This window comes from Pseudophryne corroboree, chromosome 4 (genome assembly GCF_028390025.1).
Source record: "Pseudophryne corroboree isolate aPseCor3 chromosome 4, aPseCor3.hap2, whole genome shotgun sequence".
In the NCBI taxonomy this organism is placed as follows: domain Eukaryota; kingdom Metazoa; phylum Chordata; class Amphibia; order Anura; family Myobatrachidae; genus Pseudophryne; species Pseudophryne corroboree.
The window spans coordinates 275,522,836-275,811,193 of record NC_086447.1 but is presented as its reverse complement, the minus strand read 5'-3'; the positions used below and the strand labels follow the sequence as shown (position 1 = coordinate 275,811,193).

General features: G+C 44.0%; 1 protein-coding gene across 2 annotated transcripts; it reads right to left on the bottom strand.

Annotated features, from left to right (window-relative positions):
* Positions 1-92,802: 92,802 nt before the first annotated feature.
* MFSD1 (major facilitator superfamily domain containing 1) lies at positions 92,803-195,414 on the bottom strand. 2 transcript variants are annotated; one of them, XM_063916144.1, is made up of 17 exons: positions 195,092-195,412; positions 152,375-152,427; positions 148,182-148,294; positions 141,502-141,544; positions 140,437-140,504; positions 139,501-139,609; positions 137,885-137,987; positions 136,934-137,032; positions 136,570-136,681; positions 124,018-124,074; positions 123,727-123,883; positions 122,759-122,856; positions 122,432-122,544; positions 122,061-122,108; positions 120,985-121,045; positions 101,910-102,012; positions 92,803-95,275 (listed from the first exon to the last, which is right to left on the bottom strand). In XM_063916144.1, exons 1-17 carry the CDS (start codon positions 195,243-195,245, stop codon positions 95,216-95,218), a joined length of 1,551 nt encoding a protein of 516 aa, XP_063772214.1. In that variant the 5' UTR covers positions 195,246-195,412; the 3' UTR covers positions 92,803-95,215. The 2 variants fall into 2 exon arrangements, with proteins under 2 accessions (XP_063772214.1, XP_063772216.1); XM_063916146.1 differs by lacking the exons at positions 92,803-95,275; positions 101,910-102,012 and adding an exon at positions 108,405-111,235 and having other exon boundaries at positions 195,092-195,414.
* Between the last annotated feature and the right edge of the window lie 92,944 nt (positions 195,415-288,358).

Genomic DNA, 288,358 nt, shown 5'->3' with positions numbered 1-288,358 from the left:
GGTGCCCCCTCTCCTTGCACCGACTCTTGTAACCTTGTACCTCTCCCATTTTGCTCACCTCTGGTAAGAACCGAACTGCGTAGACCACCTCTGGCAGCCACGGCCCCCCGCGGGCCCACGGGGCGACCGCGGCGTACCTCAGGCACATGCACTCCTGAGGTAACTCCCCGAGATGTTACCATTCTCCTAAACACCCCGTTCGACGACTCCGCCTTAGCCCCCACACTTCGTGACATGTTATTCACGGAAACTGGTTCTTTAGAGTAATTTCTCAAATTATTAGTCACCACAGCAGGTCGTGTCACAGACGCGCTACTAACCCGGCCTCTGCGTGACGCAGCTTCGCCCGCCAAAAGCCTCTCAGGCGGTTGAGCCCGACCCCTGGTGGCGGCATTACCAACACTATTCCTAGCCTGACTTCTTGTCTGTACAGACCGCTGCTGCCCCCTCCCTGTCACTAAGACAGCAGCATCCCTTTCCCCGCTGTCAATAAAACGAACAGGGGGACGCACAGCACGACTGGGCCTCGGCATGTTAAAAGATAGAAAAGATAGATAAGAGAAAGTCCAAGAATAAAAGGAGAATGAAAAGATTAAAGATTAGTAAAGATGGAAAGGAAATGAGAAGAAAAACACCACAAAATCACAAATAATACACAGTTCAGTACAAAACAAATGCAGAGCACTTCACTGTTCAATTTTCACTGAGGAAAAAGAGGGGGAACCTAATCAGTCCTCTCCTTATAAGGACTAAGCCCCTCCCATCACCAGACTCCTCAGACAACTCATAGGCCCATCCTTACCATGGATACCTCCACATCTCCAGCTGTTTCATTCAGCCTGCTATTCAGAATTTTATGTCACTACAGCCATATAAAATGTCCTCCGTTCTCTGTCACATGCATCACAGAGAATCGCCCAAATTGGAATGCAAGCTCTCAAAAGCAGGGCCCTCTTCCTTCATGCGCTTTTCTGTCTCTTACTTAACCTTTCATCTTTTCAATACTCCCTTTGACGGTACCATATCCTTCGGTTTTCTGCCGCCCTGATAGTTATTTCAGTGTCGTCTGCTGATGCAGCTATGTTTTTGTACCCTGTACTTGTCCTGTATTGTCTTGAAATTGTTGTTTTACTTATTTGTTTATGTACTCTGTAATTGGGTGCTGCAGATTCCATGTGGCGCCATATAAATAAAGGCTAATAATAATATAATAATAAATTATAGCTACAGTAGAAACTAGTTGATTTTTATGGGCAACTTCTCCACTTTCAGAAATCAGTGCCGTTGGCGAGGAGAAACTCTGTTATCTCAGACAAGTATTATGCTCTTCACAGTGACAAGTAGCACTTTGCTAGCAGTACAATACTATAGCACATCCACAGACCTGTTTAATTCACTTTCCCCAACTAGTGTTGTTTAGAATTAATTTTCCATTGTTGTACTGCTTGTTTTTCTTTGTTTTGTTTTTGTTTTTAATTTTACAGAGAACAAATACATTTTAACAAGTTCGACTACCAACAAGACTTATGACACAATGTAAGTTTTGAAGGTCAATAGACCACCATATGTTTTAAGGTTAAAAGACTACAGTAGGTTTCCTTTTGAATAATGTTATTTTGAATTATTATGAAATTAGTATTTAAGTTTCCTCACAATTAATTACTCATGGATTATTGTAAGCGTCTACTTGAGGAATTGCAGATCTATTAGCATGAAATGGTTAGATTGTTTTACCCACTGTAATTATCAATGATCTATTTCTTTCAGCCAAATTATAAATTGTTGCTTATTGCTATGTTATTGCCAATGTTTATAATGGCTACATGGTTGGTGCCAATTATATTATAGATTCATTTATATTTTCGAATTGATCATTTGTACAATGTTACGAGGGGTGTGCAATAAGTTTCCGGGTGTGCAGTACATCGGTAGAGTAGATACAATCTGACTGGTTGTGAACTGTAATCTTTGACTAAAGTTCTTGCAAAATGTCAGGGCACAGAACCGTATATAAGTACCACTGAGAAGAAGTTAGCATGTTCACTTCCTTCACAAACTCGTTATGGAGCTCAACAGAGGCCACTGTAGAGCCATTATCTTTTACGATTACCGAGTAATCTGCTACAGCTGGAGAGTTTTGACCAACTGCAAATTGCTTTTGGGGAGGGAGCACTATCCTGAACCACTGTGTTTGAGTGGTTTGCAGAATTTTGGCACAGGAGAGGGTCCCTGGAAGACGAGGAGCGCTGCGGCCAACCTGTGTCCACCATCACTGAGGGCAACGTTGCTTCCATGCAAGCCATAGTTGAGGTGAACACCAGGGTGACCATGGCCCAGTCAGAGAAGGAACTAGGCATATCATGGGGATCCATCCACTTGATACTCCAGGGTCATTCCACATCAAATCACCCCCCAAAAAAATTAAAATGTCCACCACCCATCTCAGATTTTTACAAATTTTTTTTAGTTAAGAGAGGATGTCAAAATAACTGTTTCTGCCAAATATCTCGACTGCCTGACAATTTTTTTATTAAATATTGATTTTTAAATTTATTAAATTATTTACTAATCACGGCTTCTTTATCCAGTTCATTTTGAAGTATCACAGGTGTTAAGAAATCACCATGAAATTTGGGCCCCTAAGGTAACTCTTCCTCCCGAATACGAAAATCCAAACCAAATTACTTTATCTGCTTTATGTTTCGAGTTACAGTAAAAATACACATAACGCTAGGTCAATCAACATTAGATGTCCCAATTTTTTTATGCGCTTAACTAAGGTATAAATTACTACCAAACAAAAAATCATCATGGTACTCTGTTTCATAGTGGAGAAAAATAATAATGAAGTTGATGTTCAATTACTGTTGTACCACATGCACAATTAACACAAGAAATCATGAGATTTAAAAACTTAAACATGAGTCCCTTGACTTAATGTCACAGAATACATGGTAAAACAATCAAGAAAACTTAAAAGAAACCAATGGCATACTGGCAGAACCTGAAAAATATAAAGGGAAAGCCGTTCCTGTACAAATCGTTCATTAGGTACAGCAGTTTTACGAAGATGATGAACATTCTCGGATATGCCCTGGAAAGAAAGTCTGTTTCTGTAAAAGTACCGGGAAGAAAAAGAATTCACAAACAGAAAAGGCTACTCCTAGTAAACTTGAAAGAGTGCACTGTGCTGCGACTGATCACAGCCTGCGTTCGCTCCATAGGCTTCCATTGGCGTGCATACGTGTGCATTTGCGGGCACACTTGTCACGATTAGCGTGGCTACATCTGTTTGATAGGCAAGATGATTGTGTGACACTTTAAACGATACCCATGACCATGTAGCCACAACTGTGCATGCCTTCATTACGGTAGTTATGAAACACTTAGCGGAACTTCTACTAAAATTGGAGTATGTTCACTACTTTAGTGATGGTGCTAGCAAACATCTAGCCATCTGCACCAGTCTGCAAGCAGACTGATCACATCTTGACACCTTTGGACCTGTATGTATCATCACATCTTGACACCTTTGGACCTGTATAGCTGGACTGAAAAGATACATGGCATAAAGTTTTTCTACGTGTCACAAAATGAAATACAACACTGCAAAACCAAGCTGCATAGCCGACTAGAAACAGCAAAGACTGTGGCAGGAACACTTGCTCATCACCAATTTCGGCCTATTAGTTATGATGAACTATACATATTCCGATTGTCATCAGACAACATGAAGACAACAGGAACCACAGTTTTGGGGGTATCCAATTACAGGAGAAAATTCATTGGGCAATTTTTACAGATGTTTCACCCATATTTTTTTTACAGGCTATCCAATATGGTCGCCAGTAAAAAAAAAATACATTATCTAACAAAAACACAACAGACACCAGTGTGTTTTTGGTAGAAACAGACCCGTTTCCATGGATTGGTTTCGCCTGCCTGAGGCAGGTGAAACAAAACCCCTGATAAGCCGGTGCGAGACACATCTGTACGGGGTTAATTGGATAGCCCCTGGAGGGACAATTAGCTGCGTTAATTTACTATGGCTAATTGCATAACTACTTTAGTGTCACTATGACCACAGTCACAAAAAATTTAGACAAAAGTGATCTGCAACCTAGAACATAAATAGCAGCAGTGTACAATAACATCTGGTACATTGGGTATGTTATTCAATGTAATGAGGAGGAACAAGATGTGCTGGTACACTTCGTGAAACGAAACCAATCAACAAATGTGTTGTCCTGGCCTTAGTGTTTTGTTCCTTTTATTCATGTCCCCTGTGTAACGGAAGTGCCAGTTATCCAAGGAAGTACTGGAAGGCACTGTCTGCTGACACTTTAAGTAAAATTACAGACCGTTACAACAGGTTCCAAACACGGGAAAGATAATGTGATTATTGACTCAACTTACGGTAAGTTATGAACTCAAGATATGTTTAAGTTTTTAAATGTCATGGTTTCTTGCGTTAATTATGTATGTGGTACAACAGTAATTGAATGTCAACTTCATGATTTTTTTTCTCCACTATGAAACAGAGTACAATGCTGATTTTTTTTGTGTGGTAAGAATTTATATCTTTGTTAAGCACCCAAAAAAAATTGAGACATCTAATGTAGATTGAAACTAGCGTTTTTAAGTCTTTTTTAAAAACTAGCGCTTTTGCCGTAACTCGAAATGTAAGGCAGATAAAGTGATTTTGTTTGGATTTTTGGATTCAGGAGGAAGAGTTACCTTAGGAGTTCAAATTTTGTGGTGATTCCTTTATAATCACCCGTGATACTTCAAATAAACTGGATAAAGAAGCCGCGATTAGTGAATAATGTAATAAATTGAAAAATCAATATTTAATAAACTAACTGTCAGACAGTTGAGATATTTGGCAGAAATTGTTTTTTTTTACATCCTCTCAACTAAAAAAATGTTCATAAAAATCTGAGATGAGTGGTGGACACACCTGGTTGAAATGAGGTTTCTGCACGCTGGGTGCCCTATCGGCTGACTCAAGAGCAGAAGGAGGCTCGAGTGATGAGTACCACAACATGCAGGCCCAGTTTGATGGCAGTCACTTGAACTCTGGGAGATCATCAGTGGTGATTAATCCTGGACTTACAGTTTCAACCCTGAGACAAAACAACAGTCAGCTCAGTGGAGGTGCGCAGCCACAGAAGATCTGTTGTTAGTGCAGCATGGCCAAAAAGATGGTGGCTGTTTTTGTGGCCAAGAATGATCATGTAGCTACTGTACCATTCGTGCAGCAGCACACCGTCACTGGAGACTGACCACCAACCAATGCCTGCCACAAGTGCTGGAAACCATTTCCAGGTGCCATCCAAGAACTCGCTCTCTTGTTGCCCTTCTCCATTACAACAATGCACCTGCCCACAAGTCCAGGAAAGTGGAAAGTTTTTTTTCACTGAATAAAGATGTATCAAACCAAATTACATATTTTAACATGTTGGAAATAAATCACTGTATATAGTACAAAACACATCACAAATTGAAAAATCTCCCAGATGTCATTACAATTTCAGTAAATAATGTTTCTTTAACCAGAGCAATAAAAAAACAAAATTGCAAGTTTAAAGAAAACAACTTCGGCCCATACGCTACTGTACACAACATAAGATCTTATTAACCTTGAAAAAATAAACAAACATAATCCAGAAGCAAATCTCAGCTGCTTGATAGTCTAAACCACAGGTTCTCAAACTCTGTCCTCAGGACCCCACACGGTTCATGTTTTGCAGGTCACCTGTAGATTTTTAGGGGGAGAGTCAAATGCTTGAAAAGTCAGTTGGGAGTCTATTTTTGCCTAACTAATAGGAAAAAACAGACACCAAACTGACTTTTCAAACATTTGAATTCCACCCTTAAAATGTGACAGTTGGTGATACACAGTGCAGCTGCCAGGTGACATGGAAAACGTGAACCGTGTGGGGTCCTGAGGACTGGGTTTGAGAACCACTGGTCTAAACCCACTCTCTGCCACTGGTACCTAGAAAGACACTTACCCAGCCAACATAAATCACTAGGGGTTTATGGCAGGAGTTTTGCAGGGTAAGCAGAAACTCCTCTCCCATTGAAAAAGATCTAGGGCTAGGAAAACAGGTTAAGAGATTTGTCACAAATCTGTCTTAAGAAGACATTTCTTTTATGTTAGAGGGAATAAAGCATTACACCTAGGACCCAAAAATGACATCTACTTGGCCATTTCAATTGTTTATTATATTGATCATTTCTCTTCAACCTTAGATTGCTGTAGCAGTAAGACATACATGAGAAAGATTTTATAAGAGGAAATAAACCAAAAAATTATAAACTGCTTATTTCCTTGGTCAGAAAAATACAGCACATTCACTATTATATCATTTGAAAACCTTTACAAAATTTAGGAAAGATGAGCAAAATATTCAAAACATTGCTCTCATTCACCTCATTAGTCTTTTGGTAGCAAGCAGGGCCACCATCTGGAGGGAGTACAACCAGTACTCCTCTACTGGGCCTGGACAGGCAAGATGTCCTGGCTGCCGGCAGATATAATTGGTAATCTGTTAGAGGCATTCTCCGTACTGCCTCTGCTTAACTGCAGTCTATGGGGGTAATTCTGAGTTGTTCGCAGCAGGAACTATGTTAGCAGTTGGGCAAAACCATGTGCAGTGCAGAGGAGGCAGATATAACATGTGCAAGGGGCTCATTTGCGCTCGCCACGCTGTCGGTATGCTGGCGGTCGGGCTCCCGGCGCCGGCATGCTGGTCGCCGGGAGCCCGGCCGCCGGCATACCATACTACACCCACTGTGACCACACTGGTGGTCTGAAAACACTACCTATATGTGCTAGGGGCCTCCTGGTGATGTGTAAATACTGCGTGGACCCAGTTATATGATGTCCAGGGCTGAGCAGTGGAGTGTGAATGGACCCTAGAATTGGGTGAGTCTCTCCTGCGGTTCAGTGTAAAATATGCTGCATAAATTATAGATAGAGAAGAAGAATAGCTGAAGAAACACAATGGAATCAGTGGGGTAGAGTGTAGTGACATTCTGTAGAATGGGTGGGGCAAAAAGTACAAGCACAATGTTGAATGTGGGGGGGAATCTACAAAGTAAGTGGGAGCAAAGATAGTGAGACACTATGGGATGAGTGGGCGAGAGACTTTGGAAAGGGTGGGAAGAAGGCAATAGACACTGTGGGCCAGCAGTTACTTAAAAAATTCCATTGCCGTAAATTAGTTTTACAACAGGATTTTGTATAATTTTAACAATTATTTTGAAACCTCCATTTAATTAGGGGAAAAAATAAATCTTTTTCTTATAAAGTGACAGTACTAAATACATTCAATTTTGTTAATGACCTGGTCCACTGAGCTTGAGGCTCAGGGTTTAATTTTCTAGTGTCTGGACCTAGCAACACACCTATTTCTCTATTTAGCTGAAACATAAAACTAGGCCACTTGTTTGATGTGTGCCTGATGTCTGATCTGGCCTCATTGAAGCCCCAGTATGCAGGGATGTATCTAGGGGTCCGAGCGCCCCTGGCAAAGTCAGGGGCAGGTCCCCCCCCCACACACACACACATATATACACACATACACATATTTAAAATAAGGGAGGCGTGTCAAAAAAAGGAATGTGGCCTTGTGGGGAAGTGGCATGGCCACATAATAGTACTTCCAATTCAAATTATGCCACACAGTATCACATTACATCGCACAGCAGTGTCCATTACTCACATTACAACGCACAGTAGTGTCTCTTATTCACGTTACGCCACACAGTCATACCCCTATAGAAAACACAGTCTATAAAATATGGGGAATGCAAATAGAAAATGGAAATGTGGACCAGTGCTAATAAATATATTCCTAATTTTATATAGGGAATGCAGTCAAACCACATTTGCCATTAGTATATCTGATCCTGCCCATAGGTACACACATATACACTTACATACATAGTCACAAACAAAACACATACATATAATATACAGTCCAGTCACACATGCAGTATATACAAATACAGTCACATACATACTGTACATAGTTACACACAATCACATACTGTACATAGTCACACACTAAAACACACATAAATACAGTAGATACTTATACACACACAAACATACATTCATACATACATAGTCACACACATACATCAATTCAGTCACAGACACACATACAGACTATATAGTATCCACCCCACCCCCCACATTACAGACAGGGTACGCTGACTGCATGTACTTTAGTAGCTCATTGTCCTCTCTCCCTCTCCTCCATGCTGTTGGGCTGCCTGGCAGTGAGTGTCATGTAGTCCCACCCCCGTGCTTCCACTCCGTCCACGGCCCTTGCCAAATGCCGGCACCAGTGTCCAGCGGCACAGCTTAGCACTAGTGATCAGTCAGACTCAAAGTAAACTACAGCTCCTAGCAGTCCTTGGTGTCGGGAGCTCCCAGCAACAAGGGCTGCTGTGAGCTGTAGTTTATGTTGAGTCTGATTACAAGCGAGGTGCAGTGTGCTGCTGCCAGACACTGGCGCCGGCACTAATAGACAGTCACCAAGTCTAACTGTACCACTTGGTTCGAACCCCTGGCCATGGATGGCACAGCCGGATGGCGCCCCCTCCTTGCCTGGTGCCCCTAGCGAGTGCCATCCTGGCCAATAGGTAGATACACCCCTGCCAGTATGGATGTGAGGTTCACTTCAGTACTGTTTGCTTGGGCATCATATCATGTACTTTCGGTAGACACCACAGGTTTACTCTATGCCTCTGAGTCCAGCAGTTTGGCATGTTGAGTAGGGAAGGGGGATGGGGAAAGGGGGGGGCTTCCTGTTTCCACCTGTACTGGGCCCAACATTTTGTGATGGCACCCATGGTTGTAAGCATAGCTGCCAAAAGAAATCCTGGGCCCTGGTACAACAGCTTCCTGGGCCCCCCGGCCCCCCTGGAGGGGGTGTGACCACATCATGCTGGGGACATGGCCACACCTCTATGTGGGTGTGTCTAGCACATTAGAAGCACCCACTCACAAGAGCATGGCATGTCTCCCAGCCAGTGCAGTAGATAGCCTGTCTGGGCCCATGTACTTTTCAGAGGGCAAGGTGTAATCACAGGAGGCATGGACCTGGGCCCCTCCATCAGACCTGGGCCCAGGTAATTTGTACCCTCTCCCCCCCTCTCTCAGTGCCACTGTGGCCAACCACCACAGAGGGACTTGGCCAAGCATGAAGAGACGTACAAAGAACAAGACCATTTTATATGTGGGGACAAGGTTGCATCAGGATCACCCACTTAGATTGGCAGGAGGGCTACTCTTGGTGGTTCTTCTGTAAAAAAAAAAAAAGGACCCAAGTTCATTGTTGATCCTGCTCCATCAACTTAGTAACCCCCGTGAGGGGAGGTGGTGCGGGGGGTTATCAAGGATTTTTCCTGTACACCTGTGGGCCAGACCCACCCTGATAGCAAATAAACATCTTTGTGATCTGGGATGGCAAGTGAGCATATACAGCATATATTGCACTAAAAGAATAGATGTATTGTGCTATGCAAGTTAATATTTAGCATTTGGCATTTGGAATATACTCTGTGACATACAGTGCAGTATAAAAATAAATAAATACTAAGCATTCACAATCATTGTAAGAATAAAACTGTGATACTTTTGGGTTGCTATGTAATTGTCACTCTATCATCTCATGTGTGTGTCACCATCCCAGACATATTTACCAAGAAAACAATTTTTAATGAATGGCTGTTATTACAACATTATAAAGGAAAACACTTGGGTATATATATTGAGAATTAGGAAGTTGAAAATGTAAACATTTAATACTAACTATAAGCAGAAGAATAATTTAGCACCTCTTGCATTTGATTATGAAACTTTATCCAGTCCCAATGACTATCATATGTAGTTGTAAGTCCATTATAATAGCTCAAGAAAGGTCCAAGATATCACCATATTGTCACTCTACTCTGTAATTACAATATGCTACTATGTGGGCTCTAGTTATTTTCTTGACATCCATAAAGTTGAGTAGCAGTCGGGGGACAGTGGTATGTCGAACTAGACATGCTACTACAGCAATGTAAAATGCATTACCGTCTCGGCTTAATAACTTTAAACATGATGCTTTACCATCATGTTTATTGTTTTAAAGCCAAGATGTTTACAGTGCTTTATACTCTGCCTTTGTGCCAGAATCTACGTTTATAGACGTCCAAAAATTTGTGAGGAAGATCACATTGATAAAGTTATTTTCTGTGAAAGAAATGACTAATACGAACAATCCCTCTTGAAAATGGCATAACCTCACCACCTTCTGACCCAGGAAGCCCGAGTGTTCGGAAAAAAAAAGAAATTTTATCCAGTTCATGTAAAGTGAAACGTCATAGATACCTTTTCTAAGATAGTAGTGGATGAGATAAGAACATTAAGAAAACCAAAGATGAAATTCAACCTCAGCAGGAAGGAAAGAAAAATCATTCAAGATCTAAGCAAGGACAAAAGTATTGTTATTAAACCATGCGACAAAGGTGGTGGGATAGCAATGCTCGACAGAGACTAATATACTATATTGGAGAAATCAACAGACAATTATCAGACATCAACACATTCCTAAATTAAAGAACGATCCATCAAACAATATTAAAGACAACTTTCAGAAATTACTAGGTAAACATCTACAAGATGGGGGTATAAGCAAGGAAGAGTGTTTTTTTGTTGTTGTTTTACTTTCATAATTTTTATTAAAGTTTTGCTTAGAAAAAACAATACATACACTAAATAAAGAAAACATAAGAAAAATATAACAGAGAAAAACAGACAGACAGACAAAGCAAAACAAATCCAACCAGACGGTATGATGTCAATTTATTGCTAAATGGAGTCATGATGGTGTCTCAAGACACGGATATGGAAAATTCCCAATAAATAAGCTTAATTATATTGAGTAATTACATTACTATTATAGTCAATTTAATTGACCCATTCAATAAAATATTAAGAAACTGTGTTTCAGCGTGAAGAGGAGATCCTCCGAGAGTGAATATAAACCCCTATTCTTAGTGTATACTAAACCATAAATATAGGTCATATATGTTATATACAGTATGTAAAGTGTTTACATCCAATTATCATGTAAAGTGATTAGTACAAAATAAAACAGAGTTATTACAATATTTATACATATATATCATACAAAATAATTAAATATTTCTACTCCCTCTCCCTCCCACTACCCTCCCCCCTCTACCAAATTAATTTCCATAATTCCAGTCATGTTAGGACTATTTCCTTAAGTGCGAGATCAAGTAATTTATATCCAGTGAATGAATATACTATCCTAGCCATAAACACCAAACTAACTACGACCTGCAACACATCTAATTATAAAACTAACAACCGTACCGTCAAAACATATAAAAATATATGTGCAAGCGAGAGAACACCATACATTTTATATAGTACGATGTTTACGTAATACAATACAATGTACTACCAAGAGTTCCAGTATAGCTACATACAATATTGTATAACAGAACATGGAAAGATATATCTTAGTATATGGCTGGCCCCGGGTGACCATCACTAGTAACCCTATATGGAACACCCCGGATAATGACAAATCAAACAGCATACGGCGAATCCAACCATTTACCCCACAGCTTATAGTATTTGTTTCTCGCCTTCCTAGCCGTATATACAAATTTTTCATGTGCCATAATCTCACTAATTAATATAATCCAGGACTGCAATTCTGGAGCTACACTATCTAGTCATAATCTAGCAATACATACTTTCGCCAACGCACAGGTATTAATAATATAGCGTCTACTAAAAGCATCTAGTATATCCCCCTCTTCTGCTGACAAAACGCATACTACCAGAGTAAGGACAGATGCTGGAATTCAAGTTAACACCAATGTCCTAATCACCCCTTTCCAAAATATTGCTACCAAGGGACACAAACTAATTAGGTGCCAGAAATCGACATCAATATTTCCACATTTTGGACACTTCGTTGAGTGTGTAGTTCCAAACCGAGACAATCTTGTTCGTGTCATATATACTCTATGAATGATAAAAAATTGAATTTGCTGATATCTGATGGCAGTAGTGGAAAGACCAGGGCACCTTAGCGCACATTTCCATGACTCATCTGTAATTAGACCCAGATCTGCTTCCCATTTTTTCCTAAGGTTGGTCATTGGATCTGTGTAATAAGTATGTAATGTGGCAGAATAAATGCTAGAAACAAGATGCTGATTCCTCTGATTCTGTAATAACAATTTAAGAGATGAGTTAATGATAATTGGAGAAACTCCGGAAAACTGCGTATTTATCGCACGTCTCAGCTGTAAAGTAGCAATAGAAAAAAATTAGACGGCACACCATATTCTAGCTGGAGTTGGTGAAATGATTTAAATACATTTCCGGTACATAATTGCCCCAGAGATCTTAGATCTCACCCCCCCCATACCTCCTTAATTTGTAATAGGACTAATTCTGGAAAACAGTACTTATTGTCTAATAGGGTATCTGGGTCCAATCCCTGAGCCTCTAGAATATGATTCCCCAATTTCCAAGTAAGCATTGCTTGCTTTATTAAAGGCAGCTTAGATACCCTGGTGTCTCCATATAGCAACATTTAGAGGGGTGTAGCACCCAGATACTCCTGCAATATCATTTGTGAATATAAGGAAGTTGTATCCAAGTCATTCACCCAGGTCCAAATAAGAGCCATTTAAGCTGCGTAATAATAAAACCTGAAGACTGGGAGGGCCAAGCCGCCAGGCTGTTTGGGACGAGATAAAGTTTACATTTTTATTTGTGCTCTTTTATTTGCCAAATCAAAGACAACATTAAGCTATTTGTTTAAAGGTTTTTATGTTAATATATACAGGTGCTTGCTTTAAAACGTATAGGAGTTTGGGCAGATAGACCATTTTTATCAAATTAGTCCGTCCTGTTACTGTTAAGGGCAATTTCCTCCAGGTCTTACTTTTAGATCGAAGATAGACTATCTGTGGTAAAATATTGAGAGATATACTTCCCAGGGTCATAGGACACCCATATACCCAGATATTTAAATGAATCTACCCATCTAAGAGGGAGAGGTGTTAAAGGTGTCTCAGGGATTTTACCTTTAAGCGGAATAATACAAGACTTCTCCCAGTTGATCTTCAACCCTGAGTACTTCCCATAGGTATTTATCATCTTCAAAATTACAGGCATTGATGTTGCATATTCATTTACAAATAGTAATAAATCGTCTGCATATAACGCAATACGATCTTCCCTTATTCCCACTTTTATTCCCGACATATTGTGACTAGCCCGTATCAAACAGGCCAACGGCTCAATTGCGAGAGCAAATAAAATTGGGGACAGCCCTGTCTGGTACCTCTAGGTAGTAAAAAGGGTTGTGAAACAAAACCATTCACTGAAACTCTAGCTGTGGGCATATCATACATCAACTTAACGTATTTAATAAATCTTGGACCTATACCAAATCTGCCCATGATCTCCCATAGGAAAGCACACTCCACCGAATCAAAGGCTTTTGCCGTGTCGAGCGAAACAATAATAGAAGAGCAGGCATCCTCATGGGAAATCTGGAAATGATTGAATAAACGCCTCAAATTAATTGAGGTAGAATTACTAGGCATAAAGCCTGTTTGATCCGGGTGAATGATTTGAGTTATAACCTGCTTTAATCTACCAGCTAAGACTTTTGCTAGAATTTTAATATCTGTGGATGGGAGAGAAATGGGGCGATATGACTCAAGATATCTAGAATCCTTATCTGATTTTAAAATTACAATAATTAGAGCCTCCGCCATAGATGGAGGAAGCATATTCTGTTCAAAAATTAACCTATACAAATTAATTGAGGTGCCAAAAAATACAAATTATTTATATATACCTCTATCGGAATGCCATCTAAGCCTGAAGATTTCCCACTGGGAGACGTCTTAATTGCATCTTCTATCTCATCTAATGTCAAAGGGGCGTCTAAGAGATCAGAAGCTTCCTTTGACAAGCACGGCAATTGTATGTTTTGTATATAATCTGTCAATTCGAATGCAGTATAATCCGCATTCGAACCATACAGCTGTTGATAATATTTTACAAATTCGTCCACAATTTGAGGGGTCCGCACTAGACTAGTTCCATCAGATGCTATAATTTCCAATATTGTGCTAGATGAACGATCTCCCCGTGTTAAGTTAGCCAGGTAAGTACCTGGCCGATCGCCTGCAGCGTAGGTAGCATGCGAGGAGAACAAATATTGATGTTGTATTTTCTCCCTCAGTAGAGTTTCCCATTCTTTCTGAACAGCTAACCACACTAATCTAGAGCTGTCCAGCCTATCATCAATGTAGGCTAGTTCTGCAGTGGCAACTCTGGCTTCTAAATCTATTTCCTTCTTCTTAATCGAAGATTTAACCAGTGCTACCCTTTTAATCAAGGTCCCTCTTAGATAGGCCTTAAAGGCATCCCACTTTAGAGATACTGAGAGTGTCTCGGTGTTATATTTGAAGAATTCCCTCCAAAGAACCACCAGCTCAGAACTCTCCCCCATATGGGTCAGCCAGAGGGGATTACATTTCCAGACTGCCTGTCCACATTGTATATCCAAATCAATATATAGTGATATGGGGGAGTGATCCGAGATTCCTCTGGTCTCATATCTAATAGTTTGATCTCTAGTGATCAATTTTCTTGATAGAACGGCCATATTTAATCGGGAAAACGAAGAATGGGAATTAGAGAAGCACGAGTATTGTCTCCGGGAAGGATATTTCAGTCTCCACGGGTCAATCAAACCCAACTCTGCAATAGTATCTGAAAACCGTGAACACCTTGTGAGTGCTTTAAAGGATACCACAGACAGCCTGTCCTTCAACGGATCCAGAACATTATTGAAATCACCCACAGATATAATAGGCGCATTCAGTGATAAAGCCATAAATCCAGCTATTATTTTTAAATATCTCATGTGAGTAAGGAAGTGGTATATAAACGGCTAGCAAGAGCAGAGGTATAGAATTAATTTTGCAATTTAAAAAAACATATCTGCCCCATGGATCGGCTTGTACCTCCACCAAAGCAAAAGGTACAATCTTTTTAATAAGAACCGAAACGCCTCTTGAGGCTGAAGTATGCGTTGAGTGAAAAGCCCAACCCACCCAGGGCTTTTTCAAAGACATTAACCTGCTTCCCACTAAGTGAGTTTCCATAAGGCAGACAATGTCTGCCACATAATGCTTGATCTGCCTAAATACCAAAGAACATTTGATTTTGTCATTAAACTCCCACACATTCCATGAAAGGACATTAACCCCAACCATAACTACTTATCCTAGAGTAAATAGTCCAGCCCGGAGCCAGCCACACCAGACACATAACAAAAAATGATACAGTTACTCTTGCCTGCATTTTTCACAGAATAAAATAAAAAACACAACAATACACATATAAGAAACCCTACCCCTAGCTCACCCACCACCCTGTATACTACTCCCCCTTTGTAGCATACCTAACGACCCAAAAAAACACATCACAGAAGTATAACCGCTATGATGTGAGGATAACCTCACATACCACTAGCCCTGCTGTGACTGGGATCATTCAGGGTACCGGCGGTGGGGGTGGGGGTGGGGATCTAGAATTTAACACGTCCAGACAACTGGTCCTCCCAGCTAAGATCTCACCACTTGGGGTTTTATCAAATAGAATAGAAAACACCCACCAAATACCGTAATTGGACTTAAATTCAACATACAGAGACAAAAAATATAGATAGAAAAAAAGATAATAATAGTCAATGGTACGAGCTTTAGACTACCAAACTCTCCTAGCAGGTAGCATTTTTGTCTAAAGTACATAGCTAAAAAAAATACATCTATACATTAGCTGCTATATACATTTCTGAAATAATCAAAACAGCTGTTAAACTTCAGAATTATTCAACTCTCCACGCCGGGAAATTCCTATTCAACCAGGCTGATGCTTCACGAGTATTTCAGAAAAATTGAGTTTCCCCATCAAGAATTACATGTAATTTAGAGGGAAACAACATAGCATACACTAGATTCAACTCCTGCAACCTCTTTTTTACTGGAATAAATTGAGCTCTATACTTCTGCACACTTAAGGAAAAGTCCAAAAAAACCGAGATGAGAAACCCATTCCATTTAGGAGGGCCTTTGTTCCAAGCCAATTTCAGTATTGTGTCCCGGTCTTGAAAATGCAATTTTCTAGCAATAAGTGTGCAAGGTGGAGCTCCTGGAGGTGCAGGCCGCATTGGGACCCCATGGGCACGTTCCACCGCGAAGTGTGATGTAAATTTCTCTGCAACGTACATGTCAGTTAACCATTTCTCTACAAATTTCTCATGACATGTTCCTTCCTCTTTTTCTGGCAATCCGATAAAATGAACATTATTACAGACGGCAATATGAAGATCGGGACCTTTATGCACACCTAATGTCTCTAAAGTTGTGATATCCATGTTTTGTCCACATTATTTACAAAACCGTATCAGTAAGTTTTTCTCACTTTCTGGCATCCATTATTTGATCTCTTTAGTTATGAACATCACAGTGTTCACAGCGCTTTATATGAGCGCTTGCTATAAACAATGCACTTTATATTCGTCCTTCACGGCACAGCAGGTTTGTCTGCAGAGCAGACATACGCTCTATTGGTAGATCGCTTTATAACAGCTATAACAGATCTACCATAGACTTTACATCTCCACCACAGGTTTTCCTGAAGGAGAGAAAAACAACTCTAAAAACAATAAGTTGAGACACAGCGAGCATATTATTGTATGTATACAAATATCTACGAATATAGATATTTATTTTCTACGATTGATGTAAGAAAGTCATAAATCTGTTCTTTGTCATAAATAATGTTTTATTCTGTACAAACGAAAAATAACAATGTATGTATATATGTATCACACTGTTGAAATCTGAAGGCTGCTTATATTTGGCTACCTTATTTGTAACATCTGTGTATAATGGTTATATGGATGATTGGAGGAAGCATAGCATGTGACTTTTTAAATCTGAATATATCTGGCTCAACCAGACTGGCTAAATCACTTCTTGAGGAAGGGGAGGGAATCCCTGAAACGCGTTGAAGTTGCTGCCAATACTTTTAATTGACTGTTGTTTTTATCGGATGAATAAAATCGTGGACATTCACCAGAAAAACCAGTCTGTTTTGTTTCCTGCCGTCTGCATCGTGAGAGACACAAAAGATACCTTTATGTGCACGCGAGACAGGATAACAATGTAAGTGATATTCTAAAAGTCCAGCTTGTTTTAAGTGACCAGACACCTGACACCCACGAGTGAAAGATACCTTTATAGGAACTCGAGACAGAACTATAAAGTGAGTGTCTTTCTGATAAGCGGGGAAACAGTTGAATGGTGTTCCGGATGAGGAGATTCTTATTTCAAGTTCCTGTTTTAAAGTTTTAATACTTTATAATAGCGCTAGTCTGTAACCATCTTTTTGTTTTACAATTATTACAGCGTAAACGCCCCTCGAGATCTGATCACTTTTTATGAACCTCTGTCCTTTGAATTGCGAGAGTATTGGTGCGCGTCTCAAGTGTTAATACTATGTCAGCTAGTGTAGAAATACGTGTTTCTACTTCTCCAACTCTCTCTCTCACCCACTGAAGCTCTTGATGGATAGTTGATAAATCCAGCTGTACTTGACCAATCTTATCTGCTAGCCTTGCTTCGCTAGCATTCATTGCGTCTAATACTTTCTGGGTAGCCAAATCTGAGGCTTCAATAGATGAAGAGCTGGTATCAGGAGAAGGTGATGATGGAACAGGTTGTTGCTCCTCTACTACCTGCCACTGTGGCATGGCTGAGTTTCTAGAAAATCTTTCTAGCTTGACCAATCTAATCTGCTAGCCTTGCTTCACTAGCATTCATTGCGTCTAATACTTTCTGGGTAGCCAAATCTGAGGCTTCAATAGATGAAGAGCTGGTATCAGGAGAAGGTGATGATGGAACAGGTTGTTGCTTGTTGCTCCTCTACTACCTGCCGCTGTGGCGTGGCTGAGTTTCTAGAAAATCTTTCTAGCTTGGCTGTGGCAGCAGCCGCTGTGTTGTGACGCTGTCTAACCATTGTATTAACTACTGTAGCGTTCGATATTCAAAGAGAAAGCTCTGTATAGAAACTGTTCCTGCTGGTATATTTGATGGACCAAGATATTAGTTCCAGATTTAAATATTGAGAACAGAACCTGAAGTAACAGATTGCTTTTCTAGCTCCTAACTTGCACATTAATATTTAGATATTGTATATTAGAAAAGACAGCAGCGCCTCCATTATTTTAGGCAAGGAATTGTAAAGAGAATCACAGCTGTAAGAGACCAGGGATGAATTAATCTGTACAGAAGGGAGTCTATATGGAGACTTGCTATATTCAATAATATATTTGATGGAAAGAAAGAACAGTCCCTCCAAACAGAGTATTAGAATCACAACCTGAAAAAGCAGTTCACTTTTATATCTCCTAGATTCCTCTGTAGTAATAAATAACTTTATGGAGTCAAAAATGCAGCAATAGCTCCCTTATATGGAAGGGGAATCACCATGCCTGAGAAACATATATATTATTTACTTTCGTAGCCAGGATAGTTTCGGAGTGTCGCCAAAGTTCAGCCTGATATCTAGAACATTAGTGAGTCTGAGGGTCATAGGAGCCACATAGCTGATGCCAGTATAGCCACACTAAATACCTTCCAGGAAAGTCCACAGCACCTCCACCTCACAGTCACCAGCCCAAATAGTACACTGCACTCCCCCCACAATATATCCTGCAGCTGTAAGGTCTCACCCGCAAACAAGCTTCCATCGAGTATCCAGCAGGGGAAACAGGTGCATAGCTGAACACAAGAGCTCCCGGCTCCTTCACCAGAGAATCCCAGCAGAGCCCCTATCTCCACGGACAGCCTAGAGATGGATAGCTGAAAAGGCTCCCACGTCAGAGAACAGCAGGTGGGGAACAACCCTGGGGAGCAGCACCAGCGGCAGCATAAACCGCCTCTCCGCATCCCACACCCTGCGGCAGAGAGGGCAAGTTCAACTGTGCCCCGCAACCCAGAGTCAGGTGGCACCCAGTAAGGCAGCGGAGGGAGCTCACAAGGAGGGCTTGATAGTGCGGGCGTGGATATCAACGGGGCTAGAGGGAGAGGCGTCCCAGCAGTGCAGCTAGCTGTCGGATGCCGCCACAGACAGCGCGGGCAGTAGTGAGAGCAGGGAGACACCCCACGTTGTGTAGCCTGCACCCGGGATCCTTCCTCATATGGCAGTCAGCAAACCCAGGAGAATCACCTGCCCCATAATAGCTAGCCAGTCCAGCCCATAGCCCTCAGGGGGGTCACAGGAACAGTCTGCCGGATCGTAAAGCTGGAGAGCCACACAGCCCATGTGCTACTGCATGTCCACCCTTAGCCCCTCCCCAAGCAAGGAAGAGTTTGACTTTGTCAATGTAGAAGATCACGTCACGCCTACGGTTTATGTACTTGCAAAGGTACACAAGAACACTGAAAATCCCCCTCTAAGACCAATAATAGCGGGTACCGGCAGCCTCACATCAAATCTCTCATCAATAATTGATTAATTTCTCTAACCACTTGTAGCGGCTAATCACGTCAATCTTAAAGACACTAGTGATGTTATTGGAAAACTTCAAGATATGGCATGCGATGAACACACGGTCATGGGTTCAGCAGACGTGACATCCCTCTACACATGCATACGACACACACAAGGGCTAGAAGACATAGCTTGGTTCTTGGATAAAGCTGAATTTTTTACAAGAGAGAAGAAACTTAACATTAGAACCGATAGAATTTATTTTAAACAATAACTATTTTTTCTTTAATGGTGACTTCTTTATACAGAAGAGTGGCACAGCTATGGGGATTAAATTCGCCCCAAGCTATGCAAAACTATTTATGAGCTATTGAGAAGAAAAGAAGATCTTCAGGGGCAACAGCCTCCGATATTGGTATAGATACAATATTGGATACCTATGCAGGCAGACCTATAGGACAACTGCTGTTCGAGACTTATGTCTCCCCCCCAAGAGAAGAAAGAAAAGGAAACTTCCACTGCTTATGTTGCCGTCCATGCAAAATAACTGGCAATAAATCTACAAAGCCCATCCTTGAATTTGAATCTAATATAACTAAAAAGACATATAACATCAAAGAAAGAATCACATGTGACTCAGAAGGAGTAGTCTATCTCTTTCATTGTCCATGTGGATTTCAATACATTGGTCAAACCAAGAGAAAATTGCGAATAAGAATTTCGGAGCATATATATAATATAAAGAAAGGACTGGAAACTCATAGTGTCTCAAAACACTATAAAGACTGTCACAACAGCGATCCATCAAGTTTAAAGTTCATAGGAATACAAAAAGTATTCAAAAACTGGAGGGGGGGAGACATAAGTCTCGAACTAAGAAAGAGAGAAACAAAATGGATATATTACATGAGGACTTTACAACCAGAAGGACTTAACGTGGAAATAGATGTAAATGCTTTTTTAATTGACAATTAATTTCATTCATTAAAACATTAAAATAATTAATTTCACTGAACATCATACTCAATAATCATTAACATAATTGATCAATTTCACTGAACGCCATACCAATAATTTATGTAAAAAAAATAAATTTTACTTATAGAGTATATAGGGGCACATGGTTGCCGCTTTTTATTTATAACTTCCTGTGGAACATTTCCTGTTTTAATTGAATCTTAATAAAGTTTTTTTAGTATAAATAGGAAGTTAATTTGACAGAAAAAATATCCTAGTAAAAGGGTTTTAACCCGAAACGCGTTGGAGACACTTGGTGCAGAGACGGAGAACAGTGTATGCAAACACTGAGGAGACACTTGGTGCAGAGACGGAGAACAGTGTATGCAAACACTGACAGCCGAGACGCTGACACGCGTCCAAGCAATCAAGCCGCTCGAGAGACACGGAGCCGGACCAGCCGCAAGCAACGGGGAAGACGAAATACATAACACCCGTGACACATGCTGAAGCGCGCTGAGACCATCTAACAGCAAGCCGCAAGAGGTACTGATAGGGACAGCAGGGATAGTTTGGCAAAAAGACTGTCCGGCACAATTCACAGTTACAATAATAATTGTCTCCGTTCCACCACCATTTCACAAAAGAGCCTAAACATTTTACTAACTAAAAACAATTTCTTTACAGGTATGTGCGTTCCAACCAAATTAAGCGCTCCTTTTTAGTGTGTATTTTTGTCTTTTATTGGATGGAGCTGCTATCATAAACATAAGCGCGGTCATCATTTTATTTTACTAGGTATAGATACATCGACAATGTTCTACTATTCTGGAATTCATCTGAGGAAGAACTGAGCAGTTTCTTTGACCTCCTTAATGACAATATTCTAAACATATGATTCACTATAACTAGTAGCCATGAGAAAATTAATTTCCTTCATCTAACCATTTATTCAGAGAATAACAAACTGCATACCATGATCTAGCAGAAACCCACAGATGTGAACACGTATATTCCAGTTGACAGTTTACATCGTGCTTTATGGCTAAAAGACATTCCTAAAAGCCAGTTCCTGAGGGTCAGGAGGAACTGCAGCAACAATAAGGTCTGTAAACAACAACTTGATCAAATGAAAAACAATTTCTTATAAAAAGGCTACAAAGGAGGAATACCTAGATCAGCGAGCGACAAGTAGCTCGGCGCCGCTTTTTAAGTAGCTCGTGGCAGCGGGGAGCATATTGATATGGTGCCAGCCGCCAGCCAATCAGAGCTTGTGCGCTGGCTCCTGATTGGCTGGCGGTCCACACCATATTTCAAACTAGCTTGCGGCGTGGCAGGAGGTGTCAGCCAGCGCCAGACCCCATAGACGGAGCAGGAGACTGAGCACATGCTGTGCTAGTGATGAGGAGGAGCGGGGCACGCAGCGCCGCCACCCGGGAGAGGGATGAGCAGGTCCGCAGTGTACAGGAAGCTTTGCTGGGGACCCTGGGGAGCTACGAGCCGGTGTTGAGCTACCTGCACGCCGTGCTGGTGTGGGAGAGACCCCGGCACAGCTCTCTCCTCCACCTAGTACTCAATGCTGCCTTCTGGTGAGCTAGGTCCATGCTCGTTATATGTATACAGAACATTCTATATAATACCTATTATATGTATTTCCATAGTGCTGCTGCTGGGGGGTATTATTTGTGTATCTGGCACTGCTGAGGGGCATTATGTGTGTTTCTGGCACTGCGGGGGGCATTATTTGTGTATCTGGCACTGCTGGGGGGCATTATTTGTGTATCTAGTACTGCTGGTGGGCATTGTTTTTTGTATCTGGCACTGCTGGGGGGGGGCATTATTTGTGAATCTGGCACTGCTGGGAGGGCATTGTTTGTGTATCTGGTACTGCTGGGGGCATTGTTTGTGTATCTGGCACTGCCTGGGGGGGCATTGTTTGTGTATCTGGCACTGCCTGGAGGGGCATTGTTTGTGTATCTGGCACTGCTGGGGGGCATTGTTTGTGTATCTGGCACTGCTGGGGGGGGCATTGTTTGTGTATCTGGCACTGCCTGGGGGGGCATTGTTTGTGTATCTGACACTGCTGGGAGGCATTGTTTGTATCTGGCACTGCTGGGGGGCATTGTTTGTGTATCTGGCACTGCTGGGGAGTATTATTTGTGTATCTGGCAATGCTGGGGGTATTATTTGTGTATCTGGCAATGCTGGGGGGTATTATTTGTGTATCTGGTAATGCTAAGGGGGCATTATTGGTGTATCTGGCACTGATGGCGGTATTATTTGTGTATCTGGCACTACGCAGGAAGGCATTACTGTTGTGAGACCACACCCACTTTTCTGAGGCCATATCCACTTTTACAGGCATTGTGGGTAGCTCTTCCAGAGGTCTTATTTTCCGATAGTAGCTCACCCCCCGATTAAGGTTGGAGACCACTGATCTAGATGATTTAATTACTAATGTAGAAAAAATTTACTGTTTGTCCTTATTCCAACAAAAACAAAAAGGGACAACCCTGTGGAGGACAAACAAAAGTGGGCATTCATTACACAGTACGACGTCCAACACAAACAAATAGAGAAGATCATTAATAAAAACTGGCACTTGCTCACCAAAGACCCAGTTCTACATGATATCATGAAACAAACAAAGAAAAAGTTTACTCTGCGCCAAAAAACACTATGTTATATCAGTGTGCAGTCTGTCATGTATAATGATTGACTCAGTACAACTTCAATTATAAATATCCACTTTTATATTTGATCTTAAAAATTATCAGCATAAGACACATACATACATAAACTTTGTAGCGATATTGCTCTCTATATAGACAATATAAACAATAGAGAGACTACATTATCATATTTGCGGGACTTTTTATTATTATCCAGTTTTTTGACACTGGGACGCCAGTGCTTAATAATCCAATTTCTACCAAACAGAGCCAACAAGTTATTTTTAGAATATATAACGTATTGTTTATATTGTCTATATAGAGAGCAATATCGCTACAAAGTTTATGTATGTATGTGTCTTATGCTGCTAATTTTTAAGATCAAATATAAAAGTGGATATTTATAATTGAAGTTGTACTGAGTCAATCATTATACATGACAGACTGCACACTGATATAACATAATGTTTTTTGGCGCAGAGTAAACTTTTTCTTTGTTTGTTTCATATAATCTTAAGCGACCTAGCAAGTTGCTTCTACTCAGCTGCCTACTCACAAAATTTATTATTCACTTTTAAATAAAGTTTGATATATATGTATTTATTTTTATATATATAATTCTTTGATTTTTAGAACTAGCGCCGGTTCAGCAGATCTGTGACAATTGTCCAGTTCTGCAGCCCTTTAACCAGTTTCTACATGATATCATACCCACAAAACCAAGTTTCATCTACAGGAGAGCTAAAAAATTAAAAAATCATTTAGTTAAAAGTACCCTAGCCATGGCTACTAGGAACCTTATAAGAACAAAAGGTTTCCACCGCTGTGGACTTTGTATTGGATGTCGGAACATCAAAGACCAGAACAGCAAATATAATGAAGACAAAGTCACAGTAAATGGAACATCGTTCAAAATACGATATTTTATCACCTGCCACACTCCCACTGTGGTATATTTAATAGAGTGCTCATGTGGTCTTTGTTATATAGGGAGAACTACACGACCACTAAAAACCAGAATTAGTGAACATTTACGCAACATCAAAAGAGGGTATGGACACATACCATCTATACAACCATTTCTAACTAGAGCATAAATGCTCCCCTCAATACATCAAAAAGTTTTTTGGGATAAAACATATCAAATCAACATAGACAAAAATATTGAACATTTTTTAGCTATATCAGAAATGAAGACTATATTTACTCTCAAAACCTTGAACCCCACTTGACTGAACCAGGACTTTGAACTAAAATGGTTCCTTTAATCAAATAATGTCCTACACCCCTCTTGTCCTCATACCAATATCCTTCTTGATCTTAAAAATTCACCAAATCACTTCTGTTTTTAATGAAATTTCACCAAGCTCATTAGTGCTATAATACCCTGCACTTCTATTTATTTATTTATTTAGCTAGCAAGGTGACCCCCTATACTTCTAAAAAAAAATAAAAAAAATCCTATTTTCTAGGTTAATATTTGAACCATTGAAACTTTCACACAGATCATCAGGATTTGGTCATAAGTGTATATAGCCATTTCATAAGACAAGATATTTTTCTTTTGACTGGACTACACATCCCAGGCTCCATTGCGGTCAGCATTCATTTCTGGTTCTACACCAAACACATAAAACTGTTGTAAACCAAGATGCTGACATCATCTATTGACAGAACTCACTAAGAAAGAACAAGAAACTATTATTACTACTGCAGATGAAAAACACGGCTTTAATACTGTTAATCTGAGGACTACAATTTAGTCACCACTGAGGACTACATTACCCATAAATCCATAGCAGGACTATGACAATTTATGGTATTGGGATCCCGAACTACTACCTAACCTATGCAGACTACATTTACCAGAAACCTGGGCACGTTATGAAGACTTCAGACTTCCCCTTGATCCGGAATCTCCAGTTACAGAACTAGCGTTCTGAAGGGATCTACGGCACCTAGATGAATTGTGTCATTACCTGTACTTATTTTCTGTGTTATACACTTTTGTTTTCTATGTATGTTTATTATCTTTTTGGTTTCTACATTTCCGGACATAGCGGAACCGGAAGTGACATTATTATGACTCCTTCTCCTGTAGTATAAATACAGGTACACCGGCTGGACACCCCTGAGCATTGATAAAGAGTCCTTTGACTCGAAACGCGTTGGAGGAGGAGGTATCAGCAAGGTGGACAGTGCCAGACTCCAGAGGAAGATAGAACCACCAATATTCTGGTCTTTTTGGATCAGTTTCTTATATTATTGGTACTTGGTAGCAGTTCTTCCAGACCACTGTATTAAAGTTTTATTTGGTTTTTATATTTGTTATTTTGTGTAATACATTTAATTTATGTCATACACACTAATTCTGCGTCGTTTTGGGCGCCCAAAAGATACCTCTACGTGTGGAAACACACAATCCTAATTGTGAGTTTCGGTGCGAATCAAACTTCTTGCCATTCAAAAGATACCTTTATATGTGTCAACATGCCCCTGTCTATGCAAGTCAGGTGTGTTGCTTAAGAAAAACACTCTACACATTGTCACTATTGGAAATAGATGACATTTTTCCATATTGAGCCCTAAAGATACCTTTATATGCTTATCAAACCTACTTACTTTGTAAGTTAGGTACGCCTTTTTGGTATATACTATTATAGTATTACTGAAACACACAACGACACCTTGAGTTGCTACTTAAGATATTACTACACATTGTGGATTTCTTCATGTTTACATTTTTCATGTACCCACAAGTGTCATACCAGAAGTAGACCTTTTCTGGAAGAAAGGTGTACACATATCAGCTAAGTACTTAGGGTTGCATCTAAGACATGTGCGCACCTTAGAAGTGCACGTAGTCGCTTCAAACAAAGCGCAAATGTGCCTAGATGCATCCACAATGAGAGTGGCTATATCTGTACATGTCAATGGCATTAGTGCCGATATTTGTTTAGGAATAAGTATAACCCTGCCTTAAACATTGTATCAGGAAATATAAAAATTCTATCTCATTTTACTCTGCTCTCAGGTGGTTTCAGCACCAAATTTAGGGGTAGATGTATTAACCTGGAGAAGGCATAAGGAAGTGATAAACCAGTGATAAAGCAGTGTTAAATGCAAGATGATAATGCATCAGCCAATCAGCTCCTAACTGTTAATTTACATATGGGAGCTGATTGGCTGGTGTGTTTATCACCTTGCATTTATCACTGGTTTATCACTTCCTTATGCCTTCTCCAGGTTAATACATCTGCCCCATTGATTGTTACAAAGTACAGCTTGAGTAAACATGCTGAAGCGTATACTAGTTACCAATTACATATATCAGGTTGTATGCAGACAATATGCAATTCAGTTTCAGTACACGTTTTTAACTTCATCTGGTAATTATATCAGTGCTTTATTTTATATGTTTAGAAAGGTGGTTGGTGTTTGATGTGAATATAATATGGTGTTTTTAATAGGACAAGAAGGTGAATATATATATATATATATATATATATATTACATACACTGCTCAAAAAAATAAAGGGAACACTTAAACAACACATCCTAGATCTGAATGAATGAAATATTCGTATTGAATACTTTGTTCTTTACATAGTTAAATGTGCTGACAACAAAATCACACAAAAATGATCAATGGAAATCAAATTTATTAACCCATGGAGGTCTGGATTTGGAGTTACACTCAAAATTAAAGTGGAAAAACACACTACAGGCTGATCCAACTTTGATGTAATGTCCTTAAAACAAGTCAAAATGAGGCTCAGTAGTGTGTGTGGCCTCCACGTGCCTGTATGACCTCCCTACAACGCCTGGGCATGCTCCTGATGAGGGGGCGGATGGTCTCCTGAGGGATCTCCTCCCAGACCTGGACTAAAGCATCCGCCAACTCCTGGACAGTCTGTGGTGCAACGTGGCGTTGGTGGATGGAGCAAGACATGATGTCCCATATGTGCTCAATTGGATTCAGGTCTTGGGAACGGGCGGGCCAGTCCATAGCATCAATGCCTTCGTCTTGCAGGAACTGCTGACACACTCCAGCCACATGAGGTCTAGCATTGTCTTGCATTAGGAGGAACCCAGGGCCAACCGCACCAGCATATGGCCTCACAAGGGGTCTGAGGATCTCATCTCGGTACCTAATGGCAGTCAGGCTACCTCTGACGAGCACATGGAGGGCTGTGCGGCCCCCCAAAGAAATGCCACCCCACACCATTACTGACCCACTGCCAAACCGGTAATGCTGGAGGATGTTGAAGGCAGCAGAACGTTCTCCTTGGCATCTCCAGACTCTGTCACGTCTGTCACATGTGCTCAGTGAGAACCTGCTTTCATCTGTGAAGAGCACAGGGCGCCAGTGGCGAATTTGCCAATCTTGGTGTTCTCTGGCAAATGACAAACGTCCTGCACGGTGTTGGGCTGTAAGCACAACCCCCACCTGTGGACGTCGGGCCCTCATACCACCCTCATGGAGTCTGTTTCTGATCGTTTGAGTAGACACATGCACATTTGTGGCTTGCTCAAGGTCATTTTACAGGGCTTTGGCAGTGCTCCTCCTGTTCCTCCTTGCACAAAGGTGGAGGTAGCGGTCCTGCTGCTGGGTTGTTGCCCTCCTACGGCCTCCTCCACGTCTCCTGATGTACTGGCCTGTCTCCTGGTAGCGTCTCCATGCTCTGGACACTACGCTGACAGACACAGCAAACCTTCTTGCCACAGCTCGCATTGATCTGCCATCCTGGATGAGCTGCACTACCTGAGCCACTTGTGTGGGTTGTAGACTCCGTTTCATGCTACCACTAGAATGAAAGCACCATCAGCTTTCAAAAGTGACCACAACATCAGCCAGAAAGCACAGGAGCTGAGAAGTGGTCTGTGGTCACCACCTGCAGAACAACTCCTTTATTGGGGGTTTCTTGCTAATTGCCTATAATTTCCACCTGTTGTCTATTCAATTTGCACAACAGCATGTGGAATTGATTGTCAATCAGTGTTGCTTCCTAAGTGGACAGTTTGATTTCACAGAAGTGTGATTGACTTGGAGTTACATTGTGTTGTTTAAGTGTTCCCCTTATTTTTTTTAGCAATGTATTACAAGGGAAATATATATATATATATATATATATATATATATATATATATATATATTTTACAAGCTGATTTAAAGTGTTTCTGACAAAAGTATATTTCACAAGAAAGAACAATGGCCATTGTCTGGATATATGAGACCGAACAAGACAAGTGTTTGGAGTTGGACATATGTCAACATTAGAATCCTTGCTTCTTAATCCTGGGACAATTGTTCACCTTGTGTCTTAAATCTATATAATCCATGTTAAATATTGTATTTAGATGTTATTTCTAACACTCAAAACTGAGGCAACAGTGCCCGCTACTGTTAAAATATCCTTACCAGCCTGGATGAAAACACTGACTGCAGAAGTACCAGGATAATCTAAATATAACTCGGCCTCTAGACGCAGAGGGTGGGGCTCCTGAGTTTGCTGATGTAATTGTTGTATTGAACATCTGCTTAATTGATCAATAACCTTAGCTAAGTATACAATATATGAATATTTATATATTCAAGTTTTTTGTTGAAGTACTTTTCTCGGAATCCACCCATCTAGGTCTCCTCGAACTTAACCCACCTGAAACAAGCCTTATTTCATTTCCAGCACCCTTACTACAGAGTGTTCAAAAAGTTATGTAACCGTATGGGGAAACATATGTAATTGTTTTCTATTTGTTGTCTTGAGTGCCCTGTCACACAGTCACATCTTCCTATTTTTTCCAGAACACAGTGAACAGTGACCGATACATAATGATGGTGCAAGGATTTGTCAACACATTGCCAGCAGAGGGATTGAAGAACACGTGGTTATAACAGGACAATGCTACAGCCCATACAGCCAGAAATACTATGGCTTACTTGGAAGAGCATTTACCAGTACATCTGATCTCACAGGAATGTGAGGTCTGACCAGGACCTCAACCCTTTAGTATGTCGTCTTGGGCCCAGTGATATCACTCTGTGAAGTTTTCATCCAAATTCTTCAAGTGAAATGCCCAGAACAGGCTTACTGGGTCAAAACTCTGGCTGGTGAACACTACTAATAGGAGGTCCAGCCAGGATCCAATATTACCACTTTGTGAAGTTTTCATCCAAATCCAACGTACACCAATGGGAGGTCCGACCGGGACCCTATCCCCCTAAAACCTGACAAAGATCCAACTAGACCACCTCGCATTGGTTTAATCCCAATCGGTGCAGGGTATCTGAATGCATAACTGGACAGACAAATAAACAGACCAATGAATTATCTCTATAAGATAGTTGAAGAACCCTGCATTGCCCGGGTTTATATCTTCAGGTTATTAAGTTATCAATGAGTTGTATGTAACAGTCAACATTTGAAAAAAATAATTATCAGCTTAGCAGCTCTTCCAACATACCCATGAGGTGGCTGCCTAGTGTCGTTTTTGTTTTTTTGAGTGTCGCCAGTAGCCCTAATCCCCAACTTTCCTTTCTGTTCAGTTTTATAATGACTTTCATATCATGAGATGGGATTGACGTTTTCCTTCTTTTATCAATGTTGCTATTCTAAGGTTTTGGGTACACAATATTTTTTGTTTTCCCACCTCCATTTCTGTCAGTTCTTTTAGTTCTTTGATTTATCGTTATTTCAGTCAGTTATTTCAGGTAATTAAATTATGGTTATTTGTGTCTGTTATTACAGTTCATTAGTGTTTTCATCCATATCCATCCAGTGGAAGGCCCAGTACAGGCTCTCTGTGTCAAAGTTCTGTCTGGCATACACAAACAGGAGGTCTGAACCCTGTGAATGTGTTTTCCACTTTATTAACAAGTACTTGTCCCACTGCAATTTATCACAACATGGACATGTAATACCACACACCAATATACATAATTAATCAGATACTTGCTTCTGCATGAACTTGGCTTAACCTATTATCCATTCCCATTTCTAATGTACTATTAAATCTTTATCATGTTCATAATATTGATAATACAAATAAAGTTAGATCATAAAATGTATACTTTGTCGAGGTTTGGGTTCTAAAAATCGGTCTCAAAATAATAGCTTTACATTACAATTGCCCACATACCCCCTCCAACTCCTACATTTACAAGTTGGAATCCTGTTTCTAAATATTTTCTTCTCCTCCCCTTCAGATTGTGTTACAAAACACAATATTAATAATGATAAATGCAAAAAATTACAAAATTATTTTTTGCAATTGCATGTTTATCCCATGTTAAACATTCCCATGCATGTTTCTCACTCAATAAGCAAACACTGAAAACAATCATCATGAAATGTGGAAAAATCACTTCAAAAAGCAAATGACTGAGTTGCATGCTATAAAACCATTTCTGAAATAACTTGACCTAGTTTATATTGTTTGTTAGCCATTCTTCTGCGGCTCGGGCTACTGCAGTCAGCTCATGTGTCAGTAACTGAGATAAATAACTACTGTTGGTCTCAGACATCAATTACTCCTATAACACACTTTTGATAATATCCCTAGATATCCAATTCTTCCTAAATAATTTATGTAAATTCACAGATTTAAATAATAAAAAGTAAAGAATATTTAATATTAGGTTTTAGATCTCTATTGCAAACGTTCTCATTTATTCCCCAAGTTTCAGAATAAATCCATTGCCAGTATTAGTTTTGCTTCAAATGATATATGACATCATTGTGAAAGTTCCAGTATTGTAAGTTTGAATGAGAGCTACATAAACCTTAAGTGGACATTTGTTGCCAATTCTTGCAAAGACAAGAGACTACTGTACATCCATTTTTTTATTAACAACAACTGATTGTACTTACTGATGCAAAGAAAGCAAACATACTGTATAAATAACAAAGTGACTGTAAAGTGGTATATGCACAAATTACCACAGGACTCTAAAGAGCTGCAGAAGTGTGTCTTTACGATCTGCAAGTTATACTGAACAATGGCTGCAGCAGTACTTCCTGTGTAACAAAACTTGTAACAAACTCTTCCTGTAGATAAGTAAATTGCAATGATGTAAACATTCATTCATCATACTCCTACATCCCCCAGATTATACCACATAGCTGTTGAGCATGTTGGAAGAACCCTCCACACTCCCGACTCTATAAAGCCAGACAGGGGTTGGATGCGGACGGTCTGCCCAGGGGACAAAAGTCTTAAGTGATGAGATGATGGTGAGGATGCGCCTGGGTAGAAGGAGCCATAAATATGTCAGAAACATTTCTATAACATTTGTCTAACAGATGCTTTGCAGATAGCAAGGACTGCAAGTGACATGTGAGATGTCCCATTCAGTAGTAAAAGTCTGGAATGCACCACTCATGTACTGCATGACATTTTTATTAAGAAGTTTGCATGGTGCCATGTGCCGAAAAGTGTTTTTTCATTTTGTTAATAACTTCTCAGTTTGGGAAGATAATCTCTTGTCGAACCAACCAAAATATAAATCACTAAGACAAGGTGCTCTTTCCCCTCCATTCAAGAGATCTGCAGCAATGATGGACCAAGGGAAGCCAGGAACCTCATGGAGAGTGAGCACTTTCTTGTCATGATGGGCCTGTAAAAGATTGCAGGGGGCACAGACAACCCACTAAATGTCAGCAGTCAAAGAGGTCCAGGGTTGGTCTGGCCCATACGAATACAAGGGTCCCACTACCTGCCCGGCCCCCATCCACTAGGGATTAGGCACCAAACTGTACACTTGAATTATACATTATGCATATGTTGCCTTATACTGCACAAGACTATGGTGTATTTTATGTTATTAATCTGGTAATACTGCACTAGCAGTACTAACTGTATTTTATATACAGTATATATATATATATATATTGTCAAAGTCGAAAAATATTCCAGTACACACATCACGTACAAACCACACACACACATGCCTGCTGCGCATGCACTTGTTCCGCCATGCGTGCACATATTCGCAAATTGCATATGGCCGCACCCACGGTTCTGCGCATTAGAGCGTGGTACGAGTAATTACAGTGGAATCTGTACTCTCATGGAAAAGCCACAAAGATATCATAGATTTAATATATATATATATATTGTAAAAATACCACACTGTCTGCTTGGCCCTTCTAAATAGCCGGAAAATCAGTCACACATAAATTAAAACTCCCAGAGACTAAAATACAATGGCCTTATTTACACTAAGCTTTGAAATTCTATAAAGAAGGTATACACCTTTGTTTACTAAAATAGCCAAGTTTCTATTTAAAACAATGAGTACTGAATTGTCATTGTCTCACCTGAAAGTAAAAACAAACGAAGTGACAATACCCAGGAACCGATTCTGTTTAGAAAATCAGAAACAATAGCTAACCACAACAAGACCAGACAGATAGAAATTTAACATTCATAGTCTAAAACCCATGGAAATGTAGGTGTTCATATATATATATATATATATATATATATATGAATGAATAAATATACAATTCCTAACAAATTGTAATAGCAGGAGTATGTGTGTACGTGTGTGTATATATATATATATATATATATATATATATATATATATGATGACGGAGTGTGAATAAAGTTCTCCGAAACGTTGTAACTTCTGCCTTGAGACGTGACTGATATCTGAGTGCCGCCATACCGGGTTGTATATATATGTATATATATATATATATATATATATATATAAATATGTGGATATATGTATATCTTGAAGATTGAAATAGATAATCATATCATGTGTGGGATCATATTGTTCAGAGACACGTAAACATTAATCTGGTGGGAATAAGAACATTATTAAATATTACCTCATTAAGTTATTAATAATACCAGATTTATGATTAATGTGATGGGTTTAACTGATCATGGGGCGGGAACTCAGATGTAAACAACAGAAACCACATCTCAAGTCCTAGCCATCGCCCACTTCTTGAACTGACCAATGGTCCCCGGTGCACAGGATATGTCCCACCCCCGAACCAATGGAAGAAAAGCACACAGTGTCTATTGTATTATGTTTTGATCTACTGAATAAAGAGCGAGCTGCAGGCCAGGTCACTATCACAGACTCTTAACGCTTTCAACCTGATTAGCGGAGGACCGGGACCGGGAAGCGCTTGCGAACATTCCCACGTATGTACATTGACTGTAGCCATTATTCTGTTGTAAATTTATCTTGTTAGCCTGTAGTGCATAATTTGTACTGTTTTACCTTTTGAAATAATCCACTGTGGCCTTAGATCCCTGTGGTTCAACTACATATCGGTGTTGTGTCCTCATTTCCCTGCTAGGGTTTAAAGCATATTTTAACTGTATAAGGTTTATAAGTATTGATAAGGTGTACACACTGCGGGTACTTTATACCGTCAGCGCTACTTAAGGTTTAAGGTATAACATCATTGCAGTGCTTTGCTGCATAAAGGTTTAAAGTGTAACCATATTATTACATTGTATTACTAATAAGGTTTAAAGGTTATCAATTGTGTGTGCGCGCGCTGTGCGTACTCTGTACACTCAGCGCGGCATGTGTACGCCAAGTACGTACCACGTACGGGACTCTGTACGCAAATAGCGTACAAAGTGCGTAGCGCGTGTATTTAAGTAAAAGTGTATCTAGAGGTATAGCTTTATGGTTTAAAGGGACCCAGACCATGCACTGGTTAGCCAAGCCAATAGCATGGGCCCCAAGCACTGCATTTCCCCAGTGAGCCCTTCATGCCCCAGTTCGACACTGAAGAGGACCCATAAACAGAATCCTTATCCCAGCGTATGGTGGTTCAGGTGGTTCACACCCTGGTGGGCCTGCTATATAAAAACCTTGAAGGGCATATGGTATCATGAACCGTTGACCATGCAAGAGGATGCCTTCTAAGAGGGGTAATTCATCATGGAAGTGAAGAAAGACTTGAAGTCATGAGACAGTTCCCTGGAAGAAGGCCAGCCATGCAGGACAACACAAGACAACAATTGGCAAAGGTAATATCTGAATGTGGCATCATGAAGCGCCACCATGCGTCTGGAGAAGAGAACACAAAACTCCAGGTCATCCTGAGACCGGGAGGTGAGCATGTGATAGGGTATCAGCAACATGAAGTCTTTCCACATTTGTACACCACATTCAGATTCATCCACAACCAGATTGTACCTTTGACACTTGAACAATGAAACATTAAATTTGTGCTGAGGCAGTATGAAGAGATTGCAGAGAAAGGTAATCAGGGTTTAACCCAGCACTGGATGACCATAAATGAGCTCATGAAACTTTTAACAAGTAAAGACTAGAGCCAACCGTTCCTTTTTAATCTGAACGTAATGCAACTGAGTCTCCCTAAGGGCTCTGGAAGCAAAGCAGATGGGTTTTCTACACTACAGGCAGACAGCACAAAGACCAAGCTGGGAGGCATAAGCAGAGTTCACAACAGGAACATGCACATAAAAAAACTGGAGCAATGAACTTTAAGTGAGGTGAAAAATAGCAGCAGCCTGGCAGTCAAACCAACACCATTTACATGGCAAAAGCTGTCAGAGAGGGGCTGTGACCTCACTATAGCATGGCTGAAATTTTGAAAGGTAGTTGTTCATACCTAAAAAATGTTCCAGAATCATCTAACTCATCATCAACGTATATGTGGGGGTAGGCAAGTGTCAGATAGTCTGCGTCTTGGCAGGATCTTGTGATCTTGCTTAACACCCTCTCCGATGACCAACATATGGGACCTGAGTGACTCTGAAATGACACTTGTCAGGGTTTAACTGCATGTTGATTTCATGGATTCTTGTATGCTCTTGTAGAGGTGGTGCATGTTGTGTTCTTCCATGGTGCAAACCCAAACAAGGATCGCATCCACAATAACCTAAAAAGGTTATCCCTCAAAGATACGCTCCATGAAACATTGGAATAATTCCCTGCCATTGCATATGCCATAGGGCGAGTGGCGTATCTCTAATAGGTGCAATGTGTCCGGTTCACATAGGCCCCTGGATCGAGGGGGCCCATACCGCACACATTTATTAAGTACTTAACTTTCTGGAGTCCTGTGTCGGCAGTAGCACCGCTGCAATATCACTGGGATAATGTTGCGGCGCCCATTTTCCCAGTGTTTTGCTCATGCGCAGTAGGGAAAAAGTCTACTAGCACTGAGCCTCTCTCAGTGACGGGCCACGCTAGAATATGCTTCCGGCCAGGAGAGGAAGGGGCCTGGGGGGTGACTGCACAGGAGCCCCGTCCTTGCCTAAAATGCCCCTGCATAGGGCATTCAGAGGAAAGAGTACTTGCTAACAGAAGTCATGAGCGTGATGAACATGAATGACTCCTTTTAAATGTGATCCACAGAATCCACACTTGGCATTCAGAGTGGGAAATACCTTTGCATTTGCCATATCAGTTATTACCCATAGGGCTGCAAGCACTTTTGAGCAAATTTGAGCTGAAACTAGGCCTCAAGGGGTTCGAGTTCAGGTGCCATTGCCGGCATTGAAATGCCACAGCAACCTGTACCCTTTGCATTTAATTGGTTTTACCCTTAAGCAGGAACCTTGATCTCTCCAGAGTCCCTGGTGCTGCAACCCATGTGGCAATCACAAATGCCTAGAACTGGCCCAAGGCATCTAATATAGAACCAGCCCAGGGGGCATGTGCCCCCTGCGCAGCTCGCCCATGCCCTCAATCCTACAATTTCACCCCTGTAGGTGCATGGGGACATACCTACAGATCCACTGCTTATATCTTTAAACAATAATTGGAAACTGGTTTACTTGCAACTGCCAGTATGGAAATCAGAAATAATTTGAAGACAGATATTAAATTAATTAATTCATTGTTCTAGTACAGTCACATCTGTAATGTTTCCAATGCAATCAGCTGAAGAGTTTAATCCATAATCAGCCATCATCACGACAGTCTTGTGAAAAACATATATTAGTTACAACTAAATGTATTTGCTTTCACCGCACATAGGGGGTAATTCAGAGTTGATCGCAGCAGAAAATTTGTTAGCAGTTGGGCAAAACCATGTGCACTGCAGGTGGGGCAGATATAACGTGCAGAGAGAGTTAAGGGCCCCCGCCGCCGAGCTGCCCGACGGCGGATACGGCCGACGGACGACCCGGCGGCGGGGGGGCAGTGACGGGGGGAGTGACGTTTCTTCACTCCCCCCGTCACGCGGCTCCATTGAAGTGCAGGCAAATATGGACGAGATCGTCCATATTGGCCTGCATGTACAGCCGACGGGGGACCAGCGATGAACGAGCGCGGGGCCACGCATCGTTCATCGCTGGAGCCTCCACACTGAAAGATATGAACGAGTTCTCGTTCATTTATGAACGAGATCGTTCATATCTTTCAAACAAATCGGCATGTGTGTAGGGCCTATTAGATTTGAGTGGGTTATTTTGTTTCTGTGCAGGGTAAATACTGGCTGCTTTATTTTTACACTGCAATTTAGATTTCAGTTTGAACACATCCCACCCAAATTTAACTATCTCTGCACATGTTATATCTGCCCCCCCCCACCCCCCCACCCCCTCCTGCAGTGCACATGGTTTTGCCCAACTGCTAACAAATATGGTGCTGCGATCAACTCTGAATTAGGCCCATGGTTTATGCTCGCCTGCCTTCCACCATTCTGCACAAGAAGTTGTAAGTTATAGGGGTCTATTCATACAGAAAACGAAAACAGAATTGCTACTTATCACTATACATCGCATCGCTTCGATGCGATGTATAGCTGTAATAAGTAGCAATTCATGTATACTCACCCTTCCGACGATGCGCTGCGGTGTCTGGGGCTCCTGCGGTGAGGTCATCTCCAGCGGTCCTTCTCAGCAATGCGCGGGGTCCAGCGGCGGGTCCCTTTGCGCATGCGCAGGGTGTTGACCTCCCGGCAGGCTGCAGTGGTTGCTGGGAGGTCGGGGGGCGGAGCCGGCGCGAGGTGCAGAGCAGCGATCGGGGAAGCATTGAGCTTCCCTGATGTATCCGCACTACAGTTCAGGTTACGCCGTCCTGAGATGGCGAACCTGAACTCCATGAAGAAGCGGAAAGCAGAGCTTTCCGCACCTTCATGAATCGCACTCACCATACAAAAGGTATGGTGATGAGATTCAGGCAGAGAGCAGGGGTGCCGCTGGAGAAGTCAGACACTTCTCCACGGTAACCGGCTCTGTGAATTGCAGTAGGCAGAGAAAAGCCCTGTTTAACGCAAAACAGGGCTTTTCACTGCTGCATGAATAGACCCCATAGAGTCACCAAAATCTTAATGCAGATTTCTACATACAGTATGCATCTTTGGTGCAAATCTGCAGTGTGAGAATGTATATTACACACACATGCCAAAAAAATTTTTTTCAAAATTAGACAACTAAGAGATCTCCTGTACAACTTCTCTTTCTATTTTTTGTTGAAATACTGTATTAAAAAAACTTGGACAATTCATGTTTAGTTCCTATAATTTGACAGGACTGCACAAAATATTAGCACTAAACAATATTAGTAATTAGCTTCACACACTTTACAACATATCTTGTTTAGAAGGCTGGAAAAAATATAGCAAAGCAATATGGCTACTCTAGAGACATGCAGAAATTATGTTGCTTAATCAGGATATTCACTAATCTATATATTGAATGCCCTTCCATCACTTTCTCCAGGAATGCTTGCTCCTTTAGCAACATAATTGGAGTCTGCTTGTAAAGGTCGCTAGGAAGCCAGATTACATAAACTAGTAAGCAAAGAATAACACTCTGCAATTTACTAGGTTGACTGCACTCCTAGGACCCTTACATGTACAGTGGCTCTGTAAAAAAATGAGCAAATGTTTATGGTAGCTTTTTAAAATCTTCTTTTCTTTTTTTTTAGCTTAAGAGGTGCATTTTTATATTACAAAGGCAAAGGATTTAAGCGACCAAAGAAATAGATACAATCTCCATAATTCAAATTATTTAGCCCGTATACCATCTAGTACAGGTTGAGTATCCCATATCCAAATATTCCGAAATACGGAATATTTTCCGAAATACGGACTTTTTTGAGTGAGAGTGAAATAGTGAAACCTTTGTTTTTTGATGGCTCAATGTACACAAACTTTGTTTAATACACAAAGTTATTAAAAATATTGTATTAAATGATCTTCAGGCTGTGTGTATAAGGTGTATATGAAACATAAATGAATTGTGTGAATGTACACACACTTTGTTTAATGCACAAAGTTATAAAAAATATTGTCTAAAAGTACCTTCAGGCTGTGTGTATAAGGTATATATGAAACATAAATGCATTCTGTGCTTAGATTTAGGTCCCATCACCATGATATCTCATTATGGTATGCAATTATTCCAAAATACAGAAAAATCCGATATCCAAAATACCTCTGGTCCCAAGCATAAGGTGGGGGTACCTGTGTTACGGTGAGGACGCCATCTGGTGAGGAGAGAACCCCAGGATTGAAGCAAACGGGGCCCCGTTTGTCTTGAACGTCACCATCTTATTCCTGGCCTATCTCCAATCCGGGTATGCACCTCACATTTTTTAAGAAGTGTTTTTAATAAAGTGTTTTTGAGTGAAAAAGTTCTGGTTCACTTATATACTTTCTCCTGAGGATATATATCTGGGAGAAAATTGTGGATTGAAAAGAAAGGAGAGAAAGGAAAGAAAGAACCCACTTACTATGCACCATTACAAGTTTTAATCCTGTGAGTCTTTTGCTAACAGGGGTTATCCCCTGGCCTACATATTTTGTGTTGGATCAACATAACTGAGTATCGTATAGGCTTGAATACAAGTTTTCCATCTGTGAGTTCACATTGAAGGGGGCATCCCCTGACTCTATATGGTGGCGGTTCTTTACCAACTATTTATTGAGAAGTCTTTTACTTATTCATGATTGTGAGTGATTTGATATAGGGGTATGAGACCCCGCAACATATCATCATTGGAATATTAATACATCAGTTAAAAGTGCAATTTTACCCAACTGTATTACACAAGGATCTTGTTGTGTTTTTTATCTTTTTCATGCTCTACGTTACCATAAGAAACAAGTGGAACATCTCCAGAGTCATTTAAACCAGGGGAGTACATTTTTTTCATTTGTCACATTTCTATATTTTGGGCGCACATATTGGCCAGAGGTATTTTTGTGTTTGTAGATAAGGGATACTCAACCTGTAGCTTGTTATTTGCATGACACAAAGCTGAGCAAACCATGGACCGGATTCTGATGTGCTTGGAATTGCACAGCCACAAGGAAGCCGCTGTGCAATACCGTACACAAATTTTCTAATGCTATAGGAAACAGATGCCTCCTGGCAGCATCTGCAATACTAGTTCTGCTTCCGGAGATGCAGCAATGGATCACTACTGTGACCATTGGTCGTGATGGTCACAGCCCACGGAAAATGGATTACGATTAAATATAAAAGTGGCGTGCCCTATACCTATAAAATGTATGCACATGTCAAACATGCCGTAGCTTTACACTAGAAAGTAATGGGCACTTGGTTATTTGCTCTGTCTCTAACATAGATTCCCTAGAGCAGCTATCACAGCTGGGGTAATGGCATAAAGAACCAATACAATCGCACAAGACTTTGCAGCTGGCACCTCCATGGCATACCCAAAACGATCTCTATTTAACGTCCTCCTAGACTTACCAAAAAGGAAGCCTGCCCACATCGTAGAAACAGGGATTTACAAAACAAACTAAGCCCAAATTGCTTTTCAGTGTAATACTAACATTTTTAGTTGCAATATTAATTTGCATTAGCTGCCACTTTTCATTTTTAGATTCCTTGGTATAATTGTGCATCTTAACTTATCCTTTTATATACTTATCCTTTTATATACACTGGAGCATTTACAGTACTACTGGATGGACACTGTGACCCCCACTGGAGATTTTACAGTACTACTGGATGGACACTGTGACCCCCACTGGACATTTTACAGTACTACTGAAGGGACACTGTGACCCCCACTGGACAATTTACAGTACTACTGGAGGGACACTGTGACCCCCCACTGGACATTTTACAGTACTACTGAAGGGACACTGTGACCCCCACTGGACAATTTACAGTACTACTGGAGGGACACTGTGACCCCCACTGGACAATTTACAGTACTACTGGAGGGACACTGTGACCCCCCACTGGACATTTTACAGTACTACTGAAGGGACACTGTGACCCCCACTGGACAATTTACAGTACTACTGGAGGGACACTGTGACCCCCACTGGACATTTTACAGTACTACTGGAGGGACACTGTGACCCCCACTGGACATTTTACAGTACTACTGGAGGGACACTGTGACCCCCACTGGAGATTTTACAGTACTACTGAAGGGACACTGTGACCCCCACTAGACATTTTATAGTACTACTGGGTGGACACTGTAACCCCCACTGGACATTTTACAGTACTACTGAAGGGACACTGTGACCCCCACTGGACAATTTACAGTACTACTGAAGGGACACTGTGACCCTCACTAGACATTTTATAGTACTACTGAAGGGACACTGTGACCCCCACTGAAGAATTTACAGTACTACTGGAGGGACACTGAGGCCCCCACTGGAGATTTTACAGTACTACTGAAGGGACACTGTAACCCCCACTGGACATTTTACAGTACTACTGAAGGGACACTGTAACCCCCACTGGACATTTTACAGTACTACTGAAGGGACACTGTGACCCGCACTGAAGATCTTACAGTACTACTGGAGGGACACTAATACCCAATGGAGATTTTACAGTACTACTAAGGGACACTGTGATCCCAGCACAAATTTGTCTGTTTGACTGATCCACATTGGAGAGACAAGGTGGTATTTACAAATGAACTGCTGTAAGTATAGGTAGTCACACTAGTAGCAGTCATTTGTGTCAGCTGCAGAGTGGAGTGCTCTAGGCCTAATTCTGAGATGTATGCAACCCTATGGTTTACGTACATTCGATGGTGATCTGCCCATGCACATGATCTGTACTGTGCATGTGCAGATCTGGATCTGCAATGATGGCCGCAGTGCCCCATAGGCCTCAGCATGATTGAAATGCTGCAGCTGTTTGGGGTGGGTAAGGGGCAGCGGTGGCCAACATTTCAGAAAACGGGTGCATGTCAGCCCCGTTTTCTGGGCATGTTGAGGCCAGTGGCTGCATCCTTGGATGCAGCTTCACTGTCCCAGGCAGCACAAAAACACCAGCTATCCTGAGTAATCTGATGGTTACGGAGATGGTCAGTGTTCACTCAGATGATCTGATGCTATGTCTTCAGATGCAGCAGCGGATTAGGGAAGCCGGCAGGAGGCATCTATTTACACAATATACCTCTTGCCGCATGAGCATATTTATGTATAGCTGCTGCATACAAAGTTACAACAGCTGTGCAACAGTACCAGGCCCTATGTTTCAACTTACACATAGAATACTTAAGGCTACATGCCAGAGTGCTTCTAATATTGAACACTCCAACAAATGAGAAGTTCAACATCAATATTCAAATGGATCTTTCCCTGGTAAGCATACAATGACAAAGTTAATTTAAGACAATCACAGAGATATGTCATTTCAAGGAGATGATATTGTCTGTGACTTCCCATATAATCACTTCCAACAACAGAAAGACTCACATACCATTCTCTCTCTCTCTCTGCTTTAGGTCTAAATTAAAGTTACCTTTAAGCAGTGCTTAAAGTGGTCATAGAGTGATTCGGCACCTATGTAATAAAGGGAATGCGTGCGCCGCAAAAAGGGGCATGGTCTCACAAAGAAATGGGCGTGGTCACGCAATAGTATCCCTAATTCAAATTACACCGCATAGTAGCACAATCTTATTTGCATTACATCAAATAGTAGTGTCTCTTATTCATGTTATGACATGCATTAGTGTCCCTTAAACACAAATACCACAGTAGTAGCACCCCTAATACACGTAATGCCCACAACAGTAGTTACCCTTATGCAAAGCCCACTATAGTGGCAGTGCCCCTTATGTACAGTACAGTGTCAACAATTCATAAAATAAGTGAAAGAAAATATAAATATGCTTTTGCACACTAGGTGGCTCATGTAAAGGAGGACACAAGCACTCCGAACACACGTGAAAAACATGCTAAAAAAAAAACCTACAAGTTTAGATGGGATCAGTATGATTTACCGGCTGCTGGGATGACGGCCATCAGTATACCGACAACGGCATCCTGGCCGCCAGTATGCCGGCAGTGTGGCTGCGCTCGCCACAGAATCTATTCCCACTCTATGGGTGTTGTGGACGCCCACGAGTGGGAATAGCCACTGTGCGCCGGGATTCCGGCTATCAGCATTGTCGGCTGTCGGGATTCCGGCGTCGGTATCCTAACCACTGGGATCCCGACAACCGGCAAATCACCTGCATCCCGTATAGATGTCCGCAGCTCAGATTGTGTCCAGCTCAGAAGCAGTAGCCTTTGCACCATGGCAAGTGTGTATTTTTAAGCCTAAGGGTATCATGGAGATGTGACTACAACATTATTTATTATTATTTATTACCAGTTATTTATATAGCGCACACATATTCCGCAGCGCTTTACAGAGAATATTTCTCTGACATCCTAGTGGATGCTGGGTACTCCGTAAGGACCAGGGGGAATAGACGGGCTCCGCAGGAGACTGGGCACTCTAAAAGAAAGATTAGGTACTATCTGGTGTGCACTGGCTCCTCCCTCTATGCCCCTCCTCCAGACCTCAGTTAGAATCTGTGCCCGGCTCGAGCTGGTTGCACACTAGGGGCTCTCCTGAGCTTCTAGTAAAGAAAGTATTTATTAGGTTTTTTTATTTTCAGTGAGATCTGCTGGCAACAGACTCACTGCTACGAGGGACTTAGGGGAGAGAAGCGAACCTACCTGCTTGCAGCTAGCTTGGGCTTCTAGGCTACTGGACACCATTAGCTCCAGAGGGATCGAACACAGGCCCAGCCTCGGTCGTCCGGTCCCGGAGCCGCGCCGCAGTCCCCCTTGCAGAGCCTGAAGCAAGAAGAACGTCCTGGAAATCGGCAGCTGAAGACTCCGGTCTTCATTAAGGTAGCACACAGCACTGCAGCTGTGCGCCATTGCTCCCTATGCACACCACATACTCCGGTCACTGATGGGTGCAGGGCGCTGGGGGGGGCGCCCTGGGCTGCAATTAGAGTACCTTACATGGCGAACAGCACATAATATAGTCTAATAAACTATATATGTGCAAAAATCCCCCGCCATAATATAAATATAAAGAGCGGGATAAGCCCGCCGAGAAGGGGGCGGGGCTATCTCCATCAGCACACTGGCGCCATTTCCTCTTCACAGCTCCGCTGGAAGACAGCTCCCCAGGCTCTCCCCTGCAGTTTCCAGGCTCAAAGGGTAAAAAAGAGAGGGGGGGCACTAAATTTAGGCGCAAAAACTGTATTGTATAGCTGCTATAGGGAAAATCACTTTCTGTAATAGTGTAAATCCCTGTTTATATAGCGCTGTGGTGTGTGCTGGCATACTCTCTCTCTGTCTCCCCAAAGGACTTTGTGGGGTCCTGTCCTCAGTCAGAGCATTCCCTGTGTGTGTGCGGTGTGTCGGTACGGCTGTGTCGACATGCTTGATGAGGAGGCTTATGTGGAGGCGGAGCAGGTGCCGATAAATGTGATGTCACCCCCTGCGGGGTCGACACCAGAGTGGATGGATATGTGGAAGGTATTAACCGACAGTGTCAACTCCTTACATAAAAGGCTGGATGACGTAACAGCCGTGGGACAGCCGGCTTCTCAGCCCGTGCCTGCCCAGGCGTCTCAAAGACCATCAGGGGCTCACAAAACGCCCGCTACCTCAGATGGCAGACACACATGTCGACACGGAGTCTGACTCCAGTGTCGACGAGGATGAGATATATATACACAATCCACAAGGGGCATCCGTTGCATGATTACGGCAATGAAAAATGTGTTACACATTTCTGACATTAACCCAGGTACCACAAAAAAGGGTATTATGTTTGGGGAGAAAAAGCAGCCAGTGTTTTTTCCCCCATCAGATGAGTTGAATGAAGTGTGTGAAGAAGCGTGGGGTTCCCCCGATAAGAAACTGGTAATTTATAAAAAGTTACTGATGGCGTACCCTTTCCCGCCAGAGGATAGGTCACGTTGGGAGATATCTCCTAGGGTGGATAAGGCGCTCACACGCTTGTCAAAAAAGGTGGCACTGCCGTCTCAGGATACGGCCGCCTTGAAGAAGCCTGCTGATAGAAAGCAGGAGGCTATCCTGAAGTCTGTATATACACACTCAGGTACTATACTGAGACCTGCAATTGCTTCAGCATGGATGTGTAGTGCTGCTGCAGCGTGGTCTGATACCCTGTCAGATAATATTGATACCCTCGACAGGGATACTATTTTGCTAACCATAGAGCATATTAAAGACGTCGTCTTATATATGAGGGATGCACAGAGGAATATTTGCCGGCTGGCATCTAGAATTAATGCAATGTCCATTTCTGCCAGGAGGGTATTATGGACCCGGCAGTGGACAGGTGATGCTGATTCTAAAAGGCAGATGGAGGTTTTGCCTTATAAGGGTGAGGAATTGTTTGGGGATGGTCTCTCGGACCTCGTATCCACAGCAACAGCTGGGAAATCGACATTTTTACCTCAGGCTCCCTCACAACCTAAGAAAGCACCGTACTATCAGGTACAGTCCTTTCGGCCTCAGAAAGGCAAGCGGATCAAAGGTGCTTCCTTTCTGCCCAGAGGCAGGGGGAGAGGGAAAAAGCTGCACCAGACAGCTGGTTCCCAGGAACAAAATTCCTCCCCTGCTTCTACTGAGTCCACCGCATGACGCTGGGGCTCCACAGACGGAGCCAGGGGCGGTGGGGGCGCGTCTCCGGAACTTCAGCGACCAGTGGGTTCGCTCACAGGTGGATCTCTGGGTTCTACAAGTGGTATCTCAGGGATACAAGCTGGAATTCGAGGCGTCTCCCCCTCGCCGTTACCTCAAATCAGCCTTGCCAGCTACTCCCCAGGACAGGGAGGTAGTACTGGCGGCAATTCACAAGCTGTACCTCTAGCAGGTGATAATCAAAGTTCCCCTCCTTCAACAGGGACGGGGTTACTATTCCACAATGTTTGTGGTACCGAAACCAGACGGTTCGGTGAGACCCATTCTAAATTTGAAATCCATGAACACTTATATAAGGAAGTTAAAGTTCAAAATGGAATCGCTCAGGGCGGTTATTGCAAGCCTGGAAGAGGGGGATTACATGGTATCACTGGACATCATGGATGCTTACCTACATGTCCCCATTTACCCACCTCACCAGTAGTACCTCAAGGATGTGGTACAGAACTGCCATTACCAATTCCAGACGTTGCTGTTTGGTCTGTCCACGGCACCGAGGGTGTGTTCCAAGGTAATGGCCAAAATGATGATACTCCTTCGATAGAAGGGAGTTATAATTATCCCGTACTTGGACGATCTCCTTATAAAGGCGAGGTCCAAGGAGCAGTCGTTGATCGGAGTAGCACTATCTCAGGAAGTGCTACAACAGCACGGCTGGATTCTGAATATCCCAAAGTCGCAGCTGGTTCATACGACGCGTCTGCTGATCTTGGGCATGTTTCTGGACACAGAACAGTAGAAGGTGTTTCTCCCGGAGGAGAAGGCCAAGGAGTTGTCATCTCTGGTCAGAGACCTCCTGCAACCAAAACAGGTGTCGGTGCATCATTGCACGCGAATCCTGGAAAAGATGGTAGCTTCTTTCGAAGCAATTCCCTTCGGCAGGTTCCATGCAAGGAACTTTCAGTGGGACCTGTTAGACAAGTGAGGATCGCATCTTCAGATGCATCGGCTGATCACCCTGTCCCCGAGGGCCAGGGTGTCTCTGCTGTGGTGGCTGCAGAGTGCTCATCTTCTCGAGGGCCGCAGATTCGGCATTCAGGACTGGGTCCTGGTGACCACGGATGCAAGCCTCCGAGGTTGGGGAGCAGTCACTCAGGGAAGAATCTTCCAAGGACAATGGTCGAGTCAGGAGACTTCCCTACACATAAATGTTCTGGACCTAAGGGCCATTTACAATGCCGTAAGGCAAGCAGAACCCCTGCTTCAAAACCAGCCGGTGCTGATTCAGTCAGACAACATCACGGCTGTCGCCCATGTGAACCAACAAGGCGACACAAGAAGCTGGATGGCGTTGGCAGAAGCCACAAGGATTCTCCGATGGGCGGAGTATCACGTGCTAACACTGTCAGCAGTGTTCATTCCGGGTGTGGAAAACTAGGAAGCAGACTTCCTCAGCAGGCACGACCTCCTTCCGGGAGAGTGGGGACTTCATCCGGAAGTCTTCACGCAGATTGTGAACCGTTGGGAACGGCCACAGGTGGACATGATGGCGTCACGCCTCAACAAAAAGCTAAAAAAGTATTGCGCCAGGTCAAGAGACCCTCAGGCGATAGCTGTGGACGCACTAGTGACACCGTGGGTGTACCAGTCGGTTTATGTGTTCCCTCCTCTTCTTCTCATACCCAAGGTACTGAGGATAGTAAGTAATAGAGGAGTAAGAACTATACTAGTAGTTCCGGATTGGGCAAGAAGAACTTGGTACCCAGAACTACAAGAAATGATCTCGGAGGACCCATGGCCTCTGTCTCTCAGACAGGACCTGTTACTGCAGGGGCCCTGTCTGTTCCAAGACTTACCGCGGCTGCGTTTGAAGGCTTGGCGGTTGAACGCCGGATCCTAACGGAAAAGGGCGTTCCAGATGAAGTGATTCCTACGCTGTTAAAGGCTAGGAGAGACGCTGCCTGAAGTTCAGACGTTGTTAAGGGAGTGCTGTATATTCAGCCCCTTTTTTGTGCCTCCAGTGGCACCTTGGGATCTCAACGTAGTGTTGGATTTCCTAAAATCACATTGTTTTGAGCCACTTCAGAACGTGGAGTTGAAATATCTCCCGTGGAAAGTGGTCATATATATTTGGCCTTGGCTTCGGCTAGGCGTGTGTCAGAATTGGCGGCTTTGTCGTGTGAAAGCCCTTATCTGATCTTCCATAGGGACAGGGCAGAATTGAGGATTCGTCCCCAATTTCTCCCTAAGGTGGTATCAGCATTTCATTGAACCAACCTATTGTGGTGCCTGCGGCTACTCGGGACTTAGAGGCCTCCAAGTTGCTGGATGTAGTCCGGGCCCTGAAAATCTATGTTTCCAGGACGGCTAGAGTCAGAAATACTGACTCGATGTTTATCCTGCATGCACCCAACAAGCTGGGTGCTCCTGCTTCTAAGCAGACTATTGCTCGCTGGATCTGTAGCACGATTCACCTTGCACATTCTGCGGCTGGACTGCCGCATCCTAAATCAGTAAAAGCCCATTCCACGAGGAAGTGGGCTCTTCTTGGGCGGCTGCCCAAGGGGTCTCGGCATTACAACTTTGCCGAGCTGCTACCTGGTCGGGGTCAAACACGTTTGCAAAATTCTACAAGTTTGATACCCTGGCTGAGGAGGACCTGGAGTTCTCTCATTCGGTGCTGCAGAGTCATCCGCACTCTCCCGCCCGTTTGGGAGCTTTGGTATAATCCCCATGGTCCTTACGGAGTACCCAGCATCCACTAGGACGTCAGAGAAAATAAGAATTTACTCACCGGTAATTCTATTTCTCGTAGTCCGTAGTGGATGCTGGGAGCCCGTCCCAAGTGCGGATTGTCTGCAATACTTGTATATAGTTATTGCTTTACTAAAGGGTTATTGTTATGAGCCATCTGTTCAGTGAGGCTCAGTTGTTATTCATACTGTTAACTGGGTATAGTTATCACGAGTTGTACGGTGTGATTGGTGTGGCTGGTATGAGTCTTACCCTGGATTCCAAATCCTTTCCTTGTAGTGTCAGCTCTTCCGGGCACAGTTTCCCTAACTGAGGTCTGGAGGAGGGGCATAGAGGGAGGAGCCAGTGCACACCAGATAGTACCTAATCTTTCTTTTAGAATGCCCAGTCTCCTGCGGAGCCCGTCTATTCCCCATGGTCCTTACGGAGTACCCAGCATCCACTACGGACTACGAGAAATAGAATTACCGGTGAGTAAATTCTTATTTTTCCCATTCACATCAATCCCTGCCCAAGTGGAGCTTACAATCTATATTCCCTATCACATGTACACACACACACACACACACACACACACACACATTCACACTAGGGTTAATTTTGTTGGGAACATGCATAACATGCGATTATGCTTCCAATGCCATTAGATAAGAGAAGCTGCAAAAAAAGAATTTCCATCCTAGATACTGCAATACAATTTTTTAGCTTAGTACATTATTCAGAATCTTCTTAGTTTACAAAGTATTCTTTTATACATATTATTTCTGAATAAAATATACATAAAAAACTGCTTTAATAAAAACACACACACACACACACTCTCTCTCTCTCTCTATACACATATATATATATATATATATATATATATATATATATATATATATATATATATATATATATATACACACACATACTCACATCCTCCACCTGCACCGTTTTAGGGGCATACCGATTGTACTAGTTTTTGGAGTGTCCAGGTATGTATCGCATCGCTGCGGGAACACGGACTCCTGCAGCGCTGCGCAGTGTCAGGCAGCTCCTTCCACCCTTCCCTGGCAGTGCCGCCAGCAGCCCCCAGGAATAGCCACCAGTCCCATAGAGGAGTCACCGCTGACACATCTCACGCCCCCTTTCCCGTGGCCATGCCCACTTTACACGTGTCCCCATCCCCCTGTACCGATTTTTACCATCTAAATGTTGGAAGGTATGTGTGTATATATATATATATATATATATATATATATATATATATATACACACACATACATATATTATATACATACACACACACACACACACACACACACACACACACACACACACACCCTTTAAAGAACTATTTGGGTCCCACGATTTGACAGAGAGAGAACACCATTACAATCATCTGCTCTGTTTAAGAAAGCAGAAGCATTCAAGATACTGCTGCAGTACGGGACCCAATAGGTCTTCTGGCGACACGTCTCACCCATCCAGCACCAGATCGAGTCAGGCAGGATGAATCAGTTACATATGTAACCAATGAGGTGAAGATCTGCCTCAGGCTAGTATGTGCCAGAGTGCTTCCAGCTTTTCCTGCCTTCCAGTTAGAGGTAAGTACACCCATACAGCCACTTATACAAGTATGTAGTTATTATTAATTATACAGCCACATGGGCCTGCTGATAGAATATCAGGATTCATGCATTCACCCTGCTCCCTACTGAATATGGGGTAAATGTATGAACTAGCGATATGGGGGAAGCAGTATCAGCGCACGTTATGTGTGCTCTACCGCTACCCCCATGTATGATAGCTGCATTGCGGGCACATACCTGTCCATCTTGGCGCTAATTAAAAGATAGCAAGCCGATATGCGCAGGTAACATATCATTTCGACAGCTGCATGGTGTCGATGCCCATACACCACAGCAGGGACAAAGCTGTCCCTGCCTGTGGCGGGTGCTGGCTCCGGACTGCGCTAGGGTTCTCACGTGAGTAGAGAGATCCCGCACATGCACAGAGGAGCCGGCCGGGAAGAGATACACAGCGCTTCAGCACTGAGCTGATGTGCTGTGTGCTCGGGGGACATAGCCGGAGTGGGGAGCAAGCTTCAGCAGACAAGATGTTAATACATCTTGTCGATGTCCCTTCCTGCTTTGCCTCGGTAATGAGGTGAAGCAGTAAGTGTTATAGCCGCACGATGCGTGCCGCTACAATACATTTACCCTTATGAGTATTAAGTACACAGGAGTGCAACCAAATATTACATACACTTGCAGTAAACTTTAGTTCATAGTTTGCAGTGCACCATAATCAGGGGCGTCGGAATGGGGGGGGGGGGGCAACGGGGCAGCCCGCCGCCCGCAAAAATGAGGGAGGCGCCGATCCACTGGGAGGAGTGGCAGAGAGTCAGGAGAAATACCGCTGCCGTACTGCACTGCTGACAGGTTCCTCATCACACTGGCTCACTGTGTAGTCCTGGACTCCTCCGTGGTGCTCCCTCCCACAGTGACTTCACTTCCTCCTCCCAGTGGTTCTGCCTGGAAACCCCCCTGCAGCTATGGAGGATGTAGCGGGAGAGGGGGTAGACCAAGCCTGCTCTGCCCCTACCCTGCATACCCTGGCTCCCGGTGGCAGTGCCGCAATTTGCGGGTATATACGGGGTGGAACCTAATGTCGTGAAGTTCCTACCCCCATAAAATACCTGTGCTGTACCGTAGTATGGTAGTGTATCTCTGGCTTTTTTTTTTTTTCTTTCTTTCTTTCTTTCTTTCTTTCTTTCTTTCTTTCCTCCCTGTCTTTCTCTCCTCTCTCTCCATCTCCTCTCTCCCTCTATGTGTCGCTCTCCTCTCTCTTCCCTCTCTGTCTCTCTAACCTCTTTCCTCTTGTTCTCTCTTCCCTCCCTCTCCTCTCTCTGTCTCTCCTCCCTCTCGTACCTCTGTCTCTCTTTCTCCGCTCTCCTCCCTCTGTCTCTCTCCTCTCTCTGAGGGCGGGATGTACTAATAGACATCGCTGCCCAACGCCTTGATGCTAATCGCATATGTACTTACATATGCTATTAGCATTGCGGAGGACAGCTCTTCTGATAAGAGCTATCCTCCGTGATCCCCAGTGGCTGCCTGACTTCCGGGATTCGGCGCCGGGAGATAGTTTGCGCGTGCACAGGGTGACCAGGGCGGGCACGAGGCATGCAGGTAGTGACAACGGCAGGGGGTAGGGGGGACCTTTCAAGATTTTTCTACCACAAAGTTCTACTTACGCCCCTGCCTCACACCGTCCTGCATCAGCCACCTTGTCATTGCCCATCTTGAATTTGTATCCAACCCCATATAAACAGTAACACACATACATACAGTCATATGGATCGTACCGCTATAGCTCTTCCTGCTTCGCCTCTTTATTGATGTAACGCTTGAAGCAGTACCAACGAGGTGTATTAACATAAGGGGCTAAATGTAATACCTGAGATAAGCAATAATAATAATAATAATTTTATTTATATAGGGCTTTCTCCCATAGGATTCAAGGTGCTTTATAGAAGTTAAAGATATAGTACTTGGTACAAAGCATTTAGTATTGCAGCAAGCAGAAAATTGACACAAAATAGAAACCTAGAGAGTAGGCAAAATGCAGGATTGGTGCAGTCATTTTGTTGTAATAATTCCACGGGTTATCTGTTCCACCCACAAAAAGTACCAGGTGAGGCAGCCATTGAGGCGCACTATGTAGGATTACCCTGGGTGGAATAGGTTGTGCCTAGAAGAGATGACACAAAATGGGATAGCGTCCTAATGCTAGGTGTAGGGTCCCAACATAACTGTCTGCTCCATGTATTTTTTTATCCCAGCCACACGTGTATCAGGTGAGGTAGCCATGTTGGGCTCACTACATAGGTTACACTTTGTGAGATAACCCATACAAGGACCCATGGCATATATGGGAAACTGGCATGTGTGTATTATTTTATACCCTGTATGAATAGATCATTGGAGATGTACAAATAGTAGCGATATAGCATACTGTGGGGGTCACAGACAGAAAATAGAGTAAATCACAGTGGCATAGGAAGCAATACTGAACAAAGGTAAGTGCAGTATATAAAGAGTCTGGCAATATAAAAGCTAAATACAAAAGCTCCAGTTTAGTAGTAGTAGCTGAATTGTGGAGGGAAGGGATAAAACCTATTCAAATTAAAATAGAATAACTTACAGCAGACCCATGGAAGAAGCTGCCGATATATGTTCAGTACAGTTGGATCCCTAGGCACCCTGCCACAGGCAGTGCTGTCCTGATCCCTGTGCTGTGGGGGAGAATGCACCCATGATGTCTCGCCAGGTGAAGCAGCCAGGTATGGGAGTGAGCGGCAGGATGGTGAACCACATTCTTTCTTACAGCCAATGTAGACAGCCTCACAGCAGCAAGGCAAAATGGCAGCTGCCATGCTGTCCTGGCAATTTACCCTCCCATTCACCCCAATGGGCAAGCCTTTGGGACATCGGCAGGGTACTGAGTTGCGGCGATGGGTGAGAGGAGGTAATAGAAGGCTCAGTGCATGCTGGGAGGCAGAGGGGGCACGGCCCATGCTAGGAGATGGTGGGGGAGGCACTGCTGCTACTGGTTTATGGTCCTACAGCGGCGAGATCAGAGCCGCCCAACTTCGTCGTGAAGGTCAGCGCCGGGACTTCAGCCTGGAGATCCATCACTGACTCTGGGGCAACTCTGGCCTAGTTTGCAAGAAATGCTGTGACCCCGAGTGGAGAGTTTGTTGGAGTGCAACCAGTCTCTGCAAGGGGCAGTTGTGTTGCTGTGCTCTTCCATACATGGATTAGAGAGTAGTCAGAGCAGGATTTTGTGCAAGTATGGCCAGATTTTTAAAGCGGCAATCAGTTACATGGCAGTAAGGAGTACTTAAATTTGGAATAGTAACATCTGATTTTAGATAGATAGGTATGAATGAGCAGGACTTGCTGTATCAGCCCTGGTTAGAGTGCTCCAGATGCAGGGGATCAAATTGCTTCTCCATTCAGGTGCAGAGACATTGAGTCAGTGCTTCACACATTGGGGTTCCAAAGGTGCCATCTTAGAACCATTGGGTGCTTCTTCTGGCTGCCAAAGTCTTCCCTGAGCATCATACTTGCCAACCAGCTAGATTGTTGGCGTCCATTTCAGAGTAATCTCCTGCACTGGAGCATTGGCACCGCCATCTTGGCTGATATCAACTAACTTACTAACAACCAGGATCTACTGCCTGCATACCTGATCTGGTTAGCTTATGTGGGACAAGGGCCACACTATTTACACCAGCTCTGGCAGTGTACTCATTGTCCAGAACATTTTCTCTCCAGACACGTGCTTTCTGGCTCCTGACAGTTTACCTGTGCATCTCTTTGAGCTTTAATTCCTGGTTGTGAGTTTTTTTCCTTCTGAGGTAACATAAGCTCCAGGCTGTGCGCTGCACACAGTAAGCTTCAGTATCGGCTCCAAGCTGTGCACCACACAAAGCAAGCTCCAGCACTGGTTCAGGCTGTGCGTTACACACAGCAAGCTACTTATATATCCAATAAATTGTTATTCTTATGCTTACACTGGGTGCTGACCTCATGTGGTGTCAGGAATATGATGGGTGAAATTAGCTCCTTGCCATTGCCCCCGGAAAATGAGCCTTGTGTGTTAACAATCCAAACCGCTCTGACGTTCCGCAATCCGAGTATACCCAAAACGTGGCTCTGTGTTTTCTGCTTGACTTGGATTCCACATCGGATTCTCGTGGGTTATGGATTCTATACAACTGGACTCTGCGCCATTTAACTCTGCTTAGGCACACTGTGGTATGCTGTGCTGTACTCTGCTGTATTGGCAGAGCTGTGTATTATTAGATTATATTAAATGTGAGGGAATTAATGTTATCGAGTTAATACTCTCGGAACAAACAAAAAAAGGCCCAAATTATGTGATCTTAGCTTTTTTGTAAATTTTGAGAAAAAAATTCAAAACCAAAACTGAAGGACAAAACCACCAAAAATGGTCTGGCGCACATCTCTAATTTATGCCACTATAACAGTGCTTATTATGGTAATTTCCTCTATCGTAAAACATTTAACTTCTTATATATTTATATTCCAATGTAATAAAAATAGATCCTAGTGCTATATGTATCTACAGTATGCAAGTTAAGGATATTAGAGCCTATTTGAAAGACGATGCAGCTTTCATTCCCTAGAAACTATGCAAACGAGAGGCAATTACTATTTATTTGACTGATTTATATCACAGTAATGTTAATTACTATGTAAATTAGCACATATTGCCTTAGCAAAGATTCATATCTTATATGCTAAGCTCTGACAATATAAGCTGTCTATATTGAATTTATTAAATAATTTATCCGGCCAGAGGATGATCTTTTTCTATAATGATTTAAAATACACACACACTATATATAGCACCGTAACGGCTGCTGACCGGATACTGACTTTGTGCTGGAGGCTGGCAGATTTTCTATGTTGAATACCGTGACATGTATATATTGTCATAACATTTACCGTACTGTATAGATAATTGAACCAGATTTGACAATGCTTATTGGATAGTCCTTGTTTAAGGCCATAGTTCAGCTTCTTTTTCATCACTTTAATAGGTGGATGGAGGAAATAGACATGGCCCTATATGTGGTTCGTCCTGAAACAGGGTTACTGACAAATTACACAGCTACGATAGCCATTGGCCCTGATAGTATAGAAAACCAGCTCACTCTTCCTCAGCAAATTGGTAGTCAGCGGATCGAGCTTTTGTTACCTGAATCTGCAGCCTTGATGGGTACTCGCTATAGCCAACAAAATCAAGATTATTGCAGCCCCATTGAGAGTCTGAGCCCCTTAGGAGATTCACATCCCTCCCAGGTTCTTCAAATGGAATCATTTTGTGCTCCAGAGACGGTAGCAGATGGGCACACCCTCCACATTGTTAGGGTTAATCTGTGCCCTAATGGATCAGGTATTACAGCCAATTGGGATAATTGCAACATTCCCCAGCTTTGCTGTGATATTTGTTCTTGGCTTATAAACCCCATATTCATACAGTATAGGGTGATTCTCTAGAAAGTGAACATAAAGTCCCGTGCATCACACGCTTTAAAAAAATTATTCTTTTTAAAACTGGTCTGTTCAGAAATTGTTCTTCTATGAAAACTTAATTGCTTAGTAGCAATGCCTTACCCTATAGCAGCGATGGGGAACCTTCGGCCCTCCAGCTGTTGTTGAACTACACATCCCAGCATGCTCTGCAACAGTTTTAGTATGGCCATATAACAAAACTGTAGCAAGGCATGCTGGTATGTGTAGTTCAACAACAGCTGGAGGGCCAAAGGTTCCCCACCCCTGCCCTATAGTTTAAGACCCACTAAAATCTTGGTATTTTTGAGAATTGCTGTATGTCGTTTGAACTTGTGTAGCTGTCCCGTACTTTTATTTTGGAGCCCACTAGGTGCTGTAACTTGAACGGCTAGATATTTGTTTCAATTCTATTGTCCAGCTGATAATAGACCTACAATCATCCCTTTTTGACTGTGATACAGGTTGAGTATCCCATATCCAAATATTCCGAAATACGGAATATTCCGAAATACGGACTTTTTTGAGTGAGACTGAGATAGTGAAACCTTTGTTTTCTGATGGCTCAATGTAAACAAACTTTGTTTAATACACAAAGTTATTAAAAATATTGTATTAAATGACCTTTAGGCTGTGTGTATAAGGTGTATATGAAACATAAATGATTTGTGTGAATGTACACACACTTTGTTTAATGCACAAAGTTATAAAAAATATTGGCTAAAATGACCTTCAGGCTGTGTGTATAAGGTGTATATGAAACATGTGCATTCTGTGCTTAGACTTGGGTCCCATCGCCATGATATCTCATTATGGTATGCAATTATTCCAAAATACGGAAAAATCCCATATCCAAAATACCTCTGGTCCCAAGCATTTTGGATAAGGGATACTCAACCTGTAATTGATTATCCCTGTTGGTTTTGATATGTAATTTGTTTGTACCTCTGGGACTTTAAGGTTACAGTTCTTAATGCAACAGTATGTAAATTATAACCCTTGTATTATTCTGGTAACACTGCATACCTATATGGTTACGATACTGATCATTAGGAAATGGAACAGTTTTGTACACTTAGTTGATTGCTTTTTTTTTGTAATGTTTTTCATTTTCTATATTCTTATGGTATTACGGTATCTTCTCCATGATAATCTAACGGATTCTCTCCACTCCTGGTTGTTAGATGTTACTTTTTGTGGTTTCTTAATTCTTGTTTAAAATGGATCTGGCCCTTTCCAGTATCCACTCCAGGGATGGACATATTTTGGTTAGTTAAGGAAAATTAGAAAAGCAACTGAGGCATTGACATATTGGCACTTTATGACTGCAATTGTGTGTTTGTTTTTTTGACCTGTCCCTTGGTGTCATGCTTCAATAAAAAACATTTCTAAAAACAAAAAGTATATATTATTGTCTACTACCATATGCCTCTACCTGATACCACATATTGGTACCACTTTAATATATTGCTATTTATTTATTTTTTTTTTATATAGAACATTTTTTTTATGATTATAAAGGAGGTGCAGTTTCTTTGGGAGCTTTATATCTATATCTATATATGGGTTTCGGTTTTTAATATCGGCAGTCGTTATGCCAGCAATCACATGGCTGACGCCGGCATCCCGACACTGAAGAACCCAACCTTGGAAGGGTTAAGTAGTTTTACCCTCTCCTAACCCTAATCGCCCGGGGGTTTCGGCTACGTCTAACCCTCGGGGGGTGGCAGCTATAGCTAACCACCCACCTAGTGCCTAACCCTCCCCCCGGGCCCAAAACCCTAATCTATACCCCAATACTCACCTACAGGATGTCAGCTGTCGGTGTTCCGGTGCTGGGTTCCTGTGTGGTGTTCAGATTTGTCGCTCGATGATGACGTGACTCTGTGACGTACGGTCACAGCGCACGGGATTGTTCTTGTGGATCGATGCCAGACAGGTGAGACTGATTGTTTTTAATGGTTTGTATTGGGGTGGGTATAAATGTATGTTATATGGATTGTATGTTTGTACGCTTGTCCCTGACGACTGAGTACATCCCCGAAACGACGTAGGAATAAAGGACATATTTTAAACAGTTCCTGAGCCTGTGGCGTACCGCCTTATTCTTTGAATTACATGGGAACACATTAAATCCTAGGAAGGCACCCCAGCAAGTATATCACTAGCAGCCAAAGGAGTGTAGGACTACAGGATATATAATATATATAGAGCGAGAGATATATATATATATATATATATATATATATATATATGTATATATATATATATATATATATATATATATATATATACACTAGAGATGTGCACCGGAAATTTTTCGGGTTTTGTGTTTTGGTTTTGGGTTCGGTTCCGCGGCCGTGTTTTGGGTTCGAACGCGTTTTGGCAAAACCTCACCGAATTTTTTGTCGGATTCGGGTGTTTTTTTCAAAAAACCCTAAAAAACAGCTTAAATCATAGAATTTGGGGGTCATTTTGATCCCAAAGTATTATTAACCTCAATAACCATAATTTCCACTCATTTTCAGTCTATTCTGAACACCTCACACCTCACAATATTATTTTTAGTCCTAAAATTTGCACCGAGGTCGCTGGATGACTAAGCTCAGCGACCCAAGTGGCCGACACAAACACCTGGCCCATCTAGGAGTGGCACTGCAGTGTCAGGCAGGATGGCCCTTCCAAAAAATACTCCCCAAACAGCAGATGACGCAAAGAAGAAAAAAAAGAGGCGCAATGAGGTAGCTGTGTGACTAAGCTCAGCGACCCTAGTGGCCGACACAAACACCTGGCCCATCTAGGAGTGGCACTGCAGTGTCAGGCAGGATGGCCCTTCCAAAAAACACTCCCCAAACAGCACATGACGCAAAGAAAAAAAGAGGCGCAATGAGGTAGCTGTGTGAGTAAGCTCAGCGACCCTAGTGGCCGACACAAACACCTGGCCCATCTAGGAGTGGCACTGCAGTGTCAGGCAGGATGGCCCTTCCAAAAAACACTCCCCAAACAGCACATGACGCAAAGAAAAAAAGAGGCGCAATCAGGTAGCTGTGTGAGTAAGCTAAGCGACCCTAGTGGCCGACACAAACACCTGGCCCATCTAGGAGTGGCACTGCAGTGTCAGGCAGGATGGTCCTTCCAAAAAATACTCCCCAAACAGCACATGACGCAAAGAAGAAAAAAAAGAGGCGCAATGAGGTAGCTGTGTGACTAAGCTCAGCGACCCTAGTGGCCAACACAAACACCTGGCCCATCTAGGAGTGGCACTGCAGTGTCAGGCAGGATGACCCTTCCAAAAAATACTCCCCAAACAGCACATGACGCAAAGAAGAAAAAAAAAGAGGCGCAATGAGGTAGCTGTGTGACTAAGCTCAGCGACCCAAGTGGCCGACACAAACACCTGGCCCATCTAGGAGTGGCACTGCAGTGTCACGCAGGCTGGCCCTTCCAAAAAACACTCCCCAAACAGCACATGACGCAAAGAAAAATGAAAGAAAAAAGAGGTGCAAGATGGAATTGTCCTTGGGCCCTCCCACCCACCCTTATGTTGTATAAACAGGACATGCACACTTTAACCAACCCATCATTTCAGTGACAGGGTCTGCCACACGACTGTGACTGAAATGACGGGTTGGTTTGGACCCCCACCAAAAAAGAAGCAATTAATCTCTCCTTGCACAAACTGGCTCTACAGAGGCAAGATGTCCACCTCATCATCATCCTCCGATTCATCACCGTGTACATCCCCCTCCTCACAGATTATCAATTCGTCCCCACTGGAATCCACCATCACAGCTCCCTGTGTACTTTGTGGAGGCAATTGCTGCTGGTGAATGTCTCCATGGAGGAATTGATTATAATTCATTTTAATGAACATCATCTTCTCCACATTTTGTGGAAGTAACCTCGTACGCCGATTGCTGACAAGGTAAGCGGCGGCACTAAACACTCTTTCGGAGTACACACTTGTGGGAGGGCAACTTAGGTAGAATAAAGCCAGTTTGTGCAAGGGCCTCCAAATTGCCTCTTTTTCCTGCCAGAATACGTACGGACTGTCTGACGTGCCTACTTGGATGCGGCCACTCATATAATCCTCCACCATTCTTTCAATGGGGAGAGAATCATATGCAGTGACAGTAGACGACATGTCCGTAATCGTTGGCAGGTCCTTCAGTCCGGACCAGATGTCAGCATCAGCAGTCGCTCCAGACTGCCCTGTATCACCGCCAGCGGGTGGGTTCGGAATTCTGAGCCTTTTCCTCGCACCCCCAGTGGCGGGAGAATGTGAAGGAGGAGATGTTGACAGGTCGCGTTCCGCTTGACTTGACAATTTTCTCACCAGCAGTTCTTTGAACCCCTGCAGACTTGTGTCTGCCGGAAAGAGAGATCCAAGGTAGGTTTTAAATCTAGGATCGAGCACGGTGGCCAAAATGTAGTGCTCTGATTTCAACAGATTGACCACCCGTGAATCCTTGTTAAGCGAATTAAGGGCTCCATCCACAAGTCCCACATGCCTAGCGGAATCGCTCTGTGTTAGCTCCTCCTTCAATGTCTCCAGCTTCTTCTGCAAAAGCCTGATGAGGGGAATGACCTGACTCAGGCTGGCAGTGTCTGAACTGTGGCAAGTTCAAAAGGTTGCAGAACCTTGCACAACGTTGAAATCATTCTCCACTGCGCTTGAGACAGGTGCATTCCACCTCCTATATCGTGCTCAGTTGTATAGGCTTGAATGGCCTTTTGCTGCTCCTCCAACCTCTGAAGCATATAGAGGGTTGAATTCCACCTCGTTACCACTTCTTGCTTCAGATGATGGCAGGGCAGGTTCAGGTGTTTTTGGTGTTGCTCCAGTCTTCTGTACGTGGTGCCTGTACGCTGAAAGTGTCCCGCAATTCTTCTGGCCACCGACAGCATCTCTTGCACGCCCCTCTCGTTTTTTAAATAATTCTGCACCACCAAATTCAAGGTATGTGCAAAACATGGGACGTGCTGGAATTTGCCCATATTTAATGCACACACAATATTGCTGGCGTTGTCCGATGCCACAAATCCACAGGAGAGTCCAATTGGGGTAAGCCATTCTGCGATGATCTTCCTCAGTTGCCGTAAGAGGTTTTTAGCTGTGTGCGTATTCTGGAAAGCGGTGATACAAAGCGTAGCCTGCCTAGGAAAGAGTTGGCGTTTGCGAGATGCTGCTACTGGTGCCGCCGCTGCTGTTCTTGCGGCGGGAGTCCATACATCTACCCAGAGGGCTGTCACAGTCATATAGTCCTGAGTCTGCCCTGCTCCACTTGTCCAAATGTCCGTGGTTAAGTGGACATTGGGTACAACTGCATTTTTTAGGACACTGGTGAGTCTTTTTCTGAGGTCTGTGTACATTTTCGGTATCGCCTGCCTAGAGAAATGGAACCTAGATGGTATTTGGTACCGGGGACACAGTACCTCAAACAAGTCTATAGTTGGCTCTGCAGTAATGATGGATACCGGAACCACGTTTCTCACCGCCCAGGATGCCAAGGCCTCAGTTATCCGCTTTGCAGCAGGATGACTGCTGTGATATTTCATCTTCCTCGCAAAGGACTGTTGGACAGTCAATTGCTTGGTGGAAGTAGTAAAAGTGGTCTTACGACTTCCCCTCTGTGATGACCATCGACTCCCAGCAGCAACAACAGCAGCGCCAGCAGCAGTAGGCGTTACACGCAAGGATGCATCGGAGGAATCCCAGGCAGGAGAGGACTCGTCAGAATTGCCAGTGACATGGCCTGCAGGACTATTGGCATTCCTGGGGAAGGAGGAAAATGACACTAAGGGAGTTGGTGGGGTGGTTTGCGTGAGCTTGGTTACAAGAGGAAGGGATTTACTGGTCAGTGGACTGCTTCCGCTGTCGCCCAAAGTTTTTGAACTTGTCACTGACTTATGATGAATGCGCTGCAGGTGACGTATAAGGGAGGACGTTCCGAGGTGGTTAACGTCCTTACCCCTACTTACTACAGCTTGACAAAGGCAACACACGGCTTGACAAATGTTGTCCGCATTTCTGTTGAAATACTTCCACACCGAAGAGCTGATTTTTTTGGTATTTTCACCAGGCATGTCAATGGCCATATTCCTCCCACGGACGGCGTCTCCCCGGGTGCCTGACTTAAACAAACCACCTCACCATCAGAATCCTCCTGGTCAATTTCCTCCCCAGCGCCAGCAACACCCATATCCTCCTCATCCTGGTGTACTTCAACACTGACATCTTCAATCTGACTATCAGGAACTGGACTGCGGGTGCTCCTTCCAGCACTTGCAGGGGGCGTGCAAATGGTGGAAGGCGCATGCTCTTCACGTCCAGTGTTGGGAAGGTCAGGCATCGCAACCGACACAATTGGACTCTCCTTGTGGATTTGTGATTTCGAAGAACGCACAGTTCTTTGCTGTGCTTTTGCCAGCTTAAGTCTTTTCATTTTTCTAGCGAGAGGCTGAGTGCTTCCATCCTCATGTGAAGCTGAACCACTAGCCATGAACATAGGCCAGGGCCTCAGCCGTTCCTTGCCACTCCGTGTGGTAAATGGCATATTGGCAAGTTTACGCTTCTCCTCCGACGATTTTATTTTAGATTTTTGAGTCCTTTTTTTACTGATATTTGGTGTTTTGGATTTTACATGCTCTGTACTATGACATTGGGCATCGGCCTTGGCAGACGACGTTGATGGCATTTCATCGTCTCGGCCATGACTAGTGGCAGCAGCTTCAGCACGAGGTGGAAGTCGATCTTGATCTTTCCCTATTTTTGGAACCTCAACATTTTTGTTCTCCATATTTTAATAGGCACAACTAAAAGGCACCTCAGGTAAACAATGGAGATGGATGGATACTAGTATACTTATGGATGATGAGTGACTGCAGACACAGAGGTAGCTACAGCCGTGGACTACCGTACTGCGTCTGCTAGTATAGACTGGATGATAATGATATAAAAAATATATATATATATATATCACTACTGCAGGACAGGTATATATTATATAATGACAGACCTGCTGGACACTGTCAGCAGCAGACTCCTAAACTACTAGTATGAAGAAGATAGAAAAAAAAAAACCACCACAGGTAGGTATACAATTATGGAAGAGCACTGCCGACACAGAGGTAGCTACAGCCGTGGACTACCGTACTGCGTCTGCTAGTATAGACTGGATGATAATGATATAAAAAATATATATATATCACTACTGCAGGACAGGTATATATTATATTATGACGGACCTGCTGGACACTGTCAGCAGCAGACTCCTAAACTACTAGTATGAAGAAGATAGAAAAAAAAAAAACCCACCACAGGTAGGTATACAATTATGGACGAGCACTGCCGACACAGAGGTAGCTACAGCCGTGGACTACCGTACTGCGTCTGCTAGTATAGACTGGATGATAATGATATAAAAAATATATATATATATATATATATCACTACTGCAGGTATATATTATATAATGACCGACCTGCTGGACACTGTGTCAGCAGAATGCGTTTATAGAATTAAAAAAAAAAAACACCACACGAGTGTTTAACTTTTTCAGGCAGACAATATACTGGTGGTCACTGGTCAGTCACACTGGCAGCAAAAGTGTGCACTGTTATGTACTCCTGCTATAACTGCTCCCCAGTCTCCCCCACAATTAAGCTGTGTGAGCAGTGAGCACTCAGCACAGTCAGATATACATAGATGATATTATCATGCAGCACACTGAGGCTGAGCACAGATATGGTATGTGACTGTGTATCGTTTTTTTTCAGGCAGAGAACGGATTTTAAATAATAAATAAAACTGGTGGTCACTAGTAACTATCAGCAAAACTCTGCACTCTCTGAGTACTCCTAATGCTCCCCAAAATTACTAAAATTAAATTACTAAATCAAGTGTCTCACTCTCTATCTAAACGGAGAGGACGCCAGCCACGTCCTCTCCCTATCAATCTCAATGCACGTGTGAAAATGGCGGCGACGCGCGGCTCCTTATATAGAATCCGAGTCTCGCGATAGAATACGAGCCTCGCGAGAATCCGACAGCGGGATGATGACGTTCGGGCGCGCTCGGGTTAGCCGAGCAAGGCGGGAAGATCCGAGTCTGCCTCGGACCCGTGTAAAAAGGCTGAAGTTCGGGGGGGTTCGGATTCCGAGGAACCGAACCCGCTCATCTCTAATATACACACACACACACACACTATGGAATTGAATGCAAAATTCATGGGTGCTTTTGTCCATTGGTGTTCACTATTCCATCTGGTGTTAATAAGAAAATAAATTGCATGACAGGAAGAAAGGCAAACAGTAGATATATTATATATAGCTATTATGAATATTATGTTTATAAGCAAGTCAATTAAACTCATAAGTACTGTATGGGCTTCCAATCTTTCAGACAGGTTTTTGTATCCTGAGAAGTAGGAACACGTGTGTTTCCTACCGCTATTTGCAATGTTGGCACCTTCCTCCACCTTAATCAAATTTCCATAGTGTAAAAAGAGAAGGGAGACTCTTATACCCAATTGTTTACACCAAACATAATATCTACATTCAAACAAGTGTGCATACTAAATCTCAGTAGAATGCATAGACTGGATGGTGGTGAAGCCAGAGATACTTATCCTCCCTGCATTATAAAGCGGTGTAGACCATTCTGGCATAATTTAGAGCTTTTTTCATAAAATGATCTAGAAACACCAATTTCTGCATAATGTTATGAATTATTGCTATGTACTAACAGCCTAATGCAGGATCTTCTGCAGAAGGCTAATTATCAATGAGGACCACGGTCTGACCCCTATTTACCAAACTCAGAAAAAATAGCTTTTTCTGAGTTTGTCCCACTGGTTTACGCCGTCCTCAGATGACATAAGCAGCATTATGCCTATGGAGGCTAACTTGCAGCAGAGGAATCCTACGATCCCACATCGTGTAGCCTCAGGTCAGCTCTGGCCACAGAGTGCATGCGCAGTGTCAGATTCCCCAGAAAAATCTTTCATACATGCAAAAGACACCTCTATTGTGCCAGGATGTAAGTCTGGAGTAGCGATTATCCCTACTGCTGTCCCTGCGAGCTATCTTTAGTACATAGAAGTGAAAATTTTGTCACACATGAAAATAGGAAAGCTGTTTCTGCTCCAGGTATTGTTGCTTCCTGGAAATGCATCACTCTGTTACCAGGACATGTTCCAGATCATAAATAATTCAGACTCATTTGCAGTCGGTGCCACTGGGACATGGATGCTGCCATATTGCCTGGGATCAGCAGACTGCAGCTCAACCAATCCCAGTGCAGGAACATGCACACAACTCCAATATCCCATCAGTAGCCTGGGCACACTATATTAAGTGCTTCCTGTACACTACTGTCAAAGAAATATGGATTTGACAGAAGTGGAGCCGAATAAAAATGGATTGACGCTAACCAGTATTACTGAAACCAGTAATGAGAGAAAGAACTACATCTTGAGAGCGCATGGTGTCACTTACATAAGACCACAAGGAAGAGCTGGGACAAATGTTCGCTTGAGACGGACTTTCGTCGAGTTACCTTGGGGTCAGATGTATAGAGAATGACGACTGTCTCCCTTTTGACATGTGGTCTTGGAGCCTGCTATGCTTAGAATTATAGATAGTAATGTGCTCAACAGAAGTAATCATTCTTTTTAAGGTATAATGGGCCAGATTCAAAGTTGGATGCAAATGCAGACGGATTCGCAGTTCTCGATTATTTATCTACTGTGCATGCATCAAAGAAGCACAGAGTGTGCGCAACAGTATTTTAAGGATAACGAAAATGTGCTATACGAAGTTTCAGATGCAAGCAATTGTGAGGAAGTGTCCGTTTGTGGGTGGTAACTTGGCATTTACTGGGGGTGGCTGGAAAAATGGAGGAATGTCTGGTGAAAACGGAGGAGTGTCAGGAGCGTTTTATGGTCGTGCCAGAAGCCATAACAGAGGTCTACGGAGACGCAATCTACAGGAAGGGTCAGAGCTACACAGCATAGGGTGAGTCCATCAATGGTGCCGATACTTGCCGCATAGCGCATGAAATAGCTAAATATGCAACATTGAGTCTACATACGCAGTTCAGGAATGGGCATTTTAAACGGCAGCTCGGGGAGTGGTTATCTGAGCGCAACAGTGCGATTCCGTCAGCTATTGCACTCGACCTTGAATCGGCACCGATGTGTGATTAGTTGCGCTCTCAGCTGGGACCATCTGTGGGATAGACAATGCCTATTTAAACCAATGCTTAACTAAGTCAAAGTTGTCTTTTGGTCTCTTGACAAAGACATCCATATTTATGAATATGAATAAACGGACTACGTTGTTTCATCTGGTCCTGGCGTATCCTCTCATCTATTGCTATTACACTACTCATTCCCAATACAATTTCTGCAGTTCCCGGTCTACTTCCTGTCTGTAGTTAGAGAGTTTGGCTCTACAGTTCAGTATATCCATTGGCTGCTATGTTATGCAAGTGCTAGCTTTGCCTATTGCACCAAGTACATTGCTGTATCCAGTCCAGCTGTCCTGCCTCATTATTCAGGACTCTATAAAAGGGTGTAACCAGTGGCAGTTACTTATTGCAGCAGGATTGCAGCCCCCCACCTCCCAATCTGACTCAGTGGCAGTTGGTGTGACTTCCCTATTTGAATTTTGAACTGAGTAGCAGCCCCACTCCTGTGCATCATTTGTTTCTAGTTCAGCCACAGTATATGTGTGATCACCATTAAAAGACGTTATCAGGTATTCTTCAACCTAATTTTCCTGTGTTATCAAGTGTATTCTGTACTCCGCTAGTCTGTACTGTACTCCGCTAGTCACAAGTCTCCAGCTTCCAGAAGCATACTTATATTGTATCCAGTTTTCAAAATGTACCTGTGTGTATCCATCACTTGCCAGATCAGCTCATACTTCGTAGACTCATCCACCATCCTGAGCTCCCATCAGCCAGTCTGTTTTACCAGGCATCACACACCTCAGTGAGAGACAAATTTCTTTGCTCCACTTACAGTACCTTCTTCTACAACCTCCTCCATCTGCAGCATTCCTGGCATGCTACCAAGAGCTCCATAGGGCCACCCTCTGCTGATCAGCTGGTTAGAAACATTACACCTTGACTCTCAGCCCTGCTCTATATCACCACCTGTCGTCTTGTACCCAAGGCATTGCTCAGTACAAGTTTCACAAAGATGATATACTACTGGGCACTCAACCCTGTTGGTATTTCAGAGACTGATCCAGTGGCTTTTAGAGATGAGCGGGTTCGGTTTCTTTGAATCCGAACCCGCACGAACTTCACTTTTTTTTTCACGGGTCCGAGCGACTCGGATCTTCCCGCCTTGCTCGGTTAACCCGAGCGCGCCCGAACGTCATCATGACGCTGTCGGATTCTCGCGAGACTCGGATTCTATATAAGGAGCCGCGCGTCGCCGCCATTTTCACACGTGCATTGAGATTGATAGGGAGAGGACGTGGCTGGCGTCCTCTCCATTTAGATTAGATTTAGAAGAGAGAGAGAGAGAGAGATTGCTGTGATACTGTAGATTAGAAGAGAGTGCAGACAGAGTTTAGTGACTGACGACCACAGTGACCAGTGACCACCAGAGACAGTGCAGTTGTTTGTTTTATTTAATATATCCGTTCTCTGCCTGAAAAAAACGATACACAGTCACACAGTGACTCAGTCTGTGTGCACTGCTCAGCCCAGTGTGCTGCACATCAATGTATTGTATATAAAGCTTATAATTGTGGGGGAGACTGGGGAGCACTGCAGGTTGTTATAGCAGGAGCCAGGAGTACATGATAAATAATATTATATTAAAATTAAACAGTGCACACTTTTGCTGCAGGAGTGCCACTGCCAGTGTGACTAGTGGTGACCAGTGCCTGACCACCAGTATATTAGTAGTATTGTATACTATCTCTTTATCAACCAGTCTATATTAGCAGCAGACACAGTACAGTGCGGTAGTTCACGGCTGTGGCTACCTCTGTGTCGGCACTCGGTAGGCAGTCCGTCCATCCATAATTGTATTATAATATATACCACCTAACCGTGGTTTTTTTTTCATTCTTTATACCGTCGTCATACTAGTTGTTACGAGTATACTACTATCTCTTTATCAACCAGTGTACAGTGCGGTAGTTCACGGCTGTGGCTACCTCTGTGTCGGCACTCGGCAGGCAGTCCGTCCAACCATAATTGTATTATAATATATACCACCTAACCGTGGTTTTTTTTTCATTCTTTATACCGTCGTCATACTAGTTGTTACGAGTATACTACTATCTCTTTATCAACCAGTGTACAGTGCGGTAGTTCACGGCTGTGGCTACCTCTGTGTCGGCACTCGGCAGGCAGTCCGTCCAACCATAATTGTATTATATACCACCTAACCGTGGTTTTTTTTTCATTCTTTATACCGTCGTCATACTAGTTGTTACGAGTATACTACTATCTCTTTATCAACCAGTGTACAGTGCGGTAGTTCACGGCTGTGGCTACCTCTGTGTCGGCACTCGGCAGGCAGTCCGTCCAACCATAATTGTATTATAATATATACCACCTAACCGTGGTTTTTTTTTCATTCTTTATACCGTCGTCATACTAGTTGTTACGAGTATACTACTATCTCTTTATCAACCAGTGTACAGTGCGGTAGTTCACGGCTGTGGCTACCTCTGTGTCGGCACTCGGCAGGCAGTCCGTCCATCCATAATTGTATTATAATATATACCACCTAACCGTGGTTTTTTTTTCATTCTTTATACCGTCGTCATACTAGTTGTTACGAGTATACTACTATCTCTTTATCAACCAGTGTACAGTGCGGTAGTTCACGGCTGTGGCTACCTCTGTGTCGGCACTCGGCAGGCAGTCCGTCCAACCATAATTGTATTATAATATATACCACCTAACCGTGGTTTTTTTTTCATTCTTTATACCGTCGTCATACTAGTTGTTACGAGTATACTACTATCTCTTTATCAACCAGTGTACAGTGCGGTAGTTCACGGCTGTGGCTACCTCTGTGTCGGCACTCGGCAGGCAGTCCGTCCAACCATAATTGTATTATAATATATACCACCTAACTGTGGTTTTTTTTTCATTCTTTATACCGTCGTCATACTAGTTGTTACGAGTATACTACTATCTCTTTATCAACCAGTGTACAGTGCGGTAGTTCACGGCTGTGGCTACCTCTGTGTCGGCACTCGGCAGGCAGTCCGTCCATCCATAATTGTATTATATACCACCTAACCGTGGTTTTTTTATACCACCTAACCGTGGCAGTCCGTCCATAATTGTATACTAGTATCCAATCCATCCATCTCCATTGTTTACCTGAGGTGCCTTTTAGTTCTGCCTATAAAATATGGAGAACAAAAAAGTTGAGGTTCCAAAATTAGGGAAAGATCAAGATCCACTTCCACCTCGTGCTGAAGCTGCTGCCACTAGTCATGGCCGAGACGATGAAATGCCAGCAACGTCGTCTGCCAAGGCCGATGCCCAATGTCATAGTACAGAGCATGTCAAATCCAAAACACCAAATATCAGAAAAAAAAGGACTCCAAAACCTAAAATAAAATTGTCGGAGGAGAAGCGTAAACTTGCCAATATGCCATTTACCACACGGAGTGGCAAGGAACGGCTGAGGCCCTGGCCTATGTTCATGGCTAGTGGTTCAGCTTCACATGAGGATGGAAGCACTCAGCCTCTCGCTAGAAAACTGAAAAGACTCAAGCTGGCAAAAGCACCGCAAAGAACTGTGCGTTCTTTGAAATCCCAAATCCACAAGGAGAGTCCAATTGTGTCGGTTGCGATGCCTGACCTTCCCAACACTGGACGTGAAGAGCATGCGCCTTCCACCATTTGCACGCCCCCTGCAAGTGCTGGAAGGAGCACCCGCAGTCCAGTTCCTGATAGTCAGATTGAAGATGTCAGTGTTGAAGTACACCAGGATGAGGAGGATATGGGTGTTGCTGGCGCTGGGGAGGAAATTGACCAGGAGGATTCTGATGGTGAGGTGGTTTGTTTAAGTCAGGCACCCGGGGAGACACCTGTTGTCCGTGGGAGGAATATGGCCGTTGACATGCCAGGTGAAAATACCAAAAAAATCAGCTCTTCGGTGTGGAGGTATTTCACCAGAAATGCGGACAACAGGTGTCAAGCCGTGTGTTCCCTTTGTCAAGCTGTAATAAGTAGGGGTAAGGACGTTAACCACCTCGGAACATCCTCCCTTATACGTCACCTGCAGTGCATTCATAATAAGTCAGTGACAAGTTCAAAAACTTTGGGTGACAGCGGAAGCAGTCCACTGACCAGTAAATCCCTTCCTCTTGTAACCAAGCTCACGCAAACCACCCCACCAACTCCCTCAGTGTCAATTTCCTCCTTCCCCAGGAATGCCAATAGTCCTGCAGGCCATGTCACTGGCAAGTCTGACGAGTCCTCTCCTGCCTGGGATTCCTCCGATGCATCCTTGCGTGTAACGCCTACTGCTGCTGGCGCTGCTGTTGTTGCCGCTGGGAGTCGATGGTCATCCCAGAGGGGAAGTCGTAAGCCCACTTGTACTACTTCCAGTAAGCAATTGACTGTTCAACAGTCCTTTGCGAGGAAGATGAAATATCACAGCAGTCATCCTACTGCAAAGCGGATAACTGAGGCCTTGGCATCCTGGGTGGTGAGAAACGTGGTTCCGGTATCCATCATTACTGCAGAGCCAACTAGAGACTTGTTGGAGGTACTGTGTCCCCGGTACCAAATACCATCTAGGTTCCATTTCTCTAGGCAGGCGATACCGAAAATGTACACAGACCTCAGAAAAAGAGTCACCAGTGTCCTAAAAAATGCAGCTGTACCCAATGTCCACTTAACCACGGACATGTGGACAAGTGGAGCAGGGCAGGGTCAGGACTATATGACTGTGACAGCCCACTGGGTAGATGTATGGACTCCCGCCGCAAGAACAGCAGCGGCGGCACCAGTAGCAGCATCTCGCAAACGCCAACTCTTTCCTAGGCAGGCTACGCTTTGTATCACCGCTTTCCAGAATACGCACACAGCTGAAAACCTCTTACGGCAACTGAGGAAGATCATCGCGGAATGGCTTACCCCAATTGGACTCTCCTGTGGATTTGTGGCATCGGACAACGCCAGCAATATTGTGTGTGCATTAAATCTGGGCCAATTCCAGCACGTCCCATGTTTTGCACATACCTTGAATTTGGTGGTGCAGAATTTTTAAAAAAACGACAGGGGCGTGCAAGAGATGCTGTCGGTGGCCAGAAGAATTGCGGGACACTTTCGGCGTACAGGCACCACGTACAGAAAACTGGAGCACCACCAAAAACTACTGAACCTGCCCTGCCATCATCTGAAGCAAGAAGTGGTAACGAGGTGGAATTCAACCCTCTATATGCTTCAGAGGTTGGAGGAGCAGCAAAAGGCCATTCAAGCCTATACAATTGAGCACGATATAGTAGGTGGAATGCACCTGTCTCAAGTGCAGTGGAGAATGATTTCAACGTTGTGCAAGGTTCTGATGCCCTTTGAACTTGCCACACGTGAAGTCAGTTCAGACACTGCCAGCCTGAGTCAGGTCATTCCCCTCATCAGGCTTTTGCAGAAGAAGCTGGAGGCATTGAAGGAGGAGCTAACACGGAGCGATTCCGCTAGGCATGTGGGACTTGTGGATGCAGCCCTTAATTCGCTTAACAAGGATTCACGGGTGGTCAATCTGTTGAAATCAGAGCACTACATTTTGGCCACCGTGCTCGATCCTAGATTTAAAGCCTACCTTGGATCTCTCTTTCCGGCAGACACAGGTCTGCTGGGGTTGAAAGACCTGCTGGTGACAAAATTGTCAAGTCAAGCGGAACGCGACCTGTCAACATCTCCTCCTTCACATTCTCCCGCCACTGGGGGTGCGAGGAAAAGGCTCAGAATTCCGAGCCCACCCGCTGGCGGTGATGCAGGGCAGTCTGGAGCGACTGCTGATGCTGACATCTGGTCCGGACTGAAGGACCTGACAACGATTACGGACATGTCGTCTACTGTCACTGCATATGATTCTCTCAACATTGATAGAATGGTGGAGGATTATATGAGTGACCGCATCCAAGTAGGCACGTCACACAGTCCGTACTTATACTGGCAGGAAAAAGAGGCAATTTGGAGGCCCTTGCACAAACTGGCTTTATTCTACCTAAATTGCCCTCCCACAAGTGTGTACTCCGAAAGAGTGTTTAGTGCCGCCGCTCACCTTGTCAGCAATCGGCGTACGAGGTTACATCCAGAAAATGTGGAGAAGATGATGTTCATTAAAATGAATTATAATCAATTCCTCCGCGGAGACATTGACCAGCAGCAATTGCCTCCACAAAGTACACAGGGAGCTGAGATGGTGGATTCCAGTGGGGACGAATTGATAATCTGTGAGGAGGGGGATGTACACGGTGATATATCGGAGGGTGAAGATGAGGTGGACATCTTGCCTCTGTAGAGCCAGTTTGTGCAAGGAGAGATTAATTGCTTCTTTTTTGGGGGGGGTCCAAACCAACCCGTCATATCAGTCACAGTCGTGTGGCAGACCCTGTCACTGAAATGATGGGTTGGTTAAAGTGTGCATGTCCTGTTTTGTTTATACAACATAAGGGTGGGTGGGAGGGCCCAAGGATAATTCCATCTTGCACCTCTTTTTTCTTTTCTTTTTCTTTGCATCATGTGCTGATTGGGGAGGGTTTTTTGGAAGGGACATCCTGCGTGACACTGCAGTGCCACTCCTAGATGTGCCCGGTGTTTGTGTCGGCCACTAGGGTCGCTAATCTTACTCACACAGCTACCTCATTGCGCCTCTTTTTTTCTTTGCGTCATGTGCTGTTTGGGGAGGGTTTTTTGGAAGGGACATCCTGCGTGACACTGCAGTGCCACTCCTAGATGTGCCCGGTGTTTGTGTCGGCCACTAGGGTCGCTAATCTTACTCACACAGTCAGCTACCTCATTGCGCCTCTTTTTTTCTTTGCGTCATGTGCTGTTTGGGGAGGGTTTTTTGGAAGGGCCATCCTGCGTGACACTGCAGTGCCACTCCTAGATGGGCCCGGTGTTTGTGTCGGCCACTAGGGTCGCTTATCTTACTCACACAGCGACCTCGGTGCAAATTTTAGGACTAAAAATAATATTGTGAGGTGTGAGGTATTCAGAATAGACTGAAAATGAGTGTAAATTATGTTTTTTGAGGTTAATAATACTTTGGGATCAAAATGACCGCCAAATTCTATGATTTAAGCTGTTTTTTAGTGTTTTTGGAAAAAAACACCCGAATCCAAAACACACCCGAATCCGACAAAAATAATTCGGTGAGGTTTTGCCAAAACGCGTTCGAACCCAAAACACGGCCGCGGAACCGAACCCAAAACCAAAACACAAAACCCGAAAAATTTCAGGCGCTCATCTCTAGTGGCTTTATTATCTCCTTGTTCTTTATTCAATAAACATTACTTCATTATTAATACCTGTGCAGAGATTTCAAACATCCAAGTTTCTACTATATAATCTCCAGCAATACAGCCTCAGCTCCTGCCTTAGATCCAGCAAAATCATAGTGCCTGACATTTTACTTACTATGAAAGTCTGTTGTGATACACACTGTTAATAACTGCAGCGTTGCCGTGATTATTAACACATAGGTACCTTCACTTTAGACATTACAATAAAAACACATTAAAACGGAGGGGGCCTATGTACAAAAAAAAAAAAGCCTGTGTCGCACTTTTTTTTCCCAAGTACATGATTATCTCAGCTATGTACTAAATGCAACTCTCAGGGACAGCAGTAGCGATAACAACTGTCCCTGCAATTAAGACTCTTCCGCTGCACATGCACTGTCACATTCAGGAGCCAACCGGGCCACTGCGGGCAATGGATTGGAAGATCCTTCTACTGCCAATATGCTTCTTTAGGCATAAAACAGTTCATGCCATCTGAGGATGGTGCAAACGAACGTGGCCAAACTTTGGTACACAGGGGTCAGATCGTAGTCCAAATTAATAATAATGGGGTCTGCTGTCTGCACTGATAACATTACTTAAAATTTTATCTAGAAATTATAATAGAAGACTTTGGTGTGAAACATAATGCTAAGAATAAAAAAAGCTGGTTCCTGGGCCAAGACCATTGTATTTTTGAGTCTATTATTCTTAAAACATTACTTTGTTTCCATTTTTATTAAATAAATTTCACACAGCAACCAGACTGCAGACTACCATTGTTAGTTATTGTGACATCCACTTATACAGTACATGTGAGCAACAATGGCAAAATAAATAAGTTTCTGCAGCGGGGTACACTGGTATTCCACAGGGAATAAGATTAAGGTGTAGAGTTGGATCTTGATCCGAGGCACCAACAGGCTAAAAATGTTGACTGTTCCCAGGATGCACAGCGCCGCCTCCTCTATATCCCCGCCTCCAGGCACCGGAGCTCAGTTTGTAAGTTGGTGCCTTCAGTGCAGGCAACTAACAGGGAGGGCTGCGCTAGGCAGCTCTGAAAACAGACTTCAAGGGCCGAAGCACAGGCACTTAGAAGTGCTACATGTCATGCTGCTGCTCCCTCACCTCCCCCAGCGGCGCTGTATACTCCCGCGCCCTGGTTGCCAGGTACTCACAGCGGAGGACTCCGGTTACTTCAGGCACACACTCGCCGCTGCTCTCCCGGATCGCTTGGCCACATCTTCGGGAGGAGGTAAGAGGGTCCCGCAGACGGGACCCGCTGAAATCGCGATCCGGCGCGGTCCCCAGGAGATGGACTGCGCGAACACTGGTGTGGACACTGTGGACGTACAGGGACCCCACTAGACCACCAGGGCAACGGGCACAGGTTGGATTTCTTTAAATCCGTTTCAAATAGGCCCTGCAGTACCCGATGGTGAAGTCCAGCAAGGGGATAAGGCTCTGACCTATAGCCCCATCCCCAGGCTCCATTTACTGCAAATGTTCCCATCCTGGAGCTGCATCTCTCTCTCTCCCCATCACTCCCTGTCAGCGATTGGGCGCCATTACACACAAGCTGAGCTGATTCTGTAGCCGCCTGCATCGTCAGCGCTGTGCATTTACAGGACACTTAAGTATTCTACATGTCATTTAGACAGTGCTAGTTAAGAACAAGTGCATTACATCAGGGTTATTTAGTACAAGTACCCTGTGATATACATCCAGTCTTTACTGTGCATTGTTATATCTATATACCTATATAGCTGTACTTAGTGGTACAGTTACTTAGTATTGCTAGTCCAGTGCAGTTTTATTGTTGTTTGTAATAATTTCTGCATTGTACATGTGACTGAGTGTGGGCCAATAGCTGCTGTGTGGTCTCTACTCCGTGTATCTCACACATATTGCTATCCCTATATTCTGTACCTAGAAGGGGGCTAAGTGCATCAGGGTCCTCATATGATATAGTGTCTCACATGATATACTACTTTGGTATTTTTCTCTGTGTTTCAGTCACCATATACCGCTTATATTCTCTGTTGATCTCTGCTTTGCAGTCACACTATACAGGGGATATTTGTCAGGTATTTTGTCTGCTTTTATTATATTACGCCCTAAGGTTACGCTTACAAAGAATGAGGCAGATAAGTGCAAGGTGATAACGCACCAGCCAATCAGCTCCAATATGTAAATTGACAGTTAGGAACTGACTGGCTGGTGCATTATCACCTTGCACTTATCACTGCTTTATCACTTCTCCAAGCTTAATACATCTGCCTCAATGTCTGCTAAACAGGGTGGTAGATCCATGGCTGATCCTGCACCATGCAGTGCTGACACCATGGATTGCTCAGAGGAAAACATTGCAGCTGAGGGTTTAGGTGCCGGGGGTTCTATACCCCTCAGTCTACAGCACTGGGGGCACACCAAGACCCACCTTGGGCTACCTTTTCTAATTTACTGACTACGCTAGTAACTGGACTTCCGACCCCTGTGGGACCTCCTGTGCCATTACAGCCACATATTGTCCCTGCAGTTAATCCGCCATGGACTGATAATCTGTCCACTCAGTTACAGCAATTAAATCAGCCTTTGGCTAAACAAAAACCTAACCCTCGCCCGCATAGGACCAAGCGGTCCTCCAAGCGGGCCATTACTTCCTCACAATCCACACGTTTTGGATACTTCATCCGATGAAGATGGCGCATATACTGAGCCTACAGACACTGATGCAGATGCTTCTGATGGGGAATCTATTACTCAGGTGGATGTTCCTGACCTCTTGGAGGCTATCAGACTGATTCTTCAAATTGATGATGCAGCAGAACCTTCCGATGCCTCTAAGAAACCTGATAAGTTCAAGCATCGGAAGGTTACTAAATCAGTTTTACCCCATTCTGACCATTTGGTTGACATACATCAGGAATCCTGGGAGTAGCAAGGAAAGACATTCTCCCTGTCTAAAAAGATGCTAGCTCATTATCCCCTCGCTGCAGAGTTAAGTTAAGAATTGGGAAACACCGCCACCGGTGGCCTCACAGGTCGCGCATCTGGTGGTGTCATCTGCTCTGCCTGTCACTACCGTCACCTCTCTCAAGGAACAGATGGATAAGCTTGTGAAGGGTTGCTTGAAATCTATTTACACTCTTGCAGAAGCTGTGCATAGGCCCACTATTGCGGCCTCTTGGGTTGCAAAAGCTATTGAAGCCTGGGTTCAGGGAGTTGAAGCGGAACTACCATCTGATTTTCCTGATAATGCTAGACAGTGTCGATCTTATATTATTACAGCCTCTCATTATATTCAGGAGACAGCATCTGATGCTGGTGTCCTGGCGGCCAAAGCGTCTACTACGTCTATTCTTGCTCGCCGGATTCAGTGGTTGCGGTCCTGGTCCGTAGATCTGGACTCTAAAAAGACCTTGGAGGTGATCCCCTTTTAAAGGGAAACATACTTTTTGGGGAAGATATAAACAAGATTGTTACTGAATTAGCATCCGCTAAGACTGCCTGACTGCTACTACTAATCCTTCAGCTCCGAAGGCTAATGGTACTTCCTTTCACTCCTTTCGACCTTCAAGTAAAACAAAGGGAAAGGCGTACCCGAAACAGGCTCGCACTTCCAAATCCACTAAGCCCAAACCTAAATGTGCCTGGGCTGCCCGTCAGCCTGCTTCCAAAACAGACAAGCCTGCTGCATGACGGGGCGGGCCTCCTCCTGGAGGACCACAGGGTGTGAGGCCGCCTTCTGTGGTTTGCTCAGGTATGGTTACAGACCACTTCAGACGCCTGAGTAAAGGAAATCGTCACTCACTGATACGCCATCTCTTTCAAGAAAAGTCCCCCTCACCAGTTTTGCTCAACAACCCACCCTTCAGATCCGGTAAAAGCAAAAAATATACGTTATGGTAAGTACTTACCGTTGATAACGGTATGTCTCCTAAGTCCACAGGATAACAATGTGATATGATGGAGCGACAGCAGATTGGCACCAAACGATCACAAGCTTTCAGTCCTCCCAGGATGCAACGGACCCGTCCATATATCCCCGCCCACTGGCTCAGGCAAATCAAGTGTATTCATAAGCATTTAGGCGGGAGCATCATGTAGAGCCCTAATCAGGCGAGAGGAACACACATGCACACCCTTCCGTACAAGAAGGAAGAGGTTTAGTGAGTAGAAAGATCCTCAAATCAGGTGCGTCAGGGTGGGATCCCTGTGGAACCTGTGGACTTAGGAGAAATACCGTTATCAACGGTAAGTTCTTACCATAACTTATATTTCTCCGGCAGGGTCCACAGGTTATCCACAGGATAACAATGGGATTTCCCGATGCAATTTAGTGGTGGGGATGCTCCTGATTGGACAGGAGTACCTTTGGCCCGAATTCAGCGTCATGAGAGGCAAAAGTATCCAAGGAATAATGTCTAATGAATGTGTTAATGGAAGACCATGAGGCTACCTTAGATATCTGTTCTGCTGAAGCACCATTTTGTGCTGCCCATGAAGGACCTACCTTACGAGTAGAGTGAGCAGAGACATTTTCTGGAAGAGGGAGATCAGCTCGAGAATATGCTTCTGAAATAGTCATTCAAAGCCATCTTGCCAGCGTCTGTTTAGTAGCAGGCCATCCTCTTTTATGAAAACCGTAGAGAATGAAGAGAGAATATGTCTTTCTGATGGCACTGGTACGATCCACGTGGATCCTTAATGCCCGGACTACGTCCAGCAACGCATCTCCCGCAGAAAGTCCCAATATCTGAAAAGCCGGGAGTACAATTTCTTCATTAAGGTGCAGTTTAGAAACCACCTTCGGAAGATAACCAGACCTAGTTCTGAAAACTGCTTTATCTGGATAAAAATAAGTCAGAAAAGGAGACCGACAAGATAGCGCTCCCAAATCTGACACTCTTCTAGCTGATGCCATAGTCAGTAGAAAGAGAACTTTAGCTGTCAACCATTTAAGATCCACTTTATTAAGTGGTTCAAATGGAGCAACTTGAAGGGCTTTCAGGACTAAATTTAAGTCCCAAGGCACTGTAGGAGGAACAAAGGGAGGTTGAATGCGCAGCATTCCCTGGAAGAAAATACGCACATCCTGTAAATTGGCTATTTTCTCTTGGAACCATACAGTCAATGCTGATACTTGTACTCTCAAGGAAGCCACATTCAAACCTTTATCCATTCCCGCCTGAAGGAAATCTAAAGACCCTAGAAATTTGGAAAGATTTCGTGTCCATATGTCTTTCACTGCACCAATGAATATAGGCCTGCCATATTCGGTGATAAATGCGAGCTCAGCAGGGTTTCCTTGCTCTGAGCATTGTTTGGATTACCTGTTGTGAGAATCCTCTTGACTTCAGGATAGAGGTTTCAAGAGCCATGCCGTCAACGATAGTCGATCCAGATGCCTGTAGTAACAAGGACCCTGCATTAGTAGATCTGGACGTTGAGTGAGCAGAAGTGGAGCATCCATCGACATTCTCTGCAGATCTGTGTACCAATGCCTTCTGGGCCAAGCCGGAGCTATTAGAATCACAGCACCCTTTGCTTCTTTTATCTTCCTCACCACCCTGGGTAGCAGGATGATCGGAGGAAACAGATACGCCAGATGAAAATCCCATTTCACTGACAGGGCATCCACAAAGATCACTACGGGATCCTTTGCTCTTGACCCGTATAAGGGTACTTTGTTGTTCAGACGGGATGCCATGAGATCTATCTCTGGCAAACCCCACTTGTCTACTAGAGTCTGAAAGACTTTCGGATGTAGAGCCCATTCGCTTGCTTCAATGGCGTGTCGACTGAGAAAGTCTGCTTCCCAGTTTAGGACTCCCGGAACGAACACTGCGGACAATGCTGGAAGGTGGAGTTCTGCCCATTTTAGTATGCGACTTACCTCCTTCATTGCTGTTTGACTGCACGTTCGTCCCTGATTGTTGAGGTACGCTACCGTTACATTGTCCGAGCGGATCAGGCCTGGTCTTCCTTGAAGAGTGTCCTTTGCCTTAAATCAGTGCCATGTATATGGCCCGAAGTTCTAACAGATTTATTGGCAGGCAACTTTCTTCTGTGGTCCATTGTCCTTGGAACCATAATCTCCGGACACTGTTCTCCAGCCCTGAAGACTGGCATCTGTTGTCAGGATCTCCCAATCTGATATCCAAAAGGGTCTCCCTTTGTCAAGATGGGATGTTTGTAGCCACCAGGCTAATGACTTTCTTACCTTGTGTGAAAGTACCACAGTCTGTTTCTTTATTGTCTGATATATACCATCTGACCAGAATCAGACGCTGCAGAGGTCCTGAGTGGAATTGTGCATACTCCACCATGTCGAATGTTGACACCATCAAACCCATCAGTCGCATCGCTGCGTGGATTGATATTGTTTGACTGTGTAACAACTCCTGAGTCCTTGACTCTACCTTGGCTATCTGCAGACTTGAATCCAGTACAGTCCCCAAGTGAGTCATCCGTTGTGACGGAACAAGAGACGATTTTGCCCAATTTATGAGCCATCCGTGCCTCTGCAGACATGTTATTGTCTGTTGGAAATGGTCCAGTAGCATTTCCTGTGATTGTGCTAGAATTAACAGGTCGTCGAGGTATGGAAAAATTCTTATCCCCTGCTTGCGAAGATAAGCTGCCATAACCACCATGATTCTTGGTAAATACTCTGGGTGCCATAGCTAACCCAAAAGGTAATGCCTGGAACTGAAAATGCTGCTGGAGGATAGCGAACCTGAGATAGCACTGATGGGACAGTGCTACAGGAACATGTAGGTAAGCATCCTGAATATCCAGGGATACCATATAATGGCCAAAACTATGGAGCGTAACGTCTCCATGTGAAACCTTGGGACCCAAATATGTTTGTTTAACATTTTGAGATTGAGAATTGGCCAGAATGACCCATTTGGCTTCTGAACCAAAAACAGGTTGGAGTAAAACTCCTGTCCCCATTGTGCAGGGGGTACTGGAATGATTACTCCTGACTGAAGCAATTTCTGAACTGCTTCTTGCAAAGCCCTGGCCTTCGTCTCTACCCGAGATGGGCTGGTGCAGAAGAACCTTTGAGGAGGATGCTTCTTGAAGGGAAAAACATAACCCAGAGATACCACTTCTTGCACTCAGGCATCTGTTGTAGACTGCTGCCATACCGGTGCAAACTGAAGAAGTCGGCCCCCTACCATGGGGTCCCCCAGGAGGAGGCCCGCACCATCAGACTGATGGCTTATTCTCTGGTTTTGAGGCTGGCATTCTGGTAGCCCATTGCTTTTTCGCCTTACCCAATTTATTATATTGGGGCTGCTTACGATCACTTTTTCCTTTTGCTTTTCCTTGTGACCCAAAGGGCCGAGAAGCGGGACCCCTACGTTTAGGGTTTTATGTGGAAGGGAATTTTACCTTTTTGGAGTCTGCTTCTGACTCCAGAATATGTCAATTCTTTACCAAACAGAATGCTTCCAGTAAAAGGCAAAGATTCCAGAACCTTCTTAGATTCTGAATCCACTTTCCATGTACGTAACCAAAGTACTCTGCGAGCAGCTATTGTTGAAGCTGATGCCCTGGAGGCGATAGTGCCAATATCTATTGCTGCTTCTTCCAAGAATATTGCAGCCTGTTTTATATGAGCTATATAGGATTCTTGCTCCCTTGAAGGTGCTGAAAGACCTTCTTCCAGTACCTCTATCCAGGCAGCAACTGCTTTTACCATCCAAGCTGAAACCATGGCTGGCCTTATGACTGCCCCAGACCGAGAAAATATGGTTTTCAGAAAACCATCCACTCTCCTATCCGTGACATCATGACGTTGATGGCAAAGGCAATATAGATTTTCTCACTAATCGAATGACATGCTTATCTACGGTGGGAGCCATTTCCCATTTTAAACAGTCCCCAGCTGGAAAAGGATAATTGGAATCCCATTTTTTGAGAATTCTATATTTTTTACTGGGTGTAGCCCAAGCCTCTTCCATGATTTCCGTTAGCAGGTCTGACCCAGGGACGTGCAGTCAGGGGAGGCAGTGCCTCCCCTGTCATTAATGAGTAAAATAATACAAAGAAGATACTTATGACACATAAGTATCTTCTTTATAATTTTACTCATGATTAAACTGTGTAAAATCAGTTTGGGAGGCACCGATCGTGGAAATACGTACAGTTCAGCAGAGTTTGGCAGCGGAAGCGGTACCCATTTCAAAAATGGCGCCTCAGCGTCATTTTTGAAATTCAAGATGGCCACCGCGAGCCAATCGTGGCTCGCCGCGTCAGCGGCTGTCAGTCCGACGGCGGAGGAGGAGCTGAGAAGAGCTCCTGAAGACGCCAGAAGTCCTGGATGGGCGGCGGCTATGCAAAAGAGCTTAGCAGCCGCCGCCCACCAGGTGAAGATGCTGGAAGTCCTGGGAAGGCGGAGGCCATGCAAAAGAGCTTACAGGCCGCCGCCTCCCAGGTGAAGACGCCGGAGGAAGACGCTAGAAGCCCGGGGGAGGTGGCGCCCCCCCAGGTGAAGACGCCAGAAGCCCGGGGGAGGCGGCGGCCTCGCAAAAGAGCCTAAAGGCCGCCGCCGCCCCCAGGTGAAGACCCTGTTTAATAAAGGTTTTTTTTAAAGTATGTGTAGTGTTTTTTTTTATATATTTTCTTTACAGGTGGACTACAGGTGCCAGCGGGCCCTTTATGTTCGGGCATGCTGGCACTTGTGGTTCTCCAAGTGCGAGCATGCTGGGGCAGGCTTGCTGGGACCTGTAGGCCACCTGTAAAGAACAATATTACTATTCTTTACAGGTGGACTACAGGTGCCAGTGGGCCATTTATGTCCGGGCATGCTGGGGCAGGCTTGCTGGGACCTGTAGGCCACCTGTAAAGAACAGTATTAGCATACAATGAACCCCGCACCCACCGCCACCAGGGGTGCGGGGCATAGCACTGGGCTATCAGCCCAGTGCTGGTTATTGCTCGGGAGGGGGGACCCCATTTTCATTTTTGGGGGCCCCACTTTCCGTGGAATACCAGCCCTGGGCTGACTGGTTTGGGGGGTGTATAATGGCATGGCAGGGGGACCCCACACTGAGTGTCTCCCCTGCTATGGCATTACCCCCCCCTAGCTGGTTCTGCCTGGTGCTGGTTTTAGCGGTGTGGGGGGACTGCATTTTTTTTTCCGGGGGGGGTGTTTAGCTGCAGTGCCTCCCCAGTCCCTGACCTCACCGCACGTCACTGGTCTGACCCTTGAAACGCAGTCTTACCTGCTTTGGGCCATTTAAATACAGGTGCCTTGGTTTTTTAACACAGGCTCTGCTGAATCCTCTAAGGATAGAATGGCCTTTATTGCTCTAATTAACTCAGCCATATCCACTGAGCTGAGACCTTCTACATGTTCTTCGTATGCCGAAGTAGAGTATATAGAGCTTTCATGATGAATCATACTGTGTAGCCTGTGAAGTTGACGATTTACTTACACTTGGTTTATCAGCTTGTCTCTTTGGAGAAGCTGGTGAGGGAAATTATATACCGTAAGTAGGGAGCTGCATGTTTGGGTTAATAGTGTACCCCATTCCTGGTAGCGAAGCTGTAGGAATTACCCGTTCAGCTATACTGGACAAGGTCTGTACAAACATCGCCCAAGGTGGATCTATCTGTACCTGACATTGAACAGGAATCTGCCTTGTAATCTGCTGAAACGCAAAACAATTTGCACATAAACCATCCTGTACCAGATCCTGAGAGGATAATACAGTTTTGCAAGACAAACATGATATGAGTGTTGGTGTTACTGTGAGTGTACCCGTCACCTTTGCCGCTCTTAGACATGATAAATAATCAGCACTTTCACAGTTTACTAAACAATTTGTGACTAATCACTTTAACCTTCTAAAGTGATATCAATCTGACCCTACCCATGCACCAGCATTGAGGACCAGAAGAAACAACTGACATATTAAAGTCAGCAATCACACTAGCAGTCACATGTCATATTAGTCATATGAGCACATAATCAACTACAAACACATTTTAAAGTATGTAGGAGTACATATTAGTGAATTCTGTTTTATACAGATCTTAAGATTCAGACGCAATGCGAAGAAAACCACAGTAATGTACACAGACTCATATGCAAAAGGCACTTAAAATTTAACTATTCATACTGACAAACGTAGATAGAAATTTAGTGCTGTATAACCCATACTCAGAGTGGGATACAGAAGGACTTGCCTCACTTCCAAGATCGATCAATAAGTTAGAGAACGCTGAGTGGATCCAAACGCTTCTAGTGTACACTGCCGCTTCGGGAACTCTTAAGTAATCACAGACGCACTGTGCATACAGATGCACCGGTCATACAGACGCCTGTACTGTGACCGGGTCTCCTTGCGGTAGCGCTTAGTGAACACAGGTGCAGCGGCCTATGCTGCGACCGAGACCCCTCGTGGTGGCGTCTGAGACAGAAGTGAGGCAACAGTTCATGGCGGGAGATTCGCGGAAACTGGTAATGAACTGGGGGAGGGGCGACCAGGAGAGCGTCTAACTCCCCGCCGCTGACATCAACCCTAGGGATCGCAGCCTCATATTAATCCTGGTGCCTTATGATCCCTAAGGCCTAGCACTGGAGCACCTGTGGTGGCGACGCTTCAGCTGTTTTGTAGTCTCCTCCCAATACAGTGCGGCTGTGTCCGTATTCCCCGACTATGTGGAACCGATGCCTTACCTTCTCCCCGTGCTCCGGCCACAGCCTGGTAACGTCTGCTGGACCTGCTAGTATATCCGACACAGACGCCCGTTGAGACAACACTGTACACATGGGTAAGCATCGTTGCGACCCGGCGGAGAGTTGTTGGAGCGACTCCAATATGCGTATAAGACGCTGTTAAGAAAGATCGCTCAAAAACATAGAAAGACTATAAAAATAAAATAAGAAAGCTTAGGGCTGCTAAGAATAGCAGCCCTCTGACCATGGTCCGGCTCCTGCCGCACAAAACAAAAAAACTGATTTGCCTGAGCCAGTGGGTGGGGATATATGGACGGGCCCGTTGCATCCTGGGAGGACTGAAAGCTTGTGATCGTTTGGTGCCAATCCGCTGTTGCTCCGTCATATACCATTGTTATCCTGTGGATAACCTGTGGACCCTGTACCATTTGGTGGTACAATCACTCCTGGACACAGGGGTGATGGTGCCGATGCCTCTGGCTCAGAGAGGTAGGGGGTACTATTCAACGTTGTTCCTAGTTCTGAAACTGAATGGGTCTTCCTGGCCCATTCTCAACCTCAAGTCTTTGAACAAATTTGTGAAAGATTCCAAACTCCGTATGGAAACTTTGTTCTGGCGTTGGAGCCCATGGACTATATGGTATCCCTGGACATGCAGGATGCTTACCTGCATATACCTATTTCCATGTCGCATCAGCAATACCTGCGATTTGCTATTGGCAACCTCCATTTTCAATTCCAGGAATTACCTTTTGATCGCGCCACGGCTCAGAGAATCTTCACAAAGGTCATGGCGGTCATGACGGCTATTCTCCGCTGTCAGGGTATCAGGACCCTGCTGTATCTGGAAGACTTATTGATCCTGGCAAACTCTCCAGAGGTTCTCCTCCGTCATCTGGAACTGTCGGTCCAATTCCTGCAAGCCCACGGGTGGCTCATCAACTGGATGAAATCCTGCTCAGAGCATGGTGCACCTGGGAGCATTAGTGGACACCCACAACCAACGGTTGTTCTTGTCATCAGAGAAAGCCCTGAAACTTCAGGACAAGATAAGATGCTTCCTATCTCGCTCACGTGTGTCGATACACTCGGCGATGCAAGTGCAAGGCCTCATGGTGTCGGCTTTCAACATGGTGGACTACGCTCAATTTCAATCCCACCTTCTGCAGAGGTTAATCCTTTCCAAATGGGACGGCCTGCCACACCGGATCAGGACTCGCATGATCTCCTGGACTCCGGAGGTTCGCCTGTCACTGACCTGGTGGCTACAGGACCAGCAGTTGAGCAGGTGTCGTCCCTTCTGGATCTCCAACTGGGTCCTTCTAACGACGGATGCCAGTCTGCGGGGTTGGGGCACGGTGTTTGAGCAACACTCTCTTCAGGGTCGATGGACCAGGGAGGAATCTCTCCTCCCGATAAACATTCTGGAGTTGCAGGCAGTGTTCAATGCGTTGAAACTGGCCCTGCGTCTGGTACAGAACAGGCCTGTTCAAGTACAGTCGGACAACGCCACAACAGTGGCATACATAAATCATCAAGGCGGCACTTGAAGCCGCATGGCAATGATGGAAATGTCAAAGATTCTTCTATGGGCGGAACGCCATCTGCCAGCCATATTGGCAGTGTTCATTCCGGGGGTCCTTAACTGGGAAGCGGACTTCCTCAGTCGTCAGGACGTACTCGCCGGAGAGTGGAGCCTCCATCCAGAAGTATTTCAACTCCTAGTGGAAAAGTGGGGCCTACCAGATCTAGACCTGATGGCGTCTCGACATAATCACAAGGTTCCGGTCTTCGGAGCAAGGATAAGGTATCCTCAAGCAGCGTTCGTGGACGCACTGGCAATTCCATGGAACTTTCGGCTGCCATACGTGTTCACTCCAGTGTTACTCCTGCCCAGTGTAATAAGGAAGGTTCAAGCAAGAAAGAGAATTACTACTTCTAATCGCTCCAGCGTGGCCCAGACGGCATTGGTTCTCAGACCTGCAGGGTCTCTCGATAGAGCGTCCTCTTCTACTTCCGCAATGCCCAGACCTCCTCGTTCAGGACCCTTGAGTCTACCAGGATCTGGCCCGACTAGCTTTGATGGCGTGGCTCTTCAAGCTTCAGTTCTGAGGGCCAAGGGATTTTCTGAGGCAGCCATTCAAACTATGTTGAAAGCCCGTAAACCAGCTTAGGCTTGAATTTATTATAGGGTCTGGAATTCTTACTTCACCTGGTGTGCGGCTAAGAATTATGATGCGTACAAGTTCAGTACTGCCAAACTTTTGGCTTTTCTGCAACAGGGCCTGGACTTAGGCCTTCGTCTGGCCTACCTCAAGGTTCATATTTCGGCCTGGTCGGCATGGTTTACCCGAAAAATTGCGACTCTGCCTGACGTTTATACTTTCACTCAGGGTGTTTTACGGATTCAACCTCCCTATGTTCCTCTTGTGGCTCCTTGGAATTTGTCGGTTGTCCTGGATGCCCTACAAGAGTCTCCATTCGAACCTAGAGTCTGTGGACCTTAAGTGGCTTAATCTTAAGGTTCTGTTTTTGCTGGCTATTGCCTCTGCTAGACTGGTTTCAGACTTGGGTGCCTTGTCCTGTCGGTCACCCTTTCTGATTTTTCACAGTGACCGGGCGGTTCTTAGAACTCGCCCTGGTTATCTGCCTAAGGTGGTGTCATCTTTCCACCTTAAAGAGATTGTAGTTCCGGCCTTTACCTCTCCTAGTTTATCCTCCAAAGAGCGGTCTTTGGGTGTGGTACGGGCTCTACGTATTTATGTGAATAGAACATCTTCGCTTAGGAGATCTGATTCTCTCTTTGTTCTTTTTGGTTTTCACAAACGTGGCTGGCCTGCTAATAAGCAGACCTTGGACAGATGGATTAGAATGGTGATTGCACATGCTTATGTACAGGCTGGCCTTCCAGTTCCTGCTACCATCAAAGCCCATTCTACTCGATCTGTTGGACCTCCTTGGGCGGCCCGCCATGGTGCGACCAATGAACAATTGTGCAAGGCGGCTACGTGGTCCTCAGTTAACACGTTCATAAGGTTCTATGCTTTCGATACTTCCGCCTCCCAGGATGCTTCCTTGGGATGCCGGGTTCTTGTGCCCGCTACAGTGCATCCCCTCCCATGAGGAACTGCTTTAGGACATCCCTGATGTTATTACATGTGGAATACCAGTGTACCCCGCTGCAGAAAAGGAGATTTATGGTAAGAACTTACCTTTGTTAAATCTCTTTCTGCGAGGTACACTGGATTCCACAGGGCGCCCACCCTGACGCACTTAGCTTCTTTGGGTTTGTATGGCATTAGCCGCTGGTACCTTCTCCTGTCGTGAGAATGTAGTTGTATGTGGCTACTAACTGTTGTCATCTCTCTTACCTGCTACTGCATTGGACTGGTTAACAAAACTGAGCTCCAGTGCCTGGAGGCGGGGATATAGAGGAGGCGGCGCTATGCATCCTGGGAACAGTCAAAGCTTTTAGCCTGTTGGTGCCTCGGATCAAGATCCAACTCTACACCCCAAAGTTATTCCCTGTGGAATCCAGTGTACCTCACAGAAAGATTTAACAAAGGTAAGTTCTTACCATAAATCTCCTTTTCTACTCACCTGTCATTCTCATTATGCAACTTACCTTCCTTTACGTGTTTTATTTTTGTGAGCAGACATGAACATGCCTGCACTGCTTTATTTTTATGTCGCTTTATTCCAGCAACTTGTTCAGCTGAAGATTCTGTTTCAGAACTGCCATGGTGCACTAGTGACATCCACTGGCCAAATTTACAGTGTCTGATATACAACAGTGTAACATCATGAGGCCGTAATATCATGCACTGCTAGAAATAAGAAAAGCACAGATAGCTCAAAGCCAATTTTCCAACATGGCCAAGGTTTTCCATAAAGAAATCATATTTGCATTAATTTATAAATGCATTACAAAGCTATATGGAAATGCAATAAAAGTTATAATTTACATAAATGCCTTCTCCCCAGAATCCCAAAACGGCAATCATGACGTAGACCCATAATCTCATCAAGGAACACAACCAGAAATGAAAACAGAGGAAGAATGCACCCCTCCTTGCTTAAAAAGCTGCTGCTTCTCACAAAGAGTTCCTTTTTGAGTCAAAATCTACAGTTAATTAACTAAATAAAGGAACATTATACCTAAAGACCCTCAATACTTCCTCCTCTCTCGGCATCCAGAAGAAGCTTGTACACAAGTCAAAAGCTGGACTCCCATCTATGAGCAGCAACTATAGCACTGGCATGCAAAATACCTAAAACTATCAGACTCTAGCTCCAATGGGCCTTTAAAAAAATGTCTTGCCAAGATAGAGCACAATTAGCTGTGGGTCTGTTCTGCCCACCTTTTGCCAATTAAGCAGCACTTCTTCCTCTACTCTTGCCACTACCTCTCTAGATAGGAGGCTACATGGTGCAGACCCTCACATTGTAATGCCTGGTAAGGGTTTTGCTTACTCCTACCTTATTGTAACTAATTTATGGGCTTCATAACCCCAATCTGTTCTATGCAATCCCTGGGATTTTACATGTTGCTTGTACCTACCCCTCCATGTTAGAACTGTAAAAAATTACTCAAGTTACTTTACTAGTATTTTATACTCCTCATTCGTTGGATTGCTCGCTAGCACTGCAGGGGTCCCCTCACCCCCGCTCTTCATTCTACCCCTGTCTTATCCCTCCACCATTTTCTTCTTCTTTCTTTCTTTCTTTCTTAACAGTTTCTTATATAGCGCAACAAATTCCATTGCGCTTTACATCTGGACACAATTAGATTACAAAACTGGGTAAAAACAGTCAGAGGTAGGAGGGCCCTGCTCGCAAGCTTACAAGCTATGGTATTTTTATCTCTTTCCCCACCTCCATTTTCTCAAGCTACCTGGGGAGAGAAGAGCCTGTGAGGGGGAGGGTCTTCACTGCAGCATGGGGCACAGTGCTACACACTGGGCGAGCTCAAATGCATCACTGTCTCAGGACACCACAGGGAGGGAAGAAGGAAAGCGTTAGGCCACACTGAGGTTGGTTAGTTTCTAAAGTTGATATTACCCCACCAATTTACTGTCGAGCAGGCCTGGCCAACATGTGGCTCTCCAGCTGTTGTGAAACAAGTCCCAGAATGCCCTGACAGTTTTGCTACTAGGAAATGCTAAAACTGTGGCAGGGCATGCTGGGATGTGTAGTTTCACAACAGCTGGGGAGCCACAGGTTGGCCAGGCCTGCTGTAGAGCTTCCCTTGCCCTTGATGATTAACATGTTTTAGTCATGCACTTAAATCCATCACAGTTTGTGAATCTGGAAGGTTCACCAAGCATTTTAACTATCTGTGTGTTGTGTAGACTGGTGGGATTATAAACAAACTCCTTACATGCAGAAAGTGGAACATTTCACGGTCAATTAATCTCTCCAAACCCAGTCAAGGACCTGTTTGTTTTAATTTGTTAAAGCATCTTATTACAGAAAAACAAAACAAACAAAAAAACAAGTTATTTAAGGCAAAAACCTCTTATGGATACTGGCCTACTGGTTGGAGGTGCACCCTAATGCGTAAGACCCTTTCAGCGATTGACAGTCTGAAGCCATTTGGGAGTGGGGAGAGGGCAGCAACAGGCTGTTTGTGAAAACAGAGGCTTGTCACCACCATTTAGGGGGAGGGAAGAGGCCAGGGATAGTATTTATTTATTAACAGTTTCTTATATAGCGCAGCATATTCCGTTGCGCTTTACAATTAGAACAACAGTAATAGAACAAAACTGGGTAAAAACAGACAGAGGTAGGAAGGCCCTGATCATTGCACGGACATTTCCTGGTCTCTGCGATGGCTTGCATTGCTCCATTGGTGACACAAGCTACCCGATGGTGCTGGGGAAGATCCGATACTACGTCATAGGATGCAGTTCAGATCAGTAATGCAGCAGGAGGCGCGACACTTTCTGCTACATTACCATATTAAAGCTATCAGTGCTGTTTCTATATGGAGCACCTCCAACCACATCTCAATGAGGGCCACTGTCACATCAACGCCGAATTGGAAGCAACTTTGTAATGATGGCACACAAGAGTGTTGTTAATCCAATACACAATGCTGGTCGCACAATGAAATCTAATGCATTAGTGCACATACACAGGATTAATTCTATTTATAAGTGTAAATAATATATATATATATACATACATATATATATATATATATATATATATATATATATATATATATATATATACATACACACACACACATATATATATATATATATATATATATATATATATATTATACATACATACACACACATATACACACACTATATGCATGTATTTGTATATATTTAATTTGAGATTGTATTGGTTTATTGAAAACTAATTTGTTTAATAAAATATAATTAAAGTGTTATTAATCTGGTTGGAATGATGTAAAATAATTCTATTTCACCTCTTTATTTTGATTTAATTATTAGTTTCATTTTTATATGAATTTGGCTGTGAATTTTGCTAGCTTTAGGGTAGGATTTATCATGCAGCACATAATGCATACAATACATCCCACTACTTCGGGCATGCATAGCGCCATTTATTAACAATGTATGCATAATTGTGAATATTTACGCAAAGGACAGCTCTGTCCTTTGCGTTGTAAGAACTTACGGATTTTGAGAGAGATGTACTAAGCAGTGATAAAAGTGGAGTCGTAAGCCAGTGGAAAAGTTGCCCATAGCAACCAATCAGCATTGACGTAAAATTTAGAATTTGCATACTATAAAAGTATACAGAGCAGCTGATTGGTTACCATGGACAACTTCTGCACTGGCTCACTGCTTAGTACATTTCCCCCTTAGTACCTGGGAATTCCATTGCGCATGCACGCCTGTCGATACTACTATAGCACTGGAAATGTATTAGGCTGAACTTTTTCTTCCTGGACAGAGCTCCTTGTTAAAATTCCATTTACTTTGTTTTAAGAGACCCAGATTAATTTGCCAATTCTGTATTAGAACAAGCTTTCTGCCTGGATGTGTTTTGCACTTACATTCTTCCACATTCCCCACAGCAGTCTCTCAGAACTTGTTACTGAGCATTACTTGCTTAGAGACTGACCCGTTCTCGAATGGCTGTTTTGGCTCGCCATACAGTATTCTCGCTTTTAACGCATAATGTGGGATTCAGTGGGAGTTTCACATCAACAGTGTAGGATTTATGAGGTCTCCAGGATTTTTGTTTATTTTAGCAATTACTGTTTCCACAACTCTATAGCTGCTCTTGCATGGAGGCAGCTTTTCCATAATTGACTATCCCACTATTTATCATCAACTATTATAAGCTTTTGTCTAATGTAACAGAGGCAGACAAGAGTTGTGCATTTGAGGGTGTGCTGCATCGCTCTCCCATCGACATCTTTTATTTATAATTATATAAAGGCGCTCCCTTAACCTAGAAATCATAACAACTAGTACAGTATATTTAAATGGAAAGGGGATTTTCCTAAAGTAACCCTCCAGAATATCCTTAAAGCTTTTGGACGTTTTAACAACTTCTCAGCATCATATTCCAAAATGAATTATAAACTGCTACACCGCTCATACAATACTGTGCAAAAGTTTTAGGCAGGTGTGGGAATAAATGCTGCAAAGTAAGTATGCTTTCAAAAATAAAAGTGATAAAAGTGTTAAAAATTTATTAATTAACAAAGGGGGTAATTCCAAGTTGATCGCAGCAGGAAATTTTTTAGCAGTTGGGCAAAACCATGTGCACTGCAGGGGAGGCAGATATAACATTTGCAGAGAGAGTTAGATTTGGGTGGGTTATTTTGTTTCTGTGCAGGGTAAATACTGGCTGCTTTATTTTTACACTGCAATTTAGATTGCAGATTGAACTCACCACACCCAAATCTATCTCTGCACATGGGGGGCTGCAGTGCACATGGTTTTGCCCAACTGCTAAAAAATTTCCTGCTGCGATCAACTTGGAATTACCCCCAAAATGCAAAGAATGAAGAGATCTAAATCAAATCAATATTTGGTGTGACCACCCTGTGCCTTCAAAACAGCATCAATTCTTATAGATACACTTGCACACAGTTTTTGAAGGAACTCGGCAGGGAGGTTGTTCCTGGGTGGTTAATTTCCTAGGCGGCATTATCGGCTCCTATTATATCCCGGCCCTAGATTGAGGACTATGTGCCTGCCACATAGATTATATTGGGAGTGTTTTATTTCTAGAAAGTGTGTCGTACTGGGTCAGGGGAGTAGTAATCACTTTGTAAAGGCTGCCTTGGAACATATGGAAAATCTAGTTACATGTATACACTACATATACCTAACTTCACATGCCACTCACATAATGGAATATACACACAATACATTAAAGACCAGCGAAAGACTACTGCATCAGAGTTTGTGTCCTATGTTTACCAAAAATTGGTGCTAAATTTTACCTGATCTGTAAAACAATCATGTTAACGAGGAATAAAATGAGAACTTATTTTAAAATGCTTACAACTCCGCAAAATCAAAGTTTCAGAACTGTGCCAGTACAGTTATTGGACATTCAATCATCCAGGTAGAGTGCTTCAATCAAAGACAAATACATGATAAAATTTTAGCTGCTAGCTGTGCATCAAACCTGTAAATCAGGAATCAATCGGATATTACAGGTCAATCAAAATGTAGGTAAAAAATGCAGCCGTAAAATCACTGCAAAAACTAAAACTCAGCTTCTGTGGGAGATTCGATACATATTATAAGGGATCAGTCGCATCCCGGCTGTTCTCCGTTTCAAATGCTTCCGTCAGGCAGGCGCTTTAAAACCACTAGACACTAGAATAGTTTTTTCCGCAAGCTGTTCGCTTGCTGAGCATTTGGAAAACGGAGTTTAATTAGTTCTGCATCAGTTTCTTTCCATTAGAGGGTGCTGTTTTAAGTCTTTGGTGTACATTTTTATGATTATTTTATGTATTGTGAATGTCAATGTCCGATGTTACTGTATGTTTTTTGACGTGCAGTTGACCAGAGACAAATTCCGGGTACACGGAAGTGTACTTGGTCAATAAAATTCAGATTCTTCTGTGCACATCTGTGGTAGAATAAGCAAAACGTTACTTTTTGCTCACGCCAGAGGCGTGTGAGCAAAACAGATCATGGTTTTCCTACCGGAATATCCCAGAGGCTAACTGAATTTGGCCCTTTCCAAATTCTTTGGTGCTGCCTTTAATGGATTACAGAGGGCACTGTAAGATGCCTGTACAGTCAGGTTGGGTATGCGTTACCACCACTGGAGATCCCGGCGTTCAGTGTGTGTGTGTGTGGGGGGGGGGGTAGCGGAACAAGCCCCTTGCAGGCTTGGTGGCGATCGCCACAGGTTCTACTCCCACACTATGGGTGTTGTGTACACTCACGAGTGGGAATAGTCCCTGTAAGTCAGGATTTAGAGTAGAGCGGGATGTAGCCATCGGTAATGTGACCAGTGGCCTCCTGGCCGCCGGTCACATAATTACATCCCTTTCAGTTAAGGATGTTAACATTTTAACCTTAAAAACCTGTATAGAAGTTAAAAAAAAAAAAAGTTACAGGGTAAATCACCCCCACCCACAAAAAAATATAAATAAATGTCTGATGAAAAATCATTTAATTTTACAGTACAAAATACAAAATGAGTAGAATTTCAAAACAATCTTGAATATAGTGGTTATTTTTTACATATCAGATTGCACATAATCATAGAAAAACAGTCAAAAAAACTGTAGACATTACAAAGAACTCTATTGAAATGTGTGCAGACTCAATTCTGAGAAGTTAAACTCATCATAGCAGCATATATATGGTTGGATTGGACATTTGCACTATATGTAATTACATTTTGTTACATCAGTCATCAATTTCAAGATGAACGAACACACAATGAGGGAGATTCAAATGTTTGAAAAGTTAGTTGGGTGTCTGTTTTTTCCTGTCTATTAGATAGGAAAAAAACAGACTCCCAACTGACTTTTCAAACATTTGAATCTCCCCCATTATCCAAAAATAATATACTGGTTTCCTGTTTGAACAGTTCATATTTGCATACTATGGCTGGCCTGACAGTTCAACAGTCAGTGCTGAGGTTTAGGAAGTTTGAAACAACATCTTGCAGATAACAAAGATCCTATATATGAAGACCAAGGGGCAAACCTAACTCCATCTGATTTGCTGAATGTGACAGTGTTTCGGCGAGTTAGCAAAAAGATTTAAATCGGCAATTTATTTATAAACAAAATCAACCTGGTTATGCTATTAAACATATTGCTGCACATTGGCACTTTCGGCAACCAGAGCCTATTCCATCTGACCCAGAATGTCAAGAAAGGACGTCTACATTCATTATTGCTCATTTATGAGAAAATAAAACATTATTGTAGGATATTATAATCCTGTAACCAAGCAATAAGATTCTAAGAGAACAAAGTTATTGCTTTGAATACACTTACAAAAAATACAGATTTGTTAAACATATGCAATAATTACAAACTTTTAAAAGAAAGTCCATTTACAAGAAAAATATCCACAAAGAAAAAAAGTGTAACACGTCAAAACTGATTCATTTGGCCTGTCGGCACCCCAGTGTGCCACGTTATGGTTGTGCCCTTACTAAGTGTTACATGAAATCAAAAGTAAAATATAGTTTAAAAAACAAAAAAAACAAAAACTTTATATCTTTTAGCTAAACCTACCTACTTTTTTAGAGACCTCTTCTGAATAGTGTATAACTCCTGGAATTTAATAAGCAGCAAGGAACTAGTGAGGTAATAGCCAGTGGGCTGACTCACAAGTCATTCCAGCTCCCAGCCTGAGAGTAGCAGCATTTGGGATCGGTACCTAAAAACAATCATTCACATTCTAGGACTAAGGACATAAGAATGGGGGAACCTTGCACTGGAAACGAGTTGATTGGTGTTTTCTTCACCCATTTAAGTACCAATTGCAAAGGTTATTTTATGTATTATTGTATTAGCATATGTCCAAAGGGACAATACCCACAATCATTCCTATTAGGACAAATGGATGAGAAACAATAGTGCAATAAGAAATATTTGAATAAGCATATCATTTTATTCATATCTGTGATTTAATCGATCTTAAAGGTGTGCTTACTTTAGATACCGCTGCGGTAAGGTCATATGCAACTCTGAGCACATTAGTTAACTAAAGCTGAAATGTCTCTGAGTGAACAGAAATGATAATTGGCACACAGAACATAACACTCATGATTTGAAGATTTGTAACGCTGTAAACTAACTGTACAAAATACTGAGTTATGGACAAAACAATAAGTTTGGTAAAACACATATTAGTCTTGCTTCTTATTCACCATTTACTTAATTCTGCTCCCCTCCACGGGTAGTGTTGCCAATTTCCCAGTCACATGCAGAGTCAGTACACAGGGGAGAGGCAATACATGTAGCTCTACCTGGATGAATACTACTAGTAGGGAAGTATATATAAACCCTGTGAAGGAATGCTGGAAGCTATAACATTTAATACTATGGGCAGAAAGTTATTCTTAAAATTCTCCCTTCAAACATTTTTGGTTTAAAAAACAAAAACCTAGAGAACAGTGTGCATTATCTTCTTTGGTAGCACCAAAATAGAGAGCCAGTGTAGGTCTAATGAAACTCAAGTCTAATTCTAAATTTACTAAAAACCTGAGGATTCATGCACCCACATCCCTTTATGCAGAAGTATACTTAAACAGTGGTATATATTCCAGTGGTACATATTAGCAATAAAATAATATCACCCAAACATTGAGGCTGTGGGTGTCTAAATATATATATGGGCACACTTTCAGGAGACCTACAACCTGTATTAAACAAATCACCATTTATAAACCTGTTAAACACCTACATTGCTTAAACTGCATAGACTTGACATTTCAGACACAAAGAGACTTCATATATGTGGTTCAACAAACTCTGATCAAACCAAAAGCAGCTTCACAAACTCGGTAAACTTTAGCACACCGATGGTCAAGTCATTCTTGGGCAGTTACTTCAGAACACTTCTATGAGCCAGAGAGTACAAATGGCTACAATAATGTTCAGGCAGCTGTGAGGGGAAAAAACAAAAGTGTCACCTCAGAAATAAACTGTAATAAAAATAAATGCCCATATACATCCTACACACATACTGGAGGGTGCATAGACATCATATGAAACTATTCAGAGCCAATGTGCGTAACAGACACTCTTACTTTCCAGTGCTTGGAAGATCCATCAACTCAGCAGGAACCTTGGTATATCCAATACATGGAGAAGAAAAACCTCCCGGCTGCTTGACTACGCCTCCTTCAGGTTACTGAACCCCTGTTCCCGTGAACTTCCCTCTGGTGACTGAGAAGCTCACTGGGGAGATGGTTAACAATCCTTGCCATAACGGAAGGACAGCTCTACTGTTCTGCAAGACTCGGAGCAGAGCCTGCCTATGGAATGTCTTCACTGCACTGCCCAAAACAGTGGTGACTGTGGTTATCCTAACTATCACTGCACACTGTATCTATGTCCAATAGCAATTACATTAAGGATGATGGATACGAGAACACTGCTTATATGACAAGCCACCACGATTACAAATCAACCCATTTGCCATTTACAGTCACATGGTGTCATTTTATGCACAAAGCTAAAAGAAGAAATATGAAATAAAACAAAGGAAAATGGTAGATTTGGGCTGCAGATTTATACTAAAAAGCTCCAATGGGACAGAGACGAATGTGAATGCCACATCTGATATTAAAAAAATAAGATTTTAAACCTACCAGTAAATCTTTTTCTCCTAGTCCGTAGAGGATGCTGGGGACTCCGTAAGGACCACGGGGTATAGACTGGCTCCGCAGGTGATAGGGCACCTAAAAGAACTTTCTAGTATGGTGTGCACTGGCTCCTCCCTCTATGCCCCTCCCCCAGACCTCATTTAGAGAACTGTGCCCAGAGGAGATGGACAATACGAGGAAAGGATTTTGTTAATCTAAGGGCAAGATTCATACCAGCCCACACCAATCATACCATATAACCTGGAATTCACATAACCAGTTAACAGTATGAACAAAACAGTAGTATCGGTCCAAGACCGATTCTAACTGTAACATAACCCTTATGTAAGCAATAACTATATACAAGTCTTGCAGATTTTCAGCACTGGGACGGGCGCCCAGCATCCTCTACAGACTAGGAGAAAAATATTTACCGGTAGGTTTAAAATCTTATTTTCTCTTACGTCCTAGAGGATGCTGGGGACTCCGTAAGGACCATGGGGTTTATACCAAAGCTCCCAATCGGGCGGGAGAGTGCGGATGACTCTGCAGCACCGACTGAGCAAACGCTAGGTCCTCATTAGCCAGGGTATCAAACTTGTAGAATTTAGCAAAAGTGTTTGACCCCGACCCAGTTATGCTCGGCAAAGCTGTAATGCCGAGACGCCCCGGGCAGCCGCCCAAGAAGAGCCCACCTTCCTAGTGGAATGGGCCTTTACTGAATGCGGTAACGGCAATCCAGCCGTAACATAAGCCTGCTGAATAGTGTTACAGATCCAGCGAGCAATAGTCTGCTTCGAAGCAGGCGCGCCAATCTTGTTGGCAGCATACAGGACAAACAATGCATGTTTTCCTAATTCTAGCCGTCCTGGCTAAATAAATTTTTAAGGTCCTGACTACATCCAGGGACATGGAATCCTCCAAGTCACTCGTAGCCACAGGCACCACTATAGGTTGGTTCATATGAAACGAAGACACCCCCTTAGGTAAAAATTGAGGACGAGTCCTCAATTCCGCTCTATCCACATGAAAAATCAAGTAAGGGCTCTTGTAAGACAAGGCCGCCAATTCTTACACACGCCTCGCAGATGCCAAGGCTAACAACATGACCACCTTCCAGGTGAGAAATTTCAACTCCACCGTTTTAAGGGGTTCAAACCAGTGTGATTTAAGGAACTGCAACACCACGTTCAGGTCCCATGGTGCAACTGGGGGCACAAAAGGAGGCTGGATGTGCAGTACTCCTTTTACAAACGTCTGGACTTCTGGAAGAGAAGCCAATTCCTTCTGAAAGAATATTGACATGGCCGAAATCTGTACTTTAACAGAGCCTAACTTTAGGCCCATATCCACTCCTGTCTGTAGGAAGTGGAGAAAACGACCCAGATGGAAATCTTCCGTAGGAGCATTCTTGGTTTCACACCAAGAGACATATTTCCGCCAGATACGGTGATAATGTTTTGCCGTCACCTCCTTCCTAGCCTTTATTAGAGTAGGTATGACCTCCTCCGGAATACCCTTCTCCGCTAGGATCCGGCGTTCAGCCGCCATGCCGTCAAACGTAACCGCGGTAAGTCTTGGAACATGCAGGGCCCCTGCTGTAACAGGACTTCCCTTAATGGAAGAGGCCAGGGATCTTCCGTGAGCATCTCCTGAAGATCTGAGTACCAGGCCCTTCGAGGCCAGTCTGGAACAATGAGTATTGTCTGTACTCTTTTTCGTCTTATGATCCTCAACACTTTTGTGATGAGAGGAAGAGGAGGAAACACATAGACCGACTGGAACACCCATGGCGTTACCAGAGCGTCTACTGCTATTGCCTGAGGGTCCAGGGACCTGGCACAATACCTCCGAAGCTTCTTGTTGAGGCGTGACGCCATCATGTCTATTTGAGGAATTCCCCAGAGACCCGTTATCTCTGCAAAAGACTTCTTGATGAAGTCCCCACTCTCCTGGATGGAGATCGTGTCTGCTGAGGAAGTCTGCTTCCCAGTTGTCCACTCCCGGAATGAAGACAGCTGACAGAGCGCTTACGTGATTTTCCGCCCAGCGAAGAATCCTGGTGGCTTCCGCCATCGCGACTCTGCTTCTTGTCCCGCCTTGGCGGTTCACATGAGCTACTGCTGTGACATTGTCTGATTGAATCAGAACCGGTAGGTTGCGAAGAAGATTCTCCGCTTGTCGAAGGCCGTTGTATATGGCCCTTAGCTCCAACACGTTGATGTGTAGACAGGACTCCTGGTCTGACCACAGTCCCTGAAAATTTCTTCCTTGTGTGACTGCTCCCCATCCTCGGAGGCTCGCATCCATGGTTACCAGGATCCAGTCCTGAATGCCGAACCTGCGACCCTCTAGAACAGGCCTGGCCAACCTGTGGCTCTCCAGCTGTTGTAAAACTACAATTCCCATCATGCTTTGCCACAGTTTTGCTATCAGGGAATGCTAAAACTGTGGCAGGGCATGCTGGGATGTGTAGTTTCACAACATCTGGAGAGCCACAGGTTGGCCAGGCCTGCTCTAGAAGGTGAGCACTCTGCAGCCACCATAGAAGAGACACCCTGGCCCTGGGGGACAGTGTTATTTTTTTTGATGTAATTGTCGATGGGACCCGGACCATTTGTCCAGAAGATCCCATTGAAACGTCCTTGCATGGAACCTGCCGAAGGTAAGGGCCTCGTAAGTTGCCACCATTTTCCCCAGAACCAGAGTGCATTGATGAGCTGACACTCTTTTTGGCTTTAGTAGTTCTTAGACCATGTTCTGGAGGTCCTGGACTTTTTCCAAGGGGAGGAAAACTTTTTTGTTCCGTGTCCAGTATCATGCCTAGGAACGCTAGTCGAGTTGTCGGAACCAACTGTGACTTTGGTAGATTGAGAATCCACCCATGTTGCTGAAGCACTCTCTGAGAGAGTGACACGTTCTCCAGTAATTGCTCTCTTGATCTCGCTTTTATCAGGAGATCGTCCAAGTATGGGATAATTGTGACTCCTTGCTTGCGCAGGATCACCATCATTTCCGCCATTAACTTGGTGAAAATCCTCCGGGCCGTGGACAGCCCAAACGGCAACGTCTGAAACTGATAATGACAATCCTGTACCGCGAATCTCAGGAACTCCTGATGAGAGGGATATATGGGGACATGAAGGTAAGCATCCTTTATGTCCAGTGACACCATAAAATCCCCCCCTTCCAGGCAGGCTATCACAGCTCGGAGAGATTCCATCTTGAATTTGAATCTTTTCAGGTACAGGTTCAGGGATTTTAGGTTTAAAATGGGCCTGACCGAACCATCCGGCTTCGGAACCACAAATAGGGTTGAATAATACCCTTATCCCTGATAATCACTCGCTGTTGACACAGCGTTTGAATTGCAGCTAGCACTACTTCCCCGCTCTGGGGTAGAAGCTGGTAAGGCCGACTTGAAAAATCGGCGAGGGGGCACCTCTTCGAATTCCAGCTTGTAGCCCTGGGAGACTATTTCTATCACCCAAGGGTCCACGTCTGACTGAACCCAGACTTGGCTGAATAGTCGAAGGCGTGCCCCCACCTGTGCGGACTCCCGCAGGGGAGCCCCAGCGTCATGCGGTAGACTTAGCGGAAGCCGGGGAGGACTTCTGCTCTTGGGAACCAGCCGCAGCAGGTGTCCTCTTGCCTCTACTCTTACCTCTGGCGAGGAAAGAGGAGCCCCGACCTCTTCTGGATCTATGCGACCGAAAGGACTGCATCTGATATTGTGGGGGTTTCTTTTGCTGTTGGGGAACAAAAGGTAAAAAGGTCGACTTACCCGCGGTAGCTGTAGAAACCAGGTCCGCGAGGCCGTCCCCAAACAATACATCACGTTGTAAGGTAAAACCTCCATATGCCTTTTTGAGTCTGCATCCCCCGTCCATTGGCGGATCCATAAGGCTCTTCTTGCCGAAATAGCCATAGCATCGGCTCTTGAACCCAGTAATCCAATGTCTCTTTGAGCGTCCCTCATATATAAGACTGCGTCCTTAATATGAGCTGATGTTAACAAAATTGTATCCCTATCTAGGGTATCAAGGTCAGCTGACAGTGCATCTGTCCAAGCTGCTACTGCACTACATACCCATGCCGACGCAATTGCCGGTCTAAGCAAAGTACCAGTATGAGTGTAGATAGACTTTAATGTAGTCTCTTGCCTGCGGTCCGCAGGATCCTGGAGGGCCGCTGTGTCAGGGGACGGTAGCGCCACCTTCTTGGAAAGGCGTGTTAAGGCTTTGTCCACTGTGGGAGAGGATTCCCAACGTACCCTGTCCTGTGTAGGGAAAGGGTACGCCATAAGAACCCTTTTGGGAATCTGCAGCTTCTTATCTGGAGTTTCCCATGCTTTTTCACATAACTCATTAATTTCATGTGAAGGAGGAAAGTTTATAACCTGTTTCTTTCCCTTAAACATGTGTATCCTCGTGTCGGGCACCGAGGGCTCATCAGTGATATGTAAGACATCTTTTATTGCAATAATCATGCACTGAATACTTTTTGTCACCCTGGGGTGCAATTTTGCTTCATCATAGTCGACACTGGAATCAGAGTCCGTGTCGGTATCTGTGTCCCTTATTTGTGAGAAGGGACGTTTGAGACCCCGACGGGTCCTGTGAGTCGGTACAATCCGTAGATTGATTACCTGCCGACGCGCTGGACTCTGCTTTGTCCAGCCTTTTATGCAGTGAAGCTACACTAGCATTTAACATATGCCACATATCCATCCAATCCTGAGTCGGCACCGCCGATTGAGACACACCACTCATCTGTTCCACCTCCTCTTTGGATAAGCCTTCCGTTTCAGACATGCCGACACACGTACTGACACCCCACACACACACAGGGATATAGCTATGAGGGGACAATTCCCTAAAGCAGGCCCTTTGGAGAGACAGAGAGAGAGTATGCCAGCACACACCAGCGCCAAACTGACCCAGGGAAAAAAAAAACAGATAGCCTTTCCCCCACTCACTGCGCCAAATATGTGCCCCCCTCTCTTTTTTTCAGCCCTCTGATGCTCAGCAGAGGAGAGTCCGGGGAGCCAGCGTTCTCTGCAGCCTCTGTGGAGAAAATGGCGCTGGTTAGTGCTGAGCGATCAATCTCCGCCCCCTCACGCGGCGGGCTTCGGTCCCGCTCGTAAATTTGAACAAATGGCGGGGATCTGTAGTTTACTGCCTCCGCAGCCTAACTACATGCTTTAAATGCGCAAAATTAGGTTTATTGCTGCCCAGGGCGCCCCCCCCTGCGCCCATCAGTGCCCAGTGTGTGTATAACTGTGGGAGCAATGGCGCACAGCTTCCTGCTGCGCGCTTACCTCATGAAGATCTGAAGTCTTCTGCCGCCTGACGTCTTCATATGTATTCCATACTCACCCGGCTTCTTTTTTCCGGCATCTGTGAGGAGGATGGCGGCGCGGCTTCGGGACGAACCCCAGGGTGAGACCTGTGTTCTGACTCCCTCTGGAGCTAATGGTGTCCAGTAGCCTAAGAAACAGAGCCCTTAAACTCTTGAGAAGTGGGTCTGCTTCTCTCCCCTCAGTCCCACGATGCAGGGAGTCTGTTGCCAGCAGAGCTCCCTGAAAATAAAAAACCTAACAAAATTATTTTTACAGAAAACTCAGGAGAGCTCCCTGTAATGCACCCTATCTCCTCTGGGCACAAGATCTAACTGAGGTCTGGAGGAGGGGCATAGAGGGAGGAGCCAGTGCACACCATACTAGAAAGTTCTTTTAGGTGCCCATGTGTCCTGCGGAGCCCGTCTATACCCCATGGTCCTTACGGAGTCCCAAGCATCCTCTAGGACGTAAGAGAAAAAAAAGATTTAGCAGGCATTATTGAGAAACTATTGTACTATTGTTATCCAATCTACCTTTGATGTGCTGAAGTGACAAATGTGATGCTCAATGTACATAGTTTTCAGACATACCTGTGCTCCCAGTCTTGAAAGATATCTAACCCTCACAGCAAATGCACTCAAAGGTCGAATCCTACTTTGTGAATTTTCCCGCCGTAATCGTGCTTTCTCTGCCCTATAAATAACACAATAGATGGTAAATAGATAGTGAAACATAATACACAGCATAAGGCCAAGCACCCACTGGCGATCCATTTACTGTAACGCACAGAAGAGAACAAGAAAAATGTACAACACTAAACATTTGGTGTTATAATCATTAACATTCTATCAAAACACATGAATAATCATGATATTCTAGGACTACTAAAAGATATTATGTTAGTCTTCTACCTATTCTAAAGCTGTATACTTTAATAAAAACACCACAAAGATTTTATTTTTTGGAAAATGTTTTATTATAATCAGAGTATTTATCTAATAAAGTTATCTTAAAGAAAGTGCATAAAAAAAAACAAGATAAAAACATTAGTAAGTGCTAGCGAACAAATATAACCACACAACGGAAACTGCCCAGAGAATGATACATAAAGATCATATAATACAACTGAATAAAAATAAGCAGTTTAATATACAACCAGAATTTTAAGGGCAGATGTTGCAAGAAATAGAAAAATGTAACCGCTTGTGTCAAGCCCGTGGCTATATTTAAGCTGAAATTGCAAAATTCCCTTTTAAAGAGTAATTTCTCTCAGAGATAATAAAGAGGAGACGCTAAGGATCACAAAAGAGCAACACAATTTCCTTCTTTACAGGGCGAACAGGTCACAAAAAGCTAAATCAAGAGTCCTATGCTTTACTTCCATGCGCTGGGTGATAAATAGGAATGGCTTTATAAAAACTGAGTATAGTCTGTGATCTTTATACAGATAAATAAGTGTGCAGTCTGAGCCCTGGCTGATTCATGGAGTTGGCAGTCCTATACTATCTTATCGGAGAGCAATGAAATTTGCAGGGTGAAGCTTTGCAGTCTACTTAAAAAAATAAGAATTTACTTACCGATAATTCTATTTCTCGGAGTCCGTAGTGGATGCTGGGGTTCCTGAAAGGACCATGGGGAATAGCGGCTCCGCAGGAGACAGGGCACAAAAAGTAAAGCTTTCCGATCAGGTGGTGTGCACTGGCTCCTCCCCCCATGACCCTCCTCCAGACTCCAGTTAGGTACTGTGCCCGGACGAGCGTACACAATAAGGGAGGAATTTTGAATCCCGGGTAAGACTCATACCAGCCACACCAATCACACTGTACAACCTGTGATCTGAACCCAGTTAACAGTATGATAACAGCGGAGCCTCTGAAAAGATGGCTCACAACAACAATAACCCGATTTAGTTAGCAATAACTACGTACAAGTATTGCAGATAATCCGCACTTGGGATGGGCGCCCAGCATCCACTACGGACTCCGAGAAATAGAATTATCGGTAAGTAAATTCTTATTTTCTCTATCGTCCTTGTGGATGCTGGGGTTCCTGAAAGGACCATGGGGATTATACCAAAGCTCCCAAACGGGCGGGAGAGTGCGGATGACTCTGCAGCACCGAATGAGAGAACTCCAGGTCCTCTTTTGCCAGGGTATCAAATTTGTAGAATTTTACAAACGTGTTCTCCCCCGACCACGTAGCTGCTCGGCAAAGTTGTAATGCCGAGACCCCTCGGGCAGCCGCCCAAGATGAGCCCACCTTCCTTGTGGAATGGGCCTTAACAGATTTAGACTGTGGCAGGCCTGCCACAGAATGTGCAAGTTGAATTGTGCTACCAATCCCACGAGCAATCGACTGCTTAGAAGCAGAATCACCCAGCATTGTTGGGTGCATACAGAATAAACAGCAAGTCAGATTTCCTGACTCCAGCCAACCTGGAAACTATATTTTCAGGGCCCTGATAACATCCAGCAACTTGGAGTCCTCCAAGTCCCTAGTAGCCGCAGGTACCACAATAAGCTGGTTCAGGTGAAACGCTGACACCACCTTAAGGAGAAACTGGGGACGAGTCCGCAGCTTTGCTCTGTCCGAATGGACAATCAGATATGGCTTTGTGAGATAAAGCCGCCAATTCTGACACTCGCCTGGCCCAGGCCAGGACCAACAGCATGGTCATTTTCCATGTGAGATATATCAAATCCACAGATTTGAGTTGTTTAAACCAATGTGATTTTTTAGGAATCCCAAAACTACGTTGAGATCGCCCAGTGCCACTGGAGACATCAAAGGGGCTGTATATGCAGTACTCCCTTAACAACTTCTGGACTTCAGGAACTGAAGCCAATTTCTTTCTGGAAGAAAATCAACAGGCCGAAATTTGAACCTTAATGGACCCAATTTGAGACCCATAGACACTCCTGTTTGCAGGAAATGTAGAAATTAACCTAGTTGAAATTCTTCCGTGGAGCCTTCCTGGACTCACACCCTGGCACATATTTTCACCTAAGTGGTGATAATGTTGTGCGGTCACCTCCTTCCTGGCTCTGACCAGGGTAGGGATGACCTCTTCCGGAATGCCTCTTTCCCTTAGGATCCGGCGTTCACCCGCCTTGGCGTCAACGCAGCTGCGGTAAGTCCCGGAACAGACACGGTTCTTGCCGAATCAAGACCCTTCTTAGTATCTCTTGAAGTTCCGGGAACCAAGTCCTTCTTGGCCAAACCGGAGCCACGAGTATAGTTCTTACTCCTCTCCTTCCTATCATTTTCAATACATTGGGTATGAAAAGCAGAGGATGGAACACATACACCGACTGGTACACCGACGGTGTTACCAGAGCGTCCCAGCTATTGCCCGAGTGTCTCTTGACCTGGCGCTTCAGGTGGGACGCCATCATAACCACCTTTGGTCTTTCCCAACGGTTTACAATCATGTGGAAACTTCCAGATTAAGTTTCCACTTTTCCGGGTGGAATTCATTTATGCTGAGGAAATCTTCCCAGTTGCCCACTCCCGGAATGAACACTGCTGACAGTGTTATCACATGATTTTCCGCCCAGCGAAGAATCCTTGCTGTCATTGCCCTCCTGCTTCTTGTGTCGCCCCGTCTGATAACGTGGGCGACCGCCATGATGATGTCCTACTGGATCAGCACCGGTTGACTTTGAAGCAGGAGTCTTCCTAGGCTCAGAGCATTGTAAATTGCCCTTAGCTCCAGTATATTCATGTGGAGAGAAGTCTCCAGACTTGACCACACTTCCTTGGAAATTTTTTTCCCTGTGTGACTACTCCCCAGCCTCTCAGGCTGGTATCCGTGGTCCCCAGAACACAGTCCTGAATGCTGAGTGTGCTGCCCTCTAAAAGATGAGCACTCTGCAGTCCCCACAGAAGAGACACCCTTGTCCTTGGAGACAGGATTATCCGCTGATGCATCTGAAAATGCGATCCGGACCATTCGTCCAGCAAATCCCCTGAGATCTGCCCAATGGAATCGCTTCGTAAGAAGCCACCATTTTTCCCAGGACTCCTGTGCATTGATGCACTGATACTTGGCCTGGTTTTAGGAGGTTTCTGACTAGGTCGAATAACTCCTTGGCTTTTTCCTCCCGGAGGAACACCTTTTTCTGGACTATGCCCAGAATCATTCCTAGGAACAGCAGACGTATCGTCGGAAAACAGCTGCGATTCTTGGAATATTTAGAATCCAGTCGTGCTGTCGTAGAACTACTTTAGATAGTGCTCTTCCGACCTCCAACTGTTCTCTGGAACTTGCCCTTTTCAGGATATCGTCCAAGTAAGGGATAATTTAGATGCCTTTTTTCTTTGAAGAAACATCTTTTCGGCCATTACCTTGGTAAAAGGCCCGGGGTGCCGTGGATAATTCAAACGGCATCGTCTGAAACTGATATTGACAGTTCTGTACCACGAACCAGAGGTACCCTTGTTGAGAAGGGCAAATTTGGACATGGAGGTAATCCTTGATGTCCAGGGACACCATATAGTCCCCTTTTTTCCGGTTCGCTATCACTGCTCTGAGTGACTCCATCTCGATTTGAACCTTTTATGTAAGTGTTCAAAGATTTCAGTTTAGACTATGTCTCACCAAGCCGTCTGGCTTCAGTACCACAATATAGTGTGGAAAAATAATACCCTTTTCCTTGTTGTAGGAGGGGTACTTTGATTATCACCTGCTGGATATACAGCTTGTGAATTGTTTCCAATGCTGCCTCCCTGTCGGAGGGAGCCGTTGGTAAAGCAGACTTCAGAAACCTGCGAGGAGAAGATGTCTCGACTCTCCAATCTGTACCCCTGTGATAATACTTGTACTATCTAGGGGTCAACCTGCGAGTGATCCCACTGCGCGCTGAGACTCTTGAGACTACCCCCCCACCTTGAGTCCGCTTGCACGGCCCCAGCGTCATGCTGAGGACTTGGCAGACGCGGTGGAGGGCTTCTTTTCCTGGGAAGGGGCTGCCTGCTGCAGTCTACTTCCCTTACCTCTATGTCTGGGCAGATATGACTGGCCTTTTGCCTGCATGCCCTCATGGGAAAGGAAGGATTGAGGCTGAAAAGACGGTGTCTTTTTCAGCTGAGATGTAACTTGGGGTAAAAAGGTTGGATTTCCCAGCTGTTGCCGTGGTCCCCAGGTCCGATGGACCGACCCCAACTAACTCCTTCCCTTTATACGGCAATACTTCCATGTGCCGTATGGGATCTGTATCACCTGACCACTGTCGTGTCCATGACATCTTCTGGGTGATATGGACAACGTACTTATCTTGATGCCAGAGAGCAAATATCCCTCTGTGCATCTCACGTACATATATATAGAATGCATCCTATTAAATGCTCTATATGAATAAAATATTTTCAGTCAGGGAATCCGACCAAGCCAACCCAGCACTGCATCTCCAGGCTGATGGCGATCGCTGGTCGCAGTATAACCACCGTATGTGTGTATATACTTTTTAGGATATCTTTCCAGCTTCCTATCAGCTGGCTCCTTGAGGGCGGCCGTATCTGGAGACGGTAACGCCACTTTATAAGCGTGTGAGCGCCTTATCACCCTAAGGGGTGTTTCCCAACGCGCCCTAATTTCTGGCGGGAAAGGGTATAACGCCAATATTTGCTATCGGGGTAACCGCACGCATCATCACACACTTCATTTTATTTTATCTGATTCAGGAAAAACTACAGGTAGTTTTTTCACTCCCACATAATACCCTTTTTTGTGGTACTTGTAGTATCAGAAATATGCAACACCTCCTTCATTGCCCTTAACGTGTGGCCCTAATGAGAAATACGTTTGTTTATTCACCGTCGACACTGGATTCAGTGTCCGTGTCTGTGTCTGTGTCGACCGACTGAGGTAAATGGGCGTTTTTAACGCCCCTGACGGTGTTTCTGAGACGCCTGGACCGGTACTAATAGTTTGTCGGCCGTCTCACGTCGTCAACCGACCTTGCAGCGTGTTGACATTCTCACGTAATTCCCTAAATAAGCCATCCATTCCGGTGTCGACTCCCTAGAGAGTGACATCACCATTACAGGCAATTTCTCCGCCTCCTCACCAACATCGTCCTCATACATGTCGACACACACGTACCGACACACAGCACACACACCGGGAATGCTCTGACAGAGGACAGGACCCACACTAGCCCTTCGGGGAGACAGAGGGAGAGTTTGCCAGCACACACCAAAACGCTATAATTATATAGGGACAACCTTATATAAGTGTTTTCCCTTATAGCATCTTTATATATATCTCAATATCGCCAAAATCAGTGCCCCCCCTCTCTGTTTTAACCCTGTTTCTGTAGTGCAGTGCAGGGGAGAGCCTGGGAGCCTTCTCTCCAGGCTTTCTGTGAGAGAAAATGGCGCTGTGTGCTGAGGAGATAGGCCCCGCCCCTTTTTCGGCGGGCTCGTCTCCCGCTATTTAGTGAATCTTGGCAGGGGTTAAATATCTCCATATAGCCTCTGGGGGCTATATGTGAGGTATTTTTCGCCAAAAAAGGTTTTCATTTGCCTCCCAGGGCGCCCCCCTCCCAGCGCCCTGCACCCTCAGTGACTGCCGTGTGAAGTGTGCTGAGAGGAAAATGGCGCACAGCTGCAGTGCTGTGCGCTACCTTTAGAAGACTGCAGGAGTCTTCAGCCGCCGATTCTGGACCTCTTCTTACTTCAGCATCTGCAAGGGGGCCGGCGGCGCGGCTCCGGTGACCATCCAGGCTGTACCTGTGATCGTCCCTCTGGAGCTGATGTCCAGTAGCCAAGAAGCCAATCCATCCTGCACGCAGGTGAGTTCACTCCTTCTCCCCTAAGTCCCTCGTTGCAGTGATCCTGTTGCCAGCAGGACTCACTGTAAAATAAAAAACCTAAGCTAAACTTTCTCTAAGCAGCTCTTTAGGAGAGCCACCTAGATTGCACCCTTCTCGGCCGGGCACAAAAATCTAACTGGAGTCTGGAGGAGGGTCATGGGGGGAGGAGCCAGTGCACACCACCTGATCGGAAAGCTTTACTTTTTGTGCCCTGTCTCCTGCGGAGCCGCTATTCCCCATGGTCCTTTCAGGAACCCCAGCATCCACAAGGACGATAGAGAAATAAAAAGTATGGTATGTAAACAGGTAAATGAGGTAGGAAGTAAAAAAAAATAAAAAAAATCAAGTTGATCCAAATAATAATAATAAGAAAAAAAAAAAATTAAGACATCTAGTCTCTTCCATACACTGTATGGCCTGATTTCTCGCATCATTAGCAATAACAAAAATTAAATTACAAAAATTCCAGACATTTTTACACAAGTCTGCAAAAATGTTTTTAGATCAAGCAAATAGCGGGTCCATTGAGCAATGTCACATCATCATTTTTCAGTGAAAGACTTCTACACTAGCTAAATAGAAAACCCAGATATACATTAACAAAACGGTTTCATGTATTCTAACATTATATAATGTATACATTAAGTTAAAAAAAAGAAAAAAAAAAAAAGGTTATTTCCCATATATTTACTGTTTTGTCTTAAGACCATGCCATACTTAGCCACGTCCTGCCTGTGAGGTAAAGCTTATGGCAAGATTATGCCATAACCATTTAAGATACTGCGGTACCTGGAACATCACAAAGTTAAATAAAACTGAAATGACCATAGCCAGCTATTAGCTGGATCCCTAGCAGAGAGTGACGTAGCTGGAAATCTACCATGTAGTGACATCACACAGTGCTACATACTTGTACACAACTTTTTATAACATAAAAACCTATATTATACAATACTGCGCACAGTGACAGGGGTAACGTGTCCACAATTCCAAGCAAAGAGCAGCGCAAATCACACACTTAAAGTATCCCAATTATGTAACATGAACGGAACAAAAAATGGTTTTAGATTTAGAGACCCAAATCACACAAATCACACTTAAGTACATAAAACTGACAAAAAAACAAACAAACACCTTGCTAATGCTGAATACAACAGATTTCAACGCTAGGAAATGAACAAATAAAACAAAAGCAGTTTTCACAGAGCAACAGAAATGAGATATAGTGCAGTACAGCTCACTGCCACACACACACACACACACACACACATTAGTGGGTAGAGCATTCTGGACAGAATGGCCAAATGTATGCAAGTAATGATGTACATGTAAAAAGCAAGGCATGCATAACACAGGATATCTATAAATCATAATGTTCTGAGCTGTAGCTTTAGTACAGAGAACTATGGGGCAGATGTATTAACCTGGAGAAGGCATAAGGAAGTGATAAACCAGTGATAAGTGCAAGGTGATAAACCAGTGATAAGTGCAAGGTGATAAACGCACCAGCCAGTCAGCTCCTGTCAATTTGCATATTGGAGCCATTCTCCAGGTTAATACATCTGCCCATATATGTTTAACAAAGACGTTAAGCAATGTAAATGGCTAGGAAAACACTGGCTATCAGAGCCTGAGTTACACACATATATGAACCTGAGGGCTCATGTGAGCATTACACACAGATGCAGCAGTATGTACTGCTGTAAATTTGGTGAGTTCTGATCAGAGATGTGTGGACAAGGTGGGCACTGCCTCACCTGTCATAGACCAGTATACTGCAGAGATTTAACTATAAAAATTATTAGAATACTACAAAAGCAGATATATTTTAGCATTTTTCATATAATTTTTATAGTCAATACTCTGCAGTATACTGGTGTATGACAAGAGAGGCTCTGCCTCACCTCACATCACTGATGTTTAATAATGACTAAGAACACAGAGGAAAGGCTCATACCCATTGGAATATGTGTTCTTAATGCATATAATGGGACTAACCACTGTCACTAGCATAAGCATGTCACCATTTATGTGCTTCCAGGGGTTGCTTTTCAGAACAGCACATGCTGAAATACAGTAATTTCTAAAATGAGGTGTTTATACTAGCAGTAAAAAAAAGCAGGTAAATGTTGGTGTGTCTGAGGCCAAAATTACAGGCTTTGCCTCCTGCAAGGCACCAGAGTACCTTTCATATACACCACTAAATTAAAAACAAATGTTAATTTCAACCAAACTTAAGAGTTGCTTAGCTCAAGCAAAAATCAATAAAACCATTTTTGAGGAGAATAAATATGCTCCTTCCAGTTTCTTATACCCTCAGACACAGATACATGTAACGTTCTCCTGATAATATATTTCTGTATATTACTCAGACTGGCAGTTTTTGCTCCCCTTTAAAAACATGTTAATCAAAGTGCATTATGAACAGTACAATCCTTAAGTACCCTTATGTGCGTCCGACTGTGCTACAATTGTGCTTCTAAAACTAATAAGTCTTTGAGCTTTAAAAACATTACATTTAATGAACTTGGGGGGGGGGGGGGCACAGCAGTTAAATGCACCTAAGAAATTAAGTCTTAGTGGCTACCCTATGCGCCTGAAGGAAACACTCCATTGTCACTTAATGCCCTTATCATTTTGATCCAAGAAATGTTAGGAAATACTGTAGCAAATAGTACTTCCACAGATTAAGTGCTAGAAGAACAGATATAAGAGCTTTATAAAATAAAGTGATCTCAGTTAAGCAATTTGTGACTTATGTCACAAGGAATGTCAAGTAAAACAATCAAGAGAAAACAAAAAGCATATATTGACCATAATGAAAGACTAATGCCACATATGCACTTATCCTACTCAAGTCCCTTCTGGCACTGCCAACGTGCAAACACTCTCCGCTGACAGGAAAGCGCTCTTTTGGCCTGTAACAAGAGTTCTTACTACAGTCTTACTGTAAGATGGTTACTTTATGGAAGGTAATTAAAGTGACGTAATGATTTGACTATTTGTAGCAAGCTCAGAAGACACTAAGGCTCTTCGAGTTGACAGATTGCTGACCACTTTCTGCATACGTGAAGATGACATTTTGCTATTCAGTTTCTTCTCTGCAAGAGATTATTATAGAATGTTAAATTAAAATAGGCAAACGCCGGTGACAAACACTAGAGTACAGAATGATTTGTATAATGGAATCAAACATATCCAATAATGGAAATAAATGATAGCAACTATAAAACAATGCATCAGTATTAAAAGGGAATATAGGTTTTCTAATTAGTTTTTCCTGCTATCCATCAACTAAGGGTGTGTACACACGGTGAGATCCTGTCTATGCCCGATGACTTGCGATTTCCCTTGAACTCCCCGGAGCCCAGATAGCACAGATTTTGACTAACTTTTTCTTGAGATATGGACTATATGTGTGCTAACGATCTTGGCTTATGTGAGATGTCATTGACATGTGAGATGAACTAGATAGTACACCGATCTAGCAAGGATTGACTTGCCTGCACAGTCTATCTTTTCATGCGATGCCGACCTGTCGGGACCGCGCATCGGGATCGCAAGGTGACTTTCACCTTGCAATCTGCACTAACTTCTCTTCCGATTTTGACTATAGAGTCAAAATCGAAAGAAAATATCTCACCGTGTGTACACACCCTAAGAGTACAGAATGGGCCCTACAACCAAACTCCACGGAAATACAGAGCCTCAAATCTGGTATTTCTGGCTTCTCCGATGAATCAGTCAGTGTAACTGGTTATCTTCAATTGCTTCATTCACCTGGGTGCCTGCTACAGCCTACTAAGGAGACAGCCTTCACACACTCACAATAGGAAAGGAATCAATATGGGGTCACTAGAAATCCCAAGAGGCGGTCTACCATTACAATTTTGACAAAATTTGTTTTCTTTCCAAAATAAACATATGGAAAGTTAATACACCAAAATAAAAAGGCAGACACCGAAGGCATTTATGCGTGTTGACAATGCAATCTCACGGAGAACATGCTGTACCAACACAGTGGTTATGAACGGATTTAAAATAAAATTATTGCACATTTACTAAGTTAAAAAAAAAACACAAAAAAAAAATACATGGCTCACATAGATGGATATGGATCATTAGAGGGGTTGTGTTCTATTTTTTTTTTTAAAAAGCCAGAGTGGGTGCAGGAAAAAAATTAAAATGTTCTGTAATTCATAGCAACCAGTGTTACAAATAAAGGTTGTCTTCTGTTAGTGGATTTAAACTGGAACCATATTTTTAGGGGAATCCGTACATGTTCTAGCTACACTATAGACACTATATGGAGAGGTAGGATGCGGAGTGGCCCACTTACCATATATTATATTGTGAGTGGATAATGTATATGATGGGAAAAAAAGTAATCTAATTTCTCTATTTCATGATATGTGCTGTTATAATTCTTATTGTACAATTATTCAATACACATTGAAGCGGTGGCCAAAAACCGGTTTAGTTTAAAGTCAGCAGAACAATATGATCAATATGAATGGATATACAATGCTGGCTGAGAAATTGTAATTGATCATCTGAGTTCTACATTGGTGAAATGCATGTAGCTAGAACAAAACACCGTCATATATACAATCCGTCACTGCAACAACAGAAAAACATTGACAGAGTTGCTGAAAAAGCAAGACATATGCAAACACTGAAGTGTAAAAGTTTAGTAAAGCCACAAGCAATATGCAAAAGAGCAAAGCACAAAATGCAAAGCACAAAATGAAAAACAGCTAAGCTGTGAATCAAGGGTACAGCAAGAAAGGAATCATTCCCAGCTTAGAAATCCACAAATGACCAAAGTAGTGAAATAACCTCTAAAGACTATACGTGGAGAAAAAAAAAAAAAAAAGTATCCGACTAAAAAGACTATATGCATACAAAACTTTATTCCATATAACCAAAATTGCAGTTCTACCTATTGATTCACAAAGGAAAACACACAGAAATGAATAAAAAGGAAAAACCAAGTGTTACCAGACAGTGGTTTCTGCTCCCCTCTACCTTTCCTTAGGCATTTTCCTACTTTAGCCCCTATTTTTTCCATTCACAGACTTGTCAGCACAAATGACTGAAGTTACGGTGATTACAGCTTTATCTGTATATATGACAGGCACATAACGGTGACATGTGCCAACACAGTTAGTATGGGAAGCATGTGGTATACTGGGGATGGTATCTAAATCCCAGCAGTCACTATCCCAACAGTCAAAGTGCCAACAGCGGCATCCTAATGTATGCCGGGGAGTATTTTAACCACACCACTCACGCAGCCTAATCCTAACTCTAAACCTAACCCCAGTATTTGCCGCTGAGATCTGTAAGGATTCTGTCAGGATGCCGCTGTTGGTATTCTGACTGTCTGGATCCCGCCAGCAGAGATCCTGACCACATCCCCTTATATTGGTAGGATAGTAGGACAACTATAATTGCAATAATTAATTTTTACCTTAAACTATGTAAATGAAAACTCCCGGATATAGGACCATAACATCGCTTGCAGTGCGCAAGTCTTCCGATTGTGTCTGGCACATTATCCACATTAAAATGATGAGCAATTATTTTGCACCTACTTGAAACACCACCCAAGTGCCGATTTTGTTCATAATTCACCCAAACTCTATTAAAATAATTCAGGAGATTTTGATAAATTTTATTCTGAGCAAAATTGCAGTTTTTCAAATCCATTTAAATAGGCAATATATTTCAGTGATCTCACAAGGATGAATGAAATGCATTGTCCAAGCAGATGAATGGCACACTGGATCCAATCACAAGCAATGTTTACATGCGAGCCAGACTGACTGAGCAAGTGCTGTACAGAGCTCAATACCCATTGAAAAGATTGGGCTATCAGTAAACCAAAGAAATATTGTGGCGTAATTCCAATGTACCCTGGCTGACAGGGTTAAGATGGCACTTGTAATAAAAACAATATATTCTTAACCCTTAAATACATTGTTTTTTCCATATTCTTTTTAATTTCAATTGGGAATGAATGGCAAATTTCCTTCATCTCACTGGTATTCAGGAAACCGCAACAGAATGAAATCGGCAAGATTATTTTTGGAGATCTCTATGGTGGTTTAGCTGCAGATCGCACCTTGGGCCTAATTCAGAACTGACCGCTAGGCTGCGTTTTCGTACAGCGGGCAATCAGGTCTAAACTGCGCATGCATATGCACCGCAACGCGCATGTGTACAATGCAGATTGCTGTTCAGCGATGAGTTTGTGCGAAGAATCCAATCGCATGGGCAATCGCAAGGAGATTGACAGGAAGAAGCCATTTGTGGGTGTCAACTGACCGTTTTCTGGGAATGGTTGGAAAAACACAGGCGTGTCCATGTGTTTGCAGGGAGGATTCCGGACATCAATTCCGGTCCCGGACAGGCTGAAGTGCTCGCAGCAGCTGAGTAAGTCCTGGCTACTCAAAGACTGCACAAGATCGGTTTGTACAGCTCTGCTACATATGCGTTCACACACTTGCAAAGCAAATATACACTCCCCTGTGGGCGGCGACTATGCGAACGCAGGACTGCAAAACAACGCTAGCGAGCGAACAGGTCTGAATTAGGCCCCTTGGTCATTTCCTCCTGCTCTACACTTCACAAATCGAGATAATCTGACAGTCTTGTATGGATATTTTGGTTATTTTTTTAGTAGAGATTTACATATCATTTTGCCTTCAGTAGATTAGGTACACTGCTAATCACCACGAAAAGGAGTAAAAAAAAAAAATGCAGATCTGCACAAAATTGACTGATAGACCTCTCTACATATATTTGGTAGAACATGGCAAAAAAAAAAAAAAAAAGTTTTATTTTCAATATCTGGCAAAAAGTGCAAAAGCTTTGTTAAGGAACAGGTTATGCAAGATGCAACACTGAGAAGAAGCCACAATGCAGCTCCCAGACTACAACGCAGCAATAGCAGAAAGCAACAATGAACAGGACAATTACAATATGGGTATAAAAATAAGAATTTACTTACCGATAATTCTATTTCTCATAGTCCGTAGTGGATGCTGGGGACTCCGAAAGGACCATGGGGAATAGCGGCTCCGCAGGAGACTGGGCACAAAGTAAAAGCTTTAGGACTAGCTGGTGTGCACTGGCTCCTCCCCCTATGACCCTCCTCCAAGCCTCAGTTAGGATACTGTGCCCGGACGAGCGTACACAATAAGGAAGGATTTTGAATCCCGGGTAAGACTCATTACCAGCCACACCAATCACACCGTACAACTTGTGATCTGAACCCAGTTAACAGCATGATAACAGAAGGAGCCTCTGAAAAGATGGCTCACAACAACAATAACCCGATTTTTGTAACAATAACTATGTACAAGTAATGCAGACAATCCGCACTTGGGATGGGCGCCCAGCATCCACTACGGACTACGAGAAATAGAATTATCGGTAAGTAAATTCTTATTTTCTCTAACGTCCTAGTGGATGCTGGGGACTCCGAAAGGACCATGGGGATTATACCAAAGCTCCCAAACGGGCGGGAGAGTGCGGATGACTCTGCAGCACCGAATGAGAGAACTCCAGGTCCTCCTCAGCCAGGGTATCAAATTTGTAGAATTTAGCAAACGTGTTTGCCCCTGACCAAGTAGCTGCTCGGCAAAGTTGTAAAGCCGAGACCCCTCGGGCAGCCGCCCAAGATGAGCCCACTTTCCGTGTGGAATGGGCTTTTACAGATTTTGGCTGTGGCAGGCCTGCCACAGAATGTGCAAGCTGAATTGTACTACAAATCCAACGAGCAATCGTCTGCTTAGAAGCAGGAGCACCCAGCTTGTTGGGTGCATACAGGATAAACAGCGAGTCAGATTTTCTGACTCCAGCCGTCCTGGAAACATATATTTTCAGGGCCCTGACTACGTCCAGCAACTTGGAATCCTCCAAGTCCCTAGTAGCCGCAGGCACCACAAAAGGTTGGTTTAAGTGAAATGCTGAAACCACCTTAGGGAGAAATTGAGGACGAGTCCTCAATTCTGCCCTGTCCGTATGAAAAATTAGGTAAGGGCTTTTATAAGATAAAGCCGCCAATTCTGATACACGCCTGGCTGAAGCCAGGGATAACAGCATTACCACTTTCCAAGTGAGATATTTCAAGTCCACAGTGGTGAGTGGTTCAAACCAATGTGATTTTAGGAATCCCAACACTACATTGAGATCCCAAGGTGCCACTGGAGGCACAAAAGGAGGCTGTATATGCAGTACTCCCTTGACAAACGTCTGAACTTCAGGTACAGAAGCTAGTTCTTTTTGGAAGAATATCGACAGGGCCGAAATTTGAACCTTAATGGACCCTAATTTGAGGCCCATAGACAGTCCTGTTTGCAGGAAATGCAGGAATCGACCCAGTTGAAATTCCTCCGTAGGGGCCTTCCTGGCCTCGCACCACGCAACATATTTACGCCAAATACGGTGATAATGTTGTACGGTTACATCCTTCCTGGCTTTGATCAGGGTAGGGATGACTTCATCCGGAATGCCTTTTTCCTTCAGGATCCGGCGTTCAAACGCCATGCCGTCAAACGCAGCCGCGGTAAGTCTTGGAACAGACAGGGTCCTTGTTGGAGCTGGTCCCTTCTTAGAGGTAGAGGCCACGGATCCTCCGTGAGCATCTCTTGAAGTTCCGGTTACCAAGTCCTTCTTGGCCAATCCGGAGCCACGAATATAGTGCTTACTCCTCTCCTTGGGTATGAGAGGCAGAGGAGGGAACACATACACTGACTGGTACACCCACAGTGTTACCAGAGCGTCTACAGCTATTGCCTGAGGGTCCCTTGACCTGGCGCAATACCTGTCGAGTTTTTTTCCAACGGTTTATAATCATGTGGAAGACTTCTGGGTGAAGTCCCCACTCTCCCGGGTGGAGGTCGTGCTGAGGAAGTCTGCTTCCCAGTTGTCCACTCCCGGAATGAATACTGCTGACAGTGCTATCCCATGATTTTCTGCCCAGCGAAGAATCCTTGCAGCTTCTGTCATTGCCCTTCTGCTTCTTGTGCCACCCTGTCTGTTTACGTGGGTGACTGCCGTGATGTTGTCCGACTGGATCAACACCGGCTGTCCTTGAAGCAGAGGTCTTGCTAAGCTTAGAGCATTGTAAATGTCCCTTAGCTTCAGGATATTTATGTGAAGTGATGTCTCCAGGCTTGACCATAAGTCCTGGATATTCCTTCCCTGTGTGACTGCTCCCCAGCCTCGCAGGCTGGCATCCGTGGTTACCAGGACCCAGTCCTGAATGCCGAATCTGCGGCCCTCTAGAAGATGAGCACTCTGCAACCACCACAGGAGGGACACCCTTGTCCTTGGTGACAGGGTTATCCGCTGATGCATCTGAAGATGCGACCCGGACCATTTGTCCAGCAGGCCCCACTGGAAAGTTCTTGCGTGGAATCTGCCGAATGGGATTGCTTCGTAGGAAGCCACCATTTTACCCAGAACCCTTGTGCATTGATGCACTGAGACTTGGCTCGGTTTGAGGAGGTTCCTGACTAGCTCGGATAACTCCCTGGCTTTCTCCTCCGGGAGAAACACCTTTTTCTGGACTGTGTCCAGGATCATCCCTAGGAACAGAAGACACGTCGTCGGAACCAGCTGCGATTTTGGAATATTGAGAATCCAATCGTGCTGCCGCAACACTACCTGAGATAGTGCTACACCGACCTCCAACTGTTCCCTGGATCTTACCCTTATCAGGGAATCGTCCAAGTAAGGGATAACTAAAATTCCCTTCCTTCGAAGGAATATCATCATTTCGGCCATTACCTTGGTAAAGACCCGGGGTGCCGTGGACCATCCCTACGGCAGCGTCTGAACTGATAGTGACAGTTCTGTACCATAAACCTGAGGTACCCTTGGTGAGAAGGGTAAATTTTGACATGAAGGTAAGCATCCTTGATGTCCCGAGACATCATGTAGTCCCCTTCTTCCAGGTTCGCAATCACTGCTCTGAGTGACTCAATCTTGAATTTGAACCTCTGTATGTAAGTGTTCAAAGATTTTAGAATCGGTCTCACCGAGCCGTCTGGCTTCGGTACCACAATAGTGTGGAATAATACCCCGTTCCCTGTTGCAGGAGGGGTACCTTGATTATCACCTGCTGGGAATACAGCTTGTGAATGGCTTCCAAAACTGCCTCCCTGTCAGAGGGAGACGTCGGTAAAGTCGACTTTTGGAAACGGCGAGGGGGAGACGTCTCGAATTCCAATATGTACCCCTGAGATATTACCTGAAGGATCCAGGGGTCTACTTGCGAGTGAGCCCACTGCGCACTGAAATTCATTGAGAACGGGCCCCCACCGTGCCTGAGCTTGTAAAGCCCTAGCGTCATACTGAGGGCTTGGCAGAGGCTGGAAAGGGTTTCTGTTCCTGGGAACTGGCTGATCTCTGCAGCCTTTTTCCTCTCCCTCTGTCACGAGCAGAAAAGAGGAACCTTTTGTCCGCTTGCCAACAAAGGACTGCGCCTGATAATACGGCGTCTTATTTTGAGAGGCGACCTGGGGTACAAACGTGGATTTCCCAGCTGTTGCCGTGGCCACCAGGTCTAAAAGACCGACCCCAAATGTCCCCTTTCAAAGGCAATACTTCCAAATGCCGTTTGGAATCCGCATCACCTGACCATTTTACTGGTAGAATTGGACAACGCACTTATACTTGATGCCAGTCGGCAATTATTCCGCTGTGCATCATGCATATATAGAAATGCATCTTTTAAATGCTCTATAGGCAATAATATACTATCCTTATCTAGGATATCAATATTTCCAGTCAGGGAATCCGACCAAGGCAACCCAGCACTGCACCTCCAGGCTGAGGCGATAGCTGGTCACAGTATAACACCAGTATGTGTGTAAATACCTTTTTTGGATACCCTCCTGCTTTCTATCAGCAGGATCCTTAAGGGCGGCCATCTCATGAGAGGGTAGAGCCCTTGTTCTTACAAGCGTGTGAGCGCCTTATCCCCCCTAGGGGGTGTTTCCCAATGCATCCTAACCTCTGGCGGGAAAGGGTATGCAGCCAATACTTTTTAAGAAATTATTAATTGTTATCGGGGGGAAACCCACGCATCATCACACACCTCATTTTATTTCTCAGATTCAGGAAAACTACAGGTAGTTTTTCCCTCACCGAACATAATACCCCTTTTTTTTTGGTGGTACTCGTATTATCAGAAATGTATAAAACATTTTCCATTGTCTCAATCATGTAACGTGTGGCCCTACTGGAAATCACGGTTGTCTCTTCACCGTCGACACAGGAGTCAGTATCCGTGTCGGCGTCTGTATCTGCCATCTGTCTGACGGCCTATGAGACGTCTGGACAGGCACAAGCTGAGTAGCCGGCTGTCTCATGTCAACCACTGTTTTTTTATATAGAGCTGACACTGTCACGTAATTTTCAACAGTACATCCACTCAGGTGTCGACCCCCTAGGGGGTGACATCACTGTTACAGACACTCTGCTCCGTCTCCACATCATTTTTCTCCTCATACATGTCGACACAAACGTACCGACACACAGCACACACACAGGGAATGCTCTGATAGAGGACAGGACCCACTTAGCCCCTTGGGGAGACAGAGGGAGAGTTTGCCAGCACACACCAGAGCGCTATATATGTATAGGGACAACCTTACAATAAGTGTCTATCCCTTATAGCTGCTTATATCTGTTATTTTGCCAAATAAGTGCCCCCCTCTCTTTTTTACCCTGTTTCTGTAGTTGCAGGATGCAGGGGAGATTCTGGGAGCCTTCCTACCAGCGGAGCTGTGTGGGAAAAATGGCGCTGTGTGCTGAGGAGATAGGCCCCGCCCCCTTCACGGCGGGCTCTTCTCCCGCTTTTTTCTGGAAAACTGGCAGGGGTTAAATACATCCATATAGCCCAGGAGCTATATGTGATGTATTTTTTGCCAAATAAGGTAAATTCATTGCTTCCCAGGACGCCCCCCCCCAGCGTCCTGCACCCTCAGTGACCGGAGTGTGAAGTGTGCTGAGAGCAATGGCGCACAGCTGCAGTGCTGTGCGCTACCTTATGAAGACAGGAAAGTCTTCTGCCGCCGATTTATGGACCTCTTCTTGCTTCAGCATCTGTAAGGGGGCCGGCGGCGCGGCTCCGGGACCCATCCATGGCTGGGCCTGTGATCGTCCCTCTGGAGCTAATGTCCAGTAGCCTAAGAAACCCAATCCACTCTGCACGCAGGTCAGTTCGTTTCTCTCCCCTTAGTCCCTCGATGCAGTGAGCCTGTTGCCAGCAGGTCTCACTGAAAATAAAAAACCTATTTAAACTTTTACTCTAAGCAGCTCAGGAGAGCCACCTAGATTGCACCCTTCTCGTTCGGGCACAAAATCTTAACTGAGGCTTGGAGGAGGGTCATAGGGGGAGGAGCCAGTGCACACCAGCTAGTCCTAAAGCTTTTACTTTGTGCCCAGTCTCCTGCGGAGCCGCTATTCCCCATGGTCCTTTCGGAGTCCCCAGCATCCACTAGGACGTTAGAGAAAACCGATAAAGGAATTCTTAAATTTGGACAACCACCCCTAAAGTAACCAGCATGGGGAAGCAAGGAGCTGATAGACTTCCCAACACTGCAGCTTACATCAAGTTATTACCAGTCCAGTCCTCATCAAGCCAGGTCCTTTATAAAGAGGACTTGTGAAATGGAGCAGCAGTGTGACTGGCAGCCCAGTTTAAGATATAGGTGGTGACTGGACATATAGTATTAAGGAGGGTGGTCTCAAAAAGGGAGAGTGCCTTTAAATATAATTTTTTTTTTTAAAGCATACAAGAAACGATACTCATCTAGCCATCAGTACTTACTCAATCTCAGCTTTTTTCTGAAGTTTTTCCCGCTCCCATGAAGATAAATTAAGATCTCCACCTGGGATGAATACAGCATATCAAAATAAGTTGCAATATTGTTTAAGCCATGTCCGGTAGCAAAATATTTTTGGTTTAAGCAACCTTTACTAAATACAGTATGGGGCCTATTCATGTAGAAAACAAAAACGGAATTATTACTTTCCACTATATATCGCATCAGTTCAAAGTGATATACAGCCTTAAGTAGCAATTCATATATACTTACCTTTCCAGTGATGCAATCTGATATCCAAGGTCTCCAGCGGCCCTCTCTTCAGCTGTGAGAAGCGTGGAGGCGAAGGCAGGTCCTTCCTGTACATGCACCGGCTGCTGAGCTCAGGGGAGGCTGCAATGGCTGCTGGGAGTACAGGGGGCGGCGCAAGAACGGATGCTGGGCAGCAGACAGGAAGTAACATCCCTGCCAGTTTCTCATGGAATTTCAGATTACGCCTTCCTGAGATGGCAAATCTGAACACACAAGAGAAGCGGAAAACAGAGCTTTCAGTCCTTAAATGAATCGCACTCGCCATACTAAAGAATGGTGATGTGATTCAGCCATGGAGCGGGGTGCCGCTGAAGCCAGGGACTTCTCCCCCATAACCTGCTCTATGAATAGCACAAAGCAGTGGAAAGACCTGTTTACCACAAAACAGGGCACTTCTCAGCTTCATGAAAAGACACCAGTATATCTTCAAAAAAAGGGATATGCAAATATTTCCAACCTTCCGCATGCTTCACTATGCCAATGACCTCCTCCTCCTCGTCTCCGAATCTAGTATATAGGACTTTTCCTCTGTTGCTCCGAAACCTCTGCAAGGCCCTCCCAAACCCAGTCAGACATGCCTCAACTTCCTAACCTTTCAACATGATCAATCTCATCACCCCTCCTTTTACCCTTCCAACCTTAAAGACAGCAGGAAATAAATACTATTACCCCACGTCATGCATGACACTTACACATAAGCACACAATGTAACTATGCAGAGGTCTTTAGATGTACAAGAAAATATATTTTAAATATACTACTTTCTTACCTCTAAGGAGGTTGACAAAATACAGCATAAACACAGCGATAATGGCCACTGCAATGATAATACAAAGGAAAAAAGATCAACTGCAAATAATTATTTTGAAGTAATTCTTTAACAAACATGTACAAAATCAAAAGGGCCCAGCCTGAATTCAGAGCTACAAACTAGCATGGATAGTAATACAGAGGTCTAACGTCCCATTAACACAAAAGAGTACCTACAGCTAACTAGATGCAGATACAGATATACATAGCTACTATATGGATAGAAGAAACATCAAGCTAGGTGCAATGGAGGCTGTGCGGTAATGATGGATTGCAGAGAACATAAACTGAAACCTTCATGGTTACATTAAGTGAGAATGGAAAGCTTACTGCAAATGCAAGCACTGAAGAAGACTTCTAGGAACAGATATCCTCGGGAGTCCAGAATAACACCTGCAACGATGGCAATAATGGCAAGACCCAGGTTCTGTATGGACTGCATGCTGCAAGACAGATCCGGAGAGTGTATCACATATGGTCAGATGATCATGGACCTATGAATACTGTATACCACAGAAGCTGCATACTCACAAGTGCCACATCTACCCAAAAAATAATTATATAAAAAGGTTTCCATTAACAGTGACTGAAAAGTATACTTTATACGGATAGAATGTATTCGAGAAAAGAGAATGCTGGGAGAGAATCCATACTTACAATCCATATGCTGTACCCAGTTGATGCTCTGGAACAACAAAGGCCACCATAGGCCACAAAGCACAGGCCAAAAGAGAATAGGAAACCCCCAATAAACTCTGTGGAAAGAAATAACTTATGTCATGAAGATTACACATACACAAAAAGCGCCAGCTTCTCATCTTATATAGCCCATACCTTGCAGGGAAGAAAAAGTGGTAAGAAATACATAAAGTAGTGATGCAGCGCTCAAGGCCACAGACATAAAAAGGTCATTTTTGTACATACACAAAAAGCAGGAAAGAGACAAGTAGACCTGGGAACAGAAACACTATGTACAAATTTGTTTCCGATTCCCCTGTATCTGTTTTGTCCCACAATGCAAGTGTACCAGGACAATAACTTTCACTCCTGCTGCCAGCGGGCTGACACTCCGCCTTCACCACAGCAAAGGTCAGTAATTAAGAGTTGAATTAATTGTCAATGAAGAGCTGAGTTAACAAGATGCAGTCAAACTGCAGCTGGTCTAGATCAAAAAATTTACTTTTCTCTCAGTGGACCATACTGCCAAATCTGAGATCTTGCCATAGGAGCTCTATAAGCAACAAAAACAAACCTATTGTAACCAAAACCTACCGGTTATGCAAGTCGGGATAACGAACAAAAAAGTTAAATGTTAAAATTAGCAGGGCCGTAACTAGGGATGGGAGAGCGGTGTCGCCAACCAGGATGCAGGTCTACCAACATGCCCCACCTGGCACAAATATTTGTCATGTAGGGTGCCTAGTGTCTGGTGCATCATTAGGAAACTACAGCTGCAACTGAAGAGCTGTCTAAAGCGTTCTTAGGAAGCTCCAGGCGCTGAGTTCATCCTGACACCACACTGTCGTTCTGCTATGGATCTAGTTAGCGGTTTATGAACAGAATTGGTGTTTGGTGCTCATTAAAGAAGCAAAGGATATTGTAAATTAACAACTGTCCATACTTACCATAGCAATCCATGGATTCCAGAAAGTGAACGCCAACATGAGGTGGGCAGCAAGAGTCGCCACAACTGCAACCATCACCCAAATTATGTTTTTCCCTACCCGGTCAACTACAAATCCAAATACCGGGGACAGTGGTGCAGAGATGATGTAAACCACACTATAAATAGGAGAGAAAAGAACATTATGTAGAGACATGTTCAAAGTGTTCAATTACGGTGTAAAGAGGGGATTCTCTTGGACATGAGCCAACTAATAAAGAACCCCTTTAGTAACTGCAGCACATTTGCATACCTGTTTATTGCTCCAGCTTGGAGGGGAGAAAACTGGTATTTCTCAATGAAGAAAACTCTATGAAAAGACAAAAACAGAAAGATCAACAAACCCGTAGTCACATCTCATAATGTATTTTTACATTAGCTAGGATACAGTATTAATGGAAATAGTGAAATGCAATCCCATCAATTGACTACAACCCAGTAAGTACATGCATCATTTTTTTTTTTTATCAGTTATGACAGGCCTGGCCAACCTGTGGCTCTTTAGCTGTTGTGAGACTACACATCCCAGAATGCCCTGCCACCGTTTTAGCATTCCCTAACAGCAACACTTTGGCAAGGCATTTTGGGACTTGTAGTTTCACAACAGCTGGAGAGCCACAGGTTGGCCAGGCCTGAGTTATGAGAAGGTTGTATTAATGGTCTACGAAATGTTAATTTGACAAAACGCAGGTTTGGAATTTCAGCTTGTGCAGTTCCAAAAGCAAATACACGGTTATAACTAAATCACAAGGTAATAATAAGAATTTACTCACCGGTAATTCTATTTCTCGTAGTCCGTAGTGGATGCTGGGACTCCGTAAGGACCATGGGGAATAGCGGCTCCGCAGGAGACTGGGCACAACTAAAGAAAGCTTTAGGACTACCTGGTGTGCACTGGCTCCTCCCACTATGACCCTCCTCCAAGCCTCAGTTAGGATACTGTGCCCGGAAGAGCTGACACAATAAGGAAGGATTTTGAATCCCGGGTAAGACTCATACCAGCCACACCAATCACACCGTATAACTCGTGATACCATATCCAGTTAACAGTATGAAATTTAACTGAGCCTCTCAACATATGGCTCATAACAATAACCCTTTAGTGAACAATAACTATGTACAAGTATTGCAGACAATCCGCACTTGGGACGGGCGCCCAGCATCCACTACGGACTACGAGAAATAGAATTACCGGTGAGTAAATTCTTATTTTCTCTGACGTCCTAGTGGATGCTGGGAACTCCGTAAGGACCATGGGGATTATACCAAAGCTCCCAAACGGGCAGGAGAGTGCGGATGACTCTGCAGCACCGAATGAGAGAACTCAAGGTCCTCCTCAGCCAGGGTATCAAATTTGTAGAATTTTGCAAACGTGTTTGCCCCTGACCAAGTAGCAGCTCGGCAAAGTTGTAAAGCCGAGACCCCTCGGGCAGCCGTCCAAGATGAGCCCACCTTCCTTGTAGAATGGGCTTTTACTGATTTAGGATGCGGCAGTCCAGCCGCAGAATGCGCCAGCTGAATTGTGCTACAAATCCAGCGAGCAATAGTCTGCTTAGAAGCAGGAGCACCCAGTTTGTTGGGTGCATACAGGATAAATAGCGAGTCAGTTTTCCTGACTCCAGCCGTCCTGGAAACATAAATTTTCAAGGCCCTGACTACGTCCAGTAACTTGGAATCCTCCAAGTCGCTAGTAGTCGCAGGCACTACAATAGGTTGGTTCAAGTGAAAAGCAGATACCACCTTAGGGAGAAACTGGGGACGAGTCCTCAATTCTGCCCTATCCATATGGAAAATCAGATAAGGGCTTTTAAATGACAAAGCCGCCAATTCTGATACACGCCTGGCCGAAGCCAAGGCCAATAACATGACCACTTTCCACGTGAGATATTTTAGATCCACGGTCTTTAGTGGCTCAAACCAATGTGATTTTAGGAAATTCAACACCACGTTGAGATCCCAGGGTGCCACTGGAGGCACAAAGGGGGGCTGAATATGCAGCACTCCTTTTACAAATGTCTGAACTTCAGGTAGTGAAGCTAGTTCTTTTTGGAAGAAAATCGACAGAGCCGATATCTGTACCTTAATGGAGCCTAATTTTAGGCCCATAGTCACTCCTGCCTGTAGGAAGTGCAGAAAATCGACCCAGCTGAAATTCCTCTGTTGGGGCCTTATTGGCCTCACACCAAGCAACATATTTCCGCCATATGCGGTGATAATGTTTTACCGTTACATCTTTCCTGGCTTTAATCAGCGTAGGAATGACATCCTCCGGAATGCCCTTTTCCTTTAGGATCTGGCGTTCAACCGCCATGCCGTCAAACGCAGCCGCGGTAAGTCTTGGAACAGACAGGGCCCCTGCTGCAGCAGGTCCTGTCTGAGCGGCAGAGGCCATGGGTCCTCTGAGATCATCTCTTGAAGTTCCGGGTACCAAGCTCTTCTTGGCCAATCCGGAACCACGAGTATTGTCCTTACTCCTCGTTTTCTTAGTATTCTCAGTACCTTTGGTATGAGAGGCAGAGGAAAGAACACATAAACTGACTAGTACACCCACGGTGTCACTAGAGCGTCCACCGCTATCGCCTGAGGGTCTCTTGACCTGGCGCAATATCTCTCCAGTATTTTGTTTAGGCGGGACGCCATCATGTCCACCTGTGGCCGTTCCCAACGATTTACAATCAGTGTGAAGACTTCTGGATGAAGTCCCCACTCTCCCGGGTGGAGGTCGTGCCTGCTGAGGAAGTCTGCTTCCCAGTTGTCCACTCCCGGAATGAACACTGCTGACAGTGCTAGCACGTGATTTTCCGCCCATCGGAGAATCCTTGTGGCTTCTGCCATTGCCGTCCTGCTTCTTGTGCCGCCCTGTCGGTTTACATGGGCGACCGCCGTGATGTTGTCTGACTGGATCAGTACCGGCTGGTGTAGAAGCAGGGGTTTTGCCTGACTTAGGGCATTGTGAATGGCCCTTAGTTCTAGAATATTTATGTGTAGGGAAGTCTCCTGACTCGACCAAAGTCCTTGGGAGTTTCTTCCCTGTGTGACTGCCCCCCCAGCCTCGAAGGCTGGCATCCGTGGTCACCAGGACCCAGTCCTGTATGCCGAATCCGCGGCCCTCGAGAAGATGAGCACTCTGCAGCCACCACAGCAGAGACACCCTGGTTCTTGGAGACAGGGTTATTAGCCGATGCATCTGAAGATGCGATCCGGACCATTGGTCCAACAGGTCCCACTGAAAGATTCTGGCATGGAACCTGCCGAAAGGAATTGCTTCGTAAGAAGCCACCATCTTTCCCAGGACTCGCGCGCAGTGATGCACCGACACCTGTTTTGGTTTCAGGAGGTCTCTGACTAGAGATGACAGCTCCTTGGCTTTCTCCTCCGGGAGAAACACTTTTTTCTGGACTGTGTCCAGAATCATTCCCAGGAACAGTCGACGTGTCGTCGGAACCAGCTGTGACTTTGGAATATTCAGAATCCAACCGTGCTGGTGTAGCACCTCCTGAGATAGTGCTACTCCTACCAACAACTGCTCCCTGGATCTCGCCTTTATTAGGAGATCGTCCAAGTACGGGATAATTAAAACTCCCTTTTTTCGAAGGAGTATCATCATTTCCGTAATTACCTTGGTAAACACCCTCGGTGCCGTGGGCAGCGTCTGGAATTGGTAATGGCAATTTTGTACCGCAAATCTGAGGTACTCCTGGTGAGGATGATAAATGGGGACATGCAGGTAAGCATCCTTGATGTCCAGGGATACCATGTAATCCCCCTCGTCCAGGCTTGCAATAACCGCCCTGAGCGATTCCATCTTGAACTTGAATTTTTTTATGTATGTGTTCAAGGATTTCAAATTTAAAATGGGTCTCACCGAACAGTCCGGTTTCGGTACCACAAACAGTGTGGAATAGTAACCCCGTCCTTGTTGAAGTAGGGGCACCTTGACTATCACCTGCTGAGAATACAGCTTGTGAATTGCCTCTAGCACAGCCTCCCTGCCTGAGGGAGTTGTCGGCAAGGCAGATTTGAGGAAACGGCGGGGGGGGGGGGGGGGGGGGAATTCCAGCTTGTACCCCTGAGATACTACTTGCAAGATCCAGGGATCCACCTGTGAGCGAGCCCACTGATCGCTGAAATTTTTGAGGCGGCCCCCCACCGTACCTGGCTCCGCCTGTGGAGCCCCACCGTCATGCGGTGGACTTGGAAGAAGCGGGCGAGGACTTTTGCTCCTGGGAACCTGCTGTTTGTTGCAGCCTTTTTCCCCTACCTCTGCCTCTGGACAGAAAGGACCCGCCTTTTCCTTGTCTGTTTCTCTGGGTCCGAAAGGACTGTACCTGATAAAACGGCGCTTTTTTAGGCTGTGAGGGAACCTGGGGTAAAAATGCTGACTTCCCAGCTGTCGCTGTGGAAACTAGGTCCGAGAGACCATCCCCGAATAACTCCTCACCCTTATAAGGCAAAACTTCCATGTGCCTTTTGGAATCTGCATCCCCTGTCCACTGCAGAGTCCATAAGCCTCTCCTAGCAGAAATGGACAATGCACTTATTTTAGATGCCAGCCGGCAGATCTCCCTCTGTGCATCTCTCATGTATAAGACTGAGTCTTTTATATGCTCTATGGTTAGGAGAATAGTGTCCCTGTCTAGGGAGTCAATATTTTCTGACAGTGAACCTGACCATGCAGCGGCAGCACTGCACATCCATGCTGACGCAATAGCTGGTCTAAGTATAATGCCTGAGTGTGTATATACAGACTTCAGGATCGCCTCCTGCTTTCTATCCGCAGGCTCCTTTAGGGCGGCCGTATCCGGAGACGGAAGTGCCACCTTTTTAGACAAACGTGTGAGCGCTTTATCCCCCCTAGGAGGTGTTTCCCAACGTGCCCTATCCTCTGGCGGGAAAGGGAACGCCATTAGCAATTTTTTAGGGATTACCAATCTTTTATCGGGGAAAGCCCACGCTTCTTCACACACTTCATTTAAATTCTTCAGATGGGGGAAAAAATAAGAATTTACTTACCGATAATTCTATTTCTCGTAGTCCGTAGTGGATGCTGGGGACTCCGTCAGGACCATGGGGATTAGCGGCTCCGCAGGAGACAGGGCACAAAAGTAAAAGCTTTAGGATCAGGTGGTGTGCACTGGCTCCTCCCCCTATGACCCTCCTCCAAGCCTCAGTTAGGATACTGTGCCCGGACGAGCGTACACAATAAGGAAGGATTTTGAATCCCGGGTAAGACTCATACCAGCCACACCAATCACACTGTACAACCTGTGATCTGAACCCAGTTAACAGCATGATAACAGCGGAGCATCTGAAAAGATGGCTCACAACAATAATAACCCGATTTTTGTAACAATAACTATGTACAAGTATTGCAGACAATCCGCACTTGGGATGGGCGCCCAGCATCCACTACGGACTACGAGAAATAGAATTATCGGTAAGTAAATTCTTATTTTCTCTGACGTCCTAAGTGGATGCTGGGGACTCCGTCAGGACCATGGGGATTATACCAAAGCTCCCAAACGGGCGGGAGAGTGCGGATGACTCTGCAGCACCGAATGAGAGAACTCCAGGTCCTCCTCAGTCAGGGTGTGCCCCTGACCAAGTATCAGCTCGGCAAAGTTGTAAAGCCGAGACCCCTCGGGCAGCCGCCCAAGATGAGCCCACCTTCCTTGTAGAATGGGCATTTACATATTTTGGCTGTGGCAGGCCTGCCACAGAATGTGCAAGCTGAATTGTACTACACATCCAACTAGCAATCGTCTGCTTAGAAGCAAGAGCACCCAGTTTGTTGGGTGCATACAGGATAACAGCATGTCAGTTTTCCTGACTCCAGCCGTCCTGGAAACTATATTTTCAGGGCCCTGACAACATCTAGCAACTTGGAGTCCTCCAAGTCCCTAGTAGCCGCAGGTACCACAATAAGCTGGTTCGGGTGAAACACTGACACCACCTTAGGGAGAAACTGGGGATGAGTCCGCAGCTCTGCCCTGTCCGAATGGACAATCAGATATGGGCTTTTTTGAGACAAACGCCGCCAATTCTGACACTCGCCTGGCCGAGGCCAGGGCCAACAGCATGGTCACTTTCCCTGTGAGATATTTCAAATCCACAGATTTGAGCGGTTTAAACCAATGTGATTTTAGGAATCCCAGAACTACGTTGAGATCCCACAGTGCCACTGGAGGCACAAAAGGGGGTTGTATATGCAGTACTCCCTTGACAAACTTCTGGACTTCAGGAACTGAAGCCAATTCTTTCTGGAAGAAAATCGACAGGGCCGAAATTTGAACCTTAATGGACCCCAATTTGAGGCCCATAGACACTCCTGTTTGCAGGAAATGCAGGAAACGACAGAGTTGAAATTTCTTCATGGGGCCTTCCTGGCCTCACACCACGCAACATATTTTCGCCACATGTGGTGATAATGTTGTGCGGTCACCTCCTTCCTGGCTTTGACCAGGGTAGGAATGACCTCTTCCGGAATGCCTTTTTCCCTTAGGATCCGGCGTTCAACCGTCATGCCGTCAAACGCAGCCGCGGTAAGTCTTGGAACAGACATGGTACTTGCTGAAGCAAGTCCCTTCTTAGCGGCAGAGGCCATGAGTCCTCTGTGAGCATCTCTTGAAGTTCCGGGTACCAAGTCCTTCTTGGCCAATCCGGAGCCACGAGTATAGTTCTTACTCCTCTACGTCTTATAATTCTCAATACCTTGGGTATGAGAAGCAGAGGAGGGAAGACATACACCGACTGGTACACCCACGGTGTTACCAGAACGTCCACAGCTATTGCCTGAGGGTCTTTTGACCTGGCGCAATACTTGTCCAGTTTTTTGTTCAGGCGGGACGCCATCATGTCCACCTTTGGTCTTTTCCAACGGTTCACAATCATGTGGAAGACTTCCCGATGAAGTCCCCACTCTCCCGGGTGGAGGTTGTGCCTGCTGAGGAAGTCTGCTTCCCAGTTGTCCACTCCCGGAATGAACACTGCTGACAGTGCTATCACATGATTTTCCGCCCAGCGAAAAATCCTTGCAGTTTCTGCCATTGCCCTCCTGCTTCTTGTGCCGCCCTGTCTGTTTACGTGGGCGACTGCCGTGATGTTGTCCCACTGGATCAATACCGGCTGACCTTGAAGCAGAGGTCTTGCTAAGCTTAGAGCATTGTAAATTGCCCTTAGCTCCAGTATATTTATGTGGAGAAAAATCTCCAGACTTGATCACACTCCCTGGAAATTTTTTCCCTGTGTGACTGCTCCCCAGCCTCTCAGGCTGGCCTCCGTGGTCACCAGCATCCAATCCTGAATGCCGAATCTGCGGCCCTCTAGAAGATGAGCACTCTGTAACCACCACAGGAGAGACACCCTTGTCCTTGGAGATAGGGTTATCCGCTGATGCATCTGAAAATGCGATCCGGACCATTTGTCCAGCAGATCCCACTGAAAAGTTCTTGCGTGGAATCTGCCGAATGGAATCGCTTCGTAATAAGCCACCATTTTTCCCAGGACTCTTGTGCAATGATGCACTGACACTTTTCCTGGTTTTAGGAGGTTCCTGACTAGCTCGGATAACTCCCTGGCTTTCTCCTCCGGGAGAAACACCTTTTTCTGGACTGTGTCCAGAACCATCCCTAGGAACAGCAGACGTGTCGTCGGAAACGGCTGCGATTTTGGATATTTAGAATCCACCCGTGCTGTCGTAGAACTACTTGAGATAGTGCTACTCCGACTTCCAACTGTTCTCTGGACCTTGCCCTTATCAGGAGATCGTCCAAGTAAGGGATAATTAAGACGCCTTTTCTTTGAAGAAGAATCATCATTTCGGCCATTACTTTGGTAAAGACCCGGGGTGCCGTGGACAATCCAAACGGCAGCGTCTGAAACCGATAGTGACAGTTCCGTACCACGAACCTGAGGTACCCTTGGTGAGAAGGGCAATTTGGGACATGGAGGTAAGCATCCTTGATGTCCAGGGACACCATATAGTCCTGGTTCGCTATCACTGCTCTGAGTGACTCCATCTTGATTTGAACCTTTAGAATAGGTCTCACCGAGCCGTCTGGCTTCAGTACCACAATATAGTGTGGAATAATACCCCTTTCCTTGTTGTAGGAGGGGTACTTTGATTATCACCTGCTGGGTGAATTGTTTCCAATACTGCCTCCCTGTCGGAGGAAGACGTTGGTAAAGCAGACATCAGGAGCCTGCGAGGGGGAGACGTCTCGAATCTCCAGTCTGTACCCCTGGGATACTACTTGTAGGATCCAGGGGTCCACTTGCGAGTGAGCCCACTACGCGCTGAAACTCTTGAGACGACCCCCCACCGCACTTGAGTCCGCTTGTACGGCCCCAGCGTCATGCTGAGGACTTGGCAGAAGCTGTGGAGGGCTTCTGTTCCTGGGAATGGGCTGCCTGCTGCAGTCTTTTTCCCTTTCCTCTATCCCTGGGCAGATATGACTGGCCTTTTGCCCGCTTGCCCTTATGGGGACGAAAGGACTGAGGCTGAAAAGACGGTGTCTTTTTCTGCTGAGATGTGATTTGGGGTAAAAAAGGTGGATTTTCCAGCTGTTGCCGAGGCCACCAGGTCCGATGGACCGACCCCAAATAACTCCTCCCCTTTATACGGCAATACTTCCATGTGCCGTTTGGAATCTGCATCACCTGACCACTGTCGTGTCCATAAACATCTTCTGGCAGATATGGACATCGCACTTACTCTTGATGCCAGAGTGCAAATATCCCTCTGTGCATCTCGCATATATAGAAATGCATCCTTTAAATGCTCTATAGTCAATAAAATACTGTCCCTGTCAAGGGTATCAATATTTTCAGTCAGGGAATCCGACCAAGCCACCCCAGCGCTGCACATCCAGGCTGAGGCGATCGCTGGTCGCAGTATAACACTAGTATGTGTGTATATACCTTTTTAGGTTATTTTCCAGCCTCTCAGCTGGCTCCTTGAGGGCGGCCCTATCTGGAGACGGTACCGCCACTTGTTTTGATTAGCGTGTGAGCGCCTTATCCACCCTAAAGGGTGTTTCCCAACGCGCCCTAACTTCTGGCGGGAAAAGGTATACCGCCAATAATTTTCTATCGGGGGAAACCCACGCATCATCACACACTTCATTTAATTTATCTGATTCAGGAAAAACTACAGGTAGTTTTTTCACACCCCACATAATACCCTTCTTGTGGTACTTGTAGTATCAGAAATATGTAACACCTCCTTCATTGCCCTTAACATGTAACGTGTGGCCCTAAAGGAAAATACGTTTGTTTCTTCACCGTCGACACTGGAGTCAGTGTCCGTGTCTGTGTCTGTGTCGACCGACTGAGGTAAATGAGCGTTTTACAGCCCCTGACGGTGTTTGAGACGCCTGGACAGGTACTAATTTGTTTGCCGGCCGTCTCATGTCGTCAACCGACCTTGCAGCGTGTTGACATTATCACGTAATTCCTTAAATAAGCCATCCATTCCGGTGTCGACTCCCTAGAGAGTGACATCACCATTTCAGGCAATTGCTCCGCCTCCTCACCAACATCGTCCTCATACATGTCGACACACACGTACCGACACACAGCACACACACAGGGAATGCTCTGATAGAGGACAGGACCCCACTAGCCCTTTGGGGAGACAGAGGGAGAGTTTGCCAGCACACACCAAAAACGCTATAATTAATTATACAGGGACAACCTTTATATAAGTGTTTTTCCCTTATAGCATTTTAATATATATATACACATATCGCCAAATAAGTGCCCCCCCTCTCTGTTTTAACCCTGTTTCTGTAGTGCAGTGCAGGGGAGAGCCTGGGAGCCTTCCCACCAGCATTTCTGTGAGGGAAAATGGCGCTGTGTGCTGAGGAGAATAGGCCCCGCCCCCTTTTCGGCGGGCTTCTTCTCCCGTTTTTCTGAGACCTGGCAGGGGTTAAATACATCCATATAGCCCCCAGGGGCTATATGTGATGTATTTTTAGCCAGAATAAGGTACTATCATTGCTGCCCAGGGCGCCCCCCCCCAGCGCCCTGCACCCTCAGTGACCGCTGCTATGAAGTGTGCTGACAACAATGGCGCACAGCTGCAGTGCTGTGCGCTACCTTATGAAGACTGAAGAGTCTTCTGCCGCCGTTTCTGGACCTTCACTTTTCGGCATCTGCAAGGGGGGTCGGCGGCGCGGCTCCGGGACGAACCCCAGGGTGAGACCTGTGTTCCGACTCCCTCTGGAGCTAATGGTGTCCAGTAGCCTAAGAAGCCAATCCATCCTGCACGCAGGTGAGTTCACTTCTCTCCCCTAAGTCCCTCGTAGCAGTGAGCCTGTTGCCAGCAGGACTCACTGAAAATAAAAAACCTAACAAACTTTTACTCTAAGCAGCTCTTTAGGAGAGCCACCTAGATTGCACCCTTCTCGGCCGGGCACAAAAATCTAACTGAGGCTTGGAGGAGGGTCATAGGGGGAGGAGCCAGTGCACACCACCTGATCCTAAAGCTTTTACTTTTGTGCCCCGTGTCCTGCGGAGCCGCTAATCCCCATGGTCCTGACGGAGTCCCCAGCATCCACTTAGGACGTCAGAGAAACTACGGGTAGTTTTTTCTCCCCAAACATAATACCCTTTTTAGTGGTACCTGGGTTTATATCCGAAATGTGTAATACCTCCTTCATTGCCTCAATCATGCAACGAATGGCCCTAGTGGACATTAGATTAGATTCGTCGTCGTCGACACTGGTATCAGTATCCGTGTCGACATCTGCGTCTGCCATCTGAGATATCGGGCGTTTTAGAGCCCCTGATGGCCTTTGAGACACCTGGGCAGGCACGAGCTGAGAAGCCGGCTGTCCCGCATTTGGCATGTCGTCAAATTTTTTGTGTAAGGAGTCGACACTTGCACGTAATTCCTTCCATAAAACCATCCACTCAGGTGTCTGCCCCGCAGGGGGTGACATCACTTCTATAGGCATCTGCTCCGCCTCCACATAATTTTCCTCATCAAACATGTCGACACAGCCGTACCGACACACCGCACACACACCGGGAATGCTCTAACAGAGGACAGGACCCCACAGAAGCCCTTTGGGGAGACCGAGAGAGAATATGCCAGCACACACCAGAGCGCTATATAATGCAGGGACTAACTGAATTATGTCCCCTATAGCTGCTATAATATTTACTGCGCCTAAATTTAGTGCCCCCCCCTCTCTTTTTTACCCTTTTCTGTAGTGTAGACTGCAGGGGAGAGCCAGGGAGCTTCCTTCCAGCGGAGCTGTGAGGGAGAAATGGCGCCAGTGTGCTGAGGGAGATAGCTCCGCCCCTTTTTCGCAGACTTTTCTCCCACTTTTTTAAGGATTCTGGCAGGGGTAATTATCACATATATAGCCTCTGGGGCTATATATTGTGATTGTTTTGCCAGCCAAGGTGTTTTTATTGCTGCTCAGGGTGCCCCCCCCAGCGCCCTGCACCCTCAGTGACCGGAGTATGAAGTGTGTATGAGGAGCAATGGCGCACAGCTGCAGTGCTGTGCGCTACCTTGGTGAAGACAGAAGTCTTCACGCCGCAGATTTTCTGGACTTCTTGCTTCTGGCTCTGTAAGGGGGACGGCGGCGCGGCTCCGGGACCGAACACCAAGGCCAGTTCCATGCGGTCGATCCCTCTGGAGCTAATGGTGTCCAGTAGCCTAAGAAGCCCAAGCTAGCTGCAAGCAGGTAGATTCGCTTCTTCTCCCCTTAGTCCCTCGTTGCAGTGAGCCTGTTGCCAGCAGGTCTCACTGTAAAATAAAAAACCTAAAATATACTTTCTTTCTAAGAGCTCAGGAGAGCCCCTAGTGTGCATCCAGCTCGGCCGGGCACAAAAATCTAACTGAGGCTTGGAGGAGGGTCATAGTGGGAGGAGCCAGTGCACACCAGGTAGTCTAAAAGCTTTCTTTTAGTTGTGCCCAGACTCCTGCGGAGCCGCTATTCCCCATGGTCCTTACGGAGTTCCCAGCATCCACTAGGACGTCAGAGAAATACAGTTTGTTAAGAGCTCAATAGTGTGGACAGTAGAACAGTAAATGCACTTAATAAGCAAAGTAACAGAAGCATGATATCAATATACTGATGTAGTGATATCACAAGTCCAGGGATCTCACTTTGAAGAACATTAAACTGATCAACATCAAAGGAATATGAACGGATTCTTCTCCGAAATATTTGTAAATTTGAATGAGTTTGATATTTTGTATATATTAGAATAGAAAGTAGGTATTTACGCAAATACAGGTTGAGTATCCCTTATCCAAAATGCTTGGGACCAGAAGTATTTTGGATATCGGATTTTTCCGTATTTTGGAATAATTGCATACCATAATGAGATATCAAGGCGAATGGACCCAAGTCTAAGCACAGAATGCATTTATGTTTCATATACACCTTATATACACAGCCTGAAGGTCATTTTAGCCAATATTTTTAATAATTTTTTGCATTAAACAAAGTGTGTCTATATTCACACAATTCATTTATGTTTCATCTACACCTTATACACACAGCCTGAAGGTCATTTAATGCAATATTTTTAATAACTCTGTGTATTAAACAAAGTTTGTGTACATTGAGCCATCAGAAAACAAAGGTTTCACTATCACAGTCTCACTCAAAAAAGTCCGTATTTCGGAATATTCCGTATTTCGGAATATTTGGATATGGGATACTCAACCTGTAGTGTGATATTAAACTTTTTTTAAGTGATCTAAAGGTGGAGAAAATGGTTCTGTAAATAGCGTACGCCAAAATATATATACAGGTATTAACAAAAAAAACTGTATACTTACTTTCCAAGTCCAATGAAAGGAAACACGGCTACATAGTAAAACACGCATACTAAAAATATCAACCAGAGACTGAGGGAAAAGTCCTTGACATCCGTAAGCTTAATGACTTCCCCTGGAAAACAGATGGAAAAATAAGGCACATCTTTAAGAATGGAATGAGACACACAGACGCAAGAGCTGACAAATACAAGGCACTCTAATAAGGAGAACCAGTCTCTGATGCATAGTGAACAGTTCCAGAATAGTTATGGCGGGAAATGTCCAAAGCTCATATAATGAAAGAGGGAATAAAATGCTATCGGAAAGCGTACACTTTGCACAGTAACTATTTGCCAGGTTTGAAACAGAGTAACGGATTCCCTACCAGTTTTTCCCTGTTCTTTGTTTAATATTTTTTCAGCTCTTCTGTCCAGGTAACCAAGAACGAAGGCACATATCAAGGAAAACAGACACGTTATTGAGCCTGCAAGAGAGAAAGCAGAACGTAATGTATAAATAATACTACTGGAATGGCAAAAGCAATAAGACACTGGCTACATACAGGCTGTGCTGCTTAAACACTAGATTAGGAAAACCCCTAGAAATTTACAACCTACTCATCGTGAGCTTGTTTTTTTTCCTGACTATATTTAAGAAGCAGCTCTTAAAATGCCAAGCCTAGCTCTCCTGTAGTTACAGTCTACCCCTAACTACACCCCTCAGAATCATTCGTGCTCAGTATTGAAGTGCCTGCGTTATTGCTTTAGATCCGTAGCTACACCCTTTAGAAGAATTACTCCTTATCGTACTGTAATTTAAGTGTTATTTCACGCTAAAGCCTGCCCACCACAGCTGGGGGATAAAAGTAATCCGGTCTCCCAGGTCACTGGCAGCAAGAGAGGCAGGTCATATAACGTGAGCATGGGGCACATCCTAAGGGGTGCTGCAGCTCCTGCTTCTAGTACAAACCATCAGCTAATATAAATATAACCTACGGTATTATTATAGTAAGATCTAAATCATAGAGGTATGGAACAGCTTGCTTTCTCAGGATTAGGATGAACTAAAACATGCTATTGCTGTACAGTTAATGGTCTTTTTTTCCTCTCAAACCTTTGAAGCGTTATTCATATGAACAAGCTCCAATGAGTATGTACAGTATAGCCAAAGCTCCTCATGAATACCAGGCTGAGAATTAAAAACTTGGAGCAAAGATCACTTTCAATGTAATCAAAACTATGAGTTTTCTTCTTATTAACTTATTACTGAATAAAAACAGATAATCCATCTTTTTAGAATTGTTTTCCGCTAAATTAGATTACAGATACATAGTTACCAATCATGAGGGTTACACCAAGTGTAGTGTAGCCTGCTGCCCCCATAGCATCCTTTATCCTCTCGTACACAAGCCCCATGACATTCATATTCACTGTGCTGCCCTGAAATTAGAAACATCATTCATTCTGCTTCTGAAAAATCTAACATCCAGATGACAGCGCATGATACATACATATACACATGCACACAGGGGATGCGGTCAAGATCCCGCCGGATGGAATCCCGGCAGTCGGAATACAGACACCGGAATCCCGACCGGCACAATCCAGACATATTCTCTCCCACTGTGGGTGTCCACGACACCCATAGAGGGAGAATAAATTAGTGTGCAGAGTGTAGCGAGGCACCCTGCCCAAAGCGCGTCGAGCCCGCAAGGGGCTGCGTTGCGCTCGCCCCCGTTGGGATTGTGCCGATCAGGATTCTAGTGTCAGGATTCTGACCGGCGGGATTACGTACGGATACTCATCTACACATAGGGAACACAGGCTACTGTATAAAACCAATTTCACAATTTAAAGAATCCCTACATATTTGATACATAATCCACATCTACTTACAGTTCTATACTTGACAGCAAACAGCTCATACTACTGTATGAATGGACAGATCTGCAGATTGCACCTACATAAACACTATATGATCTACTGTACGACAGTTTGATGCATTTATTTATTAACAGTTTCTTATATAGCGCAGCAAATTCTGTTGCGCTTTACAACTAGACACAAATAGAAGACAAAACCAGTAAAAACAAAACAGACAGAGGTAGGAGGGCCCTGCTCGCAGGCTTACAATCTATGGGGAAATAGGCATTGATACACAAGGATAGGTGCTATCTATTGCATACAGTAGTTGCCCACCAGATTGCAAAGGTTCTTGGTGGGCTGCATGATATCACATCACGGCAGTGATGAACCATCATTCCATGCTGCGTGCAACTACACCACTTTTGCCACAGAGCAGGGGTGGGGAACCTGCGGCCCTCCAGCTGTTGCTTAACTACATATCCCAGCATGCCCTGCAACCGTTTTAGCATGGCCAAATAGCAAAACTGTAGCAGGGCATGCTGGTATGTGTAGTTCAACAACAGCTGGAGGCCCAAAGATTACCCACCCCTGCCATAGAATCTTCCCATTGGATGTGCTGTATGTCCAATGGGATGGCTCCACAGGTGAAGTGGTGTAGATACATCAAACGACGGACTGGGGGTACACACTATATGAAGTGTACAGTATATCGGTCTGATCAGTGTCGGAATGATACATTGGACTAGGGCCTTAGCAAGAACTTTGGAGGAACCATAGCAACATTTTGCAGGTGTACCTCACCATACTTCTAGAGACACCTCTCTGCAGCAGTTGTTAATGTTATGCCCCATAATAGTGCCCTAATTCATTTTCTGAACCATGTTAGTGCCTTAGTTAATGTTATGCCCCATAGTAGTGCCCATAGAAGGCCTCACCCATCCTTGTCAAAACAGTGTGTAGCAGCCATTATTTTACCCAATGACTGCTATGACAATAAGTCTAATTATCCAAGCACTCTGCGTGACAGGTTTGTGTAAACTATTTGTTGATAAACCCTTTACTGGTTCACAGGTCCACAGTAACTCACCACTCTCGCCATACTGAGCTGCAAGCCAAACACCAAGTTCAGCTCCTTCCCTTTGAACCAACTGACCGCATATGTATTCTGAGCAACAGCAAGGGATTCCCCACCAATCCTGCATAAGAACAAGCATGTCGTCAGCACATCCGTGTATACATCATCAGCACATGTAACGGTCATGTGTCACAATGCCTGTGTGCAGAGATTAGCATTATAATGCCTGGTAGGAGAGCGTTGTTCTTGTGCTTATATTACCTAATGTTTTTCAAACATAGGTAAAAAGGGTAATTATTTATGCGAATACTATTTAATTGGAAAGTAAATGTATGCTAATGGGCAGTATTCAATACCTGTCGGATCCTTTACAACGGAAAGTATCAGACAGGTCAGTCTTCAATTGAGCGTCCAAATCAGCCCGTCTGACTTGGCCAGCCCTATAACAAGTGCCTGGGAAGGCTGGGGAGGCAGACGTCCGGCGGGCGGGTCCTCTACTCACCCATCCCGCGCTGCTGCTGCTGCTACTGTTCAGACAATGTCAATCAGACTTTTAAAAAAGTCGGATTGATGTTGTCGGAACAGTAGCAGCAATGGAACCTGTCGGATTTGGCAGCGGAACACGTGGATCCGCAGCTAATCCAACAATTCACGTGTTTTCCGACAAGTCGGGAATTCCAGACTTGTCTGAAAAAATGGCCCGGCATTGAATAGGTCGGAACTCCTTACGACCTAAATCTGTCAGAAGCTGCTGTCTTTCTGACAAGACGGCAGCTTCCGACACTTATTGAATACACCCCAATGTCCGCAATATGACCATTCTACACATGTCCTCTTCTCGCTTGAATCTCTCTCAGTCGCCTCATTTTATCATCATCATGTATAAACAATTTTTGGGTTTATAAAGTATTAAAGGCATCAGTGAGCGCAGTTTGCCTTCTCACTCACCCAAATACAAGTCGACCAACTTCCATTAGCCAGAAAGCATTAAATAAGGCTCCTGCTGCAAATATAACCTGAAATACAAAATACAACTGAAGTCAGTAACAAAAATAGTAGTCAATTCTAGATAATAAATAATGATGCCAAAGATTTTCTGTCAAGAAACATGGAACAACTTTCTCACTACCATGCATTATAGTTTACAAGGACACTTCCACCTCTCGACATAAATGACTAGCTATGCCCCACCTGCTAAATTTTAAAAGACTGGTATCTGCCCAGCTCATGTTTCCTCCTATTCAGACCTTTATCGAATCAGCTGGTTTTAAATTTCAGCTGGTTTTAAAAAGTACAAATAATTTCTGCTGTAACTTTAAACCTGTTGAAAGTGTCATAAGCAACTATTTCCCATCTTATGGCAGAGCTATACCGACTTTCAATATTTCTTGGTAGGAACCTCAAAGATCTGTAAGCAATATTAATGAATATAGAAGACCTTGAGAAAACCTGACCTTCATATAAAACAAACCTTATGACCCACATTCAGAATCTGATTTAAACTGGAAGCCAGACCATGTTCCAATTTAAAAAAAAAAAAGTTTACTGCAGTTTTCGACTGAAATAAAATGTTTGGCTCCCTATAGCTGGGCACACACAAACAGATATATCTTCCGTTCAGTGGAATGGGCGATATATCTGTAGTGCACATACCCGATATATCGGTGAACGACATATATAGGGACAGGCGATGCGCACATACTGGCATGTCTGGCTGTGTGTATGGGCGGCCCAGAAGTAAAGTTAAAATGACCACCCAGTTGTGACATTAGGACGGACGCATCGAATGAGGCAATCCGCATGCTTACCAAATCGGGCACTATGTCTGCAGTGTGTACTCAGCCTAACAGTAGTGCGGTAACCAGAACTGAATCACAGTTATGTTTTTATTACTACTGAATGCTTTAATGTGAAGTGTTACTGCAACAATAAGCATTTAACAGTTTAAAAGACAACTAAAAAAGTTACATAAAGTAGTTGGTCTGACATCTCACATAATGGCATGGCACTTACCTGCCCAGCACACACAAACAGGCTAAATATTATAGTTCCCAACCTGGGGAGAGAATAAAAGCAAATTCATGTCATGTAAATGTCTGCTATTTTCTTTCCTTTTTTTAATATAGCTGAAAGAAAAAAAAATGATACATGAGGTGCACAATGCAAATCTTTGCAAACTAAAAATCTAATGTACTGTAAGTAAATGCCATTTTAAATCAAAACTATTACCACTAATCAGACATCTTATTCTGATATGATTTAAAGGGATCTGGTCAGGATTTAGGAATCAAGGTTAGTTTTAGGCTGCGGGAAGGTTTAGGGGGGCTTTGGGGAAACTGCATCTCAAAACACAAACTTAAAAGTTCTTTAAATAAAAAAAGGTTAGATTTTGACAATATATGCAATATATGTTACCTTTATACAAGTCACTACAAACTACTGGTCCGTTTCAAAGTAACTTCCAAACAGATGGAAGATGTATAACATATATAGTATACATGTATAGTAACATAGTATTACAAGATAAAGGGAAATTAATAATCTTTTATAAGTGTAATTTACTTTCTTTGCTTTAAAACTATTAATTAAAATTCTGGTCCAGCTTGCTGTAACTAATGTTACATGTAATGAGTGATTAAAAGTAACAGCCTTTGTTACAATTTAATTTTCTGCTTCTCTATATAGTTGATGTAAAAATGTTTCTCTTCTTTAATAAAACACTAAATATGAGCACGTTCGAATATTTACTCAAATGAAATACCATGAGTTTCTACAGTGTTTAATATTTATAAAATAGATGTTCTTGTAACTAATGTTACACACGTAACTAATGTTACACAGAGAATATAATACTACAAAAAAATGAAGAAAAAAAAATAGGATTTTAAATTACCTATCGGTAAATCCTTTTCTCGTAGTCCATAAGGGATATTGGGGGAATCTAGTAAGATGGGTATAGACGGAGTCCAAAGGAGCCGGTGCACTTTACATTTCTTCACTGGGTGTGCTGGCTCCTCCCCTCTATGCACCCTCCCACAGGCAGTTATAGGTAAAATAGTTCCCGAAGGAAAAAGGACATATATGGAGAAGGAACTTAACAACAATGGGGGTCAATCAGAGTTGATCGCACGTAGCAACTTTTTGCTGCTCGTGCGATCAACCTGACGCCGCCTATGGGGGAGTGTATTTTAGCATAGCAGGGCTGCGAATGCTTGTGCAGCCCTGCTATGCTAAAAAAATTTCAGGTAAAACAAGATCAGGGCTGCAGTTACTCACCCAGTGCGACAGATCCAGCGATGAAGGTCTCGGTCCTGAAGTCAGACATCCGCCCTCCGAACGCCTCGACACACCTGCGTTGGACTCACCACGCCTGGAAACCGGTGACTATCTGCCCCGGAACGCCTCCCGCCTGTCAGTCTTCTCGCGATCACCACTGTGATCACATTTCTCGCTGGCGGCATTGTTGCCTGGTGACGATCAACAGCGTGCGTGCGCAATGCATCCACCACGCATGCGCATTTCTGACCTGTTCGCACCGCAGAACAGATGAGTGCGAACGGGTCGGAATGACCCCCAATGAGTGGTGAGATTCACACACCAACAACATAAAACGACCAGCAACAGCTGCTAACAAAACAGCAACCGCTGAACAGGTAACCATAAAAGAGACAACCTACAGAAAAAAAGTCAACGCACTGAGGCGGGCACCCAATATCCCTTATGGATGACGAGAAAAGGATTCGTCAGTAGGTAATTAAAATCCTATTTTCTCTAGAATCCATAAGGAATATTGGAGTAACCTAGTACAATGGGGACGTCCCAAAGCTTCCAGAACGGGCGGGAAACTGCGGAGACATCTGCAGCACCGCCTGCCCAAACCGGGTATCAAACCAGTAGAACTTCACAAAGGTGTTCTTCCCTGACCAGGTAGCAGCTCGGCATAGTTGCAAGACCGAGACGCCACGGGCAGCCGCCTAGGAATACCCCACCGATCTCGTAGAGTTAGCCTTCAGAGACTGTGGAACAGGAAAGGCTGTCGACACATAAGCCTGTTGGATAATAAGCCTACTCCAATGAGCAGTAGACTGCTTAGAAGCAGAGCAACCGGTTTCCTGTGCATCATATAGCGCAAACAAGGAATCAATCTTTCTGATCTGAGCCGTTCTCTTGACATAGATCTTCAAGGCTTGCACAGCATCCAATGTCTTCCGGAGGAGCAGAAGTGCCAGAACTTGACGGAACCACAAACGTGGAACGCAAAAATGACCTTCTGCAGGAACTGCTACCTAGTCCTGAGCTCCGCTCTGACCTCGTAAAAGACCAAGTAGGGACTTTTACACGATAAGGCCCCCCATTCTGAGACATTCCTAGCAGAAGCATGGGGCAATAACATCACCGTCTTTTATAGTCAGAGGTTCAAATCAGGAGGACTGTAGAAAATCCAACACTACATTGAAATCCCAGAGTGCGGTGGGCGGCACAAAAGGAGGTTGTAGGTGAAGTACCCCTTGCAAGAAGGTCTGAACTTCATGCAACACTGCCAATTTCTTCTGGAAGAAGATCGAGTGAGCTGAAATCTGGACCTTAATGGATCCCAGACGTAAGCCCCTATCCACACCAGCCTGCAGAAAACGTCCAAAGTGGAACTCCGCAGGCGGATATGCGCGTTCCTCGCACCAAGAAACATATCTTCTCCAGATATGATAGTGTTTTGACGTCACAGGATTCCTGGCCTGAACCATGGTAGTAATAACCTTTTTGGAAAGGCCCTTGTGAGCTAGGATGTTCCGCTCAACCTCCATGCCGTCAAACGAAGTCCCCGTAAGTCCAGGTAGACTAACGGTCATTGCTGAAGAAGTTATCTTCTCAGTGGTAGAGGCCAAGGGTCTTCCACAGACAGGTCCAGAAGATCCGCGTACCACGCCCTCCGAGGTCAATCCGGGGCAATCAGAATTGCCTGGACCCCCTTGATTCCTGATTTGCTTTAGCACCCTTGGGAGCAATGGAATCGAAGGAAACAGGTAGATCAGCCAGTAAGGCCAAGGTGACATCAGTGCATCTACTGCCCTCGCCTGAGGGTCCCTGGTTCTTGAGCAAAACCAACAAAGCTTCTTGTTGAGTCGAGAAGCCATCATGTCTATTTGAGGGCAGCCCCACCGGTTGATGATCTGCTGAAACACCTGATGGTGGAGCCCCCACTCTCCCGGGGTGGAGATTGTGACGATTCAGGAAGTCCGCTTCTCAGTGGTCTACTCACGGAATAAAGATTGCGGACATTGCTTTAGCATTTGTTTCTGCCCAGAGGAGTATCTTTGACACGTCTCGCATGCAGGCCCTGCTTTTTGTCCCTACTTGCTGATTGATGTACGCCACTGCCGTGGCATTGTCCGACTGTACTTGGATCGCATGATCCCTGAGTAGAGGCCTGAAGCAGAGCACTGTAGATCTCCCAGAGTTCCAGAATGTTGATCGTAAGTAGGGCTTTATGGGCTGACCACCTGCCCTGGAACTGAGCACCCTGGCTGACAGCTCCCCATCCCCTCAGACACGCATCCATCGGGAGGAGGATCCAATTCTGAATCCCGAAACTTTGACCTTCCATTAGGTTGGAGGACTGCAGCCACCACAGGAGGGAATTCCTGGCCCGAGGTGACAGCCGTATTATCCGGTGCATCTGAAGAAGTGATCCGGACCTCTTGCTCAGGAGATCCAATTGAAATGTTCTGGCATGGAGTCTTCCATAATGTAGCGCCTCGTATGAGGCTACCATCTTCCCCAACACTCTTATGCAAAGATTGATGGATATTCGCATAGGCCGGAGGACCATTCGAACCATCTCCTGAAGTGTTCTCGCTTGGTCCTCTGCGAGGAACACTTTCTGGGCCACAGTATCCAGCAACATTCTCAGGAATAGGAGCCGCCAAGTTGGCTCCAGGTGGGACTTCTGTAAATTGAGGATCCGTCCATGGTGTGACAGAAGTTGGATAGTGCGGTCTATATGGTGCAAAAAAAGCTCCCTGGATCTTGCTTTTATCAAGAGATCGTCCAGATAAGGAACAATATTGACCCCCTAGACCCGGAGTTGGAACATCATCTTGATTTTTGACTTGGCCACTTTCAACATCAGCAATGTGTTTTAATTTGCATGTAGTAAGAGCACTTTCACTGGTGTTTTCATATAATTTCACAACAAATTCCTTGACAGGAACCACATGGGGGCCTTTACCAGGATTTGATTCATGATAATTCCATCAAACTGAAATGTGCTCGGCTCCCTATTGGAAGTAGCCCGAAGCGTGGCGAGCAAAGTAAGGCCATAAGGGGACGTGTACGTATTGATGGTGGTCACATACACATGGCATATACAATACTTGACCTAAAAAAAAAAAAAAATAGAGAATCCAACAATCGTGAACTATTTAAAAAATAACTGTTTTCTTAAGCCCGTTGTATTTTCATACTCAATGCGTTATACCCCTAGTAGGTTTCTAAAAGAGGACAAAGTACTAGATAATAACATTTATGTAGTGTAGGATATTGACATAAACACACATGTAAAGTTAATTACCATGTATAAGATAAATTATTTTAATTAACGCTATCAAACATTGAGGTATTTGGTTAGAGGTCCAGAATCCTTATAAAACGTATTGTATCTAAAAAGTACATATCATACAAAGCTAAAGGAAATGTATTAGTTATACTGATGTTTACCTTCAACATTCAGCTCCAGACACTGATTGCTCTTGCATGTGATCACATGTGGTCAAGCCCATTTACTAATACTAACATCCACCCATGATAAACTGTGGCACTCCCATTTGCAATGTAGGAAAATCAAGCATTAAATTACATCACTTATCAACAGTTTCTTTTTTAGAACTGTTAACTTACATAATGTGCTCTACTTAATGTAGATACCAGCATTATATTTACGATTAATGTTACATCATGTATAACCTAATTTGTGGGACACAGAAAATATTGAAGAAATTTAATTTTTTACAAAATTTGTCCTACTGCTCCCTGGTATCCACCACCAAGTGGTTACTTGCAGAATCGGGTATTAAATTTACCAAGTGAATGTGGGGCACAAGTGGGGGAGGGGATGGGGAATCACGTCACACCATCAGATCGCTCTATCACAACTTTTATTTTCTTCAGGGAAGATTCTGTCAAAGAGCCCTATAAACGTATGTTTTATTGGCCTTTAAAGGAAATCTTACAATAATCTATTAGCTATAAAAGAGGATACATCTGAGGAGCTGTGTTATCAACCCCTCATCCAATTTCCCTAAGTTGTAAATGCAAGATACTTCCTTTGCCAAGAGCACCGTTCATATGCAGTTCGTTTATGCAGCTTTGGGAGAACCAAAGCTCTCCATTGAGGTCCAGCAGCACGGGCGTTGCCCCTACCAAGCTCAACCACTGCCCTAATGATTTTTTCTTGAAAGCGGTACTGTCACTGCTGTGTGCCCAGCAGGACTCCGGAGCCAGGTTCATACTACAGCGAGGTACTGAGTCTGCATTGTCCACATTTCCTCCATGCTAGGTGCAAGTGGGGCAGAGGAGATATTACAGCACTAAGGTAGGTGAGCTCAGTGCTCCCTCTGTACCCAGTCACACTACAGTTCCTTTGGTCCAGTTCACAACGGAGTACTGTGGCCTTACACAGCCCTCACCAGTACCAACCACTTAAGATTCAGAATCTGGGCAGAACTATCACCTGGATGGACCATCTTACCAGCTAGCCAGGTGTCAGGACAACAGAGCACATTTGGCCATATCCTTTCCAACAGAACCTACCAGGATACTGTAGTGTGAGCCCCAAGGTGGAGTTTTCAGGTCTGTTAGCAAACCAAAAAAGCATGCAACTGGGCAAAACCATGTTGCACTGCAGGTGGGGCAGATATAACACATGCAGAGAGAGTTAGATTGGGTGGGTTATATTGTTTCTGTGCAGGGTAAATACTGGCTGCTTATATTTTTAACACTGCAATTTAGGTTTCAGTTTGAACACACCCCACCCAAATCTAAAACTCTTTGCACATGTTACACCTACCCCATCAGTGCAAATTTGTTGTGCCCAGTTGCTTGCTTTATTGTTTGCTAACAAACCTGAATAAGGCCACAAGTTTCCTTGAGTCCAGCTGCACCACCAACACATAAAGACAAGGTAATTCTAAATCCATGAACTTCTATTTACAGGACATAGACATTACGAACCACCAGCTTTGGTTCACTTTCTTCTGACAGTGACTGCGACTAAATGCTTATGGCAGCTTGGCTATACTTCTACCATACTATTGGTTTGACCGGTAATCCGCTTATCAGCTTATTAACTTGCACAGCACACATCTGCCTGCATTTATGTATTAAGACTTTAATATCTTTGATTATTATTTTTTTGGTGTTGTTTATATACCAAATGAGTTTTATTTTGTATATGGACAGACTTGCCAATATATTTATTTCTATATATTTTTTAAATACATAATCCTTTTATGTTTTAACCGGTTACTACTTTATCTGTGTGCATAGTTATTTGTTGTTCATTAGCTGTGTATAAACATGTATTTTACAGTTTATTCGTAAAAGCTATTGTGTCCTACAATAGCGCTTGCTCCCCTTTTTCTTTTAAGAGCAAGTAATGCAGCTTATTTTTTTACAGAAAACATTTTCATCTAACATACCGAATTCCAAACAGCCGGTCAATGAGAAATCCTCCAAAGAAGCAAAGCACTACATTAGGCCAGGAATAAAACGCATACAGCTGCATGAAGTTTGCTGTATTCACCTTCATGTCCTGTAGAGAACAAGTGTTATTAGTATGTAATAGTAGTAAGATGTGAAGTGATAAGGCAGGAAAACTTAGGAAAAGATAGCTAAAATATGTATGTATGTATGTATGTATGTATGTATGTATGTATGTATGTATGTATGTATGTACACACATTATATATATATATATATATATATATATATATATATATATATATATACACACACACACACACATACATACATATATATACACATATATACACATACATATATACACATACATATATACATGCATACATACATACATACATACATACATGCAGGCTAATCGATTGGGTTCCACCATTAAGCCACGGTGGCGATCGTACCCTAGCTCTACGCCAAAGGGAGAGCTTCTGGATTGCTCACCTCAATACGGTCTCCCCTAAAGGCCTCAATGAACATGCTGCCATGAATGCATTTTTGTGAATTCATTGGCATATACTCTAATAGGTGTTCACATTGGGATAAACCTGCGGGATTCTGTGGTCCTATGGAGTTAACCTGACCAAGAAAAAATGTTTAATGTGTGAGTGTTACAGTTTGAGACATAACCTGAGAACCTCTGCCAAGGTATTTTTTCACGTATAAATGAAATTGAGCTTCTTAATATGTATTAACTAATTGCGTGTCCATTGAACATTGATAGTATCAATTATGGAGAAAGATTACTCACATGAAGGTAATATTAGCTTTGGAGGTTTCAGTTAATGGTCTCATACTGTATCACATTAAGTTTATTTTTTTGTTGGATGTATATGTTTTTTGTAATATGTCTGTACACAGTGACCACTGCGTCCCCTTGATTATTTAAGGTGTGATCATGTCTCTGAACAAGTAACCTCTTGTGTGACCAATTCTTATATTTCCTATTGGAGTGGATGTATCCTCCATTCCAGTGTGTATGTTTACCTGTTTCCCCTCTTGCGTTAACAGAGGACCGTCTGTTAGCAACATGAATCAGCCGTCTGAACCTGTTTGGCCACCGTAGAAACTGGAGCGCACGGCGCTTCCGGTTTCCGACTTCCGGGTCGTGGAACGCATTTGCGTTCCACCGAAAACGCGATCGTTGTCTCAATCATTTCGGCTGTATATTTGACAGCGGGATAGGCCTTTAGATACTAGGGAGGTCAGATATAGGCTATTGAGGACGGCAGCCTTAACAGGCGTGATCTCTGTACAGCATGAGAGCGGTTAGAGAGGTTTGGTAGGGTGCACCATTCACCTCCGGTGTAAAGGGTATTTAAGGACAGCCCATCGGCTTCCATGCTGTGTGGCTGTAGAGGTGGTGAGGACTCGATCACCATCGGTGAGTACTGTAGTTTTTGTACCCTTGGTAAGACAGTAACTGTATTATTGGTCTCCAATAGATTGAGATGTTGGCTTATTGTGTGTCTGTTTACAGTGATTATTCTGGTTGCCTAAGCCGTCTCATGAGAGTGAACTCTAACATAATAGTAAGTACTAAGGTTTATGTTCACCCATTGGTGAAAATGCACACACACATGGATTATATATACATGTTAGTGTGTTGGAGTGCCTTTACAGATATATGCATTGATTTATCTATCTACAGAAACTCTACTTGAATATGGCCTTATTAACCCTACAGCCCTGGTATTGTCTGAACCTGACATATTGATTAATCTGAGTAAGTGCACAGGGCCAGTGACATTATGAAGCTAGTTTTTACCTATTTCATAGGTTGTTTATACCTGGTATCTGAGCACGGTGTGATATATATCCTTGGTGTAGGTTTGCTTACACACGGTAATTATCTATAGAGACACTGGTCAATACTTATGATTCACTTTGGTGATTAATGAATCTTTTTTGATAATTGACCAAGAGGGGCGTGGTGGTCCACTGATGTTTTATTTGTTTGTTTCCTTATTGTATTTTGTTTCTTTACTGTATGTATATTTGTGTGTTTTACTCTGTGTTTTTTCAGTAATCAATATATGATGCTCTCATAAACTGGAAGCTTATCTTGATAAAGATCCTAAACTGAGGATCGAAACGTCGATTAAATAAGCCTAAATTTGACTGCAATAAAGCTATTGTGAAAGATGAACTTGTGAGAAATTATTTAACTGGAAGAGTGCACCTCCACACTGTTGGACTTCTGTTTAAATATTGTGGGTCTACCATTTCTATGGAGATCTCCACTAGGAGCACCCCACCGTTGTCTTAAAACTTTGATGTGAGTGCAGGAATATACTTGTCACACATATTATATATATATATATATATATATATATATATATATATATATATATATATATATATATATATATATATATATATATATATATATACACATATACATATACATACACACACCCATGTGGTTTGAAACAAACCAGAAGAGAAATACGCCCACACTCAGGTGCATGGAAATATTAATGTCATATGTATACAAAACAGAAAAATGTCTGCCATCGGAGCGAACAATAATATACTACAATTGTGTGTGTCTAGCGAATAAAAGCATTGGGATTTTGTTTATATTTTCAACAAACCATTTAAGCTAGCAGCCCATCGTCAGGGGACCTCAATTCTCTGCAAGGCCATACATTAGCATATACTGTATGCCCAGCACACCCAGGGCAGAATTAAGCCTTTCTGGGGCCCGGGGCACTTAAATAAGAACTGCACTCCCGCCTGTTCCCACTGTGTCAGTGCATGTCCTATATATCTATATTGCCTTTCCCCCTCCCAGCAACTCATCACCTCTTCTCCTTATATACTAGGAATATATTTAATGACCCGCCTCACCCCCACCCCTTATACATATTTAATGATCAATCACAATCCATAACTATTTAGTGATCCACCCCAGACACACCTTATATATTTTATAAACTTCTCTCATCCACACCTTACAATATATATTTATCTTCTCACCCCCTTATCTGTATATTCCTGAACAGCCCCCATTACATCCACTGGAGGCTGCAGGAATGTGACAGGAGAAATAAAAATGCAGAGAAATAAAAGATTTCGCCACACTTTTCATGTAACTAAGTAGAACACAAAAGTAAGGCTTACACCAGCAAAAATGCTGAAGAAAAGCCATATTTTGTCTATTACATAGACCCCTATATCTCTGTGCACTTTGTAAATCTGCCCCAATGGCAGTGCAACATGGTTTTGTAAAGGTGCAAAGTCACTAGCTCTTTTTAGCGCTTCTCCCAAGTCAGAATCAGCCCCAGTGTCACACAGGCTTGTGCTGCATAAATGCAGTGTGGCTTGGTGGATCCATACATATGGCATCACAGCTGGTTGGGTTTGATTTTCTGGTGTTTGGGATGCCGGCGGTCAGAATACCGACCACAGCATCCCGATGTTTGGAATCCCGACAGAGAAAGGTTAGTATACTTACCTTCCCCCCCGGCCCCTTAACCCACCCTCCCTGCAGCCTAACATAACCCCCAGGTGCATTGCTCAACCCTAAACCTTTCGCCCGGGCAGCTGTCGGTTCATTCGGCTGTCGGGATTCCAGCACCGGTATGGTGAACCTATTCCCATCACAGCGACTGGAATGACTCTTTTGGGACCTGCATCAGATCCCATTACGACCATTTCCTACAGATCAGGGAGAAGGAGGAGTGCTTACCTGTCTGTAAAGTAGAGTGCAGGAAAAACTACTTTTTAAACAGAGTTGCTTTAAAATATCAGGTTAACACTGAGCAATGCATTTTATCTACTTGCGTCATATATGAATATTAAAACTGTAGGTTTAGTTCTTATATAAACCTCTAAGGAGGAGGAAATCTGCTCTTAGAAACATTGTTTCTTAACAGGGATGTTTATTGATCCCCATTATTAAATAGGGATTTGGGGAGCAAAGTATAAGGAGGAATCGGGGTGGAACTAAGGATATTAAGAAATAAATTAATAGTTCAACTTCCTCCACAACATTTCAGATTTTTAAAGCAGTGTATTAAGTAACACAACTACTATAAAAACAGCACAAAGCCATACTTCTAGGAAATTATAAAAATATGTATAACAATGTTCTAAAAATGAATGGCATTTAAAATGTATGTTGAACACTTACCAATTGCACCTGAGTTTGCAGTGCTGCTGGGTTGTCATAGCAGAAATAGCTGCCTGTAAGAAAATATAAATTAGTAAACACAACTAGCAATCGTAAAAGAGGGAGAAAAACCCCACCAAAAAATAAATGAATATATATATATATATATATATATATATATATATATATATATATATATATATATATATATATATATATTAGAGTTCCAGAAAGAAACAGCGGCACTCGAGGGTTTAGTGAAAAATGCAAAATGTATTCAAAAGAAGTTACAAGAAGCCGACGTTTCGGGGCTCACATGCCCCTTTGTCAAGGTGTATAACAGTGTGTGGGTGTATGTGCTTACCTTATATCCCCGTGGAGTCCATCAGTGTGCAGGTGTGTGGCCGGAGACGCGATGCAGCCGCCGAACTTCCGGTCGTAACCGAGTGACGTCATGGAGAGTGCGCCCGTTGCTATAGTGACTGGGACGCCAAATGCCGTTGACTGTAGCGGTGACCTAACTGGTGACAGTGCCAGGTGAATGTAAAGTGTGAGTGCAAGTTGCTGGAAACCTTGGCACCTGGAAAACCTAACACCTCCGTGGGGCATAATGTGACCCGGGTGCGGGGGGACGGGATGTTACGTGGGAAGTGGCAGAAGACGACGGGAACAGAAGTCGTTCACTGCCGGCACATCGAACAGCGACAGCGAAAGTGCCTTCCTGGACTCAGATGGGTCATCTAGGGTACAGCCGGTCCCTTTAGGGACACCTGCGGCTACCCCAGTGGAACCAGGCAGAAGAGGACGCCCACCCGCAGGGGCAAGCAGTGCGCGCGAATTAAAAGCGCGCGCAGCCAAAAAGAATCCCTAATCTTCAACCTGTCCAGCAGATCCTTCTCGGATATAGAACTGAGAGTTCTGGAGAAGGGCCTTTCTTTCGTGCCCACCAACCCATTCAACAAGTTCCAGTGGCAAGTTGACCTGCACCGTTTCTCGCGTAAGCTGAGACTGCAAGAATTTTTCCAAAACTCCAACCCCCAGGACTCACCAAGTGATTCGTTCTGTGACAGATTCTACCAGACACGGCATAGATCCACTTTTGATCCCCCGTCAACCAATCCTTCCATACAAGCATTCACCAGACTCTTGGATGACTCGGTCGTCAAATACACAGCGGCGACACCTGTAGTACATCGTAACCTTTCCAAGGCTGAACAAGCAGCCCTCAAACAGCTGGGGGCATACCGAGATGTAATCTTCCGTCCTGCGGACAAGGGAGGGGGATTGGTCATCCTTAACCTCTCCGATTACATCAAAGAAATAGAGGGACAACTGTGAGCCTGAGACGTATGAGGAACTGTCTCACGACCCTACTTCTGAGTACCAGCAGGAGCTGGAGCATCTTCTCGACCAGGCCAAATCCAACGGACTACTATCAGGAAAACTGTGTGAGGCACTCAAGCAGGACCATCCACTTGTACCCCTCTTCTTTGTGGTACCCAAAATTCATAAGAACGCCACGTCCCCACCTGGCAGACCAATTATCGCTGCTAGAGAGTCTATTTTCCAGCCCATCTCCACATTTTTAGATGGGATCCTGCAACCGTTGATCGTCAAACATCATAATTACATCAAAGACACCACCAGTTTCCTGGAGCGGATCAATAACATCGGGCAAGTTCCTCCAGGGACATTAATGTGTGTGATAGACGTGAAGAGCCTTTACACCAGCATCCCTCACCAAGAGGGTCTGCAAGTTATGCACGATTTTCTCACAACGGAGAAGATGGACACCCTTGACATCGGGCTTTTTATGCAACTTCTTTCACTGACCCTGAAAAGGAACTTCATGTTCAATGGCAGATTCTTCCGACAGAGAACAGGATGTGCGATGGGGAGCAATGTCTCCCCATCATTCGCCAACGTCTTCATGTTCCAGGAGGAGCAGGCGGTGTTCTTTGACAACCAAGCCGTAGCGCAGCATATCCGGATGTTCGTCAGATATATAGACGACTTGTTCTTACTCTGGACAGGAGACATGACACAATTTGAACAACTCATAGAGGAAGCCAATAACAGACCATCTACAATCAAGTACACCTATACCATCAGCAGCGAGTCCGTGAATTACTTAGACGTCAAGATAACAGTCAAGGACGGCACTTTAACTACCAGCTTGTTCTCAAAACCAACGGACAAGAATGTCTTACTGAGGGCCAACAGCCACCATCCGAGACCCCTCAAAGAGGGACTCCCTAGATCACAGATGATCAGGGCATCCAGGATCATCAGCGACCGCTCTAGTCTGGACCAAGAATTGGAAGCCATGGTCGATAAGTTCACACAACGGGGATACGACTACCATAAATTACAGACACAGAAAAAAGAGATTATGGCCATACCGAGGGAAACCTTACTGACGCCCACAGCTCGCAAGAATAAAGCGGTCATACCTTTTGTAAACCAGTTTAGCACAGCGAGCCCAGTAATCCAGAGAGCGGCCAGAGCCCTGTGGCCCATAGTGGCCTCAGACACAAAACTTCCAGTGTTCAGAGAAAAGCGCCCTATGTTATGCTTCACTAGAGGCAAAAGCATAAGGGACATCATCGTTCACTCGGATGTCACGGGGTTCCAAAATGAGGTACAACGACCTTCCACTTTCCTCACCAAGGCCCCTGGATGCTACAGGTGCCCCAAGTGTACCACTTGCAACAACATGACCACAGGGTCATTCTTCAAACACCCTCATAAAGAAAGGACTTACCAGATTAGACATGTGGTGACATGCACGACCACACACATCGTGTACATACTCACCTGCCCGTGCCATCTAGTATATGTGGGCAAGTCCATCAGAACTTTCAGAGAAAGGATGGCTCTTCACAGGTCCGCCATTAAGCAGGCTCTCACGGGCAAACCCTCCGAACAACCTGTGGCCAGACACTTTGCGCTGATGGGACATTCGCTGAACGATTTAAAACATCAGATCATCGATCACGTGCCCCGCAGCATCCGAGGTGGAGACAGAGATCGAAGATTACTGCACATCGAATCCAAATGGATCTTCGAACTGGGCACCATCAGCCCTGGAGGGCTGAACGAGAAATTCTCCTGGAATGTATTTTTATAATCCAGCGATATAATGTCCCACATTGCATTGCATGCCAGCCTGGCCACTCATTGCACGACCACATCGGATCACCCATCCATTCTCTGCTTGCCACCCACACGAGCAAAAAAAGGGTTTTTTGAGAGTGTATAAACACCCTCACTCCTGGTGCACATTGATTGGGTAAAATTGAAAAAAAGCAATACAACAGCTGCAAGCACTGGGGGACTGCTGGTTCCCCCAAAAGGACAAAAATGAAAATATACAAAAGTGCTGCGCTTGAAGTAAGCTAAATTAATTGGTAAAATAAAATATATATAGAAAAGTGTATAGGTGTCTGCTTTAATCAATTGGCAACTCACACGGAACTTGCTAATATAAACAAATTTAATAACACACACAGAATAAAAATAAAAAATGGACACAGATGATTAAAACAAATGTTTAAAAAACATAGCTCGAGCACACTGATAGATTTGCTAGATAAATCACTGAAATGAAAGGATTGGAAATAGTGTCACTTCAATGTTGCCACATAGACCTGTTTGCGGTCTCTTTGTATCAATAGAAACTGATGAACAACAGTTAATACAGCCTATTGGAGAAAAGGTGAACAGAGCTCTCGTACCTCTAAGCTACTGGCGTCCCAGTGCAGAGGAAAAGCCGCTGGTTATAATTACCCGCCCTGCGGGAAGATGCAGTATCGCGGCACAAGAGGTACCGGAGCAGCTACCGTGCGTCCGCCGCTGGCACTAGCAAAGTGCAGGTGAAGATATTGGCAAGCCGGTAATGGTGCTGCAATGATACGCTGAGCTGGCGTTCCGGTGAAATGTTCTCCACGGCTGATTGGCAAGTTCAATTAACACCGCTGCGGGTGAAGGTAACTGGCAACACTCAGTGCGTCTGTGAGCTGAACGAAGGAGTGACGTCAACGCGTTTCGTCCCGTGTCCCGGGACTTCCTCAAGACGATGGGGCTCACAATGTGGTGGCCCGTATTTAACTCCTCAAAAGGACTCGCCTCTATACTCATTAGGGGCCCTGGTGTGCGTACTTAATTGATTGATAAGATTAGGTAAAACACTATGTGCAAATAGCCAAAAAACAAGCAAGTTCCGCCTGATTATCATGATCAGTTCAATTAACTCAATATAAATTGATAATCGTAATACTATATGATAAGTTAGAAAAACAGATATCAAATAGAGTTAATAGAAAGATGGTAAAATGATCATTAAATTAACCAAGATAAAACTTTCTTAGGAGCGTAATTATATCGATGGTCAATTTAATAATAAGTGGGTAACATAATATTCCCATTAAACTGAACTGCTCTTACTCTATACTGGTTAAGAGATGCGCTTCAGTAGCAATAACCTAGATTCAATTAGTATTCCCTATAGACGACATGTAATATTTTTCTATGTATATAGAGAGTGAGACAAAGTAAGGAACAGAAAAAAATATATAATTTTATTTTTATTTTATTTTATTTTATTCCATTTTATTTTATTTTATTTTGTTTTATTTATGTTTGTATAGATACTGAAATATAAAAATATATAATATACATATATATACTGATAAACACATGTACACACATGCACATATGTACATATGTATAAACATGAATTCTAAATAAACCCACCCACACATTTCTGATGTTACTAATTCATATTTGTAGGGTATAGAAATTAAACCATCCAATAATTCAGGTAATATTGTTATGTTGATTGTAAACTAGAATAAATGCAATATAATCGAATTAAACCCTCTAGCAAAAACTAACTAGTTAGAATCCAACCAGAGTAATTAATCGATACATGAATAATCGATAGCTTCATTTAACCCTCTAGGGTTAAGAGTATCGAGTTTAAAAATCCATGCGGATTCACCCAAACAAAGCTGTTTAAATCTATTTCCTCCTCTTTTTGTTTGGCTGAACTGTTCGACTCCCATCACAGATAGACCATTGGGGTCTCCATTGTGACATTTGGCAAAATGTCGAGAGACACTATGTTTGAAGGATTTATTGAGAATATTGCACCTATGTTCCCTAAAGCGAGTTTTTATGGATCTAATGGTCCTGCCAACATATTGTAGTTGGCAGGGACATTGGAGGACATACACAGAGTATGTAGACTCGCAATTAAGAAATTGTTTAATTGGGAAACTCACTCCGTTACTCGTGGAGGTGACCTTAGTTAACCTGTTTCTCATGTAACTACAAGTCAAACAGACAGATTTATTGCATTTAAAATTGCCTATGGGCCTATTGGGGAGCCAAGAGTTGAAAATAGCTTCATTACTCTTGGAGGATTTTTCAGATCTTAAATCACTGGGAGCTAGTATGTTACCAAGGCTGATATTCTTCTTATAAATCATCCTTGGTTTAGAACCAATGGAATTACTTAGTATGGGGTCTTGTTTCAGAATATCGAAATTGGTGTTAACAATTTTCTTAATTCTATTTGATTTGGAATTGAATAGTTAGTTTTTGCTAGAGGGTTTAATTCGATTATATTGCATTTATTCTAGTTTACAATCAACATAACAATATTACCTGAATTATTGGATGGTTTAATTTCTATACCCTACAAATATGAATTAGTAACATCAGAAATGTGTGGGTGGGTTTATTTAGAATTCATGTTTATACATATGTACATGTGTGTACATGTGTTTATCAGTATATATATGTATATTATATATTTTTATATTTCAGTATCTATACAAACATAAATAAAACAAAATAAAATAAAATAAAATGGAATAAAATAAAATAAAAATAAAATTATATATTTTTTTCTGTTCCTTACTTTGTCTCACTCTCTATATACATAGAAAAATATTACATGTCGTCTATAGGGAATACTAATTGAATCTAGGTTATTGCTACTGAAGCGCATCTCTTAACCAGTATAGAGTAAGAGCAGTTCAGTTTAATGGGAATATTATGTTACCCACTTATTATTAAATTGACCATCGATATAATTACGCTCCTAAGAAAGTTTTATCTTGGTTAATTTAATGATCATTTTACCATCTTTCTATTAACTCTATTTGATATCTGTTTTTCTAACTTATCATATAGTATTACGATTATCAATTTATATTGAGTTAATTGAACTGATCATGATAATCAGGCGGAACTTGCTTGTTTTTTGGCTATTTGCACATAGTGTTTTACCTAATCTTATCAATCAATTAAGTACGCACACCAGGGCCCCTAATGAGTATAGAGGCGAGTCCTTTTGAGGAGTTAAATACGGGCCACCACATTGTGAGCCCCATCGTCTTGAGGAAGTCCCGGGACACGGGACGAAACGCGTTGACGTCACTCCTTCGTTCAGCTCACAGACGCACTGAGTGTTGCCAGTTACCTTCACCCGCAGCGGTGTTAATTGAACTTGCCAATCAGCCGTGGAGAACATTTCACCGGAACGCCAGCTCAGCGTATCATTGCAGCACCATTACCGGCTTGCCAATATCTTCACCTGCACTTTGCTAGTGCCAGCGGCGGACGCACGGTAGCTGCTCCGGTACCTCTTGTGCCGCGATACTGCATCTTCCCGCAGGGCGGGTAATTATAACCAGCGGCTTTTCCTCTGCACTGGGACGCCAGTAGCTTAGAGGTACGAGAGCTCTGTTCACCTTTTCTCCAATAGGCTGTATTAACTGTTGTTCATCAGTTTCTATTGATACAAAGAGACCGCAAACAGGTCTGTGTGGCAACATTGAAGTGACACTATTTCCAATCCTTTCATTTCAGTGATTTATCTAGCAAATCTATCAGTGTGCTCGAGCTATGTTTTTTAAACATTTGTTTTAATCATCTGTGTCCATTTTTTATTTTTATTCTGTGTGTGTTATTAAATTTGTTTATATTAGCAAGTTCCGTGTGAGTTGCCAATTGATTAAAGCAGACACCTATACACATTTTTCTATATATATTTTATTTTACCAATTAATTTAGCTTACTTCAAGCGCAGCACTTTTGTATATTTTCATTTTTGTCCTTTTGGGGGAACCAGCAGTCCCCCAGTGCTTGCAGCTGTTGTATTGCTTTTTTTCAAATTTACCCAATCAAGGTGCGCCAGGAGTGAGGGTGTTTATACACTCTCAAAAAACCCTTTTTTTTCCTGTATATGTGCTATTCTCCCAGGCAGCACAGTGTTAATTATTTGGCAAATTGCTTTCTAAATTAAAGGTGTGTGCTTATTATCAATTGGCCGTGGTCAGTTGCGAGATACATGGCAGACTTTAAGAGTTATTCAGACAGAAAAATTAGAAGGGAGACTTATTTGTCCTCCTTTGGTAATAGAGATGTTGAAACCACCTGGTCAAAGGACAACCCAGATCTGAACAAGCAGTTTTATCAGTTAGAAGATCTCCTTAAAGATGAGATGCGTAATTGGTGGGATGGGATATCTCTGCAGAAGTATATTGATGCTAAAATTATACCTAGAGGTCTTAGAATTTTTAAACATTTATCCATAAATGAAAATCCTGATTTACAGAAAAAATGGGAGGAGACTTTAGATCTGTGTTCCTTCTCACTGATGAAGCTGCTTGTCCAATATAGGAATGAGAAAGTAACATTTATTACTGAACAGATTGACTCACTAAAAGAAGATCTCATGAAATGTAAGGATTCAGCTTCTTTTAAAGATAAAGATGAACAGATTAACCTCAGGGTAGAGAAATTTGAGAAGGAAATTGTTTATTCTAAGAAACAGAAATTCTCACGGGATTTATCGGATTATCAAACAGGTGTGGTTAGAACTTATAATAAACTTAAGAGATCAAATCATATTGTTGATTATCGTCCCAAACCAAGAACTCCCTACAGATCACAAGATAGGAGCAACAATTATACCAATCGATCCTCCGCTCCGTCTCCTAGATTTATCGATCCTCCCAGACGAGCAGCCAATTATGAATCTAGGGCTAATACTTATCAAGACACTGGTACTAGACCAAAAACAAAGCAAATAGGTGAGGGAATACAATCTGACCAGCCAAAGGATTTTTACCAACTGTCCAAATACCACCACCCCAACCCATACGATCTCCTCGAGGGTTCAACCTCAAAAAAACGCAGAGTAAGAGAGGAAGCAGAGGAGGAAGAAAAAGAAAGAATAAACAGAAGGGCGAGATTCAGATAGATGAGAGTGGTATATTCAATTTATCACCCCACAAACTTTCCAATGATCAAATTTCCCTCCTTCAAAAAGGGTTAAATTTTGCCCCTACCAAAGAACCCAACATTTTTGAGCTTTTTCTAGATCTCAATAGATTTACGAGAGATCTATGCAGAAAACGCTTTTTTGCATCAAAAAAACTTAACCACAATTTTGATCACCAAGATCAGTTACAAATACCGATTATCTTGGATGACTCTGACAAATTGGGGTTACATTGTTTAGAACAATTATACAGTGAATCTAATGACGAAGTTAAATTGTTTGATATAGATACACTGAAGGATCCCACAAATTTTCCCAAATTCAAGAGGAAATCTCAATTTTTTCCCCTTGAGCATAAAAGTTCAGCTATTACTATTTTTTACAATAAGACTTTAAGTGATCTTAAATCTCTTTGCCATAAACCTCAGAAAAAAACCAATTCTCATCATTTTGATTTTTCCTCCAATCTGTCTAAAAAAGAGAGAACAGCTCTAAAGGAATTGAGGGAAACCCTCTCCCTTGTCATTAGACCAGCAGACAAGGGAGGGGGTATTGTTCTTCAAAGTAGAGAAGACTATATTTCAGAAGCGTACAGACAATTGCATGACACTCAATATTATACCGTATTGTCGGCTAACCCTACTGTCCCGTTTCAGAAAGATTTTAACAACTTGTTGGATTGTGCAAGAAGTGATAAAGTGATATCAGAAGATGAGTTTTATTTTTTACAGTGTACACACCCCATCACTCCAGTTTTTTATCACCTTCCTAAAATTCACAAAACACTTTTGTCACCACCTGGTCGCCCCATTATTTCTGGTGTGGGTTCCCTCACGTCCAATTTGTCACATTTTGTTGATGAGCACTTGCAAAATCATGTGACCAACTTACAGTCACATATAAAAGACACAAAGCATATCTTACAAAAAGTAGTGGGACGGAGCTGGACGGAAGGGTGGGGATTCCTCACCCTTGACGTCCAGGCTCTGTACACGAATATCCCTCATACAGCTGGGATTGAAGCAGCTGATTATTATTTAAGGAGGGATCCCAATTTGAGTATGGAAAGACGTGATTTTGTCAATAGATCCATTATGTTTATTCTCACTCACAATTATTTTCTTTTTGGTGACACGTATTATCTACAGGCACTGGGCACAGCTATGGGGACCAGGTTCGCACCAAGTTTTGCGAATCTCTATATGGGCCGCTTTGAGGAAGAATACATTTGGAGCGGCCCCTATAGAGAGAACCTGGTCCTCTATAGCCGCTTCATTGATGATTTGATTATAATTTGGAATGGGGGTCCCTCTTTAGCACAGGAATTTGTTAATTTCCTTAATCTCAACACTTATAATCTCACATTTTTGATTTTGACACAATTAACTATCTAGATGTCACTTTCTCCATTCAGAATAATTTGATTATCTCTAACAACTATGTTAAACCAGTGGGCACTAGTAATTATTTACATTATAATAGTGCCCACTTTAAACCGTGGATTAAGAATATCCCCAGAAATCAACTAATGCGTTTAAGACGCAATTGCATTCGTGATGAGGATTTCTTGGCACAATCCAAAATTATGATTGGACACTTTGAGAGAAGGGGCTATCCACATAACCTTTTGGCTGAAGCTCTCACGTCAGTATCACCATTGACGCCTTCAGAACCCACCTCTACATTAACAATTAATGCTGACACCTTGGGGGATGTTCACTCTGCAAACCTGGGCCGAGATCACTCTACCTCGGGTGAGCTAAAGTTCATCTCTAAGTTCAATTCCAAATCAAATAGAATTAAGAAAATTGTTAACACCAATTTCGATATTCTGAAACAAGACCCCATACTAAGTAATTCCATTGGTTCTAAACCAAGGATGATTTATAAGAAGAATATCAGCCTTGGTAACATACTAGCTCCCAGTGATTTAAGATCTGAAAAATCCTCCAAGAGTAATGAAGCTATTTTCAACTCTTGGCTCCCCAATAGGCCCATAGGCAATTTTAAATGCAATAAATCTGTCTGTTTGACTTGTAGTTACATGAGAAACAGGTTAACTAAGGTCACCTCCACGAGTAACGGAGTGAGTTTCCCAATTAAACAATTTCTTAATTGCGAGTCTACATACTCTGTGTATGTCCTCCAATGTCCCTGCCAACTACAATATGTTGGCAGGACCATTAGATCCATAAAAACTCGCTTTAGGGAACATAGGTGCAATATTCTCAATAAATCCTTCAAACATAGTGTCTCTCGACATTTTGCCAAATGTCACAATGGAGACCCCAATGGTCTATCTGTGATGGGAGTCGAACAGTTCAGCCAAACAAAAAGAGGAGGAAATAGATTTAAACAGCTTTGTTTGGGTGAATCCGCATGGATTTTTAAACTCGATACTCTTAACCCTAGAGGGTTAAATGAAGCTATCGATTATTCATGTATCGATTAATTACTCTGGTTGGATTCTAACTAGTTAGTTTTTGCTAGAGGGTTTAATTCGATTATATTGCATTTATTCTAGTTTACAATCAACATAACAATATTACCTGAATTATTGGATGGTTTAATTTCTATACCCTACAAATATGAATTAGTAACTTCAGAAATGTGTGGGTGGGTTTATTTAGAATTCATGTTTATACATATGTACATATGTGCATGTGTGTACATGTGTTTATCAGTATATATATGTATATTATATATTTTTATATTTCAGTATCTATACAAACATAAATAAAACAAAATAAAATAAAATAAAATGGAATAAAATAAAATAAAAAAATAAAATTATATATTTTTTTCTGTTCCTTACTTTGTCTCACTCTCTATATACATAGAAAAATATTACATGTCGTCTATAGGGAATACTAATTGAATCTAGGTTATTGCTACTGAAGCGCATCTCTTAACCAGTATAGAGTAAGAGCAGTTCAGTTTAATGGGAATATTATGTTACCCACTTATTATTAAATTGACCATCGATATAATTACGCTCCTAAGAAAGTTTTATCTTGGTTAATTTAATGATCATTTTACCATCTTTCTATTAACTCTATTTGATATCTGTTTTTCTAACTTATCATATAGTATTACGATTATCAATTTATATTGAGTTAATTGAACTGATCATGATAATCAGGCGGAACTTGCTTGTTTTTTGGCTATTTGCACATAGTGTTTTACCTAATCTTATCAATCAATTAAGTACGCACACCAGGGCCCCTAATGAGTATAGAGGCGAGTCCTTTTGAGGAGTTAAATACGGGCCACCACATTGTGAGCCCCATCGTCTTGAGGAAGTCCCGGGACACGGGACGAAACGCGTTGACGTCACTCCTTCGTTCAGCTCACAGACGCACTGAGTGTTGCCAGTTACCTTCACCCGCAGCGGTGTTAATTGAACTTGCCAATCAGCCGTGGAGAACATTTCACCGGAACGCCAGCTCAGCGTATCATTGCAGCACCATTACCGGCTTGCCAATATCTTCACCTGCACTTTGCTAGTGCCAGCGGCGGACGCACGGTAGCTGCTCCGGTACCTCTTGTGCCGCGATACTGCATCTTCCCGCAGGGCGGGTAATTATAACCAGCGGCTTTTCCTCTGCACTGGGACGCCAGTAGCTTAGAGGTACGAGAGCTCTGTTCACCTTTTCTCCAATAGGCTGTATTAACTGTTGTTCATCAGTTTCTATTGATACAAAGAGACCGCAAACAGGTCTGTGTGGCAACATTGAAGTGACACTATTTCCAATCCTTTCATTTCAGTGATTTATCTAGCAAATCTATCAGTGTGCTCGAGCTATGTTTTTTAAACATTTGTTTTAATCATCTGTGTCCATTTTTTATTTTTATTCTGTGTGTGTTATTAAATTTGTTTATATTAGCAAGTTCCGTGTGAGTTGCCAATTGATTAAAGCAGACACCTATACACATTTTTCTATATATATTTTATTTTACCAATTAATTTAGCTTACTTCAAGCGCAGCACTTTTGTATATTGCCACCCACACGAGCACATACGTTCCCGGTGGGAACGCGGCGGATGTAGGTTCCATTTAGCTGGAGACACGGCCCACTTTCACAGCTGTCTCTGCGGTGCCAGTCTCATATGCAGTCACACCACAGACGCAGCGGGCACAGTCATCAACATTCACTCCCAGGCGAGCCACACCTGTTTTAGTGCCAGTGTGGCACGATCAGTAGCCACCATTCACCGTCGGACCCATTTGTCGATATCCCTCATCAGGTTTCTGGACCTCCCACATCTAATAGACAAGGGGAGTCCAGCATCCACCGGGTTCTGCCACTTCCCACGTAACATCCCGTCCCCCCGCACCCGGGTCACATTATGCCCCACGGAGGTGTTAGGATTCCCAGGTGCCAAGGTTTCCAGCAACTTGCACTCACACTTTACATTCACCTGGCACTGTCACCAGTTAGGTCACCGCTACAGTCAACGGCATTTGGCGTCCCAGTCACTATAGCAACGGGCGCACTCTCCATGACGTCACTCGGTTACGACCGGAAGTTCGGCGGCTGCATCGCGTCTCCGGCCACACACCTGCACACTGATGGACTCCACGGGGATATAAGGTAAGCACATACACCCACACACTGTTATACACCTTGACAAAGGGGCATGTGAGCCCCGAAACGTCGGCTTCTTGTAACTTCTTTTGAATACATTTTGCATTTTTCACTAAACCCTCGAGTGCCGCTGTTTCTTTCTGGAACTCTGCATCTTCACTACAGAAGGCACCGGGGTACTTGACGCCTGACAGGAGAGTGCCAGTCCTATTTGGGATAGATATATATATATATATTTATTAAGATCGAAGCGACCACCGGTGGTAAAAACTATATGAGACTAGAAATATAAATTTAAAAGCAGAGGCGGGGTTTATTTATAACGAACGTAATTTGTTAAAAAGTGCTTTTAGACATAAAAGGCAACATATATGAAATGCTTATTTTTAAAAGAATTAAAAAATCTTATAAAAACATTCAGAAAAAAGCATTAAAAAAAAAGGCATAGAGATAATAAATATGAAGGCAATGAGAATAAGTGCTAAAAAAAGGGTCCTCGTACTCATAAAATAAGTACCATGGGAGATAATTGTGTATCTAAATTTAGCTAAAAAAGAGAACTGATAAATAGAAAAAACAGCTTAACTTGAGGATTTTCACTAGTAGCAGGAATCACCCAACGCGTTTCGTCTGGTCCGACTTCATCAAGGGTATACATACATACACACACTAATATATATATATATATATACACACACACTAATATCCAACTACCGACCCATCTCTCTCCTCCCTTTTGCCTCCAAACTCCTTGAGCGTATTGTCTACAACCGCCTTACTTCCTTTCTTTCCTCACACTCACTGCTTGACCCATTCCAGTCTGGCTTCCGTCCTCTCCACTCCACTGAAACTGCCCTTACAAAAGTATGCAATCACCTCCATGCTGCTAAATCTAAGGGACACTACTCTCTACTTATTCTACTTGATCTCTCTGCTGCTTTTGACACCGTGGACCATCCTCTCCTACTGCAAATCCTTCACTCCATTGGTCTGCGTGACAGTGCCCTCTCTTGGTTGTCGTCCTACCTTTCTGACCGTTCATTCTCTGTCTCCTCTCATGACTCCACCTCCCCCTCACTTCCACTAACTGTAGGGGTACCCCAAGGTTCTGTCCTTGGTCCTCTTCTCTCTCTATACGTCCTCACTAGGTGAGCTCATTAGTTCTTTTGGTTTCCAATATCATCTCTATGCTGATGACACTCAAATCTATCTTTCCTCTCCAGACCTCTCCCCTACTCTCCTCACTCGTATCTCCAACTGTCTCTCTGCTATCTCTTCCTGGATGTCCCAGCGCTTTCTTAAACTTAACATGTCTAAGACCGAGCTGATCATCTTCCCTCCCTCCCGCATAACCTCACCTCCTACAATCTTATGTATTTATTTATTTATTAACAGTTTCTTATATAGCGCAGCATATTCCGTTGCGCTTTACAATTAGAACAACAGTAATAGAACAAAACTGGGTAAAAACAGACAGAGGTAGGAAGGCCCTGCTCGCAAGCTTACAATCTATAGGGAAATAGGCATAGATACACAAGGATAGATGCTACCTATTGCATAATGGTCCACCAGATTGCTAGGTTCTTAATGGGTTGTATGATGATACCCCACAAAGTTATCCAAGTGTCAGGAGGGTGTGAGACTAAAGAAAGACAAGATATGTGATGTTATGAATATTCTACAGAGGATGTAATTAGATAGGGAAGCACTGAAGGTTATGTCGGTGGGTCTGGAATTTGATAGGCTTGTCTGAAGAGGTGAGTTTTCAGGGAACATTTAAAGGTTTGGAGACTAGAGGCGAGTCTTACTGTGCGTGGGAGGGCATTCCACAGAGTGGGTGAAGCCCGGATAAAGTCCTGTAATTTTGAGTGTGAACAAGTAATGCGTGTGGATGAGAGACGTAGATCTTGTGCAGAGCGGAGAGGTCGGGTAGGGAGATATTTTGAGATGAGTGAAGAGATGTATGTTGGTGCAGTTTGGTTAATAGCCTTGTATGTGAGTAAAAGTATTTTATATTTAATACGGTAGAATACCGGTAACCAATGGAGGGACTGACAGAGCAGATCTGCAGACGATGAACGTCTGGCAAGGAAGATTAGTCTCGCAGCTGCATTCAAAATGGATTGTAGTGGTGAGAGCCTATGTTTGGGAAGACCGGTCAGGAGACTATTACAATAATCAATGCGGGAGATAATGAGAGCATGGATTAGAGTTTTTGCTGTGTCTTGTGTAAGATAAGGGCGTATTTTGGATATGTTTCTTAGATGTATGTAACATGATCTTGAGACAGATTGAATGTGGGTAACAAAGGACAGTTCAGAGTCAAGAATGACACCTATGCAGCGAGCTTGTGGGGTAGGGGTGATTGCAGAGTTCTCAACAGTGATAGAGATATCAGGTTGGAAACTACTATTGGCCGGTGGAAATATAATTAATTCTGTTTTGGAAATATTAAGTTTGAGGTGGCGAGAGGTCATCCAAGATGAAATGACAGAAAGGCATGCAGTGACACGGCCCAATACAGATGGTGACAAATCAGGGGAGGATAGGTAGATTTGAGTATCATCCGCATACAGATGGTACTGAAATCCGAAAGAGTTGATTAGTTTGCCAAGAGATGTGGTATAGATAGAGAAAAGCAGAGGACCTAGGACTGAGCCTTGCGGTACTCCAACTGAGAGGTAGCGAAGGAGAGGTGGAATCAGAGAAACGAACACTGAAGGAGCGATTAGAGAGGTAGGATGAGAACCAAGAAAGGGCTGTGTCCTGAATACCTAGGGATTGTAGTGTTTGTATGAGAAGAGAGTGGTCAACAGTGTCAAAAGCAGCAGAGAGATCAAGGAGAATAAGTAGAGAGAAATGTCCTTTAGATTTAGCAGTGACCAAATCATTCACTACCTTAGTCAGTGCTGTCTCTGTGGAGTGTTGGGCACGAAATCCTGACTGAAGTGGGTCCAGTAGGCTGTGTGAGTTAAGAAAGTGTGTGAGGCGAGTGTAGGCAAGTCTCTCCAGTAGCTTGGAGGGGCATGGGAGCTGAGAGATGGGACGGTAGTTAGAGAGAGCGTTCGGGTCAGAGTTGTGTTTTTTCAGAATGGGAGTAATCACTGCATGCTTGTATAGAGAAGGAAAGATACCAGTAGACAGGGAGAGATTACAGATTTTTGTTAAGGTTGGGATGAGCACAGTAGACAGAGCTTTACTAATTTGTGAGGTTATAGAGTCAAGGGGAGAGGTATTAGAGTAGGCAGATGAAAAGAGTGCAGATACTTCATCTTCATTTGTAGGATCAAAGGAAGAGAAGGTGTTAGAGGGTTCAGGCAGGGAATTGAGCAGGTCACTTGCTGTGGAAGAGCATACCATTTCATTTCGAATCTTGTCAATCTTGTCCTTGAAATAGGAAGCAAGATCTTGCGCACTGACAGTGGCTGGTGGGTTAGGTGAGGGAGGGACAAGTAGTGATTTAAATGTATTAAAAAGTCGCTTGGGGTTAGAGGCTTGAGCAGAGATGAGAGATTGAAAATATGTTTGTTTGGCAGTGTCCAGAGCAGTACGATAAGAGTGGTAGGTGGTCTTATATGTGAGAAAGTCACTTGAACTACGAGATTTGCGCCACTGGCGTTCAACTTTTCGTGAGAGTTTTTGTAAGTGTCTAGTGTATTTAGAGTGCCACGGTTGACATCTAAGTCTACGTGGAGTGTGATGGGTAGCTGGAGCCACTTCATCAAGTGCTGTTACTAGAGTTTGGTTAAGGTGTGACACAGCGGTCTCTGGAGAGGTGAATGTAGAAATTGGTGAAAGCAGTGGTTGCAGAGAGGTAGATAGTTGTTGAAAATTAATAGCGGTAATATTTCTGCGGGTAAGAGGTGTCCTTGTAGACTTTATGGACATTGAGTTTGAAGTAATGGAGGAGAGCATGCATGTGATAAGGTTGTGATCTGAGAGAGGGAAAGGAGTGTTAGTGAGTTCAGAAACAGAGCATAGTCTGGTGAATACAAGATCAAGGCAGTGGCCCTCCTGATGAGTAGGGGAGTCAATCCATTGGGAGAGGCCAAGAGAGGAGGTTAGAGAGAGTAGTTTAGAGGCATGGGGAGATTGTGGACTGTCAATAGAGAGATTGAAATCACCCATAATGATGGTGGAGATGTCAGAGGAAAGAAAGTGAGGGAACCATGCAGAAAATTCTTCCAGAAACTTTTTGGGTTGCCCAGGTGGGCGATAGATAGCTGCAACACGCAGAGAGAAAGGGGTGAAAATCCTAATAGAGTGTACCTCAAAGGATGTAAATGTGAGTGAGGGAACAGGTGGTAAAACAATGTGCGTGTAACATTTGGATAGTAATATTCCAACACCCCCTCCTTTGAGGTTACCAGGCCTGGGGGGGGGTGTGAAGTGGAGGCCACCATGTGACAGTGCTGCAGGGGAGGCAGTGTCTGATTGTGTGAGCCAGGTTTCTGTTATAGCGAGCATATTGAATTTTTTTGCTATGAAAAGGTCATGAATAGCTGTTAATTTGTTGCAAACAGAGCGTGCATTCCATAAAGCACATTTTAGTGACTTGGAGGTAGATGGGAGACAAGTGATGTTGATCAGGTTTGTTGATTTTATATTCTGTTGTGAATCAGCTGAATGTGAGCGTGGTATGTGGATGGGACCTGGATTTGGGGATATGTCACCAGCTAGTAGAAGCAGAAGAAGAGAGAGATAGATATAGTTGGGGGAGGTGTGTGATAGTTTATGGTGACAGGTAGAGGATGTGACAGTTAGTTTACATAGATAGGTTAAAAGCTCATGAGTGTTAATAAGAGGGGAGTGGATTAATGAGGCTGCAATGTGTACAGAGCGATAAATAACAGGAATAGTGAAGGATGATGTCATTTTATAGAGGATACCATGAAGTGCTATGAGGAAAATCAGTTTGTGGAGCATGGTGTTTATAAAGAGAAAAGTATAGATAGGAAAATGCTTATCTATTGATGGCACTACTATCTCCTCTACCCCCCAAGTGCGCTGTCTTGGAGTAATCCTGGACTTCTCCCTCTCCTTCAAACCACACATTCAGCACCTCTCACAAACCTGCCGTTTTCATCTAAAAAATAATTCCAGGATCAGACCCTTTCTGACTCAGGATGCTACTAAGACTCTTATCCACTCACTGGTCATCTCCAGACTGGACTACTGTAATCTCCTCCTGACTGGCATTCCTGACAAATACCTCTCTCCACTGCAATCTATCCTCAATGCTGCTGCCCAGCTCATTTTCCTCACCAAACGCACTACATCCACCTCTCCTCTCTTACTAGACCTTCACTGGCTCCCCTTCCCTTTCAGAATCCATTTCAAGCTACTCACACTTGCTTACAAAGCCCTCACCCACTCCTCTCCCATCTACATCTCTGATCTTATCTAGCTTTACACTCCCACCCGTCCTCTTCGCTCTGCTAATGCTCGCCGACTCTCCTGCCTACGGATTACTTCCTCCCACTCCTACCTCCAAGATTTTTCACGTGCTGCACCACTTCTCTGGAATTCCCTACCTCTCCCCCTCAGACTCTCCACCTCTCTACAAAACTTCAAACGGGCTCTCAAGACCCACTTCTTCACCAAACCCAGCCAAATCTCATCCTAAACCTCTGTTCCACGCTCTCTATGTACCCCATCTGTCTCACCCCTGTCTGTCTACCCCTCCCCTTTAGAATGTAAGCTCTCACGAGCAGGGCCCTCTTCCCTCATGTGCTTACCCTTTTCTTATTTTAATAATCTTCAGCTGCACCAAATCCAGCAGTCTTCTGCCACCTGATACTTATTCCAGTGTCATCTGCTGATGTAGCTATGTTTATTTACCCTGTACTTGTCCTATATTGTCGTCAACTGTAAGTTGCTGTTTTCCTGTTTGATTATTTGTTTATGTACTCTGTAATTGGGCGCTGCGGAACCCTTGTGGCGCCATATAAAGGATAATAATAATAATAATAATAAATAATAATAATCTAAAAATTAGCATTGTCTGCACAGCCGGCTCCTCCTCCTTCACATCCCTCCTCCCTCAGTTTGAAAAATTTGACTGAGAGAATAGGACATGATACTATAGCACATGGCGAGGAACCAAACCGTACAACATATCAAACAGCATCCAAGAACTCTTAATCGAATAACTAACGCTGTTTGCACGAACTGTTTGAACAAGAACTTTGAACACAGCAGGTTGACAGCACCGAGGCGGGCGTCCAGTGTCCCCTAGAGGATTCAGAGAAATGGATATATCGGTAAGTACCAAAATCCTCTTTTCTCTTTCATCCACTAGGGGACACTGGAGTCCTATACAGTAGGGCAGGGGTGTCAAACTCAAATTCATCGGGGGCCGCATCAGCAGTTTGGTCCCCATCAAAGGGCTGGTTGTATCTGTAGGTCTATGTGTCCACTCTTTATTATCATAAATTAATGTCACTGCATTCAATTATTACTGTTTTTTGTAATATGTGCCCAGCCATGTGCCCCCTTTTATAGTGCCCAGCCATGTGCCCCCTTTTATAGTGCCCAGCCATGTGCCCCATTTTATAGTGCCCAGCCATGTGCCCCCTTTTATAGTGCCCAGCCATGTGCCCCCTTTTATAGTGCCCAGCCATCTGCCCCCTTTTATAGTGCCCAGCCATCTGCCCCCTTTTATAGTGCCCAGCCATGTGCCCCCTTTTATAGTGCCCAGCCATGTGCCCCCTTTTATAGTGCCCAGCCATGTGCCCCCTTTTATAGTGCCCAGCCATGTGCCCCCTTTTATAGTGCCCAGCCATCTGCCCCCTTTTATAGTGCCCAGCCATCTGCCCCCTTTTATAGTGCCCAGCCATCTGCCCCCTTTTATAGTGCCCAGCCATCTGCCCCCTTTTATAGTGCCCAGCCATCTGCCCCCTTTTATAGTGCCCAGCCATGTGCCCCCTTTTATAGTGCCCAGCCATCTGCCCCCTTTTATAGTGCCCAGCCATCTGCCCCCTTTTATAGTGCCCAGCCATCTGCCCCCTCCATTTACTTTACTTACCTTTTACTTCTTTCTTTCTTTCTTTTACTTCTTTCTTCTTGCTCCTCTCCGCGGCGTCCGCGCGCTCCTCTGATCCCTGGAGATGTCGGGCGGACGTCACGTGATGACGTCACGTCCGACACCCAGGGAGCAGTGCGGGGCAGGAAGAAGTCGGGCCAGGTCCCGGAAGGTAAGTAAATTTTTATTTTTATTTTTTAACTTGAGCCATTTTTAAAATGAATTTACTCCGTGCAGGCACGGAGTAAATTCATTGAAAAAAAAAAAAAAGGGGAGGCTGCAAGGCTGGCGGCGGCACCGCGGGCCATCAGACGAGGTCTGGCGGGCCGGATTTGGCCCGCGGGCCTTGTGTTTGACACCCCTGCAGTAGGGGATGTCCCAAAGTTATCCCCCAGGGAGGGAGTGCTGTCGGTGGCCTGCAAAACTAAACGTCCGAACTTAGAGTCTCCGGACGCAAGAGTATCAAACTTGTAAAATTTCGCAAAACGTGTGGGCTGAGGACCACGTCGCCACTCTGTAAAGTTGAATAGCGGAAGCCCCTCTGGCAGCCGCCCATGAGGCACCCACTGATCTGGTGGTATGAGCACCAGTCGGAACCGGAACCTGGTTACCACAGGAAATATAAGCTTGTCGAATGGCAAGTCTAATCCATTTAGACAAAGACTGCTTAGATGCTGGCCAAACCTTCTTTGGACCATCCTAGAGAACAAACAAATGGTCCGACCTTCTGAAGGACAACGTAACTTGTACGCATATTCGTAAAGCTCGGACAACATCCCAAGACACGCCCCCATCTGCGAATCCCTGAAAAGATGGGACTACAATCAGCTGGTTTACTTGAAACCCGAAACGACCTTAGGAAGGCAATCTGCTCTTGTACGGTGTTCTGCCCTATCCTCATGGAAAATTAAAAATGGAGTCTAACATGATAAGGCTACAAACTCAGAAACTCTCCTGGCCGAAGCCCAGGCGAGGAACGACGTGACCTTCCAAGAGAGATATTTCAGGTCTGTTCTTTCCAACGGCTCAAAAGTTGGTCATCAGAAAAAATTCCAACACTAAATTTAAGTCCCACGGCGTAGTGGGAGTACGGAAAGGAGGTTGTATCCTCAGAACCCCCTGTAAAAAGGTTTGAACCTCCTGTAAGGATGCTAACCACTGTTGAAAAAGTATGGAGAGAGCTGAAACCTGAACCTTCAAAAAGGAACCTAGTCCCCTAGTCCTCCATCTAGACCAGCTTGAAGAAAAAGTAGAATTTTGGTAAGTGGAAGTTCGTTGAATTCCACCCACCTTCCGGACACCAGTCCATGTACTTCTTCCAAATTCTGTAGTAGTGCATGTCTGTAACAGGCTTCCTAACAGCAAACCTCGTAGGAATAGCCGTTCTCGGTATCCCTCTGTTGCTTAATTTCCGGGTTTCAATAGCCACGCCGTTAAGCGTAGCTTGTTCAGTATAGGAACGGTCCCTAAGATAGCAGGTCCTCTCTCAGAGGTAACCGCCAAGGATCTTCCGCTAGGAACACCTGCAAGTCTGAGTACCAACTCCTGCGGAGCCAATCTGGTGCTATTAGAATCGCCCACACTCATTCCTGTTTCACTTCTTTTTAAAACTCTCTGCATGAGTGGGAAAGGTGGAAATATGTAAACCCTTCTGTAACACCAAGGAAGTGTTAATGCGTCCACTCCTTCTGCTTCTGGATCTCTTGTCCTGGACACATATCTGGGCAGCTGATGGTTGTGCCGAGACGCCATTAGGTCCACTTGAGGTAGACCCCATCTCCTCACCACCATGTCGAAAATCTGTGGAAGTAGGCACCACTCTCCCGTCTGCATGTCCTGGCAACTGCGATAATCTGCTTCCCAGTTCTCCATACCTGGAATGAACACTGCCGAGAGGATGATGTTTTGCCTTTCTGCCCACAACAAGATCTTTGTGGCTACCCTTAACGCCATTCTGCTGTTTGTTCCTCCTTGACGGTTTATGTAAGCCGTCGTCGTGACATTGTCCGGCTGTATCTTTTAGTGTTGACCCATGACTAGGTCATCGGCTATGAAAAGCGCATTGTAAACTGCTCTCAGTTCGAGAATGTTTATGGGTAGGCTGCTCTCCTGTAACTTCCAACCTTTATGTCCATGGATACCATGAACTCTCCTTATTCCAAACCTGCAATAGCTGACTGGATTTAGTCCATCCTGAATCTTCCAACCGTGAGGAATTTGTGCCTCCAGGATGGCACCCCAACCTCTGAGACTGGCATCCGTTGTCAGGATCCTCCAATCCCAAATGCCGAATCTCTTTGCCTGCTACAAGATTCTTGTGCAACGACCACACAATCAAGGAGGTTCGTATGCATAGTGGAAGTCAGATTCTTCGATGTAGAAGCCAGTGCGAACCTGCTCTTCTGAGCAATGCGGTTCATCTGGAATGGTCGGGAATGAAATCTGCCGGATAGGATAGCTTCAAACGACGGCACTATCATCCCTAGAAGTTGCCTACAGAGGTATAGAGAAACAGTCTGTGTCTTTAGTACCCGAGCCACTAACCTCTGTGGGTCCTGGATCTTGTTCTCTGGTAGGAATACTCTCAATTGTACCGTGTCCAGTTGGCATGAGGTTGGATTGTTTGGAAGTTCACAATCCATCCATGTTGAATGAAAAATTGATGAGATGTTTGAGCATCCTTTATCAGTTGATCCTGAGATGAGGCCTTGATCAGTAGATCGTCTAGATAAGGTATGATCGGGACCCCTAACTGTCTCAATCCTGTCACCATTATTGGTATGATCTTTGTAAAGATTCAGGGCCCTGAATTAGTAGTGATCCTTCACCCATGCAACCTTAAGTAAGCATGGCAGGGGGGTCCTAATCGGGATATGAAGGTATTTTGCACTACCAAAAGATTTGAATAAAATCCTGTTCCTCTTTAAGGATCTGGGACTGGTGACATAACCCCTTGTATGCAGGAGTCTTTGAATTTGCCGTCTGTAATGCTCCTGCTCGCAACGGGCACCTAGGACCTCAAACTGTAAAGAAACGGACTGTGTGGCAGTTTTTGAAACTGTATCCTTGACCCAAACGTCTGGTGAGGTTTTGGCCCAGGCGTCCCGAAAACCTTCCAACTCTGCGCCCACCAAGGGGGACCCCAGGTGAGCAGGGAGACTGTCATGCCACGGGTTTGTAAGCAGGTTTGTCCTGCCTCCTGTGTCGACTAAACGACCTTTACCTCTCGAGTAAGAAGTAGGTAGAAAGGTAGATCTCACTGCAGTTGTCTGTGAAATCCACTTGTCTAACTCAGGACCAATAACATCTAACCCCCAAATGTAATAGTCTCTATTCTTGGGATCGGAGTCCACTCGCCCTTCTCTGAGCCATAAAATTCCTCTAGCCGAAATGGGCGAAACCGAGATGCAGGACACTATTTTACTAGCGTCCTTTGAAGCCTGGCACATATAAGTCGCTGATTCTCGAATATGCTCCGCTGAGAATTTTTCTCCAGGCTACTTTCTTACGCTCAGCCCATGCGACAATGTGCTGCTACAAAAATTGATTTTAATGCAGTGTCTACCTTCGCGACATGACATATCCTTTAAGGTGGTCACGCTAGGCATAGGGGACATTGTCTTCTCCCTGCTTCCTAAGCGCCCCGCTGTGTGTTTAAACGTTTATCAGTCTGGAGAGTTTGAGGCATAGACTTGTCTTCTCCTGATACGGATAAATGGAAAACTCTCTGGTTCCTTAACTCCTTACTTCTTGAAGCATAGGATCACCATAAAACTCCTGATCTCAGGCAGACTTAATTATCTCGCCTTTTCATCTATAATAAGACCCTCTTCCTCCATCGTGTAAGATGGGAAGGATTCTATTAACCGCCTTGCTCACCTTGCCTAATGCTTGAGCAGGAGGGATTAATTTAAATTAGAAATTCCTCCATGGTCTTGGAGAATCCCTTAGCCCTTACTGACTGCTGAGGGATTCTGACATTTCCTTTGAAATATTTGTCAGGGCTCGCTCCCCTGATCTTGGTGGAGCCTTGCTCCCGAGTTGAGCGCCCTTAACTAAACAGGGAACGCATACCCGGGGGTCGCCCAAGCTAACACTCATCTTATTACAGTTTGTATACATAATAAATTCTAGTGTTCTTGGTAAGTGCTTTTGACTTTTGAAGCCGCACCCCATAGAGCGCTCCACAGTGCTTTCCCCCTTTATAATGGGAACAGAAAGACCGTAACGGGTGATGGGATTAAAGGTATACTGGATCCACCTAGTTGGATCTTTTTGTATATAATACACACAAAAAATATTATTATTACTATTATCACCAGCCTCGTTGCAACCCTCGCACACCCAACTGTATTTCAGTTCTGAGGTCGGGGTTGTGAACCAGTCGTTCCCTTTATTTCGTCGGGATCTTTTGTTTAGAAGTCCCTTGAAAATATATATCATAAATGCATTGAAAATCCATTACAGCAGAGTCCTAATATACAAATCTCCAGTAGAGGGAGTAGTGCTCTATTATAAAAACCCCTCCCTCTGCTCTGACTGGCCTGGAAGCCTGTCTAATCTAAAGGGGGCGTAATACCTCCTACCTATATATATATATTAAAGGCGTTCCCTGATCACTTTGCCCCCTTTATGGCTGCTTCAGGCCGATTTACCAACAACAGGTCTTCCGCCTCTTTCTAAGTTGTTTTAGACATATCCCCCTTGCCGTCTCCCCCAGTCCTCCGCTGGTGGCAGGATACCGTTTGAGCGGGCGGCAGGAGGGGACGCGCTTCCTAAGCGACCCGCTGTGTGATTGAGCGGCGGCCGCTGGCAGCAGCGCTGTGTATCCCTCAGCGCTGTAAAGGAAGGGGGCCGGGCGGGGGAGCTGATATGCAGCGGGAGTTGAGAGACCGCGCTGTGTCTACGGCGGGGGAGCTGCGCTGCTAGCCTGCCAGGGATTATCATAGAAAAGCCTCTTTCTGCGTGTAAGGGCAGCGTAGGAGAACTGCTGCGGCTGTCAGCCGCAGTGGACACTATCCCTAGGTGCAGAGGCGGTGGAGGGAGGGAGCGCGCTCACAGGATCATTGTGTGAGAGCAGCTGCGGCCGGGAGACACTAGCATGTAGGGAGGGAGGGTTGTAGCTGGTGATGCTGCGCTGGTAGTTAAGTTTACCAGAAGGCAGCAGCGTGCAGAGGGACTAACATTATAAAGATCTCCTGCACGAAGATCATAATTTTATGAACTAGGGCCCCTCTTACCACCAGTACTCACAGTACCCCGAGACACTCCTGACTCTGTGCTTCGGATTTTACTGTAGAGAGATGTAGATCCCTTTAGCTGGGCTCCTTGTCTCTCCGTTTTGAAGACTATTGTCCCCCTTTTATTAGGTTGACGCAGCCTTTCTTCTTCTGGTTAAACCTGCACCCTCCTGTCATTTAGGAGGGATTGGGCAGTTTCTCTTTAGGTAAAGCCTGTACCCTCCTTTTAGTTAGGAGGGATTACTCCAGTCAGAACAAAACATAAAAAATATAAAAAAAAAAAAAAAAAATGATAATAATGCTATATGGAGCAGGAGCTCCCATCTGTGCTTCTTTCCTCTTAGCACAGTTTTTCAAACTGAGGGAGGAGGGATGTGAAGGGGGAGGAGCCGGCTGTGCAGACAATGCTAATTTTTAGATTGTGCCACACCTCCGGTTGCAAGCTTCACACCCCTACTGTATAGGACTCCAGTGTCCACTAGTGGATGAAAGAGAAAAAAATAAGAATTTACTTACCGATAATTCTATTTCTCGTAGTCCGTAGTGGATGCTGGGGACTCCGTCAGGACCATGGGGATTAGCGGCTCCGCAGGAGACAGGGCACAAAAGTAAAAGCTTTAGGATCAGGTGGTGTGCACTGGCTCCTCCCCCTATGACCCCCCTCCAAGCCTCAGTTAGGATACTGTGCCCGGACGAGCGTACACAATAAGGAAGGATTTTGAATCCCGGGTAAGACTCATACCAGCCACACCAATCACACTGTACAACCTGTGATCTGAACCCAGTTAACAGCATGATAACAGCGGAGCCTCTGAAAAGATGGCTCACAACAATAATAACCCGATTTTTGTAACAATAACTATGTACAAGTATTGCAGACAATCCGCACTTGGGATGGGCGCCCAGCATCCACTACGGACTACGAGAAATAGAATTATCGGTAAGTAAATTCTTATTTTCTCTGACGTCCTAAGTGGATGCTGGGGACTCCGTCAGGACCATGGGGATTATACCAAAGCTCCCAAACGGGCGGGAAAGTGCGGATGACTCTGCAGCACCGAATGAGAGAACTCCAGGTCCTCCTCAGTCAGGGTGTGCCCCTGACCAAGTATCAGCTCGGCAAAGTTGTAAAGCCGAGACCCCTCGGGCAGCCGCCCAAGATGAGCCCACCTTCCTTGTGGAATGGGCATTTACATATTTTGGCTGTGGCAGGCCTGCCACAGAATGTGCAAGCTGAATTGTACTACACATCCAACTAGCAATCGTCTGCTTAGAAGCAAGAGCACCCAGTTTGTTGGGTGCATACAGGATAACAGCAAGTCAGTTTTCCTGACTCCAGCCGTCCTGGAAACTATATTTTCAGGGCCCTGACAACATCTAGCAACTTGGAGTCCTCCAAGTCCCTAGTAGCCGCAGGTACCACAATAAGCTGGTTCGGGTGAAACACTGACACCACCTTAGGGAGAAACTGGGGATGAGTCCGCAGCTCTGCCCTGTCCGAATGGACAATCAGATATGGGCTTTTTTGAGACAAACGCCGCCAATTCTGACACTCGCCTGGCCGAGGCCAGGGCCAACAGCATGGTCACTTTCCCTGTGAGATATTTCAAATCCACAGATTTGAGCGGTTTAAACCAATGTGATTTTAGGAATCCCAGAACTACGTTGAGATCCCACAGTGCCACTGGAGGCACAAAAAGGGGGTTGTATATGCAGTACTCCCTTGACAACCTTCTGGACTTCAGGAACTGAAGCCAATTCTTTCTGGAAGAAAATCGACAGGGCCGAAATTTGAACCTTAATGGACCCCAATTTGAGGCCCATAGACACTCCTGTTTGCAGGAAATGCAGGAAACGACCGAGTTGAATTTTCTTCATGGGGCCTTCCTGGCCTCACACCACGCAACATATTTTCGCCACATGTGGTGATAATGTTGTGCGGTCACCTCCTTCCTGGCTTTGACCAGGGTAGGAATGACCTCTTCCGGAATGCCTTTTTCCCTTAGGATCCGGCGTTCAACCGCCATGCCGTCAAACGCAGCCGCGGTAAGTCTTGGAACAGACATGGTACTTGCTGACGCAAGTCCCTTCTTAGCGGCAGAGGCCATGAGTCCTCTGTGAGCATCTCTTGAAGTTCCGGGTACCAAGTCCTTCTTGGCCAATCCGGAGCCACGAGTATAGTTCTTACTCCTCTACGTCTTAAAATTCTCAATACCTTGGGTATGAGAAGCAGAGGAGGGAAGACATACACCGACTGGTACACCCACGGTGTTACCAGAACGTCCACAGCTATTGCCTGAGGGTCTTTTGACCTGGCGCAATACTTGTCCAGTTTTTTGTTCAGGCGGGACGCCATCATGTCCACCTTTGGTCTTTTCCAACGGTTCACAATCATGTGGAAGACTTCCCGATGAAGTCCCCACTCTCCCGGGTGGAGGTTGTGCCTGCCGAGGAAGTCTGCTTCCCAGTTGTCCACTCCCGGAATGAACACTGCTGACAGTGCCATCACATGATTTTCCGCCCAGCGAAAAATCCTTGCAGTTTCTGCCATTGCCCTCCTGCTTCTTGTGTCGCCCTGTCTGTTTACGTGGGCGACTGCCGTGATGTTGTCCCACTGGATCAATACCGGCTGACCTTGAAGCAGAGGTCTTGCTAAGCTTAGAGCATTGTAAATTGCCCTTAGCTCCAGTATATTTATGTGGAGAAAAATCTCCAGACTTGATCACACTCCCTGGAAATTTTTTCCCTGTGTGACTGCTCCCCAGCCTCTCAGGCTGGCCTCCGTGGTCACCAGCATCCAATCCTGAATGCCGAATCTGCGGCCCTCTAGAAGATGAGCACTCTGTAACCACCACAGGAGAGACACCCTTGTCCTTGGAGATAGGGTTATCCGCTGATGCATCTGAAAATGCGATCCGGACCATTTGTCCAGCAGATCCCACTGAAAAGTTCTTGCGTGGAATCTGCCGAATGGAATCGCTTCGTAATAAGCCACCATTTTTCCCAGGACTCTTGTGCAATGATGCACTGACACTTTTCCTGGTTTTAGGAGGTTCCTGACTAGCTCGGATAACTCCCTGGCTTTCTCCTCCGGGAGAAACACCTTTTTCTGGACTGTGTCCAGAACCATCCCTAGGAACAGCAGACGTGTCGTCGGAAACTGCTGCGATTTTGGATATTTAGAATCCACCCGTGCTGTCGTAGAACTACTTGAGATAGTGCTACTCCGACTTCCAACTGTTCTCTGGACCTTGCCCTTATCAGGAGATCGTCCAAGTAAGGGATAATTAAGACGCCTTTTCTTTGAAGAAGAATCATCATTTCGGCCATTACTTTGGTAAAGACCCGGGGTGCCGTGGACAATCCAAACGGCAGCGTCTGAAACTGATAGTGACAGTTCTGTACCACGAACCTGAGGTACCCCTGGTGATAAGGGCAATTTGGGACATGGAGGTAAGCATCCTTGATGTCCAGGGACACCATATAGTCCCCTTCTTCCTGGTTCGCTATCACTGCTCTGAGTGACTCCATCTTGATTTGAACCTTTGTATGTAAGTGTTCAAAGATTTCTCATTTAGAATAGGTCACACCGAGCCGTCTGGCTTCAGTACCACAATATAGTGTGGAATAATACCCCTTTCCTTGTTGTAGGAGGGGTACTTTGATTATCACCTGCTGGGAATACAGCTTGTGAATTGTTTCCAATACTGCCTCCCTGTCGGAGGAAGACGTTGGTAAAGCAGACATCAGGAGCCTGCGAGGGGGAGACGTCTCGAATCTCCAGTCTGTACCCCTGGGATACTACTTGTAGGATCCAGGGGTCCACTTGCGAGTGAGCCCACTACGCGCTGAAACTCTTGAGACGACCCCCCACCGCACTTGAGTCCGCTTGTACGGCCCCAGCGTCATGCTGAAGACTTGGCAGAAGCTGTGGAGGGCTTCTGTTCCTGGGAATGGGCTGCCTGCTGCAGTCTTCTTCCCTTTCCTCTATCCCTGGGCAGATATGACTGGCCTTTTGCCCGCTTGCCCTTATGGGGACGAAAGGACTGAGGCTGAAAAGACGGTGTCTTTTTCTGCTGAGATGTGATTTGGGGTAAAAAAGGTGGATTTTCCAGCTGTTGCCGAGGCCACCAGGTCCGATGGACCGACCCCAAATAACTCCTCCCCTTTATACGGCAATACTTCCATGTGCCGTTTGGAATCTGCATCACCTGACCACTGTCGTGTCCATAAACATCTTCTGGCAGATATGGACATCGCACTTACTTTTGATGCCAGAGTGCAAATATCCCTCTGTGCATCTCGCATATAGAAATGCATCCTTTAAATGCTCTATAGTCAATAAAATACTGTCCCTGTCACGGGTATCAATATTTTCAGTCAGGGAATCCGACCAAGCCACCCCAGCGCTGCACATCCAGGCTGAGGCGATCGCTGGTCGCAGTATAACACCAGTATGTGTGTATATACCTTTTTAGGATATTTTCCAGCCTCTCAGCTGGCTCCTTGAGGGCGGCCCTATCTGGAGACGGTACCGCCACTTGTTTTGATAAGCGTGTGAGCGCCTTATCCACCCTAAAGGGTGTTTACCAACGCGCCCTAACTTCTGGCGGGAAAGGGTATACCGCCAATAATTTTCTATCGGGGGAAACCCACGCATCATCACACACTTCATTTAATTTATCTGATTCAGGAAAAACTACAGGTAGTTTTTTCACACCCCACATAATACCCTTCTTGTGGTACTTGTAGTATCAGAAATATGTAACACCTCCTTCTTTGCCCTTAACATGTAACGTGTGGCCCTAAAGGAAAATACGTTTGTGTCTTCACCGTCGACACTGGAGTCAGTGTCCGTGTCTGTGTCGACCGACTGAGGTAAATGAGCGTTTTACAGCCCCCGACGGTGTTTGAGACGCCTGGACAGGTACTAATTTGTTTGCCGGCCGTCTCATGTCGTCAACCGACCTTGCAGCGTGTTGACATTATCACGTAATTCCCTAAATAAGCCATCCATTCCGGTGTCGACTCCCTAGAGAGTGACATCACCATTTCAGGCAATTGCTCCGCCTCCTCACCAACATCGTCCTCATACATGTCGACACACACGTACCGACACACAGCACACACACAGGGAATGCTCTGATAGAGGACAGGACCCCACTAGCCCTTTGGGGAGACAGAGGGAGAGTTTGCCAGCACACACCAAAAACGCTATAATTATACAGGGACAACCTTTATATAAGTGTTTTTCCCTTATAGCATTTTAATAATAAGAATTTACTTACCGATAATTCTATTTCTCATAGTCCGTAGTGGATGCTGGGACTCCGTCAGGACCATGGGGAATAGCGGGCTCCGCAGGAGACAGGGCACATCTAAAAAAGCTTTTAGGTCACATGGTGCGTACTGGCTCCTCCCCCTATGACCCTCCTCCAAGCCTCAGTTAGGTACTGTGCCCGGACGAGCGTACACAATAAGGAAGGATCTTGAATCCCGGGTAAGACTCATACCAGCCACACCAATCACACCGTACAACTTGTGATCTGAACCCAGTTAACAGTATGATAACACAAACGAAGTAGCCTCTGAACAGATGGCTCACAACAACAGTAATAACCCGATTTTTGTAACAATAACTATGTACAAGCATTGCAGACAATCCGCACTTGGGATGGGCGCCCAGCATCCACTACGGACTATGAGAAATAGAATTATCGGTAAGTAAATTCTTATTTTCTCTAACGTCCTAGTGGATGCTGGGACTCCGTCAGGACCATGGGGATTATACCAAAGCTCCCAAACGGGCGGGAGAGTGCGGATGACTCTGCAGCACCGAATGAGAGAACTCCAGGTCCTCTTTAGCCAGAGTATCAAATTTGTAAAATTTTACAAACGTGTTCTCCCCTGACCACGTAGCTGCTCGGCAAAGTTGTAATGCCGAGACTCCTCGGGCAGCCGCCCAGGATGAGCCCACTTTCCTTGTGGAATGGGCCTTTACTTGAAATATATATTTTTAATGCTCTGACAACGTCCAGTAACTTGGAGTCCTCCAAGTCGCTAGTAGCCGCAGGCACCACAATAGGCTGGTTCAAGTGAAATGCCGAAACCACCTTAGGGAGAAATTGAGGACGTGTCCTCAATTCTGCCCTGTCCGAATGGAATATCAGATATGGGCTTTTGTATGACAAAGCTGCCAACTCCGAAACTCTCCTGGCTGAAGCCAGGGCCAACAGCATGGTTACCTTCCATGTAAGGTATTTTAAATCTACCGATTTTAAAGGCTCAAACCAATGAGATTTGAGAAAATTTAGAACCACGTTCAAATCCCACGGTGCCACTGGAGGCACTATTGGGGGTTGTATATGTAGTACACCTTTGACAAAAGTTTGTACTTCAGGCACTGACGCCAATTCCTTCTGGAAGAAAATTGATAAGGCCGAAATTTGAACTTTAATGGACCCCAATTTGAGGCCCATAGACAATCCTGCTTGCAGGAAATGTAAGAATCGACCCAATTGAAATTCTTCCGTTGGAGCCTTCTTGGCCTCACACCACGCAACATATTTTCTCCAAATGCGGTGATAATGTTGTGCGGTCACTTCTTTCCTGGCTTTAATTAAAGTAGGAATAACTTCCTCAGGAATGCCCTTCTCTTTTAGAATCCGGCGTTCAACCGCCATGCCGTCAAACGCAGCCGCGGTAAGTCTTGGAACATACAAGGTCCCTGCTGAAGCAGATCCCTTCTTAGAGGTAGAGGCCACGGATCCTCCGTGAGCATCTCTTGAAGTTCCGGATACCAAGTTCTTCTTGGCCAGTCCGGAGCTACCAGTATTGTTCTTACTCCTCTTTTCCGTATAATTCTCAGTACCTTTGGTATGAGAGGCAGAGGAGGGAACACATACACTGACTGGTACACCCACGGTGTTACCAGAGCGTCCACAGCTATTGCCTGAGGGTCTCTTGACCTGGCGCAATACCTGTCCAATTTTTTGTTGAGGCGAGACGCCATCATGTCCACCTTTGGTTTTTCCCAACGGTTCACAATCATGTGGAAAACTTCTGGATGAAGTCCCCACTCTCCCGGGTGAAGGTCGTGTCTGCTGAGGAAATCTGCTTCCCAGTTGTCCACTCCCGGGATGAACACTGCTGACAGTGCTACGACATGATTCTCCGCCCAGCGCAGAATCCTTGCAGCTTCTGCCATTGCACTCCTGCTTCTCGTGCCGCCTTGTCGGTTTACGTGAGCGACTGCCGTGATGTTGTCGGACTGGATCAACACCGGCTGACCCTGAAGCAGCGATTTTGCCAGGCTTAGAGCATTGTAGATCGCTCTTAGCTCCAGTATATTTATGTGAAGAGACGTCTCCAGGTTTGACCACACGCCCTGGAAGTTTCTTCCCTTTGTGACTGCTCCCCAACCTCGTAGGCTGGCATCCGTAGTCACCAGGACCCAGTCCTGTATGCCGAATCTGCGGCCCACTAACAGATGGGCAGTCTGCAACCACCACAGGAGAGACAACCTTGTTCTCGGTGACAGTGTTATCCGCTGATGCATGTGTAGATGCGATCCGGACCATTTGTCCAGCAGATCCCACTGAAATGTTCGTGCATGGAATCTGCCGAATGGAATCGCTTCGTACGAAGCCACCATCTTTCCCAGGACTCTTGTGCATTGATGTACTGACACAGTTCCTGGTTTTAGGAGGTTCTTGACAAGTTCGGATAACTCCCTTGCTTTCTCCGGGAGAAATACCTTTTTCTGAACCGTGTCCAGAATCATGCCCAGGAACAGCAGATGTGTTGTCGGGGTCAATTGAGATTTTGGAAGATTTAGAATCCACCCGTGTTGCTGAAGCACTACTTGTGTTAGCGCTACACCGACTTCCAGCTGTTCTCTGGACTTTGCCCTTATCAGGAGATCGTCCAAGTAAGGGATAATTAATACGCCTTTTCTTCGTAGAAGAACCATCATTTCGGTCATTACCTTGGTAAAGACCCGAGGGGCCGTGGACAACCCAAACGGCAGCGTTTGAAACTGATAATGACAGTCTTGTATCACGAACCTGAGATACCCTTGGTGTGAGGGGTAAATCGGGACATGTAGATAAGCATCTTTTATGTCCAAGGACACCATGAAGTCTCCTTCTTCCAGATTCGCTATCACTGCTCTGAGTGACTCCATCTTGAACTTGAATTTCTTTATGTACAGGTTCAAGGATTTCAGATTTAGAATAGGCCTTACCGAACCGTCCGGTTTCGGTACCACAAATAGTGTGGAATAATACCCCTTTCCCTGTTGTAGGAGGGGTACCTTGACTATCACCTGCTGAGAATACAGCTTGTGAATGGCTTCCAAAACCGACGTCCTTTCTGAGGGAGACGTTGGTAAAGCAGACTTTAGGAACCGGCGAGGGGGAGACCTTTCGAACTCCAGCATGTAACCCTGAGATACTATCTGCAGGACCCACGGGTCCACTTGTGAGTGAACCCATTGATTGCTGAAAATCTTGAGTCGACCCCCCACCGTTCCTGAGTCCGCTTGTAAAGCCCCAGCGTCATGCTGATGGCTTTGTAGAAGCCGGGGCGGGCTTCTGTTCCTGGGCAGGGGCTGCTTGCTGCCCTTTCTTACCCTTTCCTCTGCCTCGCGGCAGATAAGACTGTCCTTTTGGTCGCTTTTTATAGGAGCGAAAGGACTGCGGCTGAAAAGACGGTGTCTTTTTCTGTTGGGAGGGGGTCTGAGGTAAAAAAGTGGATTTGCCGGCAGTTGCCGTGGCCACCAGGTCCGAAAGACCGACCCCAAACAATTCCTCTCCTTTATATGGCAATACTTCCATATGCCTCTTGGAATCCGCATCACCTGACCACTGTCGCGTCCATAAACTTCTTCTGGCAGATATGGACATCGCGCTTACTCTTGATGCTAGAGTACAAACATCCCTCTGAGCATCTCGCATATAAAGGAAAGCATCCTTTAATTGCTCTAGAGTCAATAAAATACTGTCCCTATCCAGGGTATCAATATTTTCAGTCAGAGAATCCAACCACACTACCCCAGCACTGCACATCCAGGCTGAGGCTATTGCCGGTCGCAGTATAACACCAGTATGTGTGTATATACTCTTCAGTGTAGTTTCCAGCCTCCTATCTGCTGGATCCTTGAGGGCGGCCGTATCAGGAGACGGCAACGCCACTTGCTTTGATAAACGTGTGAGCGCCTTATCCACCCTAGGGGGTGTTTCCCAGCGCGCCCTAACCTCTGGTGGGAAAGGGTATAATGCCAATAACTTCTTGGAAATTAGCAGTTTTCTATCGGGGTTAACCCACGCTTCATCACACACGTCATTCAATTCCTCTGATTCTGGAAAAAATACAGGTAGTTTTTTCACCCCCCACATAATACCCCTTTTTGAGGTACCAGCAGTATCAGAGATCTGCAAAGCCTCCTTCATTGCCGTGATCATATAACGTGTGGCCCTATTGGAAAATACGTTTGTTTCTTCACCGTCGACACTAGATTCATCTGTGTCGGTACCCGTGTCGACTGACTGAGGTAAAGGACGTTTTACAGCCCCTGACGGTGTCTGAGACGCCTGAACCGGTACTAACTGGTTTGCCGGGCGTCTTATTTCGTCAACTGACTTTTGTAATGTGCTGACATTATCACGTAATTCCATAACTAAAGCCATCCATTCCGGTGTCGACTCCCTAGGGGGTGACATTACCATCATCGGCAATTGCTCTGCCTCCACACCAACATCGTCCTCATACATGTCGACACACACGTACCGACACACAGCAGCCACACAGGGAATGCTCTAATCGAAGACAGGACCCCCTAGCCCTTTGGGGAGACAGAGGGAGAGTTTGCCAGCACACACCAAAAGCGCTATAAATGTATATAAACAACCCTAGAAGGTGTTGTTTACTATATATGCGCTCTTAATATATAAATATCGCCAATTTATGCCCCCCTTCTCTTTGTTACCCTGTTTCTGTAGTGCAGTGCAGGGGAGAGACCTGGGAGCCTTCCTCACCAGCGGAGCTGAGCAGGAAAATGGCGCTGAGTGCTGAGGAGAATAAGCTCCGCCCCTTTTTCGGCGGGCTTTTCCCCGGTTTTTAAGAAACTGGCCTGGGTTAAAATACATACATATAGCCTTAATGGCTATATGTGATGTATTTATTTTGCCACTAAAGGTAATTATATTGCTGCCCAGGGCGCCCCCAGCAGCGCCCTGCACCCTCCGTGACTGAGTCAGTGAGCCGTGTGACAACAATGGCGCACAGCTGCCGTGCTGTGCGCTACCTTCAAGAAGACTGAGGAGTCTTCTGCCGCCTGCTTTCCGGACCTCCGTTCTGCCGTCTCTTCAGCGTCTGTAAGGGGGATCGGCGGCGCGGCTCAGGGACGAACCCCAGGCTGACCTGTGTTCCGACTCCCTCTGGAGCGAAGTGTCCAGTAGCCTAAGACTCCAATCCATCCTGCACGCAGGTGAGTTGGAAATCTCTCCCCTAAGTCCCTCGATGCAGTGATCCTGTTGCCAGCAGGAATCACTGAGATTGAAACCTAAAAAAAAACTTTTCTAAACAGCTCTTTAGGAGAGCCACCTAGATTGCACCCTCTCGGACGGGCACAAAAACCTAACTGAGGCTTGGAGGAGGGTCATAGGGGGAGGAGCCAGTACGCACCATGTGACCTAAAAGCTTTTTTAGATGTGCCCTGTCTCCTGCGGAGCCCGCTATTCCCCATGGTCCTGACGGAGTCCCAGCATCCACTAGGACGTTAGAGAAATATATATACATATCGCCAAATAAGTGCCCCCCCTCTCTGTTTTAACCCTGTTTCTGTAGTGCAGTGCAGGGGAGAGCCTGGGAGCCTTCCCACCAGCATTTCTGTGAGGGAAAATGGCGCTGTGTGCTGAGGAGAATAGGCCCCGCCCCCTTTTCGGCGGGCTTCTTCTCCCGTTTTTCTGAGACCTGGCAGGGGTTAAATACATCCATATAGCCCCCAGGGGCTATATGTGATGTATTTTTAGCCAGAATAAGGTACTATCATTGCTGCCCAGGGCGCCCCCCCCAGCGCCCTGCACCCTCAGTGACCGCTGCTATGAAGTGTGCTGACAACAATGGCGCACAGCTGCAGTGCTGTGCGCTACCTTATGAAGACTGAAGAGTCTTCTGCCGCCGTTTCTGGACCTCTTCACTTTTCGGCATCTGCAAGGGGGGTCGGCGGCGCGGCTCCGGGACGAACCCCAGGGTGAGACCTGTGTTCCGACTCCCTCTGGAGCTAATGGTGTCCAGTAGCCTAAGAAGCCAATCCATCCTGCACACAGGTGAGTTCACTTCTCTCCCCTAAGTCCCTTGTAGCAGTGAGCCTGTTGCCAGCAGGACTCACTGAAAATAAAAAACCTAAGAAACTTTTACTCTAAGCAGCTCTTTAGGAGAGCCACCTAGATTGCACCCTTCTCGGCCGGGCACAAAAATCTAACTGAGGCTTGGAGGGGGGTCATAGGGGGAGGAGCCAGTGCACACCACCTGATCCTAAAGCTTTTACTTTTGTGCCCTGTCTCCTGCGGAGCCGCTAATCCCCATGGTCCTGACGGAGTCCCCAGCATTCACTTAGGACGTCAGAGAAAGAATGTTTACAAACCCCCCCCCCCCCCCTCACTCCAAAAAAAAAAAAAAAAAAAGCCAGAGAATCCACGAATGAGTTAACATTTTCCTCCAATGACAGTCTATCGACTAGTAAATGATTGCTAACCTGGATCCACCTGTACTTACAAGAAAACAAATACTCAGAGAAAATACCTTGAGCATTGAGCTAGCGTGTGGTTGGAGTAAGAAGGTACACATTTATTTTGGGATTTATTTTCATTATCGAATAATATTATAGTGCCATGGGAAGCTGTGAGCAGTGTGTCAGTGATGGACCATTCCAGGCCATTATACTGCGGTATACACAATCAGTGATTTCTCACATCAGGTTTATAAAGTACTGTATGTAAAGCCTTATGTAAAGACACATTTACATACTGTAGAAGATAATAGGATTTTAATTACCTACCAGTAAATCCTTTTCTCGTAGTCCGTAGAGGATGCTGGGGCACACATTAGTACCATGGGGTATAGACGGGTCCACTAGGAGCCATTGGCACATTGAGAGTTTAAGAGTGTGGGCTGGCTCCTCCCTCTATGCCCCTCCTACCAGACTCAGTCTAGAAACTGTGCCCGAGGAGACGGACATCTTCGAGAGAAGGATTGTACACAGATAGTGGCAAGATTCACACCAGCTCACACACAAGGCAAACCAAGCTAACTAGCTTGAAACATCAGCAACGGCTGAACAAGATTACTTACTGTACCAAGTAACAAAAAAACAGTACTTAACCCAGAACTAAGTAGTACTGAACTAAACAACCACTGCAGGAAAACGAAGCGCTGGGCGGGCGCCCAGCATCCTCTACTGACTACGAGAAAAGGATTTACCAGTAGGTAATTAAAATCCTATTTTCCCTTGCGTCCTAGAGGATGCTGGGGTCCACATTAGTACCATGGGGATGTACCAAAGCTCCCAGAACGGGAGGGAGAGCGCGGAGGCTCCTGCAGAACCAATTGACCAAACTTAAGGTCCTCAGAGGCCAAAGTATCGAACTTGTAGAACTTTGCGTACGTGTTCGACCCCGACCAAGCAGCCGAGACACCCCGGGCAGCCGCCCAGGAAGAACCCACCTTACGAGTAGAGTGGGCCTTAACAGACGTAGGACACGGCAAGCCTGCCGTAGAATACGCATGCTGGATAGTGAACCTGATCCAGCGAGAGATCGTTTGCTTATAAGCAGGACACCCAATTTTCTTGGGATCATATAGGACAAAACAGAGTACAATTTTCTGTGACGAGCAGTCCCCCTCACATAGATTTTTAGAGCCCTTACAACATCTAAGGACTTTGATGAAATTGAGGAGTCAGTCGCAACTGGCACCACAATAGGTTGATTGATATGAAATGCCGACACAAACTTCAGAAGAAACTGCCGACGTGTCCAAAGCTCAGCTTGGTCTTCATGGAAGATCAAGTACGGGCTTTTACAAGACAAAGCCCCCAACTCCAACACACGTCTAGCAGAAGCTAAGGTCAACAAAGTGACAGCCTTCCACCTGAGAAACTTGACCTCAACCTCCTGTAGAGGTTTAAACCAGTCCAACTGGAGGAACTGCAACACCAGGGCGCCGTAGGCGGTACAAAGGGAGGATGGATGTGCAGAACTCTCTTAAAAAAAAAAAAAAAAAAGTCTGAACCTCAGGGAGGGCAGCCAACTGTTTCTGGAAGAAAATGGATAGGGCCGAAATTTGGACCTTTATGGATCCTATCCTCGGGCCCATATCCACACCTGCTTGCAGGAAGAGAAGAAAAAGTCCCAGTTGAAACTTCACTGCAGGAAACTTCTTGGACTCACACCAAGACACATTTTTTCCAAATACGATGGTAATGTTTTGACGTTACTCCTTTCCTAGCCTGTATCATGGTAGGAATAACCTTGTTCGGAATGCCCTTCCGAACTAGTATCTGGCGTTCAACCTCCATGCAGTCAAACGTAGCCGTGGTAAGTCTTGATAGGCGAACGGCCCCTGCTGCAGCAGGTCCTGCCGAAGAGGACTCAGCTCTTCTAGTAGTAGATCCACGTACCAAGCCCTTCTCGGCCAGTCCGGAGCGATGAGGATTGCCTGAACTCCTGTTCTCCTTATGAGTTTGAGAACTCTTGGAATGATTTGGAGTGGAGGAACCACGTACACCCACGGAGTCACTAGGGCGTCCACCGCCACGGCTTGCGGGTCCCTCAACCTGTGCTAAGAACTTCAATTATACTCCATTTTAATTGTGAGAGTTTATTTAAATTATTTTTACTATCAGTGTTCTTAGTGCTAGGAGTGTGCATCTGCATCTCTCTTCCTCCCTAAACCTGGAACAATACTGCCGAAGCTTCTTGTTGAGACGAGAGGCCATCATGTCGATCTGGAGTGCGCCCCAAAGATCTGTTACCTCCATGAACACCTCCAGATGGAGACTCCACTCCTCTGGATGGAGATCGTGTCTGCTGAGGAAGTCCGCTTCCCAGTTGTCTACTCCCGGAATGAAGATCGCTGACAGCGCCAACGCGTGTTTTTCTGTCCAGAGGATGATTCTTGTTACCTCTGACATTGCAGCTCTTCGTTCCGCCCTGTCGGTTTATGTAAGCCACTGTCGTTATATTGTCCGACTGCACTTGAATGGCCCGATTTCTCAGAAGATGAGCCGCTTGGAGAAGACAGTTGTAGACGGCTCTTAGTTACAGAATGTTTATCGGCAGGCCGGCTTCCAGACTTCTTGACCACCTTCCTTGGAAGGTTTCCCCTTGAGTGACTGCGCCCCAGCGACTTGCATCCATGGTTAGAAGGATCCAGTCCTGAATCCCGAACCTGCGGCCCTCCAGAAGGTGAGGTAATTACAGCCACCAAAGGAGTGAAATCCTGGCATTTGGCGACAGACGTATTCTCTGGTGCATGTGTAGATGGGATCCCGACCACTTGTGCAGGAGATCCAGTTGGAAGGACCGAGCATGAAACCTCCCTTACTGCAGAGCCTCGTAAGAGGCCACCATCTTTCCCAGAAGGCGAATGCACTGATGAACCGACACCCGGGCTGGCTTCAAGACATCCCGGACCATTGTTTGTATGACCAACGCTTTTTCCTCTGGAAGAAACACCCCCTGCATTTCCATGTCGAGGATCATTCCCAGAAAGGACAACCTCTTGGTTGGTTCCAAATGTGATTTTGGGAGATTCAGGATCCAACCATGTTCCCTGAGAAGCTGGGCCGTGAGAGCTATGGACCGTAACAGCTTCTCCTTGGACGATGCCTTTATCAGAAGATCGTCCAGATATGGAATTATGTTCACCCCCTGCCTGCGGAGGAGAACCATCATTTCCGCCATCACCTTGGTGAATACCCTTGGTGCTGTGGAGAGGCTGAATGGCAGGGCCTGGAACTGAAAATGACAGTCCAGCAGTGCAAATCGGAGAGAAGCTTGATGCGGCAGCCAAATCGGAATGTGGAGGGTACGCATCCTTGATATCCAGGAATTCCCCCTCCTCCAGATCTGATATCACTGCCCTTAGAGACTCCATTTTGAACTCGAACTCCCTCAGAAAGGGGTTTAGTGATTTAAAAGTTCAAAATGGGCCTGACCGAACCATCCGGTTTCGGTACCACAAAAAGATTTGAATAGTAACCTTTGTTTTGCATCTGGGGAGAAACTGGTACAATAACCTATGCCTCCACCAACTTCTGGATGGCCCCATGTAGGGTAGCCCTGTCTGCCGGCATAGTTATCCTGTCCACAATCCAATCTGACAAGTATCAAAACATAGCTGCTTTGTTATATTGTTGATTATCAGGGAATCCCACCCCTCCATTTTTCTTAGATTGTTGCAGTTTTATCAAACTAATCTTAGGTCTTTTACCATTCCCAATGAAATGTCTAAAAATGTTATAAATATATTGAGTATCTTTTTGCGTGATAAAGAGGGGGAGAGCCTGAATGAGATACATCAAACTCGGAAAAGATATCATCCTAATTAAATTCAAGTGACCAAGATATGACAGGGGTAGGTTTTTCCAGTTCTCGAGTTCAGCAGAGATACGTCTGATTATGGGTGTATAATTATGAGTACAAATTAGGCAACTGTCGAGGAACTTGAACTCCTAAATATGTAAAACTGTCTTTGGCCTACTTCAGTGAAGTAGTATTAACAACCTGAGACTGCAATGCACCATTACCCAATGGGAGGGCTATAGATTTGTGTAAATTCACCGCAAATCCTGATATTTCTTCAAAACGTTTTAATAAGTCAAATATATGAGGTAATGCTTCATTAGGGTTCAAGATGTATAGTAGTACATCGTCCACTAACACTGTCAATTTTATCACCCGTGTACCCACCAGTATACCTTTAAAGGTCTCATCAGCATCTAAAATGCGAAGCAATGGGTCAATGGCGATTAAATAATAGAGGTGACAGGCGACATGCTTCCATTTCCTTTAAATAAATGCAGACTTATTTTTGGACATATGCAAGTGATTTATATGCAATAGCAATTAAAAGGCATTAGGGGGCAATTAATTTCTGTGCAGTCATGATAACTAAAAAACAGAAATCAACCTGGCAGAAGCACATGAAAAAGTGGGAAACCATCCTGTGACCACAAGCAAAAATTAGAGGTATTGAAAAGGTGCAAAATGACTGATATCTGATTCTTCTATTAATGATGGAAACACGATAGTCAACAAGTGTGTTTCAGAAAGAGACTTTAGAATATTTTGGTGTACAGAAAAACTGTGCTTAATGTAACCTCACAACTGACGTAGACCAAATAATACTATTTATTACTATACCTAACCCCCCTCCCCTCAAGTGCCCAAGTATTCGTTAGGGGAAGGGGTGTACCAGATGTTCCCTATCCAGGGGGTGTGCACAATAAATGCAAATTTGGTGGTTGACCTAAGTTGTGTCGACCTAACGACCCATAACCGTGTGGAGCTTACAATCATTGTGATGCTAAACAAAATATGCAGCTGGACATAAGTATTAATCAGGAGCGGTTCTTGGTGCGGGCAAGCAGTGCCTGCGCTCGGGGCGCTGCGACCGCAGTCACCCCGCAGGCACCGCCGCCTACCCACACCCCGGCTGCAGCAGACGCCATGGGCTGTGTGGGAGACCGCTGCAGCCGGCTCCAGTGACAGACACTAGAGGTCATTATTGACCTCTAGTGTCTGTGCGGCGCTGCTATGGGAGAGACGTCATGACGTCTCTCCCATAGAGAGGAGCCGCGGGAGGCCAGGCAGAGCAGCAGCGGTCGGGAAGCAGGAGCGGGGCAGTGGTAAGTATTGTTTTTTTATTTTTGTGTGTGTTTGTAAGCGGCTATTAAGGGGCACAGCAACAGTGGGCACAACTACTGGGGGCAAAGCAACAGGGCACAACTACTGGGGCAAAGCTACTGGGGGGGGCACAACTACTTGGGGCACAGCTACTTGGGGCATAACTGTGGCCACACCCCTCCCCTATGAAGCCACACCGCTATTTTCCGTCACGCTCCGGAGGCAAACTGTGACAAACTGTTTTCCGCAGGGAAGGGGGTGCCAGTAGAAACTTCGCACTGATCGCCACAAGGTGTAGAACCGGCCCTGGTATTAATACTAAATGGAGCCACAAGAATAAAAAAAATAAAAATAAATACATGTGCAATCCATATGTGAAACATTTGCAGCTAAGCAGGAAAGCAGATTAGTACAGAGCTTTCCAAATTTGCCTGGGACACAGATTACCAGTGTAGGAGTAACAGCCATGCCACATATGCAACTCTAACTGCTACAGGTCCCAGCAAACTTTACCAGCCTCTATGCTGCCAGGCGCTGCAGACCCACAGCTAATTACGACTGGCCTTTACTGACTGGACTCTCATCATGATCTAGCACGAAGAGAAACTAGACGCTACCTCATCTACAGGTCAATAACTCGGAAGGAGGGCAAACAGGCTGTACATACAACTAACTCACCAAAGCCCAAGAAGCACATAAGGACCAGCACCACGACCCGATGAGCGAACCTACTGGGGTCACAGATTGCCGACATCTGCCTCCGTTCAGTTCTGCCAGGGCTTCCATCGCCCGACCCGGGTAGCAGCGCTTCCTGGTCCTCTTCTACCGCCATCTTCCCTGAGCTCTGATCACGTGATAACACAGAGCGGTCATGTGACCAGTGCGTGATGGGACTCGTGCTAGGCAGTCTCGCGCTGAGTCTGTCTGCGACAGGATTGGGTCTGCGGCTGCGCAGCTGCTGCTGTCCAGTGTCCTCTCTTCCTCCTAGCCCGGCCCCAGCAGCTGTGTGTGTGCTGCTAAGTGGCAACAGCAGCACCAGCTCAGCAGAATCTCAGCGCTTTTCTAACTACTCTGTACCTGTTCATTATTATTGTCAATCTTTAGCTTAGGCTTTATTTCAGAAATACTGAACTAATAGTTTACATGATTTACCTGATGCATAACTACTTGTATAGTGTCTATCAGACAACGTTATCATTATGCAAAGTTTGCATGTTAAACTGCACAAACAAACTCATTTTAGTTAACTAACATTTGAAAAAGATTTATTGGAAAGACTTTGGGTGTATTTCTAAACAATCACAATTAGCCCTAATAATTATAATTTCTTTGGGCTGCATATCACATCGATGAGATATAAAGTATCGGCAATATACATAAAAACACATGCACGCACACGGTGAGACTTCACTTTCACCCCATCATCAGAACCCAGCTATGTGTTGCGCTTTGTATGGTGTTAAAGTGCTTTACAACAGAGGTTTATAGGGCCTCAATTTCACGACTACCACACAAAAAATGCATCTGACAGAAAGCCAGTCCACAGGCACCTGAGATTGGTAAGAACCACGTCCAGGTAAGCCGTGAGAAACATATATGCCAATCAATATGCTAATGGGAGTATATTGATGACGTCCAGGTTTTTTTTCTGTTTTGCAGACCAGGCCATGAGGGAAATTCAACTAGCAGCAATATTCCATCAAAACCTTGCACGCTAAAGTAACGTGGGTTAACCAGCAGGAAAACATCAACACAATAATGATCTTAAGGGCCCCATACACTAGAGCGATATGTCTAGAGGCTGAAGTCGGGGCGATTTCCTTTGAACTCTCCTGGGAGCTTCCCGGGAGTGGTTCCATATAATTTGGTACATTTTGCATGCGATATATCGTATGCCATCCCAGCCATGCCTGCGGGAACTGACATTTCACGTGTGCAGCACTAACGATCTGGAGGATCTGATTCGACACTCGGGGCCGTAGATCGGATTGGATATACAGCCAAAATGCAGATTTCACCCAATATATCGCCCCGAATTGGGCTGAAATCGGGCGTAATTGCTCTAGTGTCTGGGCCCCTTAAGGCTGAGTAAACATCAGAATGGCAGCTGTTAAGTCCGTTTAACTTACAGGGAAATGTTATACCTTATAATACAATGGTTCGAGCCGCTGCGGCCGCTGAATGCAGATAATACCCCTATGACGTGAATGCACGTAGCGTATGCACGCCGACATGCTATGCGCACTGTACAGCGACACGTGTGGCTGAATACACTTCTATACCCAAACAAGAATGGAATGCGACACCAGTTGTATATGTTATGTTGTGGTCCAACGCAGCAACAATTATTTACTAAAAGGGGAAACACACAGAAATACAACAATATCACAAGAGAAGAGCTACAACCAATAGTACATACGTTTGTTCGCCTGCGCCTCCCGGATCCGGTCCTCAGTCAATCTTAGCAAGATGACCTTCAGAGAATAGACTGAGACTGGCCAGGAGGCCCTGCTTTTATACAATAGTCCAAAACATAATACAAAGGAAACTGTAAGCTCTTCTTTCATAGGTCAAAGGGCTGGTCATTTACAGTACATGAGGGGTCATAGGTTGGTTTGAATAGGTGGGCGATGCTTGGTCCAGGTGTACTTGCAGATGTCCTCCACTGGGTTCCCACCGAATATCACGAGTACAGTAATTACAGTAAGATATGAATATTGTATTCCTGCGCCTATCTATGCGCAGTAGCATGCTATAATCTGCAAACTGCGATCGGAATGTAACCCTTGAATTACTGTACATCTGGATACCAACACTATGTCCTAACCTAATTCTGTCCCTTCACATCCTGTAAAGTTGAATATCTGTATTGTTCTATTTCTTAAGTAAATGTAACTTGCTAGTGTGGTGTGTAGACTATGTGTAAATTATGCACTATGTAAATAAAATATCGAATATGTCTTTGTGGCTTTTCCATGAGTATGCTACCGTATTTACTCATACCACGCGCTAATACGCAGGGCTTCGCGAGCCAATGTACGCAGCGTGCGGGTATGCGCATGCACGGCAGAACAAGCACACACACGGAGGCCACTCTGTGTGGTGTTTGCACGTGTTGGATGTGGGTATAATATTTTCGACTTCGACACAACCAATCATCACGATGGTCTGGACGAATTCCCTTCAGCCCGGACCATATGAGATTGGCCGTACACACTACACGATAAAATGAACGACAGAACAATACATCTTTCCAGCCTTCATTAAACTGAACGGCTGGGCATACAATATCTTTTCATTGACTGCGCAGCATGGCCGACCAGATGATGTCGCAAAACCCGCAGGAGTGCACAATTGTGTGTACACACTAGACAATGTAACGACTTGTTACTATACGACAAATTGGCCCAGTATCGCTTTAGTGTGTACCCAGCCTAAGTGACCATTCTATAATGCTGACTTTATTCTCTTTACCAATACCGGCACTGGGGATGCTGTGTAGCTTCTTATAAATGAAATCTAATAATATACAAAGCAAACCACAATTCTCTAGAGGCTCCTATAGAAGGCAGAAACCAATACGCTCTCTTTACAGGTGTTTCATGGTTATCTATCAGCAGATGTTTTTATTGAACGTATTATAGCCACATGCCAAAATACCCCTCTTAATTCTTAGTGTCCCCTCTTTTATCTGCCATATAAAAATGCCCTGTACTACTGTTGTGATTTTGTAACATACACTTCATTACATATCTTTACCCTAGAGCAGTGCTATTTCTCTTACGTCCTAGAGGATGCTGGGGTCCACATTAGTACCATGGGGTATAGAAGGGTCCCTTGGGATGTCTTGAAGCCTGCCTGGGTATCGGTTCATCAGTGTATTCGCCTTCTGGGGAAGATGGTTGCCTCCTACGAGGCTCTGCAGTACGGAAGATTTTATACAAGGTTCTTCCAACTGGATCTCCTGGACAAGTGGTCGGGATTTCACATGCACCAGAGAATACGGCTGTCGCCGAAAGCCAGGATTTCGCTCCTATGGTGGCTACAATTACCTCACCTTCTCGAAGGCCGCAGGTTCGGGATTCTAAACTGGATCTTTCTAACCACGGATGCAAGTCTCAGAGGTTAGGGCGCTGTCAACCAAGGGGAAACCTTCCAAGGAAGGGGGTCAAGTCTGGAATCCATTCTTCTGATAAACATTCTGGAACTAAGGGCCGTATACAACGGTCTTCTTCAAGATCGAGCCATTCAGGTGCAGTCGGACAATGTACCGATGGTGGCATACATAAACGACAGGGCGGAACGAAGAGCAGGGCTCCAATGTCGGAGGTAACGAGGATCCTCCTTTGGGCAGTAAAGCACGCAGTGGCGCTGTCAGCAATCTTCATTCCGGGAGTGGACAACTGGGAAGCAGACTTCCTCAGCAGACACGATCTCCATCCGGGAGAGTGGGGCCTCCATCCGGAGGTATTCACGGAGGTAACAAATTTTTGGGGTGTACCTCAAATAGACATGATGGCCTCCCGCCTCAGCAAGAAGCTTCGGAGGTACTGTTCCAGGTCGTGGGATCCACAGGCAGTGACAGTGGACGCCCTGGTGACTCCATGGGTGTTCAGGTCCATGTACTTGTTCCCTCCGCTTCCACTCATCCCAAGAATTCTAAAACGCATAAAGAAAGCAAGAGTTCAGGCAATCCTCATTGCTCCAGACTGGCCAAGAAGAGCTTGGTACGCGGATCTTCTGGAGTTACTGCTGGAAGACCCGAGGCCTCTTCCTCTTCGAGAGGACCTTCTGCAACAGGGGCCATTCGCTTATCAAGACTTACCACGGCTACGTTTGACGGCATGGAAGTTGAATGCCAGATCTTAGCTCAGAAGGGCCTGATACAGGCTAGGAAAGGAGTAACGTCAAAACATTACCATCGGATTTGGAAAAAGTACGTGTCTTGGTGTGAATCCAAGAAGTTTCCTATGGTGGAGTTTCAACTTGGATGGTTTCTCCTCTTCCTGCAAGCAGGGGTGGATGTGGGCCTGCGCCTGGGCTCCATAAAAGTCCAGATTTCAGCCTTGTCCATCTTCTTCCAGAAACAATTGGCTGCCCTCCCTGAGGTTCAGACTTTCTTGAAAGGGGTTCTGCACATCCAACCTCCCTTTGTGCCTCTTTCAGCACCTTGGGATCTTAATGTGGTGCTGCAGTTCCTGCAATCGGATTGGTTCGAGCCTTTACAGGAGATGGAGGTCAAGTTTCTCACTTGGAAGGCTGTCACAGTGTTGGCATTAGCATCTTCTAGACGTGTGTCAGAATTGGGGGCTTTGTCCTGTAAAAGCCCCTACTTCATTTTCCATGAGGATAGAGCTGAGCTCAGTACGCGTCAGCAGTTTCTTCCAAAGGTTGTGTCGGCTTTTCATATCAACCAACCTATTGTGGTGCCAGTGGTTACTGACTCCTCAATTCCCTCAAAGTCCTTGGATGTTGTGAGGGCTTTGAAGATATATGTGAAGAGGACTGCACGTCACAGGAAGTCGGACGCTCTGTTTGTCCTTTATGATCCCAAAAAGGTTGAATGTCCTGCTTCTAAGCAGACGATTTCTCGCTAGATCAGGTTTACTATTCAGCATGCTTATTGTACGGCAGGCTTGCCGTATCCAAAATCGGTTAAGGCCCACGCTACTGGTAAGGTGGGTTCTTCTTAGGCGGCTGCCCGGGGTGTCTCAGCTTCATAACTTTGCCGAGTGGCTACTTGATCAGGGTCAAACACGTTTGCTAAGTTCTACAAGTTCGATACTTTGGTCTCTGAGGACCTAAAGTTTGGACAATCTGTTCTGCAGGAGCCACCGCGCTCTCCCTCCCGTACTGGGAGTTTTGGTACATCCCCATGGTACTAATATGGACCCCAGCATCCTCTAGGACGTAAGAGAAAATAGGATTTTAATTACCTACCGGTAAATCCTTTTCTCGTAGTCCGTAGAGGATGCTGGGTGCTCGCCCAACGCTTCGTTTTCCTGCAGTAGTTACTTAGTTCAGTACTTCCTTGTTACTTGGTTATTCCCCTCTCTCGAAGTATGTCCGTCTCCTCGGGCACAGTTTCTAGACGGAGTCTGGTAATAGGGGCTTATAGGGAGGAGCCAGCCCACACTATTAAACTCTTAAAGTGCCCATGGCTCACAAGGGACCCATCTATACCCCATGGTACTAATGTGGACCCCAGCATCCTCTACGGATTACGAGAAAAGGATTTACCGGTAGGTAATTAAAATCCTATTTTTTCTGCAGGAACACTTTTCCCGATCCTCTCTTTAGTTATGACATAATCAGGAATGGTGTTCCTGAACCTGTCCTGGGCAAAAGTGTATTTCCGTGTTCACACTTTGCAGTTACCAGCCTAGTTCCATTGTTTAGCCACATTGATAACTGATAACTGCTGCATGAAAAACCACAAGCATGTCTGCATTGTCAAAGAGCATATAACTGAATGTAACAGCACCACGTGCAGATATGCTACAAAGTGTGCCCTAAATGTAAATTACATTGTATATTGTCAGGCAGTTATCTGTGGGATTTATGAATCGCCAGCTTTTGTAAGCTGCTACTTCTCGTCGGGTTGGAAGTGAAAACGTAAAATGGCACTCACAGTCAGTGTAAAGGGTGATGGGCTTTCCACTGATTGGCAATGACATTATACATTTTCCCTTTCAACCCGCTGGGAAGCGACTGCTTACCTAAGCCACCACTTCATAAACAAAGCCCTATGAATGGAGATATCTGCAAAAAGGTCTGAGGAATACACTCAGGCCACAGGTTGCAACCTGGGCAGAATTGTTCTGGTTGATTATTGAAATTGAAATAAATAGTTCCTTTTTTAGTGCAGTTTTCTAAAGCATAAGGCCTAGTTTTATACTGAAATCCAAAAACAAGATTGAATTTTACTAAAGGGACGAAGAGCACATTATGACTTTCCGAACTTTATAGAAGGGTTAAAAGCACTTTTCTCCCCCAAAGAGGATTTGAATTCTATACTACCATTGTGATCCCAGAGATCTGATTCATCCCCATACTTATAGTGGGACTGTGAATTTCCATATTATTTTAAATAAACATTTAAATGCCAGCGTTAATATATACTGCGGATGCAAGGTGCCTCTTATTACCATATACGATAATAGTGTGCTAAAACGTCGCAGCACTATGGGGGTAATTCTGAGTTGATTGCAGCAGCAAGTTTGTTAGCAATTTGGCAAAACCATGTGCACTGCAGGTGTGGCAGATATAACATTTGCAGCGAAAGTTGGATTTGGGTGGGTTATATTGTTTCTGTGCAGGGTAAATACTGGCTGCTTTATTTTTACACTGCAATTTATATTTCAGTTTGAACACACCCCACTCAAATCTAACTCTCTCTGCACATGTTATATCTGTCCCCCCTGCGGTGCACATGGTTTTGCCCAACTGCTAACAAATCTGCTGCGATCAACTCAGAATTAGGCCCTATGGGGGTCATTCTGACTTGATCGCATGCTGCAGTTTTTCACAGCGTAGCGATTGGCTCAGAACCGCACATGCGCCGCCAGCGCATGGCCGCCCATCGCTGCGCAACGATCGCCTCTGCCTATCAATCAGGCAGAGGCGGTCAATGGGCGGGAGGGGGCGAAATGGCCGCTGTTTTGTGGGCGTGGTCCGGCCAACGCAGGTGTGGTCGGACCGTGCGGGGAGTGGCCTGCAGCAGATGCGTGACGTCACACGCAGCCGCTGCGGGCCGTGGAGTGACGAGTAGCTCCCGGCCAGCACGCTAAAGCTGTGCTGGCCGGGAGCTACGCTTGAAATGCAAAGGCATCGCCACTGTGCGGTGCCTATGCACTTCTGCTGGAGAGGGGGGGCCGGCACTGACATGCGGGGCGTCCCCCCGCATGTCTGAGTTCATGATCGTTGCTGTGCTAAATTTAGCACAGCTACGATTAACTCGGAATGACCCCCTATGTCCCTTAAGAGAAAGCAAGCAGTCACACACATTGTATACTGAGGTCCAACGCTCAGAGATATATATATATATTTGACATTAAAAGTTATGTATACAAAATAATATATGTACAGTACTGTATATCATTAAGTATAACATGTATATACAAGATAGAGTTAGAGTTACATGAGAATCAGTTACATAAGAATCAGTTACAGCCAGTATACGTCACCCTCAGTAGACAGTCGTCTCCATTTTAGAATCTGCACCAACAGAGCTTCCTGGGTGAGGGAAAATACTTATATACTGTGTATTGGGGAAGGTACATGTCTGGGGCTGAGTCTTCTGCTATTGGTCTGTCAAAGTCAAAAATATTACATAGAGAGAACATACAGACTCCACACATTATGAGTCGCTATGTTTGCGAATACGCACAGCGGGCACAGTAATATATGGTGACCTACGCATTTACACAGACATGCCACAAAGATAGATTCAACACATATTTCATACAGCACATACATTTAAACATATCAAGCACCAGACATCATAAGGTTTAAAATTATATAATGGAGTAATGTCATGTATGTGTATTATTGGAGTGGAGCAAGATGAACATGTCGTAACCAGATTAATGTGTATATTAATTTGATGCCTGTGGTTATGTTGTAGCACATTGCCATGAGTAGATATGAGTAAATGTAGGAATATGAAGCCACAATTCTAAAGTGAACAAAAGACCTCTTGAAGACTTGAAACTAGCTCCACAGCATGGACCTGGGGGCAGACACATGTGCCAGCAACACAGGACAAAAGCCCTCACTCTGACCAATGAGCCGTTGAGTTCTTGAGAGGTCTGGCCTCTGGACCAATAGAAGGAGACCGAAACCAACAGACTGTAAACTCCCACTGTTTGATATAGGCAGTTTCTAGGACTTAGAGAGTTAGTTGCTGTTGCTTGCTGAAAGGGAGAGATGGAGGAAATGTTCTACGGGAATGGGTAATGTATGCTGGCTGTGTCTGTAATGAATTAGCTTGTAATAACTGCTTACTGTGTAAATTGTAACCATGTAAATATATATATACTGTACATGTGACAGCGGTTAGGTTCGGCACTCAAAATGGGTTTGCTGGGATACTTGCTGCGGTGCCTTCTGAGATCTATGGCGAGATCCAATGTAGTAGAACAAGAATCAGCGGCACTCAGCAGTCTGGATTTCAGAGTAAAAAGTCTTTAATGTGGTCCTACGCCGTTTCGGGGACTAGGCCCCGTCTTCAGGGACAAATCATACACTATGAAGACGGGGCCTAGTCCCCGAAACGGCGTAGGACTGCATTAAAGACTTTTTACTCTGAAAACCAGACTGCTGAGTGCTGCTGATTCTTGTTCTACTACTGTACATGTGATATATTGTATACATATCCTTTTAATAACAAATATATACATCAATGAGCTTTGGAACTCAGATAATGTGTGGGTGTATTGTTTTCTCTTATGGGATGTAGTGTTTTGCGATGTACAGCGCACATTCATAGCACATGGTAATAAGATGTGCCTGGCGTCCGCAGTATATATTAGAACTGGCATTTTAAATATTTGTTAGAAAGTAATTTGACTTGAACAGATGGGGGATATCACGTTCTTAATGATGCACTGTACAAGCGCCGCTGTGGTCTACCAGCTAACGATGGACGCATCGTGATATGCTGCAAAATCACGTGCTGTGTTTTGTATTTTTGTGTTATCAGTAAGGTGCTGATATGAAATTCAAGGGACAGTGTCTTTCTCACAATATTTAAAATGCTACAGCGTATTTTTATTGTTGCAAAACAAAGTTCAAATAAGTCATATTGTGTTTGATTCAGATTGGATTGTTTATCTGTTAAGTAAATTTAAAGAACATTTAAAAGTTGGTGCATAGCCATAATATAGCTGTGTTAGCATGCTGAGGCAAATTCATATACTTTTAGAACCTAGGCCTAAAGTAACTTTTGGTGCCTGTATAGAGTGTGATTTCTTTGTGACAAAAGAGCCGCATGGTCTGTCCTCCATTTTGGGCTAGCCACATGGCCTGTCTATCATCTTATTCAAGCCACATGGATGTGAAAGGGGGAGGAGCAGTGGCCATTTTAGGAGGGTCACTTTCTAAATAGCTGACTTTCAGTCTGGTTAAAACAATCGGTTTCCTTTGTCACAAAGTTTCCACATATCTACAAATCCAGCACCATTTATAAGTTACCAATGAATTTATTTAACGCATGCCATAGTCAATTACAAATAGTTTCAATTGGACCTAGTGAGAGTTAATGGTGAGATAAATGAATACTTGATGTAAGGTAATTACACACAGATATTAAAAAAAAGTTTTTTTTCTTCTTTCCCAGGATTTGTTAACCCTCTACTAGGGTACGATAGGCATTGAAATGTTAATTAACTTGTGTAACTACTTTCTTGTACAAGCAAGGCAAATATCTTTGATAAGCAAATCATAGAAGCCCTAATAGAAGCTACAGTCATTCAGTGTGCCCACGAATACATATGAAGGTGTTTCATAGAAGTGCAGTATATAGTGTGTGTGTATATATATAATTATTATAATTATGTGTATATTTATATCAGTGTATGTTCTGCAAGATGGCTATCCAATCACTGAATCATAGCATTTAAATTATAGATTATTGCAGTCATTATAGATCTGTGTGAAATCGGATAGTTATTTGCTATATATACTGTATATTTGAATTAGCGTGTTAAGGGAGTAATTATAAAAACATGAAACGCAGTTTCCGGCCTAAATGTTTAGGTTTATACTGAACAAGTGTGTGTTGTGTTAGTGAGTAATAGTAGTTTTATTGCTCCCATTTATCGAGATAGTGTGGATTATTGAATGGCGAATGCACGTTTGTACACGTGGCACAGTATGTGAGGACAGCGTACAGAGGCGCACACGTGGCATAGAGACACGCACGGTCGCGTGGTTATGCAAGGTTGCGTAGAGTTGCGAGCGCAAATTATAACTGCACAATAGCAGTTCAATTTAAGGTGGGATAGAATACATTTAATACTATAGCACATAACTATCCGATTTCAAAAGCAGATTAGTGTAAGACTTTGTTTAAACTGTACTGTCTCTGGGTTAAAACCATCAATCAAAGGGAGTGATATTTTCTGTACAGAAAAGAAAAACACTGTGTATCTGAGTGAGTGAAAGTAGGAGTGATTGTATTGAACCTGGAAGAATCGGATTGTTGTGGAAACACTGGGTTAATAGAGGCCCGGCGGCGTAAGTCCCGCTACTTTACGTGAATACAGGAATAGAGAAATATGCAAATCGTGAGGAGACTTGCACAGGAGCGTGATAGGGAATTGTGATAGAATTGTGAAATAAGTAAAGGTTTTTTGTTACGCTCCGGCTGAGGAGCGCAGCTTGTGAATTCGACTACCGCGATCGTACGGCATATAGATGACAAGTATCTATAGGCCGTGTGATTGAACCGCATGTCCGTGTGTTCTACACAGCACAACGTGATACTATTGTGTCATATGTGCTGTGGAAAGCATATGCAGACGTGATTGTGTATTAAAAAAAAGGGGGTTTTGCTGATTATGTCAGGAAATCTCCCTGGTGGAAGTCCATTGGAAAGGGTGAGCAATAGTTATTGAAGTTTTCTATTTTTCACCCTACAAAAATTCCAGTGGAAAGATACCGAAAAGGAATTTTTTGCTGCCTCTCCCAGGAAAATATTCCAACAGAATCTCCACCGACAGAAATTGCGGTGCTGTAAGGTCTGATAGGAGTCCTAAGTTGGGTACATCACGATCCACTATCGACAGTGTATCATAGTACTGGCCAGCGTGGGCGAGAGCGGGTGAAGAGCGCTCGGAGAACTTTCACCGTCTGCTTGCATTGTGTATTTTGGTGTTTGTGGTAGAGGACCCACAATGGGAGCCAGTTGCTCAAGTGAGAGACGTTCAGCAGCCAGGGTTCAGGCTGGAGAGCTACGGCCAAGAGGGTCAGCTCGGTTTATAATGTGTGGGAAATATGGTCCACACGCGGAGGCTTTTTGCAATGAATGGGTACGTATAACTGCTGAAGATAGGGCATCATTCCCTAGGGTTGGTGAGTTTGATCCCAAGGTATTGCAGGTAGTATGTCTAACTAAAGTCATATAAGACAAGAACGGAAATATAAGAACTGTTTGAACTTGTAGCAACAATAAACAAGTAGAAAAAAAGAGAAAGCAAGTACACCACCATATGTAGATGTGGAAGCAGTTACGGCCAGCATACAAACTATAGATAAAAATAAAAATATGAAAAATTATGAATGTAACCTATATAGGTACTAATGAATGTCGAAGTTTTATTTAGGAGGAGAAGGCGACCTGACTGGTTTCAGCCATTTCTCATGCACTCAGAGGAGTATCCAACCGGTAAAAGAAGAGCAGTAGCCTGCAGGGGAAGTGGCTGAGACCAGTGGAACTGGTAAGTATGGAGTCATTCGAGTACATATATAGTAAAACCCCCAAAAAATAAAATAAAAATCAAGAAAGTAACATCAGAAATGGAGAAAATCCTGTCCGCACATTAGCATTTGCCAGTAGGAAAGCGGACAGAGATAGGGTAACCCCCGGGTATTTCTTTTAGTTACCATATAAGAAGTATTCATTTCTAGTAATTAGTGATGAGCGGGTTCGGATCCTCGGAATCCGACCCGCCCGAACTTCACCTTTTTTTCTCTGACGTCCTAGTGGATGCTGGGGACTCCGTCAGGACCATGGGGAATAGCGGCTCCGCAGGAGACAGGGCACAAAATTTAAAAGTTTGACCACTAGGTGGTGTGTACTGGCTCCTCCCCCTATGACCCTCCTCCAAGCCTCAGTTAGGTTTTTGTGCCCGTCCGAGCAGGGTGCAATCTAGGTGGCTCTCATAAAGAGCTGCTTAGAGTAAAAGTTTTGATAGTTTTATTATTTTCAGTGAGTCCTGCTGGCAACAGGCTCACTGCAACGAGGGACCTAGGGGAGAAGAAGTGAACTCACCTGCGTGCAGGATGGATTTGCTTCTTAGGCTACTGGACACTAGCTCCAGAGGGACGATCACAGGTACAGCCTGGATGGGTCACCGGAGCCGCGCCGCCGACCCCCTTGCAGATGCCGAAGTAAGAAGAGGTCCAGAAACCGGCGGCTGAAGGCTTTTCAGTCTTCATGAGGTAGCGCACAGCACTGCAGCTGTGCGCCATTGCGCTCAGGCACACTTCACACCGGCGGTCACTGAGGGTGCAGGGCGCTGGGGGGGGCGCCCTGGGCAGCAATGTTAATACCTTTCTGGCTAAAAAGAATACATCACATATAGTCCATGAGGCTATATGGATGTATTTCACCCCTGCCAGGTCTCAGAAAAACCGGGAGAAGAGCCCGCCGGAATAGGGGGCGGGGCCTATCTCCTCAACACACAGCGCCATTTTCCTACACAGCTCCGCTGCTAGGAAGGCTCCCAGGCTCTCCCCTGCACTGCACTACAGAAACAGGGTAAAAAACAGAGAGGGGGGCATTTTTTGGCGATATTATATATATTTAAGCAGCTATAAGGAAACAACACTTATATAAGGTTGTTCCTATATAATTATAGCGCTTTGGTGTGTGCTGGCAAACTCTCCCTCTGTCTCCCCAAAGGGCTAGTGGGGTCCTGTCTTCTATCAGAGCATTCCCTGTGTGTCTGCTGTGTGTCGGTACGTGTGTGTCGACATGTATGAGGACGATGTTGGTGTGGAGGCGGAGCAATTGCCGGTAATGGTGATGTCACCCCCTAGGGAGTCGACACCGGAATGGATGGCTTTGTTTATGGAATTACGTGATAATGTCAGCACGCTGCAAAAGTCGGTTGACGACATGAGACGACCGGCAAACCAGTTAGTACCTGTACAGGCGTCTCAAACACCGTCAGGGGCTGTAAAACGCCCTTTGCCTCAGTCGGTCGACACAGACCCAGACACGGACACCGAATCTAGTGTCGACGGTGAAGAAACGAACGTATTTTCCAGTAGGGCCACACGTTATATGATCACGGCAATGAAGAAGGCTTTGCATATCTCTGATACTGCAAGTACCACAAAAAGGGGTATTATGTGGGGTCTGAAAAAACTACCTGTAGTTTTTCCTGAATCAGAGGAATTGAATGACGTGTGTGATGAAGCGTGGGTTACCCCTGATAAAAAACTGCTAATTTCAAAGAAGTTATTGGCGTTATACCCTTTCCCGCCAGAGGTTAGGGCGCGCTGGGAAACACCCCCTAGGGTGGACAAGGCGCTCACACGTTTATCCAAACAAGTGGCGTTACCGTCTCCTGATACGGCCGCCCTCAAGGATCCAGCTGATAGGAGGCTGGAAAATACTCTAAAAAGTATATACACACATACTGGTGTTATACTGCGACCAGCAATCGCCTCAGCCTGGATGTGCAGTGCTGGGGTGGCTTGGTCGGATTCCCTGACTGAAAATATTGATACCCTGGATAGGGACAGTATTTTATTGACTATAGAGCAATTAAAGGATGCATTCCTTTATATGCGACATGCACAGAGGGATATCTGCACTCTGGCATCAAGAGTAAGTGCGATGTCCATATCTGCCAGAAGAAGTCTATGGACACGACAGTGGTCAGGCGATGCGGATTCCAATATTTGCCCCGAGGCAAAGGAAAGGGTAAGAGACTGCAGCAAGCAGCCCCTTCCCAGGAGCAGAAGTCCTCCCCGGCTTCTGCAAAGGCCTCAGCATGACGCTGGGACCTTACAAGCGGACTCAGGGGCGGTGGGGGGTCGCCTCAAGAATTTCAGCGCACAGTGGGCTGACTCGCAGGTGGACCCCTGGATCCTGCAGGTAGTATCTCAGGGTTACAGGTTGGAATTCGAGAAGTCTCCCCCTCGCCGGTTCCTAAAATCTGCTTTGCCAACGTCTCCCTCAGACAGGGCGACGGTATTGGAAGCCATTCACAAGCTGTATTCTCAGCAGGTGATAATCAAGGTACCCCTTCTACAACAGGGAAAGGGGTATTACTCCACGCTATTTGTGGTACCGAAGCCGGACGGCTCGGTAAGACCTATTCTAAATCTGAAATCTCTGAACCTGTACATACAAAAATTCAAGTTCAAGATGGAGTCACTCAGAGCAGTTATAGCGAATCTGGAAGAAGGGGATTTTATGGTGTCCTTGGACATCAAGGATGCTTACCTTCATGTCCCAATTTGCCCTTCTCACCAAGGGTACCTCAGGTTCGTGGTACAAAACTGTCATTATCAGTTTCAGACGCTGCCGTTTGGATTGTCCACGGCACCCAGGGTCTTTACCAAGGTAATGGCCGAAATGATGATCCTTCTTCGAAGAGAAGGCGTATTAATTATCCCTTACTTGGACGATCTCCTGATAAGGGCAAGATCCAGAGAACAGCTGGAGGTCGGAGTAGCACTAACTCAAGTAGTGCTCCAACAGCACGGGTGGATTCTGAATTTTCCAAAATCCCAACTGATCCCGACGACACGTCTGCTGTTCCTAGGGATTATTCTGGACACTGTTCAGAAAAAGGTATTTCTTCCGGAGGAGAAAGCCAGGGAGTTATCCGAACTCGTCAGGAACCTCCTAAAACCAGGGACAGTGTCTGTGCATCAATGCACAAGAGTCCTGGGAAAAATGGTGGCTTCTTACGAAGCGATTCCATTCGGCAGATTCCATGCACGAATTTTTCAGTGGGATCTGCTAGACAAATGGTCCGGATCGCATCTGCAGATGCATCAGCGGATAAAATTGTCGACAAGGACAAGGGTCTCTCTGCTATGGTGGTTGCAGAGTGCTCATCTGTTAGAAGGCCGCAGATTCGGCATACAGAACTGGGTCCTAGTGACCACGGATGCCAGCCTGAGAGGCTGGGGAGCGGTCACACAAGGAAGAAACTTCCAGGGCGTGTGGTCAAGCCTGGAAACGTCTCTCACATAAATATACTGGAACTAAGAGCAATCTACAATGCTCTAAGCCTGGCAAAACCTCTGCTTCAGGGTCAGCCGGTGTTGATCCAGTCGGACAACATCACGGCAGTCGCCCACGTAAACAGACAGGGCGGCACAAGAAGCAGGAGGGCAATGGCAGAAGCTGCAAGGATTCTTCGCTGGGCGGAAAATCATGTGATAGCACTGTCAGCAGTGTTCATCCCGGGAGTGGACAACTGGGAAGCAGACTTCCTCAGCAGACACGATCTTCACCCGGGAGAGTGGGGACTTCATCCAGAAGTCTTCCACATGATTGTAGTCCATTGGGAAAGACCAATGGTGGACATGATGGCGTCCCGCCTCAACAAAAAACTGGACAGGTATTGCGCCAGGTCAAGAGACCCTCAGGCAATAGCTGTGGACGCTCTGGTAACACCATGGGTGTACCAGTCAGTGTATGTGTTCCCTCCTCTGCCTCTCATACCCAAGGTACTGAGAATTATACGGCAAAGGGGAGTAAGAACGATACTAGTGGCTCCGGACTGGCCAAGAAGGACTTGGTACCCGGAACTTCAGGAGATGCTCACGGAAGATCCGTGGCCTCTACCTCTAAGAAGGGATCTGCTTCAGCAGGGACCGTGTCTATTCCAAGACTTACCGCGGCTGCGTTTGACGGCATGGCGGTTGAACGCCGGATCCTAAGGGAAAAAGGCATTCCGGAAGAGGTCATCCCTACCCTGGTCAAAGCCAGGAAGGAGGTGACTGCACAACATTATCACCACATTTGGAGAAAATATGTTGCATGGTGTGAGGCCAGGAAGGCCCCGACAGAGGAATTTCAACTGGGTCGATTCCTACATTTCCTGCAAACAGGATTATCTATGGGCCTCAAATTAGGGTCCATTAAGGTTCAAATTTCGGCCCTGTCGATTTTCTTCCAGAAAGAATTGGCTTCAGTTCCTGAAGTCCAGACTTTTGTAAAAGGAGTACTACATATACAGCCCCCGGTTATGCCCCCAGTGGCACCGTGGGATCGCAATGTAGTTTTGAATTTTCTCAAATCCCATTGGTTTGAGCCACTCAAATCGGTAGATTTGAAATATCTTACATGGAAAGTAACCATGCTACTGGCCCTGGCTTCAGCCAGGAGAATGTCGGAATTGGCGGCTTTATCGTATAAAAGCCCATATCTGATTTTCCATTCGGACAGGGCAGAATTGAGGACGCGTCCTCATTTTCTGCCTAAGGTGGTATCAGCGTTTCACCTGAACCAGCCTATTGTGGTGCCTGCGGCTACTAGCGATTTGGAGGATTCCAAGTTGCTGGACGTTGTCAGAGCATTGAAAATATATATTTCAAGGACGGCTGGAGTCAGAAAATCTGACTCGCTGTTTATACTGTATGCACCCAACAAGCTGGGTGCTCCTGCTTCTAAGCAGACGATTGCTCGTTGGATTTGTAGCACAATTCAACTGGCACATTCTGTGGCAGGCCTGCCACAGCCTAAATCTGTCAATGCCCACTCCACAAGGAAGGTGGGCTCATCTTGGGCGGCTGCCCGAGGGGTCTCGGCATTACAACTCTGCCGAGCAGCTACGTGGTCAGGGGAGAACACGTTTGTAAAATTCTACAAATTTGATACCCTGGCTAAGGAGGACCTGGAGTTCTCTCATTCGGTGCTGCAGAGTCATCCGCACTCTCCCCGTTTGGGAGCTTTGGTATAATCCCCATGGTCCTGACGGAGTCCCCAGCATCCACTAGGACGTCAGAGAAAATAAGAATTTACTCACCGGTAATTCTATTTCTCGTAGTCCGTAGTGGATGCTGGGCGCCCATCCCAAGTGCGGATTGTCTGCAATACTTGTACATAGTTATTGTTACAAAAAAAATCGGGTTGTTTATTGTTGTGAGCCATCTTTTCAGAGGCTCCTACGTTATCATACTGTTAACTGGGTTCAGATCACAAGTTGTACGGTGTGATTGGTGTGGCTGGTATGAGTCTTACCCGGGATTCAAAATCCTTCCTTATTGTGTACGCTCGTCCGGGCACAGTATCCTAACTGAGGCTTGGAGGAGGGTCATAGGGGGAGGAGCCAGTACACACCACCTAGTGGTCAAACTTTTAAATTTTGTGCCCTGTCTCCTGCGGAGTCGCTATTCCCCATGGTCCTGACGGAGTCCCCAGCATCCACTACGGACTACGAGAAATAGAATTACCGGTGAGTAAATTCTTATTTTTACACGGGTCCGAGCGACTCGGATCCTCCCGCCTTGCTCGGTTAACCCGAGCGCGCCCGAACGTCATCATCCCGCTGTCGGATTCTCGCGAGACTCGGATTCTATATAAGGAGCCGCGCGTCGCCGCCATTTTCACACGTGCATTGAGATTGATAGGGAGAGGACGTGGCTGGCGTCCTCTCCGAGTCCGTTGTATTATATTAGAACTTAGTTAGATATAATTGTGGGGAGGATTGGGGACGGGGAGCAGCTGTTAGGGAGTACAGTGCAGGGTTTTGAGTTTAATCCGTTGTTTCTCTGCCTGAAAAAAAACGCTCCACCATATCTGTGCTCACTCAGTGTGCTGCACTGCTGCATGATATATCTGTGCTGAGTGCACTGCTCACACTGCCTAATTGTGGGGACTGGGGAGCAGTTATAGCAGGAGTACAGTGCACAGTTTTGCTGACAGTGACCACCAGTCCAGTATACGTTTGTCTGCCTGAAAAACACTGTGGTGTTTTTTTTTTTCTTTCTTCATGCTAGTTTGTTTAGCAGTCTGCTGACACTGCAGTGTCCACCAGGTCCGTTATACAGTATATTATATATATAATTAAGCACTAAGCAGCAGTACGGTAGGCCACGGCTGTACCTACCTCTGTGTCGACTCGTCACTCGTCGTCCATAAGTATAAGTAATACTATCCATCCATCTACATTGTATACCTGTGGTGTTTTTTTTTTTCGTTCTTCATACTAGTTTAGCAGTCTGCTGCTGACACTGTCCACCAGGTCCGTTATACAGTATATTATATTTATATATAAGCACTAAGCAGCAGTACGGTAGGCCACGGCTGTACCTACCTCTGTGTCGTCACTCGTCCATAAGTATAAGTAATACTATACTATCCATCCATCTACATTGTATACCTGTGTTTTTTTTTCTTTCTTCATACTAGTTTAGCAGTCTGCTGACACTGTCCACCAGGTCCGTTATACACACAGTATATTATATTTATATATAAGCACTAAGCAGCAGTACGGTAGGCCACGGCTGTACCTACCTCTGTGTCGTCAGTGCACTCGTCGTCCATAAGTATAAGTAATACTATACTATCCATCCATCTACATTGTATACCTGTGGTGTTTTTTTTTTCTTTCTTCATACTAGTTTAGCAGTCTGCTGACACTGTCCACCAGGTCCGTTATACAGTATATTATATTTATATATAAGCACTAAGCAGCAGTACGGTAGGCCACGGCTGTACCTACCTCTGTGTCGTCAGTGCACTCGTCGTCCATAAGTATAAGTAATACTATACTATCCATCCATCTACATTGTATACCTGTGGTGGTTTTTTTTTCTTTCTTCATACTAGTTTAGCAGTCTGCTGACACTGTCCACCAGGTCCGTTATACAGTATATTATATTTATATATAAGCACTAAGCAGCAGTACGGTAGGCCACGGCTGTACCTACCTCTGTGTCGTCACTCGTCGTCCATAAGTATAAGTAATACTATACTATCCATCCATCTACATTGTATACCTGTGGTGTTTTTTTTTTCTTTCTTCATACTAGTTTAGCAGTCTGCTGCTGACACTGTCCACCAGGTCCGTTATACAGTATATTATATTTATATATAAGCACAAAGCAGCAGTACGGTAGGCCACGGCTGTACCTACCTCTGTGTCGTCACTCGTCGTCCATAAGTATAAGTAATACTATACTATCCATTCATCTACATTGTATACCTGTGGTGTTTTTTTTTCTTTCTTCATACTAGTTTAGCAGTCTGCTGCTGACACTGTCCACCAGGTCCGTTATACAGTATATTATATTTATATATAAGCACTAAGCAGCAGTACGGTAGGCCACGGCTGTACCTACCTCTGTGTCGTCACTCGTCGTCCATAAGTATAAGTAATACTATACTATCCATCCATCTACATTGTAGATCTGAGGTGCCTTTTAGTTGTGCGCAAAATATGGAGAACAAAAATGTGGAGGTTAAAAAAAATAGGGAAAGATCAAGATCCACTTCCACCTCGTGCTGAAGCTGCTGCCACTAGTCATGGCCGAGACGATGAAATGCCATCAACGTCGTCTGCCAAGGCCGATGCCCAATGTCATAGTACAGAGCATGTAAAATCCAAAACACAAAAGATCAGTGAAAAAATGACCCAAAAATCAAAATTAAAAGCGTCTGAGGAGAAGCGTAAACTTGCCAATATGCCATTTACGACACGGAGTGGCAAGGAACGGCTGAGGCCCTGGCCTATGTTCATGGCTAGTGGTTCAGCTTCACATGAGGATGGAAGCACTCATCCTCTCGCTAGAAAAAAGAAAAGACTTGCGGCAAAAGCACAGCAAAGAACTGTGCGTTCTTCGAAATCCCAAATCCCAAAGGAGAGTCCAATTGTGTCGGTTGCGATGCCTGACCTTCCCAACACTGGACGTGAAGAGCTTGCGCCTTCCACCATTTGCACGCCCCCTGCAAGTGTTGAAAGGAGCACCCGCAGTCCAGTTCCTGATAGTGAAATTGAAGATGTCAGTGTTGAAGTACACCAGGATGAGGATATGGGTGTTGCTGGCGCTGGGGAGGAAATTGACAAGGAGGATTCTGATGGTGAGGTGGTTTGTTTAAGTCAGGCACCCGGGGAGACACCTGTTGTCCGTGGGAGGAATATGGCCATTGACATGCCTGGTGAAAATACCAAAAAAATCAGCTCTTCAGTGTGGAAGTATTTCAACAGAAATGCGGACAACAGGTGTCAAGCCGTGTGTTGCCTTTGTCAAGCTGTAATAAGTAGGGGTAAGGACGTTAACCACCTCGGAACATCCTCCCTTATACGTCATCTGCAGCGCATTCATAATAAGTCAGTGACAAGTTCAAAAACTTTGGGCGACAGCGGAAGCAGTCCACTGACCAGTAAATCCCTTCCTCTTGTAACCAAGCTCGCGCAAACCACACCACCAACTCCCTCAGTGTCAATTTCCTCCTTACCCAGGAAAGTCAATAGTCCTGCAGGCCATGTCACTGGCAAGTCTGACGAGTCCTCTCCTGCCTGGGATTCCTCCGATGCATCCTTGAGTGTAACGCCTACTGCTGCTGGCGCTGCTGTTGTTGCTGCTGGGAGTCGATCGTCATCCCAGAGGGGAAGTCGGAAGACCACTTGTACTACTTCCAGTAAGCAATTGACTGTCCAACAGTCCTTTGCGAGGAAGATGAAATATCACAGCAGTCATCCTGTTGCAAAGCGGATAACTGAGGCCTTGACAACTATGTTGGTGTTAGACGTGCGTCCGGTATCCGCCGTTAGTTCACAGGGAACTAGACAATTTCTTGAGGTAGTGTGCCCCCGTTACCAAATACCATCTAGGTTCCACTTCTCTAGGCAGGCGATACCGAGAATGTACACGGACGTCAGAAAAAGACTCACCAGTGTCCTAAAAAATGCAGTTGTACCCAATGTCCACTTAACCACGGACATGTGGACAAGTGGAGCAGGGCAGACTCAGGACTACATGACTGTGACAGCCCACTGGGTAGATGTATTGCCTCCCGCTGCAAGAACAGCAGCGGCGGCACCAGTAGCAGCATCTCGCAAACGCCAACTCTTTCCTAGGCAGGCTACGCTTTGTATCACCGCTTTCCAGAATAGGCACACAGCTGAAAACCTCTTACGGCAACTGAGGAAGATCATCGCAGAATGGCTTACCCCAATTGGACTGTCCTGGGGATTTGTGACATCGGACAATGCCAGCAATATTGTGAGTGCATTACATCTGGGCAAATTCCAGCACGTCCCATGTTTTGCACATACCTTGAATTTGGTGGTGCAGAATTATTTAAAAAACGACAGGGGCGTGCAAGAGATGCTGTCGGTGGCCAGAAGAATTGCGGGCCACTTTCGGCGTACAGGCACCCCGTACAGAAGACTGGAGCACCACCAAAAACACCTGAACCTGCCCTGCCATCATCTGAAGCAAGAGGTGGTAACGAGGTGGAATTCAACCCTCTATATGCTTCAGAGGATGGAGGAGCAGCAAAAGGCCATTCAAGCCTATACATCTGGCCATGATATAGGCAAAGGAGGTGGAATGCACCTGTCTCAAGCGCAGTGGAGAATGATTTCAACGTTGTGCAAGGTTCTGCAACCTTTTGAACTTGCCACACGTGAAGTCAGTTCAGACACTGCCAGCCTGAGTCAGGTCATTCCCCTCATCAGGCTTTTGCAGAAGAAGCTGGAGGCATTGAAGGAGGAGCTAAAACAGAGCGATTCCGCTAGGCATGTGGGACTTGTGGATGGAGCCCTTCATTCGCTTAACCAGGATTCAAGGGTGGTCAATCTGTTGAAATCAGAGCACTACATTTTGGCCACCGTGCTCGATCCTAGATTTAAAACCTACCTTGGATCTCTCTTTACGGCAGACACAAGTCTGCAGAGGTTCAAAGACCTGCTGGTGACAAAATTGTCAAGTCAAGCGGAACGCGACCCGTCAACATCTCCTCCTTCACATTCTCCCGCAACTGGGGGTGCGAGGAAAAGGCTACGAACTCCGAGCCCACCCGCTGGCGGTGATGCAGGGCAGTCTGGAGCGACTGCTGATGCTGACATCTGGTCCGGACTGAAGGACCTGCCAACGATTACTGACAAGTCGTCTACTGTCACTGCATATGATTCTCTCACCATTGAAAGAATGGTGGAGGATTATATGAGTGACCGCATCCAAGTAGGCACGTCAGACAGTCCGTACGTATACTGGCAGGAAAAAGAGGCAATTTGGAGGCCCTTGCACAAACTGGCTTTATTCTACCTAAGTTGCCCTCCCTCCAGTGTGTACTCTGAAAGAGTGTTTAGTGCCGCCGCTCACCTTGTCAGCAATCGGCGTACGAGGTTACTTCCAGAAAATGTGGAGAAGATGATGTTCATTAAAATGAATTATAATCAATTCCTCCATGGAGACATTCACCAGCAGCAATTGCCTCCAGAAAGTACACGAGGACCTGAGATGGTGGATTCCAGTGGGGACGAATTAATAATCTGTGAGGAGGAGTATGTACACAGTGAAAGGGGTGATGAATCGGACGATGATGATGAGGTAGACATCTTGCCTCCGTAGAGCCAGTTTGTGCAAGGAGAGATTGATTGCTTCTTTTTTGGTGGGGGCCCGAACCAACCAGTCATTTCAGTCACAGTCGTGTGGCAGACCCTGTCGCTGAAATGATGGGTTCGTTAAAGTGTGCATGTCCTGTTTTTACAACATAAGGGTGGGTGGGAGGGCCCAAGGACAATTCCATCTTGCACCTCTTTTTTCTTTAATTTTTCTTTGCGTCATGTGCTGTTTGTGGAGTATTTTTTTGACGGGCCATCCTGCGTGACACTGCAGTGCCACTCCTAGATGGGCCAGGTGTTTGTGTCGGCCACTAGGGTCGCTTAGCTTAGTCACACAGCTACCTCATTGCGCCTCTTTTTTTCTTTGCGTCATGTGCTGTTTGGGGAGTATTTTTTTGAAGGGCCATCCTGCGTGACACTGCAGTGCCACTCCTAGATGGGCCAGGTGTTTGTGTCGGCCACTAGGGTCGCTTAGCTTAGCCATCCAGCGACCTCGGTGCAAATTTTAGGACTAAAAATAATATTGTGAGGTGTGAGGTGTTCAGAATAGACTGAAAATTAGTGGAAATTATGGTTATTGAGGTTAATAATACTATGGGATCAAAATGACCCCCAAATTCTATGATTTAAGCTGTTTTTTAGGGTCTTTTGAAAAAAACACCCGAATCCAAAACACACCCGAATCCGACAAAAAAAATTCGGTGAGGTTTTGCCAAAACCTGTCCGAACCCAAAACATGGCCACGGAACCGAACCCAAAACCAAAACACAAAACCCGAAAAATTTCAGGTGCACATCACTACTAGTAATGCCCCTAGTCAAGATGAGCTCGGAAATGTTTGTTGGACCATGTACAGACCCTTAATACGGGATGAGAAGGATTGAGTGAATACTTTGCATGACCTAGAAGCTTGTTGATTTTTTTTGTCTTTTGCAGTACTAGAAAATTCTCCGTCTGGATAAGATCACTGGTAAGCACTAATTTGGCAAATGGGAGGAACGAAAGAAGTGCAACATTACCTTTTGACAAAAACCTGCTGAAGTTACGATTGGGCCTCTACGATGCTAAACCCTTTCCTTTCCTTCTTTTTCCTAACAGCAGTGGCCCCTGACTAACTTAATCGACAGAGATTTTGTTAAATGTGGAATACATATATTGTACTCCCGCTCAGGAAGTACAAGGTATGTTAGATACCCTCAAAGACTAATGTTACATTACACTGTTCTAGATTCATGTCCATCACAGGTAGAGGAAATTATCTCACAGATACCGGGTTCCCTATGAACTTAGGATAGACTGGACACTGGATTGATGGCTGAGGTAGTCCCAGTAGTGACACAGCATGCACAAGCTTAAAGGGGGGTAGACCAAGTAGTTAATCAATTCCCCGTACTGCCCAATCCAGTTGTCATTTTAATAAAATCCCCTCCACCTCTACAAACTTATCTGTCACCAACCTCTATTCTGTTTCTACACAGTTTCCTCTTCATCTTTTGCGTTCACACAGGGTGGTACAATATATGGACCTGATTACAGTTCAAACACTACATGCCTAATTGGTCCTTCAGAGTTCTGCCCGAACCCAGTATATCTCACCATCACGATGACACCAGTATTACTGCAGTGTGCCTTGTCATGCACAAAGGGTGGAGGAAGGATGAGAATACTGGTGAAGGGAAATTTTGTATAGACAGTGACCAGGGCCGTTTCTTGGGGCAGGCAAGCAGTGCAACCACACTGGGCGCCCGCTGCGGCACTAACTGGCTCCCTGCTTCCCCCTCCTATTTCTCCCCAAGTAACCCGCTCGGGGGGCGGAGTTTCACGGAATGACGCGGTTGCATCCTTACGTCACGATGCAACCCTGTCACTCCGCGAAACTCCCCCCCCCCCCCCGAGCGGAGTACAGAGGGGGATCCAAGTTAGGAAGAGGGAATGGCCGGCGCGAGGAGCGACTGGTGAGGCGGGCCGAAGAGCGGTAATCGCCTCTAAGTATTCTCTCTCTCAATGTGTAAAATGGGGACACCTGCCGTAATGTGTGAAATGGGGACTCTTGCCTGCCGTAGTGTGGGGATTTAATGTATCAAGGGCATTGCGGTGTGTGGCATAATATGGTGCAGGGGGCATTACTGTGTGGGGCTTAATATGGTAGAATTTTTTTTTCCTGTGGTGGTCGTGATCTGTTGGAGCAGGGTCAAAAACTGGATTGTGAGGTAGTCTTTTCAGACGAGGCCACACCCATTTAGATGAGGCCATGCCCCCTTGCCGGTGTGCGCGCGCGTGGTTTTTTTTTTATCTAGGTGTGTGGGGGGGAGCACATTTTTTTATGTCACGGGGGGGCGCATTTTTAAATCTCGCACTGGGAGCCAAATTGGCTAGAAACATCCCTGACCTTGACAGCCCGTTGGTGAATGCAGACCTGATAATTTCTTCTTCTTTCTCTCCTCTAGACATGTTTTTTTTTCTTTTCTTTTTTGAGTTATGCTCATGGTACTCTACATTGCAAACACACAACAGTTAAATTAAGATACAAATTTGTGTTCCCTACAGGAAAAGGAGGTCTGGAAGTCGAAGGGGTATGGTTAGGAGTCCCCAGGACTCTGGAGAGATGGACAAGGTAAGCCAGTGGCCCCCAGGACGTATCTCCCAAGCCTAGCTGAGGCGGCATATGGTCTGACTCACCTAGGGTAATGAAGGTATGTGCAAATTGGTAAGAGCTTACTGGTGTGTACCAGGGTTCTCTTCTCAGGAAAGCAGGAAAGCAATGACCTGTCTTACTTGCATGAGGAAGAACATTTGGTAAGGTAGTACTAACAGAGCCATCCCATATCCCTCCTGCAGACGGACCTTTTCAGGTAATACAAATCGACTTTGTACAGTTAACACCCTTTAGGAATTATTGTTATGTATTGGTGTGCACAGATGTTTTCTCAAACTGGGTAGAGGCATTTCCTGCTGCCACGGATGCTGCTGTGTTTACCGCAAAGGAAATTGTGCAGAAATTTGTGAGTAGATATGATACACCTAGGAGTAGGAGCAAAGCTTGAAACTGGACTATTGTGGTCATAGACACTGCCACTAACTAGTATTATGTAGCATCGGAACCACTCCCAGATCTTCACTTAATGAATCACCCTCTTTGAAGTTTTTGTTTTGTTTTTTTTGTTTTTGGAAGACAACCTCATGTCATGATTGATCCACACAATGATCAGAAATACACCAATGAGGTGACAGTACAGTACCTTATCGAGATGAGCCAGCATTTGAGAACTTGACAAAAGAACTTGAAACTGTTGATTCCTGGTATGCCAAATACTAACTGTCTTGATTGTGAACCAAGAGACTGTGTGATTGTTCTTACGCTCAGGTTGCCTAATAGACAGGTGGGAAGGACCATACCAAGTTTTGTTCACAGCACTATCCCAGTGAAAGTAGCCGAGAGAGAGACTTGGGTCCACGATTCCCATTGCAGGAAAGTCGGTAGTCCGGAAGGAACTCGTAAATGGAGTGAGATCGCAAAAGTATCACCAGAGAGTCTGTTCTATGAAGACTGAGAGGCGGCACTGTTGAACACTACCTGAGCGTGCTATAGGATTACAGAAAGACCAGTCATTGTAATTGATTTGCTATGGACAAGATTTATTTTGTTCTATTTTTTTTTTCCTTTTTCCCGCTGACAAACATTTTTTTTTTCAGGACATTCTATTTTTGCGAGGTTTTTCATGAGGAGTCGAGTGTGGGACTGGAACTGGTTCTGGAGGAAGGAGTGATTTCTTTATAGGATCCCAGGATTAACCTATCAGTTTGTAAAAGCCAGAGAAAATCAAAGGAAAAAATGGGAGACTGCGCTCACTGGTGGGGGAGGTAAATGTAGGGAATTGGTGCTGCTAGACCTGGAGGTGTCCAACCTGCTACTGAATTATGAATTGGATTTGGTCAGCGCACTCAGATGTGAGGATGTGTGTGAAGATTTGAAGGCTGAGAGGAGGGGGGAGGGGGGGAGGAATATTGATTTAGTCAATGACTGTGTGTGAAATGATTAAAGAAATGAGGACTTTGTTTGACTGATTTGAGATCTGATATTTATTTGTGGGTAAAAAGTCTCTATCGGGTGTGTCATGCAGACCACCCTTTGTACAGTATACCCTCCTAAACGGTATACCCTGATCTGGATTGACCCCTGATGGGTGAATGTCAGGTGTTCCTGTTAGGGCACCTTTACCATAGGTGGATATGACCTATGTATTTAGTATGAGTATAATAGTTTATCAGTGTTCGTGGGGTATGAGACTGTTGCAGCGTCCCGCTAGTCTAACCCTTGTTTTGCTGATGTCTATGTGCACCACTATGAGGAAAACTGGTTACGGGCTTGGTTCTTTTACTTACCGCCGGGGGTGCGTTCAGCGCGCCTGTGCCGGCTCAGCTTCCGTGCCTGTATCCTCCAGTGCTGTTGTCTACCAGTCCGTGGTGTCTCGAACACTGTGCGGTGCAGCAGCCGCTGCACTCGCCTGCTTAGGGTCCTGTTGGTCACTTCCTGGTAGCCGCGTCACGTGATGCGTCACGTGGTGCCGGATCTCTCGGGCAGTCCTCGTTCTCCAGCCGGGGGAGAGAGCTGTAAAGTGTGGTAAATAATTGTGTTGCAGTGTCCAGCAATGCCCAACGCGTTTCAGCAATAATGCCTTTGTCAAGGATTACCTGCCATAAGTCCTTGGATGCTTTTAAACATCCCTGTATGTGTTGATTGGCTGTATGTGAGTTCTACTCCGTCTGTCATTGGTGGAGTCATCTGTCAATCAGTTGATTTGTCAATCTGTGTCTATGTGTCTGTAATTGGCTGTCATGGGAATGCAGACTCCTTAGTCATTGGAGGAGTAATCTGTCAATCAAGCAGTTGTCCGTGGATATGTGTCTGTATGTCTGTGATTGTTAACCATTTGTTGTGAATGGTATTAATGATTTAATGGTGAGTGCAGTGTATCGTGAGGGGTTAAATGAGGGATTGCAATTGTTGAGATGATGGGGTTTATCAATAAAAGGAAACTGATGTAAAGCAGTATTGTAAACCAAAAAAAGAAAGTCATGTGGAGTAATTGTTTGTTGGAAAATAGATAGATAGTATGAATGGAGGATGAATAATAAGATCAGATTGAAGAGAGAGATGGGAGGGAGAGTGGTGAGGAGAGAATTGTCTTCTTTTTTTGGAGAAATTAGCAGATGCGATTGGAAGGGGTTAAGAGTTGGTAAAAAGTTATCAGTACCTATGGGTATATGTGGAGTATGTTTATATTTATTTTTATTTTCTTTATCACATTTATGTGTTTCTTGCGATATCTGTAGTAGGATGCAGTAGATGAAAGATTGTGACGAGGTGTATTTTACCATGATGATATGCATGGAACTAAAGGGTTAAGATCACCTCTGTTTTCCTGTGTTGATATGGTAATGTACGGACCAAAAGTTTATGTGTGTCACCTAGGTTGAAAGTATTGGTGTGTCAATTAAAGACACCCATTCTTTTTTATATTTCTCTGACGTCCTAAGTGGATGCTGGGGACTCCGTAAGGACCATGGGGAATAGCGGCTCCGCAGGAGACAGGGCACAAAAGTAAAAGCTTTAGGATCAGGTGGTGTGCACTGGCTCCTCCCCCCATGACCCTCCTCCAAGCCTCAGTTAGGTTTTTGTGCCCGGCCGAGAAGGGTGCAATCTAGGTGGCTCTCCTAAAGAGCTGCTTAGAGTAAAAGTTTTGTTAGGTTTTTTATTTTCAGTGAGTCCTGCTGGCAACAGGCTCACTGCAACGAGGGACTTAGGGGAGAAGAAGTGAACTCACCTGCGTGCAGGATGGATTGGCTTCTTAGGCTACTGGACACTAGCTCCAGAGGGACGATCACAGGTACAGCCTGGATGGGTCACCTGAGCCGCGCCGCCGACCCCCTTGCAGATGCTGAAGAGAGAAGAGGTCCAGAAATCGGCGGCTGAAGACTTCCCAGTCTTCTTAAGGTAGCGCACAGCACGGCAGCTGTGCGCCATTGCTCTCAGCACACTTCACACCAACGGTCACTGAGGGTGCAGGGCGCTGGGGGGGGCGCCCTGGGCAGCAATGAAAGTACCTATGCTGGCTAAAAATACATCACATATAGCCTCTGGGGCTATATGGATGTATTTAATCCCTGCCAGGTTGTCAGAAAAACGGGAGAAGAAGCCCGCCGAAAAGGGGGCGGGGCCTATTCTCCTCAGCACACAGCGCCATTTTCCTACACAGCTCCGCTGCTAGGAAGGCTCCCAGGCTCTCCCCTGCACTGCACTACAGAAACAGGGTTAAAACAGAGAGGGGGGGCATTTTGTGTGGCGATATTATAATATATTAAGATGCTATAAGGGAAAACACTTATATAAGGTTGTCCCTGTATAATTATAGCGTTTTGGTGTGTGCTGGCAAACTCTCCCTCTGTCTCCCCAAAGGGCTAGTGGGGTCCTGTCCTCTATCAGAGCATTCACTGTGTGTGTGCTGTGTGTCGGTACGTGTGTGTCGACATGTATGAGGACGATGTTGGTGAGGAGGCGGAGCAATTGCCTGTAATGGTGATGTCACTCTCTAGGGAGTCGACACCGGAATGGATGGCTTATTTAGGGAATTACGTGATAATGTCAACACGCTGCAAGGTCGGTTGACGACATGAGACGGCCGGCAAACCAATTAGTACCTGTCCAGGCGTCTCAAACACCGTCAGGGGCTTTAAAACGCCCATTACCTCAGTCGGTCGACACAGACACGGACACTGACTCCAGTGTCGACGGTGAAGAAACAAACGTATTTTCCATTAGGGCCACACGTTACATGTTAAGGGCAATGAAGGAGGTGTTACATATTTCTGATACTACAAGTACCACAAAAAAGGGTATTATGTGGGGTGTGAAAAAACTACCTGTAGTTTTTCCTGAATCAGATAAATTAAATGAAGTGTGTGATGATGCGTGGGTTTCCCCCGATAGAAGATTATTGGCGTTATACCCTTTCCCGCCAGAAGTTAGGGCGCGTTGGGAAACACCCCCTTGGGTGGATAAGGCGCTCACACGCTTATCAAAACAAGTGGCGTTACCGTCTCCAGATACGGCCGCCCTCAAGGAGCCAGCTGATAGGAGGCTGGAAAATATCCTAAAAAGTATATACACACATACTGGTGTTATACTGCGACCAGCGATCGCCTCAGCCTGGATGTGCAGCGCTGGGGTGGCTTGGTCGGATTCCCTGACTGAAAATATTGATACCCTTGACAGGGACAGTATTTAATTGACTATAGAGCATTTAAAAGATGCATTTCTATATATGCGAGATGCACAGAGGGATATTTGCACTCTGGCATCAAGAGTAAGTGCGATGTCCATGTCTGCCAGAAGATGTTTATGGACACGACAGTGGTCAGGTGATGCAGATTCCAAACGGCACATGGAAGTATTGCCGTATAAAGGGGAGGAGTTATTTGGGGGCGGTCCATCGGACCTGGTGGCCACGGCAACAGCTGGAAAATCCACCTTTTTTACCCCAAGTCACATCTCAGCAGAAAAAGACACCGTCTTTTCAGCCTCAGTCCTTTCGTCCCCATAAGGGCAAGTGGGCAAAAGGCCAGTCATATCTGCCCAGGGGTAGAGGAAAGGGAAGAAGACTGCAGCAGGCAGCTCCTTCCCAGGAACAGAAGCCCTCCACCGCTTCTGCCAAGTCCTCAGCATGACGCTGGGGCCGTACAAGCGGACTCAGGTGCGGTGGGGGGTCGTCTCAAGAGTTTCAGCGCGCAGTGGGCTCACTCGCAAGTGGACCCCTGGATCCTACAAGTAGTATCCCAGGGGTACAGATTGGAAGTTCGAGACGTCTCCCCATCGCAGGTTCCTGAAGTCTGCTTTACCAACGTCTCCCTCCGACAGGGAGGCAGTATTGGAAACAATTCACAAGCTGTATTCCCAGCAGGTGATAATCAAAGTACCCCTCCTACAACAAGGAAAGGGGTATTATTCCACACTATTTGTGGTACTGAAGCCAGACGGCTCGGTGAGACCTATTCTAAATCTGAAATCTTTGAACACTTACATACAAAGGTTCAAATCAAGATGGAGTCACTCAGAGCAGTGATAGCGAACCAGGAAGAAGGGGACTATATGGTGTCCCTGGACATCAAGGATGCTTACCTCCATGTCCCAATTTGCCCTTCTCACCAAGGGTACCTCAGGTTCGTGGTACAGAACTGTCACTATCAGTTTCAGACGCTGCCGTTTGGATTGTCCACGGCACCCCGGGTCTTTACCAAGGTAATGGCCGAAATGATGATTCTTCTTCAAAGAAAAGGCGTCTTAATTATCCCTTACTTGGACGATCTCCTGATAAGGGCAAGGTCCAGAGAACAGTTGGAGGTCGGAGTAGCACTATCTCAAGTAGTTCTACGACAGCACGGGTGGATTCTAAATATTCCAAAATCGCAGCTGATTCCGACGACACGTCTGCTGTTCCTAGGGATGATTCTGGACACAGTCCAGAAAAAGGTGTTTCTCCCGGAGGAGAAAGCCAGGGAGTTATCCGAGCTAGTTAGGAACCTCCTAGAACCAGGCCAAGTGTCAGTGCATCAATGCACAAGAGTCCTGGGAAAAATGGTGGCTTCTTACGAAGCGATTCCATTCGGCAGATTTGACGCAAGAATTTTTCAGTGGGATCTGCTGTACGAATGGTCCGGATCGCATCTTCAGATGCATCAGCGGATAATCCTGTCTCCAAGGACAAGGGTGTCTCTTCTGTGGTGGCTGCAGAGTGCTCATCTACTAGAGGGCAGCAGATTCGGCATTCAGGACTGGGTCCTGGTGACCACGGATGCCAGCCTGAGAGGCTGGGGAGCAGTCACACAGGGAAGAAATTTCCAAGGAGTGTGGTCAAGTCTGGAGACTTCTCTCCACATAAATATACTGGAGCTAAGGGCAATTTACAATGCTCTGAGCCTAGGAAGACCTCTGCTTCAAAGTCAACCGGTGCTGATCCAGTCGGACAACATCACGGCAGTCGCCCACGTAAACAGACAGGGCGGCACAAGAAGCAGGAGGGCAATGGCAGCAAGGATTCTTCGCTGGGCGAAAAATCATGTGATAACACTGTCAGCGGTGTTCATTCCGGGAGTGGACAACTGGGAAGCAGACTTCCTCAGCAGGCACGACCTCCACCCGGGAGAGTGGGGACTTCATCTGGAAGTCTTCCACATGATTGTGAACCGTTGGGAAAGACCAAAGGTGGACATGATGGCGTCCCGTCTGAACAAAAAACTGGACAGGTATTGCGCCAGGTCAAGAGACCCTCAGGCAATAGCAGGGACGCTCTGGTAACACCGTGGGTGTACCAGTTGGTGTATGTGTTCCCTCCTCTGCCTCTCATACCCAAGGTACTGAGAATTATAAGACGGAGAGGAGTAAGAACTATACTCGTGGCTCCGGATTGGCCAAGAAGGACTTGGTACCCGGAACTTCAAGAGATACTAAGAAGGGACTTGCTTCAGCAAGGATCATGTCTGTTCCAAGTCTTACCGCGGCTGCGTTTGACGGCATGGCGGTTGAACGCCGGATCCTAAGGGAAAAAGGCATTCCGGAAGAGGTCATCCCTACCCTGGTCAGAGCCAGGAAGGAGGTGACCGCACAACATTATCACCACATTTGGCGAAAATATATTGCATGGTGTGAGGCCAGGAAGGCCCCACGGAGGAATTTCAACTCGGTCGATTCCTGCATTTCCTGAAAACAGGAGTGTCTATGGGCCTCAAATTGGGGTCCATTAAGGTTCAAATTTCGGCCCTGTCGATTTTCTTCCAGAAAGAATTGGCTTCAGTTCCTGAAGTCCAGAAGTTTGTCAGGGGAGTACTGCATATACAACCCCCTTTTGTGCCTCCAGTGGCACTGTGGGATCTCAACGTAGTTCTGGGATTCCTCAAATCACATTGGTTTAAACCGCTCAAATCTGTGGATTTGAAATATCTCACATGGAAAGTGACCATGCTGTTGGCCCTGGCCTCGGCCAGGCGAGTGTCAGAATTGGCGGCTTTGTCTCACAAAAGCCCATATCTGATTGTCCATTCGGACAGGGCAGAGCTGCGGACTCGTCCCCAGTTTCTCCCTAAGGTGGTGTCAGCGTTTCACCTGAACCAGCTTATTGTGGTACCTGCGGCTACTAGGGACTTGGAGGACTCCAAGTTGCTAGATGTTGTCAGGGCCATGAAAATATATGTTTCCAGGACGGCTGGAGTCAGGAAAACTGACTTGCTGTTATCCTGTATGCACCCAACAAACTGGGTGCTCTTGCTTCTAAGCAGACGATTGTTAGTTGGATGTGTAATACAATTCAGCTTGCACATTCTGTGGCAGGCCTGCCACAGCCAAAATATGTAAATGCCCATTCCACAAGGAAGGTGGGCTCATCTTGGGCGGCTGCCCGAGGGGTCTCGGCTTTACAACTTTGCCGAGCTGCTACTTGGTCAGGGGCAAACACGTTTGCAAAATTCTACAAATTTGATACCCTGGCTGAGGAGGACCTGGAGTTCTCTCATTCGGTGCTGCAGAGTCATCCGCACTCTCCCGCCCGTTTGGGAGCTTTGGTATAATCCCCATGGTCCTTACGGAGTCCCCAGCATCCACTTAGGATGTCAGAGAAAATAAGAATTTACTTACCGATAATTCTATTTCTCGTAGTCCGTAGTGGATGCTGGGCGCCCATCCCAAGTGCGGATTGTCTGCAATACTTGTACATAGTTATTGTTAACTAAAACGGGTTATTATTGTTGTGAGCCATCTTTTCAGAGGCTCCGCTGTTATCATGCTGTTAACTGGGTTCAGATCACAGGTTGTACGGTGTGATTGGTGTGGCTGGTATGAGTCTTACCCGGGATTCAAAATCCTTCCTTATTGTGTACGCTCGTCCGGGCACAGTATCCTAACTGAGGCTTGGAGGAGGGTCATGGGGGGAGGAGCCAGTGCACACCACCTGATCCTAAAGCTTTTACTTTTGTGCCCTGTCTCCTGCGGAGCCGCTATTCCCCATGGTCCTTACGGAGTCCCCAGCATCCACTACGGACTACGAGAAATAGAATTATCGGTAAGTAAATTCTTATTATTAATTACTCTGTGTGTGGCATTTATGTCGTATGTATATTTGGTTGGTTTTCTTCTGAGTGTAGTTACATGATGGAAGTAATGTTGTAATCTATGTTTAAGCCTCTAGGTGAGAGGGTTTTTAATGTAAAGATCCATTTCAGTTCTTCCCTGATGATTTTTTTCAAGAAATCACCCCCTCTCCAATTATTTGTTACTTGTTGTATAGCCATGAATTTCATATGTCTGGGGTCTTGATTATGTTTTTCTTTGAAATGCAGTGATACACTGTGTTTGTCATAACCTCGTTTGATGTTCTGTACATGTTCTGATATTCTGACTTTCAGTGTTCTGATTGTGCGGCCAACATACTGGAGCCCGCATGAACAAGTAATGAGATATATGACGCCTTTCGTGTGACATGACAGTTCTTCTCTAATTTTATGCTTATGTCCTGTGCTGTTAGATGTGAAGTCGATGATGCTTTTGGTTGATCGTGAGTTGGTGATCCTGCATCTTAAACATGTTCCACAGTGGTGGAATCCCTGTCTCTTTGTACCGCCATCTATTTTTGTTTGTTGAGTTTCAGAGGGTGGTATGTGATTGTGAACTAGTTTTTTCTTCAGATCTGGTGCCTTCCTATACATTACTTTTGGGTGAGATGGTAGAATTTTCACTAATGTTTCGTCCTGCATCAAGATGTTCCAGTGTTTTTGAATGCTTTGTTTTATTTTTCCTGCTGCTGTATTGTATTGTGTCACGAAGTATATGTCATTACCTTGTTTTTGTGTATCCCTAGTCTTGTATTCCAGTAATTCCTGTCTATTTGCCTCCTCCATTTTTGTGTATGCTCTGTCCACAATTTGTTTGTCATATTTCTTATCCAGAAATTTATTTTTCAAATCTTGACCCTGTTCCATATATTGACTAATCTGACTACAGTTTCTTCTTAAACGTGTGAACTGTCCTATGGGAATGCTTTTCAGCCAGTTCGGATGATGGCTGCTGGTAGATAAAATGTAACTGTTAACATCTACTTTCTTGTGAAATGTCTTGGTTTCTATTTTGTTGTTGACTATGTGTATATCCAAATCAAGGAACTACAATCTATCTTTGCTGAATTTGGTTGTGAATTATAGATTTTGGTTGTTATTGTTCATGTGTGTTATGAATGCGTCCAAGTCCTGTTGTGTCCCTCTCCATATAAATATTATATCGTCTATGTATCGTCGCCAGAGGACCAGGTTCTCCCCAAAGCCATGCCCCTGCCAGATGTTGTCCTCCTCCCACTTACTCATGAATAGGTTGGCATAGCTTGGGGTGAACCTGGTCCCCATAGCTGTCCCTGTCCGCTGTTTGTAATAGTTGTCATCAAACCAGGTGTAGTTATGCTCTAAGATGAATGTGATGGCTTTTAGGATAAATTCTGTTTGTATGGGTTGAAGTGTATCGTCTTGTGAAAGAAAATGTTTGATGCTATCAGTGCCGTGTGTGTGGTCTATGACCGTGTACAGAGATGTTACATCGCTGGTCACTAATGTCATGTCTTCTGTCCATGTTACGTCTTGTAGCAGTTGAAGTGTATGTGTTGTATCTCTGAGGTATGATCTCTCTCTGACTACATGTTGTTGAAGAAAAAAGTCTATGTATCTGGATAGGTTTGAAGTGAGTGAGTTGATACCTGAAATGATCGGTCTTCCCGGTGGGTGTTCTGTGTTTTTATGAATTTTAGGTAAATAGTAGAATACTGGTTTTACTGGATTGACTGGATTCAAAAAATCAAATTCTTTCTTGTTTATGATCCCCAGGGATAAACCCTCATTGAGAAATGTCTGCAATTCTTGTTTGTATTCCTGTGTTGGATCTCCTTTGAGTTTGGTGTATGTCTCTGTGTCTCCCAAAAGCCATCTGGATTCCTGTAAATAGTCGCTTTTGTTAAGTAACACTATCCCTCCCCCCTTATCTGCCGGTTTTATGATCAGAGTGTTCGCATTTTGGAGTTCCTTCAATGCCTCTGTCTCTCCCTTTGTCAAATTCCTATGTTTGAAGTTTGTGTCCCCTATTTTGTCTAGGTCATTAACCACTAATTGTTCGAATGTGTTGATGATATGTCCCTTTATGTGCTGTGGATAGAATGTTGATTGAGGTTTGTATTCTTTGTGTTTAAAATTTGATGTTTCATTTGATGAGGTGTATTGTACATTGGTTTGTGCAAAATATTTCTTGAGGGTGATTTTCCTAGTGAAGGCCTGAATGTCCATGTATGTTTCAAATTTGTTACTTTTTTTCGTGGGCGCAAATTTGAGTTCTTTATTCAGTTATGTTTGGTGTTGTTCCTCTAATTTGAAACTACTCAGGTTGAAGATCCCTTCGGGTTGTCTTGTGTCAATGTTTGTTTTGGTTTTTTTGGCCTCCCCTGCAGCCTCATCTGGTTCTGTAAGTTTTCTTTTGTTGGTGTGTGTCTGTATTGTTGGTGATCGGCAGGCCGCAATGCCTGCCTCCAGGTCTAAAAAATCTATATCCCAGTGTTCTCCACTTTTTGTGGTGTCTGTCGAATTCTGACTTCCTTCTTGTCCTATGTGTACCTTTATTTGTTTTGTACCATCTTTTGATCCTTCTATACGAGTTCCCATGTTCAGTGTCGTGCATTCTTTCTCCATGGATTGTTTTGTTGTGTCCTCGTAATGTGGATCCTCTGTTTCGTGGACAGAAAAGGATGAGTCGGCCTCTATCATGCATGATGTGTCTGTGATTTCAGATTCAGTATCTGATTCTGACTTGTTTGTGTGAGATTCCTGTGAATGTAGGACAGTCATGTACTCTTGATATGTCAAGAGTCTGTTGGTGTTTGGATGCTGGTATTTCCTGGGTGTAGTTCTAAATTTGGAATCTTTAGATGTGTATGGTCTGTTCCTCTGGGTTGTTGATGCCTTGGGTTTGCAGGGTGTTCCTTTCTTGTTCTTATGTGTTTTGACTCCCCATTTGTCCCTTAGGAATTTTTTCTTTTTCCTCTCAATGATGATGTCTTCCCCTTTCTTGAGTCTATTTTTTGTCAGTGTTTCTATTTCTTTATATTCCTGGTCTTGTTGATACTGCTCTAATTGTCTGTGTACTGTTATGATCTCTTGGTCTATTTTTTCTAGGTCTTTCTCATGTTGCTCTATTATGATACGCATAAGTTGTATGGAGCAATCTTTTAATATGTTGTTCCACCTATTGGTGAATTCCGTGTTGTCCCTGTTATGTGTGGGTGCCTTTTTCATCTTGAGACCTTTTGGTATTGTGTTCTCATCTACATACCACTGAAGTGCGAATGTGTCCCACCAAAGCCTGGTCTTTTGTTTAAGAAGATGTTCTAATTTTGTTATCTGTGTGCAAAACTGTTGTCCCTTGTTTATTGATGCAGTGGTTTGTTCGAAGATGGAAAATGTTTGTTTTGCCCTATCGATGCGGTCATTTCTATATTCCAATATTCCCGTGCGTACTATCAATATGTGTGTGTTTATGTTATGAAATGAAAGTGATTGGAGAGAGATATGGAGTTTGGAGACAGAGTGTTGTATGCAGCAGATCCCCCTGGACAAATTGTATTGTGATATCAAAAGAAAAAAATGGGAGACTGCGCTCACTGGTGGGGGAGGGAAATGTAGGGAATTGGTGCTGCTAGACCTGGAGGTGTCCAACCTCCTACTGAATTATGAATTGGATATGGTCAGCGCACTCAGATGTGAGGATGTGTGTGAAGATTTGAAGGCTGAGAGGAGGGGGGAGGGGGGGATGAATATTGATTTAGTCAATGACTTTGTGTGAAATGATTAAAGAAATGAGGACTATGTTTGTACTGATTTGAGATCTGATATTTATTTGTGGGTAAAAAGTCTCTATCAGGTGTGTCATGCAGACCACCCTTTGTACAGTATACCCTCCTAAACGGTATACCCTGATCTGGATTGACCCCTGATGGGTGAATGTCAGGTGTTCCTGTTAGGGCACCTTTACCATAGGTGGATATGACCTATGTATTTAGTATGAGTATAATAGTTTATCAGTGTTCGTGGGGTATGAGACTGTTGCAGCGTCCCGCTAGTCTGACCCTTGTATTGCTGATGTCTATGTGCACCACTATGAGGAAAACAGGTTACGGGCTTGGTTCTTTTACTTACCGCCGGGGGTGCGTTCAGCGCGCCTGTGCCGGCTCAGCTTCCGTGCCTGTATCCTCCAGTGCTGTTGTCTACCAGTCCGTGGTGTCTCGAACACCGTGCGGTGCAGCAGCCGCTGCACTCGCCTGCTTAGGGTCCTGTTGGTCACTTCCTGGTAGCCACGTCACGTGGTGCGGGATCTCTCGGGCAGTCCTCGTTCTCCAGCCGGGGGAGAGAGCTGTAAAGTGTGGTAAATAATTGTGTTGCAGTGTCCAGCAGTGTCCAACGCGTTTCAGCAGTAATGCCTTTGTCAAGGATTACCTGCCATAAGTCCTTGGATGCTTTTAAACATCCCTGTATGTGTTGATTGGCTGTATGTGAGTTCTACTCCGTCTGTCATTGGTGGAGTCGTCTGTCAATCAGTTGATTTGTCAATCTGTGTCTATGTGTCTGTAATTGGCTGTCATGGGAATGCAGACTCCTTAGTCATTGGAGGAGTAATCTGTCAATCAAGCAGTTGTCCGTGGATATGTGTCTGTATGTCTGTGATTGTTAACCATTTGTTGTGAATGGTATTAATGATTTAATGGTGAGTGCAGTGTATCGTAAGGGGTTAAATGAGGGATTGCAATTGTTGAGATGATGGGGTTTATCAATAAAAGGAAACTGATGTAAAGCAGTATTGTAAACCAAAAAAAGAAAGTCATGTGAAGTAATTGTTTTTTGGAAAATAGATAGATAGTATGAATGGAGGATGAATAATAAGATCAGATTGAAGAGAGAGATGGGAGGGAGAGTGGTGAGGAGAGAATTGTCTTCTTTTTTTGGAGAAATTAGCAGATGGGATTGGAAGGGGTTAAAAGTTGGGAAATAGTTATCAGTACCTATGGATATATGTGGAGTATGTTTATATTTATTTTTATTTTCTTTATCACATTTATGTGTTTCTTGCGATATCTGTAGTAGGATGCAGTAGATGAAAGATTGTGACGAGGTGTATTTTACCATGATGATATGCATGGAACTAAAGGGTTAAGATCACCTATGTTTTCCTGTGTTGATATTGTAATGTACGGACCAAAGGTTTATGTGTGTCACCTAGGTTGAAAGTATTGGTGTGTCAATTAAAGACACCCATTCTTTTTTATATATTAATTACTCTGTGTGTGGCATTTATGTCGTATGTATATTTGGTTGGTTTTCTTCTGAGTGTAGTTACATGATGGAAGTAATGTTGTAATCTATGTTTAAGCCTCTAGGTGAGAGGGTTTTTAATGTAAAGATCCATTTCAGTTCTTCCCTGTTGATTTTTTTCAAGAAATCACCCCCTCTCCAATTATTTGTTACTTGTTGTATAGCCATGAATTTTATATGTCTGGGGTCTTGATTATGTTTTTCTTTGAAATGCAGTGATACACTGTGTTTGTCATAACCTCGTCTGATGTTCTGTACATGTTCTGATATTCTGACTTTCAGTGTTCTGATTGTGCAGCCAACATACTGGAGACCACATGAACAAGTAATGAGATATATGACGCCTTTCGTGTGACATGACAGTTCTTCTCTAATTTTATGCTTATGTCCTGTGCTGTTAGATGTGAAGTCGATGATGCTTTTGGTTGATTGTGAGTTGGTGATCCTGCATCCTAAACATGTTCCACAGTGGTGGAATCCCTGTCTCTTTGTACCGCCATCTATTTTTGTTTGTTGAGTTTCAGAGGGTGGTATGTGATTGTGAACTAGTTTTTTCTTCAGATCTGGTGCCTTCCTATACACTACTTTTGGGTGAGATGGTAGAATTTCCGCTAATGTTTCGTCCTGCATCAAGATGTTCCAGTGTTTTTGAATGCTTTGTTTTATTTTTCCTGCTGCTGTATTGTATTGTGTCACGAAGTATATGTCATTACCTTGTTTTTGTGTATCCCTAGTCTTGTATTCTAGTAATTCCTGTCTATTTGCCTCCTCCATTTTTGTGTATGCTCTGTCCACAATTTGTTTGTCATATTTCTTATCCAGAAATTTATTTTTCAAATCTTGACCCTGTTCCATATATTGACTAATCTGACTACAGTTTCTTCTTAAACGTGTGAACTGTCCTATGGGAATGCTTTTCAGCCAGTTCGGATGATGGCTGCTGGTAGATAAAATGTAACTGTGAACATCTACTTTCTTGTGAAATGTCTTGGTTTCTATTTTGTTGTTGACTATGTGTATATCCAAATCAAGGAACTGCAATCTATCTTTGCTGAATTTGGTTGTGAATTGTAGATTTTGGTTGTTATTGTTCATGTGTGTTATGAATGCGTCTAAGTCCTGTTGTGTCCCTCTCCATATAAATATTATATCGTCTATGTATCGTCGCCAGAGGACCAGGTTCTCCCCAAAGCCATGCCCCTGCCAGATGTTGTCCTCCTCCCACTTACTCATGAATAGGTTGGCATAGCTTGGGGCGAACCTGGTCCCCATAGCTGTCCCTGTCCGCTGTTTGTAATAGTCGTCATCAAACCAGGTGTAGTTATGCTCTAAGATGAATGTGATGGCTTTTAGGATAAATTCTGTTTGTATGGGTTGAAGTGTATCGTCTTGTGAAAGAAAATGTTTGATGCTATCAGTGCCGTGTGTGTGGTCTATGACCATGTACAGAGATGTTACATCGCTGGTCACTAATGTCATGTCTTCTGTCCATGTTATGTCTTGTAGCAGTTGAAGTGTATGTGTTGTATCTCTGAGGTATGATCTCTGTCTGACTACATGTTGTTGAAGAAAAAAGTCTATGTATCTGGATAGGTTTGAAGTGAGTGAGTTGATACCTGAAATGATCGGTCTTCCCGGTGGGTGTTCTGTGTTTTTATGAATTTTAGGTAAATAGTAGAATACTGGTTTTACTGGATTGACTGGATTCAAAAAATCAAATTCTTTCTTGTTTATGATCCCCAGGGATAAACCCTCTTTGAGAAATGTCTGCAATTCTTGTTTGTATTCCTGTGTTGGATCTCCTTTGAGTTTGGTGTATGTCTCTGTGTCTCCCAAAAGCCGTCTGGATTCCTGTAAATAGTCGCTTTTACAGGAATCCAGACGGCTTTTGGAAGACACAGAGACATACACCAAACTCAAAGGAGATCCAACACAGTAATACAAACAAGAATTGCAGACATTACTCAATGAGGGTTTATCCCTGGGGATCATAAACAAGAAAGAATTTGATTTTTTGAATCCAGTCAATCCAGTAAATATTTACCTAAAATTCATAAAAACACAGAACACCCACCGGGAAGACCGATCATTTCAGGTATCAACTCACTCACTTCAAACCTATCCAGATACATAGACTTTTTTCTTCAACAACATGTAGTCAGACAGAGATCATACCTCAGAGATACAACACATACACTTCAACTGCTACAAGACATAACATGGACAGAAGACATGACATTAGTGACCAGCGATGTAACATCTCTGTACACGGTCATAGACCACACACACGGCACTGATAGCATCAAACATTTTCTTTCACAAGACGATACACTTCAACCCATACAAACAGAATTTATCCTAAAAGCCATCACATTCATCTTAGAGCATAACTACACCTGGTTAGATGATGACTATTACAAACAGCGGACAGGGACAGCTATGGGGACCAGGTTCGCCCCAAGCTATGCCAACCTATTCATGAGTAAGTGGGAGGAGGACAACATCTGGCAGGGGCATGGCTTTGGGGAGAACCTGATCCTCTGGCAACGATACATAGACGATATAATATTTATATGGAGAGGGACACAACAGGACTTGGACGCATTCATAACACACATGAACAATAACAACCAAAATCTACAATTCACAACCAAATTCAGCAAAGATATATTGGAGTTCCTTGATTTGGATATACACATAGTCAACAACAAAATAGAAACCAAGACATTTCACAAGAAAGTAGATGTTAACAGTTACATTTTATCTACCAGCAGCCATCATCCGAACTGGCTGAAAAGCATTCCCATAGGACAGTTCACACGTTTAAGAAGAAACTGTAGTCAGATTAGTCAATATATGGAACAGGGTCAAGATTTGAAAAATAAATTTCTGGATAAGAAATATGACAAACAAATTGTGGACAGAGCATACACAAAAATGGAGGAGGCAAATAGACAGGAATTACTGGAATACAAGACTAGGGATACACAGAAACAAGGTAATGACATATACTTTGTGACACAATACAATACAGCAGCAGGAAAAATAAAACAAAGCATTCAAAAACACTGGAACATCTTGATGCAGGACGAAACATTAGCGAAAATTCTACCATCTCACCCAAAAGTAGTGTATAGGAAGGCACCAGATCTGAAGAAAAAACTAGTTCACAATCACCCAATACTAACAAAAGTTAATATTGGGTGTATGCTATAGGCCGCCTGGTATCAACGCATCTGATGAGGAATTGTTACTAAAGCAAATTGAAAGAGCAGCAGGAGTAGGAGACATAGTAGTGATGGGAGATTTTAACTATCCAGAGATAAACTGGAAAAACGATTCATGTGATACTGCTAGGGGAAATATGTTTTTAAACACACTTAATGATAACTACTTAGTCCAACTAATTGAGGAACCAACTAGGTACAATACAATCTTAGACCTGGTATTAACAAACAATGGGGATTTGGTATCAGGTATTAAAGTATGGGAACCCATAGGAAACAGCGACCACAATATGGTCACATTCAATATCAGTTTCCATAAACAGCCCTATACTGGCTCAACTAGGACTCTAAACTTTAGCAAAGCAAATTTTGAAAAGATGATGGTATTTTTCAGGGATATTGAATGGGAAGGTTTGTTTTTAGGAAAAAATACTACGGAGAAATGGGAGGTACTAAAATTCCTGCTAGCTAAAAATACACTCAAATTTATTCCTATGAGTAGCAAAAAAAGGAATAAAAATCATAAACCAATGTGGCTTAACAAAAAGATTAAGGAACTTATGGGCAAGAAAAGGCGAGCATTTAAAAAATACAAATCTGACGGGGAAGCAGAGTCATTTCAGCACTATAAGGAATGTAACAAAATTTGCAAAAAGGAAATAAGAGCGGCTAAAGTAGAAACTGAAAAACTAGTATCAAAGGAAAGCAAAGCGAATCCCCAAAAATTATTTAAATACATTAATAGCAAGAGATTAAAGAAGGAGAGTATAGGCCCTTTAAAAGACAAGTTGGGAGTCTTAAGCAAAAATGATAATGACATAGCGGACACACTAAATGAGTTTTTTTCAACAGTATTCACTAGAGAGGACCCATTTCAGGGACTGACACACAATCTCAATAATGAGAATATCCCACTGATAGGTACTTATTTAAGCGAGGAAGTAGTCTGTGACCGATTAAAACATTTAAAGATTAATAAATCACCAGGGCCCGATGGTATTCACCCAAGGGTTCTAATGGAGCTTCACTCAGAACTGGCAAAACCGCTATCTTTGATCTTCAAGGATTCAGTTATATCAGGTATGGTTCCCAAGAGATAGTATTCAGAAGTTCCTTGAAGTCAATAAGGTCATTAAAAGGAATCAACATGGGTTTATGAAGGACAGATCCTGTCAAACCAACTTACTTGGCTTTTATGAAACAGTAAGCGCAAACCTAGATCAGGGTAAAGACGTGGATGTAATCTTTTTAGACTTTGCCAAAGCGTTCGATACTGTACCACACATGAGACTTATCTACAAGCTACAAGAATCAGGGCTAGGAAGCACAATATGCACTTGGGTCAAAAACTGGTTAGATAATAGGGAGCAGCGCGTTGTGGTTAATGGATCTTTTTCAACTTGGACTGAAGTGCTAAGTGGTGTGCCGCAAGGCTCAGTATTAGGACCGCTATTGTTCAATATTTTCATTAACGACCTAACAGAAGGTCTAGAGAGCATGGTGTCAATTTTTGCAGATGATACCAAATTGTGTAAGGCTATAAATACAGAGGAGGATGCCGAGTCTCTTCAGAACGACTTAGTTAAATTAGAAGCATGGGCAGCCAAATGGAGAATGCGCTTCAACACAGACAAGTGTAAGGTAATGCACTGTGGTAACAAGAACAAAAATTACACCTACCTACTAAATGGGGTAAAATTAGGGGATTCTGTACTGGAAAAGGACTTGGGTGTCCTCATAGATAGCAAGCTAAGCAGTAGTACCCAAAGTAGGACTGCAGCAAAGAAGGCTAATAAGATATTAGCATGCATAAAATGGGGTATTGATGCTAGGGACGAGAGTATTATACTCCCGTTATATAAATCACTAGTGAGGCCACACCTTGAATACTGTGTACAATTCTGGGCACCGTACTACAAAAAGGATATCCTGGAGCTTGAAAAGGTACAGAGGAGGGCGACCAAACTAATTAAGGGCATGGAGACGATGGAATACAAGGAAAGGCTTGAAAGACTAGGCATGTTTACATTGGAAAAGCGGAGACTAAGAGGGGATATGATCAACATCTACAAATATATAAGGGGACAATACACAGAGCTTGCGCGGGACCTGTTTTTGGTTAGATCAACACAGAGGACTCGTGGACACTCGCTCAGGTTAGAGGAGAGGAGATTTCGCACAATACGGCGTAAAGGCTTTTTCACGGTAAGGACAATACGTGTTTGGAATTCCCTGCCCGAGGGAGTTGTAATGGCGGAATCTGTCAACACCTTTAAGAATGGGTTAGATAAATTCCTAATGGATAAGGATATCCAGGGGTATGGTGCATAGTCATGCATTATAGTTACTATAAAAAGGGATAAAATGCAACGGCTGACAGCAGCATCAGTCAGAAATTTTAGTCAAATCATCATGCATAGGAGACCACAAATAGGTTGAACTCGATGGACAATTGTCTTTTTTCAACCTCAGATACTATGTTACATACCACCCTCTGAAACTCAACAAACAAAAATAGATGGCGGTACAAAGAGACAGGGATTCCACCACTGTGGAACATGTTTAGGATGCAGGATCACCAACTCTCGATCAACCAAAAGCATCGTCGACTTCACATCTAACAGCACAGGACATAAGCATAAAATTAGAGAAGAACTGTCATGTCACACGAAAGGCGTCATATATCTCATTACTTGTTCATGCGGGCTCCAGTATTTTGGCCGCACAATCAGATCACTGAAAGTCAGAATATCAGAACATGTACAGAACATCAAACAAGGTTATGACAAACACAGTGTATCACTGCATTTCAAAGAAAAACATAATCAAGACCCCAGACATATGAAATTCATGGCTATACAACAAGTAACAAATAATTGGAGAGGGGGTGATTTCTTGAAAAAAATCAACATGGAAGAACTGAAATGGATCTTTACATTAAAAACCCTCTCACCTAGAGGCTTAAACATAGATTACAACATTACTTCTATCATGTAACTACACTCAGAAGAAAACCAACCAAATATACATACGACATAAATGCCACACACAGAGTAATTAATATATAAAAAAGAATGGGTGTCTTTAATTGACACACCAATACTTTCAACCTAGGTGACACACATAAACCTTTGGTCCGTACATTACCATATCAACACAGGAAAACAGAGGTGATCTTAACCCTTTAGTTCCATGCATATCATCATGGTTAAATACACCTCGTCACAATCTTTCATCTACTGCATCCTACAACAGATATCGCAAGAAACACATAAATGTGATAAAGAAAATAAATATAAACATACTCCACATATACCCATAGGTACTGATAACTTTTTACCAACTCTTAACCCCTTCCAATCCCATCTGCTAATTTCTCCAAAAAAAGAAGACAATTCTCTCCTCACCACTCTCCCTCCCATCTCTCTCTTCAATCTATTTTCCAAAAAACAATTACTCCACATGACTTTCTTTTTTTGGTTTACAATACTGCTTTACATCAGTTTCCTTTTATTGATAAACCCCATCATCTCAACAATTGCAATCCCTCATTTAACCCCTCACGATACACTGCACTCACCATTAAATCATTAATACCATTCACAACAAATGGTTAACAATCACAGACATACAGACACATATCCACGGACAACTGCTTGATTGACAGATTACTCCTCCAATGACTAAGGAGTCTGCATTCCCATAACAGCCAATTACAGACACATAGACACAGATTGACAAATCAACTGATTGACAGATGACTCCACCAATGACAGACGGAGTAGAACTCACATACAGCCAATCAACACATACAGGGATGTTTAAAAGCATCCAAGGACTTATGGCAGGTAATCCTTGACAAAGGCATTATTGCTGAAACGCGTTGGGCACTGCTGGACACTGCAACACAATTATTTACCACACTTTACAGCTCTCTCCCCCGGCTGGAGAACGAGGACTGCCCGAGAGATCCCGCACCACATGACGCATCACGTGACGCGGCTACCAGGAAGTGACCAACAGGACCCTAAGCAGGCGAGTGCAGCGGCTGCTGCACCGCACGGTGTTAGAGACACCACGGACTGGTAGACAACAGCACTGGAGGATACAGGCACGGAAGCTGAGCCGGCACAGGCGCGCTGAACGCACCCCCGGCGGTAAGTAAAAGTACCAAGCCCGTAACCTGTTTTCCTCATAGTGGTGCACATCGACATCAGCAATACAAGGGTCAGAGTAGCGGGACGCTGCAACAGTCTCATACCCCACGAACACTGATAAACTATTATACTCATACTAAATACATAGGTCATATCCACCTATGGTAAAGGTGCCCTAACAGGAACACCTGACATTCACCCATCAGGGATCAATCCAGATCAGGGTATACCGTTTAGGAGAGTATACTGTACAAAGGGTGGTCTGCATGACACACCTGATAGAGACTTTTTTACCCACAAATAAATATCAGATCTCAAATCAGTACAAACATAGTCCTCATTTCTTTAATCATTTCACAAACAGTCATTGACTAAATCAATATCCCTCCCCCCTCCTCTCAGCCTTCAAATCTTCACACACATCCTCACATCTGAGTGTGCTGACCATATCCAATTCAGAATTCAGTAGGAGGTTGGACACCTCCAGGTCTAGCAGCACCAATTCCCTACATTTCCCTCCCCCACCAGTGAGCGCAGTCTCCCATTTTTTCTTTTGATATCACAATACAATTTGTCCAGGGGGATCTGCTGCACACAACACTCTGTCTCCAAACTCCATCTCTCTCTCCAATCACTTTCATTTCATAACATAAACACACACATATTGATTTTACGCATGGGAATATTGGAATATAGAAATGACCGCATCAATAGGGCAAAACAAACATTTTCCATCTTCGAACAAACCACTGCATCAATAAACAAGGGACAACAGTTTTGCACACAGATAACAAAATTAGAACATCTTCTTAAACAAGAGACCAAGCTATGGTGGGATACATTCGCACTTCAGTGGTATGTAGATGAGAACACAACACCAAAAGGTCTCAAGATGAAAAAGGCACCCACACATAACAGGGACAACACGGAATTCACCAATAGGTGGAACAACATATTAAAAGATTGCTCCATACAACTTATGCGTATCATAATAGAGCAACGTGAGAAAGACCTAGAAAAAATAGACCAAGAGATCATCACAGTACACAGACAATTAGAGCAGTATCAACAAGACCAGGAATATAAAGAAATAGAAACACTGACAAAAAATAGACTCAAGAAAGGGGAAGACATCATCATTGAGAGGAAAAAGAAAAAATTCCTAAGGGACAAATGGGGAGTTAAAACACATAAGAACAAGAAAGGAACACCCTGCAAACCCAAGGCATCAACAACCCAGAGGAACAGACCATACACATCTAAAGACTCCAAATTTAGAACTACACCCAGGAAATACCAGCATCCAAATGCCAACAGACTCTTGACATATCAAGAGTACATGACTGTCCTACATTCACAGGAATCTCACACAAACAAGTCAGAATCAGATACTGAATCTGAAATCACAGACACATCATGCATGATAGAGGCCGACTCATCCTTTTCTGTCCACAAAACAGAGGATCCACATTACGAGGACACAACAAAACAGATACTGAATCTGAAATCACAGACACATCATGCATGATAGAGGCCGACTCATCCTTTTCTGTCCACAAAACAGAGGATCCACATTACGAGGACACAACAAAACAATCCATGGAGAAAGAATGCACGACACTGAACATGGGAACTCGTATAGAAGGATCAAAAGATGGTACAAATCAAATAAAGGTACACATAGGACAAGAAGGAAGTCAGAACACGACAGACACCACAAATAGTGGAGAACACTGGGATATAGATTTTTTTAGACCTGGAGGCAGGCATTGCGGCCTGCCGATCTCCAACAATACAGACACACACCAACAAAAGAAAACTTACAGAACCAGATGAGGCTGCAGGGGAGGCCAAAAAAAAACAAAACAAACATTGACACAAGACAACCCGAAGGGATCTTCAACCTGAGTAGTTTCAAATTAGAGGAACAACACCAAACATTACTGAATAAAGGACTCAAATTTGCGCCCACGAAAAAAATGAACAAATTTGAAACATACATGGACATTCAGGCCTTCACTAGGAAAATCACCCTCAAGAAATATTTTGCACAAACCAAGGTACAATACACCTCATCAAATGAAACATCACATTTTAAACACACAGAATACAAACCTCAATCAACATTCTATCCACAGCACATAAAGGGATACATCATCAACACATTCGAACAATTAGTGGTTAATGACCTAGACAAAATAGGGGATACAAACTTCAAACATAGGAATTTGACAAAGGGAGAGACAGAGGCATTGAAGGAACTCCAAAATACGAACACTCTGATCATAAAACCGGCAGATAAGGGGGGAGGGATAGTGTTACTTGACAAAAGCGACTATTTACAGGAATCCAGATGGCTTTTGGGAGGCACAGAGACATACACCAAACTCAAAGGAGATCCAACACAGGAATACAAACAAGAATTGCAGACATTACTCAATGAGGGTTTATCCCTGGGGATCATAAACAAGAAAGAATTTGATTTTTTTGAATCCAGTCAATCCAGTAAAACCAGAATTCTACTATTTACCTAAAATTCATAAAAACACAGAACACCCACCAGGAAGACCGATCATTTCAGGTATCAACTCACTCACTTCAAACCTATCCAGATACATAGACTTTTTTCTTCAACAACATGTAGTCTGAGAGAGATCATACCTCAGAGATACAACACATAAACTTCAACTGCTACAAGACGTAACATGGACAGAAGACATGACATTAGTGACCAGCGATGTAACATCTCTGTACACGGTCATAGACCACACACACGGCACTGATAGCATCAAACATTTTCTTTCACAAGACGATACACTTCAACCCATACAAACAGAATTTATCCTAAAAGCCATCACATTCATCTTAGAGCATAACTACACCTGGTTTGATGACGACTATTACAAACAGCGGACAGGGACAGCTATGGGGACCAGGTTCGCCCCAAGCTATGCCAACCTGTTCATGAGTAAGTGGGAGGAGGACAACATCTGGCAGGGGCATGGCTTTGGGGAGAACCTGGTCCTCTGGCGACGATACATAGACGATATAATATTTATATGGAGAGGGACACAACAGGACTTGGACGCATTCATAACACACATGAAAAAAAACAACCAAAATCTACAATTCACAACCAAATTCAGCAAAGATAGATTGGAGTTCCTTGATTTGGATATACACATAGTCAACAACAAAATAGAAACCAAGACATTTCACAAGAAAGTAGATGTTAACAGTTACATTTTACCTACCAGCAGCCATCATCCGAACTGGCTGAAAAGCATTCCCATAGGACAGTTCACACGTTTAAGAAGAAACTGTAGTCAGATTAGTCAATATATGGAACAGGGTCAAGATTTAAAAAATAAATTTCTGGATAAGAAATATGAAAAATTGTGGACAGAGCATACACAAAAATGGAGGAGGCAAATAGACAGGAATTACTGGAATACAAAACTACGGATACACAAAAACAAGGTAATGACATATACTTCGTGACACAATACAATACAGCAGCAGGAAAAATAAAACAAAGCATTCAAAAACACTGGAACATCTTGATGCAGGACGAAACATTAGCGAAAATTCTACCATCTCACCCAAAAGTAGTGTATAGGAAGGCACCAGATCTGAAGAAAAAACTAGTTCACAATCACATACCACCCTCTGAAACTCAACAAACAAAAATAGATGGCGGTACAAAGAGACAGGGATTCCACCACTGTGGAACATGTTTAGGATGCAGGATCACCAACTCACGATCAACCAAAAGCATCATCGACTTCACATCTAACAGCACAGGACATAAGCATAAAATTAGAGAAGAACTGTCATGTCACACGAAAGGCGTCATATATCTCGTTACTTGTTCATGCGGGCTCCAGTATGTTGGCCGCACAATCAGAACACTGAAAGTCAGAATATAAGAACATGTACAGAACATCAAACGAGGTTATGACAAACACAGTGTATCACTGCATTTCAAAGAAAAACATAATCAAGACCCCAGACATATGAAATTCATGGCTATACAACAAGTAACAAATAATTGGAGAGGGGGTGATTTCTTGAAAAAAATCAACAGGGAAGAACTGAAATGGATCTTTACATTAAAAACCCTCTCACCTAGAGGCTTAAACATAGATTACAACATTACTTCCATCATGTAACTACACTCAGAAGAAAACCAACCAAATATACATACGACATAAATGCCACACACAGAGTAATTAATATATAAAAAAGAATGGGTGTCTTTAATTGACACACCAATACTTTCAACCTAGGTGACACACATAAACCTTTGGTCCATACATTACCATATCAACACAGGAAAACAGAGGTGATCTTAACCCTTTAGTTCCATGCATATCATCATGGTAAAATACACCTCGTCACAATCTTTCATCTACTGCATCCTACTACAGATATCGCAAGAAACACATAAATGTGATAAAGAAAATAAAAATAAATATAAACATACTCCACATATATCCATAGGTACTGATAACTTTTTACCAACTCTTAAACCCTTCCAATCCCATCTGCTAATTTCTCCAAAAAAAGAAGAAAATTCTCTCCTCACCACTCTCCCTCCCATCTCTCTCTTCAATCTGATCTTATTATTCATCCTCCATTCATACTATCTATCTATTTTCCAAAAAACAAAAACTCCACATGACTTTCTTTTTTTGGTTTACACAACTGCTTTACATCAGTTTCCTTTTATTGATAAACCCCATCATCTCAACAATTGCAATCCCTCATTTAACCCCTCACGATACACTGCACTCACCATTAAATCATTAATACCATTCACAACAAATGGTTAACAATCACAGACATACAGACACATATCCACGGACAACTGCTTGATTGACAGATTACTCCTCCAATGACTAAGGAGTCTACATTCCCATGACAGCCAATTACAGACACATAGACACAGATTGACAAATCAACTGATTGACAGATGACTCCACCAATGACAGACGGAGTAGAACTCACATACAGCCAATCAACACATACAGGGATGTTTAAAAGCATCCAAGGACTTATGGCAGGTAATCCTTGACAAAGGCATTATTGCTGAAACGCGTTGGGCACTGCTGGACACTGCAACACAATTATTTACCACACTTTACAGCTCTCTCCCCCGGCTGGAGAACGAGGACTGCCCGAGAGATCCCGCACCACGTGACGCATCACGTGACGCGGCTACCAGGAAGTGACCAACAGGACCCTAAGTAGGCGAGTGCAGCGGCTGCTGCACCGCACGGTGTTTGAGACACCACGGACTGGTAGACAACAGCACTGGAGGATACAGGCACGGAAGCTGAGCCGGCACAGGCGCACTGAACGCACCCCCGGCGGTAAGTAAAAGAACCAAGCCCGTAACCTGTTTTCCTCATAGTGGTGCACATAGACATCAGCAATACAAGGGTCAGACTAGCGGGACGCTGCAACAGTCTCATACCCCACGAACACTGATAAACTATTATACTCATACTAAATACATAGGTCATATCCACCTATGGTAAAGGTGCCCTAACAGGAACACCTGACATTCACCCATCAGGGGTCAATCCAGATCAGGGTATACCGTTTAGGAGGGTATACTGTACAAAGGGTGGTCTGCATGACACACCTGATAGAGACTTTTTACCCACAAATAAATATCAGATCTCAAATCAGTACAAACATAGTCCTCATTTCTTTAATCATTTCACACACAGTCATTGACTAAATCAATATTCCTCCCCCCCTCCCCCCTCCTCTCAGCCTTCAAATCTTCAAACACATCCTCACATCTGAGTGCGCTGACCATATCCAATCCAGAGAAAATCAAAGGTCTAATAGTTACGGAGTTCGGAGGTAACATGATAGGCTATTGTCTAAGGAATACTGTATTTTGTAGTTATTGTGACCCCATAATTGAAGATGAGTGCATCCAGAGATGTCAGTCTAGCAATAAGGCAGCATTTGACAGACATCCATTGAGTGATTACCACTCACTAGTGGGTAAGGTCTTAAACCAAACGGAATGTTGGATGTGCTCACAGGTACCTCTAAGACAATAAGATGCAGGATTAGTGCCATATTTTTTTTAGAGTTAGCTGAGGTACTTGAATTACACGGAAGGGGGAGGGGACCAGTGGACAAGGAATATAATATAACTAGACCCCCTAGTCTTAAGATCCACCAGTACCATAGATAAATCCTTGGTATGTTTAAAATCTCACCAATTTCAGGAAATTGGGAGGTAATCAGGAACAATCAGACAATGGTTATTCACACATAGCCGATAAAGAGCTCATTAATATATGTGGAAGAAAGGTTTATGAGTGACTCTCCCCGAACTCCGAAGGTTTATGTTATCTAGGAAGGACACTACTTATAACCCTTGTTCAATGATGAAACAGACCTAGCATACGTTCCAGAAATGGAATCAATGTTCAGGGAATGATAGGAATGTAAATCATGAACATTTCATATGTCTCTTTCACGATTTGTTTGTGTTTTCTCCCTCTACCCAGCAGAACCTCAATCGAATCCGAACATCAGTGTACAAAGATGTAGGTACATGTATGTGTAAAATGTTCGTTCAACTTAGACATCATAGGCCATAGCACTGTCCCAGCATACTCTATAGGTTGAATGTTGTCCCACACCCAACCAGTCCCATGACCGCTGAGTGCATATAGAGGATGTCTCGTCCTCCTCCCTGTCTTCCCCAAATATAGTCAAGTGTCTGATTTGTGAAATTAATACATACGTATGTCTAGGTCACCGATTATTGTCTGAAATATTTTTCTTATGTTAATAATTTATGGCAGTTATGGCTGTGCGATGCCTGTGCACTTCTGTGGGGGAGGGGGGGCCGGCACTGACATGCGGGGCGTCCCCCCGCATGTCTGAGTTCATGATCGTTGCTGTGCTAAATTTAGCACAGCTACGATCAACTCAGAATGACCCCCTATGTCCCTTAAGAGAAAGCAAGCAGTCGCACACATTGTATACTGAGGTCCAACGCTCAGAGATATATATATATATATTTGACATTAAAAGTTATGTATACAAAATAATATATGTACAGTACTGTATATCATTAAGTATAACATGTATATACAAGATAGGGTTAGAGTTACATGAGAATCAGTTACATAAGAATCAGTTACAGCCAGTATACGTCACCCTCAGTGGACAGTCGTCTCCATTTTAGAATCTGCACCAACAGAGCTTCCTGGGTGATGGAAAATACTTATATACTGTGTATTGGGGAAGGTACATGTCTGGCGCTGAGTCTTCTGCTATTGGTCTGTCAAAGTCAAAAATATTACATAGAGAGAACATACAGACTCCACACATTATGAGCACAGTAATATATGGTAACACGCATTTACACAGACATGCCACAAAGATAGATTCAACACATATTTCATACAGCACATACATTTAAACATATAAAGTACCAGACATCATAAGGTTTCAAATTATATAATGGAGTAACGTCATGTATGTGTATTATTGGAGCGGAGCAAGATGGACATGTCATGCTTGTATCAAAGTAACCAGATTAATGTGTAGATTCATTTGATGCCTGTGGTTATGTTATAGCACATTGCCATGAGTAGATATGATTAAATGTAGGAATATGAAGCCACAATTCTAAAGTGAACAAAAGACCTCTTGAAGACTTGAAACTAGCTCCACAGCATGGCCCTGGGGGCAGACACATGTGCCAGCAACACAGGACAAAAGCCCTCACTCTGACCAATGAGCCGTTGAGTTCTTGAGAGGTCTAGCCTCTGGACCAATAGAAGGAGACCAAAACCAATAGACTGTAAACTCCCACTGTTTGATATAGGCAGTTTCTAGGACTTAGAGAGTTAGTTGCTGTTGCTTGCTGAAATGGAGAGATGAAGGAAATGTTCTATGGGAATGGGTAATGTATGCTGGCCGTGTTCGTAATTAATTAGTTTTGTAATAACTGCTTACTGTGTAAATTGTAACCATGTAAATATATATACTGTACATGTGATATATTGTATACATATCCTTTTAATAACAAATATATACATCAATGAGCTTTGGAACTCAGATAATGTGTGGGTGTATTGTTTTCTCTTATGGGATGTAGTGTTTTGCGACGTACAGCGCACATTCATAGCACATGGTAATAAGATGCGCCTGGCGTCCGCAGTATATATATTAGAACTGGCATTTTAAATATTTGTTAGAAAGTAATTTGACTTTAACAGGTCCAAGGGATGGAGGTCTCTCATTCATTGTGTGTTATTGGTCAGTTCATATGCAAGCAATGTCAAGTTTCAAGATGCAGTTATAGGGGTTAGCCACTGGTTTTCTGCACACATGCTTTCTTCAGGAAGTCCTTTGTTCAATTAGAATGTGGCTTTATATTCATTCATTTGGTCATAACTAATCATTGCAATGTGCTACAATTTACCCATATCCATCAAATTAATCCACACATTCTCCTGAACATTCTGACACTAAGCATGATATAATTAGCTTGTTCCGTTCCAATAATACATATATATCTGGTGTTGCACTTATATAAATACAATTTAATACAAGTCTGGTGCTAAACATGTTTTGTCTGTGTGTTGTATGAATATGTGTTGAATATGTCTTTCAACCTATAGAGTATGCTAGGACAGTGCTATAGCCAGTAGCGGATCTTGCCACGGGCAAGCAGGACTTTTGCCCGGGGCGCCGCCTTCCAGAGGGCGCTGGCGCCATCCGGAGGGCGCCGCACCGTGGCAAGATCCGCCACTGCTGCCCGCTGTGTCCCCCGTCCGCCTCCACTGCCCGCTGCCGTCCCCGTCCGCCTCCTGTGAAGGGAACTAGACGCTATGCGTCTAGTTTCCCTTCGTGGAGAGTAACTTTGCTGAGCGGTGCGCGATGACGTCATCGCGCACCGCACAGCAAAGGTCCTCTCCACGAAGGGAACTAGATGCATAGCGTCTAGTTTCCCTTCGTGGAGAGGACCTTTTGCTGTGCGGTGCGCGATGACGTCATCGCGCACCGCTCAGCATTCAAGCGGCGCTAGCAATGTACAGGGGGCGTAATTGACCACGCCCCCTGTATTAGACCACGCCCCTTTTCCTGCCCGGGCCGCAGAGCGCCCTTGAACCGGCCCTGGCTATAGCCTATGATGTCTGATCTGAACGATCGTTGCATACATACATGTACCTATGTCTTTGTACACTGATGTTCGGATTCGATAGAGGTTTTGCTGGGTAGAGGGAGAAAACACAAACAAGTCATGAAAGAGACATATAACATCTTCATGGTATATATTCCTATAACTCCCTGAACATTGTTTAAATTTCTGGGGTGTATGCTAGGTCTGTTTCATCATTGAACAAGGGTTATTATTTCATGTAGTGTCCTTCCTAGATAACATAAACCTTCGGAGTTCGGGGAGAGCCACTCATAAACTTTTCTTCCACATAAAACAATCTTTTGTACAGTCATGGTATTAATGAACTCTTTATCTGCTATGTGTGACTAGGCCATTGTCTGATTGTTCCTGATTAACTCCCAATTTCCTGGTTTCCTGAAATTGGTGAGATTTATCTATGGTACTGGTGGATCTTAAGACTAGGGGGTCTAGTTATATTATGTTCATTGTCCACCGGTACCCCCCCCCCCCTCCCCCCCATGTAATTCAAGTACCTCAGCTAATTTTAATGGGATATGGCACTGATCCTGCATTAATTTGTCTTAGAGGTACCTGTGAGCACATCCAACATTCCGTTTAATTTAAAACCTTACCCACTAATGTGTGGTAATCACTCAAAGGATGTCTGTCAAATTCAACCTTACCACTTGACTGATATCTCTGGATGCACTTATCTTCAATTATAGGGTCGCAGTAACTACAACATACAGTATTCCTCAGACAATAGCCTATCACATTGCTTCCGAACTCCGTAACTACTAGACCTTTGATTTACTCTGGCTTTAAACAAAGTGATAGGCTGATCCTGGGATCCTATAAAGACATCACTCCTTTCTCCAGAACCAGTTCCAGTACCACGCTCGACTCCTCAGGAAACCTCACAAAAATAGAATGTCCTGTGAAAAAAATGTTTGTCAAAAGAAAAAGAAAGATAGAACAAAACAAATCTTGTTTATAGCAAATCCATTACTATGACTGGTCTTTTTGTAATCCTTTAATACGCTCAGGTAGTGTTCAACAGTGTCACCTCCCAGTCTTCACGGAACAGATTCTCGAGTAATATTTCTGCGATTTCACTCCTTTTACGAGTTCCTTCCAGACTAACGACTTTCTTGCGATGGGAATCGTGGACCCAAGTCTCTCTCTCGGCTACTTTCACTGAAATTGTGCTGTCAACAAAACTTGATATGGTCCTTCCCACCTGTCTATTAGGCAACCTGAGCGTAAGAATAATCACACAGTCTCTTGGTTCACAATCAAGACAGTAGTTGGCATACCAGGAATCAACAGTTTCAAGTTCTTTTGCTAAGTTCTCAAATGCTTGCTCATCTTGAAAAGGTACTGTACTGTCACCTCATTGGTGTATTTCTGATCATGGTGTGGATCGATCATGACATGAGGTTGTCTTCCAAAAAAAAGAAAATGTTCATAGAGGGTGATTCGTTAAGTGGGGATCTGGGAGTGGTTCTGATGCTACATAACACTAGTGGCAGTGTCTATGACCACAATAGTCCAGTTTCAGCTATCACTTTGCTCCTACTCCTAGGGATACCATATCTACACACAAATTCCTGCACAATTTTCTTTGCGATAAACACAGCAGTATTTGTGGTGGCAGGATATGCCTCTACCCAGTTTGAGAAAACATCAGTGCACACCAATACATATTTCAAATTCCTACAGGGTGTTAACTGTAGGAAGTCGATTTGTATTACCTGAAAAGGTCTGTCTGCAGGAGGAGTATGGGATGGCTCTGTTAGTGCTACCTTATCAAATGTTCTTCCTCATGCTAGTAAGACAGGTCATTGCTTTAATGCTTGCCTGAGAAGAGAACCCTGGTGCACGCCAGTAAGCTCTTACCAATTTGCACATACCTTCCCTACCCAGATGAGTCAGACCATTGCCGCCTCAGCTAGGCTTGGGAGATACGCCCTGGGGGGCCACTGGCTGACTTTGTCCATCTTTCCAGAGTCCTGAGGACTCCTGATCATACCCCTTCGCCTTCCAGATCTCCTTTTCCTGTAGGGAACACAAATTTGCATCTCAATTTAATTGTTGTGTGTTTGCAATGTAGAGTACCATGAGCATCACTCCAAAATCATCTCTAGAGTCGGTATATATATATTGGCTGACATATCTTCTGCCAACTCGCATGCCCTGGTCAATGAGACCAGCTCAGCGACCAGTGCTGCATGCGGTCTTCCCAAAGGTTTCAGCTTCTATAATACCTCGGTCATCTACAACAGCATATCCTGTGACATGTTTGTCTGTCTGTAGTAACTACCGTCAGTCTAGGGGGGGGGGAAATATATCAGGTCTGCGTTCACTAGCGGGCTGCCACTTATGTCTGGTCTCGTAGTAAAAGTCTGATTCAGATATTCCATACAATCATGCGCATCAGTGTCCATACAACATTTTCCTTCACCAGTATTCTCATCCTCCACCATTTGTGCATTACAAGGCACATGCAGTAATATAGTGACAGCTCCCTTTTGTGCTGATGAGACATACCGGGTTCGGGCAGAACTTTGAAGGACCGATACGGCATGTGGTGTATGAACTGTCAAATCATGTACCAGTACTACGTCCTAAGTATTTGACCCTTGTCCTGCACAACTGCAGTTTATCCTTTGAGACCTTGGGGGAAATTTACTAAGCTCACGATTTTGACCGAGATGCCGTTTTTTCATCAAAGTGTCATCTCGGTAATTTACTAAACACTAATCACGGCAGAGATGAGGGCATTCGTAATTTTTTGCAAGTCCAAGTAAAAAATTACGAATGAATACACCATCGGTCAAAACGCGGCTGTTTAAGTATGAATCTCGGTCATTTACTAAGAAGTGCAAAGCAAAAAAAAAACAAACACTGCCGTGAAAAATTACAACTCGTAAAAAAGTGCTAAAAAAAAACAGACCTTTTTTTTTTATTCGTGATTGGATAGGCATGCACGGATCCATGAGATCCGTGCATGTATATCAGTGGGAAGGGGTGGGAAAGTGCTTATTTTTTCAAAAAAAATTGCGTGGGGTCCCCCCTCCTAAGCATAACCAGCCTCGGGCTCTTTGAGCCGATCCTGGTTGCAGAAATATGGGGGGAAAAATGACAGGGGTTCCCCCATATTTAAGCAACCAGCATCGGGCTCTGCGCCTGGTCCTGGTCCCAAAAATACGGGGGACAAAAAGAGTAGGGGTCCCCCGTATTTTTAAAACCAGCACCGGGCTCCACTAGCTGGACAGATAATGCCACAGCCGGGGGTCACTTTTATATAGTGCCCTGCGGCCGTGGCATCAAAAATCCAACTAGTCACTCCTGGCCGGGGTACCCTGGGGGAGTGGGGACCCCTTCAATCAAGGGGTCTCCCCCCCCCAGCCACCCAAGGGCCAGGGGTGAAGCTTGAGGCTGTCCCCCCCCATCCAATGGGCTGCGGATGGGGAGGCTGATAGCCTTTGTTGTAAAAGAAAAGATATTGTTTTTAGTAGCAGTACTACAAGGCCCAGCAAGCCTCCCCCGCATGCTGGTACTTGGAGAACCACAAGTACCAGCATGCGACGGAAAAACGGGCCCGCTGGTACCTGTAGTACTACTACTAAAAAAATACCCAAAAAAAGACAAGACACACACACCGTGAAAGTATAATTTTATTACATACATACACACATACATACATACTTACCTTAAGTTCCCACGCAGGTCGGTCCTCTTCTCCAGTAGAATCCAAGGGGTACCTGTTGAAGAAATTATACTCACGAGATCCAGGGGTCCAGGCTCCTCGGGAAATCCAGGGGTAATCCACGTACTTGAAAAAAATAACAAAACGGTGTCCCGACCACGAACTGAAAGGGGACCCATGTTTGCACATGGGTCACCTTTCCACGAATGCCAGAAACCCACTTTGACTTCTGTCTAAGTGGGTTTCTTCAGCCAATCAGGGAGCGCCACGTTGTAGCACTCTCCTGATCAGCTGTGTGCTCCTGTCCTCACTGACAGGCAGCACACGGCAGTGTTACAATGTAGCGCCTATGCGCTACATTGTAACCAATGATGGGAACTTTCTGCTCAGCGGTGACGTCACTTTAGGTCAACCGCAGGGCAGAAAGTTCCCATCATTGGTTACAATGTAGCGCATAGGCGCTACATTGTAACACTGCCGTGTGCTGCCTGTCAGTGAGGACAGGAGCACACAGCTGATCAGGAGAGTGCTACAACGTGGCGCTCCCTGATTGGCTGAAGAAACCCACTTAGACAGAAGTCAAAGTGGGTTTCTGGCATTCGTGGAAAGGTGACCCATGTGCAAACATGGGTCCCCTTTCAGTTCGTGGTCGGGACACCGTTTTGTTATTTTTTTCAAGTACGTGGATTACCCCTGGATTTCCCGAGGACCCTGGACCCCTGGATCTCGTGAGTATAATTTCTTCAACAGGTACCCCTTGGATTCTACTGGAGAAGAGGACCGACCTGCGTGAGAACATAAGGTAAGTATGTATGTATGTATGTGTGTATGTATGTAATAAAATTATACTTTCACGGTGTGTGTGTCTTGTCTTTTTTTGGGTATTTTTTTAGTAGTAGTACTACAGGTACCAGCGGGCCCGTTTTTCCGCCGCATGCTGGTACTTGTGGTTCTCCAAGCACCAGCATGCGGGGGAGGCTTGCTGGGACTTGTAGTACTGCTACTAAAAACAATATCTTTTCTTTTACAACAAAGGCTATCAGCCCCCCCATCCGCAGCCCATTGGATGGGGGGGGACAGCCTCGGGCTTCACCCCTGGCCCTTGGGTGGCTGGGGGGGGGACCCCTTGATTGAAGGGGTCCCCACTCCCCCAGGGTACCCCGGCCAGGGGTGACTAGTTGGATTTTTGATGCCACGGCCGCAGGGCACTATATAAAAGTGACCCCCGGCTGTGGCATTATCTGTCCAGCTAGTGGAGCCCGGTGCTGGTTTTAAAAATACGGGGGACCCCTACTCTTTTTGTCCCCCGTATTTTTGGAACCAGGACCAGGCGCAGAGCCCGATGCTGGTTGCTTAAATATGGGGGAACCCCTGTCATTTTTTTTCCCATATTTCGGCAACCAGGATCGGCTCAAAGAGCCCGAGGCTGGTTATGCTTAGGAGGGGGGACCCCACGCAATTTTTTTTTTAAATTTTACAGTGTTTAATTAAAAAAAAAAAAAAAAATAGAACCCCAGCACGGATCACACAGATCCGGCCGAGATTAATTGTAAAAAAGTCGGCAGTGTTTTGCTAATCACTGCCGTAAAAAACACAAAAAAAACACGAATGACATCGACATCGGAAGAAAAGAAAAACCCGAATACGACAGCTTAGTAAATCCATCGTAACAAATTCAAAAAGTTGCAGTTTTACACTTTCGATGTCATTCGTGATTGAACTTTGACCTGAAACGGGAAAATACGAATCTTAGTAAATTTACCCCCTTGTGTCCTGTCTGGAACAGATGAAACAAAAGTTTTTTTTTAGTATCCGCCGTGAAGACACAAATGTATCAGAGCTAAGTAATAAATTCATATCAATACCGATCTCCTATCAGGCTGAAAGGATAGTAAGCAGCTATGCAAGGCTTGGGAGAAAATACTCAGGCTGTCAATGAAACCTTGGGAGAGTCAGGTCCATGTATTGTACCCCCTTTGTGAACGCAAAGATGAAGAGGAAACAGTGAAGAAAACAGAATAGAGATTGGTGACAGTAAAGTTTGTAGAGCTGGAGAGGATTTTATTAAAATGACAGCTGGATTGGGCACTATGGGGAATTGATTAACTACTTGGTCTACCCCCCTTAAAGCTTGTGCTTGCTGTGTCACTACTGGGACTACCTCAGCCATTAATCCAGTGTCCTGTCCATCCTAAATTCATAGGGAACCCAGTATCTGCAAGATAATTTCCTCTACCTGTGATAGACATGAATCTAGAACAGTGGAATGCAACATTAGTCTTTGAGGAGTATCTAACATACCTTGTACTTCCTGAGCGGGAGTACAATATATGTATTTCACATTTCAATTTACACAACAAAATCTCTGTCGATTAAGTTAGTCAGGGGCCACTGCTGCTAGGAGAAAAGAAAAGGGTTTAGCATCATAGAGGCTCAATCGTAACTTCAGCAGGTTTTGTCAAAGGGTAATGTTGCACTTCTCTCGTGACTCCCATTTGCCGAATTAGTGTTTACCAGTGATCTTTAATCCTAACAGAGAATTTTCTAGTACTACAACAAAAGTTTCTAGGTCATGCAAAGTAATTATTTAATCCTTCTCATCCCGTATTAAGGGTCTGTACATGGTCCAACAAACATTTCCGAGCTTATCTAAACAAGGGCATTCCTAGAAATGAATACTTCTTATGTGATAGTTGAAAAGAAGTCCCCTGGGGGTTACCCCTTCTCTGTCCGCTTTCATACTTGGAAATACTAATGTGCGGACAGGATATTCTCCATTTATGACATTACTTTCCTGATTTTTATTTTATTTTTGGGTCTTACTATATATGTACTTGAATGGCTCCATACATACCAGTTCCACTGGTCTCAGCTCCTCTTTTACCGGTTGGATATTACTCCTCTGAGTGCATGAGAAATGGCTGAAACCAGAGTCGGATCACCATCTCTTCCTAAATAAAACTTTTGACATTCATTAGTACATATTATAGGTTACATTTATATGTTTCATATTTTCATTTTTATAGTTCGTATACTGGCTGTAACTGCTTCCACATCCACTATGGTGGTGGTGATGTACTTGCTTTCTCTTTTTTTCTTCCTCATTGTTGCTACGAATTCAAACAGTTATTATGTTTTCGTTCTTATCTTATATTACTTTGGTTAAACATATTTGTTTTCATACTACCTGCAATACCTCAGGATCAAAACCACCAATCAATGGAAATTATATTTTGCCATTCATGTCATTTTTACCCAATCATTACAAAAAGCCTCTGCGTATGGACCATATTTCCTATGCATAATATAGCCAGCAGACCCTTTTCGCCCCTGCTCCTCAACCTGAACCCTGGCTCCTGAACGTCTCTCACGTGCACACTTGGCTCCCATTGTGGACTTTTTAAACACAAACACCAAATGGCCAACACAAGACGACGGTGAAAAGTCCTTTGAGCGCTTTTCACCCGCTCCTTCTCTGCTGGAAAGTACCACGGTCCACTTCTGTAGTGACTGCCGCATACCCAGCGAGGACCCTACCAGACCCCTCAGCACTGGAAGTATGAAGTATTAACAGCAATAAATTAATACCCCTCCTTTTTCAGTGGAGGTTACAGGCCTACTACTTTTGATATTCTATCCACTGGAATTTCTTGGGTGAGAAACAACTCATCGATCACCCTATCCAATGAATGTCCACCAGGAATATTTCCTGAGTCAGCGAAAATTCCTTCTCTTTACACAAATCACGTCTGCATATGCTAACACAGCGCGTATGATGCCGCAATTGTGCAAAATTATGCAAATGGTATCATGTTGCGCTGCGTATCACATACACACACGTGCGGTCCAATCGCACAGCTTATAGATACTTGTTATCTATACGCCCTACGATCACGGGAGTCGAATTCACAAGCTGCGCTCCACAGCCAGAGCGTAACACCAAAAATCATGCTCCTCTGCACATTTTACCTTTAAAAACACACACACTACGTGCCTCAATACCAATAAATACGTGAGGACGCTAACCTCCACGCCACCAAGCCTCTGCTTACTCAGTGCCTTCCTACGGGAGTATATATACTGTATATATATATTATACACATTATTATTACTCTATGAAACCCTCACACAGCGTATGTATTTATACACATATACTGATTGTGGTTTCCACAGCAGCTCTAATTTGCATCTCAACAGATGTCTCACTAGGTCTTTTCCTGTTCCAGAGTGGTTGAACAAGTTCATTAACATTTCAATTATCTAAGTCTTGGAACAAGCAGAGGGCTCATTTTACATACTCAGTATCTTCCAAGTCTAAAACAAATCCTGGAAAAACTTTCTCATCTGTGTGTATTACATCAAGCTAAATATTAATCTCACTATTAATCTTACTAGGCCTAATTGAATCACTATTTATAATTGACTATGGCATGGGTTAGTTCATTGGTAGCTTTTAAATGGTGATGGACTTGTACATATATATTGTTTACATTGTGACAAAGGCTACAGATTGTTTAACAATGTCTTTCAGGAACAGCTGAAAGTCAGCCGTTAGCTACAGATGGAGCCATCTTTATCTTGGCCTTTAATAGGATTAATTGAGCCAGGGCAGTCAGACTTAATCCCCCGCTGTAATGACTTAATCCCCTGATGTATTGTTCTCTCTGTATTGTATTGCAGCTGAGAACAATAGATGAAAGGTTTATGCTAATAAACCATGGTTTGCCTACGAGCAGCAGAGAAGCCAAGATAAACGTGGCTCCATCTACAGGTGGGTAGAGAGTGACCTTAAGTTATGTGGCTTTTAAGACCAATGCAGATTTGTACAGCCGAAACAACAGGTAATATTTGCTATTCATTACTGTACCTTGCACTAGACCTAAAATGGCCACTGCTCCTCCCCCTTCCAAGCCATGTGCCTGGACACAAAATGGTGTTCATGCCATGCACCCCGAATACAAACACTAACTCTATCCTTTGCACAAATAAATCCCATATTTTACAAGCACCTGAAGACGCCCTGATGGACAATTCCCACTGCATGGTAACAAAGTTACCACATGCTGCTTTTTCTCAGCATGAACAAAGCTTTGTTACTTCAGGCCTGTGTTAGCAGTATGCGAATAGGATGCAGCATGCTAACACAGCTATATCCGTCATGCACCAACTTTTAAACGCTCTTTAAATTTACTTCACAGATAAACAATCCAATCTGAATTAAACACAATATGACATATTGAACCTCGTTAGCAACAATAAAGAGTATGCTGTAATATTTCTAATATTGTGCGTTTTTGTCACACTCAAAGGCAACAAAGAAATCTATTGTCCCTTGATTCATATCAGCGCCTTACTGATAACGCAAAAAAACAGATGTGGTTCATCGGCATTTAGATAGATCCATCCTTAGCCGGTAGACCACAGTGTGTCTGTACTGCACATCATTAAGTATGTAGCCCCCAACTGTGAATTTCCATATTATTTTAAATAAACATTTAAATGCCAGCGTTAATATATACTGTGGATGCAAGGTGTATCTTATTACCACATATGATAATAGTGCACTGAATGTCGCAGCACTGTGTCCCTTAAGAGAAAGCAAGCAGTCGCACACATTGTATACTGAGGTGCAATGCTCAGAGATATATATATATATATATATATAGAGCTTTTCCAGGCCGCCACTCCAATACAAACTTTACTTACCCCGGTGCTCGTTTAAAGACCCTTAGCGAGATCCTCACATATAAACCACAATAACGGCACACAGGGGTTTAAGAAATAATCCGATTCCACAGCAGTTTAAGCCAACGTTTCAAAGTTTTATCTTTTTCGTCAGGGCTACAAAAGTATACTAAAACAATCTTACCTTTTATTGAAAAAACACCCAGTGCACCTTCCCGCCGCCATTCTGCGGCGCTGTAATACTGACGTCATTCCGCCGGAGACACCAGACCTCCAGGCTCCTTTGGATGACGTATGTGAACATACCCGTCACCTAGCAACAGTATAAACATTAAAACAATGTAAAATCCAAGTACCTACACAACCAACGCACTGATACTATTATACTGGCTTCCAAAATACATAACCTTAATTAAAACAATTTAAATTGAGCATTTCATTCAACCCTTTCGGTGCCAGCGTATTTAAACGCATGATCCAACGAGACTCACACTGCAAAAGTTTTTTACCCCGATCACCTCCCCTGATAGATCTGGGGACGTGATCAATCATTCTATATCTTAGTGATGACAAATTATGATGTGCTTCCAGGAAATGTCTCGCCACAGGTTGATCGCTCGAACCTGTGCTGATGGCTTTTCTAATAGATGACCTGTGTGCAGCCATTCTTTCTTTAAAGGAACATTCCGTTTTCCCGATATACGAATACCCACACTGACAGATGATTTGATATACAACAAAAGACGAATTACACGTCAAGTGAAATCTAATCGTATAAGTCTTACCCGACTGTGGATGCTGGAATGTATCACCCTTCAATAAAAAGCCGCAGGTTGTACAACCACAGCCAAAGCAGCCATTCCTCTTTTGTAAAAAATGTGTAGGTTTTTTAGAGACTAAGTCTGTGACATCTGTCTTAACAACAAAGTCTCTAATGTTCCTACCTCTCTTATAACAAGACATCAGATGTGTGTTCCTCAGCCCTAACTCCGGGTCTGACTTAACAGATGACCATTGTTTACTGGAGTGTTTCTTAATACTCTTACTCCCCACTGTGTAATTAGTGACCCAAGGTAAAATGTCCCTCTTCTCCCTTTTATTCCTATCACATATTAGACGATCCTTGTGGTCGGTGGCCAGAACTTTCTGTTTAGCCTTCTCTAATACCTCTAATGGATACCCCCGTGCTTGGAATCTAATAATCATCTCCTCCATTTGACGCAGGGCAATATCACGGTCACTATTTACTCTCCACACTCGCAATAATTGAGAATAGGGCAAACCAGTTTTTAATGGAATAGGGTGGAAACTCCCAAAATGCAACATATTGTTCCGATCAGTGGACTTCCTTTTTATTTGCAAATAGGCGGGTGTGCGATGGGTTCTCCGGTCGCACCCGCCTATGCGAATATGTTCATGTTCTCAGTGGAACATGATATATTTTTTTCCAATGCTGAAATTAGATCAAATATTTTCTTTTATACAAGATTTATTGATGACTTGTTAATTCTATGGAAAGGAACCAAGCAAGGCTTTATTGACGTGATAGACAGTTATAATCAATGTGAAGGCCCCATAAAATTCACATATTCGATCAGTCAGGATGAGGTGAATTTCCTTGATGTGAATATTAAACTAGAGGAGGGGAAATTGGTGACATCCTTATTTAGGAAGTCCACTGATCGGAACAATATGTTGCATTTTGGGAGTTTCCACCCTATTCCATTAAAAACTGGTTTGCCCTATTCTCAATTATTGCGAGTGTGGAGAGTAAATAGTGACCGTGATATTGCCCTGCGTCAAATGGAGGAGATGATTATTAGATTCCAAGCACGGGGGTATCCATTAGAGGTATTAGAGAAGGCTAAACAGAAAGTTCTGGCCACCGACCACAAGGATCGTCTAATATGTGATAGGAATAAAAGGGAGAAGAGGGACATTTTACCTTGGGTCACTAATTACACAGTGGGGAGTAAGAGTATTAAGAAACACTCCAGTAAACAATGGTCATCTGTTAAGTCAGACCCGGAGTTAGGGCTGAGGAACACACATCTGATGTCTTGTTATAAGAGAGGTAGGAACATTAGAGACTTTGTTGTTAAGACAGATGTCACAGACTTAGTCTCTAAAAAACCTACACATTTTTTACAAAAGAGGAATGGCTGCTTTGGCTGTGGTTGTACAACCTGCGGCTTTTTATTGAAGGGTGATACATTCCAGCATCCACAGTCGGGTAAGACTTATACGATTAGATTTCACTTGACGTGTAATTCGTCTTTTGTTGTATATCAAATCATCTGTCAGTGTGGGTATTCGTATATCGGGAAAACGGAATGTTCCTTTAAAGAAAGAATGGCTGCACACAGGTCATCTATTAGAAAAGCCATCAGCACAGGTTCGAGCGATCAACCTGTGGCGAGACATTTCCTGGAAGCACATCATAATTTGTCATCACTAAGATATAGAATGATTGATCACGTCCCCAGATCTATCAGGGGAGGTGATCGGGGTAAAAAACTTTTGCAGTGTGAGTCTCGTTGGATCATGCGTTTAAATACGCTGGCACCGAAAGGGTTGAATGAAATGCTCAATTTAAATTGTTTTAATTAAGGTTATGTATTTTGGAAGCCAGTATAATAGTATCAGTGCGTTGGTTGTGTAGGTACTTGGATTTTACATTGTTTTAATGTTTATACTGTTGCTAGGTGACGGGTATGTTCACATACGTCATCCAAAGGAGCCTGGAGGTCTGGTGTCTCCGGCGGAATGACGTCAGTATTACAGCGCCGCAGAATGGCGGCGGGAAGGTGCACTGGGTGTTTTTTCAATAAAAGGTAAGATTGTTTTAGTATACTTTTGTAGCCCTGACGAAAAAGATAAAACTTTGAAACGTTGGCTTAAACTGCTGTGGAATCGGATTATTTCTTAAACCCCTGTGTGCCGTTATTGTGGTTTATATATATATATATATATATGATATTAAAAGTTATGTATACAAAATAACATATATATATATATATATATATATAGTATATCATTAAGTATAACATGTATATATAAGATAGGGTTACAGTGTTACAGTTACATAAGAATCAGTTACATAAGAATCAGTTACAGCCCGTATAGGTCACCATATGCTCAGTAGACAGTCGTCTCCATTTTAGAATCTGCACCAACAGAGCTTCCTGGGTGAGGGGAGATACTTATATACTGTGTATTGGGGAAGGTACATGTCTGGAGCTGAGTCTTCTGCTATTGGTCCAGGGGAGGGAGGTCTCTCATTCATTGTGTGTTATTGGTCAGTTCATATGCAAGCAATGTCCAGTTTCAAGATGCAGTTATAGGGGTTAGCCACTGGTTTTCTGCACACATGCTTTCTTCAGAAAGTCCTTTGTTCAATTAGAATGTGGCTTTATATTCATTCATTTGGTCATACCTAATTCGTTGCAATGTGCTGCAATTTACCCATAGCTATCAAATTAATCCACACATTCTCCTGATCATTTTGACACTAAGCATGATATAATTAGCTCGTTCCATCCCAATAATACATATATTTCTGATGTTGCACTCTATTATATAAATACAATTTAATACAAGTCTGTTGCTAAACATGTTTTGTCTCTGTGTTGTATGAATATGTGTTGAATATGTGTTTGTGGCTTCTCTGTGCGAATGCGTATGCTACCGTATATCCTGTGCACGCTGCGTGTATGCGCATGCATGCCGGTAACGCACACAAACAGAGGCCACTCTGGAGTTTATACGTGTGTGTGTGTGTGTGTGTGTGTGTGTGTGTGTGTGTGTGTAATATTTTTGACTTTGACAGGACTTAGCGCCTTCAGTTTGCACATATGCAGAAAAGCAAAATTTCAAAGTTTTTCATTGTAAATAAAAGCTTTACACACAAACATTACATATTATTATTTATTATTTATAAGGTATCACAGTTTCTGCAGCACTGTACATAAGGAAAACATAATTACATAGCAGAATATTACACAACAGATAACTATAGAGTAAGTACAAAGCCAGTATCGATCTTGGGCATGATGGGCCCACCAGGTGAATGCATTGGTAGGGGCCCATATTTAGGCGTGTGGCCAGTCTCCACAGGGGGTGTGGTCAGCAGCCACATTGGTTTTCCTAACCATTAGATAGGGTGACCATATTATCCCTTTTACCTGGGACGCTCATGGATCACACAGGTTCTGTGGCTGATTAAAACCAGCTGAAATGTAGGCTTAAAGTCAGCCAGCCACAGAACCTGTGTAATCCATGAGCGTCCCAGGTAAGAGGGATAATATGGTCACCCTACTTTAGAGATTGAATGATCTGGGGCCCTTGATAAATATATATGTAAATACTGCTAGTGCATGCATGATAATGTACCAGATTAATAACAGCAATGCACTGTAGCAAATACACCATAGTCCTATGCAGCACCAAATAACATATGTATAATGTATAGTTGAAGTGCACAGTCTGGAACCTGATCCCTAGAGGAGGAGGTAGGTCCCCAAGCAGTGGGGCCCACTGGGGGTTTCCCCTGTACCCCTGTGGCCCGGTCCAACCCTGTACAAAGCATAAGTCAAACTATTACTGTCTAATGTAACTTTCACAGAGGAGCGAAGTTCCAGCCATACTGGGCCCTATTCAGGTTTGTTAGCAAACCAAAAAAGCACACTAATGGGCAAAACCATGCTGCACTGCAGGTAGGGCAGATATAATATGTGCAGAGAGAGGTACTGAAATCTAAATTGCAGTGTAAAAATAAAGCAGCCATTATTTACCATGCAAATAAACAATATAACCCACCCAAATCTAAATATCTTTGCACATGTTACATCTGCCCTACCTACAGTGCAATATGGTTTTGCCCATTCGTGTGCTTTTTTGGTTTGCTAACAAACCTGAATAACCTCCCACAAGCTGAGTTCCATTTGTGCTTCTTTATTCAAAATTGTTTTTGTACATTGTGCTGTATATATATATATATATATATATATATATATATATATATATATAGTCTATAAACAGAGCTGTGGTTATGACCATGTGAAATAATTCCCCCTTGTATGGCCTGCCCCCAGCTCGATTATATCTTATCTGGTTTACGCACCACTGTCCTGTGTTACCAATATAATGCTATAATATGGAAAGAAACACTCTTTAAACATGTTCAGATAATTCATAATTATCTACAGAAAGAAATGTTTGGCAAATACTGAAGTCTTGTTTCCTGCAGCTCCTTAGTAACGGGTAGACACGAGAAAGATATGCCTGGGTGGTGCCACACCTGGCATCCAGTTCAGTAGCGATTTAAGAGCCTTTTGCTTTATTGCTTTGTGTGTATTTAATAGATAAAGTGAAATTATCACAGGAGTTTACATGTCTTGCAGACAACAACAGAGATAATCACTGGATAGTGGTTCTCACATCAGCTTCAATGAAAGGGGCCAGAAACTTTTAATTATTCCCTTCTCTATTTGTAATAGATAGTGGTAATCTGTCTTTAGAATTGCCATTGATAGGTAACCAGAATTTCACAATGCCAAGAACAGATGTAAATGCGGCCATTCTCAATTAATATCCGTAGCCTATGATTATTTCTGTTGCGCAGTCTGATTATCCCCATAGAGAGAGTGGAAAATTTTATTACAGAGAAATTGTTGAGTGCCTTATCAAACACACGCTTCCTGTGTAACTAGACTTAATAGACTTTAAGATACTTTAATCAATCTGGCATCAGCTCCCGAAAAATAAGCACATTTGCCCAGCACCGGAAACACTTTCAGGTCTGTTCATTTATTTCACACTTACAGAAAATTAATGTCTAAAAATAAATACTGCATTACAACATTTGTTGAATGTTTATCGTATCTGTTACTAGTGGAAATATAGTGTTTTTTACAATACATGTCATCATCCTTGCCGATACAACCTATGATTAAAGGTTCCTTGAAGGTCTTGCCTACAATAGTCTCTTATCTGGGTGTTTTCTATGTCCTGAAGACCTCCATGTGCCTTTCTGCCAAAGATACAATGTTATCCTGCAAGATCTTTCTACACATGTCAAAAACAGGTGAATGGTGCATTTTGCATCTACACGTGTGCAATGTCCATGAAGCACCAAGTTTCTGCACTTTGTATGGCCACCATTTAGTTAATAACTAACTAGCTCTGCATAACTACCTCTCTAGTTCTTGATCCCTGCCTATCCTTTGGACTATTCAGGCTTGGCACTACCATTGGCCCAAACTAATTAGTGAACAACACATCTGGACAATTGTCACAGACCTGTTAATATCCGGCGCTAATTGTAAAAAGTAAAATTTAGAATAGACTTAAATAAAAAATGTAAAATGTGTAAATTGGCAGCTGAGTAGAAGCAACTTGCTAGGTTGCTTATGATTAAAACAATTAAACAGGAAAATAATTTACTCTGCGCCAAAAGACACTTTACAAAACCACAGTGTGCAGTCTGTCATGTGTAGTAATTGACTCAATACAACTTCAGATCTATGTAACCACTTTTATATTTGGTCTGTTAAAATTGACACAATAAGACACACATATATAACAAATACTTTGTAGCAATAACTTGCTCTCTATGTAAGAAATGTAGAAAATAATATACAATATATTTAAAAATAACTAGTTGGCTCTGTTTGGTTGGAATTAAATTACTAAACTCTGGCGTCCCAGTGTTCAGTTAGATGGAAGAAAGTCCCGCAATATAATGATGCAGTCTCTTAATAAATAACTTACAGAAATTGTAGCATATAATTACCCATGTGCTGGTTCCTGGAGTAATTAGATACAGGGTCCGTTTTGTAGAATAATGCACATATGCAGGTAGTCAATATGGTATCAGCACAAGCTCACCCTGATTGTTAGCTTTATCAGGGAACCTCTGTAACTATTTCCACGTCACAGGCAATAGACCCCACACCATTGGCCCGCTTAAAGCAATTGCTAGAATCAAGGAAGGAGGGCACTGAGTGGCTCCCTAATGTACCCAGAAAAAAGATTGCAACACTGTGTGCTGGCTCTTGAACAGTTAATGGAGGCTGCAGTAACATAATGTAGCAGCAGGAGCTGTCCATCTTGCTGCACTATATCAGTCTTAGGCATACTTGACCACCACTCCCTTTGGTTCTCAGTTACAACCCCTCAAATAAGATCTCTGCCTGTGGAGTTGACCAGGTATCGTCCAAGGAGGGGTATGACTACCCAGGCTCTTGCAGCAAATCTGGATCTCTCTGCTATACTGGGTGTCTGTGAAGATCCCTGTTCCCTAGTCCGTTATTTTAATAGGGATGTTATGGCTGCAATTGATATTATCGCCCCTGTGCATATAAGACCTCGTAAAACCACAACGTCGAGCTATCTGGTTCGACAACAGTGTTAGTGAGCTCAAGAAAAGAGTGTGTAGACTGGAAAGTTGATGGAGGAAGACTAACCTAGTGGATGACAAAATAAAACTTATAAAGCATAATGAAGAATATCAATCGACAATCACTCGTAAGAAATCATAGTTCCTCTCAAATTAGATCACGGCAGCAAACAATAGGCCAGCTCAACTTTTCCGCACAGTGGAGAAGCTTTGCAAGCCAGCATTCCTGCAGACTGATGAAACCCTCTCCCAGGTAAGATGCAACGAGTTAGCAAACTTCTTTGCAGATAAAATATCCACCATCCAGGCTGGAATCTCCACAGTGCCATCAAAGGAGCGCCAAACTACAAAGCCTCCCATTATAATCCACCTGCCTTCATGGACCAGCTTTGACCCAGTGGATGTAAAGGACATTGCTGAAATTGCTCGGATTTTGCATCCCACCACCTGTGATCTGGACCCGGCCTCAATCAAGCTTCTAATAGGTTGTATGGATATAAGTGATCCTGTCTTTGCAAAAATTGTTCACTGCTCTTTGCAGACAGGTATTTTTCCTGGACCCCTAAAGGAAGCAATTGTTAGACCTCTTCTTAAAAAAACTAATTTAGATCCCGACTGCATGACCAACTACAGACCGGTATCAAACCTTCCTTTCCTAGGAAAGGTTATTGAGAAAGTGGTTGCAAATCAACTGGAAACCCGCCTGACAACCCATGCTATTTATTATCCATTCCAATCAGGATTCAGGAGAAGACATAGCACTGAAACAGCCCTGGTGTGTGTGTGTGTGTGTGTGTGTGTGTGTGTGTGTGTGTGTGTGTGTGTGTGTGTGTGTGTGTGTGTGTGTGTGTGTTAAATGATCTTCTGATGGCAAGAGACAGAGGTGACTGCTCAATATTAATCCTTCTGGAGCTCTCTGCAGCATTTGATACCGTGGACCATGGGCTTCTGATTGAGCGACTGATAAATTTTTGTGGACTGGATGGCCTAAGCTGGTTCAAATCATTTCTCACAGGCAGGTCACAGAGAGTATTGTCTGGAGTATACTCATCACCATCAGTGCCATTGCCATGTGGTATCCCACAAGGTTCTATACTATCCCCCATGCTTTTTGCAGTATACATGCTCCCGCTGGGTGAAATAATCAGGCACCATGGCCTCGTCTACCACTGCTATGCAGATGATACACAACTGTACTTGTCCTTTGCTCCGGGCACTGATAACCCAATAGCAACCCTAAATGGCTAGATCACTGCTAGATCAAAAGGCCATTACACACTACTTATTCTTCTAGATCTCTCTGCTGCTTTTGACACTGTTGACCACTCTCTTCTCATACAAACACTACAATCCCTAGGTCTTCAGGACACAGCCCTTTCTTGGTTCTCATCCTACCTATCTAATCACTCTTTCAGTGTTCACTTCTCTGATTCTACCTCCTCTTCTCTACCTCTATCAGTTGGAGTACCGCAAGGCTCAGTCTTAGGTCCTCTGCTTTTCTCAATCTATACCTCCTCTCTTGGTAAACTAATCAGCTCCTTTGGATTTCAGTATCATTTGTATGCTGATGATACTCAAATCTACCTATCCTCCCCAGATTTGTCACCACCAGTATTGGCTCGTGTCACTGGATGCCTGTCTGCCATTTCATCTTGGATGTCATCTCGCCACCTCAAACTCAACATTTCCGAAACCGAATTAATTATTTTCCCACCAGCTAAGAGTAGTTACCAACCTGATATCTCTATAACTGTTGACAATGCAACTATCCACCCCACCCCACAAGCTCGTTGCCTAGGTGTCACCCTTGACTCTGAACTGTCCTTTGTTCCACACATTCAATCTGTCTCTAAATCATGTTACATGCACCTTAAAAACATATCCAAAATACGCCCTTATCTTACACAAGACACTGCAAAAACTCTAATCCATGCACTCATCATCTCCCGCATTGATTATTGTAATAGTCTCCTTACTGGTCTTCCCAAACATAGGCTATCACCACTTCAATCCATTTTAAATTCAGCTGCGAGGCTAATCTTCCTCGCCAGACGTTCTTCATCTGCTGATCCGCTCTGTCAGTCCCTCCATTGGTTACCGGTATTCTACCGTGTCAAATATAAAATACTTTTACTTACATACAAGGCTATTAACCAAACTGCACCATCATACATCTCCTCACTCATCTCAAAATATCTCCCTACCAGACCTCTCCGCTCTGCACAAGATCTGCGTCTCTCATCCACATGTATTACCTGTTCCCACTCAAAATTACAGGACTTTACCCGGGCTTCACCCACTCTGTGGAATGCACTCCCACGCACAATAAGACTCTCCTCTAGTCTCCAAACCTTTAAACGTTCTCTGAAAACTCATCTCTTCAGACAAGCCTACCAAATTTCAGACCCACACACATAACCTTCACAGCTTCCCTATCAAGTTACATCCCCTCTGTACAGTCCACATAAACTCACATTTTGTCTTCCAACATTGCTGGATGATCATATCATATACAACCCATTAAGAACCTAGCAACCTGGGAAACCATTATGTAACAGGTAGCATCTATCCTTGTGTATCAATGCCTATTTCCCTATAGATTGTAAGCTTGCTAGCAGGGCCTTCCTACCTCTGTCTGTCTGTCTTTGCCCAGTTTTGTTCTATAATTGTTGTTCTAATTGTAAAGCGCAACGGAATATGCTGCGCTATATAAGAAACTGCTAAGAAATAATAAATAAATAAATAAATAAATGGCTGTCTATCTGAGCTCCAGGAGTGGATGAGCGCCAGTTGGCTGAAGGTCTTAATAATAATGATTATGGATTAAAATTCACGTATAATTACTAGTGATGAGCGGGTTCGGATCCTCGGAATCCGACCCCCCCGAACTTCACCTTTTTTTTACACGGGTCCGAGCGACTCGGATCCTCCCGCCTTGCTCGGTTAACCCGAGCGCGCCCGAACGTCATCATCCCACTGTCGGATTCTCGCAAGACTCGGATTCTATATAAGGAGCCGCGCGTCACCGCCATTTTCACACGTGCATTGAGATTGATAGGGAGAGGACGTGGCTGGCGTCCTCTCCGTTATAGTAGAACACAGAGTGACTTAGTTAGTTATAATTGTGGGGAGGATTGGGGACGGGGAGCAGCTGTTAGGGAGTACAGTGCAGGGTTTTGATTATACCACCAGTGAGTTTAATCCTTTGTTTCTCTGCCTGAAAAAAACGCTCCGACCACCATATCTGTGCTCACTCAGTGTGCTGCACTGCTGCATGATATATCTGTGCTGAGTGCACTGCTCTGCTCACACTGCCTAATTGTGGGGACTCGGGAGCAGTTATAGCAGGAGTACAGTGCACAGTTTTGCTGACAGTGACCACCAGTCCAGTATACGTCTGCCTGAAAAACACTCCTGTGTTTTTTTTTCTTCTTCATACTAGTTTAGCAGTCTGCTGACAGTGTCCACCAGGTCCGTTATACAGTATATTATATATATAAGCAGCAGTACGGTAGGCCACGGCTGTACCTACCTCTGTGTCGTCAGTGCACTCGTCGTCCATAAGTAATATAATACTATACTATCCATCCATCTACATTGTATACCTGTGGTGTTTTTTTTTTCTTCATACTAGTTTAGCAGTCTGCTGACAGTGTCCACCAGGTCCGTTATACAGTATATTATATATATAAGCAGCAGTACGGTAGGCCACGGCTGTACCTACCTCTGTGTCGTCAGTGCACTCGTCGTCCATAAGTAATATAATACTATACTATCCATCCATCTACATTGTATACCCGTGTTGTTGTTTTTTTCTTTATACTAGTTTAGCAGTCTGCTGACAGTGTCCACCAGGTCCGTTATACAGTATATTATATATATAAGCAGCAGTACGGTAGGCCACGGCTGTACCTACCTCTGTGTCGTCAGTGCACTCGTCGTCCATAAGTAATATAATACTATACTATCCATCCATCTACATTGTATACCTGTGTTGTTGTTTTTTTCTTCATACTAGTTTAGCAGTCTGCTGACAGTGTCCACCAGGTCCGTTATACAGTATATTATATATATAAGCTGCAGTACGGTAGGCCACGGCTGTACCTACCTCTGTGTCGTCAGTGCACTCGTCGTCCATAAGTAATATAATACTATACTATCCATCTATCTACATTGTACACCTGTGTTGTTGTTTTTTTTCTTCATACTAGTTTAGCAGTCTGCTGACAGTGTCCACCAGGTCCGTTATACAGTATATTATATATATAAGCAGCAGTACGGTAGGCCACGGCTGTACCTACCTCTGTGTCGTCACTCGTCGTCCATAAGTAATATAATACTATACTATCCACCCATCTACATTGTATACCTGTGGTGGCTTTTAGTTGTGCGCAAAATATGGAGAACAAAAATGTGGAGGTTAAAAAAATAGGGAAAGATCAAGATCCACTTCCACCTCGTGCTGAAGCTGCTGCCACTAGTCATGGCCGAGACGATGAAATGCCATCAATGTCGTCTGCCAAGGCCGATGTCCAATGTCATAGTACAGAGCATGTAAAATCCAAAACACAAAAGATCAGTAAAAAAATGACCCAAAAATCAAAATTAAAAGCGTCTGAGGAGAAGCGTAAACTTGCCAATATGCCATTTACGACACGGAGTGGCAAGGAACGGCTGAGGCCCTGGCTTATGTTCATGGCTAGTGGTTCAGCTTCACATGAGGATGGAAGCACTCATCCTCTCGCTAGAAAAAAGAAAAGACTTGCGGCAAAAGCACAGCAAAGAACTGTGCGTTCTTCGAAATCACAAATCCCAAAGGAGAGTCCAATTCTGTCGGTTGCGATGCCTGACCTTCCCAACACTGGACGGGAAGAGCTTGCGCCTCTTTTTTTCTTTGCGTCATGTGCTGTTTGGGGAGTATTTTTTGGAAGGGCCATCCTGCGTGAGATGGGCCAGGTGTTTGTGCCGGCCACTAGGGTCGCTTAGCTTACTCACACAGCTACCTCATTGCGCCTCTTTTTTTCTTTGCGTCATGTGCTGTTTGGGGAGTATTTTTTGGAAGGGCCATCCTGCCTGACACTGCAGTGCCACTCCTAGATGGGCCAGGTGTTTGTGTCGGCCACTAGGGTCGCTTAGCTTACTCACACAGCTACCTCATTGCGTCTCTTTTTTTCTTTGCGTCATGTGCTGTTTGGGGTGTATTTTTTGGAAGGGCCATCCTGCGTGACACTGCAGTGCCACTCCTAGATGGGTCAGATGTTTGTGTCGGCCACTAAGGTCGCTTAGCTTACTCACACAGCTACCTCGCTGCGCCTCTTTTTTTCTTTGCGTCATGTGCTGTTTGGGGAGTATTTTTTGGAAGGGCCATCCTGCCTGACACTGCAGTGCCACTCCTAGATGGGCCAGGTGTTTGTGTCGGCCACTTGTGTCGCTTAGCTTAGCCATCCAGCGACCTCGGTGCAAATTTTAGGACTAAAAATAATATTGTCGGGTGTGAGGTGTTCAGAATAGACTGGAAATGAGTGTAAATTATGGTTATTGAGGTTAATAATACTATGGGATCAAAATGACCCCCAAATTCAATGATTTAAGCTGTTTTTTAGGGTTTTTTGAAAAAAACACCCGAATCCAAAACACACCCGAATCCGACAAAAAAAATTCGGTGAGGTTTTGCAAAACGCGTTCGAACCCAAAACACGGCCGCGGAACCAAACCCAAAACCAAAACACAAAACCCGAAAAATTTCCGGTGCACATCACTAATAATTACTAGAGATGTGCACCGGACATTTTTCGGGTTTTGTGTTTTGGTTTTGGATTCGGTTCCGCGGCCGTGTTTTGGATTCGGACGCATTTTGGCAAAACCTCCCTGAAATTTTTTTGTCGGATTCGGGTGTGTTTTGGATTCGTTTTTTTTTTTTTCAAAAACAGCTTAAATCATAGAATTTGGGGGTCATTTTGATCCTATAGTATTATTAACCTCAATAACCACAATTTCCACTCATTTCCAGTCTATTCTGAACACCTCACAATACTATTTTTAGTCCTAAAATTTGCACCGAGGTCGCTGGATGACTAAGCAAAGCGACCCAAGAGGGCGGCACAAACACCTGGCCCATCTAGGAGTGGCACTGCAGTGTCAGACAGGATGGCACGTCAAAAAATTGGCCCCAAACAGCACATGATGGAAAGAAAAGAGAAAAAGAGGTGCACTGTGGTCGCTGGACGGCTAAGCTAAGCGACACAAACACCTCAATATCACAGGAATTATTTGTTCTAATCAATGGTATTATTGGTCCAAATCACTGGAAGAAAATTAGAAAATCACTGGAATTATTAATTCTAATCAATGGTATTATTGGTCCAAATCACTGGAAGAAAATTACAAAATCACTGGAATTAAATGGCAGTAATGTTGGGAAGTATATCAAATGGCAGTACCACTGGACATATACGGAAGTGTCAGACAGGATGGCACTTAAAAAAATTGGCCCCAAACAGCACATGATGCAAAGAAAAGAGAAAAAGACGTGCGCTGTGGTCGCTGAACGGCTAAGCTCACCTCAATATCACAGGAATTATTCGTTCTAATCAATTGGTCCAAATCACTGGAAGAAGATGACAAAATCACTGGAATTATTCGTTCTAACTTCTAATCAATGGTATTATTGGTCCAAATCACTGGAAGAAAATGACAAAATCACTGGAATTATTCGTTCTAACTTCTAATCAATGGTATTATTGGTCCAAATCACTGGAAGAAAATGACAAAATCACTGGAATTATTCGTTCTAACTTCTAATCAATGGTATTATTGGTCCAAATCACTGGAAGAAAATGACAAAATCACTGGAATTATTCGTTCTAATCAATGGTATTATTGGTCCAAATCACTGGAAGAAAATGGAATGGATGGATACTTGCAGTGACACAGAGCTGCAAGATATAGCAATGGCCTACTGTACAACTGTATACTGTTAGTCACCAAAATTCTGCACTGTAATACTAGAAGCTATAGAAAAGTATATATATTATTGTATATATCAGTACAGACAGAGCGGTGTAACTGTGACCCATGTGTCCTGACAAGCAGTATAGAAGCTATAGAAAAGTATATATATATTACTGTATATCAGTAGTAGTACAGAGCGGTGTAACTGTGACACGTGTGTCTTGACAAGCAGTATAGAAGCTATAGAACAGTATATATATTACTGTATATATCAGTACACTGCAGTGTAACTGTGACACATGTGTGTCCTGACAAGCAGTATAGAAGCTATAGAAAATGATTAAAAATTATTGTATATATCAGTACAGAGCGGTGTAACTGTGACACGTGTGTCCTGACAAGCAGTATAGAAGCTATAGAAAATGATTTAAAATGATTGTATATATCAGTACAGAGCGGTGTAACTGTGACACATGTGTCCTGACAAGCAGTATAGAAGCTATAGAAAATGATTTAAAATTATTGTATATATCAGTACAGAGCAGTGTAACTGTGACATGTGTGTCCTGACAAGCAGTATAGAAGCTATAGAAAATGATTTAAAATTATTGTATATATCAGTACAGAGCGGTGTAACTGTGACACATGTGTGTCCTGACAAGCAGTATAGAAGTTATAGAAAAGTATATATATTACTGTATATATCAGTATAGAGTGGTGTAACTGTGACACGTGTGTCCTGACAAGCAGTATAGAAGCTATAGAAAAGTATATATATTACTGTATATATCAGTACAGAGCGGTGTGTCAAAGTCAGAAAAATATCATGATGCACACTGCCATATTTGCACCTCATATGTGTCCTCACTGCGCATGCGTGCGCTCTCCCGTGCGTGCGCATACCCGCCGTTACGTGCACCCGCAGGCGCACTGTATGCGCATTTACGGTAGAGTTTATGTGCGCCTAGCGTGCGACTCAATCGTTACATATTTTCACCATATAATGTATTTTGTAGATTATGGTCCCTTTGATAGAATCTGAAAGTTTAGTTAATGTAGCATGTTCATGGACAAAGAGATCCCTCTTTGTTTGATATGAAGGGTCAGACAAGGGTTATACAGTGGTGTTTAGTATCCATCGGAAGAGTATTTAATTAGCAATATTCCGGTGTTGGTTTGAAGCGGATTAATCGCTCGTGCGAATAGTTATGGACATAAGAAGTTTATGGACTTTTACTATATTTGCACTTTATTATCCATGCGGCGGGAAACCTAGTTTCCCACCCACCTGAGCAGTTGGAAATAGTCACAGCCCACCTGTATGAATCAACCTATGACCTTTTGTTATAATGCGAAGAGGAATTCCTGTGTCCAATGAACAATAAGAATATAGGACCATTGTACTGTATTATGTGTAGGGTATAAAAAGGACAAGCCGATCTGGGCCAGCTCTCTATTCTCTTCAACGGTTCTCATTGCTGATAATCGGGAGCTGGATATCCAGAGGCGCATGCGATTGTTTCCCTTTGTGCGTAAGTTTTCTCCGCAATCATATTGTCTTTCTTGTTATTGTGAGCCATATATCTCTCTCTCTCTCTTCTCCTCTTTCTCTCTCTTTCTCTTAAGTGTTATTGTACTGCTATTGTATTTCATGTGTAGTTATCTGGTTAGGTAGTCTATGTTATATTGGTAGTGTATGACTTGTATTGTATTATTCTTTTTGAACGTTCATTCATTTCCTTAAAAGGCGTTAGACCCTTAGACCGGTATTGTGTGTTCATTATATTGCAGTGGGCAATAGGAGCGTCTCTATCGCTCAAACAGCTTTAGTGTAAACCAGCTTACACTGTGTTGCATTTTCACCTCATCACTACGCAAGGGTTTACAGTATAAGAATATAATTTCTGTGTGTTACATTCAAGGTCTACTGATTGTTATCCTGTGAGCGTCTGCGCCGCTCGTGATCTCCTCGTGGTCTCGAGCGTCCGCTACGCTGATAGCGTAGCATTACGGTAGTCACTCACCTATAGTGTGCCCGATACCAACAGCGTATTCTCGCGAGCGTTTGTGTCGCTCGAGCGGCTCGCTCCCGATACAGCGTCCGCTACGCTAAGAGCGTACCCTTACGGTACCTCGTGCGCCAGTTGCGTACAGTGTTTCTTAACCTCTTTATAGTGTGTTATATAGGAAAAATATTTGGCTTTATCTAGTCGGCAGCCAATAGCGTGCCTGCCTGTGATCTCTTGGCCATGAGCGAACGTGACACTTGAGCGTCTCGACTACGGCTAAGCGATTGCTACGCAACGTGCGTACCCTTACGATATTCCATACGTCAATAGCGTACAGTGTTCTTAGACCTCTTAAAGGGTTTTAAGTAAGATAAATATTCTGCTTTAACAATTGGCGGCTCGTCCGTCCTTCACATATCTGCACTAGGTAATTTCAGCAGACATTATCCATCAGCAAAGGGCGGGAGGTCATATTCCTCGTAGTGCTGTCTGGATAAGCGTCTGCTTCGCTTAGTAAAGGGTGCTGAAGGAATCCGGAACCGCAGGTAAGAACAACACGCTAGTGTCTTTTAAAACTGTTTATTTCTGTCTTGCGTACGCACGCACGCATATATCTGCATTTCTTTTCATTTGTGTATTTTCATATCACTCTCCTGTTTGCCATTTCACAATTGTTAACGGGCTAAGAAAGATTTGTTGCTATCAGTAGTTAAAAAGTAAAGGTAATACATTTAAGGGGTAATTTGTAAAGCACGCACACAGCTTTGCCTAAGATACAAGGAGAGACTTGTGTGGTGCTCGGTAGATGATCGAGGATCAACTACATTGATAAACGTGTTAATTGTGTTACGGTGGATACCTGCCTTGCGTACACGTGTCTCTAACAAAAGACTGAGACTCGCGCACGCAACCCAAAGGCCGACGCACGCAGCGTATATTACGCAACGGAGCGTCTGGGTACGCCCACGTAACAAATCACACGATAGTGTTATTTTTTTTTCAGGCGAAAAGGTGGCAACGCGATAAATAGCGCAAGTCAATTTTAGTGTCTGAAATTTAATTTAATAGATCCTTCTCTAAATTTACGACTCATCTGGTCTAAAGGAAAGAAATTTCTGCGCAGAAATAGAAATAGAAACAAAAGTGTACATGTGGTGAGTGAGTGTTTGCATATATAAGTTTATACAATTTTTTGAGGTTGAACCACAAGAAGTCGAGTTCTCGCCGGGTACATACATGTAAGTGACGTGCATGGTGGCTAGGGAGGCATCCCTTGTTAAACATGAAATCTGAGCATTAGAGTATAGCAGACCAGGAGGTCATACTGTAGCACAGACCAGGAGGTCCAGAACAGACCAGGAGGTCCAAGGTACAGCAGACAAGGAAGTCCGCTATAAATAGAGAAAAGAGCACAACCCAGGGGGTTGGTGCAGAACCCATATAGGCCATTAAAGCTCATGCTGAAGGAATTTGCAGCCGCAATTTTCGATTCCACTGGTCGCTCCGCACATAAGATTAGTTGCTTATGTGCAGACTGATTGTACCGCACGTAATTGTGTGCATTAGTTAGTAATTTGACCCAGTACCATTTGCGTACGAAAAGGGATCATAAACGCTATTTGTACATTCTAACGTGATTTGTGTAATTTTTTTTATTTTAAGGGAGGTTCGCTGGTCACTCAGGAACTATCCAACAACCGATACTTGCTGGGGACTGGTAGATCCAACACGCCCCAGTAAGTAAAGGTTCATAGGGGCCCTAGGTTGGGTACAACAGCTCTGGATACAGTGATTGCAGTACTGGCCAACGTGGGCGAGGAGTGAGTGGAGTACTCGGTAAACTTCGCCGCCGGCCTGCCCCGGACATCTTGGTTTTTGTAAGGGTTCGCTGAAGACCCTGATTAAGGTCAGAGGTAGTAAAAGCAACACCTGCAAGTTATGGGGGCCAGTTGTTCAGGTAGGGGGCGATCAACCTTGGTTCGGGTTGATTTAGTAAACCGACCAATCGGGTCGGCAAGGTACGGTTCACACACAGAGGTTTTATGTGATGAATGGGAAAGAATGACTGTACATGACGGGGAAAAGTTCCCAAGAGTAGGCAGCTTTAGCCCAGATGTGTTACTAAATCTAAGGAGAAGGATAGGTCTTATTAAACCAGCAAAGAGACGGATCAAACATTATGATTGTTTAAAATTATGGCAACAGGAAAGTGAAATGCAAAGAGAGTTAACTGACATATCTGACTCTCATCTTGGGAGGAGAGATATGGCAATGGAGAGGATTATGGTTGCGGAGAAAGGCACAATGTTGTACGATAAAAATGCACTTAGTAACTGTATTAAGAATGAAAGTGTAAAATGTAATAATGTTTATGAAAATGAAAGTGTAAAAATTACAAATGTTAACCCGTGCAAGTCGCACCCCATGTCAAACTTCCCTCAGGAATACAAACAAGAAAGTGAGCCCAGCACGATGTCGGCACCTCTTCCAGCAGCCATCACACAAGACATCCAGGTGGACGCGACCAAATCGGTAAAGGCAATAATCAAACCCCCTAACGGAGGGTCAGGTGAGGTCGTGTCCACAGGTACGTACAATGTTTTATATCACGCACAAACAAATGTACCCCATATTGTAAGACCAAAACAAGGTGATGTAATTGAGTTTAGTCCTGTCAGGGTGATCACAGTCCCCAATGGGAAGACTGACGATCAGGGAATCATTCCCGTCGGGGACAGTGTAATGCGCTGTCCCTGGTCCCGGACCGAATTGAGATCAATTATGTCTGAATTTCCTGATCCTAGGAAAAATCTAGTCGCATGTCAAAGGTTCATTAAAGAACTAGGAAACTCAACAGAACCCACCAACAAAGATTGGCGAACAGTGCTGAGGGCATGTTTGCCCTCCGGTGTTGACTCTGCGAAATGTATTACTGATTGTCAATTAGACACAGAAGTACCTCAAACGGAGGAACACAATCAGGAATGTATTAAGCAGATTAACCGACAGTTGGAAGTACATTTCCCTGCCGTTGTCAAGTGGAATGAAATTTTCTCCATAAGACAAAACGAGGGGGAAAGTATTTCCAATTATTTCAATCGAGCACTGCAAGTAATGGCTAGGAACACTGGGATCACAGACATCAAAACATGCGCACAGCATAGAGAAATAGCGGTTAAGGTATTAATGAATGGTTTAAAGGAGGTATTGAGAACAAGGGTACAGACCACCAACCCAAACTGGAGAAATATCTCGGTGGCCGCATTAAGAGAGGCCGCTATTGATCATGATCAAAATATCACCAGACACAGGGAGTTACAAAGTGATAAGTTAATGGCCGCAAGTATACAGGCCCTAACCACAAGACCACTCCAGCATAAGCCCCAAACCCCTGCGAGAAATTCAAATGTGGAAGTCTGTTACAATTGCCAGAAGGAAGGTCATTTTGCAAGAGATTGTAGATCAGGAAGTAGACAAAAGTCACATCAGCCCCCTAGACAACAACATAACCATGATATCCAAGGAAACAGGGAAGTACAGGGAAAACGGTTGATGGTGATGAGCATCCGAGCGTTTGAGGAGGCATCAAATCAACCAAGACCTCAGGTCATTGACACTTGGAGGAAACCCAGGGTTTGTTATCTTTGTAAAAGAGAAGGGCATTATGCCAGCAACTGCAACAGCCCACATAAAGTCAGACCCCCTAGACATGAAAATGAGCAAAAGTTATGACACACCAAATTATAATCAGGGATCAGATAGGAAGAATTTTGGCCCACACCCATAATATGTAGTCAGGAAAGGTGATCATTAGGACTGATGGTAAGCCTGAGGCTATGGTTAACAAATTGGGAGGTCATTCCCTGAAGACACAGGAATGACCGGGTGAAACGTTGTAAATGTATCTGTTAAATGTTTTTCCTTCTCTCCCCATCTCTGACAACTATTGATAGGACTCAAACATTGCATATCTACTTGGTCTTTGCAGAAGTCTACCAAACCCCAGCATGACCTACCCACATCAATGTATCCTGGCCAGATACAAAGGGTGGAGTATGGAGGTGCTGGTGGGAGGGACTGCGCAAGGAAACCATTGGACATGTAGATATGACAGCCTGATGAACAATGTTTTAAAGTGTTTGAAAAAAGTGTTTGAAAAAAAAAATGTTTTTTCCCTGTTGTTTATTGTTGATTTATGTGATATATACATATATGAATTGTTCTCTCTCTCTTTTGTTTTTGTTTTCTCTCTTCTCACTCATGTTTCATGTTTTAAAGATGGTATGTCACACATCAGTTAGACAAATGGTAATGCAAGATTTTTGCTCCTTACAGAAAGATCGCTGATTTGGAAGGAATATTGTATCACCAGAATGTTCGGTTGGAAGACTGAGAGACAGCACCTTTGAGATGACAGCAGAACAAGAAGAACAACAAGACTAGAGAACTAATTATCGTAACAAGTTTCTCTCCCCCTCAAACTGTTTTCCTGTACCCCCATTACAAATTTCTCCTTTTCTCCTCCTGTAAGATGGACTTGCCCCAAGAGACTGTGATACGGATTTTCCTGTTGACCATGATGTTGACCAGAGCAGTCTGTTCCGGCGAGAGTACCAGTGAGGTCGAGAAAGGATCCAGAAAGGTTCTGATGACTGAGACGGAGGTGTAAATTTCCAATAGCAACACAACCACCAAGCAAAGGCGAGTACCGGAAACGATCTAGCAGCCATGTTATTTGTAAACATTGTGAAGGATTGTTAGCTGAAGAGAACTGTATCTGTAGGCTCTGTGACAGTGTAGTTGAGGATGGATGCATCAAGAGATGCCAATCCAGTTTTAATATCCATATGGACAGGCATCCATTGAGTGACTATCACTCCTTAGTGGGTAGTGTGTTAAATCAAACAGATTGTTGGGTATGCTCTCAAGTACCTCAAGGTCATAGCAAATCAGGACTAGTACCATTTCCTTTAACGGTAGGGGAGGTACTTGGGCTAAGTGGTGGGAGGCCGGTGGACAGGAGGTTTAATATCTCCAGTCCTCCTAGTTTGAAGCTCCACCAATATCATGTGGATAAGTCCCTAATATGTTTTAACATTTCCAATCCCCGAAAGCCGGGAAATTGGGAAGTGTCATGGAGAAACCAAACCATGACCTTTTCATACAGAGCCGATAGAATGCCAACAGATACAGAACTTATACGCCACATAGCCAGTAGAGAAAAATCTTTCCGATATAGGTATACCCTAGGAAGTAGGATTACGAGAGTTGGAGAGGTATCACCAGGATACTGTGCACATATCATACAAACTGATACGTGTACTAGACAGATGGGAGAATTAGGGTTAGGAGATTTCACATGGAAGATGTGTAATATGGTTATGTCCTACTCCGTCCCATATGTTCTCCCCGATGATGCATATTTCATATGCGGGAGGAAGGCGTATAAGTGGCTTGCCCCAAACTCAGAAGGGTTGTGTTATATTGGAAAAGTACTGCCTGAGGTAATGACTGTATCACATACTAAAATGAAAGATATTCACCGCAGTGTCCAAGCTCCTTATACTCACACTCATTACGAGCACGTAGTTAAACGGCACCTGATAGAAAGAACAGAGCATCCGGCCTCTGACATGATCCATGAATCCACCGGGATTCAGGTTCTACTCGCGTTAGACATCACTCGCACCGCCAGAGGAGTGTTGAATTATAAATACATATCTGCGCTCGCAAATTTGTTAGACAATATCACAGAAATGTATGACGACACTTTTAGGTATACCGGAAGGGAGCTTCAAGCTTATAAAACAGAACTGGTTCAGCATAGAATGGTTCTCAATTATCTCACGGCAGTGACAGGTGGATATTGTGTCACACTGGCAACGCAGTACGGCGTGAAATGCTGCACATATATTACGAATAGCACCGAGGATCCGGTCGAGGTCATAGACCAAAAGATGGATGACATTCTCCAATTAAAGTGGGAATTTCGCAGGAGACACAATCTCACCCTTGCTGCTGTGGGTAATGAGCTGACTGGTTGGGTGTCATGGTTGAACCCGCGAAATTGGTTCTCTGGTTTAGGAGAATGGGCTCAAGGAGTCATAATGGATGTTGGGAAGTTTCTCCTATGTATCTTAGGTGTTGTCATATCGATTGGCTTGATATTTAGATGCGGTCAGGCTTTAATGAAGTGCAAACGTAGTACCAGGGTAATGAGTCTAAGGAGTGAGGAAATTGTAATTCCAATGGATTTGATTTATGACCCAACGATAGAGACAATGATGTGATGAAAATGCGATTATACGGTCCGTTTCTTTCACCTGTTTTTCCATTTTCTCCAAGGTAAAAAGACCCACTTGGACGAGGAATTTGATGATCCTGTATACAGACAACAGATGGATTAAAGAAGAAGTTTTGACAACCTTATACACAGATATTTGATGAACTATGCCATAGACCCCCAGTTTCCCTAGAAATTTTAAATTTACGCTAGCCCAACACTTTTGTAAGTCTATGGACATTGACAAAGCTTTTTGCCCGCACTTTCTGGCAAAAGCCCAAAGAAGACTGCATTCAACAGACACCAGACAAGACTTCAACCGACAAATGTTCATTAACCTGACATAGAATACCACTGTATTTACCATAATTGTTTCTTATCTTCATCTCTACAACCTTCAGGTAAAGCACACACATAGGCGATAGGGAATACCGGCACAGATATCAGCATTCACATATTCCCCCATTCATGTATCATCAACTAAAATGTGCTCCCCCATTTCGTTGCAACCAAAAGCCGAAGAGAGCTCGGTAAAGTTTGACAGCCCATCCACAGACCCTTAATACGGGATAAGAAGGAATTCAAATGTATACTTCGCAATACCTCGAAGCTTGATTTAAGACACGTACGGCACGATGATACATGACCCCCCAAACATGGATTCATACACACATGCTTCTGCTATCTCACTAGGTCATACCCTTTTCCTACCTTCTCCTCTCCTCCCCTACCCAACCATAGAAATATTTACATATGACATATATTTTTCTCGTTTTGAAATGTTTTAGAAAGTGGCAGTTATTGGTGACTGCCAAAGGGTGGACTGTCAAAGTCAGAAAAATATCATGATGCACACTGCCATATTTGCACCTCATATGTGTCCTCACTGCGCATGCGTGCGCTCTCCCGTGCGTGCGCATACCCGCCGTTACGTGCACCCGCAGGCGCACTGTATGCGCATTTACGGTAGAGTTTATGGGCGCCTAGCGTGCGACTCAATCGTTACATATTTTCACCATATAATGTATTTTGTAGATTATGGTCCCTTTGATAGAATTTGAAAGTTTAGTTAATGTAGCATGTTCATGGACAAAGAGATCCCTCTTTGTTTGATACGAAGGGTCAGACAAGGGTTATACAGTGGTGTTTAGTATCCATCGGAAGAGTATTTAATTAGCAATATTCCGGTGTTGGTTTGAAGCGGATTAATCGCTCGTGCGAATAGTTATGGACATAAGAAGTTTATGGACTTTTACTATATTTGCACTTTATTATCCATGCGGCGGGAAACCTAGTTTCCCACCCACCTGAGCAGTTGGAAATAGTCACAGCCCACCTGTATGAATCAACCTATGACCTTTTGTTATAATGCGAAGAGGAATTCCTGTGTCCAATGAACAATAAGAATATAGGACCATTTTACTGTATTATGTGTAGGGTATAAAAAGGACAAGCCGATCTGGGCCAGCTCTCTATTCTCTTCAACGGTTCTCATTGCTGATAATCGGGAGCTGGATATCCAGAGGCGCATGCGATTGTTTCCCTTTGTGCGTAAGTTTTCTCCGCAATCATATTGTCTTTCTTGTTATTGTGAGCCATATCTCTCTCTCTCTCTCTCTCTTCTCCTCTTTCTCTCTCTTTCTCTTAAGTGTTATTGTACTGCTATTGTATTTCATGTGTAGTTATCTGGTTAGGTAGTCTATGTTATATTGGTAGTGTATGACTTGTATTGTATTATTCTTTTTGAACGTTCATTCATTTCCTTAAAAGGCGTTAGACCCTTAGACCGGTATTGTGTGTTCATTATATTGCAGTGGGCAATAGGAGCGTCTCTATCGCTCAAACAGCTTTAGTGTAAACCAGCTTACACTGTGTTGCATTTTCACCTCATCACTACGCAAGGGTTTACAGTATAAGAATATCATTTCTGTGTGTTACATTCAAGGTCTACTGATTGTTATCTTGTGAGCGTCTGCGCCGCTCGTGATCTCCTCGTGGTCTCGAGCGTCCGCTACGCTGATAGCGTAGCATTACGGTAGTCACTCACCTATAGTGTGCCCGATACCAACAGCGTATTCTCGCGAGCGTTTGTGTCGCTCGAGCGGCTCGCTCCCGATACAGCGTCCGCTACGCTAAGAGCGTACCCTTACGGTACCTCGTGCGCCAGTTGCGTACAGTGTTTCTTAACCTCTTTATAGTGTGTTATATAGGATAAATATTTGGCTTTATCTAGTCGGCAGCCAATAGCGTGCCTGCCTGTGATCTCTTGGCCGTGAGCGAACGTGACGCTTGAGCGTCTCGACTACGGCTAAGCGATTGCTACGCAACGTGCGTACCCTTACGGTATTCCATACGTCAATAGCGTACAGTGTTCTTAGACCTCTTAAAGGGTTTTAAGTAAGATAAATATTCTGCTTTAACAGGTGTAACTGTGACACATGTGTGTCCTGACAAGCAGTATAGAAGCTATAGGAAAGTATATATATTACTGTATATATCAGTACAGAGCAGTGTAACTGTGACCATGTGTTCTGACAAGCAGTATAGAAGCTATAGAAAAGTATATATATTATATACTGGTGGTCCCCAGTCCCCACAATGCAGCACACTGATCAGATATTTGCAGCACACTGAGCACAGATATGGAGCGTTTTCAGGCAGAGAACGTAGATATTTTCAGCACACTAAGCACAGATTATTTGCAGCACACTGAGCACAGATATTTTCAGCACACTGAGCACAGATTACGGAGCTTTTCAGGGAGAGAACACTGCCACGTCCTCTCCGTTCAATCTCCAAAGCAGGAGTGAAAATGGCGGTGACGCGCGGCTCCTTATATAGAATACGAATCTCGTGAGAATCCGACAGCGGGATGATGACGTTCGGGCGCGTTCTGGTTAACCGAGCAAAGCAGGAAGATCCGAGGCTGCCTCGGAACCGTGTAAAATGGGTGAAGTTCGGGGGGGTTCGGATCCCGAGGAACCGAACCCGCTCATCTCTAATAATTACAGCACCACCGCTATTAGTTTCCTGGATATAGCGCTCTCCGTGGATGAAGGCAATTTGATTACTAAAACATTCATTAAATCAGTGGATCAGAATAATTATCTACAGTATACTAGTTCACATAAAAAAAAGTTGGAAAGAAAATATCCCCAGGGGTCAGTTTGTCCGTATTCTAAGAAATTGTACGTCGGTAGACACCTATTTAACTCAGGCAAAATCTCTCATGCAATCATTCCTAAAACAGGGATATCCTCGAACACTACTTGAGAAAGCCCTAGTGGAAGTGGAGCAATTAGATAGAGCGGTGTTATTAGAACCAAAAAATAATAGTAATAAAAATAGAGGGGGAGGTAAATGGAAGTAGAAATATGTTATTTATTACAAAATTTAACAGTTGTGCACATCAGATTCAGCAAGTAAAAAAGAAAAATACTTCTCTCCTTTTGCTAGACGAGGTTTTAAAACCCCAATTAGATCCAAGGGGCTCCACCATTTTTCGTAAGGCAGAGAATCTGAGCTCAAAGTTGGTACCAAGTTATTTTCGGGGGGGGGGGGGGGGGGAAGTAAACCAAAAGATGAACATATGTGGTTACCTGATAAACCGCTAGGTTTCCATAAGTGTGGTATGACAAACTGTTTGTCCTGCAAGAATTTACCAAGGAAGGTTATGGCCTTTACAGCATCAAATACGGGGGAACAATTTCAGATAAGACAATTTTTAAATTGTTATTCCACATATGTTATATATGTCATCACTTGTCTATGTGGAAAGCAATATGTGGGGAGGACTATTCGCACGATGCATATTCGATATATGGAACATCGTAGGAACATATTAAAAGGCGCAAGACACCCATTGTCCGATCACATAATTCAGTGACCGTTTTGGTCTACCATGTAAACGTGAACAACGTGAAGCATACTGGATATACAAATTGGACACATTGGTGCCGGGAGGCCTGAATGATATGGTAGAACTAATGGAGTCTGAATCCCTGGAGTTTAATCTATTCTCTGTTTTGGGGGGGGGGGGTAGTTCTATGTAGGGGAAATGATACAATATAAATTGTTATGTCTTTTCTCATGTTGGTCTGCTTATTAAATTTCTCTATTTTGGTCTGCTTCTATATTGGTCCATATGGGTCTGTTGTTTCCCTTGAAACATATATGTTGACATCTAGAAATAGATATAGGGCTTGAAGCCTAAGATGTGTGTGTATACATATATATAGAATTATACGAGACTGTTGTGAAAGGTTTTTTTGGGGGTCTGTGATTAAATGTTCCTCCTGAGTTATTCATGGTGAGACCCAGAAAGAGATATAAAGTTGAAATACAGTGTGTGTGTGTGTGTGTGTGTGTGTGTGTGTGTGTGTGTGTGTGTGTGTGTGTGTGTATATATATGTAGACACAATCATAAAGGAGATTATGTGGAATTAAGTGTCAATATAGAAATTATAGGGTTGAGATTAAATTTAGGGTGGTGATCGGAGAGGTCAGTTATTTATCTAATTATTTATTATTTATTCGTTTGTCATGTAGCTGAGGTGATAATATCAACAATAATTGAATATACTATAATTATTTTCAGGTATTGAAATGGGAATCCATCGACAGGAGATTTATAGGAATAACTATTATTCTGATTTGAGATGTGAGATATATGTATTAGAAACGCCAGATGGCGCTATAATCTGAATACTTTCTGAGCTGTAATAGTATGTGTGAATACATTAAAAGTGTGTGTTTTTTTCTTTAATGTGTGTAGAGAGTATCTATTTTATAAGATTCTTGTTGTTATTATATTGTTTAAATGTAGATATTAAAATCAATTAGTGAGCGGTTGAATCATTGAGCCGAGAGAACGCTTCCTGATATAGTAAAATGAAAGGGAGGCTTGAAGTATGAGAATCTGAGCTGCACATGCCCAGTGAGCGCTTCTGAGAAAGAGGCTTGAACCGCATGTGGAGTGCACATGCGCGAACCGCGGGATGCGGTATTTAAATGTTTATATGCACATGGAGGCATTAATTACACTGAGGAAGCCGCTGATAAGGGTCCACAGGTGGAGAAACGCGTTTGCAAGGACAGGACACTACTAAAAATATGTTAAATTACTGCGCTTGAATAAAAAGCTGCTTTCTTAGAAGATGAATTTGATTTTTTTGGTGGAAAGCGCTAATTGAATTAAAAAGTGTTATTAGTGGGTGGTAAATAAAGCTAAAAAAGGGGAATTATGTAAATATATAACAAGCGGTACCTGTGGAAAAGAAAGGTGTTAGTAAAATAATGTTTACACTCTTTTGAGTGGATTGGTAAGGAGTGGCCCGTGCAGTTGTTATTAGTCCCGGTTATCCTACCTGTCCCTGCGCTATGTTGTTCCGGAGCTGCTGGTGAGCACAGCGGCTCTGATCCTGAGTGCAGCGGATGGTAAGGATTGGCGGCGCTGAGTCCCGCTGCGTCCAGCGGGGCTGTATGCGCACTGATGTTCTCCGGCTCCCGTCACCGCTGCTGACAGCGGGTAGTGTTGCGGCCGATGTCCTGGCCGTGCAGTGGGCTTGCTTTCTCCTTAGTGAACAGTCTCCAACGCGTTTCATGCGATTTGCACTTTTTCGAGGAGGAAATAAAAAGATTTTTATT

Bases quoted from the DNA above. Each gene is read 5' to 3' on its own strand.
- MFSD1 (XM_063916144.1), bottom strand. From the start codon at position 195,245: ATGGCGGTAGAAGAGGACCAGGAAGCGCTGCTACCCGGGTCGGGCGAT. The intron at 148,295-152,374 runs GTAAGTGTTCAA...TGTTCTCTACAG, and splicing joins TGCAAACTCAGGTGCAATTG to GACATGAAGGTGAATACAGC. The intron at 121,046-122,060 runs GTAAGAAAGTAG...TATTCATCCCAG, and splicing joins TTTTGTCAACCTCCTTAGAG to GTGGAGATCTTAATTTATCT.